Source organism: Triturus cristatus, chromosome 10 (assembly GCF_964204655.1).
Source record: "Triturus cristatus chromosome 10, aTriCri1.1, whole genome shotgun sequence".
Taxonomy (NCBI): Eukaryota; Metazoa; Chordata; class Amphibia; order Caudata; family Salamandridae; genus Triturus; species Triturus cristatus.
In genome coordinates this window covers 744465579-744753936 of record NC_140593.1, presented here as the reverse complement: position 1 = coordinate 744753936, position 288358 = coordinate 744465579, and positions in this window count along the sequence as shown.

Here is a 288358-nt window from a genome sequence, read left to right as displayed (position 1 = left end):
AGCCCGCACCTTGCATGCAAAGGTCCTCCATACGGCCTTACTGGTGGACTTTGAGCTGCAGGCATCGGAGACACGAGGAGGACATTTCAGTGACACTGGGTTATGCACCACTGTGTCTCAGTACAGGAGCATGATGCACACACTCAGCACAGCTATTCAGATATATTCAGCAGAGACAATACAGCATGACACGTAGTACATTAGCATGAGATAATCATACCTAAAAGCATGCATGTATGAGGATGGACACAGTACCTGGCCATCTCATATACATGCAGAATACCAGCACAGAAAGTAATGTGAAGAAGGCCCACAACTGCAATGCAGTTTGTGAGGGAGCATGACATACATTACACTGTAAATGATGGGTCGGGGCAGACTCACTGTGTCCTACACTGCACACCCCTCAATGTCCTTGCCCTGTGAATGGCTACCTATGTCATGGAGGTCACATTTAGGGACATGATCTTACATTCTCACACCCTTCTCACAAGGTCTGTCTTGTGCTATCCACAGACGTAAGATAGCTCATGGAGGAACAGGGTCGCAGACAACACATATGTCTCACTCTGTCCATTCAGTGATGGGTCCCTGTCAAATTGGGCAGTAACTGTGCAGGCCAGCGGGGGCTCACACTGAGGTTAAATGTGGGCCATCAGAACAGTCACACGCTTGTACAGTATGAGAGGGCAAACAGTGCCTACATATTCGAGTCAGTACACATAATGACAAGAATGGAAGGGGGATGTTTCTGAAGTACAACAATCTGCTGTGTCATATGGGAGTTTCCACCAAGAGTGTCTCCCTCGGGCATCTCACTCTTGTGCATAATGCTTACAAATCCATGGTGGCAATATAAAATCAAATCCAGTTCCATCAGTACCCTCTGGACGAAAAGTCTTTGTAATGTCACAAATGAGCCTGTGAAAACCTCATGGACTCAAACATCCATTAGCACAAGCAATTTCTGTCCTGACTCCCACTTTCCAAACTGGCAGTGTCACTGTATGGCTGCAAAAATACTGCATGTCCCTCCCATCCTGATATGCAGCCCGGGAAATGTGTAAAATAGGCTAAAAAACAATTTTCCTGAAGTCAGCATGCTAGACAGTGTATCACACAAACTCACACTCTCAGGCACATACTGCAACAGATCAACTTCATGTGTGCACTCTCTGCACTCCACTACTTTCACTCTGAAACACTTACCTGACATCAGGAGTACCATATAGCCTCCCATACTGTGTGAGCACCTCATCCAAAAAAACACTTTGAAAAAACAGCGTCTAAGGGAAATTTTTAATGACCTGCCCAAGTTCTAATCCCCACTCCTAACTCAATCAAACACGCAAGAAGAACTGGGGGTCTAGTATCAAACAGCATCAACACATCAAATCTTAGAGCAGAGCATGGATTTCCATCAATCTTACTCTCAGAACGGAGCATGGATTCTCATCAATCTGGCTCTCTTGATCATTTATATCATTTGGTCATCCATCCAATATGGGAGGTCTGTCTTTTGATCAAAGAGACTGCCTCACTGGCAAGCTCTATTGCTCAGAATAACTGGTGGAATTAGACCTCACATGAAAGAGATGCTTGAGTCCATGGTGGATGATCCTATATAGTGCAGTGCAAAAAAAGGTGAGTGAAATCTAAAAAAGGTTGTGCAGAGAAGAAACTTCTATGGATTATATCTGCTCCTCCCACGTTTGTTAAAATCAGTGCAAAAAAACTATAGCAGTACTGCCTCGTGACTGCTATTTGTAGGTCAACATGTTTCAGCCATCCGGGTATACTACCCACGGCTTTCTTCAGGACCTGTGTATGTCAAAACCATGCTACTGCAACCCACGTTCACACTGCCAACATTGAAGTGTGAAACAGATTTCAAATGAAATGTGATAAATAAAGGTTGGAATTAATACAACCTTCCTTGGTTCCAATCCTCCGAATCACAAGGTGCAAACATCACCTAGAAGGGTAGAACAATCGTCATAAACAACTCATATATCTAATGTGCTTCTGAAAATAAGGCCAACACAAATGTATATGCCTACTCATTGCATAAAAGCATATGTATATAGCTTACCCAACATGATCTGGGATTACACCTCATCTACCCTGGAACCTGTCTCAGGAGAATGAGGCCCCGCTCTAAGATAGGGGTGACAGAAGAAAACCTTCATCAATGATAATCCTCATTGGAATGTTCATATAGTCTATCCCAATACATATATCACAAGGTGTCTACAGAAGTAGACCCTTCAATTCCACAGGGCAATCTCAATCCTAATAATAAAATATGGTACCTGTCTAGCTACATAAAAATTATCTTCTCATTATCCAATCAACAAATGATCAAAGCAAATAAAGAAATAAAGTTGTTTATAAGCCTATTAATTAAACTAATCGTGAGCAACTCACATGTTAATCTAATATAGGCTATCACAACGAAACATCATCTGTTAACTTTAGGGTCAAACATATCTTATCTGTAGAACCATAACAAGACCTGCATTCATTGCCAGCACGAGCGCTTACCTGTCCGTCGTTGCCTCAGGTATCGTCTGATCAGGGAGGGAGGCAACGACCGGAACAGGAACTGCGCTTAAATAGTCATCCACGGCACAGCTGGTGTCAATTTGTAATCGCCGGGTTTAAAATAGTGTGACGTACGTCTATGTGACCGCTTACGCAAGTGTAAACGGAACCCTCTGTGCAGACATCACTACGGAAGAATCTACGCGAGTAGCGTCTCTACGAAAACTACAAAATGATGTTATCCAATATAGAGTCGTAGTTTATTAGTCCAAAGCGCATCTCGCTAAGAAACCCTCACATGGATCACGCATAAACTTAAATGCTAGCACGGATCCACCAAATAGTATATATACATTCCAGTCGCCACGTGTGATATGCACCCGTATAGCAGCTTGAGCGACTGTAAACAAAGCAAACTACGTACACACCCTCACTACGGAAAAATCTCCAATCGGGAGCATCACGTGCAAGACTACAAAATGATGTCACCAAGTCTTAAAATGTAGTTTAATAATCTGGAGTGCGTCGCACTAGTAAAGCCAAACAAAGAAGGTGGAAGAGCAACAACAACCCGTATCTCCAAAGCTCTTTTCAACAATGTGAGGCTTACTAATTATCTCAATTGTAAGCATTGTATGTCCTGCAGGCTACATTATAGATATGTCAATTTTTTTTATTTTTTTATTTTTTTTACAAAAAAAACTTTATTTGGCTTGATAGTGGCGTCAGATCTAGTCTAGCAAAGTACATAGGCATTAACCCTGCATGTTGCTATGACGCATACTGTAATTCCCATCCATAACAAATAGAGGGTTGTGAGGCTTACTATCAATTAGTACTCATCGAGATGAGATACACAGACCACAGTATAGCATAAATAGTAAACAATAAATTGACAGTCTGTGACTATGTTAGTGGTCATAGTATCTGAAACTTCATAGACAAAAAAAGAAGAAGAAGGGGGGATGATGCTCTGGTAATACCAAAATGGTACCCTTTCCATCCAATTTTGCAACTTACTATCTCCAGTGGAAATTTACGAATTAGTATATCTTCTTATACCCTAAAGTGTAAGTTGTCTCTACAGGGATGTCCCTACAAGCTAGTCCAAGGTATATCATCATTCAAACCTTGAACATCACAATGAAGCCTGTGGACCCATCTCTGTTCCTTCACGAACAAATACCTCAAGATGTCACTGATGTGTGAGTGTATCGTAGGTTTCTCTAGCACTGTCCATTTAAAATCTTCTGCCCCATGATTCTCCTCTGAGAAATGCCTAGTAAGTCTGGTTGTAAGCTTCCTGCACCTGAAGGTGCTTTTATGTTCCAACATGCGTGCCTTAACCTTGCGGGTTGTCATACCAACGTATTGAATTTGGCAAGGGCATGTAAGTAGATAAATCAAATTGCTGCTGTTACAATTTGTAAAATTGGATTGTACCCATGGTTTGTTAGTTCCTATGTCAACAGTTGTTGTATGAGTAGTTTGTGGACAAACAGAACATCACCCACATGGGTGATGTCCTGTTACTGCAGGTAAATCCCATAGTGTGCCCACTGGCCTAGTCGAGGTGACTTTGGGACGTGTATGGATCAGTCTATCTTTTAGATTTCCGGACCTTTCGAAAGCAAACAACGGTAAGGCAATCTTGTCATTACAACAATTCAGAATACGCCAATGTTTCCGAATGCTCTTCTGTATGTTGTTAGATAGAGTACTAAATGTGTTGACAAAAGTAAATCGATCAAGAGTTGGTTTAGTTATTGGTGGTTCCAACAGGGCTTCACGGTTATTATTAGAAGCTCGTTTCAATGCTCGTCTGACCAGTTTGCGAGGGTAGTGTCTATCCAACAGTTGTTCTGTTAGAGATCTCGTGTGGCTTTCAAAACCCTCAGAAGTGGAACAGTTCCTTCGTACTCGAAGAAACTGTCCATAAGGCAGATTATCCCTCAGTGCTTTTGGGTGCTGGCTATCGTATCGAAGTAACGAATTTCGTGCCATGGGTTTCCGGTATAATTTACTCTCAAGACCCTGAGGTGTGACAAAAATGGACAAATCCAAAGAGGCCAGTTTAGTCTTATTCACTTCTACTGTGAATTTTAGGAAATCATTCCGTGTATTCAACCATTGATGAAACAAGAGAATAGACTCCTGGTCGCCCCTCCATACCACCAGCACATCATCGATGTAACGCTTCCATAAGCGAATTAATTCATAAAAGGGGTTAGTAGGAGCCAGGACATGTTCTTGTTCAAAAGAGTGAACATACAAATTCGCCAAACTAGGCGCAAAAACACTCCCCATACTGGTCCCTGATATTTGTAAGTATAAGGTGTTTTCATACTTAAAAAAGTTCTCTTTCATTGCCAGTCGGGCAAGAGCCATAATAAAATTTACAGGTGTAATAGATTTCAAGTCAGTTGCTTCCAAAATGGAAGTCACTGTATCCAAGGTTTCATCTTGAGAGATTGAAGTATACAGTGATTCGACATCGAAGGAAACTAAAAAGTCTCTCTCCGAGTCGAATTCAATCTGAGGAAGTAATCGTAAAACATCTTTCGTATCCTGAAGATACGTAGGCATTTTTTGTACAATAGGTCTCAAAAAGTAATCCACAAAGGTGGACAAGGGTTCCAAAATAGAACCTTGACCTGAAATAATTGGTCTACCAGGAGGTGGTCTCTGAGTCTTGTGCACCTTGGGTAGAATATAAAAATATGGAATTACCGGAAACTTTGTTTGTAAGTATTGTGCTTCATGTGTTGTTATCCAGCCCTCACTCAGTGCTTCTTCTATATGATCTCCAATGATTTTCTTCAATCTCTCAGTGGGATCCTGTGTGAGAACCCTATAAGAATTGTTGTCACAAAGCTGTCGAAGACATTCTGCTCTATAATCAGTTGTTTCAAAAATGACGATGGAGCCACCCTTATCGGCAGATTTAATGGTGATTCCATCGTCCTTGAATAGAGAGCCTGTTGTTCTGAACGCGGTAAGTTAATATAACTATCGCGCTTCTGTTTGCACAATTCAGTAATCTCACCTAGGACTGCTTTTTCATTTTCATTTATTAGTCTTTATTATCAATCATATTTATCATAAAAAGACATTTACAAAAGAAAAAAAAGCGTTTTGTACATATGAGGGATAAAAATGCATACAGAACACAGAGAAAGTAAGAACTTAAATAAGCACGGATCAACTGGCTATTGCCTCCTGTTTCTGATAAACCAAACCCACCCCAAGAATTTAGCAACTGCTACTACAATACATTCTCCCGTGTTGAATCTTAGGATGTTAAGGGCCTCAAGTCCCTGTCTGGTACCCAGGGTTTGACAAATGGGTTTGAGCCATTTGGCCCGGGGAGCGGCGTATGCTGGACAAACAAAAAATATGTGACCCACAGTTTCAGCACAATCTAGGCACCAGCGGCAGGAATCACCAATCGCACCCTTCCAATTTTTAGTGAAAGAATTGGTGGGTAGGGTACCAACCCTCAGTTGGTGATAAAGCTTCCTGTCGCTGGGCTTTGTAATAATATCCCAATAAGCTTCAAGACACGGGGCGTTTTTCTGCACAAGAAACCTGCCTGACAGGGACTCTGCTGGAACTCGGGTTTGATGTTTTTGGCAAACCATAGTCCAATAAAGACTTTTAAAGACTTTTTTGGGGGGGAAGGAGTTGAAAACTGGATCAGTCCAGAGAGCTCCCAGGCCCATAGATTCTAGATGTAAACTGACTTGCTTAAACCACAAGATATTTCCTGCGCCCAGGATGGAACGGACGTCCAGGAAAGCCTTGGCGTAGGGCTCTAGTTCCGGAACTGTCCATAATCTCCTCCAAAAGGACAGTGGTTTAAACCTGGCAATGTCATCAAAAGAATGACAGCCAAGATCCAGCATAAGCGGTTTCACAGGTGTCGAGCTAGGGAGGCTCGTTAGTAGCCATAGAAATTTATGTTGAGCTTTAACCAGTGGGGAAAGATCAGAAAAACCCCAGAGTTCAGCACCGGTTTAGCGCCCTCTGTCCCAGGCACCCCTCCCCTGCCCCCTCCCGTTTACCTTCGCCTGCTTTTTCAAAGGTCAGTACCTGGGGTGGAACCAAATGACCTGGAGGATTGAACATAGATCTTGGTCTAAGACCTGTGTTATGTTCATTTGCGTCATTTTCTCTTAGTTGTTTATCTTTGAAAAAATAATGCAATCTTAGTTTCCTAAAGAATTGTGCTAACTCACACTGAATCTGAAAGGGATCACCAACCGAGGTGGTGACAAAACCAAGCCCTCTGTTGAGAACAGGTTCCTCTTCCTTGGACAAAATCCGCTTACTTAGATTGACTACAAGACTAGGTTTGTGTTGTTCCCCGATTGGGCAGAGTTCTTTCTCGTGTTGCTCCGAGTTCCTGTATGTGGGCCGGTGGCTTGGTCCCAGTGTACCTGGGCCTGTGTATTTCATCTCCTGCCTCTGGATCTTGGTGGGCCATATCCTAAAAAAGACTGGTTTTCATATTCAGATTGATAGGGAACCATTGGTGGCTGAAAAGGTTGTGGTGGAAATCCCCATGGGGTAGGTGGCCACCACTGTTGAAATTGTGGTGGACTATATCCCCTTTGGTTGTAAGACCTAGCAAATCTCCCTCAGCCTCTAAATCGTGGCTTCTGGAGACTCGGTCCATCAGTATCGCTGGAGACTTCATCTGAGCTAGAGCCTGAGTAGGTAGAACCATATCTCCTACCATTGCTCCTAAACTCCGGCGGTGAATAATTTTCACTCGTATATGGGTAAACTTTTTCATGTTTAAACTTTGCCAAATCTTTCTTGAATTTTTTGATTTTAGTCAACAGAATGGAATCCTTAAATTCCTTGTTGTTTTTATTAGACTCATCTAAGTTTTTTTTAAATAGTGTCGCAGTTATAGTGGTTTTAATTTGCGATTCTAAATTCTGTATCTCTATCAAAATTGAATCGGCAACTCTCTTAGCCGTACTGATAATTAAAATAAGCCAGTCGCGCGTACAGCACCAGGCTATTAGAGACTAATCTTTTAAGAAAACCTTGTCCTCCAAAAATAACCGAGGTGCATTTGTTACAATCAATCCTGGAGGAGCGCAATTTGCTCTTAAGTATTCGGCAATAATTGCGCCGTGTATTGAGGAGCGTGAATGTGATTTTTTTAAGAATGAGGACTTTGCCCCACTCATTACCTGTATCCACCAGGGGAGCATTAGGTCCCTCGAGAATGCTAGGCATATTGTCAAGAATAGATTGATACACAGCATCATCATATGCTAGGCCGCTGAATTCGGCCATCTCTACTCCTTTACTAGGATAGACAATGTAGATCGACAGGAGACCAATAATATTAAAGAAGAACAAATCTAACAAAATACTAAGCTAACTCAAAAGTTTTTTAAGTTTGCAAGGAAAGAAAAAATAAACTACCCAGAAAAAAGTGTAGTACACAATCAGACCCGCAGCTCAAAAGCTGCTCAAAAACATCAAAAAAACACTTTGAAAAAACAGGGTCTAAGGGAAATTTTTAATGACCTGCCCAAGTTCTAATCCCCACTCCTAACTCAATCAAACACGCAAGAAGAACTGGGGGTCTAGTATCAAAAAGCACAAAAGATGAAGGAAATATAGTCAAAGAATCAACACATCAAATCTTAGAGCAGAGCATGGATTTTCATCAATCTTACTCTCAGAACGGAGCATGGATTCTCATCAATCTGGCTCTCTTGATCATTTCTATCATTTGGTCATCCATCCAATATGGGAGGTCTGTATCTTGATCAAAGAGACTGCCTCACTGGCAAGCTCTATTGCTCAGAATAACTGGTGGAATTAGACCTCACATGAAAGAGAAAGAGATGCTTGAGTCCATGGTGGATGATCCTATATAGTGCAGTGCAAAAAAAGGTGAGTGAAATCTAAAAAAGGTTGTGCAGAGAAGAAACTTCTACGGATTATATCTGCTCCTCACACCTTTGTTAAAATCAGTGCAAAAAAACTATAGCAGTACTGCCTCGTGACTGCTATTTGTAGGTCAACATGTTTCAGCCATCCGGGTATACTACCCACGGCTTTCTTCAGGACCTGTGTATGTCAAAACCATGCTACTGCAACCCACGTTCACACTGCCAACATTGAAGTGTGAAACAGATTTCAAATGAAATGTGATAAATAAAGGTTGGAAATAATACAACCTTCCTTGGTTCCAATCCTCCGAATCACAAGGTGCAAACATCACCTAGAAGGGTAGAACAATCGTCATAAACAACTCATATATCTAATGTGCTTCTGAAAATAAGGCCAACACAAATGTATATGCCTACTCATTGCATAAAAGCATATGTATATAGCTTACCCAACATGATCTGGGATTACACCTCACCTACCCTGGAACCTGTCTCAGGAGAATGAGGCTCCGCTCTAAGATAGGGGTGACAGAAGAAAACCTTCATCAATGATAATCCTCATTGGAATGCTCATATAGTCTATCCCAATACATATATCACAAGGTGTCTACAGAAGTACACCCTTCAATTCCACAGGACAATCTCAATCCTAATAATGGTACCTGTCTAGCTACATACAAATTATCTTCTCATTGTCCAATCAACAAATGATCGAAGCAAATAAAGAAATAAAGTTGTTTACTAAGCCTATTAATTAAACTAATCGTGAGCAACTCACATGTTAATCTAATATAGGCTATCACAACGAAACATTATCTGTTAACTTTAGGGTCAAACATATCTTATCTGTAGACCCATAACAAGACCTGTATTTATTGCCAGCACGAGCGCTTACCTGTTCGTCGTTGCCTCAGGTATCGTCTGATCAGGGAGGGAGGCAACGACCGGAACAGGAACTGCACTTAAATAGTCACACCGCAGGGGCCAGGCAGTCACTACCGTGATTTGGCCGCTTGACATTGGTGCCAATGGCACTGATTGTGGTGGCGGTGCACGCTTATGGCACCTATGGACACATCATGCTATGGCAGTGGCAATGGCCAGTTCTCAACATTGTACAGTAGACACATGAATCATGCCACCAGATAGTGCAAACCAATGCTAGTGTAACATTTAACCCACTGATGACTACACATCCCATGTCAGTGCACAGGATTACATGCATGGGCATGTACTCCGTCACATGTCACTTATGATATTGTTGTGCATGTACACAGATCTGTGGTGTGATAGACTCTCAAATATGTACACAGTTCAATGTGTGAGGTGGCTAAGCAACCCACAGTAATGAAGGTCTGACCACATAATGTGACTATTTCACTGTGTAGATTGCTGAACTCATATTAATACTTGCTCTTTATGCACACACTGTGCTCATTGTGTTGTTAATGTCTTCCCTGTCCGACTTATGCAAGAAGATGTGGCAGGTACAGCAGCTACGTAGAAGCTAGCAGTGGTGCTGTCTCACACATGTGCTGTGTCAACCACTCTCAGGGCTGGTGACACAAGATGTTGAAATGTACCTTTTGGCATTCACATAGTCTGAATCTGTTTTGGGGGTACTCACTGTGTGAATACTAGACAAGTGTACGACTAGTTTAGATCAAGTCAAGGTGTCCCTACATGTAAGTTGTGCTGTAAGCTGAAGTTTGATGCCAGTCATTGTTGGCGCTCTGTCAGTCAAAACGTAAGATGTTGGACACATCTCATAGGGGGGTTGAATTGACATGTGTCCTCTTTCATCTCACCTAGGAGGTGACCAAATGTGCATCATCCATTCACAGTGCTGGCGGACATGGAGGATGAGGACATCATACGGAAATTCCGTCTGGATCGACCTACCCTTCAAGACCTTTGTGCTCTGTTTGAGGCCCATCTGAGGCCTCGCAGAACCTATCCGACTACTTTCACGCAAATGTGTAAGGTGATGGAGGCCTTGCATTTCTTTGCTACTGTCTCATTCCAGTACATGGTGTCCAGCGCAGGTGGGATGTTGCAGCCTATGTTCAGCATGGTGCTACGTGATGTCCAGTCCGCTATGATGACCAACAAGGACAGATACATCCATTTCCTCAGGAGGCATGAATTGGCGGCTGTGAAGGCTGATTTCTTTTACCTTGGCCACATCCCTAATGTTGTTGGTGCCATTAACTGCACACATGTTGGCCTAGTTCGACCACAGGCACGTGAGCACATCTACAGGAATAGGAAGCATTTCCATTTCATCAATGTGCAAGTGGTATGCCAGGCGGATATGATAATCTCACATGTTTGTGCCAAATTTCCGGGATCAGCCCATGACTCTAACATACTGTTTAACAGCATCGTACCACAGCTGATGGCAAATCTGCATCCAGAGCGTGTCAAGTAGTGTGCTGTATGTGTGACATGCTGCTCTCAGCTACTGTTTATGTTACAAAATTGCTCACTGAGGAATCCCAGGACCCCACGTGAAGTCCGCTACAATGATGCCCATGGGAGGACACATCGTGTGGTGGAGAATACTTTTGGTCTACTTAAGTCACGATTTCGATGCCTGGACAAGACCGGAGGTGCACTGATGTACTCTCCCCAAAATGTGTGTCAGATCGTAGTTGCGTGCTGCATGCTCCACAACCTGGCCTTGCGCAAAGAGATCCCCATGATCCTGGATGATGATGAGCAGATGAGCAGTTGAGTCCCCCGCCTGCAAACCCACACATGTCCAGTGGCGCAGATAGTGGAGAGGAGGAAGGTGTCGACCTGCGTCAACAGCTCATCAACCGCTACTTCCCTTGAAGGTGAGTGAAAACGTATGACGGTGCCATTGTCTGCTGATTTTGTTGTTGGTGAAAAGGCCTAGGGAAGCTTTGTGACTGCTGCCTGTTGTTGGCTCTGTGCTGGCTGCTCATGTTTCTGTGACAGAGTAGTTATGCACATCTCCAGGATGTCTATGTCAATACTGTTGCTCATTGTAATGTGTGCAGATTGGAGTACCTTGATGATGTGTTGTGTAATGGCTTTGATGCCATCGCTTGACAAGTGAATATTGTTCTCTTGTGTTTTCCTAGGTCCCTTCAGCCTCTCAATGCCTCCCAACAATCCCTGCTCCTGGTACATTGTAATCAGAGTCAACATTGTATATCCCGTGATAAACATGGAGATGACAAGAAAGCATAGGTGTGTAAGGAGTGTTTATTTACAATGGGTATATGTTACAGGGAAGTGAATATTTACAAAAAGGTGAAAAGGGAATCAATGAGTTGTCAGTGATGGTAGATGAGACAATCGAGTAGTCACCACATTGATGTGTTGACACAGTCGAACAGACGCCTGCCATCAACATGGCAGCGTGGATAAAGACAGTCAACAAAGTCAATGGCAAGGTGAAGAGGGGTGCCATCATGGCTGGCTCTTTGGCTGGTGCTTTGCCATCTGATCCTCCCTTCGTTTTCCTTGGACGACCCCTTGAGCGTTTGGCAGGGGGACCTCTGCTGCGGGCTCAGTGGTGTCTGAGGACTCAACCCTCTTGTGGCTGCAGGGGAGGTGGAGGGACTGTCATCCTGCGGGCCACTGGAGGTAGGTTGAGCTGTTGTTTGGGCTGCAGACTTGTCTCTCAGGACACCCACAAGCAGGCCCAAGAGGTCCACAATTTGGCCCATATGTGTGTCTATGGACCTCAGCAGCAGGCGGAGCTCACGTGATTCATTCAGAGCATGGCCCGTGTGTCCCTTGGCTTGTGCATATGCCCCAAGGACTCTGGCGATGCTGGCCAGGGCTTTGGTCCCAGTGTCCGGTTGATTTTGTTGCCCAGTTGCCCTCCCACCTGCCCTGCTGGCCTGGACCTGTGGCGTCACCACTCTACCCACCTGCGTACTCTCCCTGCCCTCCTCAGATTGTGGGGTGGTGTGGGCATCTCTGAGGCAGGGACAGTGTTACAGGCAGCACTGGTGGTGGTGGAGGCCGCACAGGTCGTTACAGCAGGGGTCAGCGCTGTTGTTATTGCTGAGGTGGTGGCAGTGGGGACAGTGGGGGCCTGGGACCTGTTGCGCCCTGGCATGCCTGATGGGCCAGCTTCTGGGTCCGCATCCAAGGAATCTAGGGAGTCTGCATCAGAGAGTCCATGTTCCGGGGGGGAGACTGGCTCTGCAGGTTGGTGTTGTCATCTGCAGCTGTCAGTTCTTGGTCACCTGTGGAACAGAGGGGCAATGGTCATTGAAGTGCACCCCTCAAGCTTGGTCTTAGATGTTTTGTTGTTACTTGTTATGCACCACACAGTTTACATTGATATCACATTGTATGGCTGCACGGTAGTGAGTATCATGACATGATGTGGAAGTACATACATTACTTGTCCATGGTGTGACATGTCAATAGATACCATGCGCCACGTACAGATTGTGTGATTACAAGGACATGTTGTCAGCTAACGACTAGCAGCACAACAATTTTATGTGAAGAATCTTTGTTGTTTACTCTGCATGGAAGACATTACATCTGAACATGATCTAGCCATTGTAATCTCATGCATACCTTTGTCATATCATTTGCTTTCCTTTCTTTTTACTACTGACCATGCTTGTTTTGTTTTCATATGGGCCTTGACGCTCTGCCCCCACGGCATTCCGTGCTGTACATGATTGTGCCTTGATTTTCTTAAACATGTGCTTTAATGAGTCACACTTTGGTTTCTGTGACAGTTACATTCGCTTAGCTGTCTGCACACTGGAAGTGGCAATTGGATCCATGCCAAGTTTTATGGGATGTGATGGGTGATGTGGTCATATGGCTGCATGCTTTTTGAGAGAAATGGCGGGGTGCATGTACTGTCTACTTACCTGTTCTGTGGCACATTTCGGGGGCATTTAGGACACATCTTTCTGGGTGTGTGGTGGAGTGCTCCATCTTGCTCAGCTTCGGGACAAGGGTGCCTGATGGGAGTTGTAGTACTGGCTTCCTAACCACAAATACCCCTCCCTGTTAAGATGGCTACCTACCTGTTAGGTGAAGGTGAGCAATGGAATGTCTGCCACATGGTTCTGGGTGGTAGGAGTGCTCCATCCTGGTGTGCTTTGTGACAAGGGTGCCTGGTGGGAGTTGTAGTGCTGGCCTCCCACCCACAAACACCCCTCCCTGTTAAGATGGCTACCTACCTGTGAAGCTGAGCAGTGGGAGGGAATAGGTTATACATGGCTCTTGGGTGGGGGGAGTGTTCCATCCTGCTCAGGGGTGAGACAAGAGGGCATAAGATGGCTACCTACCTGTAAGTTTGAAAAGAGCAATGCAATGTCTGCCACCTGGTTCTGGGTGGTGGGGTCCATGCTGCTCAGCTGTAGGACAAGGGTGTCTGGTAGGAGTTGGAATGCTGGTTTCCCACCCACAAACACCCCTCCCTGTTTAGATGGCCACCTACCTGTGAGTTTGAAGAGACCAATGCAATAGCTGCCACATGGTTGTGGGTGTGGGGAGTGTTCCATCCTTCTCAGCTGTGAAACAAGGGGGGCTGATGGGAGTTGTAGTGCTGGCCTCCCACTCACAAACATCCCTCCCTGTTAAGATGGCTACCTACCTGTTAGGTGAAGGTGAGCAATGGAATGTCTGCCACATGGTTCTGGGTGGTGGGAGTGCTCCATCCTGGTGTGCTTTGTGACAAGGGTGCCTGGTGGGAGTTGTAGTGCTGGCCTCCCACCCATAAACACCCTTCCCTGTGAAAATGACTACCTACCTGTAAGTGTAATGTGATTAATAGACTGACTTCAACATGCTACTGGGTGGGGTGGAGTGCTCCATCTTGCTCACCTGTGGGACAAGGGCGTCTGGTAGGAGTTGTAGTGCTGGCCTCCCACCCACAAACACCCCTCCCTGTTAAGATGGCTACCTACTTGTAAGTTTGGTTGTTGAAATACAATGTCTGCCACATGCTTCTGGGTGGGGTGGAGTGCTCCATCTTGCTCAGCTGAGGGGCGAGGGGGCCTGGTGGGAGTTGTAGTGCTGGCTTCCCACCCACAAACACCCCTCCCTCTTAAGAAGGCTGGCTCCCTGTGGATCAGAGGGAGGGAATGGTTACACATGGCTCTTGGGGGTGGAGTGTACCATCCTGCTCTGCTGTGGGACAGGGGGCCTGGTGGGAGTTGTAGTGCTGGCTGCCTGTACAAATGCAACCCAGGGAATGTTGCTAGCTACCTTTGGGGTGAATGAGAGGGTGTGAATGTTGGATATGAGACATGTGTTGCGGAGTGTGTGGTGCAGATGAATGGAATAGGCCCTTAGAGGTGTAGCTTTGTAGTTGTGCAAGACAGTACATAGCAATGTGATGGTAGACATTTGTTTGTACTTCCCAGCCTCCACTCCCCCGGCTATTCCTGTGAGAATTTCTTGATGCAGTATGGCAAGTACCTTCTCCTCCCATACAGTGAATGTTCTTGGTGGAATGGGAGGGCCACCGCCAGTCATCTGAGCCAGCTGACGGTTCTTGTTGTTCCTCTCTTTCACCTGCCTCTTGAGGTCATGCCACCGCTTCATGATCTCCTTCTTGGTGCGCAGGGTGGTCCCTACTGAATTGACTTTGTTGACTATTCTTTCCCACATTTGTGTTCTGGTGGCTAATGGTGTCTGTTGGACCAGGTTACCAAACAATTGTGGTTCTACTCTGATTATCTCACCTACCATGACTGACAAGCCATTGTCAGTGAATTTGGGCATTTTCTTCTGTGCCATAGTGTATGATGTGCAAATGGGTTGAGGTGCAAGTGTGAGGGTGGTGGTGGTGATGTTAGTGGTGTATGTGTAGTGTTGTGCTGTTGAGATGTGTGGTGGTTTGCCTCTCCTTTGTGCTGTAGGGTTAGTTCATTCAGGGGTGGAGTATTGCAAAGGATTCTGGTGAGGGAAGTGGCCGGTTTTATACCCATATAGCTATGTGGGTGTGTCAAAATGGAGTATTGCTGTCAGGTGTGTTGTGTGGGTTGTCCTGGGATTTGTATTTTTTTGTATTTTTTTTAAATTTGCCATGGGGATGTGTCATTGGGGTGTGTTAGGTGTTTTTGGGGGCTGAGCTAGTTTGATATGTACACTTGGGGGCCTTGTTGTTTTTTTTTTGTCGACCGCCATAATTGTTCCGGAGTGGCAGCGGCAGTGGGGATGCAACCGCCCTTCTGCCGGCTCTCCCATTCATCACTGTTTGCGATCACGGTGGTCAGAAACAGCGGATCGTTCCGCTGTCACCTCAATGATATCCTACTTGTACGTGCGGTCAATCTGCTGGTCTTGCAGCAGGTTTGGCTTTTCCCGCCACAAAGCCAAACGCCGCGGACGTATTTTCAGCTGCTCCACCCTACAACAGCCAAAGAACCCTGTGAAGAAGAAACATAGAACAGTCTTGAAATGCAAAATTTTCCTCATACATCTCCAAGAGACATTTCATACTTAAAATGTTTAATTTGTGAACACTCGCTAGGAGTCATGTCAACACTGTACTGGTGAACATACTAACTCAAAGGACACTAAACAACTCCAAGGATCATATGAAGTAGCATGCACCTACACGTATTCAGAGATATTGTTCAACAGGCACATATCATGCAAAGAAAGTGTTTTGTAAACTCATCATTGCATACTTACACTCATGAGAAAAGGTGGCTGCTGCGCTGTCTCCGAACATCCTCCTCCTCATCATCATCACTGACAACATGCCCCAGGCCTGGATCCTCCCCTGCTGGAGGCTGTTGGTCCCCGTCTTCTTGAATGAGAGGTAGCTCATTCCTCACAGCCATGTTGTGCAGCATGCAACACACGGTGATGATCTTACACACCTTTGCTGCTGCATATTGGAAGGTACCTCCTGCATCGTCCAGGCAGCGAAATCTGCTTTTCAGTAGCCCAGAGGTCCGCTCAATCACTCGCCTGGTCCACCCATGTGCCTCATTAAAACGAAACTCAGCGGGGGTGACATGGTTCCTGAGTGGGGTCAGCAACCACGGCATGTTGGGGTATCCAGAGTCTCCTAAATTAAAAAAGAAAATAATTCATGTGTCTAAAAACAGGGTACAACCTGACATACAAGCAACACACAAAATAAACAGACAACATTACCCACCAACAAGCCAGGCACGCTGATTTGGCTGATGAGACATAATCTGTGGGATCCTACTGTTTCTCATAATGTAGGCGTTGTGTGCTGATCCGGGAAAACGCGCAGACATGTGAGATTGTCATGTCAGGCAGACATACCACCAGAGCATTTATAGAGTGGTAATGCTTACGATTCCTGTATGTTTGTTCATTTGCATGTGGTGGGACCAAAGCCACATGTGTACCATCAATGGAGCCAATGACATGTGGCATCCTGACCAAAGCATAAAAGTTACTCTTGATGTCGGCAAACTGTCCTGGTGTTGGGAACTTGGTGTACGTGTTCAGGAAATGTAACATTGGGACCAAGAAATCTCTAAGCACACGGCTAAACATTGTCTGTGACATCCCACCAGCAGTAGCCACACTATACTGTAGTGGAGACTGAGTTTTAGATGCATACATTGCTATGTTAGCATAGGCGTCTTAGAAGTTGGAAACGCCATCTTGCCACTTTTGCTGCTTTTGCACACGACACTGCAGAATAGATGTTATTATATGAAAAACTGCTTGCACGCTTTTTCTTCACATGAGAACTGTCTGTTGTTCACATCCCTAGACGTGCACCGCGACCTTGGTCTGAACATTGTGTGCAGAAACAGTCAGGGCCAACAAACAATGTATGCTTTTGAATTCATGTTGATCGGCCCACGCTCTAGCCATAACATGCACACAGCTGCAAATATCTGAAACTCGAGTGCCTTTAATATTGCAGTTTGCATGCATTAGACACACATTCTGGAGAAGAAATTTTCCAGGCACAGAGCAAAGCTGATCCTGTGATGTGATTCACCTAAGCTGATATTTACGGTATGGGGTTTCCCATTCAAACCTAGAGACCTTCTATTAGTCTAATAATACTAGCTTACTAGCGAAGGGAGGGTGGTTGTATTCCACTATCATTTGTAATATGATTTCTCCCTTCATTTTCTACGGTATTGTAACAATGCTGATGGTTTTAGTTTTAATCATTTGTCTGCTTATGTTAGCCAAAGTACTGCATCTTAGGACACGTAGTTTATAAAATAAACGTTTTAAACTTTACTGTGTCTCTGATTATTCTTGTTGTGGACCGATATGAGAATAATAATGAACAGGTATTTCTGATTCCCACCATTCCTGAGAGTACTCTAAGTCGCATGTCATGGGTTGTCTAATCATTGGTAGCTTCGAGATGATACGAAGAGCGAATGAAACACTGATGCTAGTCGGATAAGGGGTTCTGGGTACTGAGGTGAGTTTTTGGTACACCGCAATTCACTGAGGTCCTGGTTTCCTGCGCATAGCTCTGTGCATGAGCAGAATCCCTGCAACATGGCGCACCTAACGTTTGGTCTTACGATTTGAGATGCCTTAGTAGTGCTTATATTAGTCCACGACGCCCTCACTCTTTTTTCCGGATAGTGGGAGTGACTGTTTTATTCTACCTATTAGTTCAATAGGTTCAGTCAAGCTTGTCAATTAAAAAGGTTTTTATATTTTGAACCCTTGTGCTACTATAATATAGATTGTTTTTCTTCTCTGTGTCCTTATGGCTGCGGTTGATATTGCGGCGCCATTTGACGCAGTTCGGGGTACCGGACGATGGGATGGCTGTTATATTTGTGGTGAGTGCCGATGCATCATATCCCTACGAGTTGTTTTACTCTTGGGTTACTATGCCGGTGGTGAATGCGAACGACAGTACGTTTCACTCCTATACTCCCACACGGGTCCCAGCAAATTATACGCCATATAGGATGAAGGAGATTTCTATTTTGGCTTGGCAGCATCGCATTTGGTTTAATGGCGCCCTTCCCCATACGGTTACACCGGTTCGTTTGGGCCCTTTATCAATTCCAGGGGCCACTTGGCCGGTACTGGACGGATTTACACCTCATCCTCGTTATTTGAATGCTACAGTGGATGAGTTACGTGTCCTCCATACAGCTCTGATTAAAGTACATCGGGCTTTAGTGCAATACGTTTCACACAACGTCCAGGTGGGGGCACCTGTTGTTGCAGGGCAGCTAGCTGGCCCGGCCGGGATTGTCATTAGTCCCGTCATGGTTAATTCGGTAATGGGCAAGCGCCCCCAGAATAAGGACGGTTTACCTTATTGGCTTGCTGAGAAATTTGACCAGCTGGAAGCAGTATTTCCACACTCTACTCCTGTGGAGAAACACAGGATACTCACCATTAGTTTGCAGAAAGACTTAGTCCCAGAGGTGGCCAATTGTGACAACTGGGGAAAAGTTTTTGCAGTGGTCTACTCGAAGTGCTTCGGCACCCCATCTATGGTCGTGCTTCCCTCCGTCATCAAACGTGTTCAAGATCAACACGGTCCGGAGGCGGCAGTCGAGTTGGGAATGCAGCTTGTCGGTGTGTTCGACGTAGTTGCCACTCTCATCCTTGGTAACCTCAAGGGAGGCAGAACCCTTGATACTCCTGAGGCGAAAAACCGGGAGCCTGTTTTAAATCTGTTTTAACTATTCTGTGTCACTATTTGAAATTGCTGATTTTACGAGCACTCTCACCTCTGTATAGGGACTTTTACCGCCATCTCCACCGCTCTGCGGGCTCAGCGCCGCCTCAGCGCTGACAGCGGATTTCAGGCAAAACTAACTAGGCGCCATTGCCGGCGTGCGATTGAACCACGCCCCCTTGGTGGCCACGCCCCCTCTAACTGGGTATTTAAGCTGAGACCATAGCTCAACCCGCCAGAACCCTTGATACTCCTGAGGCGAAAAGCCGGGAGCCTGTTTTAAATCTGTTTTAACTATTCTGTGCCACTATTTGAAATTGCTGATTTTACGAGCACTCTCACCTCTGTATAGGGACTTTTACCGCCATCTCCACCGCTCTGCGGGCTCAGCGCCGCCTCAGCGCTGACAGCGGATTTCAGGCAAAACTAACTCGGCGCCATTGCCGGCGTGCGATTGAACCACGCCCCCTTGGTGGCCACGCCCCTCCCTACTCCTACTTAAAACATGTGTCACTTCCGTACGCGCAGCGGATGGGCGCAGCGGGCGCGCCGTTTGCGCGCCGAAGGCGCGCCTAAGGCAAGCCCGTCTGCGCCCGTCCGCGCCTGGACCGTGCCCAGGGCCAGGCAACCTGCCTGTCCAGCTGGCTCTGACCGCACGTGCTGGACCAATACCCAACTACTCCTTTTTAATCCTTCCTCCTGCTCGGCCACTATCCGCTGCAGCCCTGACCACTTGGAAAATGCCTCCTTCCACTGCCCTCAATGTAACTTCACACTCCCGCCCTATATACCTCGTCGTCCTCCATACCCTACACCGCAGCACCCCACGTCTCACCCCCGGACGTTGAAAGCAGGCCTGGTCAACTGCCGCTCACTGCCCCGCCATGCCAACGATATCTGGATGTCAATCACCTCTGACGATTGGGACATTTTATTTCTCACTGAGTCATGGATCACCGACTCCTCTTTCCCAGATATCTACCTTGCCACCCCGCCAGGGTATGACATAAAGTGCATCAATCGGGCTGGGGGCAATTCGGGAGGCGGCTTAGCCGTCATCCTTAAATCCCATCTTCATTTAACCACTACCAAACTAACTAACATCGGGATAATTGAAGCTATGTACTTCTCTGTCTCTGACTCCGCGGCAGCAATACTGGCTGGTACTCTAGTTTACAACCCCCCAGCTGCCGCCTCCCTGTCACTTACTGCACTTACTCACCTGCTGGCTGATCTTTCCCTCAAACACCAACACTTTTTAGTGCTAGGTGATTTTAATCTTCACGTAGACAATTCTCTCTGCGTGAAAGCCAACAATCTGTTGGAAATCATGAAAAGTTTGAATCTTATACAATTAGTCACTGGCCCCACTCATGTGGTTGGTCACACTCTGGATCTTATCTTTGCCAACTTCTCGACTATCACAGTCCTTCCCCCCATCCCCCTCACCTGGTCTGACCACTATCTTATCCCCTTTATCCTTGCTTTGGGCTTGAAACCTGCCCCTACGGTCCCCAGGAAAGAGCTGGGAAGAAAGTGGCACAGGGTCTCCTGTGCCACTTTGGACCCAGTATTCCACTTCCAGGCGGAACATCTCTCCACTGACATTGATGGAAATGTTTCTAGGCTTAACACCGCCCTACTCCAAGCTATTGACGCCATTGCCCCCCAAAAAATCATTTCCTCCGCTCGATCCTGCCCATCCGCCCCTTGGTTCTCCACTTCCCTCCGTGAGGAAAAAAGCAGATGCAAGGCACTGGAACGTAAGTGGAGACAGAATTACGACCCTGAAGCCAAACTTACCTATAAATCTGCTCTGAAAAAATTCCTCAAACTAAAAAAAACTACTATGAGAGATCATTTCTCTCTTCAAATTGCAAATGCCAAAAACTCGTCTAAAATCCTTTTCACCATTGTCAAAGACTTCATTAACCCCCCCGCTAGGGCCACACAGAACTCTGCTAGTCAGGCCCTATGCGATGGACTCTCTGACTATTTCCTCGATAAAATAAACAACCTTTGTATCTCTTTCCCTAATGGGCTATTTTCCCTGCCTCCCCTCACTAGGTCCCCAGTTTCCTCGTCCCTACTATCCTTCAATAAACTTACCATGGACACTGCTATTAGGCTACTCACCCACTGCAAATCTGGTGCCCCCTCCGACCCGGTCCCTGCTAAACTTATGGGCGAGCTAGCTCCTTCACTAGCCACCTCCTTCCTATCCATCTGGAATGCCTCCCTCCACTATGGCTTTTTCCCAACCACTTGGAAGGAGGCTTTGGTGATTCCCATCCTGAAAAAGTCAGATGCCGACCCTACTATTTTTGCCAACTACCGCCCCATTTCCCTTCTCCCCAAACCCGCTAAAGTCCTGGAAAAAGCCGTGCAGCTGCAATTTACGGAGTACTTGGAGAACAACTCTTTGCTACACGACTCACAATCCGGATTTCGAGCGGGATTCAGCACAGAGACGGCTCTGTTGGAGGTGTCGGAGACGGTCCGGGAGTGCGTGGACAGGGGCGAGGAGGCCATGCTTGTCCTCCTCGACCTGTCCGCTGCTTTTGATACGGTCTCCCACCCCATCCTTCTTGACCGACTCAAACAGATAGGCATTGGCGGCACTGCCATCAGCTGGATCGAGTCTTTCCTTACAGGTAGAAGTCAGAGGGTCTTGCTGAGGCCGTTCAAATCTGAGGATAAACCCTTGTCATGTGGTGTGCCACAGGGCTCTGCCCTCAGCCCTCTATTTTTCAACGTCTATCTCGCCCCACTGGCCGACGTTGTGGAGTCCTGTGGAGTCAGGGTGGTCTCTTATGCTGATGATACTCAGCTGATGTTTTCCTTCAGAGACCACTCGGACTCCACGTTCGCCAACTTCCGCCAGTGTCTCGACAGCATCAGTGTCTGGATGACTAACAACCATCTAAGGCTTAATGCAGACAAGACAGAGGTGCTGTTTTTTAACCAGAAAAATCCCATCCCTTCCTCACGGTGGTGGCCCACGGCACTTGATCCCGCTCCCTCCCCCGTTCACTCTGCCCGCAACCTGGGATTTCAGTTCGACGACTCTCTCTCATGCAAAACTCAGGTTAATAAAGTTACATCTGCCTGCTTCCTGAAGCTGCGCATGATCAAAAAGATACTTCCCTATCTCCCCCTGGACTCCCGCCGAACAGTAACCCATGCTCTCATTACGTCTCACCTGGACTACGCCAATAGCCTTTATGCTGGTGCCCCTCAATATCTGATCGACCGGCTTCAGATTGTCCAGAACGCGGCTGCCAGACTGATTGGAAATATCCCCTACCGTCAGTCAGTCACCGTCTATCGCACAAAGCTTCACTGGCTTCCCGTTGCCAGCCGCATCCAGTTCAAGATCCTTACCCTTGCTTACCGAGCTATCAATGACCTCGGACCCAATTACTTGAAAAAACGAGTGTCAATATCTCACTCCATCAGATCCTTGAGATCCAACGACCTCCGCCTTCTGATCTCTCCCCGTTTTAGACTCACCAGAATGGGCGGCAGAGGGTTCAGTGTTATCTCTGCCAAATTGTGGAACGCTCTTCCTATCGATCTTAGATTCTGCCCTTCTGAATCCATCTTTCGGGCTAGACTCAAAACCTGGCTATTTTCTGGACTCTGATACTCACACTGCTGACTTCCTCCCTCTTTTTCTCCCCCTGAGGCTCAGGTTCTAGCGCCGGGACACCCCTTCGGGGGTAGCTGCGCGCTCTACAAACTACATAAATAAAATAAAAATAAAGGGAGATGCAGTTCACTTTCAAGTGGTGAATGGTTTAGTCCTCGTTGACCAACTCCATAAGCCTCGGGAGTTACCTAAAATTATTGCGGAGGCTTATAGAACTAATGGCCGCAGTAGTTTGGGGATTAAGCCTACTATTGTCTTTCCAGATGTACAACAGCAAACTAAGGCAAACTCGTCTGTCAAAGACGATCGTCCAACTTTTCCTAAACAGAATTGGAGAACTAAGAAACAACGAAAGCGGCAACAGAAACAGGGGTCTTGTCCTGCGTCACCGGTACAGGCGTCTAGTGAACGCGCATATGATTTGCGCGATCGCACTAGGATTAGGTCACCTGACAGATTTCAGGTTACTGAACAACGTTCTCCTCATTCTTCACAGGAAACATTGGCCTCACAGTCCGGTAGCGGAGAACGTGGCAAAGGTCGGGGTGCCTAACAAGGACGTGAGCAACCCTGTCAGTCTGACGCTAAGAGCAAGCAGGACGAATTTGCACGTCAACGTTCTCCGTTTCAAAAGAAGAAGGTTGCTGCGCTAACAGCGAGGTATGCCACAGATAGTGAGAACGCAGCTTCGGAACCTGACATGGGCACTAACGCTGCTCGACAGCGCAGCGGAGGTTACAGTAGTGCGGCAAGCACTGCGTCCATATTTGGAGGCGACAGCAACTGACACGTTCATTACTGTAGAAACAGCAGATACAAGAGTGGCTCCCCCTGACAGAATATATGACATAGTTCTTTTGATTGAAGGTGACATACAACATACGATACAAGGGATTTTTTGGGATAATCTGACCTCTACTCATGATATTCTATTAGCAGAGGCGGACTGGCCCCCAGCTTTCATTTTGGCTGCTTCTAGAGGGGAGGAGGTAATCCTCCCGTCCTTTGTGCACACAGTGCCAAAGGATCCCGCTCAAAGATTTGCAGAAGAGTGGGCCCAGGTGCTTGCTCCGGCTCTGTACCGTACTCAGGTTGGGTGGGATAAATTCTCGCCAAGCCATGAGATTCCTTTACGGTCTATGCCCCAGCCGCAGCCCCAATATCCCATGCGCCGCGAAGCTAGATCTCACGTCGCAGAAATCCTTGAGCAATTGGAATATCAAGGTGTTATTGAAACTTGTGTGTCACCAATGAATAATCCTCTATTCACTGTAACTAAACCTAATGGTTCGTACTGCATAGTTTTGGATTACCGGCATTTGAACTCTCATTGTTGGACTTGTGCTGTACAGAATACCCACAGTTCTGCCCTCATTGATAGTCTCATGAGAAAAAGGTTTAAGACCACACTTGACATATCCAATGGCTTTGTCAGCCATAATCTGTCCTCTATTAGTAGTCAGTGGACAGCGTTTACTTCTGGCGGCAAACAAAAACAGTTTAAGAGATTGGCCATGGGCTATAAAAACAGCCCTGGCGTCTTTGCCGGACGTGTAGTCTCTCTGTTAGAGAGCATTGACCCTGATGCGTACTCGTATGTTGACGATATCTATCTCACAGACGATGAATTATGGCCGCATCTGCGTCGCGTTGATCGCATCATTGTTATGTTTGCGGATTTCGGTTACAAATTCAACTTTGCGAAGTCACACATCGCAGAGTATACAGTGTTGTTTTTGGGCTACGAGCTCAACAATGAAGGTCGAGGTTTAGCCTCTCACTTCTTGGAGAAGTGCGCATGTTTGCGTGCTCCGACAACGGTGAAAAAATTGCAGTCTTTGCTGGGTTTTCTGAATTTTGGGCATACTTACATTCCCGATTATGCCCAGCGTATCAAGCCGCTATATGCCTTGGTACAACCTACTTTTTCCAAATCGAGCTGGCTGCCAGAGCATTCGGCTATCTTGCAATCTTTGCAGGCTGATCTTCTTGCTTCGAAATACTTACTGGCACGTGATAACCACACTAACCTGGTGATAAGAATTGTGCCTGGCGCAGTGGGTTTCACGTACTTAACGTTCAATGAGGGTGACACAGTCCCCATTGCTTACAAATCACACCTGTACACTTCGGCTGAAATGCGTTTTTCCACGGTCGAAAAAGTTTTGACTGCAGTGCAGATGGCGATTCTTAACCCCTTCAGTGCCCATGACGAGCTGGACTCGTCATGGGCTGCGGTGGCGCTGTGCCCATGACGAGTCCAGCTCGTCATGAACTCCGCCCGCTAATGGAAGGCGCGGCACTGGGCGGGGAAAGGGGCGGGCATGCAAGGGGTTAAAGAGCGAGCACTGTCACAAGGGAAACGCATGTTGGTTGTCACACCGTATCCTGCTCTAGAGGTAGTGAGGAAGGCCAGTGTACCGAATTCTAAAGCTTTGCATCCATGTTGGATACAATGGGCCACTTCCTTGACATCACCGGATGTCACCTATATCTTTGATGCCTCATTACAGACTCAGGAGTATTTGCAGTATGAATGTGTTCATCCAGCTCCTCTGTCTTTGCGCCCGCTTGAAGATTACCATTGTGTCATTTATACTGACGGTTCGGCGCAACCGGCGACGGAATCAAAGCATGCTTATTCAGCCACCTGCGCAATTGTAGCTGGTACTTTCGTGAATGGTGAATTCAAGTCTGATGTCGTACATAAGCAGTCATTGGGTGATTGTACCGCACAATTGGTGGAGCTACGTGTTCTAGTGCTTGCACTGGAGTTTGCTGATCCTTGTGTTACTACTCTTATAGTGAGTGACTCGTTTTACTGTGTTCAGTCTTTTAATGACAATTTATTCTTTTGGTCTCAGAATGAATATCGCGATTCCAAAGGTAGCACAATCAAGCATAAAATGCGTTGGGTTCGGGTGGCAGAACTTAAACAGAATCTGCCTCTCGTGAATGTAATTCACACTCTTGGGCACCAGCGAGTTGGTGTCCACGCTATCGGGAAAAGCTTAGCTGACAAAGCAGCGAAAACAGCAGTGGCAACGTATCTAGTAGCAGCAGTTACAAGATCCAGAAGTAAGATTGATGATGACATCTTGGCAGCTATTGCTGCAACAGAGAAGGGAGGTAATTACCCTATAGGTTTCCCTTCTCGGTACTCTTATCATTTAAGCTCTGATAAAGTCCCCTATGTGAGAATTAATGTGGTTGGTGACAGATTGATTCCCAACGCGGACTGCAGACCTTCCTTGTTAACAGCGGCTCACGAAGGTATGGCCTCTGCCCATGCCGGCGTTTCAGCGACTGTTACTCTCTTACAACAACGTTACTGGTGGCGCGGGTTGTATAAACAGACTCGTACTTATGTTCTTGATTGTGACATTTGCCAGCAGATTAAACCTTTGACTGCTGAGTGCCCACCACAAACTCAGTTGTACATATCTAATAAACCACTTGGGTGTGTTTATCTAGATCACTGCGGTCCTTTCTCCTCAGATACTGCGTACAAGTACATCTTAGTTGCAGTGGATTCGTGCACAAGTTTTCTTTGGGTGTGGCCACAAAGGAGTGTTGATGCTCGAACTGTCATCAGGGATTTGCATGTCTTTGTGGGAATTTTTGCATGTGGTACCCTTCATTCTGACCAAGGCCCTGCATTCGCCTCTAAAGCGTACAAAGAAGCCATGAGATCTTTTGGGGTCCAAGTCAAATTTTCATCTCAATACCGGCCTGAGGGCAATAGTGTTGTGGAACGAATGAACTGTGACTTAAAGCAATCCCTGACAGCTAGGGTTTTAGGCACTGGCAGGAATTGGTTACCCCATCTGTATAACGCACAACGTGCACTTAATAATCTCCCTAGAAGGTCTCTGGGTGGGCGGACCCCATACGAAATGCTCTTTGGCATAAAAATGTTTGTTCCGGACCTTGATGGTCTAGACATGGCGGCGTCAGCCGCACCCTTTGACATAGATGATCACTGTGCTGTATTACAGAATCTACAAGAGACCAGAGACAGTCTTGCAAAGGAACACTTGCCCTCCACAACTGATGCTGCGCTTCAGATTCCGGTAGTCGGCTGGCTACCTCGAGTTGGTGACCTGGTCCGAGAGAAGGTGGAGAACAAGGAGGAGTTTGGCCCCTCTTATCGTGCACCAGTACCAGTGCTTGGCGTGCAGGGTACAAGAACAGTCATTTTACCTCCACTTCCTGGTCGCAAGGATAACAGGTACATCTCCATTGACAATGTCAAACTACAGCGAGTGGCCAATTCTTCTTAGTATGACTCTAACGGTCTCTTGCCCTGCGATGCTGAGAAATTCTGTTTTGGCTCCGGCTTCTAACACCAGGCCTGATATTGCCATCGAGATGCATACAGTTACTAATCCTTCGTTGCCACCACCGGCTGGTGGTCCACCTGAAGATACTGAGTATACTTATCCCACAGAAGTGTTGTTGCCTGTTTTAGAATCAACTGCAGTTGACCAGTCACATTTTTCATTTGACACTAACTCTATGACTTCGAATGCCCCATCGAAAATTTCTATTTTTGCTGTTTGGTTTAAAAGACATTTTTTAATTCCCCCTTGGACTTACATTTGGCTGATACGCATAAGTATTTTTTTGTTTATGTCCATTGGATTTGTGGTGGCATTTTTTCGTCTTGTAAATGGACACTATCTCAACGAAAGATCTACAATTCGACTAATTGATGGAACTTTTGCCCCCCACTCCTCATCACACATCATGAAATGGGACCAGACTTTTGTGAATATTACTGCCTGGCCTGTGTTGGATGGGATTGTGTGGGATGCTGTAAAATTTCAAATTTATGAACCCACAGAGGTTATTAATGTCCCCAATGTACTTCGTGTTTCTATGGGTGATGTTGTGAAACAAAACATCCGCTTTGATGATTGGGATGTTTAGGCCATAGAGGCACTATTTTCTGATTTCAAATATTATGCTGCCTTTGATGCTGAGGATTTGTATTTAGACACTGCTAATTATGGGAGGCTATTTTGCTACCAACATTATGGAAATCATTTCCTACATAAAGCCAATACCTTTAGGAATTTTGTAAATTATACGCAATGGGACCATTGTCCGGCACCAATGGAAGGCAGCTCCAGCACATTAGTGAACAAATGTACATATTTTACTGATTTCAGCGTTTCTAAGCCTGAGGCCTTTTATTTTAAAGTGGCGGTAGAGTCAGCTTCAAAGGTTAGGCTGACCCACACTAAATTATTGTATTCCAAGTCCTTTATGGATGAATTGGCTATCGGGGGTTATGAGCTGTGGAAAGATACTATTGATCTTAAATCTGTTTGAGGTTCTAAGAAATGGCATGTGCAAGGGACTGAAGCTCTGCATCGTGCTTGCCTTATCCCAAACCACATGTTATTTTTGAATTCTACTATTTTTCAAACCACCTGTTTTGGATTGGCTACTAGTAAAAGGATGAATTCTCCATCTGTTCCTGATCTGGATGCTTATCCTAATTGGGATAATCATACAGATCTGTCCCTTGAAGAGTTGCAGTCGTACATTACTAATACATCCTTCAACATTTCCGATTTAGATCGTGAAGGATGGTTGATATGGCAGAAGAGCTCAGACTCCTGTCAACATCGGTTTCTGGGTCTACACCCTGGGTATACCCAGGTTCGAGTGGACCCCCGCTTTGAATCTTTCCATTCAGTTACTACCTACTCTGCAGGGAAGTTATGTCAGAACTGGCTGCAACATTCCACCTTGGCATCTGTTAAACTTCATTTATCAAAATTACATGACAAAATAGATTTTAATGATTTTGTTAAGGGTCCTGTGGGTGGCAGGTCCAAAAGGTGGGTGTATGCTATTTATAACAAGGTTTGGAAATTATCGCAAATTGAGGCTGCTTCCAGATTGAGAGCCATTGATCAAGCCAATTTGGAAAAAGTACTTGCTGTTATCGATAATAACATTAACACCCTTTCCTCTAGAATTTACACATTAGATAATATTGTTTCATCTGTTGTGGATATTGTGCAGGATGATCTGTGTTATATCATGGTCAAAATAATTTGCGTTCTATAATGCAGTTTGCATGGACTTTGCAAACATTGAAGGCTGGGAAAGTTCCCTGGGACTACATGAACACATCGTCTTTGTTCCTTCCATTTAATTTGACTGTGAAACAACAGTTTACGTCCATGAAAGATGCAACATATTCATTACTGCATATTGAAAAGTTAGAACCTTTGCCTTTCTCTGTGGCCGAATTGAACTCCGCTGTGTGGCTTATCCACGGGTTAATCACATTACCATTTCCTTTGTTTAAGTTCAGTTCGTGCATGAAACATTATGCCCTAGGCAGATATGAACCGTTGGGTACTGCTTTCCTGCATGAAGTCTGGTCACTCCCATTTACATACAGGTGCATGAGAGGCGGTAAAGAAGTTTATTTGAAAGGTGAGGAATGCACTTCCACACCTGATCACTCAGTAGTCTGTAAGCACATCCAATTGCATGGTGCATGTAACATTCTGGCACCGAATTTAGCTTGCGTCCCGAAAGGGGTTCCAGTGCCAGCTATTACGCCCTCTTTTACATTGTTAGCTAATGGTAGTTATTTGCTTTTAAATAATGAGGTTTGCTGCGGGATGCTAGTGGGAATTCCCTACATTGTGACTGTATCGCAACGAGTAGTCTGCTGTAAAAATGTCCTTTTACCACCCCCGCATGGGCGGCTAGATGTCTCCATCTGGCCTTCCATCCCAACCTTGAAAGCAGAGTTCAACAAGATGAGCAGAACAAGGGCTCTATTGTCTCAAAAAGAAGTTGCTTTGACTTCCTCCCGTGAAACATTTGTCCTTCACGTAGCTAACACCCGCACCGAGGTGCATGCGCTTTTCAATACTGATCTCCCCCTTCATTTCAGTGCTCTGATTCACACAATATTTAATGCCTCGTCAAAAACTGGCTTGGTACATTTTTTCAAAGTTGTGGGCTCCGGCCTCGTGACCTCCTTCCAAACAATTTTTGGTGTGATACCGGCATTTTTTCATTCTATTTTTTCCAGCGTCTTTGGTGGGCTCCCGTTGATTCTTGCCCTCACGGCTGGTGTGCTGCTGTTGGTCTGCTTACTGCGCATTGGCTGCACAATTTGTGTCACGCGACAGCTTGTTACGGCTACACCATCTTCGTAACCGGATGCTTGAATATTATGGAACATTACCACTGGCCACCTTAAGCATAGCCTATGGATTGTCCTTCCGGTTTTCCTACTTTACTTGCGTGCAACCTGTTTTTCATTGCCTAGATTGTCCTTTCGAATGGGCTCTGGATTTGTGCTTGTCGAACTCGGTGTCTCCTACCCCGGATTATGATCGACTGATGAGTCCCTTAGTGGCTCATGAGTTGGACTGTTCTGGTATCAGGATTATGGCCTGTGGAGCGGCACATGGAGTCCTAGGGAATTGGGACATCTCTCCGGCAGCGTATGACTTCTTGGCAAGAAGTTATCTTGAAGAACACGCCAGTTGTCCTCTGATTGTGGTAGAGGCTCCAGTTATCGAGGAACATGTATGTTCGTTTACCTTGTTAGACTGGATGGTGGAAACTTTTACAGAACATTCTAATGACTTCCTCTTGGAGGCTGTCGCTACTTATTGTGCTTACACGTTGATGGATGAACTTGGATGTCGTCCAATTTTCCTTGTACGAACTACACATTTTTTTTTTTGGTTCGACATTTAGGCTCGGCCGAGCCTTTGCAGAATGTTACGTATTTTTCCTTTTTCTTTTTTCCCTTCATTTTTTTTACCCGTTTTTTTCGAACTTGCACTCCCATTTATATGGATTTACAATACATGCACTTGGTTCTGTCCCTGTCGAACTTGAACTCTGCGTTCCTCAATTGTATCCCTATTTCTTCGTGGTCCGATCAAGGGAGATTGTAGCGGAGACGGAGTTTTAGATGCACACATTGCTATGTTAGCATAAGCGTCTCAGAAGTTGGAAACGCCATCTTGACACTTTTGCTGCTTTTGCACACAACACTGCAGAATAGATGTTATTATATGAAAACTGCTTGCCTGCTTTTTCTTCACATGAGAACTGTCTGTTGTTCACATCCCTAGACATGCACCGCGACCTTGGTCTGGACATTGTGTGCAGAAACAGTCAGGGCCAACAAACAATGTATGCTTTTGAATTCAGGTTGATCGGCCCACGCTCTAGCCATAACACGCACACAGCTGCAAATATCTGAAACTCGAGCGCCTTTAATATTGCAGTTTGCATGCATTAGACACACATTCTGGAAAAGAACTTTTCTAGGCACAGAGCAAAGCTGATCCTGTGATGTGATTCACCTAAGCTGATATTTACAGTATGGGGTTCCCCATTCAAACAACAGGCGGCAGATCCTTCCCCTACCTCGCCGCCAAGACCTGGAACTCCCTCCCCACCCACCTCCGACTGACCCAAGACCTTCTCGCCTTCAGGAGACACCTCAAGACCTGGCTGTTCGAGCAGTAGCAGCACCCCCCCACCCTCAGCGCCTTGAAACCCTCGTGGGTGAGTAGTGCACTCTATAAATGTACTGATTGATTGATTGATTGAAACCTAGAGAACTTCTATTAGTCCAATAATACTAGCTTACTAGCGAAGGGAGGGTGGTTGTATTCCACTATCATTTGTAATATGATTTCTCCCTCATTTTCTATGGTATTGTAACAATGCTGATGGTTTTAGTTTTAATCATTTGTCTGCTTACGTTAGCCAAAGTACTGCATCTTAGGACACGTAGTTTATAAAATAAACATTTTAAACTTTACTGTGTCTCTGATTACTCTTGTTTTGGACTGATATGAGAATAATAACGAACAGGTATTTCTGATTCCCACCATTCCTGAGAGTACTCTAAGTCGCATGTTCTGGGTTGTCTAATCATTGGTAGCTTCGAGATGATACGAAGAGCGAATGAGACACTGATGCTAGTCGGATAAGGGGTTCTGTGTACTGAGGTAAGTTTTTGGTATAACGCAATTCACTGAGGTCCTGGTTTCCTGCGCATAGTTCTGTGCATGAGCAGAATCCCTGCAACAATACTGGAAGGTTCCTGTGGTAAAGAAATTTAGGGAGGCCATCACCTTCACCTTGGGGGTCACCGCAATAATATATGTGCTCCCAGGCTGCAGATGTGGGGCCAACTGCTCTGCCAACTCCTCAATGAGTGGTCTGGTGAAGCGGTAACGTCTGATGCATTCACGTTCTACCATCGCCTCTAGGTCGGGGAAGGGTCTGTGGTCAGCTGGTCTCCTGCAGTACATAGGTTACAGAAAAAAATTCTCAATAAACTTTCCAATCTGGTAAGTTACATGCAATATATCATATGCTACATCAAAGCAAGACTCAATGAAGTCAGGTGTGGAATGTTGAGCATTGACACAAAGGCCAACTATGTGACCCTCACACAACATTCCAATTCATAATGGTTTCTGCACAATTGCAAGCCTGTGCTGTGAATAATCAATGATGTCTGTCACAGTCCATTCAAACATTACACACTAAACACACACCTAACCAACTATCAAAGATAGATGTTTGTAACAACTGACACATGGTGGAAAGGTACACACACAAGGATCATGTAATGCCACCTGGACACTGTCATGATGTAAGGTCTGACATACATGTACCATCACATACATAAACCCTCATGATGTACATCACATTTCATTACACAGACATACAGGTATGTCTGTGACACAAAGACACAACGGCAACTCACATGCCAAACACAAGTTGATGTCTCAAGTAAATATCATCAACAACATCAACAATGGAGTGTGTGCGTTGTAGGAGCCTCAGATACTGGGTATTCATTCAAAACAACTTCACACAATGCACATACCAACACACAGTCCATTGAAGCCGTTATTATGGGTGTATGTGACCTGTGATAAAACAATGGTACCCTGGGATTATGTCCAGACCTAGGAGGGTGATCTGTGAAGTGGTCACTCACAGTTGTGATGTTCCTCACAAACAATGTATTTGGTGCATATGAAGGTTGGGTCATCATGGGAGTGTGAGCTATGAAGTGATCTGTCCAATATGACATGTGAATCACTGTACCCACACATGTAAAACAGCAGAACATGATGTTTTGATATACTGTCTGACATGTTGGTTGAATAGTGTAGGGCACCTGAGCATCAAACAGAACGTGTGGTTGGCATCCGTTGGCTGTAATGGTGACAGATGCGGGTGGTTTTTTAAAACGACCCGTTGGACACATCCGAACAGAGGTGGACGCACACATTGGCTAGTGGTCTTCATGGGGACAGACGCGGGTGAGTATTTAAAAGACACGTTGGACACATCCGAATAGAGGCGGACGCCCACATTGGCAATTGGTCACCATGGGGACTGACGTTGGTGAGTATTCAAAAGACGCGTTGGACATATCTGAACAGAGGCAGACGCACACATTGGCTATTGGTCATCATGGGGACAGACGCGGGTGAGTATTTAAAAGACGCGTTGGACACATCCGAACAGAGGCAGATGCACATATTGGCTATTGGTCATCATGGGGACAGACACGGTTTCGCTTTGTGTGCAAATTGCATGCAAACATATACTGTTGGTTTACAACTACAATGTATCAAACTCAATAGTGTTATGCTGTGGAATATTTGAATGACGCGGTAGGCGTGTCAGATGTGTGCAATGTCATGGATTGGCCCAATGCGGATAATGCGAACGACTGTGACCTTTCACTTTGGACGCATGGAACTAAATCCGCCTCTGCTGCACAGATATAACTCTGTCTGTTCCCAAGAGACTTCACTTGCCAGCACTCCATGCTACTGTACTACATTTCTGGCTACCACTACTGCTGTCTCTGCATCCTCTGGGATCTGCAATGGCACGTACTGGGGAGAGAGCATGAGCTTTCACAGAGGATGAGAACCAGGCCCTGCTGGACAGCCTCCTTCCACAGTACCTCAAGCTGTATGGAAAACCAGGGGAGCAGGTGAGTGTTGATTACACTGCCTTTTCAAATGACCATTGTCAAAAACAGGCACTACTGGCATTGTGATCCCCAAGGGCAAGTATGCACACATAGTTATTGTAAGTCTTACAGTGTGTAAAATAATGTTCAGGACAGGTACAGTGATGTAAAAGTGTATTTTGTGGGTTGGATTTTCATGCACTGTTCTCATGTTGTTAAGGCAGCCTTGCACACAGGACGACTGCCCGTGATGATACTTGCGAAACCGTTATACATTATCTGCCCTTCTTACCATGACCTAAATGTCCAAGTGTGTGATGAAAAAACATGTAGCATGTGTAGTAAAGGTTTGTCACTATGTCATCCTTACAGGTCAATGCACATCAGAAGCAGGACATTTTTCTGACCATCGTCCAGGCTGTGAGATCTGTGGGGGTCTTCAAATGCTGCATCCGCCACTGCCAGAAGATGTGGCAGGACCTCTGTGGCTGGACCAGGAGGATTGCAAGAGTCCAGCTGAAGCTGTCACTTCCTCGCAAAAGGGGTGGACGACGGACCCTGACCCCACATATGCTCCGGGTATTGGCGGTGGTCTTCCCTGACCTGGATGGGCAGTTGAAGTCCAGACAGCAGCAAGGAGGGGATGAGTATGTGCCATGTCACTGAACTATGTTTGACATGCATGTTGCACACCCTCAGCCTGGTAACCCTCTCACAGGTCATCTGTCTGCTGAGACACCACTTCTGTGGCTAAATGTAATGATGCCCCATTATTAACTGATGCACAGGTGTGTCCCTTTCGGTCAGTGACATGGGTCCCTTAGGCCCTGTGTATTTGCTATAGTCCAAGGTTAATGTGATCAGCACCATATTCAACAGGTGCATTGAGTTGGCCATCATGAGTGATGTAATTGTCTCACATGTCAGCACATTGACTGAAATGTGCCCTGGACTCTGTGTGGAACATACATAAATTGCCAAAATGGTGATCTAGGTAAACACAGGTTTGTGAAAAATATGCTACACACCTGTGCAGTAGGTGATCCCAATGTTGACAAATTAAATGGATAAGTGCGCAAAATGTATAGTCACCTGCATAGTGCTCTGTGTAATCTCGTATTGCACATGGACCAAGTACAGGTATGCAACACTTCACATCAGAATTTGGTGTGCCATGCAACACTTCCACCACTGTAACTTTGAAAATCATGTGTCTGACTCTGTGTCAGTGTGTACAGGCATGAATTTTATGATATACAGGTAGTAAAGCTAGGTAATGTGCACAGACATCTAATCTAATGGAAGGTGGCTCACATACACAGGACAGAACATGTATGTGTCATCCCTTGACTCTGCATAATGGTGGCTTCTGCAGTATGCTGCATTACTTTGTTCCTGAGAGCAAGTAGAAAGTTAATGTAAACGGATGTGTTGATTCATATACTCCAATGTCTAATTAGAACAACATGAGCTTGTCTGACTTTTCGAATTGTGTGTAGCACGAAGGGGACATGTATACTTGACCACTACAGATGTTGCTTTGAAAGGGATTACATGATTGTGACACAGAGCTGACTTTCACGTTGGGATTCATTGGCCCTGTAACAATGGTCAGTACAAACTGTTTAGTCACACAGGTCAGTGCCGTAGTATGCCACATGAAATTTTGTGAGGGTGCACTATATGTACTTGTCTGTTCTCCTGCATGCAGACCATTATAGCATTGACCTTCAAGACATAAGGCCATCATGATGACTGGGAATGGCATTATGTTCAACATGTCAACATTTAAATTTGCCAATCCCATTTGCTCTGTCACTGCCAGACTCCCTTGCATGAGATGAGACGTGTACATCACGACACATGACAGTCAGGAGAATCAGAGATCAGGCTACAGGCAAAATAGTGCATTGTTGAACATGTGTTCAGTGGTCTTAGAAAAACATCTGACTGATGGTTCCATTGCCATCATGGTTTTGGGAACCATGGTTCACTGGCAGACTGACAAGTGCCATGTTCACATATGTGCAATGATTATAAAAAGTGACATTAACATCACGGAAATGTTTGCTCGGTGATGTGTTGTGCTTAAACTCATGTGTCAAGTCTATGCAGATGAGTGATGTGATTCTGTTTCTCATCCTTGTTCACAGCATCATCTACGGCAACTGCAGGAGACAGTTCCATGGAACAAGAGGAAGCGGCTAGCCAAACTGGGTCCACATGGGAGGAGGAGGAGGGACCCAGTGGCACGGAGGGTGAGGGGAGCCACACTGGGGGCCGGTCCAAAACATCGACATCTGGAGAGGACCAATCAAGCTCCAGTGATGACTCCCTTGTGGTGATGGGTGTTACCAGAGCAGAGTCCACAACATCAGAGTCTGGCACTGCCACCACCACCATCTCCACCCTGAAAGCTGCTCCCATACCAAGTGTCCGTGGACCCCCCCCTGTGTTAGGGATCATGTCTCCTTCGGGCCAGGCACTTTACCCTCTGCATCTGTCCCCCCTGCTGCCCTGAGTGTGGAGTCTGTAGATTTGCTCAAACAGATACATGTGGGACAGACATCCATGCTGAGTGTCCTCCATGCACAGAGCAGTCTTTTGACCCAATTGGTGTTATACATGGAGGGCATGTCATCAAACATGTCTAAAGGACTCACAAGATATGGACTGGCCATTGGCCATATTGTTCTTGATGGTATGAAAATTTGTTTTCAAAGGCTGAATAAAGAATTACATTTTCTTTTGTAGAATTGCATTTTGTGTACATAAATTTATTAATGAGTCCTAGAGAAATTGATGTTGAAATCTTGTTTACTGTAAATAATGTTTTAGCAATGTAAGGGCTTGCCTGTGGTCCATGGTATATGTGTCCTATTACAGTATGTATCAGAGTCATCATTGACAGCAATTGCAGGTTGTCATGATTCACAATGGTTTGTACACAGAGTGTGACCTGCTTTTGACAACATCCCATCTTTGACTTACACTTTTGTACATAGGTTGTTCTGACATTTGTACACATTGTACAATTTTCCTATGGTACAAGTGTCTATGATGGACATGCAGATTAATACATTGATGATGAACACCTCATCGGTCTCATCAGTGCAACTTGTTAAACATGGAGTTTCCCTACGTGCCGGTGACTTTGGTGACACACATGTACGCAGGCTGATGGAAACAAAGTAGTCTGTGTTTTGGAATCTATGTCCAGGTCTCATTGGGACATGGGAGACCCCTGCCAAGACCAAGCTTGACACCGCTGACCTTAAACAGTAGTGACATCACCTCATGGCAGTGTGTGGATCTGTGACATATCCTGAGACCATGGTGCGTGCTGCATGAGCATTGGTCTTTGTCTGCAAATCCCATTTCCTGCCAAGCCTGTAGTCCCTGCAGATGTTCCTGTTTGATAATCTTTCTGTGTGCTGAGTAGACCAGTGCTTTATCTACCTATTGGACTTTGAGTGTCCGAGATGTGGTTGACCCAGTAGAATGGAGTCATGATGGGGACATACCTGGTTGGGTGTAGACAAGGGCCTGCACTGTGGGAAAACACACATGTGTCAAATTTTTCATTCCCGGGACAGATTTGTGCTAGCAACATGTGCGTATTTTTAATCAGTCATCTCTTTTACCAAGTTTGGCACTTGTATATGTCTATGACTGCTCACACTCAGCAGTTTCTAGCCTTCCCTATGGCCTGATGGCAACATGTCTTATTTTTAGGTCTCCTTGAGCGTTTAATTATTCTGAGACAGTCTTCAAATTCCAAATGTGTCCAATACATATCACGTTATGCACATGTACTCAATCCTAAACGGATTTACAAGTTTCCACATGTGTAATGCCTATCTATGTTCATTGTGTTTGTTCAACGCAAATCCAACCACCACCCCTGGAGTTGTCAACAGCGCAGGGAGATTAGCTTGCACATTCTCTGTGCATTGGAGCCTACTGACACAGTTTTGTGAGCCCTATCTGGTGAGACATGTACCTTCCAAGTCTTCTGCAGTAAACAGTCAGCATATTAATTTTGACAATTGTGATGATCTACAACTGATGCAGATTGTATGGCTAGATGCAGAGTTGATGTGATAGGCATGCCACAGAAGTTAAAGTTGTAACTGGTCTGATCTTGGGTTGAGTGCAAAGCACATAGTCAACACACGTTGACTGCCTTTTACATTGTTGCTCCATGCTTTTCTACCCCTCAAGTAGTAAACTGGTCTACACATGTAGGGATGACAGCTGTGACACAACCACCTCATGTTTGTTGCAGTGGGAGCATCACGTATGTATTTTAATTGTCTGTGGAGTTGTGTGTTGTCGTGGGCTATCTCCTGTGTGCTTCATTGTACAAAGACACACCAAAATGTCATTCTCCTGTTAGTGTGTTTACTCCTGTTGCCCTGCAGGGATTGAGTATGTGTTGTTGTGGACAGATGCTATGAATTTGTGTCCCATACATATGTGTGTCTGGCACCTCTTGTTCAACCATAAAATGTGTGGGTCCTCGTATGTGGCAGGCTGGGTGTACCTTGCTGATAGAGTGATTGACACATTGGTCATACTCAATAGTACATGGACCCATGTTTGTAGTTTGATCACAATGATGTGTGGTCAATGATGTGTTACTCGTCATGCAGCCAGCGATACACACTGTAATGGGTGCCTGTGCAATGTCACCAGTCAATTTAGGCTTAGATGAGGCACATTGATGCTGAACAAGGTGTGTGGTGTTTAGACTGGCTAAATGTCACTTGTCTCTTGGCAAAGCCCATACCTACTATTTGGCCTTACATTACGGGCCGTGCCGTGGGAGTAATGTTTTGGTATGTGAAATGACAGTGGTTCTTGCAAGGAACGTAACACAGTGCACAAGAGTGATTGGGCTCTGAAGTATGGCACACATACTAATTTGAATAAAGATAGGGAACGGTTGCACTCACAATTTTAAAGTACTGGGTGTTTCAGGTGATCTTTGTGTAAGATCCTTTGGTGCTGGTGAGACCACCTCCTAATCGATAAGGTGTGAAATAAATGACTATCCAAATGCGTCTTAGGGAAAGACGTCCTCACTCTAGCACTCCGATGCGGAAAATCCGCTGTTTAAAACAGGTACGACCATTGGTGGCTTAGTTCATTGCTTGTTTAATGCATATTCAATTCATATGGCTATTCAAGAAGTATGATAAGGCTCATACTGTCAATGGTTATTCAGTCCACATAGAGGTTCACAAATGTGTTTCCAATGTTTTAGGCAAACCAATTTTCCAAATATCCCCGATGCATTTCGGGACTCGCCCATCCTCAGGGGATTCTACAAAAGAAAAAAATGGAGGAGGACATAAGGCTATGGTCCAGGATGTAAAAGCGCTTAAAAAACCTAAATATAAGTAGGTGGTAGCGAGTGTGTTGTAAACATGCGCAACCAACCAGTGCTTAGTGGTAAACGAGTAGCAAGAAGGATACTGGCTTAGAATTCGAAACTTGTAGAAAATATAGAAAGGCTTGTGGAGTGGTATTCAGTGATAGAACTCGGTGCATAAAAAGCGAAACACAAGGGTGTAGGAAACTCGTTGCGCAAGGTAAATAGTGGAGTGAACCAGAGAAAAACGGAAGCGAGTACGCTTCTGTTAACCAAAGGCGAAGACGTAAATAATGCTCAAAAGTGTTATCCACGAAGTGCACGTGATGTAATTAGAACGCTTAAATTGAAAAATACGACAAAGAACGATTAGAGTTACCTGAATGGCTCCGTAAACGTGGGTGTGCGAAAACCTCGTCCAAATGAGTGTATAACGTGCAGCTTAAACCCCGGAACTAAATACCATGTATCCGGAAATGATGAACCCGGTGAAGCTCAAAAGCGAGTCATGTGACTGCTAGAGTGAGAAGAAAGACTAGCGTGTATGTTCAGTAACCACGGTTACCATAAGAAAGAAACGGTGAATAACATAAATAAATACAGAAATTATCTTCAGTGTATCATAACACATAAATATGTAGAGACAAATCAACAAAATAAGGTCTGAGCATAAACTCTGGAATGAATGGGAAAAAAGGGGGTAAACATGTGTGAATTACGATGAATGATGAAAACAAATATTCACAGTGCAACAGTTTACAGATGACAGCTAAATTCGAGACGTTCATTTAACCCGAGCGGGTAAACAGAGTTCAGTCTATTTATCCAATACAACTCGCGTTGTAGTAGAAAAGCGCCGTTGTCTCTCCCTCTTTGGATCGTGACTTGTTCTAAAATCAAAAACCTAAGTTGACTGCAATTATGATTATGTTCAAAGAAATGTTTGGCAATAGTAGATTTCATGTTCTTTGTTCGGATGTTACTTTTGTGCTCAATGAGTCTGGTTTTCATTTTTCTTTCTGTTTTGCCCACATAAGGCAGTCCGCATGGGCATTTGAGTAAGTACACAAAGTTGCTGGTGTCACAAGTAGCTGTAACCTTAAGTTTGATAGGTGTTCCTTTCGAGGGATGCATGAAAGTTGTACCCTTAATGATGTTATTACATCCGCCACAATTTAGACAGGGAATAGTTCCTTTATGTAATTTATCAGAGTTCAGAGGGCTCCTGTTCAAAAGTTGTTGCAGATTGTGTGTTCTCTGGTAAGCAAAAATTGGCAATTGGTCAAAAATCCCTTTGAAATCCGGTTCCGTTTGTAATAAAGGCCAATATTTTCGGATGGTTGTCTTGATTTTTTGACTTTGTTTGGAAAATATGGACACAAAAACTTGGCGTGAATCATTGGAATTCTTAGAGGTTTGTGTTTGTAGTAAGTCTGTCTGGTTCTTAGTGTTTGCTCTGTTAACAGCTTCTTGTAGAATAGGAGCTGGGTATGCTCTCTTCCTGAATTTGTCTATCAAGAGGCGACTTTGTTCCTGAAAGATCTCTTCAGTAGATGAAATACGTTTAATCCTCAGTAATTGAGAATATGGGAGGTGTTTTTTCAATGATTTTTGGTGGAAACTTGAGAAATGCAATAGATTATTGCGATCGGTGGTTTTGGTGATTAACCGATAATTGTGTATGGAAATGTCCACGTCCAAAAATGTGATGTGATTATAGTTGAGTTCGTGAGTAAATTGAATCTGTTCATTAATGGAGTTGAGGTGTGTTATCTGTGTCAATAACTCCGTCTGGGTGCCTTTCCAAATGAGGAAAATGTCATCGATGTATCTATGGAACATCAATAGATTTTTAGACCATGCTTCTTGAGTTAAAATGTGATCTAGCTCAAAACGATGCATAAAAAGATTGGCGTATGCTGGAGCATCACAATTTCCCATGGATGTTCCAGAGAGTTGGATATAGTAGTTGTTATTCCACAAAAAGTAGCTGTGGTATAAGGTGAAATGCATCAACTCTAGTAGAAAAACTTTCATGTCTTGATCCTTGTCAGTGTCGATCAAGAAGGATTCAATAGCCTCAATACCTAGGTCATGCGGAATGGAAGTATACAACGACTTGACATCGATGGTACAAAGGCAAAGATGTTCATAATTTTGAACATTCAAATGATTTAGTTTGATTAGGAAGTCCGTTGTGTCTTTCAGATATGTAGACATTGACTGGACCAATGGTTGCAGGTGTTTGTCTAAGTATTTGCCGATGGGTTCATGGATGGTATTCCTGGTACTTACAATGGGTCTGAATGGTGGTTTCTCAAGATTTTTATGGATCTTTGGTATCATGTATAGATACGGAACGTTAGGATTTTCTGCAATGAGGAAACGCTTATCTCTGTCATTAATGGTACCTTGATGTAGAGCTTTATTGATAATAGTCAGTAGTAGGATCTGATTCCAATTTCGAATAGGTATCTTGGTCACTCACATGTGTTTCTACGTTCTCCATGTAAAAAGCAGTGTCCAATATCACAAGAGCTCCTCCTTTATCTGCTTTACAAAATGTGATGTCTTTGTCCATTGCTAATTGATTAATGATGTTACGTTCGTTGAATGACAAATTGCTGATTTTTGATTGTTTATCGAGGAATAGCTTTTTTAACTCATTACCTACGATTAACTCAAAATTATCAAGAATTTTATGACTGATGGGAGCCATAAATTTGCTTTTTGGACGTAAACCAAGTAGTGTGCTTTTGTCCTGAGTCTTAGTGGGTTCAATGACATTCGAAAAAAAATGTTTGAGTCGAAGATTGCGCATGAATTTAAACAAACATATTTGTGTTTCCAAGTCATTCGTGTTGTACGTAAGTACGAAAGAAGTCCCTTTTTGTAATGTGTGGATTTGTTGAGGTGTCAAAGATTTTTTTGAGATGTTGATAACTAGGTTTTCTGGCTCCTCGTTGATTTTGCTATGGGTGTATCTCTGGTTCTTGCGTTTTGACCTCCTGGTTCGTCTCGTGCGCTTGAACCTCTTCCTAAAAAAGGAATCGATTCGTTAGAAATATCTGTGGAGGTTGAGGGTTGGTTGTCACTTGGGCCGCCAGCTTGTTTAGACGTGGTTCTTCGAGATTGTGTTTGTGAGTCATCAGATGAAGTTGTTTCACCGTCGTTTCACATACTAATTTATACTAATTTAGCATGACAGAGGCTCAGCAGACCTGATACTGTCACCACAGTGATGTGGCCTTGAGGGTACAGCAAAAGGGAGTCATTCTCTTGATGTTTTGTTTGGTGTTCCACCAGGCTTGTTCCACATATGACTCTTGTGCACCCGCTCCTCAAACTATGCCTGATTGGACACATACACTATCCCAAATTATGGTATCCTTCCAGATTGTACTCTACACACATATGTCTCAGTGGAGTTCTGACCCACATCGTGTGTACTGTGCCAGGGAAAGAAAGACACCTCAACACTCACACAGATGTTGTGTTTGTTCTGCAGTGTTTGGCTGGTTGGTTGTCTTTGTACATCTTCACCCATGTTTTTCGAGTGTGTTTCAATGGCATTGGGTGGATGTTTAGTGTAGTTTCTTCCTCTACTGGCCCTGGGATTCCTACATCTACACAATGCACATCCCTTATGTTTTACATTTGACCTTGCTGCCACAGTGTGGTACAGGTTCTCATTAAAAATGTAGATTCAGATTGAATCGTTTATAATTGTGTCTGCTTGTGACAAAAATGTGTGTTTAGCCATTTTGGATGGTCACATGTTACAATGTCCAATTGAACATCGCTGGCAGCGTTAGCCCCCAAGAGCACGGATTGGCTGTGCGTGGCTGAGGGTATCTGACACACACAACAATGTTGGCCTCAACAGTTGTTTTGCAAACAACCACTACTTTATCACTACATTGCTTGTATTTTAGGCCCAAAAAGAACATGATTGGTCAGACATGCTAGGTGTGTGAGACATACATTCCCCTTTTTGTCACTAAAGGGATGGGGGGGCTTATCCCCCATTACCCCTATGTGCTTGCAATAGCTTGGGGATTGCACCCCACACTCACCTTTTTGTGACTACAGTGAGGGGGGGGTTATACCCCATTGTCCCTATGTGCTTGAAAATGATAGGGGATTGAACCCAACACTCACCTTTTTGTTACTACAGATACAGGTTTTTTGTCCAATGTATCGCTTAATGTTTCAATTTTGCAAGCACTGTACACATTAAACACAATTTAGTCATGACAGCACTGGGGAAGTGTTCTGCATCCACCCCCTATGGGGTGGGCAAGGCTGGTACTGTTGGGCATCCACCCCCTATGAGGTGGGCTGATGGGCATCCACTCCTATGGGTTGGGCAATGTTGGTAGTGTTAGGCATCCACCCCCTATGGGTGGGCAATGCTGGTGGTGTTAGGCATCCACCCCCTATGGGGTGGGCAATGCTGGTAGTGTTGGGCATCCACCCCCAATGGAGTGGGCAATGCTGGTAGTGTTGGGCATCCACCCCTATGCGCTGGGCAATGCTGGTTGTGATGGGCATCCACTCCCTATGGGGTGAGCAATGCTGGTAGTGTTAGGCATCCACCCCTATGGGGTGGGCAATGCTGGTAGTGTTAGGCATCCACCCCTTATGGGGTGGGCAATGCTGGTAATGTTAGGCATCCACCCCCTATGGGAGTTTTGGCTTTCGCTGGATCATGTCATTTTTGTGTGTGGTAGGTGTCTGACTTACCGTCTGTGACAGACGCGGCGGTTCTGGTTGTTGATTCGACCGTAAGCGTACAGTATGGGGATGACATGCGCAATCGGATACTTGGCTGCTTCATCTCGTATGCAGTGATTGTGTTGTGGCGGGATTCTGATCTGAAATACAGCTCTTCCGGATGCTGTGACGTGCTGGAGGTGGCAACCAGTTCGGCGCGTAGGGAGTACGCATCATACTTGGCCGGCCGGAAACTGCTTTGGAAATGGCTCTGGGTGAGTCCATTAAGCATTTACGGAGCCGGGTCGTACGGTAAATTGTGCTGGAATCGGAGCGTACGTGTCGCTTGGGAATAGGTGACTTTTGAGCATCGTACTTCATCGTTTGGGTGGATCAGCTGCCGGAACGAGTCCGTCGGAAGGTAACGCTGCGGACAGCTCTCGGAGGGCCTTCTGAGCGAGATTGGAATCAACCCCTATGTTGGAGCCAGAGTAGCCTTTGTGCAAATCTAAAAATAAAGGTCTGTCATCATGATGACCTGGATTGCGGTGGTCATCCTAATGTCATAGAAATTTGCAGCTTCTGTGGATGAGGCACGAGGGAAGTGTGACATTCTAAGCCTTTAAATATTGTGGACTCTGACCCGAATGAGACTGTTTATGTGGGACACTCTGTAGGTTAAATTTGAATTGTGTGAAAGTGTGAAAGGTGTCTCAAAAGTAAGTAATGGCAGACCATAACTAAAATGTGTTTACAAATTACATACCACTATCTGCTCTGCCTTCAATACCCACAATGCTTTCAGTGTTGAGTACTACCATAACCTTTTCCTCTGAGGGCAAGAGGTTGAAGGGTCTGAGACACCCACTACCAGTCTCTATTTCATGTTGGGGAAGTGAGCATAGAAGAAATGGATTCTCAACCACCAGATGTTCCACTTTTTGTGGATGTCATCCAGTAAGAAACGCAATTTGGACAGTGCATTCTCCCTATCCATTATTCTGTCCCACATTTCCCTATGTTGACTCATGGCTGTGGTCTGCACCTGAGCTCCAAACAACTGTGGCTCGGCCCTCAAAATTTCATTCCCCATTAAAGTTAGCTCATTCTCAGGCAAGGGAGGGGCTTTCATGCTTACCATGGTAGTCACTTCTAATGCGTATCTGCACAGGTATATGTGAGTGTAATTTTTTTTGTGGTACATGTTTTGTAGATTAGACAGTAAGTGTTGGCAATGGACATGTGTACATCTACTTTGACGGGTTGCCCATTTAATTTTGGTGGATATCCGCAATACATTTTGCTGTCTGCCATTATGCTCTTCTGTCATAATGCCTCATCTGTTGCACCATGATAGTGGACAACTCTAGATGTGGCTGACAGTGTTCTGCCACACCATTCTTTATGGATGCATGACCATCAATGGAGGAAAGGGGGAACTATCAACAGAAAATAGCATAACTTCTTGTTGCTCTACTTTGGTGGTTGGCAAGTTTGACAAATATGCATCCTAATTATGGAGACTGGTCATCAGCCACTCTAACAGAAATCAGCATTCCGCCATTGTGGAGGAACAGCAGCAATGCTACCGAGCTTTAAATAGGGCCCTAAGTGTGCATTACACTAGCAAGCTTGCAATGAACAAGTCTGTCTCCTCAGGCCCTCTCATTACCTTCAACATATTCAACACACTAAACATGATCATGTATTTAACATCATCAAAACACAAGAAAAGCCATGCCACATACTAGGTTGGGATCCACTTCAGTAGTACAAAATAATACGTAGGTAGCAAGAGACCCAAGGTTGGTGTTTCTGCTTGCCCCTGATATGTCATCACTGCACAATATGAAGGCTTCAGGCACAGCATCCCAAAGAAGGTGAATCCTACTGTGGAGTGGAATTTGTTGTCAAACAAAAAGAAAAAAAACTTTTGCACAAATTAGGAAATCGTAAGCAAAGCTATTTTTGAATCACTTATTATCATACTACACAACACAGCTTCAACTTACTCCAAAAGACTTCCAGATAAAGACCACAACTAAAATTCGTAAAAAAGTGACATTATAAACATTGCTCCTCCTTATATGAAAGGCAACAACTAGATGGCTAATTGAAGAGGGCACTAGTGTGAATGGTTGGCTGAGGACATGTAGAGGAATGGTTGGCAGCAGATAAGATTCTTCTAAAACTGGTTAGGAATGGTGATTGGATGGATGAAAATCTAGTGAACTGTTCAACAGATGTTCAAGATGCGTTATGTCTATGCAACTACAACCTTAGTTTGATTTAAATGTTTAACCCATTGATAGTCTAATACTCTTACTCTCTATGTTAGTTGTCCGTGGCAGACCAAATCTGCTTTTAAATGTCTTTGATTTAAAAGTCTTAACTGTCTAGTACCACTTTATTTGGCTTTGAGAGTTCACCCTAGCCCGCCTAGCCGCACACTTAAGAGCAAAGCTTAGTCATTGCTGTTCACACTAAAGTGCCACCTTTCTTTCTGCAGCAAGTAACTCTTCACAGCACTAACCACCTGGAACCTATTAATTTCCCCACACTCACTATCTTCAGGACAAATCTGTAACCAGTCTTTATGGTGAGTCAGGAAGTCATAAGACCAGCGGCAAGAGACCCAGTTGGATATTTTACGCTTTACTTCAGGACTCAGTTAATACTACATAAAACATCTTCTTCCTCTTTTTTTAGTGAAACAGATTTTGTCTGCATTACGCCAGAAATATCCCCATAACCAATAAAACAATTAAGTATAATTGGCTGAATGACTGATAATCATAATCCTCATGATTTGTTTTTTTTATAGCTCATATTGGTCTTCAAATTCTAGTGATTTATTTGAAAAAAAGACTCAGTGGTTGATCCAAATACTTTTTGTACTATAATATGGATACAGGATTCTGAAGGTGGTAATGCTGTGCAAGAACGTTTGTTCACATTTGTTTGCGGCTTCTTGTGGTGGTGGTGGTGTGTTCCGTTTTTTTTTTTTTTTGCTGCTTTGTTTTTGTGTTGTATTATTGCAATGAGATTCTATTCTGTTATACTTCAGATGTGATGCAATTTTTTACTGTGTTGTTGTGCAGTCTCTTGTTACGTTTAAATGTAATTGCTATGTTGCTTTGTGTGTGTCATAGTGCAACGTTCTGTTGTTTACTTTAGAGATGTCAACAATTGTTAATGCATATCCTCTAAAAGAAGCACATGCCTTGAACACTGTGACAAGCAAGTATTTACCGCTGTGTAAGGGGATAAAATAATACGTCTCGAGCTCCTCAACTTATTAAGGTACCAATCAGCCCAAACATGCCACAGAGTCTAAACTTACCCCTCCCAGTTATCCCATTCTCTGATGAAGGCCCCTGTCTCTTAATCTCAATTTTGAAGATTCTTTTTCATCCCTGCTTTATACCTTTGGCACTCTTTTCATGTTTCTCTCTGGGACAAAATCTACTAATGAACAAAAATCCCTCAAAAATGAGTGTCGGTACCCAGCACCTGTCACCACTGGGACAAATTAAGCACTGTTTAATTCTGACTCTGAGGATAGCATTCCAGCGCAGGACAAATGCGGTTTATATTCTGAATATGGTTGTGTCAGCGCACTGTGACAGTGGAGCGTAAAGCAGCAGTTTAGACTTTCCCATGGAGTCATATTATATGCAGCTGTAGTTACAGAAGAGCTATTGAAAATGAATGTGGATTTCTGTGGGAGCTCCATGTGAGCTGTGCAACGCTGTACCCGATCGGTTGTTGCCATCTGTGACCCTCGCCATCACTGTTCTGCTCTGCAAAGCTGCTCAGTAGGAATTATTCTCTGCAGAATTGCATTTTTCAAAGTCTGAAAATAGGTTTTCAAGTTAAAAGGACACTGTGGTGTGTTTGCAGAATAGATTGAAACAGCAATATACATCTTCTGCAATTATCAGAGACCTCTCTCATTCTCTGGGAAGAATATGTGAGCAATATTTTTACTATGTCTGTCATTAGAAAGGCTACAAGCTTCCCTAATTGTGATACAGCAAATAAAAGTAGCAACAATGTCCTGCAGAGAAATGTCAGGCATGAGAAGGTTCTAGCCATAGGGGGCGCACCGCACACTGTTCAGTTTTGAAAGAGCTGGGGAGGCTAGATATGCCCAGGAATCTTGCCTCTAAATAACTGGTTGTGCCTCAGTTGCAGCACAAAACGGTGTCAGTAAAATAATAATGACCTCTAAAATTGTCTAGAAATGGAAATGTTACAACTCCTACTAAGGAGTAAAAGTGAAATGCCTGCAACACACTGCAGAATAAAAGCATTTTACCACAGCTATCGCAGAACTACATAACTACATAAGATAAACTATGATTTTCACAATTGCATTTTATGCATATTCATTCCTGTAAAGTCAGTACAATCACTAACGTTAGAGAAGGATTTCTAGACTTCAGTGTTGCTTGTATTTTCAGAGTACTTGAACACAGTTTTAAAATTAATGCAAATTAGCATTATTGCAAATTAGCACTCTGTATTGAATGCTGCACCAATTAGAACATAAATAGGCCTAAGGCATCCACCTTCCTAGGGCCTCCAGAATAAAGTGACGAGGGCAGTCAAAAGTCCCTTCATAAAAACAAAGTGCATAAAAACTGATTCTTTTTTAGAGTTTTGAGATTACGTCCAGTGCAGTTGACAGATTAGTATTTACTAAGTGGAGCTAAATATAATGTGAATTGATTTAAAATCAATATCAATATCAGTTAGGGATGCTACTTCCTGGAGCAGTGAGTGATAAATGAGTGGCAGGTCTCAGTCCCCACCTAGGACTTCCTATTTTACAATTATTGGGGAGGGGGTGTGCGGACCCCTACCAGAGCCTTTCTATTTGAAGGGTAGGGGGCTGCAAACCCCCTCCTCGAGCTACTATAGGCCCTAGGGACCCCACCCCCAGCCATTTTCTTTTTATTAAGAGGAGGAAGGAGCGGTGCCAGGCAGGAGCAATCTGAGTTTCCCTGCCAACAAAAATGTAGGTAGGGGCACAAATGTCTGCTCCCACCCCGCGGAAGCATTTTTAATGCTCAGGGAGGGTGGCAATGTACCCCGCCCCTTTAATAATTGTGCTGGGCCCCAGGGGATGGTTTTTCCGGGGCCGTGATCAGCTTAGGTAGAGGGCCACTGGCCCGCCTCCCCATTGAATAATGCATGGGCTGTGGGGATGGGGTCCCTAGGTCTATGATTGACTTGGGAGAGAGGGACATGCGTCAGACTCCCCTTTCCTAATTAAGTTGGGTGCCATCGATGAGGTTCTGGGGCCCTAATCGGCTCACGAAGGGAGCCCCATGCACACTCCTGTTCCGAATAAGTATTTGTCAAACTTCACCAAAGTTATTAGCAAACCGAAAAATGCTTTTCTTATGGAAATGCAGACCTAACTATAATTATCCACTGGCAACCGCCATTGGGTGATATATATATAAGGTTACAGGGATGTTATAGTTAGGCTCTTATTTCACTCGTACAAAAACCTATATATTCCAGCAGTTATAGTTACCACAGTTACCTGAGCTAACTAGAACTTATGCCCTCGCAATGCACTGTTTATGACCTCACATATTACATCACTCATGACATGGTCAGTGACATCACTCATGACATCTCAAATTACATCACTGATGACATAATCCACAGAACCACACACACCCACTCAAACCCCTATACATTCTGTCATACACCCACTCATTCCCACGCAACCACTCACATACCCATTCACAGACCTATACAAGTACTCACTCAACCACTCACTTACCCATACAGCTACTCATACAACCAATCACTCATCTTTACACACACTCATTCACCCACTTACTCAGCCATACAGACACTCACACACCCACTCATACACCCATGCAGCTCCCACCCGCTGGAAGAGGACTATTTACTTTTGCTTGGCGGGAGCTGTCAAAGCTTGAGCCAAGCAAAAGAAAACAGCTATGACCTGGGAGTGGGCACCCTGGACCTACCAGGAGCGGCTCTGGAAGGGTGGCGATTCCCAGTTCCATTATTGGCACCAGGAAGGGGGCTTCACGGCCCCCCTCCTACTCTTTTCATGAGCCAGCCCTGAGGAGGCGGTGGTCCCCAGGCCGTATATGGCCCAGGAAGGGGGGGGCATGCAGTCCCCTTTATAAATAAAAAGTTATAATATAAATATACATTTCATAAAGTAAATGTCATTTTTTACAAAGTGCAATCTATAATGCATTATACAAAAATTAAGAGATTGGAGCTGTGATAAATTTACCACATGTAGCCATTTTACATATACAGATTAATAAATAGCATTGCTAGCTTAATGATATCAGTATTTTCATGAATGACTATAACATACAATTATATTTTATCAAAAATGTACTTTGTCAATGTAGAAAATCAGTCCGTATTTAGCAATATTAAAATCCCTTTTAAACACCAAATGTAGCTTTATTACAATATATATGTAATGTAGTAATGTGAAGGTAAAACTCTTTAGTAAAAATCGAAATGTTTGCCAGATGATGTTGACAAACATGGGTAATTTGATTTTGTTTTTGTTCAGTCAAATTACCAAAGGTTGAATAGAAACCAAAAGATTACCATAAAATATGTTTTTATTTGATCAAATCCTTTTCAAAATTACAGAAAATATATCACAAATAAAAAAAAAAATATCTATCTTCATGTATTCCATATATTAAAACACAATTCATATAAAGAACATGGGAGAATCTCACAGACAATAAAGTTTTAATAAAGCTTTGTGTTTAGAAGTCACCCAAGCCACACCGGTTCCACCAGGAGTAAAATAATTGTCTATAGTGTTGAACCAGTGATTATAATATTTGTTCTTTTACTTGGTGTGTGACTTCAGACCCATTTGGTCTAGGATACTTTATTGTCTGTGAGATTCGACAATGTTCTTTATATGAATTGTGTTTTAATATATGGAATACTTGAAGATAGATGAGTTTTTTAAAAATAATAATTTTGTGATATATTTTCTGTAATTTTAAAAAGGATTTGATCAAATAAATACATATTGTATGGTAATCTTTTGGTTTCTATTCAACTTTTGGTGATTTGACTGAACAAGCATGAAAGGAGTGTGGAGGTGTATGCTTTAAAAGAAACCCAAAGGGAGTTTGCTTTTTTTTTAAATAGTGTCTATCTCTGGTGTCCCGTCCCTTTGGCAGAGAAGAACCCCTTACTATATATTGTTATAATTTGATTTTGTTAAATACAGTAATTTTATAATTATACACATATGTCAGTACTATAATACAAGGACTGTTTTGGTGATGTCAAGAATTCAACTAGCCCTTTTCCATTTACTGACATGGATTAATTCCATTACAGTTTAACCTAATTGAAGTTTGTTACTTCAGCCGTCATCACCAGTATGGTTACAATATACAATCAGGTGAATACTAATAAATGAAAAAGACATTTATAATGCAGTATTTTTATACATAGATGTTTCCACTTCCATAGCATTTGATGAAACTCCCTAATTTATGAAAAGTAATTTAAAAACTATTGAAATAAAGAGTTACAGTTAATATTATTTTACATACCAAAAAATAAATAACATTTTACTTTCTGTTTCATGTACATTATGGAGCATCACAGAGCTTAACATAACATTTCATATAGATACTTATTATATTACATGCATGTATGTGTGTGTGCATATATATATATATATATATATATGTATGTATGTATATATATATATATATATATATATATATATATATATATATTCACCGAAAAAAACATAGGTTTCAGGGCTGTTATAGTTAGCTGGACATTTCACTCGTACAAAACCATTGAAATTCCTCCGTTATAGTTAGTTGTACTCACTATAACTCACGCGCCCGCAATCCACTGCTGATGATGTCACATACTACATCATTCATGACATGGTCATCTCAAATGACATCAGTGAAATGTCCAGCTAACTATAACAGCCCTGAAACCTATGATTTTTTTCAGTGAATTTCTAATGATTTTTAAATGCTAATTCCTAACTATAACATGTTTGAAACCTATGGTTTTTTCAGTGAATTTTGAAAGTTTTTTAAATGATAATTTTTAAATGTAATAATAGTTATATGTATTTTTTTATACTGATTTTCCACAGCTTTTTAACTGTTTATTTTTACACATTTTATTTTTTAAATTACATTATATATTTTTAATTTAAATGGAAATAAAAATGCTTTTTAAAATATTGAAACTGAAATATTGTTTTTTTGTTGAATGTATAAGTGCAGAACTATAAGTGTGTTGGTTAGTTAGGGGACTGCATGCATAGTGGATAGGGGTTTGAGGCAGTCCATGTGCTAATGCCTGGCTCGCTGCATGAGTACTTGGATACTGACTGAATGATTAGAGTACTGCAAGGAGAGTGCCTGGGTGAATTTATGAGTGTTAGAATTACTTTTCAGGATCGGTACTGGGCTCAAAGATGCAGCACTGAGGTCTCTCCATGTTTACAGGAGTACTATTAAGCAGGAACAGAGGTGGGAGCACACTGCTTCACCTCCCAGCAAGGTTCGCCACTGGCATTGTGGTAAATGCAGTTTCAGTTACTTGCTTGCTTCAAGAGTGTTCGAGTGTTTCGCCACAGTTGGCACAGATAGTGCTGATCTCTAGACACGTGTTTCTGGTTCTTTAACCGTCATCAGTTGAGATTAGTCTTTCAAATTTGGGGTTTGCTGAGTAGGCTACCAACATATTTCTCAGGTCAGGTACCTCTCACAGGCATGCGGGTGCTTCATCCACGAGCTCGTCAGCTCAATGACTCAAGGGAGTGCTATTAAACAGGAACAGGAATGGGAGAAAACCGCTTCACCTCCCAGCAAGGTTCGCCACTGGCATTGTGGTAAATGCAGTTTCAGTTACTTGCTTGCTTCAAGAGTGTTCGAGTGTTTCGCCACAGTTGGCACAGATAGTGCTGATCTCTGGACACATGTTTCTGGTTCTTTAACCGTCATCAGTTGAGATTACAGTCTTTGAAATTTTGGGTTTGCTGAGTAGGCTGCCAACATCTTTCTCAGGTCAGGTACCTCTCACAGGCATGCGGGTGCTTCTGCTGGAGCGAGTAGTACAACATTTTGTATACCCCCCCCCCATTCTGCATGTTTATATTAATCCGAATAATCTATTAATTGTAATATTATTAATCTGTTTGAAGTGATAACTCACCAATTATATTAACAAAAGAATTATACGAGGGATTTGCATTTTGCATTGCTAAACTAATTGTATACTAATATATGTACGCATATTAATGGTAGAAAATTAGAATATTGCATGATATATGTTGCTTTTGTGACATAATTGTAAGTTGCAGCAGATGACATCACTGGGTGAATATAAACGCTTTAAATGTTGCTATCATGCTAGATAATTACTTACACATAGGGGAATTAGTGAGGGTTTAACATTTTATTAGTCATTTCTATGTTTTAATTATGTTTTGTGTTTGTTTTGCTTAAGCTGACCATTTGGGCCTAAAGAAAAGATGGCTGACTGAGAGACACGACGTGACTGCTACCGTTTCACAAGGTTTCGGGTGAAATGCGCCTGCGCAATAGCAAGCAACAATGGCCTCGTCCTGACCCCAGGCAAGATGTGCCAACCAAGGTCGTACTGGGAGAGTTGCCAGGACCACAAAACAAAGGCCTGTCTTTTAAACCGGAACCAGCAAGTGTGATGACTTAATCTAACGGACTATGTGAGAACTTTACCGAATGACCCCAAATCCACCAATCAGGACTGTCTAAAACTGATTTTTGTTACATTTTGACGTTAGTTTCTTTATAAAAGTGGGTAGATAAAGCAAATTAGTAGTCCTTCTTTTTGAGCGAACTTTCATTTTCCTGACGTTATGCTGACGGAGAGGACGGTGACACTGCTGGACAGCTGTTATCCTGAATCTTTGAAAGACTGAATTGCGGCCTGACTTTGATGAATTTAAGATTTTTCCACGACTTGACTGACTTAGAGGACGACTAATAGCCAGATTAGGTAAATATGATGTTCTGCGGTTTGGTCGATGATTTTCTAAAATTTGATAAACGATGCTTTGATTAATAGACAAATGTGTTTAGTTGTTTTTTTTGAAGAAATTAGATTAAGAGAAGAGCATAAATAAAAGAATTGAATTACAAAATTACAATCCAACTAATTGATTCATCGCCAAATGAGGGGAATATCACGAGGTTTGAGGTTAATAAAGGTATTCAATGTATATTAGGGTTTTAGGTGAAAAGATATTCCTTTCATGTCAGCGTATGGAAACTTATCCCTCACGGGAAAGCAGATCAATGAAGTGTGAGTGTTGGTGTTATGGGCCCCACCAATGAATGTTAATGAGTTAATGAGCTATTGCGATATTTGGTCTGTGACGAAGGGAGGATTTGAAATTCCATGATGCATCAGTTTTTCTGGTAGCAGGATGATGGTTGTTATTGTTTTGGTTTGGTGAATATGGCTTGTAAATTGCTTATTGATTATAGGTTATTGATTGAAATTGGTTTATGTATTAACACTCTATGTGGAGTCACGTCGAGTTTTATGTTGTTTGCACGGCTTCTGGGATGTAGGAAGTCGGAAGTTTGTAACGGTTCCGTAGTAGAGCAGAGGTAAGCGCTGCTCTTGGGAAAGACGGAATTGTTGTTGCCCTGTAGGTACACAGGGAGAAACGTGTAACGATTGAAGTTGCACGACGCATTGTCTGGGTTCGATTCGATGACAACGCCGTGTGTTGCCATTAGAGACATTTCCTGTGTGAGAGAAGTGTGTATGATAGCGAAGGTCACCTGTGAAATTTAGGTCTTAGATACAGGAGTCCAAATGGCATTCCGATAACGCTTATCACTGGAAAGGTAACAGGTGCTCTCTGAGCTTGCTAGAAGGATAAAGTAGAGGGAAGCGCTACTTTGTTAACGTATGTCATAATTCTGTAGTAGGACAGACTGTTCGCTGTTCTCGGGAAAGACAGGATTCTGTGGGAATGTACTAAATTTTCTCGTGTGGAAGTGCGTGAATGTGAAGGCATTCGGATTAATTGTGAAAATCTAGTTTTATTTCTCAGGAGCTGGGTCTCCAACTATGGTGCCGATTCGGATCCTGGAAAAATTTTCCCCGTACGACTCGTATCCGGTCTTTTTACCGTACGAATCGTACAAGTGCCGTACAAACTGCCAAGTACGATTCGCATGGGAAAAACTCCATACGAATCGCATTGGGAATAATTCCCCACACGTCCTCGGGTCGGAAAATGTGTCCGACACGTCCCCGGACGATTTACCGTACAAATGTGAAAAGTGAAGTCCGACCGCGCAAGTACGATCCATCCCGTGCGTCCGATGTTACACCGTCCGCACCGAACTCCCATAGCAACCATGGAGACATGTGCCCACATACGCGCCAAACACCCCCCAGCCCCCGTATGTACGTGCCGAACCACCCCCCCAGCCCCCGTATACGCGCCAAACCCCCACCCGTGCATGTACACCCCCATACGTGCGGACCGTACACCCACCCGTGTACGTACGGCCCGTACCCCCACCCGTGTATGTATGGAGCGTACCCCCACCCCAACAGTGTATGTACGGACCGTTCCCTCACCCGCGCATGTATGGAGCGTACCCCCACCCCAACAGTGTATGTATGGACCGTGCCCTCACCCGCGCATGTATGGAGCGTACCCCCACCCCAACAGTGTATGTACGGACCGTACCCTCACCCGTGCATGTATGGAGCGTACCCCCACCCCAACAGTGTATGTACGGACCATACCCACACCCGCGTATGTATGGAGCGTACCCCCACCCCAACAGTGTATGTATGGACCGTACCCACACCCACGCATGTATGGAGCGTACCCCCACCCCAACAGTGTATGTACGGACCGTACCCCCACCCGTGTATGTACACCAGTGTATGTACGGACCATACCCTCACCCGCGTATGTATGGAGCGTACCCCCACCCCAACAGTGTATGTACGGACTGTACCCCCACCCGTGTATGTACACCAGTGTATGTACGGACCATACCCCCACCCACGTATGTATGGAGCGTACCTCCACCCCAACAGTGTATGTACGGACCGTACCCACACCCACGTATGTATGGAGCGTACCCCCACCCCAACAGTGTATGTACGGACCGTACCCACACCCGCATATGTATGGAGCGTACCCCCACCCCAACAGTGTATGTATGGAGCGTACCCACACCCGCGTATGTATGGAGCATACCCCCACCCGTGTATGTATGGAGCGTACCCCCACCCCAACAGTGTATGTACGGACCGTACCCCCACCCGTGTATGTACGGAGCGAACACACCCCCACCCCAACAGTGTATGTATGGACCGTACCCACACCCGCGTATGTATGGAGCGTACCCCCACCCCAACAGTGTATGTACGGACCGTACCCACACCCGCGTATGTATGGAGCGTACCCCCACCCCAACAGTGTATGTATGGACCGTACCCCCACCCGTGTATGTACACCAGTGTATGTATGGACTGTACCCTCACCCGCGCATGTATGGAGCGTACCCCCACCCCAACAGTGTATGTACGGACTGTACCCACACCCGCGTATGTATGGAGCATACCCCCACCCCAACAGTGTATGTACGGACCGTACCCTCACCCGCGCATGTACGGAGCGTACCCCCACCCCAACAGTGTATGTGCGGACCATACCCCCACCCGTGTATGTACACCAGTGTATGTACAGACCATACCCCCACCCGCGTATGTATGGAGCGTACCCCCACCCCAACAGTGTATGTACGGACCGTACCCACACCCGCGTATGTATGGAGCGTTCCCCCACCCCAACAGTGTATGTACGGACCGTACCCACACCCGTGTATGTATGGAGCGTACCCCAACAGTGTATGTATGGACCGTACCCACACCCGCGTATGTATGGAGCGTACCCCCACCCGCGTATGTATGGAGCGTACCCCCACCCCAACAGTGTATGTACGGACCGTACCCCCACCCGTGTATGTACGGAGCGAACACACACCCCACCAGTCTAAGTATGGAGCGCACCCCAGGCCCCAACACCAGCACCCTCACCCAACATCGCGCATGTACGAGTCATACCAAGCCAGAGACAAGGACAGCACTGTACAACAAAATGGCCGATGTACGCACCGTACAGACGCTAAAAACACACGTGCACAACCAGGACAAATCAAAACAACACAAGAAGACTCCATTCGAATCGCACAAAGCCACAAAACATGTCCAACAAGCACAAATACAACCTATTCACTGACCTGCAACTGCCAAACTCCCAAACAGAGGCCCAAAACACAACCACTCCTTATAACACACCCACCCAAAGTTCAAACACAGCCACGCCCACCAATGGACCAATAAAAAGGCCCAACACACACAAACCATGATCCTTTGCAACAGACCCACTGCTGCCAGACCACACAGAGAAACAACTGCACCATACTACAACCTCCACTACAGCTTACACCTGCACACCTTCACACAACCACCTTCACAAACACCCCCTCATCACATTCACACACACACCTGCACAACCACACCCACACACCCACAACCATCCACACCCACACCCCCCACAACCATCCACACCCACACCCCTCACCATGCCCACTAACAAGAATCCAAAGTTCACTAGCCGAGAGTTGGAGGTCCTTGTCGACGAAATCATCAGAGTCGAGCCACACCTCTTTGGAACATTGGTCAGACAGACCAGCATTTCCGCTAAAACAGCCATGTGGCAGACGATTGTCGATGCTGTGAATGCTGTTGCGTCCACCAGAAGGACCAGGCATGAATGCCAAGCCAGGTGGTACGATCTGCGGAGGACGGTCCGCCGCAAAATGACCGACGACCACAACCAGGCCAACACCACTGGAGGAGGGCAACCCCGCAGACGCGTACAATACCATCCCTGGGGGGAGTAGGTGATGGCCATGCTGCCGGTGGTGGGAGTGGAGGGAGTAGAAGGACTCCGAGAGCCTGGTGAGTACACAAACAACTCACCCCACATGGGGGGGAACGTCATCCACAACCAAACTCACAATCATGCACGCAACCACCCCAAAGCTATCGCATGACTCAACCACACTCCATAAACACGCACATGCCACTAGCGCCACCATGCCCCATGCCCCCAGCTAGACAATGCCAAGTCACAGGCAACAGAAAACACCAACACAAGACACAGTAACCCGGATGGCGGGAGTGTGGGCCTCAAAAATCACATAGTGCAACTCAGAAGCAGACAACAATGCCCTCAGCCCATATGGCCTAGGTCACAGCCAGACAAACAGTGTATCCCCACACAGGAAAGACTTGCCTGTAAATGGCGGACGCCTTGCATGAAGACATGGGGGTGAAGGCACTTTTTGCACATGACAGCAGCTAATGAACAGCCAACACTGTGAAAGAGTGGCAGCACACACCACCACAGCAGCAGTGCAGACACAGACACTACACCCAATGGGTGCCTGGAGATCAGAAACAAACTCACATGAACAAGCCAAGGGCAATTCAAAGATCTGCAAACAGTGTGTGCCTAGGAAGCTGGGCTGAGGTGACAGAGGGTGACACACAGAGGGAGGGAGAGGGGGAGAGAGAGGGAGGGAGACACAGGGAGACGGACAGAGGGAGGAGGCTGATACAGGGAGGGAGGGAGAGGGGGACAGAGAGGGAGTGAGAAAAGGATACACAGGGAGACCAATTCAGCCTTGGGTGGTGTGGGAATGTCTGCTCGTCAGCAGGTGGACTGCGTGCATGTAGACAAGGGTGGCTAGTGCCTGAATCCCCCTCTCTTCTCCATGGCAAAACACTGGGCCATGTGTCAACCTGTGCACGAGCACAACGCCAGCTACCTGCATTATATAAGTGTGTGGAACAACTCCATTTGCCCACGTACAGTGCAACACGGAAGGCGCCAATGCATGGCTCGCCACACCTGCTCACTCCACTGCTGACTGCAGTCACAATTGACGCAGCAAGTAAGACTGTGTCACACATAGGTAAAGTCTCAAAAGCTGTGGCCAAGGGACATACCCATGCACAAGTGCACTGTGAGTGGAATGCAAGACATATCCAAATACCCAGAGGAAATGTGCCAACTTTGAAAGTAATGAAACATGGATGTTGCATGGAACAAAAATAACATTGTCTCTCTCACACACAGGTCAATGTCGTGGATCACCCCCCAACACTGGGGGGGAAGACTCACAGGGCACACAGCAGGAGAGGCGCAAGTGGGCAGGGGTGGTGGGAGTGGAGGACGGCGGAGGCGCGAGCCTGACCAGTTGGCTGCGGAACCAGTATATTCCCATGTAAGAAACATCCTGGACACATACCGGCAGGACACCACGGGCATGAGCCAGGTTGTGTCCACCCTCAACGAGATGAAGGGGACCCTCGAGGAGATCAAGACCCAGCAGGCCCAGCAACATGCGGAGCAACATGCCTGTCAACAGCGACACCAAGGACGGATGGAGGACAGACAGGCTGAGCTTGTGACGGTGCTCACGGGAATTAACCGTTCACTCCGTCGGATAGCCGACAACATGGGCAACCCTCCCTGTGCCACCAGGCGAAGAACATCACCACCCACAGGGAGGGATCAGGAGGAGGAGGATACATCCGACGGAGCATCCCAAACATCGCCACGGCCTGCTTCTGAGGGTTCCCGCAGGAGGGCGGGTCGTCCACGGAAAAGACCGTGAAGGTCGGCGCAACAGCACCATCTCCCAGGACACCTGGCCTGGCACCTGGCCCACTGGCCCAACAGCAGCACATCAGCAAATGACATTCTCTGCCACATGGACTTGCTGGTCACTGTCTGACCAATGTTGACAAAGACTGTGGCATGGACTCTGATGATTTCCAATGGCAAGGATACCAACTCCCCCAGTGAACTTTGGATTCCACACACCCGGAAAGCCCCTCTTGTCATACCCCCCCCCCCCAACACGTACCCCAACACAAATAAAAACATACACGATCAAGAGATGATGCCTACATTTTGCATTATTACATTACATGTGTCTTGTAAAGTCTAAGCATGCCTGAGTTTTCATATGACTTCAACCATCCATACCCTGGGGCCTGAGTCTGGCACAGGACACACATGGGTCACAATGTATTAGGCAAGACAGACATGGAGCACCATACACACCCGTGATGGGCCCAACCAGCTGAGGGGGTGGCCGCACAACCGTGCCGACAGACATATTGAGTACAGCAACAGTCATGCGTAGAGGTCAGGGATCATGTGGAGTGTCCTGGGGGGCACCCAGGTATGTGTAGACAGGTGGCAGAACCATGTCCTGCAAGCTTGAGTCAGGTGGATGCAGAGAATGGTGGCCTGGCCAACGTTGGATGCATGGGGATGGCACATGTCACAATACCCGCACAGTCATGGACATCATGCACAATACAGAGTCTGATCCCAGACAAACAGCTTGCATCTTGCTACTCTACACATAGACACATAGCCACTATCACTGAGAACCATGCCAGACATGCCGTATGCACCGTGGCAACACTATAGCATTGACTGAGAAGAGGCACCTTGGAGGCATAGGGACACCTTTATTAGTCATGTATTCCGGAATGCAGAGGCAACTCGGAGTACACATACACAGGTCATGTTGAGTAACATGTGGGTCCAACACTGGCACCCCCCTTCTGCACCACAAATGCTTGATATCCATGGAACTGGCACACAAGTGTCGGGTAACAGCTAAACACCCCCTGCTGCTCACGGAGAGGCTGCCATACACCATTGATCCTCTGATGTGGAAGTCCCACACCATGTCAAGCCAATGCAAACCGTATGTGTCCGAGGGCAGTGTTACACACATTGATGCCTTCATCACAATCCACTATCCCATTACAGATGACTGTCAACAAGACTGACCATCTATTCAGGTGAATCCAGCTACATGTCATGTGTCCCATGGTGATGCGACATGTCTGCAGAGGAACCAAACATCGACAGGGGCAGTGTGCACACATCGTAAACAACTGCCACACCCAATACACCCCTGATGCATCCCTTACCCTAAGGAGACTTCCAAACTTGTCCGTGCGTGTAACGCTGAGTCAGCACACGATGACGTGTCCATGAGGAATAGCAGTGCCACAACAATGCAACCAGCAGACGGCATGCGCAAGTACCTGGGGATGAGAGACACACAAGAAGTCAGCCACAAAAAGCTCATCCACTTGCATGTGCATGTACTCGACACATATAAGGATGACAACATGCTAGGTCACAATTATGACTGTGGAAATACACTCATCACTGGCACCATCACTCGAGTGACACATCCACACACACCTCTGACTCACGTGGCATACATGCAGATGGACACAAACATTGCAACACATGCCACACGAGGACCAATGCGTGCACACTCAGACACTGGTACTCACCACTAAGCAAAGAAGTCGCGTATCAGCCGACCCCGGATGTCCTCTTGCGGCTCCACATCTTCCACATCACTAGCCCCATTGCCAAGCCCTTCGTCCTCCACGGGTGGATGGTCCTGATCATCTTGATCCAGGATGAGTGGCACAGCTTTCTCAACTGCCATGTTGTGCAGCATGCAGCAGACCATGAAGATTTTGCAGACCTTCAACGGGGCATATGGGAGGGCGCCGCCGGTCTTGTGTAGGCACCTGAATCGGCTCTTCAGGAGGCCAAATGTCCTCTCTATCACTCGCCTTGTCCGGCCATGGACGGTGTTGTAGCGGAGCTGGGCCGGCGTGCTGGGGTTGCGGAGAGGTGTGATCAGCCATGGCATGTTGGGATAGCCAGCGTCCCCTACATGGAAACCACATGGACATAAGTAGGACAGGAGAAGCAGTCGGGCAGGAAGTCTACGCAAAATACAGGACAGACAGAGTGTACCCACCAACAACACATGCTTGTTCGTTGCGCAGCTGCGTCATCATTTCAGGTACCCTGCTACGCCTCATGATGTAGGCATCGTGTGCTGATCCTGGAAAACGAGCACAGACATGTGAAATCACCATGTTGGACAGACACACCACAAGGGCATTGATGGAGTGGTAGTGCTTGCGATTCCTGTACGCTACCTCCTGTGCCTGTGGTGGTACCAAAGCCACATGTGTCCCATCTATGGACCCAATGACATGGGGCATCCCTCCCAGGGCATAGAATCCACGCTTGACACCTGTCAACTGTTCAGGAGTTGGGAAATGGATGAACTCATCCAGGTGAAGCAACATGGCCACTAAAAAATCATGCAGCACACGGCTGAACATGGTCTGGGACATGCCACCAACATGAGCTATGGTATATTGAAAGGTACCCGTGGCAAAAAAATGTAGGGCTGCCATTACCTTCAGCTTGGGTGTCAGTGCCGTAGGATACCTGTGCAGCGGTTGCAGGTGTGGTGCCAGCCTTGCCGTCAACTCCTCAATCAACGGTTGGGGGAAGCGGTAGCAGCGTATACAGTCATTCTCCCGCATGTCAGCCAAGTCCGGAATTGGTCGGGGAAGAGGCGGCGCTCTGCAGTAATTTGGAAGTGACAAGGAAGAGTGAGTGCACTACAACAACCATTTATATGTACTGAGCACATGTTAATCTGTCAATACACATATGCTACATACGGAGTCTGGTATGTGCTACATGCCCTGGACACGTTTGGCTGCCAGGTGACACTCCTACCAAGACCCAGCTACACACGGGGATTGTGAACCTCCACATCCCATGGCATGGGACTAGCTGTGTCCCAGTGTAAGTGAACAGCCAGACGCAATACAGGAGTGACATACATCAACATATCAGCATATGTAGGATGTTGATTGCAGAGACAGGTAGCGGAACACTAGAGCCACAGGTCACATGACATAACACTAGGACAGCCCAAACACCTTGCCATGAAGGTGTACATGTCATGACTGATCACACATACATTGAGAGTATGCAGACAGGTCCTTGTTACGCTACTCCGTGTCCCATGCATACATACACACCTTACATCCGATACTACATGTGGCCTGGTGTGCGTAACAGTGTGCCATGGCCATCTACACACAGACACATGTTGGTTGCAGCAACTGCAGATGCATTTGAGGGAACACCAACATCAAGCTAATGGGAACACACCACACATACATGACATAGTCACATCGTGCAACGTGGGTAGTCACATGTCAGGTGTGGTAACCCCTGTAGCGGGCATCAGGGGACACTTGCGTGTGTTGTTGACTGTGCCATGCCAGTGACGCTCATCTCAAGTGTTCTGTACGACATGCACACATGTCAAAGGAGTGAAGGGCATGTCTGGCACATAGTGCACCATCACACATAACATCTGTACACATCTCATCATACATCTATTGCCTTCACAACTCAGGAGTAATGTGCCACATCACAGCCTTTCACACCTGTGCCACACACATGTAGTACTGCACAGACAATGCCTTGATGTCCATCCATGGACAAGTATGTCAGCTCTATTCCTTTCTGTGTGCTGCCTGTCACCACTGTTATGTGTGAAAGGCACCGTACATTCACTCTGAGGGCGTGTGTACGTTCCCTATCACTATGGGAGTGCTGCCGTAGGCCTACCCATAGTGATAGTGAGCGTACAGGCGTGTGTACGGTCCGTATCACTATGGGTATGCATACGCGAGCACACCCATAGTGATAGTGAGCGTACACGCGTGTGTACGGTCTGTATCACTATGGGTACGCATACGCGAGCACACTCATAGTGAAAGTGAGCGTACAGGTGTGTGTACGGTCCGTATCACTATGGGTACACATACGCGAGCACACCCATAGTGATAGTGAGCGTACACGCGTGTGTACGGTCCGTATCACTATGGGCACGCATACGCGAGCACACCCATAGTGATAGTGAGCGTACACGTGTGTGTACGGTCCGTATCACTATGGGTTTGCTCGCCTATGCGTACCCATAGTGATACGGACCGTACACACGCCTGTACGGCCCGTAGCTATGCATTTGGGGTGCCCTAGGGCCCCGGAACGCACCGTACCTGTGTGTGAATCTCCAAATTACATAGGGGACACATGAGGGACAAGTATGAAGCCAGAGATGCATGCTGGTTGCCATGGAGACCGAGTTTAAACTTTGAATTTGCTGAATGAGGTGGCCTGCAAAAGTCGGTTTGAATTAATCTACTTTGTTGCAAAGTTGTGACATGACATCATGCTGAATTCTAAAAAAATCTAACCCCCTCACAGGGGTAGGTTTAAATGGATTGGAGGAAACATAGGATGCAAATGTGAGTGACCAATCACTCTGTACTCCTGTGCATGAAACAGGCCAGCAAGGCAGATATAAGGCAGCCAGGTCCCATGAGAGAGCACTTGCCTGCACATCTTTTGATTCTACAACACTGCTGCTGGTCGTGATTCCCTGGCACCATGTCAAGGTCTGTGGAGAGGGCCCAGCCTTTCACCCTGGAGGAGAATCTGGCATTGCTGGATGTGATCCTCCCACAGTACCCCATGCTGTATGGGCGACCAGGGTTTCAGGTGAGTGCTGAGTCCACTAGCACAGACTGTGTCCCTTTTTTGTGACTGGGACTTCTGGCATTGTGTCCAGGTGTGACACACATGCATTGTACTGTAGAGTGGGTCCCAGGGGGGGGAATGCCTGATGTCTCCCAGCCAGAGCATGCTGTAGTGCATGTCTGCCGTCCTCACTTGCATTATGTTTACTGTGACAATCACTGCATGGTGCATGCCACATTCTGCCTGTCTAATCTTCCTGGGAATGTTGCTTCTACAGTCCTCATGTGATTCTGTGGTCACCCCAGTGTGACAGGTGACTGTACCCACAGATGTGTGTTTGTTCAGTGTACCTGTGCTGAGAGTGTCCACATGATGTGGGCGTACCCTGGACATCGGTGTGTGTGTAAGTCCCCTGTAATGTGGGTGGGTGCATATGTGGAGTGTAGCACCCCAGCTGCATGAGGGATGGATATACCCTGCCCATCTGATGCGAGCAGGGAGCAGTGCTGTGTGTCTGACGTGCAGAGCCAGCCCCACACCTGTGAGCCCCCCCCAGTCTAGTGGCACATGTGCAGAGTGAGGTTTGTAGCTGCATTTGGCAATGGCAGGTGTATGTCCTGTGCCTGTGTGTGTCTGTGTACTCTGCTGAGGTAGCATCAGTGGCCTGTGGCATGTGACTGCTTTGAGGTGCTGCACATCATCCTGGTGTACCTTCTGATGTACAGTGTGAGTCTGGATCATTTATTGTGTCGTACCCCTCATGCCACCTGTGTACTTTCAATGGCACGTGGTGCATTTGCCCTTACACTGAGAAAAAAGTCCCTATGACAAAGGTGCAATGCTTTGGCTGCATACTATGCCTTGTTGAAACCAGAAAAATAGTTCTAATGTGTGTCTCTGTGACATGTGGCAGGTGTATTGATGTAGTCTCACTTTTTCAACCACACAGGTAGGCGCCTCTGCCAAGGAGCAGATCTGGAGGGACGCCGTCAGTGCCGTGAGGAGGACGGAGGGTCGCAAGCGGCGCCTGGCCCAGGTGAGAAAACACTGGCAGGATATCCGCTGCTGGACGCGGAGGATCGCACGGGTCCTGCTGGGGGACTCACCTGTGGGCCCTAAGAACCATGGGCGTCGCCGTCTGACCCACATCCACAAGCGTGTGCTGGCGGTGGTCTTTCCAGACATGGACAGGCGCTTACGGGAGAAGCAGCAGCAGGAAGGGGGTAGGTACATGTGTGTTTGTTGTGTGTCACCAGCATTTGTAAGTGCGCAGTTGCATGGATACACTGCCAGTGTTTAAATGTGCGGTGCAGGTCCTGTCACCCACAGTATAGCGGTGCTGTCCTTCCTCCCTTCCCCTCCTTGCCATGTGTTCCCTGGTCTATGTGTAGTCACTCTTTCACAAGGTCATCTGGGCTGGCAGTTTATCCACGTGACCAATGCTTGCAGCATCATGTGTGGGGGTGGTGTGTAACAGGTTTTGGGACCTTGCCTGTGCCCTGTCCAGTTCAGTACTTGTGGGGTCCATGTCAATTGGCACTGATGCTGAGTTCAGACATAGGAGTATGTCTCTGAAGTGTAATGCCTTACAGCAAGCATGTCCTATGTTGTGGCCTGTGACATGATGTACATGAGTGTGCGATACGCAGAGTGCAGGGATGGTGGCCTGTGTTGCAGTCATTACCATTCAGGACCATGGAATATTGTGGCCACTACTGTCCCCTGGGGCATATTTTGCTAGGTATCATGTGTGTCATCACAATATGTGGACACTCTCAGTGTCTACAGCATAGGATGTGCTCTGTGCCATTGTCCCCTGTCACCATGTATATTTCCGTAACGTGTTCTACAAGTGTCCACTGTACAGCCTGACCTAATTTTCCTCGTTCATACTCACGGTGGCCAGTGCCTGTGTGTCTTGTTACAATTATCTGATGATGGCCATTTGTAAATGAGATCGTTGTACAGGCGCACATGGGGTATTTTGGGTCCAATATGGGTTTCTGGCAGCCCATGTGTATTTCTCCCAGACTAAGAGATGCAAGTGCTTCCTATGTCTCATCAAATTGTCGCATGTAGGGGGTGGTTGGTGCGGGCAAGGCCTACATGTCGACACCTGAAATCTCATTGCTCGGTCTGGCCAGTGTGTGATGTTTGTCTGGACATACACTCAAGGTGCAGTGTCCCATTCATGTTGGGCATGTCTTTAAGTATTACCTTTGCAGCATGTGCCTCAAGTTCATGGAGATGGTCCCTGCTCATCCCTAGTTACGGCAACGCTGTGTGGTGCAGATGCAGTGCTGGATTGTCCCCAGAGCCTGGCTCCTCTGTCCAAATCCATATCATATCATTTGCAAATGTGTCATGCTCTCCATAGTTTCTCAGTGGCATGGTGGGTGAACCAACTGTGTGTTGCAGGGCCTATATATGTACCTTGTATTGTAGATGTTACTCATCTTTCATTTCTGGCTATGCACTGTAACCTATGTAGATTTGACTCATGTGACATATGTATACAGGTGTCTGATTAATTCCTGTTTATTCACCTTGCCCACAGCATCGTCGGGGGACACGGATGGAGACACCGGCACGGACCGTGCGGAGGGACCGGGCACCAGTGCCAGCAGTGACATCTTAGCTGGCACATCGAGTGGAACTGAGGCCGAGGGGAGTGAGCCGGAGGACCTGTCCACTGCCACCACAGACTATGAAGCTGACGGGTCCGAGGCTGAGCTCTCCGAGGGGGCGGAGGCTGCTCCAACAGCTGACAGCAGCACAACATCTCTCCCCGCCCCCTCCATTGCCATCACCGGCCTCCCACTTGCTCGTGTCCCTTCCTGGCGTGCTGGGTCACCACGTGTCTCCTTCCTGCCAGGCACCGCACCCCCTGCCCCTGTCTCCACTGCTGCCGCCAATGCCGAGACTGTGGACATCCTGCGGCAGTTGCAGGTTGGTCAGGCTGCGATGCTTAATGTCCTCCATGGCCACAGCCAAGTGCTCAACAACATGGAGGCATACTTGGGGGGCATTTCAGCATCGCAGGCTGACCAACGCAGCTTGCTGCGGTCTATTGACTCGACACTGACTGCAGCAGTGGATCTCCTGCAGCACTTCGTCCCACCCCCTACCCATGCCCCATCCACACTTCCCACTCCCATGCCTGTCCCACGTACACCCAGACGTCAGCATGCACACACCCCACCAGACACAGGCACCACACCAGCAGGGAAGGCAAAGCGCACACCTCCTGGCACGCACACACAGGGTGAAGTAGGCACACCCACTGGGTCGGGGGGGAAACGGAAGACACGCAGCCAGAGTGGGAGTCCACAATCCTCACGACCACCACCCTCCAAATCCACTCCCCTCAGCTCTCCTGGCCAAGAGTCGGACACAGGGTCAGTCCTGCCCAGTCTGTCCATCAGCCCCAGTGTGACACCACCCCGCAAGCGGTGGAGGCAGGACACCGGCAGGGGAGTTGAGTCCCCCCCCCTGTCCACACCCCCCCAGTAGCGCTGCGACCCATCCCTCCAACCCCCCCCCTCCTTGGGGCCTGTGGTTCCTTCGGGTGCAGGGGAGACGCTGGGCGACCTGGCAGTAGTGTGCAGCGCCGTGCTCGAATCCACCTTTGGCGCTGCCCCACCCCCTGTGTTGGAGTCGTCCGTCCCTGCACCCACAACACCTCCCCTTGCCCCTCCTGTCCCTGCGGTGCCTGGTCCTTCCCCCCAACATGATGCCACCCCCCTGTGGAAGACAAAGGAGTCTGACTGTGCAGGCAAGCTAGGGGACACACGTACCACTGTGTCCCCCATCCGGATTTGAGTCATGGACTGCCCTATGGGCCTTGTATATATTGACATTTATGATGATTATTACTTACATCCTGCTGAATAAAGCAATTTGTTTTTTCCTTGGAACACTACTGTTTTTCTGGTATTGCTGTTGGTGGACCAGCTCCATGATTTTGGGTGGTGATAATGTGTTGGGTGTGTGGGAAATGTAGTCTTGTGCTGGTCATAGGGTGGACCCTGGTATCTGTGTGCCATCACAAGCTGTTGGCTAAATTACTTTGTTCATGTAAGCAGTTACTGCATGGTGACATCGTCCCAAGGTGTGTTCCTACCTCTGTGTAACCTGACATCTTCCCTGCAGGGTGTTTCCACTATGTGGTGCTGAGCTGTGTCTACATCAGCTGGTTGTGTGACGGACTCCTTCAACTTTGCACATGCATGCTGAGCGATGTCTCCACCTGCATCATTCATGGCATCCTTGGTGGTCACTGTACTTGTGTATGTAGACTGTTGACATGACTTCATGTGGACATGTTCTCTTTTAGGCGCTATGCATGTGTGTACTCCCAGCCTCGCACACATGTGGTACATGTACTGCAGGGTCTTTGTGCACCTAACTGACATTTGTGGGCATTGTATCTGTGGCTACTCCACCCTTTGCGTTCCATGGGCACTGCTGGGAGGACTCTGCACCCACCCCTCCTGTGTCTGGGCACTGCTGAGAGGACTCTACACCCACCCCTCCTGCGTCTGGGCACTGCTGGGAGGACTCTGCACCCACCCCTCCTGTGTCTGGGCACTGCTGGGAGTGATAGGCACCCACCCCTCCTGTGTCTGGGCACTGCTGGGAGGACTCTACACCCACCCCTCCTATGTCTGGGCACTGCTGGGAGGACTCTGCACCCACCCCTCCTGTGTCTGGGCACTGCTGGGAGTGATAGGCACCCACCCCTCCTTTGTCTGGGCACTGCTGGGAGGACTCTACACCCACCCCTCCTGTGTCTGGGCACTGCTGGGAGGACTCTACACCCACCCCTCCTGCGTCTGGGCACTGCTGGGAGGACTCTGCACCCACCCCTCCTGTGTCTGGGCACTGCTGGGAGTGATAGGCACCCACCCCTCCTGTGTCTGGGCACTGCTGGGAGGACTCTACACCCACCCCTCCTGTGTCTGGGCACTGCTGGGAGGACTCTACACCCACCCCTCCTGTGTCTGGGCACTGCTGGGAGGACTCTGCACCCACCCCTCCTGCGTCTGGGCACTGCTGGGAGTGATAGGCACCCACCCCTCCTGTGTCTGGGCACTGCTGGGAGGACTCTACACCCACCCCTCCTGTGTCTGGGCACTGCTGGGAGGACTCTACACCCACCCCTCCTGCGTCTGGGCACTGCTGGGAGTGATAGGCACTCACCCCTCCTGTGTCTGGGCACTGCTGGGAGGACTCTGCACCCACCCCTCCTGTGTCTGGGCACTGCTGGGAGTGATAGGCACCCACCCCTCCTGTGTCTGGGCACTGCTGGGAGGACTCTACACCCACCCCTCCTGTGTCTGGGCATGTACGCTCCATACATACACTGTTGGGGTGGGGGTACGCTCCATACATACGCGGGTGAGGGTACGGTCTGTACATACACTGTTGGGGTGGGGGTACGCTCCATACATACGCGGGTGAGGGTCCGGTCCGTACATACACTGTTGGGGTGGGGGTACGCTCCATACATACGCGGGTGAGGGTATGGTCTGTACATACACTGTTGGGGTGGGGGTACGCTCCATACATACGCGGGTGAGGGTACGGTCCGTACATACACTGTTGGGGTGGGGGTACGCTCCATCCATACGCGGGTGTGGGTGCGGTCCGTACATACACTGTTGGGGTGGGAGTACGCTCCATACATATGCAGGTGTGGGTACGGTCCGTACATACACTGTTGGGGTGGGGGTACGCTCCATACATACGCGGGTGAGGGTACGGTCCGTACATACACTGTTGGGGTGGGGGTATGCTCCATACATACACGGGTGAGGGTACGGTCCGTACATACACTGTTGGGGTGGGGGTACGCTCCATACATACGCGGGTGGGGGTACGGTCCGTACATACACTGTTGGGGTGGGGGTACGCTCCATACATACGTGGGTGGGGGTACGGTCCGTACATACACTGTTGGGGTGGAGGTATGCTCCATACATACGCGGGTGGGGGTACGGTCCATACATACACTGTTGGGGTGGGGGTACGCTCCATACATACGCGGGTGGGGGTACGCTCCATACATACACAGGTGGGGGTACACTCCATACATACGCGGGTGGGGGTACGGTCTGTACATACACTGTTGGGGTGGGGGTACGCTCCATACATACGCGGGTGGGGGTACGGTCCGTACATACACTGTTGGGGTGGGGGTACGCTCCATACATACGCGGGTGGGGGTACGGTCCCTACATACACTGTTGGGGTGGGGGTACGCTCCATACATACGCAGGTGGGGGTACGCTCCATACATACGCGGGTGGGGGTACGGTCCGTACATACACTGTTGGGGTGGGGGTACGCTCCATACATACGCAGGTGAGGGTACGGTCCGTACGTACCCGTGCCCACGCTGTGGAATGCTTGTGCGGCCCGTACCCAGGCCTTTGGCACATGGGTACGGGCCGTAACGCCATTGTTGGGGTGACGTGGGTGTGGGCGTGGTACGACTCATACCCACACTCTTAAGGCGTGGATACGGTACGTACCTGTATTGTTGTGTTGCCGGTTCGCGTCGTCGCCCACTTCCGTTGTGGCGGACGCTGGCGTTGCTGGACACGCCCCCACCCCCTCGAAGTGACCAGGGCCTGGAGGTCAGGTATGTCCAGGGCATGTGTGCTGTGTGACTTGGGTGGGGGTTTTGTGTCCTGCCCCTGCCCCCCCCCCCCTTTGCCCCTGGGTGTTGTTCTGACCTTCTGCAGCGTCTGCGTCGGTACCTGTAGAGGAGGTCGACTGCTATGAGGGCCGGGATGACACGTAGGTTCGGGTCCATGTCTGTCCGTCGCATACAGGTGCTCCTTATGCGCGTCGTCCTGATTTCCCGGCAGTTTTTGGCTGCCGGAAAATATTCTCCGTGCGGGATGACGTCGGTGCGAATTGTACTTCCTGGTTCGTGGAACGCAGGCTGCATACGTCCCGATGTCACGTCGGCGCTTTTCCGGATGTCATTTGTATGTTTATTTTCCTCGGTTGGTGTTTTGTATGAATCGTACGGAAATAGTGTTTCCGTGCGAATCGTACTTGCATGTTTGTAAAGTTTTACAACCGGGTACAAGTCGGACGGAGAAAACCCTCCGTCCGACGGTTCGTACCCGGTTTCTCCAGGTTCGGAATCGGCACCTATGTGTCTTAAATTCTGGAGAAACGGTTAGCTAATGCTTGTTAGTAGGGTAAGTTAGAGGGACGTGCTACTTTATCAACGGAAGTAACGATTCCGTAGTAGGGCAGAGGTAAGCCCTGCTCACGAGAAAGACGGAATTCTCGTGAGAAAGGTCTATTGCTATTTCTTGGTTAGCGGAGTGGACAATGGTGGTGTTTTTGTGTTGTTACTAACAGAATTGTAAATTTGAAACAAAAACTTACAGAGTGGATTTTATAAAGGAGGGGTAGACAGGAACAGGAGCTGCGGCAGCGGCTGCTGACGTCAGAACGACCGCGCTGGGATTGGCCAGTCAGTCGGAAACGTAGAACGCTCCGGATTGGTGCGTTTGTGTATGCCGCGCTAGGAGTGGAGAAGCACAGGGTGACATAGACACTTCTGAGTGATGCGTTAGTGTGAGTCGCGCTGGGATTGGAGAATTGCAAAAGTGACGTAGACGCTCCGGATTGGTGCGTAAGTGTGAGTCGCGCTACGATTGGACAAAATAGCGGTACAGTTGTAAGGACAGACTAGCGATACACGGAAGACAGGAAAATGTATCACGATCCACCAGAAAAGGAGAAAAAGTCCTGGTTTGGAAAAATTAAGAAGTGGTTTAAAAAGGACAAACCGATTGTGACAAGGGAAGGACAGTTACTTCCTCCGCCGAAAACCAACGCATCCTTTATGGTTGTGAAATATGGATATCACACCTGTATTTGGTTAGACAGTTGGGTCAAGTATACTGAGAATGACGGAGTTTTGGCTTTTCCAGAACATGGTTCATTTAACTTGGCAGTTCTGAGAAATTTAAGAGAGAAAATGACGAATTTAGAATCAAGACCTAGACCGACACAATTTGAAGCATTGAGAGAATGGGAAGATGAGATGCATGACCGAGAGAGACAGAGGAGTGGCGGAAGGTATAGGTACATGTTTGGTAGATCATACGGACATGAGAATCATGATGATCGGATGAGAAAGTGGCGGAATGCGAGTATGACTGAGGGTTTGTTTGCCGTAAGAACTGCAGGAGAAAATGAAGGAATAAAATGCGTAGAAAAGAGACATAATGTGGAAACGAGAGGGTATGGAGTGAATGAATCAGAGGATGATGTTCTTGAAGACATGTTCTATAAAAATCCACCCCCATATCGGTCAGACCCAGAAATATTAACCCCAAGTGCCCCAATGAAAGAAACTGTACGAATCAGAAAATCGGAACCAGAGTTCCAAGATTTGGGAAAAAACAATTCCATTAGAGTGGTAGAAAAGAAGTCCGGAGGTAGAATAAATGGTGAAAATTCAGCGGAACTAGCAAATACCACCTTAGAATTAACAGAGAAAATAAGAGAATTGACCAAAAATCTGGAAGCTGTAACAGTTCCAGTGACGATAGGTCCAGTAATGCCTATTTTTGATAAACAAAAAGATGTCGAACATTGTTTAACGGTCCCTTATAAAAGTCAAAATGATAATTCATGGAGACAGACAATAAGTATGATTGAACCAAATGTTTCAAATAATCCGTTTGTAGGCCAGAATTGTGCAGAAAGACGTATAACAACAGTGGAGTCAATATTAGAAATACAAAAGCATTCTGGCCAAGGAAATGTAGAGAAGTCAGTAGGACCATCTACAGAGGAATTAAGTGAATGGTTGAGAAGCTTGCAAAAGAAAGACATAGAATCTCAGTCAATAGATGTGGCCAAACTACGAATGGTACTTAAAGAGTTAATAGTAGAAGTTAAAAACCTACCAGGATGAGGAGTTGTTATTTTTGTGTAAAAGCATAACTTGGAGAGCAAAAAGCCTCCATGAAAGATTAGGAGAAGTGGCAAATGAAATAGATTTCACTGAAAAAGACATTGAAAATATGAATACCACAGGACGAAGAGTCAGATTAAGGAAATAATTATTTTGTTGAGAAAATGGGGAGATGTGGAAAAATGGAAAAGTAGATGGTATCGAAAACGAGATGATGCTTCAGATAAAACCTTTTCAGCTTTCCCTGTTAGAGAAAAAGAGAAGGTAGTAACAGAATGCCCTATGAGAGAAATTCCAGGAGGAGGATATGTACATGTCCCATGGACTAGGAGAGATATTTTGTCATTTACAAATGACTTCCGTCGACTATGTGAAAAACCCGTCGAGTGGTATAGACAGGTGGACAGATTTGTAAAATTGTCCAAAGTATTATGGATTGATCTAAACCGCTTGTTTGACATAATAGTACAAGCAGATCTATGGACAGAGTGCAAAATCATGATAGATTGGCCAACACAAGCATACCCAAGGGATCCAAAAACAGGGGCTCCAGACCCCGAGGTAATGAAGAAATACGAACAGGTTATTGCGTTTCTGAAAAACAAAGTACCTGCTAAAGAGACAGATTGGGTGAAAATTGACAGAACACATCAGGAAAGCAAAGAGTCAGTACACACATATTATGAAAGACTGATCTTGGCTTTTAAACAGTTTAGTGGAGATGAAAATCGGAGTGAAAAGGATTTGAGTAATTTTGTATACAGATTTGTATATGGTCTACGTCCAGAAATTAGTGAGATGATAAAACAACATACTGTAGATTGGCAGAATAAGAAAATAGACGAAGTATTGAGACATGCTAAATATTTCAGTGATGAAATTGAAGCTAAACAGCGAAAATTGAAAGAAAAGGCTATGTGGGCACAAGTAAAGGTAGCGGAGAGACAGGAAGCTCAATTAGCCAAACAAGCGAATAATACAGGAACAAGACAAAAATGTAGTTCTGGTAAAGGTAAAGGAAATATAGAGGAAGCTAAGAAGAAATTTCCGTGTCATAATTGCGGTAGGATAGGGCATTAGAAATCCGAGTGTAAATTTCCCCCAAGTACTAACGATGAAAATGCATAATTGAATCCACAGGTGCAGAATGAGGTGAGTGGTCAACCGCAGCGACAGCAGAAGGCTGTTACCCAACAGAATCAGGTGCCAAAACTGCCTTTTCCACAGAGCAAAAATTCCCAGAGGTATAGTAATGAAATGGGATTCTACAACGGAGAACAGGTAAATAAGCCGCCGCGCGCTAGCGCTGCTTCTCAGTATTGGCTGCAACGCGATGAGAGTGATTCAGAAGAATGTTATTGACGGTGCCGAAGGGAGGAAGAAGAGTGCGTACTTGGCACAACTCTAGAAGTAGACCAGACAGGCCCATTTGTAGATGGAAAAGTTAATAATGAAAATATTACTTTCCTAGTTGATACTGGTGCTACTCGATCAACTGTTAGATCAGCTGATGTTAAGAATCTTCCTCTCTCGGATGAAACGATCCAAGTAGCTGGTGTTTTCAACAGGCATATTAAAACGTACCTTACAGATCCAGTGAAAGTTAGCATAGGGAAATTTTCTGAAATGCGCCGCTTTGTCGTGTGCAATACCAGTCCTGTGAATTTGTTAGGTAGAGATTTGTTGCGCAAGATGAACTGCACTATATTTTGTACCCCGGATGGAATAGCATTTGAAACCCCAGATGATGATGTGTTGTATAAAATGACAATGGCAAACAAGGAGAAGGAGGTTACTGAAACCTATGCTGTATTTAACCATGACGAATTACCTAAAGAATTAAAACAATCTGTTAAGGCAGAAGTTTGGGATTTCACAGGAGAAGACGTGGGATTAATGAGAAATGTAGATCTAGTAAAAATAACAGTAAAAGAAGGAGTAAGTTATCCAAATGTCCCTCAATATAAATTGACACCTAAAATAATTGAAGGAGTGACTCCTGTGATTGAGAAAATGATAAAACAAGGAATTTTGAGAGAAATAATGAGTAGTCCATGTAATTCACGTATAATGGGACTGAAAAAGCTTAGTGGGAAGTTCAGGATAGTACAAGATATGAGAAAGATAAACAAGATTGTTGTGTCATGTTGTCCCATTGTACCAAATACATCTGTGATTTTATATCAGATCCCTCATGACGCGGAATGGTATACAGTGATTGATCTATGCCATGCTTTCTTTTCCATCCCATTGCACCATGACAGTCAGCAAATTTTTGCATTTCGTTTCGGCGAGCGTATTTTGGCCTGGTGCCGAATTCCACAGGGGTATACAGAAAGCCCCTCAATATTTAATCAGCTATTGAAGAAGTCCTTGGAAAGTCTAGAAATGCCCGAAAATTCAGTGTTAGTTCAATATATCGATGACCTTCTTGTGGCATCGAAAACCCATGAAGCATGTGAGGTAGACACAATAGCCTTGCTAAATCATTTGGCAGACGTAGGACTAAAGGTGTCACCATCAAAATTACAATTTTGTAAGAAAGAAGTACAATATTTAGGACATAACATTGAAAAAGGACTGAGAAAAATAACAATAGACAGAATCAGGATCATAAAAAGATTGAGTCCACCCATGACCCAAAGAGAGGTGAGAATGTTTCTGGGAATAGTTGGATATTGTCGTCAATGGATTAGCAATTTTTCGTTGGTTGCAAAACCTTTGGTACGATTGACAAGAAGCGATGTGAAAGATCCCATTGATTTGAACAAAGAGGAATTGGCAGCATTCAAAAGATTGAGAGATGGGTTGTGTGAAGCACCACATTAGGTATGCCTGACTATGAAAAGGAGTTTGAGTTGTATTGCAGTGAGAGAAATGGATGTGCACTCTCTGTGCTAATACAGAAGCATGGAAAACTGAGGAGACCAATTGCATATTTTTCATCAACGTTGGACTCAGTAGCTGTAGCCCTACCTGGGTGTCTGCAAGCAGTAGCTGCTACATGTCGGAGTTTGGAACAGAGTGAGGGAATTGTGATGGGATATCCTGTGAAAGTGTTTGTACCTCATGATGTGGCGATCCTTTTAACAAGGAGTCGTACTCAGTATATGACACATAGTCGGCTGACTAAGTATGAAAAGTTCATATTAGGTGCAACAAATGTAAGTCTTGTGAGATGCTTGAATGTGAATCCTTCAACATTGTTGCCTGATGCTGAGAGTGTGGAAGTAAGAGATGAAGCAGATCATGACTGTCTGGATGTACTTGATTTCTGTACAAAACCACGACCTGACATAAAAGATGAACCCTTACCAGAAAGTGATTTTGTTATGTTTGTTGATGGGTATTGTTTGAGGACAGATGATGGAGTGTTAAGTGCAGCATATGCGGTATGCGCAGTTGCAGCAGTAATGGAAGCATCCTATTTGAAAGGAGTAAAATCGGCCCAAGTAGCTGAACTTGTTGCTTTGACGAGAGCATGCAAGATTGGGAAAAGTGTGAGAGTGACTGTGATAACTGACAGCCAGTATGGCTATGGAGTCATCCACGACTTCGGCCAGATATGGCTGCAGAGAGGATTCTTAACATCAAGTGAAACTCCCATTAAGAATGCTGAAGTGGTTGGAAAGTTGCTTGAGGCGATACAGCTGCCTAGGCAATTGGCTGTAGTAAAGTGTGCTGCTCACAGTCACAGTGGTGATTATATCGCCACTGGAAATAAATTTGCGAATGACATGGCACAATACTGTGCACAAAATCAAAATTCAATTAATCGGGCTAAGGAAAAAGAGGTGATTTCTTGCTCTTTGATGTTTACTAACACTGTCGGAACTTGAGAAGAAGTAAGACAATTACAGGAAGAAGCAGGAGATGAGGAAATGAGGCAGTGCGTAAAAGCAGGATGTGCACCCAGAGAGAAAGATCATGTGTGGGTCTATCGAGATGGAAGACCAGTTATGCCTGATAGCATGATGTCTGCCATGGCACGGATGTATCATGGTCAGGGACACATAAGGAGAGATGCCATGATCAGGTCATTTAAACAAACCTGGTACAATGCAAAGTTCATACTTGTAGCAGAAAGTCTTTGTCAGAGATGCTTAATATGTCAGCAATACAATCCTGGAAGAAAGACCGTAGTGAGTCTAGGAACAATAGGTCGAGAAGGAGGGCCTTTTACCAGAATGCAAGTGGATTTCATTGAGATGCCTCCCTGTAACAGGTTGAGGTATGTTTTGGTTATGGTCTGCCTATTTTCCAGATGGGTAGAGGTATTCCCAACAAGAAGAAATGATGGGATGACAGTGGCAAAACTATTCATCCCTAGATTTGGGTTCCCAGTGACAATCGAATCAGACCGAGGAGGACATTTCCATAATGAGATCATAAAACTGATTTGTGAAGCATTGAATGTACGACAAAAACTACATTGTGCCTTCCGACCAGAGGCTTCTGGTGTGGTGGAACAGATGAATGGTACTATCAAAAACAGGATAGGGAAAATGTGTTTAGCCACAGGTATGTAATGGCCTGATGTCTTGCCTCTGCTACTCATGACTATTAGATCAATTCCAGACAGAACTACAGGGTTAAGCCCCCATGAAATCATCATGGGACGAGCCATGCGCCACGTGTTTATACCAGTCAACAAGCTGATGACTATAACTGATGATATGGTGTTGGAATACTGTAAAAGCCTGGCTGACGCAGTTCATTCTGTGTTTCATCAGGTTGGAGCGGATGCCACCACCCTTGAAAAGAAGCCAGCCCATGATCTAATCCCAGGGGACTGGGTAAGGATAAAAGTCCACAGACGAAGAAACTGTTTGGTTCCAAGGTGGTTAAAACCAAGACAAGTCATCTTGACCACAACAACAGCTGTGAAGTGTGCTGGTTTGAAAAACTGGATCCATGCAAGCCATACTCTGAGAATTTCAAATCCAGTGAACAGCACAGAAAAAGAGTATTTTGATGAATCAGAATCTAGTACTGAGTCAGATGACGGAGAGCCAAAAGCCAAAGAAAACCCTGAAAGGGGGGAAACAGAACCAAGTTTAACTTTTTTCCCCAGAAGTAGTTCCCTGAGGAGAAGGTTGCAGATTTCTGATACTAGTTCAGACTCAGAAACCGAACAAGGAGCACAATGTTACAGGAAAGAGCAAGGAAAGAACAAAGAAAAAGACAGTGAAGAGACGATAAAAGAAATGAATGAAAAGGAAGTACCAAATGAAAGATTAAGAGAAATTCTACCTGAAACAATACATTTAGATGGACAGGTGCCAGATACAGAGAGAGAGGGAAAGATTATTACGGAAGACCCCCGAGGAGGTGTAGGGAACTCCAACATCCAGTTAGAAGCAAGGACAAGTAGCCAGCAGGAAGATTGGGTGTTGGAGATTCGAGGAGGGACAGAAGTAGGGAAAACAAAACCAGTGGTGGAAAAAGAAACTGTTGAGAGTAAAAAGCAAGTTGAAACAGAGTCAGAGGAAAGCGAAGATGAAATACCTGAAGGTCGAGTTCTAAGAAAGAGAGCTTGGAGAACTGAAAAGAACGATAAAGGGAGTAAATTAAAAAGAACTGCAAAAGACGACGTTTGGCCGAATAAAATAAAAAGATTGAGATATCGACTGAGACGAGTAAATTCACCAAGGGCTGAACAGGTAAATGAAGTGACGAGTCCGGAGAAATCAAAAGAAGAAGAAACAATTGTAGTTAAAGAAAGCAAAAGAACAAGGAAACCTCACCAGAAGTATAAATCACCAGAATGGACGTATGTGGCCCTGCCTGAAGTAAAAGAAGAGGCGGATAGCCAAGGAAATCCAGAGGTGGTTGTACCGGAAGTGGTTGTGGAAGACGAAGAATCGGAAATCCTGAGAGTTATCTTGTCCGATATTGGAGAAGAAGCGGATGTTCAGGACATTCTGTATACCGGAAACGAAGGAAAAGTGAAAAATGATGAAATGCCAAACTGAATGAGACAAGAAAACTATTGATGGAAAGACAATAAAATACAGAAAAAGACAAAAACTGGTAGAACCAAGTAGGTGCTTAGAGCCTTGGGTTAGAACAACTAGTTGTGAACTAGAAGAGGCTAAGTCAAAAGACACGGTCCATTTTTGCAAAGATGGCAAACATAGATAGTAGCAAAGGTAGATGTACATTTTTGAGGAGATGGTGTAAAATGTGTTGTTGTTGTACAGGATTACTAATGCTTCTATGGAGTATACTTGCTCTACTGATCTCATTCAAAGTTACTATAGATCCATTAGAAGGACATAGTGAAAACATAACTAATATAGGGAAGATTCAAAAGGTAGGTCCGACTAGAATAGATAAAAACTATTTACATAAAGACAGGTCTATAACTGATTTTTCTAATAATGTGTTTTCAAAATTGTTGTATGAATATGCAAAGACAATGGACGTAAGGGACTGCTACGTTTGTATGCAGTTACCTGCCTCTGTATCGGAGGGAGTGACTTATCACCACCTTCCAGTAACTTATGGAATAACATGTAGTGTAATAGCTAGTCTATTTTATCAAACCGGAAAATTAGAGTATTATTTTTCAGATGTAGATATTATATTTTCACAAGTACCGTCAATTAACAAGCTAAACAAGGTAAAACCTGCAAAAGTATAAGGGGAATTTTTCTTAGAGACTAAAGACCTAACATTAGAATACATATTTAGAAATAATTTGACATGCAGTTTAAAGAAAGAGGAAAATGAATTTTTAGATATGGTTGAAGAAAGGAGACTGAAAATGCAAAGAAAGGCTTCAGAAGGAAAGGTTGAGAAAACAGTATGGGACGTAGAGATGGAAAAACACTTGAAAGGGGAAACAAGTCCAACTATGGCTTTAGATTGGCCTCAGAAAGGGAAATTGTGTATTAGGAGGAATCAAACTGCATATGATAATTATTTTGTAGGGAATAGCGAGTGCCATCATACATACCGAATCATGGGTGGATGGGGATTTAAAGGTGGAAAAGATCCAGTTTTTCCTGGACTATATTTCATTTGTGGGAACAGGGCATATTATTGTTTGCCAGACCATTGGTATGGCACATGTTATGTAGGCCTGGGTTTTCCAAAGAGTTTTCATATGGATAGAGGAGAAGATGGTGTACATAGTTTAGGTAGTTATTTAGCACGTAGTAAGAGAGAATCTTGGACAGAAATTGTGGGTGACATTTTTGGAGCATTGATACCAGCAGTGGGAATATCTCTGAATGCAAACAAAATTAGAAGACTTTCAATAGTAGTGGATCGCTTGTCCACAAGCACCGCTGGAGGATTTTAATTAGTAAATACTGAAATGGTTGCCATGCGTGCTATGGTAATGCAAAATCGACTTGCCCTTGATATCTTATTGGCAAAAGAGGGTGGAGTCTATGGAATGCTGAAAGTTCAACACAGTTGTACTTACATTCCTGACGAAAGTAAAGATTTGAAAATTTATATTAAAAATATTACAGAATTGCATGACGAAATTGCACCACTGGAGGTTGAAGGTGTTTGGGAAAAGATTGGAAAGAAATTATCAGTTATTAAATATTTTGTAGTAAAACTAGGTAGTACGTTTTTAGGTAAGATATTATTTCCATTAACATGTGTGATTTTCATAGTATTAATAATTAAATTAGGGTGTATTTGTCGTAAAAAGGATAAAAATCTGAAAAAGTTAAGAAGAGAAAATTTAAGGAGGAGAGATAAGAAACAAGAAAGAGAATTTGAAGAGATAGAATTGGAGGAGTTTAAGGAAAGCATGTATAAATCATCAAAAAGAGAAGAAACAGGGGAAACTGAAATATGAATAAAAACAAGAAATCACTTTGAAATTCCGTAAAAGGGATACAAAATTTTGTTGGTGTGGTGATATAATCACCAAAGGGGGGATTGCTGGAGCGGGTAGTACAAAATTTTGTATACCCCCCCATTCTGCATGTTTATATTAATCCGAATAATCTATTAATTGTAATATTATTAATCTGTTTGAAGTGATAACTCACCAATTATATTAACAAAAGAATTATACGAGGAATTTGCATTTTGCATGGCTAAACTATTTGTATACTAATATATGTACTCATCAAACGGTTCCCTTCTCAGCGAACCAATTTAGCACGCACTCACAGTTTGCTTTGCTTATCCCAAATTCTTTATTCTTTTTAGCAGGTATCCAGTCTCAAGACAAACCAACGCGTTTCGCTATCCACCGATAGCTTGATCACGGTTACCATAACACATTTCGGTTACCCAATAAAAACAATTGTTATTAGTCATGTGATTAATGATGTCACACATCTCTTAGCATGGAATTCTGGTCTTTGTAGTTTTTCAAACCATATATTGTTAGCATATCATTCCAACCTAATACTTCAAATTTATGGTCAATCGAGATTAAATACAAATCAATTTCATGTCTCTCTTATGTGGAAACTTTTCACATTTTAACCTGATCCGCTATCCGCTGTTAGTTATTATCATAATTTTTCAGATATGTGTTTATTTGAGTGCATATTGCTGCGTACGTATTACCATTTGACTCTATGTCATTATACTTACAACCTTTCATTCTAGCGGTATTTCAAATTGGTTAACATTTGCATTGTGAGTTCCTTAAATTTGTATGTCTCGATGGAGAACCGGTTCTCGCCGTTTTTTAAAAAAAGGACAATTTTGTTGTAAATGCGAGAGAGGTTGACGTGATACATTTAATTCAACCGTCAATGAATTGTATCACCATGTATAATACCCTCTAGTGGGTTAATGCCTCAAACTGATTTAATTGCCCTCTAGTGGGCTGAAACCTCGCATTTACAGATTTTGTTGTGGTTTATAGGTTGTTCTTCCCTAACATTTAGAGGTAGGTTATATCTATGTGGTTTGAAACCAACTTTTGAAAAGTTTTTTATATTTTGAAAAAAAAAATGTATATGTTTTTTGGTTAATTTTTTTTTTTAATAAAATTTATTTACCCGTCCTCCCTTTTGTCTGCAAACACCTTTATTGGCAACATAGATGGTTGTTATCTGTTCCTATAAATGAACATACAGTTCCTCACTTTGGTTGAGGCCCCATGGCATAAAAGTCCTGAAATTCAGAATCTGCCGTGATTCTCTACGTCTCAAGTTTTTTTCACGATCCCCCCCTCTTTCATGTAGGGGTATCGTTTCCAGAGCATAAAAACACAGGGATTTCCAATTTCCTCCGTGACTGGTTTCCATGTGTTTTGCAACTGCATTGCTCCTGTCTTTGTTGACTGTTGCTCTGACGTGTTCCAGGATTCTCTTTTTGAGTTCACATTTTGTGCTCCCTATGTACTTCAATGAGCATGGACATTCGATCACGTATACCACAAATTGGCTTTTGCATGTAATTAGTTCTTTTATTTGCCATATCTTGTTGTTTGGTAATTTGACTTCCGTCATGTTTTTGGCAATTTGACAAACTTTGCATGTATGACACTTTTTAAAACCCTTTGTTGTTAGCCACTGTGTTCCCTTTTTTTTTGGTGTGATCTTGATGGTGGCTGTGTATCAGTTTGTCTCTCAAATTCTTTGCTCGGCGAAACGTGATGTTAGGGTGTTTGCCCATAATTTCGCTCACAATCGGATCCAATTGTAGGATCTTCCAGTTTCTTTGAAGAATGTCCGCTATTTGTTTCGATTCCTTCGAATGATCCAAGATCAATCGTACTGCTGGATTTTCTGATTGATTTGTAGTTGTATTTTTTGTGCCTTGGTGGTTTTCATCGAGAATATCCTGTCTTTTCTTTCTGTTGGCACGTTTCCAACATTTTTGAATGATGCCTTTTTGGTATCCGCGGTGCCTGAATCTTTTTGCTGTATTTCTACTGTGCTCCTCCCATTCTTTCTGTTCCAAGCAGATTCTCCGTAGTCTCAGGGATTCACCATATGGGATATTATCCTTTACCGATGATTTATGGAAACTGGTTGCATGTAATGTTGCATTCGTTGAAGTCTCTTTTCTGTGCAATTTGGTTTCTAGTTTGTTGTTGACAATATAAATCTCTGTATTCAGAAAATCCAGCAGTACGATTGATCTTGGATCATTCGAAGGAATCGAAACAAATAGCGGACATTCTTCGAAGAAACTGGAAGATCATACAATTGGATCTGATTGTGAGCGAAATTATGTGCAAACACCCTAACATCACGTTTCGCCGAGCAAAGAATTTGAGAGACAAACTGATACACAGCGACCATCAAGATAACACAAAAAAAAGGGAACACAGTGGCTAACAACAAAGGGTTTTAAAAAGTGTCATACGTGCAAAGTTTGTCAAATTGCCAAAAACATGACGGAAGTCAAATTACCAAACAACAAGATATGGCAAATAAAAGAACTAATTACATGCAAAAGCCAATTTGTGGTATACGTGATCGAATGTCCATGCTCATTGAAGTACATAGGGAGCACATAATGTGAACTCAAAAAGAGAATCCTGGAACACGTCAGAGCAACAGTCAACAAAGACAGGAGCAATGCAGTTGCAAAACACATGGAAACCAGTCACGGAGGATATTGGAAATCCCTGTGTTTTTATGCTCTGGAAACGATACCCCTACATGAAAGAGGGGGGGGTCGTGAAAAAAACTTGAGACGTAGAGAATCACGGCAGATTCTGAATTTCAGGACTTTTATGCCATGGGGCCTCAACCAAAGTGAGGAACTGTATGTTCATTTGTAGGAACAGATAACAACCATCTATGTTGCCAATAAAGGTGTTTGCAGACAAAAGGGAGGACGGGTAAATACATTTTATAAAAAAATAAATAAAAAAAAACATAATAACATTTTTTTTTTCAAAATATAAAAAACTTTTCAAAAGTTGGTTTCAAACCACATAGATATAACCTACCTCTAAATGTTAGGGAAGAACAACCTATAAACCACAACAAAATCTGTAAATGCGAGGTTTCAGCCCACTAGAGGGCAATTAAATCAGTTTGAGGCATTAACCCACTAGAGGGTATTATACATGGTGATACAATTCGTTGACGGTTGAATTAAATGTATCACGTCAACCTCTCTCGCATTTACAACAAAATTGTCCTTCTTTTTTTAAAAAACTTCGAGAACCGGTTCTCCATTGGGACATACAAATTTAAGGAACTCACAATGCAAATGTTAACCAATTTGAAATACCGCTAGAATGAAAGGTTGTAAGTGTAATGACATAGAGTCAAATGGTAATACGTACGCAGCAATATGCACTCAAATAAACACATATCTGAAAAATTATGATAACTAACAGCGGATAGCGGATCAGGTTAAAATGTGAAAAGTTTCCACATAAGAGAGACATGAAATTGATTTGTATTTAATCTCGATTGACCATAAATTTGAAGTATTAGGTTGGAATGATATGCTAACAATATATGGTTTGAAAAACTATAAAGACCAGAATTCTATGCTAAGAGATATGTGACATCATTAATCACATGACTAATAACAATTGTTTTTATTGGGTAACCGAAATGTGTTATGGTAACCGTGATCAAGCTATCGGTGGATAGCGAAACGCGTTGGTTTTTCTTGAGACTGGATACCTGCTAAAAAGAATAAAGAATTTGGGATAAGCAAAGCAAACTGTGAGTGCGTGCTAAATTGGTTCGCTCAGAAGGGAACCGTTTGATGAATTCATGACGGCATGGCTCGGCCACAGCGTCGCACCAGATAAAGACGCGCCAGGGGTCCCTTGAGCGGAGCTGAATTGTAGATATACAAAAATTTGGGACCCGGTGAACGCCAGCTGTTTGGGCTGCGGTGGATTTGCGGAACAGCGTTTCAGCGCCGATGCGGTGGAGACTGCGACCCGACATCGGAGGGTGGAGGTAAGCTCTTTCTACCGCATTATGCGCCTCGCTGGAGCAAACCACGCTACATATAGAATACGAACTGTTACTGAGCTGGTTATTTCCAATATTGAGAGCATTGCACTGCTTTAGAACCGCAATTCGGACACCCAAAGGGAAGCAGCGGTAGATAATTAATCAGTAGCAAAGTGGATCTCTCTCCACATGGACAGTTTACATAATCCCATAAAATTTAACCATTATTAATACCAAGGATCAATTCCAGTCTACTGGCAAATAAAACATGGAAAAACGTGATGCTAAACGCAATGAATACCTGGCCTCCTTTTTTGAGCAGGAAACAACATCACAGGGTCAAAGCTCAAAGGAAAGGAATGGTGAAACCAAAAAAACGGATACACGCAGCAAACTTAAAATGTGGGAGAGGTTGAGCAAGAAAGAAATTAACAAATGGTGGGAATTGACAACTTAAAAAAAATATTTGGAAGTACGGAGGGTCCCGAGAGGACTCAGAATATCCTTAATGCCCAGCCAACAGGATGCAAGTAATGAATTATTACAAGAATGGGGAGATTATGTTTTGAATTCCTCGTGAGGCCCAATATCCATTTTGATTAAACACATTGAAGTGGCGTTATTGAAAATTAAAGATGAATTACTACAATTGGAAAAAGACTTAGCCTCTGTAGAAATGAATACCGAAATGATCAAATTAAAGAAGGATCTGGAGAAATATGTAGAAAAACATGAAGAAGTTGTAAAAATGAGAAAGCAATCCACATTTCAGAGGGATAAAGATGATTATGCGCAAGGACACATATTTACATATGCCAAAAAATGTTATATATTCAAAAGCCAGGGCAGAGTGTCAATGGAAGCACAGAGTTCCTCGAGTGTTACATCACTAACATCAACAGGCGCAAGTGATACTGATGGGGAACCAAGTGAAGAACAAACAACAAGCAGTTTTTTAGGGGACATGAGACTAGTTCTCCAACAAAGATCATGGGAACAAAATCAAAACCAATTTCGAGCCACACGCGGAAGGGGAAGAGGTCGCAAATGGACCCCCCGTACACCGGCATCATTGCCAAGAAACCCACAAGAAGAGGAAAAAGGAAAAACTGGACCCGAAGAAACGGGGACAAAAACCAGAAGTATGCGTCAGAAGACATCGAAATAATTTGGACTGATGACCCAGATGATGAAGAAGAATTAGTCGGAATAAATCTATCAAAGCGCCCCCTTTCAAACAATGAAACATCCTTGTTAAAACATGGGATCAATTTTTGCCCAACCCAATCGATGGATTTAGCACAGACACGGATTGACATATACAAATATATAAGAAAAATTAAACTTGCAAAAATCTTCAAAGAAAACCAAGAATTGGCAAAATTCACTGAAACACAGAGGGAAAAAATGCTACTCAATATAGAAGAACCAATACTAAAAACAACGGACATGCCAGCCCTCCTGACTTTGGTGAATTTGGGCGCAATGGAACAAATAGATATAATTGAAGAATCTACGGCATGCCCACAGATGGGAGCAGGTATAAGTGGGAAAAAACCTCCCTCACGTTTCTACCCCCAACTGCCCCCTGGCAACAAAATTGATATCTTCCAGGAAGCAGTTGTACAGGAGATATATAAAATAAGAGGAACGAAGTTTCAAGACAATCTGAAACAAGAAGAAAGAACGGCCCTCAAAGAACTAATGGAAGACAAATCAATAACCATTAAAATGGCAGATAAGGGTGGAAACATCGTTATATTGAACACCTTAGACTATGTAGCAGAAGCACACCTTCAACTGATGAACAAAGAATGTTATAACAAACTGGATAAGAATCCGACACGAGTTTTCAAAGAACACCTAGACAAGGAAATTCGAAGGTGGCAACTTTTGAATTTAATTGACGACGACAAAAGAAAATTTCTGAGCACTGAACATCCCACAATGGCGCCAATATATTTTCTACCGAAAGTACATAAAAATCCATCAAAACCACCGGGCCGACCAATAGTGTCTGCGAAAGGTTCACTTATGGAACCGGTAGCAAAGTATATTGATTATTTTTTGATGCCCTTTGTGCTCAATCTAAGCTCATATTTGAAAGATACCACGGACCTCTTGAGACATTTGCAAGAACTACCATGGCAAGCATCCTATATGTTAATCACAATGGACGTAACATCACTATACACAAATATTGAAAATGATATCGGGTTACTAGCATGCAGCTACTTTCTCAAAGAGCGAGACATCAAACTCAAACAACACAATCAAATGTTAATGGACATGATCCAAATGTGCCTTACCCAGAATGCATTCTTATTCGGAGAGGAACTCTATATACAGATTAAGGGATGAGCAATGGGGTTTTCTTTTATTCCAGGATACGCCTGTCTCACCATGGGATGGTAGGAACAACAAGTAGCATGGCATTCAAATAACGACAAATATGTAAACAAAGTGATGAAATGGCTAAGATACATCGACAACCTCCTAATAATATGGGACGGCACGGTACAGGAATTTGAGGAATATTTCAAAATTCTTAATTCCACAGATGCAAATATAAGATTTACATATAACATCAGCAAAGAAAGAATAATATTCCTGGATACGGAGATTTATATTGTCAACAACAAACTAGAAACCACATTGCACAGAAAAGAGACTTCAACAAATGCAACATTACATGCAACCAGTTTCCATAAATCATCGATAAAGGATAATATCCCATATGGTGAATTCCCGAGACTACGGAGAATCTGCTAGGAACAGAAAGAATGGGAGGAGCACAGTAGAAATACAGCAAAAAGATTAAGGCACCGCGGATACCAAAAAGGCATCATTCAAAAATGTTGGAAACGTGCCAACGGAAAGAAAAGACAGGATATTCTCGAGGAAAACCACCAAGGCACAAAAAAATCAAAAAATACAACTACAAATCAATCAGAAAATCCAGCAGTACGATTGATCTTGGATCATTCGAAGGAATCGAAACAAATAGCGGACATTCTTCGAAGAAACTGGAAGATCCTTCAATTGGATCCGATTGTGAGCGAAATTATGAGCAAACACCCTAACATCACGTTTCGCCGAGCAAAGAATTTGAGAGACAAACTGATACACAGCCACCATCAAGATCACACCAAAAAAAGGGAACACAGTGGCTAACAACAAAGGGTTTTAAAAAGTGTCATACGTGCAAAGTTTGTCAAATTGCCAAAAACATGACAGAAATCAAATTACCAAACAACAAGATATGGCAAATAAAAGAACTAATTACATGCAAAAGCCAATTTGTGGTATACGTGATCGAATGTACATGCTCATTGAAGTACATAGGGAGCACAGAATGTGAACAAAAAAAGAGAATCCTGGAACACGTCAGAGCAACAGTCAACAAAGACAGGAGCAATGCAGTTGCAAAACACATGGAAACCAGTCACGGAGGAAATTGGAAGTCCCTGTGTTTTTATGCTCTGGAAACGATACCCCTACATGAAAGAGGGGGGGATCGTGAAAAAAACTTGAGACGTAGAGAATCACGGCAGATTCTGAATTTCAGGACTTTTATGCCATGGGGCCTCAACCAAAGTGAGGAACTGTATGTTCATTTGTAGGAACAGATTACAACCATCTATGTTGCCAATAAAGGTGTTTGCAGACAAAAGGGAGGACGGGTAAATACATTTTATAAAAAAAATAAACAAAAAAACATATAATTTTTTTTTTCAAAATATCAAAAAGTTTTCAAAAGTTGGTTTCAAACCACATAGATATAACCTACCTCTAAATGTTAGGGAAGAACAACCTATAAACCACAACAAAATCTGTAAATGCGAGGTTTCAGCCCACTAGAGGGCAATTAAATCAGTTTGAGGCATTAACCCACTAGAGGGTATTATACATGGTGATACAATTCGTTGACGGTTGAATTAAATGTATCACGTCAACCTCTCTTGCATTTACAACAAAATTGTCCTTCTTTTTTTAAAAAAACGGCAAGAACCGGTTCTCCATCGGGACATACAAATTTAAGGAACTCACAATGCAAATGTTAACCAATTTGAAATACCGCTAGAATGAAAGGTTGTAAGTGTAATGACATAGAGTCAAATGGTAATACGTACGCAGCAATATGCACTCAAATAAACACATATCTGAAAAATTATGATAATAACTAACAGCGGATAGCGGATCAGGTTAAAATGTGAAAAGTTTCCACATAAGAGAGACATGAAATTGATTTGTAATTAATCTCGATTGACCATAAATTTGAAGTATTCGGTTGGAATGATATGCTAACAATATATGGTTTGAAAAACTACAAAGACCAGAATTCCATGCTAAGAGATGTGTGACATCATTAATCACATGACTAATAACATTTGTTTTTATTGGGTAACCGAAATGTGTTATGGTAACCGTGATCAAGCTATCTGTGGATAGCGAAACGCATTGGTTTGTCTTGAGACTGGATACCTGCTAAAAAGAATAAAGAATTTGGGATAAGCAAAGCAAACTGTGAGTGCGTGCTAAATTGGTTCGCTGAGAAGGGAACCGTTTGATGAATTCATGACGGCATGGCTCGGCCACAGCGTGGCACCGGATAAAGACGCGCCACGGGTCCCTTGAGCGGAGCTGAATTGTGGAAATACTAATATATGTACGCATACTAATGGTAGAAAATTAGAATATTGCATGATATATGTTGCTTTTGTGACGTAATTGTAAGTTGCACCAGATGATATCACTGGGTGAATATAAACGATTTAAATGTTGCTATCATGCTGGATAATTACTTACACATAGGGGAATTAGTGAGGGTTTAACATTTTATTAGTCATTTCTATGTTTTAATTATGTTTTGTGTTTGTTTTGCTTAAGTTGACCATTTGGGCCTAAAGAAAAGATGGCTGACTGAGAGACACGAGGTGACTGCTACCGTTTCACGAGGTTTCGGGTGAAATGCGCCTGCGTAACAGCAAGCAACAATGGCCTCGTCCTGACCCCAGGCAAGATGTACCAACCAACGTCGTACTGGGAGAGTTGCCAGGACCACAAAACAAAGGACTGTCTTTAAAACCGGAACCAGCAAGTGTGATGACTTAATCTAACGGCCTATGTGAGAACTTTACCAAATGACCCCAAATCCACCAATCAGGACTGTCTAAAACTGATTTTTGGTATATTTTGACGTTAGTTTCATTGTAAAAGTGGGTAGATAAAGCGAATTAGTAGTCCTTTTTGAGCGAAGTTTCATTTTCCTGACGTTATGCTGACGGAGAGAACGGTGACAAAGACTGAATTGCGGCCTGACTTTGATGAATTTAAGATTTTTCCATGACTTGACTGACTTAGAGGACGACTAATAGCCAGATTAGGTAAATATGATGTTCTGCGGTTTGGTCGATGATTTTCTAAAATTTGCAATTAATTAGATAAACGATGCTTTGATTAATAGACAAATGTGTTGAGTTGTTTTTTTGAAGAAATTAGATTAAGAGAAGAGCATAAATAAAAGAATTGAATTACCAAATTACATTCCAGCTAACTGATTCATCACCAAATGAGGGGAATATCACGAGGTTTGAAGTTAATAAAGGTATTCAATGTATATTAGGGTTTTAGGTGAAAAGATATTCCTTTCATGTCAGCGTATGGAAACTTACCCCTCCCGGGAAAGCAGATCAATGAAGTGTGAGTGTTGGTGTTATGGGCCCCACCAATGAATGTTATTGAGTTAATGTGCTATTGCGATATTTACTCAAAGGAGTACTTTTAAATAGGAACAGGGGTGAGAGCACACCGCTTCACCTCCCAGCAATGTTCGCCCCTGGCATTGTGGTAAATGCAGTTTCAGTTACTTGGTTGCTTCAAGAGTGTTCGAGTGTTTCACAACAGTTGGCGCAGATAGTGCTGATCTCTAGACACATGTTTCTGGTTCTTTAACCGTCATCAGTAGAGATTACAGTCTTTCAAATGTGGGGTTTGCTGAGTAGGCTGCCAACATCTTTGTCAGGTCAGGTACCTCTCACAGGCATGCGGGTGCTTCATGCAAGAGCTCGTCAGCTCAATGACTCGTTGGGAGTAGTATTAAACAGGAACAGGGGTGGGAGCACATCGCTTCAACTTCCAGCAAGGTTCGCCCCTGGCATTGTGGTAAATACAGTTCCGGTTACTTGCTTGCTTCAAGAGTGTTCGACTGTTTCGCCAAAGTTGGTGCAGATAGAGCTGATCTCTAGAGACGTGTTTCTGGTTTTTTAACCGTCATCAGTAGAGATTACAGTCTTTCAAATTTGGGGTTTGCTGAGTAGGCTGCCAACATCTTTCTCAGATCAGGTACCTCTCACAGGCATGCAGGGGGCTTCATCCACGAGCTCGTCAGCTCAATGACTCACGGCAGTACTATTAAACAGGAACAGGGGTGACAGCACACCGCTTCACCTCCCAGCAAGGTTCACCCCTGGCATTGTGGCAAATGCAGTTTCGGTTACTTGCTTGCTTCAAGAGTGTTTGAGTGTTTCGCCACAGAAGGCGCAGATAGTGCTGTTGTCTAGACACGTGTTTCTGGTTCTTTAAACGTCATCAGGAGAGATTACAGTCTTTCAAATGTGGGGTTTGCTGAGTAGGCTGCCAACATCTTTGTCAGGTCAGGTACCTCTCACAGGCATGCGGGTGCTTCATCCACGAGCTCGTCAGCTCAATGACTCATGGGAGTACTATTAAACAGGAACAGGGGTGAGAACACACTGCTTCACCTCCCAGCAAGGTTCGCCCCTGGCATTGTGGTAAATGCAGTTTCAGTTACTTGCTTGCTTCTAGAGTGTTCGAGTGTTTCGCCACAGTTGGCGCAGATAGTGCTGATCTCTAGACACGTGTTTCTGGTTATTTAACTGTTATCAGTAGAGATTACAGTCTTTCAAATTTGGGGTTTGCTGAGTAGGCTGCCAACATCTTTCTCAGGTCAGGTACCTCTCACAGGCATGCGGGTGCTTCATCCACGAGATCGTCAGCTCAATGACTCACAGGACTACTATTAAACACAAATAGGGGTGGGAGCACACCTCTTCAGCTCCCAGCAAGGTTCGCCGCTGGCATTGTTGTAAATGCAGTTTCAGTTACTTGCTTTCTTCAAGAGTGTTCAAGTGTTTCGCCACAGTTGGCGCAGATAGTGCTGATCTCTAGAAACGTGTTTCTGGTTCTTTAACCATCATCAGTAGAGATTACAGTCTTTCAAATTTGAGGTTTGCTGAGTAGGCTACCAACATATTTCTCAGGTCAGGTACCTCTCACAGGCATGCGGGTGCGTCATCCACGAGCTCGTCAACTCAATGACTCAAGGGAGTGCTATGAAACAGGAACAGGATGGGAGTAAACCGCTTCACCTCCCAGCAAGGTTCACCCCTGGCATTGTGGTAAATGCAGTTTCAGTTACTTGCTTGCTTCAAGAGTGTTTGAGTGTTTCTCCACAGTTGGCACAGATAGTGCTGATCTCTAGACACATGTTTCTGGTTCTTTAACCATCATCAGTCGAGATTACAGTGTTTGAAATTTTAGGTTTGCTGAGTAGGCTGCCAACATCTTTCTCAGGTCAGGTACCTCTCACAGGCATGTGGGTGCCTCATCCATGAGCTCGTCAGCTCAATGACTCAAAGGAGTGCTATTAAACAGGAACAGGATGGGAGCAAACCGCTTCACCTCCCAGCAAGGTTCGCCCCTGGCATTGTGGTAAATGCGGTTTCAGTTGCTTGCTTGCTTCAAGAGTGTTTGAGTGTTTCGCCACAGTTGGCACAGATAGTGCTGATCTCTAGACACATGTTTCTGGTTCTTTAACCGCCATCAGTCCAGATTATAGTGTTTGAAATTTTGGGTTTGCAGAGTAGGCTGCCAACATCTTTCTCAGGTCCGGTACGTCTCACAGGCATGTGGGTGCTTCATCCACGAGCTCGTCAGCTCAATGACTCACGGCAGTACTATTAAACAGGAACAGGTGTGGGAGCACACCGCTTCACCTCCCAGCAAGGTTCACCCCTGGCATTGTGGTAAATGCAGTTTCGATTACTTGCTTGCTTCAAGAGTGTTTGAGTGTTTCGCCACAGTTGGCGCAGATAGTGCTGATCTCTAGACACGTGTTTCTGGTTCTTTAACCGTCATCAGTAGAGATTACAGTCTTCTCTCTCCTTCCCTAATCCATCTACTGATTCCCCTGGTCAAAACCCGCACTTGACAGTAAATCCGACCAAGTGGTTGGAATCTCTCCCCCTGATAACATTGGAAACCGTACAGAAACTGGCACAACGAATAAAATCCGGCTCCCCGTGTGACCCTGCCCCCCCAGGCTCACTAAATCTTGCCAGCGTTGCTATTTTCCCTACGCTCCTGGATCTCATGAACTCCTCTATAACCAGTAGGACGGTCCCCTCAACATGGAAGCACGCTATGGTACGGGCTCTATTGAAGAAACCTTCCCTTGATCCGGCCAACCCCAGTAATTATCGCCCGATCTCGTTACTCCCCTGGGCGTCGAAAATTCTGGAGAAACATGTCAACACCACTCTGCCAACATTTTTTGAGGAAAACCACCTCCTCGACCCCTCCCAAACAGGTTTTCGTAGCAAACATGGGACAGAGACCGCTTTATTGGCAGTGACCGAGGAGGCAAGACGGCTCCTGGATCGAGGAGGATCAGTGACAGTGATCCTCCTCGATCTAAGTGCCGCATTTGACACGGTACATCACAAAATCTTGCTAACCCGCCTTGCCGACTTAGGAGTGACCGGAGACGCCCTGACATGGTTCAACTCTTTTTTATCTGACAGAACCTTTCAGGTCTTCGACGGCACATCCCGCTCATCAACTCGCCCCCTGGGATGCGGAGTTCCCCAGGGCTCCTCTTTAAGTCCTACGCTCTTCAACGCATACATGAAGCCACTGGCTGAGGTAGTTCGTCCGCATGGTGTTAAGATCATCTCCTATGCGGACGACACCCAGCTGGTGGTCTCCCTTGCTGAGAAGAGCGGCCTCCAGTCGCCACCAGACCTAGCGGCCTGTTTGGAGGATGTAAAAAAGTGGATGATGAGCTCATGCCTAAAGCTAAACGACGATAAAACTGAGCTGATGATCCTGGGCCCAGCCTCCCCCGCCTCCATAGAGCTGATCTGGCCATCAAGCATGGGAATGGCCCCACCCCCCAGAGACAACATTAAAAGCTTGGGCGTCTGGCTCGACAAGTCCCTGAGCCTTAACACACAGGCCACTAAGATCTCAGCTACCTGTTTTGGCCTCCTTAGGGTGATTAAGAAAGTCCTTCCCCTCCTCTGTTCTGAGGCCAAACAGATAATTATACAGGGCCTCATCCAATCTCGTTTGGACTTTAATAACGCCCTTTATTTGGGAGCACCAGACTATACCCTACAGAAGCTCCAACGCACCCAGAATTGTGCTGCCAGAGCGCTGCTGGGAATCCCCCGGAGGACTTCAGTAAGAACTGGTTTAAAGACCCTGCACTGGTTACCTGTCAGGGACAGAGTAAAATTTAAATCACTCTGTATCGCCCACCAGACATTCTGGGAAACGGGCCCAGACATCAATCGCCCCCTGATTTCTCCCTACAGGCCCAACAAATCCCTTCGCTCTTCAACAGCATTTTTGGCCGAAATCCCCAGAATACGCAGAGCCAGAGCAGGAGGACGCTCCTTCTCGTATAATGTTTCCAAACTCTGGAACTCCCTCCCTCTGCAGCTGAGGAACAACCCTATCCTGACTACGTTCCGGAAACAGCTAAAAACCCTGCTATTCAATGCCTAAAAGTAACCTCAAGAGTGCTTCTTCTGTTTTAGCGCCTGGACGCCTCAGGGCAGCTGCAGCGCTTTACAAGTCACATTTTCATTTCATTTCATTTCATTTCATTTCAAATGTGGGGTTTTCTGAGTAGGCTGCCAACATCTTTGTCAGGTCAGGTACCTCTCACAGGCATGCGAGTGCTTCATGCACGAGCTCCTTCAGCTCAATGACTCATGGGAGTACTATTAAACAGGAACAGGGGTGGGAGCACACTGCTTCACCTGCGAGCAAGGTTCGCCCCTGGCATTGTGGTAAATGCAGTTTCAGTTACTTGCTTGCTTCAAGAGTGCGCGAGTGTTTCGCCACAGTTGGCGCAGATGGTGCTGATCTCTAGACACGTGTTTCTGGTTCTTTAACAGTCATCAGTAGAGATTACAGTCTTTCAAATTTGAGGTTTGCTGAGTAGGCTACCAACATATTTCTCAGGTCAGGTACCTCTCACAGGCATGCGGGTGCGTCATCCACGAGCACGTCAGCTCAATGACTCAAGGGAGTGCTATTAAACAGGAACAGGATGGGAGTAAACCGCTTCAGCTCCCAGCAAGGTTCGCCGCTGGCATTGTTGTAAATGCAGTTTCAGTTACTTGCTTTCTACAAGAGTGTTCAAGTGTTTCGCCACAGTTGGCGCAGATAGTGCTGATCTCTAGAAACGTGTTTCTGGTTCTTTAACCGTCATCAGTAGAGATTACAGTCTTTCAAATTTGAGGTTTGCTGAGTAGGCTACCAGCATATTTCTCAGGTCAGGTACCTCTCACAGGCATGCGGGTGCGTCATCCACGAGCTCGTCAGCTCAATGACTCACGGCAGTACTATTAAACAGGAACAGGTGTGGGAGCACACCGCTTCACCTCCCAGCAAGGTTCACCCCTGGCAATGTGGTAAATGCAGTTTCGGTTACTTGCTTGCTTCAAGAGTGTTCGAGTGTTTCGCCACAGTTGGCGCAGATAATGCTGATCTCTAGACACATGTTTCTGGTTCTTTAACCGTCATCAGTAGAGATTACAGTCTTTTAAATGTGGGGTTTGCTGAGTAGGCTGCCAACATCTTTGTCAGGTCAGGTACCTCTCACAGGCATGCGGGTGCTTCATGCAAGAGCTTGTCAGCTCAATGACTCGTTGGGAGTAGTATTAAACAGGAACAGGGGTGGGAGCACACCGCTTCACCTTCCAGCAAGGTTCGCCCCTGGCATTGTGGTAAATACAGTTCCGGTTACTTGCTTGCTTCAAGAGTGTTCGACTGTTTCGCCAAAGTTGGTGCAGATAGAGCTGATCTCTAGAGACGTGTTTCTGGTTTTTTAACCGTCATCAGTAGAGATTACAGTCTTTCAAATTTGGGGGTTGCTGAGTAGGCTGCCAACATCTTTCTCAGATCAGGTACCTCTCACAGGCATGCAGGGGGCTTCATCCACGAGCTCGTCAGCTCAATGACTCACGGCAGTACTATTAAACAGGAACAGGGGTGACAGCACACCGCTTCACCTACCAGCAAGGTTCACCCCTGGCATTGTGGCAAATGCAGTTTCGGTTACTTGCTTGCTTCAAGAGTGTTTGAGTGTTTCGCCACAGAAGGCGCAGATAGTGCTGTTGTCTAGACACGTGTTTCTGGTTCTTTAAAGGTCATCAGTAGAGATTACAGTCTTTCAAATGTGGGGTTTGCTGAGTAGGCTACCAACATATTTCTCAGGTCAGGTACCTCTCACAGGCATGCGGGTGCGTCATCCACGAGCTCGTCAACTCAATGACTCAAGGGAGTGCTATGAAACAGGAACAGGATGGGAGTAAACCGCTTCACCTCCCAGCAAGGTTCACCCCTGGCATTGTGGTAAATGCAGTTTCAGTTACTTGCTTGCTTCAAGAGTGTTTGAGTGTTTCTCCACAGTTGGCACAGATAGTGCTGATCTCTAGACACATGTTTCTGGTTCTTTAACCATCATCAGTCGAGATTACAGTGTTTGAAATTTTAGGTTTGCTGAGTAGGCTGCCAACATCTTTCTCAGGTCAGGTACCTCTCACAGGCATGTGGGTGCCTCATCCATGAGCTCGTCAGCTCAATGACTCAAAGGAGTGCTATTAAACAGGAACAGGATGGGAGCAAACCGCTTCACCTCCCAGCAAGGTTCGCCCCTGGCATTGTGGTAAATGCGGTTTCAGTTGCTTGCTTGCTTCAAGAGTGTTTGAGTGTTTCGCCACAGTTGGCACAGATAGTGCTGATCTCTAGACACATGTTTCTGGTTCTTTAACCGCCATCAGTCCAGATTATAGTGTTTGAAATTTTGGGTTTGCAGAGTAGGCTGCCAACATCTTTCTCAGGTCCGGTACGTCTCACAGGCATGTGGGTGCTTCATCCACGAGCTCGTCAGCTCAATGACTCACGGCAGTACTATTAAACAGGAACAGGTGTGGGAGCACACCGCTTCACCTCCCAGCAAGGTTCACCCCTGGCATTGTGGTAAATGCAGTTTCGATTACTTGCTTGCTTCAAGAGTGTTTGAGTGTTTCGCCACAGTTGGCGCAGATAGTGCTGATCTCTAGACACGTGTTTCTGGTTCTTTAACCGTCATCAGTAGAGATTACAGTCTTCTCTCTCCTTCCCTAATCCATCTACTGATTCCCCTGGTCAAAACCCGCACTTGACAGTAAATCCGACCAAGTGGTTGGAATCTCTCCCCCTGATAACATTGGAAACCGTACAGAAACTGGCACAACGAATAAAATCCGGCTCCCCGTGTGACCCTGCCCCCCCAGGCTCACTAAATCTTGCCAGCGTTGCTATTTTCCCTACGCTCCTGGATCTCATGAACTCCTCTATAACCAGTAGGACGGTCCCCTCAACATGGAAGCACGCTATGGTACGGGCTCTATTGAAGAAACCTTCCCTTGATCCGGCCAACCCCAGTAATTATCGCCCGATCTCGTTACTCCCCTGGGCGTCGAAAATTCTGGAGAAACATGTCAACACCACTCTGCCAACATTTTTTGAGGAAAACCACCTCCTCGACCCCTCCCAAACAGGTTTTCGTAGCAAACATGGGACAGAGACCGCTTTATTGGCAGTGACCGAGGAGGCAAGACGGCTCCTGGATCGAGGAGGATCAGTGGCAGTGATCCTCCTCGATCTAAGTGCCGCATTTGACACGGTACATCACAAAATCTTGCTAACCCGCCTTGCCGACTTAGGAGTGACCGGAGACGCCCTGACATGGTTCAACTCTTTTTTATCTGACAGAACCTTTCAGGTCTTCGACGGCACATCCCGCTCATCAACTCGCCCCCTGGGATGCGGAGTTCCCCAGGGCTCCTCTTTAAGTCCTACGCTCTTCAACGCATACATGAAGCCACTGGCTGAGGTAGTTCGTCCGCATGGTGTTAAGATCATCTCCTATGCGGACGACACCCAGCTGGTGGTCTCCCTTGCTGAGAAGAGCGGCCTCCAGTCGCCACCAGACCTAGCGGCCTGTTTGGAGGATGTAAAAAAGTGGATTATGAGCTCATGCCTAAAGCTAAACGACGATAAAACTGAGCTGATGATCCTGGGCCCAGCCTCCCCCGCCTCCATAGAGCTGATCTGGCCATCAAGCATGGGAATGGCCCCACCCCCCAGAGACAACATTAAAAGCTTGGGCGTCTGGCTCGACAAGTCCCTGAGCCTTAACACACAGGCCACTAAGATCTCAGCTACCTGTTTTGGCCTCCTTAGGGTGATTAAGAAAGTCCTTCCCCTCCTCTGTTCTGAGGCCAAACAGATAATTATACAGGGCCTCATCCAATCTCGTTTGGACTTTAATAACGCCCTTTATTTGGGAGCACCAGACTATACCCTACAGAAGCTCCAACGCACCCAGAATTGTGCTGCCATAGCGCTGCTGGGAATCCCCCGGAGGACTTCAGTAAGAACTGGTTTAAAGACCCTGCACTGGTTACCTGTCAGGGACAGAGTAAAATTTAAATCACTCTGTATCGCCCACCAGACATTCTGGGAAACGGGCCCAGACATCAATCTCCCCCTGATTTCTCCCTACAGGCCCAACAAATCCCTTCGCTCTTCAACAGCATTTTTGGCCGAAATCCCCAGAATACGCAGAGCCAGAGCAGGAGGACGCTCCTTCTCGTATAATGTTTCCAAACTCTGGAACTCCCTCCCTCTGCAGCTGAGGAACAACCCTATCCTGACTAGGTTCCGGAAACAGCTAAAAACCCTGCTATTCAATGCCTAAAAGTAACCTCAAGAGTGCTTCTTCTGTTTTAGCGCCTGGACGCCTCAGGGCAGCTGCAGCGCTTTACAAGTCACATTTTCATTTCATTTCATTTCATTTCATTTCATTTCAAATGTGGGGTTTTCTGAGTAGGCTGCCAACATCTTTGTCAGGTCAGGTACCTCTCACAGGCATGCGAGTGCTTCATGCACGAGCTCCTTCAGCTCAATGACTCATGGGAGTACTATTAAACAGGAACAGGGGTGGGAGCACACTGCTTCACCTGCGAGCAAGGTTCGCCCCTGGCATTGTGGTAAATGCAGTTTCAGTTACTTGCTTGCTTCAAGAGTGCGCGAGTGTTTCGCCACAGTTGGCGCAGATGGTGCTGATCTCTAGACACGTGTTTCTGGTTCTTTAACAGTCATCAGTAGAGATTACAGTCTTTCAAATTTGAGGTTTGCTGAGTAGGCTACCAACATATTTCTCAGGTCAGGTACCTCTCACAGGCATGCGGGTGCGTCATCCACGAGCACGTCAGCTCAATGACTCAAGGGAGTGCTATTAAACAGGAACAGGATGGGAGTAAACCGCTTCAGCTCCCAGCAAGGTTCGCCGCTGGCATTGTTGTAAATGCAGTTTCAGTTACTTGCTTTCTACAAGAGTGTTCAAGTGTTTCGCCACAGTTGGCGCAGATAGTGCTGATCTCTAGAAACGTGTTTCTGGTTCTTTAACCGTCATCAGTAGAGATTACAGTCTTTCAAATTTGAGGTTTGCTGAGTAGGCTACCAGCATATTTCTCAGGTCAGGTACCTCTCACAGGCATGCGGGTGCGTCATCCACGAGCTCGTCAGCTCAATGACTCACGGCAGTACTATTAAACAGGAACAGGTGTGGGAGCACACCGCTTCACCTCCCAGCAAGGTTCACCCCTGGCAATGTGGTAAATGCAGTTTCGGTTACTTGCTTGCTTCAAGAGTGTTCGAGTGTTTCGCCACAGTTGGCGCAGATAATGCTGATCTCTAGACACATGTTTCTGGTTCTTTAACCGTCATCAGTAGAGATTACAGTCTTTTAAATGTGGGGTTTGCTGAGTAGGCTGCCAACATCTTTGTCAGGTCAGGTACCTCTCACAGGCATGCGGGTGCTTCATGCAAGAGCTTGTCAGCTCAATGACTCGTTGGGAGTAGTATTAAACAGGAACAGGGGTGGGAGCACACCGCTTCACCTTCCAGCAAGGTTCGCCCCTGGCATTGTGGTAAATACAGTTCCGGTTACTTGCTTGCTTCAAGAGTGTTCGACTGTTTCGCCAAAGTTGGTGCAGATAGAGCTGATCTCTAGAGACGTGTTTCTGGTTTTTTAACCGTCATCAGTAGAGATTACAGTCTTTCAAATTTGGGGGTTGCTGAGTAGGCTGCCAACATCTTTCTCAGATCAGGTACCTCTCACAGGCATGCAGGGGGCTTCATCCACGAGCTCGTCAGCTCAATGACTCACGGCAGTACTATTAAACAGGAACAGGGGTGACAGCACACCGCTTCACCTACCAGCAAGGTTCACCCCTGGCATTGTGGCAAATGCAGTTTCGGTTACTTGCTTGCTTCAAGAGTGTTTGAGTGTTTCGCCACAGAAGGCGCAGATAGTGCTGTTGTCTAGACACGTGTTTCTGGTTCTTTAAAGGTCATCAGTAGAGATTACAGTCTTTCAAATGTGGGGTTTGCTGAGTAGGCTGCCAACATCTTTGTCAGGTCAGGTACCTCTCACAGGCATGCGGGTGCTTCATCCACGAGCTCGTCAGCTCAATGACTCATGGGAGTACTATTAAACAGGAACAGGGGTGAGAGCACACTGCTTCACCTCCCAGCAAGGTTCGCCCCTGGCATTGTGGTAAATGCAGTTTCAGTTACTTGCTTGCTTCTAGAGTGTTCGAGTGTTTCGCCACAGTTGGCGCAGATAGTGCTGATCTCTAGACACGTGTTTCTGGTTCTTTAACCGTCATCAGTAGAGATTACAGTCTTTCAAATGTGGGGTTTTCTGAGTAGGCTGCCAACATCTTTGTCAGGTCAGGTACCTCTCACAGGCATGCGGGTGCTTCATCCACGAGATCGTCAGCTCAATGACTCACAGGACTACTATTAAACACAAATAGGGGTGGGAGCACACCTCTTCAGCTCCCAGCAAGGTTCGCCGCTGGCATTGTTGTAAATGCAGTTTCAGTTACTTGCTTTCTTCAAGAGTGTTCAAGTGTTTCGCCACAGTTGGCGCAGATAGTGCTGATCTCTAGAAACGTGTTTCTGGTTCTTTAACCGTCATCAGTAGAGATTACAGTCTTTCAAATTTGAGGTTTGCTGAGTAGGCTACCAACATATTTCTCAGGTCAGGTACCTCTCACAGGCATGCGGGTGCGTCATCCACGAGCTCGTCAACTCAATGACTCAAGGGAGTGCTATTAAACAGGAACAGGATGGGAGTAAACCGCTTCACCTCCCAGCAAGGTTCACCCCTGGCATTGTGGTAAATGCAGTTTCAGTTACTTGCTTGCTTCAAGAGTGTTTGAGTGTTTCTCCACAGTTGGCACAGATAGTGCTGATCTCTAGACACATGTTTCTGGTTCTTTAACCATCATCAGTCGAGATTACAGTGTTTGAAATTTTAGGTTTGCTGAGTAGGCTGCCAACATCTTTCTCAGGTCAGGTACCTCTCACAGGCATGTGGGTGCCTCATCCATGAGCTCGTCAGCTCAATGACTCAAAGGAGTGCTATTAAACAGGAACAGGATGGGAGCAAACCGCTTCACCTCCCAGCAAGGTTCGCCCCTGGCATTGTGGTAAATGCAGTTTCAGTTGCTTGCTTGCTTCAAGAGTGTTTGAGTGTTTCGCCACAGTTGGCACAGATAGTGCTGATCTCTAGACACATGTTTCTGGTTCTTTAACCGCCATCAGTCGAGATTATAGTGTTTGAAATTTTGGGTTTGCAGAGTAGGCTGCCAACATCTTTCTCAGGTCCGGTACGTCTCACAGGCATGTGGGTGCTTCATCCACGAGCTCGTCAGCTCAATGACTCACGGCAGTACTATTAAACAGGAACAGGTGTGGGAGCACACCGCTTCACCTCCCAGCAAGGTTCACCCCTGGCATTGTGTTAAATGCAGTTTCGATTACTTGCTTGCTTCAAGAGTGTTTGAGTGTTTCGCCACAGTTGGCGCAGATAGTGCTGATCTCTAGACACGTGTTTCTGGTTCTTTAACCGTCATCAGTAGAGATTACAGTCTTTCAAATGTGGGGTTTTCTGAGTAGGCTGCCAACATCTTTGTCAGGTCAGGTACCTCTCACAGGCATGCGGGTGCTTCATGCACGAGCTCCTTCAGCTCAATGACTCATGGGAGTACTATTAAACAGGAACAGGGGTGGGAGCACACTGCTTCACCTGCGAGCAAGGTTCGCCCCTGGCATTGTGGTAAATGCAGTTTCAGTTACTTGCTTGCTTCAAGAGTGCGCGAGTGTTTCGCCACAGTTGGCGCAGATGGTGCTGATCTCTAGACACGTGTTTCTGGTTCTTTAACAGTCATCAGTAGAGATTACAGTCTTTCAAATTTGAGGTTTGCTGAGTAGGCTACCAACATATTTCTCAGGTCAGGTACCTCTCACAGGCATGCGGGTGCGTCATCCACGAGCACGCCAGCTCAATGACTCAAGGGAGTGCTATTAAACAGGAACAGGATGGGAGTAAACCGCTTCAGCTCCCAGCAAGGTTCGCCGCTGGCATTGTTGTAAATGCAGTTTCAGTTACTTGCTTTCTACAAGAGTGTTCAAGTGTTTCGCCACAGTTGGCGCAGATAGTGCTGATCTCTAGAAACGTGTTTCTGGTTCTTTAACCGTCATCAGTAGAGATTACAGTCTTTCAAATTTGAGGTTTGCTGAGTAGGCTACCAGCATATTTCTCAGGTCAGGTACATCTCACAGGCATGCGGGTGTGTCATCCACGAGCTCGTCAGCTCAATGACACACGGCAGTACTATTAAACAGGAACAGGTGTGGGAGCACAGCGCTTCACCTCCCAGCAAGGTTCACCCCTGGCATTGTGGTAAATGCAGTTTCGATTACTTGCTTGCTTCAAGAGTGTTTGAGTGTTTCGCCACAGTTGGCGCAGATATTGCTGATCTCTAGACACGTGTTTCTGGTTCTTTAACCGTCATCAGTAGAGATTACAGTCTTTCAAATGTGGGGTTTGCTGAGTAGGCTGCCAACATCTTTGTCAGGTCAGGTACGTCTCACAGGCATGTGGGTGCTTCATTCACAAGCTCGTCAGCTCAATGACTCACGGCAGTACTATTAAAATGGAACAGGGGTGAGAGCACACCGCTTCACCTCCCAGCAAGGTTCACCCCTGGCAATGTGGTAAATGCAGTTTCGGTTACTTGCTTGCTTGAAGAGTGTTCGAGTGTTTCGCCACAGTTGGCGCAGATAATGCTGATCTCTAGACACATGTTTCTGGTTCTTTAACCGTCATCAGTAGAGATTACAGTCTTTCAAATGTGGGGTTTGCTGAGTAGGCTGCCAACATCTTCGTCAGGTCAGGTACCTCTCACAGGCATGCGGGTGCTTCATGCAAGAGCTCGTCAGCTCAATGACTCGTTGGGAGTAGTATTAAACAGGAACAGGGGTGGGAGCACACCGCTTCACCTTCCAGCAAGGTTCGCCCCTGGCATTGTGGTAAATACAGTTCCGGTTACTTGCTTGCTTCAAGAGTGTTCGACTGTTTCGCCAAAGTTGGTGCAGATTGTGCTGATCTCTAGAGACGTGTTTCTGGTTTTTTAACCGTCATCAGTAGAGATTACAGTCTTTCAAATTTGGGGTTTGCTGAGTAGGCTGCCAACATCTTTCTCAGATCAGGTACCTCTCACAGGCATGCAGGGGGCTTCATCCATGAGCTCGTCAGCTCAATGACTCACGGCAGTACTATTAAACAGGAACAGGGGTGACAGCACACCGCTTCACCTCCCAGCAAGGTTCACCCCTGGCATTGTGGCAAATGCAGTTTCGGTTACTTGCTTGCTTCAAGAGTGTTTCGCCACAGAAGGCGCAGATAGTGCTGTTGTCTAGACACGTGTTTCTGGTTCTTTAACCGTCATCAGTAGAGATTACAGTCTTTCAAATGTGGGGTTTGCTGAGTAGGCTGCCAACATCTTTGTCAGGTCAGGTACCTCTCACAGGCATGCGGGTGCTTCATCCATGAGCTCGTCAGCTCAATGACTCATGGGAGTACTATTAAACAGGAACAGGGGTGAGAGCACACTGCTTCACCTCCCAGCAAGGTTCGCCCCTGGCATTGTGGTAAATGCAGTTTCAGTTACTTGCTTGCTTCTAGAGTGTTCGAGTGTTTCGCCACAGTTGGCGCAGATAGTGCTGATCTCTAGACACGTGTTTCTGGTTATTTAACTGTTATCAGTAGAGATTACAGTCTTTCAAATGTGGGGTTTGCTGAGTAGGCTGCCAACATCTTTCTCAGGTCAGGTACCTCTCACAGGCATGCGGGTGCTTCATCCACGAGATCGTCAGCTCAATGACTCACAGGACTACTATTAAACACAAATAGGGGTGGGAGCACACCTCTTCAGCTCCCAGCAAGGTTCGCCGCTGGCATTGTTGTAAATGCAGTTTCAGTTACTTGCTTTCTTCAAGAGTGTTCAAGTGTTTCGCCACAGTTGGCGCAGATAGTGCTGATCTCTAGAAACGTGTTTCTGGTTCTTTAACCGTCATCAGTAGAGATTACAGTCTTTCAAATTTGAGGTTTGCTGAGTAGGCTACCAACATATTTCTCAGGTCAGGTACCTCTCACAGGCATGCGGGTGCGTCATCCACGAGCTCGTCAACTCAATGACTCAAGGGAGTGCTATTAAACAGGAACAGGATGGGAGTAAACCGCTTCACCTCCCAGCAAGGTTCACCCCTGGCATTGTGGTAAATCAGTTTCAGTTACTTGCTTGCTTCAAGAGTGTTTGAGTGTTTCTCCACAGTTGGCACAGATAGTGCTGATCTCTAGACACATGTTTCTGGTTCTTTAACCATCATCAGTCGAGATTACAGTGTTTGAAATTTTAGGTTTGCTGAGTAGGCTGCCAACATCTTTCTCAGGTCAGGTACCTCTCACAGGCATGTGGGTGCCTCATCCATGAGCTCGTCAGCTCAATGACTCAAAGGAGTGCTATTAAACAGGAACAGGATGGGAGCAAACCGCTTCACCTCCCAGCAAGGTTCGCCCCTGGCATTGTGGTAAATGCAGTTTCAGTTGCTTGCTTGCTTCAAGAGTGTTTGAGTGTTTCGCCACAGTTGGCACAGATAGTGCTGATCTCTAGACACATGTTTCTGGTTCTTTAACCGCCATCAGTCGAGATTATAGTGTTTGAAATTTTGGGTTTGCAGAGTAGGCTGCCAACATCTTTCTCAGGTCCGGTACGTCTCACAGGCATGTGGGTGCTTCATCCACGAGCTCGTCAGCTCAATGACTCACGGCAGTACTATTAAACAGGAACAGGTGTGGGAGCACACCGCTTCACCTCCCAGCAAGGTTCACCCCTGGCATTGTGGTAAATGCATTTTCGATTACTTGCTTGCTTCAAGAGTGTTTGAGTGTTTCGCCACAGTTGGCGCAGATAGTGCTGATCTCTAGACACGTGTTTCTGGTTCTTTAACCGTCATCAGTAGAGATTACAGTCTTTCAAATGTGGGGTTTGCTGAGTAGGCTGCCAACATCTTTGTCAGGTCAGGTACCTCTCACAGGCATGCGGGTGCTTCATCCATGAGCTCGTCAGCTCAATGACTCATGGGAGTACTATTAAACAGGAACAGGGGTGAGAGCACACTGCTTCACCTCCCAGCAAGGTTCGCCCCTGGCATTGTGGTAAATGCAGTTTCAGTTACTTGCTTGCTTCTAGAGTGTTCGAGTGTTTCGCCACAGTTGGCGCAGATAGTGCTGATCTCTAGACACGTGTTTCTGGTTATTTAACTGTTATCAGTAGAGATTACAGTCTTTCAAATGTGGGGTTTGCTGAGTAGGCTGCCAACATCTTTCTCAGGTCAGGTACCTCTCACAGGCATGCGGGTGCTTCATCCACGAGATCGTCAGCTCAATGACTCACAGGACTACTATTAAACACAAATAGGGGTGGGAGCACACCTCTTCAGCTCCCAGCAAGGTTCGCCGCTGGCATTGTTGTAAATGCAGTTTCAGTTACTTGCTTTCTTCAAGAGTGTTCAAGTGTTTCGCCACAGTTGGCGCAGATAGTGCTGATCTCTAGAAACGTGTTTCTGGTTCTTTAACCGTCATCAGTAGAGATTACAGTCTTTCAAATTTGAGGTTTGCTGAGTAGGCTACCAACATATTTCTCAGGTCAGGTACCTCTCACAGGCATGCGGGTGCGTCATCCACGAGCTCGTCAACTCAATGACTCAAGGGAGTGCTATTAAACAGGAACAGGATGGGAGTAAACCGCTTCACCTCCCAGCAAGGTTCACCCCTGGCATTGTGGTAAATGCAGTTTCAGTTACTTGCTTGCTTCAAGAGTGTTTGAGGGTTTCTCCACAGTTGGCACAGATAGTGCTGATCTCTAGACACATGTTTCTGGTTCTTTAACCATCATCAGTCGAGATTACAGTGTTTGAAATTTTAGGTTTGCTGAGTAGGCTGCCAACATCTTTCTCAGGTCAGGTACCTCTCACAGGCATGTGGGTGCCTCATCCATGAGCTCGTCAGCTCAATGACTCAAAGGAGTGCTATTAAACAGGAACAGGATGGGAGCAAACCGCTTCACCTCCCAGCAAGGTTCGCCCCTGGCATTGTGGTAAATGCAGTTTCAGTTGCTTGCTTGCTTCAAGAGTGTTTGAGTGTTTCGCCACAGTTGGCACAGATAGTGCTGATCTCTAGACACATGTTTCTGGTTCTTTAACCGCCATCAGTCGAGATTATAGTGTTTGAAATTTTGGGTTTGCAGAGTAGGCTGCCAACATCTTTCTCAGGTCCGGTACGTCTCACAGGCATGTGGGTGCTTCATCCACGAGCTCGTCAGCTCAATGACTCACGGCAGTACTATTAAACAGGAACAGGTGTGGGAGCACACCGCTTCACCTCCCAGCAAGGTTCACCCCTGGCATTGTGGTAAATGCATTTTCGATTACTTGCTTGCTTCAAGAGTGTTTGAGTGTTTCGCCACAGTTGGCGCAGATAGTGCTGATCTCTAGACACGTGTTTCTGGTTCTTTAACCGTCATCAGTAGAGATTACAGTCTTTCAAATGTGGGGTTTTCTGAGTAGGCTGCCAACATCTTTGTCAGGTCAGGTACCTCTCACAGGCATGCGGGTGCTTCATCCACGAGATCGTCAGCTCAATGACTCACAGGACTACTATTAAACACAAATAGGGGTGGGAGCACACCTCTTCAGCTCCCAGCAAGGTTCGCCGCTGGCATTGTTGTAAATGCAGTTTCAGTTACTTGCTTTCTTCAAGAGTGTTCAAGTGTTTCGCCACAGTTGGCGCAGATAGTGCTGATCTCTAGAAACGTGTTTCTGGTTCTTTAACCGTCATCAGTAGAAATTACAGTCTTTCAAATTTGAGGTTTGCTGAGTAGGCTACCAACATATTTCTCAGGTCAGGTACCTCTCACAGGCATGCGGGTGCGTCATCCACGAGCTCGTCAACTCAATGACTCAAGGGAGTGCTATTAAACAGGAACAGGATGGGAGTAAACCGCTTCACCTCCCAGCAAGGTTCACCCCTGGCATTGTGGTAAATGCAGTTTCAGTTACTTGCTTGCTTCAAGAGTGTTTGAGTGTTTCTCCACAGTTGGCACAGATAGTGCTGATCTCTAGACACATGTTTCTGGTTCTTTAACCATCATCAGTCGAGATTACAGTGTTTGAAATTTTAGGTTTGCTGAGTAGGCTGCCAACATCTTTCTCAGGTCAGGTACCTCTCACAGGCATGTGGGTGCCTCATCCATGAGCTCGTCAGCTCAATGACTCAAAGGAGTACTATTAAACAGGAACAGGATGGGAGCAAACCGCTTCACCTCCCAGCAAGGTTCGCCCCTGGCATTGTGGTAAATGCAGTTTCAGTTGCTTGCTTGCTTCAAGAGTGTTTGAGTGTTTCGCCACAGTTGGCACAGATAGTGCTGATCTCTAGACACATGTTTCTGGTTCTTTAACCGCCATCAGTCGAGATTATAGTGTTTGAACTTTTGGGTTTGCAGAGTAGGCTGCCAACATCTTTCTCAGGTCCGGTACGTCTCACAGGCATGTGGGTGCTTCATCCACGAGCTCGTCAGCTCAATGACTCACGGCAGTACTATTGACCAGGAACAGGTGTGGGAGCACACCGCTTCACCTCCCAGCAAGGTTCTCCCCTGGCATTGTGGTAAATGCAGTTTTGATTACTTGCTTGCTTCAAGAGTGTTTGAGTGTTTCGCCACAGTTGGCGCAGATAGTGCTGATCTCTAGACACGTGTTTCTGGTTCTTTAACCGTCATCAGTAGAGATTACAGTCTTTCAAATGTGGGGTTTTCTGAGTAGGCTGCCAACATCTTTGTCAGGTCAGGTACCTCTCACAGGCATGCGAGTGCTTCATGCACGAGCTCCTTCAGCTCAATGACTCATGGGAGTACTATTAAACAGGAACAGGGTTGGGAGCACACTGCTTCACCTGCGAGCAAGGTTCGCCCCTGGCATTGTGGTAAATGCAGTTTCAGTTACTTGCTTGCTTCAAGAGTGCGCGAGTGTTTCGCCACAGTTGGCGCAGATGGTGCTGATCTCTAGACACGTGTTTCTGGTTCTTTAACAGTCATCAGTAGAGATTACAGTCTTTCAAATTTGAGGTTTGCTGAGTAGGCTACCAACATATTTCTCAGGTCAGGTGCCTCTCACAGGCATGCGGGTGCGTCATCCACGAGCACGTCAGCTCAATGACTCAAGGGAGTGCTATTAAACAGGAACAGGATGGGAGTAAACCGCTTCAGCTCCCAGCAAGGTTCGCCACTGGCATTGTTGTAAATGCAGTTTCAGTTACTTGCTTTCTACAAGAGTGTTCAAGTGTTTCGCCACAGTTGGCGCAGATAGTGCTGATCTCTAGAAACGTGTTTCTGGTTCTTTAACCGTCATCAGTAGAGATTACAGTCTTTCAAATTTGAGGTTTGCTGAGTAGGCTACCAGCATATTTCTCAGGTCAGGTACCTCTCACAGGCATGCGGGTGCGTCATCCACGAGCTCGTCAGCTCAATGACTCACGGCAGTACTATTAAACAGGAACAGGTGTGGGAGCACACCGCTTCACCTCCCAGCAAGGTTCACCCCTGGCAATGTGGTAAATGCAGTTTCGGTTACTTGCTTGCTTCAAGAGTGTTCGAGTGTTTCGCCACAGTTGGCGCAGATAATGCTGATCTCTAGACACATGGTTCTGGTTCTTTAACCGTCATCAGTAGAGATTACAGTCTTTCAAATGTGGGGTTTGCTGAGTAGGCTGCCAACATCTTTGTCAGGTCAGGTACCTCTCACAGGCATGCGGGTGCTTCATGCAAGAGCTCGTCAGCTCAATGACTCGTTGGGAGTAGTATTAAACAGGAACAGGGGTGGGAGCACACCGCTTCACCTTCCAGCAAGGTTCGCCCCTGGCATTGTGGTAAATACAGTTCCGGTTACTTGCTTGCTTCAAGAGTGTTCGACTGTTTCGCCAAAGTTGGTGCAGATAGAGCTGATCTCTAGAGACGTGTTTCTGGTTTTTTAACCGTCATCAGTAGAGATTACAGTCTTTCAAATTTGGGGTTTGCTGAGTAGGCTGCCAACATCTTTCTCAGATCAGGTACCTCTCACAGGCATGCAGGGGGCTTCATCCACGAGCTTGTCAGCTCAATGACTCACGGCAGTACTATTAAACAGGAACAGGGGTGACAGCTTACCGCTTCACCTCCCAGCAAGGTTCACCCCTGGCATTGTGGCAAATGCAGTTTCGGTTACTTGCTTGCTTCAAGAGTGTTTGAGTGTTTCGCCACAGAAGGCGCAGATAGTGCTGTTGTCTAGACACGTGTTTCAGTTTCTTTAAACGTCATCAGTAGAGATTACAGTCTTTCAAATGTGGGGTTTGCTGAGTAGGCTGCCAACATCTTTGTCAGGTCAGGTACCTCTCACAGGCATGCGGGTGCTTCATCCACGAGCTCGTCAGCTCAATGACTCATGGGAGTACTATTAAACAGGAACAGGGGTGAGAGCACACTGCTTCACCTCCCAGCAAGGTTCGCCCCTGGCATTGTGGTAAATGCAGTTTCAGTTACTTGCTTGCTTCTAGAGTGTTCGAGTGTTTCGCCACAGTTGGCGCAGATAGTGCTGATCTCTAGACACGTGTTTCTGGTTATTTAACTGTTATCAGTAGAGATTACAGTCTTTCAAATTTGGGGTTTGCTGAGTAGGCTGCCAACATCTTTCTCAGGTCAGGTACCTCTCACAGGCATGCGGGTGCTTCATCCACGAGATCGTCAGCTCAATGACTCACAGGACTACTATTAAACACAAATAGGGGTGGGAGCACACCTCTTCAGCTCCCAGCAAGGTTCGCCGCTGGCATTGTTGTAAATGCAGTTTCAGTTACTTGCTTTCTTCAAGAGTGTTCAAGTGTTTCGCCACAGTTGGCGCAGATAGTGCTGATCTCTAGAAACATGTTTCTGGTTCTTTAACCGTCATCAGTAGAGATTACAGTCTTTCAAATTTGAGGTTTGCTGAGTAGGCTACCAACATATTTCTCAGGTCAGGTACCTCTCACAGGCATGCGGGTGCGTCATCCACGAGCTCGTCAACTCAATGACTCAAGGGAGTGCTATTAAACAGGAACAGGATGGGAGTAAACCGCTTCACCTCCCAGCAAGGTTCACCCCTGGCATTGTGGTAAATGCAGTTTCAGTTACTTGCTTGCTTCAAGAGTGTTTGAATGTTTCTCCACAGTTGGCACAGATAGTGCTGATCTCTAGACACATGTTTCTGGTTCTTTAACCATCATCAGTCGAGATTACAGTGTTTGAAATTTTAGGTTTGCTGAGTAGGCTGCCAACATCTTTCTCAGGTCAGGTACCTCTCACAGGCATGTGGGTGCCTCATCCATGAGCTCGTCAGCTCAATGACTCAAAGGAGTGCTATTAAACAGGAACAGGATGGGAGCAAACCGCTTCACCTCCCAGCAAGGTTCGCCCCTGGCATTGTGGTAAATGCAGTTTCAGTTGCTTGCTTGCTTCAAGAGTGTTTGAGTGTTTCGCCACAGTTGGCACAGATAGTGCTGATCTCTAGACACATGTTTCTGGTTCTTTAACCGCCATCAGTCGAGATTATAGTGTTTGAAATTTTGGGTTTGCAGAGTAGGCTGCCAACATCTTTCTCAGGTCCGGTACGTCTCACAGGCATGTGGGTGCTTCATCCACGAGCTCGTCAGCTCAATGACTCACGGCAGTACTATTAAACAGGAACAGGTGTGGGAGCACACCGCTTCACCTCCCAGCAAGGTTCACCCCTGGCATTGTGGTAAATGCAGTTTCGATTACTTGCTTGCTTCAAGAGTGTTTGAGTGTTTCGCCACAGTTGGCGCAGATAGTGCTGATCTCTAGACACGTGTTTCTGGTTCTTTAACCGTCATCAGTAGAGATTACAGTCTTTCAAATGTGGGGTTTTCTGAGTAGGCTGCCAACATCTTTGTCAGGTCAGGTACCTCTCACAGGCATGCGGGTGCTTCATGCACGAGCTCCTTCAGTTCAATGACTCATGGGAGTACTATTAAACAGGAACAGGGGTGGGAGCACACTGCTTCACCTGCGAGCAAGGTTCGCCCCTGGCATTGTGGTAAATGCAGTTTCAGTTACTTGCTTGCTTCAAGAGTGCGCGAGTGTTTCGCCACAGTTGGCGCAGATGGTGCTGATCTCTAGACACGTGTTTCTGGTTCTTTAACAGTCATCAGTAGAGATTACAGTCTTTCAAATTTGAGGTTTGCTGAGTAGGCTACCAACATATTTCTCAGGTCAGGTACCTCTCACAGGCATGCGGGTGCGTCATCCACGAGCACGTCAGCTCAATGACTCAAGGGAGTGCTATTAAACAGGAACAGGATGGGAGTAAACCGCTTCAGCTCCCAGCAAGGTTCGCCGCTGGCATTGTTGTAAATGCAGTTTCAGTTACTTGCTTTCTACAAGAGTGTTCAAGTGTTTCGCCACAGTTGGCGCAGATAGTGCTGATCTCTAGAAACGTGTTTCTGGTTCTTTAACCGTCATCAGTAGAGATTACAGTCTTTCAAATTTGAGGTTTGCTGAGTAGTCTACCAGCATATTTCTCAGGTCAGGTACCTCTCACAGGCATGCGGGTGCGTCATCCACGAGCTCGTCAGCTCAATGACTCACGGCAGTACTATTAAACAGGAACAGGTGTGGGAGCACACCGCTTCACCTACCAGCAAGGTTCACCCCTGGCATTGTGGCAAATGCAGTTTCGGTTACTTGCTTGCTTCAAGAGTGTTTGAGTGTTTCGCCACAGAAGGCGCAGATAGTGCTGTTGTCTAGACACGTGTTTCTGGTTCTTTAAAGGTCATCAGTAGAGATTACAGTCTTTCAAATGTGGGGTTTGCTGAGTAGGCTGCCAACATCTTTGTCAGGTCAGGTACCTCTCACAGGCATGCGGGTGCTTCATCCACGAGCTCGTCAGCTCAATGACTCATGGGAGTACTATTAAACAGGAACAGGGGTGAGAGCACACTGCTTCACCTCCCAGCAAGGTTCGCCCCTGGCATTGTGGTAAATGCAGTTTCAGTTACTTGCTTGCTTCTAGAGTGTTCGAGTGTTTCGCCACAGTTGGCGCAGATAGTGCTGATCTCTAGACACGTGTTTCTGGTTCTTTAACCGTCATCAGTAGAGATTACAGTCTTTCAAATGTGGGGTTTTCTGAGTAGGCTACCAGCATATTTCTCAGGTCAGGTACATCTCACAGGCATGCGGGTGTGTCATCCACGAGCTCGTCAGCTCAATGACACACGGCAGTACTATTAAACAGGAACAGGTGTGGGAGCACACCGCTTCACCTCCCAGCAAGGTTCACCCCTGGCATTGTTGTAAATGCAGTTTCAGTTACTTGCTTTCTACAAGAGTGTTCAAGTGTTTCGCCACAGTTGGCGCAGATATTGCTGATCTCTAGACACGTGTTTCTGGTTCTTTAACCGTCATCAGTAGAGATTACAGTCTTTCAAATGTGGGGTTTGCTGAGTAGGCTGCCAACATCTTTGTCAGGTCAGGTACGTCTCACAGGCATGTGGGTGCTTCATTCACGAGCTCGTCAGCTCAATGACTCACGGCAGTACTATTAAAATGGAACAGGGGTGAGAGCACACCGCTTCACCTCCCAGCAAGGTTCACCCCTGGCAATGTGGTAAATGCAGTTTCGGTTACTTGCTTGCTTGAAGAGTGTTCGAGTGTTTCGCCACAGTTGGCGCAGATAATGCTGATCTCTAGACACATGTTTCTGGTTCTTTAACCGTCATCAGTAGAGATTACAGTCTTTCAAATGTGGGGTTTGCTGAGTAGGCTGCCAACATCTTTGTCAGGTCAGGTACCTCTCACAGGCATGCGGGTGCTTCATCCACGAGATTGTCAGCTCAATGACTCACAGGACTACTATTAAACACAAATAGGGGTGGGAGCACACCTCTTCAGCTCCCAGCAAGGTTCGCCCCTGGCATTGTTGTAAATGCAGTTTCAGTTACTTGCTTTCTTCAAGAGTGTTCAAGTGTTTCGCCACAGTTGGCGCAGATAGTGCTGATCTCTAGAAACGTGTTTCTGGTTCTTTAACCGTCATCAGTAGAGATTACAGTCTTTCAAATTTGAGGTTTGCTGAGTAGGCTACCAACATATTTCTCAGGTCAGGTACCTCTCACAGGCATGCGGGTGCGTCATCCACGAGCTCGTCAACTCAATGACTCAAGGGAGTGCTATTAAACAGGAACAGGATGGGAGTAAACCGCTTCACCTCCCAGCAAGGTTCACCCCTGGCATTGTGGTAAATGCAGTTTCAGTTACTTGCTTGCTTCAAGAGTGTTTGAGTGTTTCTCCACAGTTGGCACAGATAGTGCTGATCTCTAGACACATGTTTCTGGTTCTTTAACCATCATCAGTCGAGATTACAGTGTTTGAAATTTTAGGTTTGCTGAGTAGGCTGCCAACATCTTTCTCAGGTCAGGTACCTCTCACAGGCATGTGGGTGCCTCATCCATGAGCTCGTCAGCTCAATGACTCAAAGGAGTGCTATTAAACAGGAACAGGATGGGAGCAAACCGCTTCACCTCCCAGCAAGGTTCGCCCCTGGCATTGTGGTAAATGCAGTTTCAGTTGCTTGCTTGCTTCAAGAGTGTTTGAGTGTTTCGCCACAGTTGGCACAGATAGTGCTGATCTCTAGACACATGTTTCTGGTTCTTTAACCGCCATCAGTCGAGATTATAGTGTTTGAAATTTTGGGTTTGCAGAGTAGGCTGCCAACATCTTTCTCAGGTCCGGTACGTCTCACAGGCATGTGGGTGCTTCATCCACGAGCTCGTCAGCTCAATGACTCACGGCAGTACTATTAAACAGGAACAGGTGTGGGAGCTCACCGCTTCACCTCCCAGCAAGGTTCACCCCTGGCATTGTGTTAAATGCAGTTTCGATTACTTGCTTGCTTCAAGAGTGTTTGAGTGTTTCGCCACAGTTGGCGCAGATAGTGCTGATCTCTAGACACGTGTTTCTGGTTCTTTAACCGTCATCAGTAGAGATTACAGTCTTTCAAATGTGGGGTTTTCTGAGTAGGCTGCCAACATCTTTGTCAGGTCAGGTACCTCTCACAGGCATGCGGGTGCTTCATGCACGAGCTCCTTCAGCTCAATGACTCATGGGAGTACTATTAAACAGGAACAGGGGTGGGAGCACACTGCTTCACCTGCGAGCAAGGTTCGCCTCTGGCATTGTGGTAAATGCAGTTTCAGTTACTTGCTTGCTTCAAGAGTGCGCGAGTGTTTCGCCACAGTTGGCGCAGATGGTGCTGATCTCTAGACACGTGTTTCTGGTTCTTTAACAGTCATCAGTAGAGATTACAGTCTTTCAAATTTGAGGTTTGCTGAGTAGGCTACCAACATATTTCTCAGGTCAGGTACCTCTCACAGGCATGCGGGTGCGTCATCCACGAGCACGTCAGCTCAATGACTCAAGGGAGTGCTATTAAACAGGAACAGGATGGGAGTAAACCGCTTCAGCTCCCAGCAAGGTTCGCCGCTGGCATTGTTGTAAATGCAGTTTCAGTTACTTGCTTTCTACAAGAGTGTTCAAGTGTTTCGCCACAGTTGGCGCAGATAGTGCTGATCTCTAGAAACGTGTTTCTGGTTCTTTAACCGTCATCAGTAGAGATTACAGTCTTTCAAATTTGAGGTTTGCTGAGTAGGCTACCAGCATATTTCTCAGGTCAGGTACACCTCACAGGCATGCGGGTGTGTCATCCACGAGCTCGTCAGCTCAATGACTCACGGCAGTACTATTAAACAGGAACAGGTGTGGGAGCACAGCGCTTCACCTCCCAGCAAGGTTCACCCCTGGCATTGTGGTAAATGCAGTTTCGATTACTTGCTTGCTTCAAGAGTGTTTGAGTGTTTCGCCACAGTTGGCGCAGATATTGCTGATCTCTAGACACGTGTTTCTGGTTCTTTAACCGTCATCAGTAGAGATTACAGTCTTTCAAATGTGGGGTTTGCTGAGTAGGCTGCCAACATCTTTGTCAGGTCAGGTACGTCTCACAGGCATGTGGGTGCTTCATTCACGAGCTCGTCAGCTCAATGACTCACGGCAGTACTATTAAAATGGAACAGGGGTGAGAGCACACCGCTTCACCTCCCAGCAAGGTTCACCCCTGGCAATGTGGTAAATGCAGTTTCGGTTACTTGCTTGCTTGAAGAGTGTTCGAGTGTTTCGCCACAGTTGGCGCAGATAATGCTGATCTCTAGACACATGTTTCTGGTTCTTTAACCGTCATCAGTAGAGATTACAGTCTTTCAAATGTGGGGTTTGCTGAGTAGGCTGCCAACATCTTTGTCAGGTCAGGTACCTCTCACAGGCATGCGGGTGCTTCATGCAAGAGCTCGTCAGCTCAATGACTCGTTGGGAGTAGTATTAAACAGGAACAGGGGTGGGAGCACACCGCTTCACCTTCCAGCAAGGTTCGCCCCTGGCATTGTGGTAAATACAGTTCCGGTTACTTGCTTGCTTCAAGAGTGTTCGACTGTTTCGCCAAAGTTGGTGCAGATTGTGCTGATCTCTAGAGACGTGTTTCTGGTTTTTTAACCGTCATCAGTAGAGATTACAGTCTTTCAAATTTGGGGTTTGCTGAGTAGGCTGCCAACATCTTTCTCAGATCAGGTACCTCTCACAGGCATGCAGGGGGCTTCATCCATGAGCTCGTCAGCTCAATGACTCACGGCAGTACTATTAAACAGGAACAGGGGTGACAGCACACCGCTTCACCTCCCAGCAAGGTTCACCCTGGCATTGTGGCAAATGCAGTTTCGGTTACTTGCTTGCTTCAAGAGTGTTTCGCCACAGAAGGCGCAGATAGTGCTGTTGTCTAGACACGTGTTTCTGGTTCTTTAACCGTCATCAGTAGAGATTACAGTCTTTCAAATGTGGGGTTTGCTGAGTAGGCTGCCAACATCTTTGTCAGGTCAGGTACCTCTCACAGGCATGCGGGTGCTTCATCCACGAGATCGTCAGCTCAATGACTCACAGGACTACTATTAAACACAAATAGGGGTGGGAGCACACCTCTTCAGCTCCCAGCAAGGTTCGCCGCTGGCATTGTTGTAAATGCAGTTTCAGTTACTTGCTTTCTTCAAGAGTGTTCAAGTGTTTCGCCACAGTTGGCGCAGATAGTGCTGATCTCTAGAAACGTGTTTCTGGTTCTTTAACCGTCATCAGTAGAGATTACAGTCTTTCAAATTTGTGGTTTGCTGAGTAGGCTACCAACATATTTCTCAGGTCAGGTACCTCTCACAGGCATGCGGGTGCGTCATCCACGAGCTCGTCAACTCAATGACTCAAGGGAGTGCTATTAAACAGGAACAGGATGGGAGTAAACCGCTTCACCTCCCAGCAAGGTTCACCCCTGGCATTGTGGTAAATGCAGTTTCAGTTACTTGCTTGCTTCAAGAGTGTTTGAGGGTTTCTCCACAGTTGGCACAGATAGTGCTGATCTCTAGACACATGTTTCTGGTTCTTTAACCATCATCAGTCGAGATTACAGTGTTTGAAATTTTAGGTTTGCTGAGTAGGCTGCCAACATCTTTCTCAGGTCAGGTACCTCTCACAGGCATGTGGGTGCCTCATCCATGAGCTCGTCAGCTCAATGACTCAAAGGAGTGCTATTAAACAGGAACAGGATGGGAGCAAACCGCTTCACCTCCCAGCAAGGTTCGCCCCTGGCATTGTGGTAAATGCAGTTTCAGTTGCTTGCTTGCTTCAAGAGTGTTTGAGTGTTTCGCCACAGTTGGCACAGATAGTGCTGATCTCTAGACACATGTTTCTGGTTCTTTAACCGCCATCAGTCGAGATTATAGTGTTTGAAATTTTGGGTTTGCAGAGTAGGCTGCCAACATCTTTCTCAGGTCCGGTACGTCTCACAGGCATGTGGGTGCTTCATCCACGAGCTCGTCAGCTCAATGAGTCACGGCAGTACTATTAAACAGGAACAGGTGTGGGAGCACACCGCTTCACCTCCCAGCAAGGTTCACCCCTGGCATTGTGGTAAATGCATTTTCGATTACTTGCTTGCTTCAAGAGTGTTTGAGTGTTTCGCCACAGTTGGCGCAGATAGTGCTGATCTCTAGACACGTGTTTCTGGTTCTTTAACCGTCATCAGTAGAGATTACAGTCTTTCAAATGTGGGGTTTTCTGAGTAGGCTGCCAACATCTTTGTCAGGTCAGGTACCTCTCACAGGCATGCGGGTGCTTCATCCACGAGATCGTCAGCTCAATGACTCACAGGACTACTATTAAACACAAATAGGGGTGGGAGCACACCTCTTCAGCTCCCAGCAAGGTTCGCCGCTGGCATTGTTGTAAATGCAGTTTCAGTTACTTGCTTTCTTCAAGAGTGTTCAAGTGTTTCGCCACAGTTGGCGCAGATAGTGCTGATCTCTAGAAACGTGTTTCTGGTTCTTTAACCGTCATCAGTAGAAATTACAGTCTTTCAAATTTGAGGTTTGCTGAGTAGGCTACCAACATATTTCTCAGGTCAGGTACCTCTCACAGGCATGCGGGTGCGTCATCCACGAGCTCGTCAACTCAATGACTCAAGGGAGTGCTATTAAACAGGAACAGGATGGGAGTAAACCGCTTCACCTCCCAGCAAGGTTCACCCCTGGCATTGTGGTAAATGCAGTTTCAGTTACTTGCTTGCTTCAAGAGTGTTTGAGTGTTTCTCCACAGTTGGCACAGATAGTGCTGATCTCTAGACACATGTTTCTGGTTCTTTAACCATCATCAGTCGAGATTACAGTGTTTGAAATTTTAGGTTTGCTGAGTAGGCTGCCAACATCTTTCTCAGGTCAGGTACCTCTCACAGGCATGTGGGTGCCTCATCCATGAGCTCGTCAGCTCAATGACTCAAAGGAGTACTATTAAACAGGAACAGGATGGGAGCAAACCGCTTCACCTCCCAGCAAGGTTCGCCCCTGGCATTGTGGTAAATGCAGTTTCAGTTGCTTGCTTGCTTCAAGAATGTTTGAGTGTTTCGCCACAGTTGGCACAGATAGTGCTGATCTCTAGACACATGTTTCTGGTTCTTTAACCGCCATCAGTCGAGATTATAGTGTTTGAACTTTTGGGTTTGCAGAGTAGGCTGCCAACATCTTTCTCAGGTCCGGTACGTCTCACAGGCATGTGGGTGCTTCATCCACGAGCTCGTCAGCTCAATGACTCACGGCAGTACTATTGACCAGGAACAGGTGTGGGAGCACACCGCTTCACCTCCCAGCAAGGTTCACCCCTGGCATTGTGGTAAATGCAGTTTCGATTACTTGCTTGCTTCAAGAGTGTTTGAGTGTTTCGCCACAGTTGGCGCAGATAGTGCTGATCTCTAGACACGTGTTTCTGGTTCTTTAACCGTCATCAGTAGAGATTACAGTCTTTCAAATGTGGGGTTTTCTGAGTAGGCTGCCAACATCTTTGTCAGGTCAGGTACCTCTCACAGGCATGCGAGTGCTTCATGCACGAGCTCCTTCAGCTCAATGACTCATGGGAGTACTATTAAACAGGAACAGGGTTGGGAGCACACTGCTTCACCTGCGAGCAAGGTTCGCCCCTGGCATTGTGGTAAATGCAGTTTCAGTTACTTGCTTGCTTCAAGAGTGCGCGAGTGTTTCGCCACAGTTGGCGCAGATGGTGCTGATCTTTAGACACGTGTTTCTGGTTCTTTAACAGTCATCAGTAGAGATTACAGTCTTTCAAATTTGAGGTTTGCTGAGTAGGCTACCAACATATTTCTCAGGTCAGGTACCTCTCACAGGCATGCGGGTGCGTCATCCACGAGCACGTCAGCTCAATGACTCAAGGGAGTGCTATTAAACAGGAACAGGATGGGAGTAAACCGCTTCAGCTCCCAGCAAGGTTCGCCACTGGCATTGTTGTAAATGCAGTTTCAGTTACTTGCTTTCTACAAGAGTGTTCAAGTGTTTCGCCACAGTTGGCGCAGATAGTGCTGATCTCTAGAAACGTGTTTCTGGTTCTTTAACCGTCATCAGTAGAGATTACAGTCTTTCAAATTTGAGGTTTGCTGAGTAGGCTACCAGCATATTTCTCAGGTCAGGTACCTCTCACAGGCATGCGGGTGCGTCATCCACGAGCTCGTCAGCTCAATGACTCACGGCAGTACTATTAAACAGGAACAGGTGTGGGAGCACACCGCTTCACCTCCCAGCAAGGTTCACCCCTGGCAATGTGGTAAATGCAGTTTCGGTTACTTGCTTGCTTCAAGAGTGTTCGAGTGTTTCGCCACAGTTGGCGCAGATAATGCTGATCTCTAGACACATGGTTCTGGTTCTTTAACCGTCATCAGTAGAGATTACAGTCTTTCAAATGTGGGGTTTGCTGAGTAGGCTGCCAACATCTTTGTCAGGTCAGGTACCTCTCACAGGCATGCGGGTGCTTCATGCAAGAGCTCGTCAGCTCAATGACTCGTTGGGAGTAGTATTAAACAGGAACAGGGGTGGGAGCACACCGCTTCACCTTCCAGCAAGGTTCGCCCCTGGCATTGTGGTAAATACAGTTCCGGTTACTTGCTTGCTTCAAGAGTGTTCGACTGTTTCGCCAAAGTTGGTGCAGATAGAGCTGATCTCTAGAGACGTGTTTCTGGTTTTTTAACCGTCATCAGTAGAGATTACAGTCTTTCAAATTTGGGGTTTGCTGAGTAGGCTGCCAACATCTTTCTCAGATCAGGTACCTCTCACAGGCATGCAGGGGGCTTCATCCACGAGCTTGTCAGCTCAATGACTCACGGCAGTACTATTAAACAGGAACAGGGGTGACAGCTTACCGCTTCACCTCCCAGCAAGGTTCACCCCTGGCATTGTGGCAAATGCAGTTTCGGTTACTTGCTTGCTTCAAGAGTGTTTGAGTGTTTCGCCACAGAAGGCGCATGTTAGAAAGGATAGACGGACCGGGAGGGTCGGCCGGGGTCAGGAGGAGAGGTCTCCGGGGAGAGCCGTCTCCAGCGATCGTACAGACAAGTAACTTCCCCCCCACAGACAGATACCACACACGGATAAGGTTCAGTGTTCTTTATAAGCACTTCTTAAGGTACGGTTGAATGGTACAAGGAGGTCTGGACTCAGGGGTCCCCTCGATTCAAGTCTCTCAAAGCAGGGTAAGGGGTAGCGGGACAGTCTGTCTACCAGTCAGGTAGTTTGGATGAGGTGATGATTAGCTCACAATCCTCGAGCTTAGTTGGTGCGGGCCGCGGCAGCGCCAGCAGGTCCCGGAAAGGTGGTCGATGTACGGTCCGCGGCAGCGCCAGCAGGTCCCGGTGAGGATGGTCGTTACAACGGGCCGCGGCAGCGCCAGCAGGTCCCGGAAAGATGGTCGATGTACGGTCCGCGGCAGCGCCAGCAGGTCCCGGTGAGGATGGTCGTTACAACGGGCCGCGGCAGCGCCAGCAGGTCCCGACGAGGATGGATGTTGTAGAAGGCCGCGGCAGCGCCAGCAGGCAGGACGATGGTTCACAAGAGCGGGCTACGGCAGCGCCAGTAGTCCGTCAAGGCTGAGTTCTCTCGGTGTCTCTCGACTCCAGGATACAACTGCCTTCCTGCTCCGGAGTTGCCCCAGTTATAGGGCAGGCGCTCTTTGATGTCCGGACCCTCGCACTTGGAGGTCGGAGGGCCCGGGATGAAGGTGTCCAGACACCCAGCAGGGGGTGGAGCCAGCGCCTGGGGGAGCTGGAGGCGATCGGCACCTGGCGGGGGAAGAGCTCTTGACACTTCGTCCTCCCATTGACCTGCCAAGTGGTCCGCTCACCTCCCGGGTGGATGGTGGTGCCGGGATGTCGGGGCCGGTCAGGCCCGGGGTTAGGGTCGGGGCGAGGCCACGCGGCCTCGTGGTGCAGGGCCCAAGATGGCGGCTTGAACCGGCCGGGGGAGCCGGTGGGCTGGGCCCCGTGATGAGTAGAGGTCCGAGGGCAGAAGATCCGTCGGGAGACGGGGTACGGGTGCTTTTCGTGGGTTATGCCTGGTGGGCCGGAGCTCAGGCCCTGTCGTGCGGGGAGGGAGCAAGCCCTTCGTGTGGCCTGTCCAACAGCGCAGATAGTGCTGTTGTCTAGACACGTGTTTCAGTTTCTTTAAACGTCATCAGTAGAGATTACAGTCTTTCAAATGTGGGGTTTGCTGAGTAGGCTGCCAACATCTTTGTCAGGTCAGGTACCTCTCACAGGCATGCGGGTGCTTCATCCACGAGCTCGTCAGCTCAATGACTCATGGGAGTACTATTAAACAGGAACAGGGGTGAGAGCACACTGCTTCACCTCCCAGCAAGGTTCGCCCCTGGCATTGTGGTAAATGCAGTTTCAGTTACTTGCTTGCTTCTAGAGTGTTCGAGTGTTTCGCCACAGTTGGCGCAGATAGTGCTGATCTCTAGACACGTGTTTCTGGTTATTTAACTGTTATCAGTAGAGATTACAGTCTTTCAAATTTGGGGTTTGCTGAGTAGGCTGCCAACATCTTTCTCAGGTCAGGTACCTCTCACAGGCATGCGGGTGCTTCATCCACGAGATCGTCAGCTCAATGACTCACAGGACTACTATTAAACACAAATAGGGGTGGGAGCACACCTCTTCAGCTCCCAGCAAGGTTCGCCGCTGGCATTGTTGTAAATGCAGTTTCAGTTACTTGCTTTCTTCAAGAGTGTTCAAGTGTTTCGCCACAGTTGGCGCAGATAGTGCTGATCTCTAGAAACATGTTTCTGGTTCTTTAACCGTCATCAGTAGAGATTACAGTCTTTCAAATTTGAGGTTTGCTGAGTAGGCTACCAACATATTTCTCAGGTCAGGTACCTCTCACAGGCATGCGGGTGCGTCATCCACGAGCTCGTCAACTCAATGACTCAAGGGAGTGCTATTAAACAGGAACAGGATGGGAGTAAACCGCTTCACCTCCCAGCAAGGTTCACCCCTGGCATTGTGGTAAATGCAGTTTCAGTTACTTGCTTGCTTCAAGAGTGTTTGAGTGTTTCTCCACAGTTGGCACAGATAGTGCTGATCTCTAGACACATGTTTCTGGTTCTTTAACCATCATCAGTCGAGATTACAGTGTTTGAAATTTTAGGTTTGCTGAGTAGGCTGCCAACATCTTTCTCAGGTCAGGTACCTCTCACAGGCATGCGGGTGCGTCATCCACGAGCTCGTCAACTCAATGACTCAAGGGAGTGCTATTAAACAGGAACAGGATGGGAGTAAACCGCTTCACCTCCCAGCAAGGTTCACCCCTGGCATTGTGGTAAATGCAGTTTCGATTACTTGCTTGCTTCAAGAGTGTTTGAGTGTTTCGCCACAGTTGGCGCAGATAGTGCTGATCTCTAGACACGTGTTTCTGGTTCTTTAACCGTCATCAGTAGAGATTACAGTCTTTCAAATGTGGGGTTTTCTGAGTAGGCTGCCAACATCTTTGTCAGGTCAGGTACCTCTCACAGGCATGCGGGTGCTTCATGCACGAGCTCCTTCAGCTCAATGACTCATGGGAGTACTATTAAACAGGAACAGGGGTGGGAGCACACTGCTTCACCTGCGAGCAAGGTTCGCCCCTGGCATTGTGGTAAATGCAGTTTCAGTTACTTGCTTGCTTCAAGAGTGCGCGAGTGTTTCGCCACAGTTGGCGCAGATGGTGCTGATCTCTAGACACGTGTTTCTGGTTCTTTAACAGTCATCAGTAGAGATTACAGTCTTTCAAATTTGAGGTTTGCTGAGTAGGCTACCAACATATTTCTCAGGTCAGGTACCTCTCACAGGCATGCGGGTGCGTCATCCACGAGCACGTCAGCTCAATGACTCAAGGGAGTGCTATTAAACAGGAACAGGATGGGAGTAAACCGCTTCAGCTCCCAGCAAGGTTCGCCGCTGGCATTGTTGTAAATGCAGTTTCAGTTACTTGCTTTCTACAAGAGTGTTCAAGTGTTTCGCCACAGTTGGCGCAGATAGTGCTGATCTCTAGAAACGTGTTTCTGGTTCTTTAACCGTCATCAGTAGAGATTACAGTCTTTCAAATTTGAGGTTTGCTGAGTAGTCTACCAGCATATTTCTCAGGTCAGGTACCTCTCACAGGCATGCGGGTGCGTCATCCACGAGCTCGTCAGCTCAATGACTCACGGCAGTACTATTAAACAGGAACAGGTGTGGGAGCACACCGCTTCACCTCCCAGCAAGGTTCACCCCTGGCATTGTGGTAAATGCAGTTTCGATTACTTGCTTGCTTCAAGAGTGTTTGAGTGTTTCGCCACAGTTGGCGCAGATATTGCTGATCTCTAGACACGTGTTTCAGGTTCTTTAACCGTCATCAGTAGAGATTACAGTCTTTCAAATGTGGGGTTTGCTGAGTAGGCTGCCAACATCTTTGTCAGGTCAGGTACGTCTCACAGGCATGTGGGTGCTTCATTCACGAGCTCGTCAGCTCAATGACTCACGGCAGTACTATTAAAATGGAACAGGGGTGAGAGCACACCGCTTCACCTCCCAGCAAGGTTCACCCCTGGCAATGTGGTAAATGCAGTTTCGGTTACTTGCTTGCTTCAAGATTGTTCGAGTGTTTCGCCACAGTTGGCGCAGATAATGCTGATCTCTAGACACATGTTTCTGGTTCTTTAACCGTCATCAGTAGAGATTACTGTCTTTCAAATGTGGGGTTTGCTGAGTAGGCTGCCAACATCTTTGTCAGGTCAGGTACCTCTCACAGGCATGCGGGTGCTTCATGCAAGAGCTCGTCAGCTCAATGACTCGTTGGGAGTAGTATTAAACAGGAACAGGGGTGGGAGCACACCGCTTCACCTTCCAGCAAGGTTCGCCCCTGGCATTGTGGTAAATACAGTTCCGGTTACTTGCTTGCTTCAAGAGTGTTTGAGTGTTTCTCCACAGTTGGCACAGATAGTGCTGATCTCTAGACACATGTTTCTGGTTCTTTAACCGTCATCAGTCGAGATTACAGTGTTTGAAATTTTAGGTTTGCTGAGTAGGCTGCCAACATCTTTCTCAGGTCAGGTACCTCTCACACGCATGCAGGTGCCTCATCCATGAGCTCGTCAGCTCAATGACTCAAAGGAGTGCTATTAAACAGGAACAGGATGGGAGCAAACCGCTTCCACTCCCAGCAAGGTTCGCCCCTGGCATTGTGGTAAATGCAGTTTCAGTTACTTGCTTGCTTCAAGAGTGTTTGAGTGTTTCGCCACAGTTGGCACAGATAGTGCTGATCTCTAGACACATGTTTCTGGTTCTTTAACCGTCATCAGTCGAGATTACAGTGTTTGAAATTTTGGGTTTGCAGAGTAGGCTGCCAACATCTTTCTCAGGTCAGGTACCTCTCACAGGCATGCAGGTGCCTCATCCATGAGCTCGTCAGCTCAATGACTCACTGGAGTACTATTAAACAGGAACAGGGTTGGGAGCACACCAATTCACCTCCCAGTAAGGTTCACCCCTGGCATTGTGGTAAATGCAGTTTCAGTTACTTGCTTGCTTCAAGTGTGTTCAAGTGTTTCGCCACAGATGGCACAGATAGTGCTGATCTCTAGACAAGTGTTTCTGGTTCTTTAACCGTCATCAGCAGAGATTACAGTCTATGAAATATGGGGTTTGATGAATAGGCTGCCAACATCTTTGTCAGGTCAGGCACCTCTCACAGGCATGCGGGTGCTTCATCCACGAGCTCGTCAGCTCAATGACTCAAGGCAGTACTATTAAACAGGAACAGGGGTGGGAGCACACCGCTTCACCTTCCAGCAAGGTCTACCCGTGGCATTGTGGTAAATGTAGTTTCGGTTACTTGCTTGCTTCAAGAGTGTTCGAGTATTTCGCCACAGTTGGCGCAGATAGTGCTGATCTTTAGACACGTGTTTCTGGTTCTTTAACCGTCATCAGTAGAGATTATAGTCTTTCAAATGTGGGGTTTGCTGAGTAGGCTGCCAACATCTTTATCAGGTCAGGTAACTCTCAGAGGCATGCAGGTGCTTCATCCACGAGCTCGTCAGCTCAATGACTCATGGGAGTACTATTAAACAGGAACAGGGGTGGGAGCACACTGCTTCACCTCCCAGCAAGGTTCGCCACTTGCATTGTGGTAAATGCAATTTCAGTTACTTGCGTGCTTCAAGAGTGTTCGAGTGTTTCGCCACAGTTGGGGCATATAGTGCTGATCTCTAGACAGGTGTTTCTGGTTCTTTAACCGTCATCTGTAGAGGTTACAATGATTCAAATTTGGGGTTTGCTGAGTAGACTGCCAACATCTTTCTCAGGTCAGGTACCTGTTACAGGGATGTGGGTGCTTCATCCATGAGCTCGTCAGCTCAATGACTCACAGGAGTACTATTAAACTAGAACAGGGTTGGGAGCACCCCGCTTCACCTCTCAGCAATGTTCGCCCCTGGCATTGTGGTAAATGCAGTTTCAGTTACTTGCTTTCTTCAAGAGTGTTCGAGTGTTTCGCCACAGTTGGCGCAGATAGTGCTGATCTCTAGACATGTGTTTCTGGTTCTTTAACCGACATCAGTAGAGATTACAGTCTTTCAAATTTGCGTTTTGCTGAGTAAGCTGCCAACATCTTTCTCAGGTCAGGTACCTCTCACAGGCATGAGGGTGCTTCATCCATGAGCTCGTCAGCTCAATGACTCACGGCAGTACTATTAAACAGGAACAGGGGTGAGAGCACACCGCTTCACCTCCCAGCAAGATTCACCCCTGGCATTGTGGTAAATGCAGTTTCGGTTACTTGCTTGCTTCAAGAGATTTCAAGTGTTTCGCCACAGAAGGCGCAGATAGTGCTGATCTCTAGACACGTGTTTCTGGTTCTTTAACCGTCAACAGTAGAGATTACAGTCTTCCAAATGTGGGATTTGCTGAGTAGGCTCCCAAAATCTTTGTCAGGTCAGGTACCTCTCACAGGCATGCGGGTGCTTCATCCACGAGCTTGTCAGCTCAATGAATCATGGGAGTACTATTAAACAGAAATAGGGGTGGGAGCACACCGCTTCAGCTCCCAGCAAGGTTCGCCACTGGCATTGTGGTAAATGCAGTTTCAGTTACTTGCGTGCTTCAAGAGTGTTCGAGTGTTTCGCCACAGTTGGGGCAGATAGTGCTGATCTCTAGACACGTGTTTCTGGTTCTTTAACCGTCATGAGTAGAGATTACAGTCTTTCAAATTTGGGGTTTGCTGAGTAGGCTACCAACATATTTCTCAGGTCAGGTTCCTCTCACAGGCATGTGGGTGCTTCATCCACGAGCTCGTCAGCTCAATGACTCAAGGGAGTGCTATTAAACAGGAACAGGGATGGGAGAAAACCACTTCACCTCCCATCAAGGTTGACCCCTGGCATTGTGGTGAATGCAGTTTCGGTTATTTGCTTGCTTCAAGAGTGTTCGAGTGTTTTGCCACAGTTGGTGCAGAGTGCTGATCTCTAGACATGTGTTTCTGGTTCTTTAACCGTCATCAGTAGAGATTACAGTCTTTCAAATGTGGGGTTTGCTGAGTAGGTTGTCAACATCTTTGTCAGGTCAGGTACCTCTCAGAGGCATGCGGGTGCTTCATGCACAAGCTCGTCAACTCAATGACTCACGGGAGTACTATTAAACTGGAACAGGGTTGGGAGCAACCCGCTTCACCTCCCAGCAATGTTCGCCCCTGGCATTGTGGTAAATGCAGTTTCAGTTACTTGCTTTCTTCAAGAGTGTTCGAGTGTTTCGCCACAGTTGGCGCAGATAGTGCTGATCTCTAGACACGTGTTTCTGGTTCTTTAATCGTCATCAGTAGAGATTACAGTCTTTCAATTTGGGGTTTGCTGAGTAGGCTACCAACATATTTCTCAGGTCAGGTACCTCTCACAGGCATGCGGGTGCGTCATCCACGAGCTCGTCAGCTCAATTACTCAAGGGAGTGCTATTAAACAGTAACAGGATGGGAGTAAACCGCTTCATGTCCCAGCAAGGTTCGCCCCTGGCATTGTGGTAAATGCAGTTTCAGTTACTTGCTTGCTTCAAGAGTGTTTGAGTGTTTCTCCACAGTTGGCACAGATAGTGCTGATCTATAGACACATGTTTCTGGTTCTTTAACCGTCATCAGTCGAGATTACAGTGTTTGAAATTTTGGGTTTGCTGAGTAGGCTGCCAACATCTTTCTCAGGTCAGGTACCTCTCACAGGCATGCGGGTGTTTCATCCATGAGGTCGTCAGCTCAATGACTCAAAGGAGTACTTTTAAATAGGAACAGGGGTGGGAGCACACCGCTTCACCTCCCAGCAAGGTTCGCCCATGGCATTGTGGTAAATGCAGTTTCAGTTACTTATTTGCTTCAAGAGTGTTTGAGTGTTTCACAACAGTTGGCACAGATAGTGCTGATCTCTAGACATGTGTTTCTGGTTCTTTAACCGTCATCAGTTGAGATTACAGTTTTTGAAATTTGGGGTTTGCTGAGTAGGCTGCCAACATCTTTCTCAGGTCCGGTACGTCTCACAGGCATGTGGGTGCTTCATCCACGAGCTCGTCAGCTCAATGACTCACGGCAGTACTATTAAACAGGAACAGGTGTGGGAGCACACCACTTCACCTCCCAGCAAGGTTCACCCCTGGCATTGTGGTAAATGCAGTTTCGGTTACTTGCTTGCTTCAAGAGATTTCAAGTGTTTCGCCACAGAAGGCGCAGATAGTGCTGATCTCTAGACACGTGTTTCTGGTTCTTTAACCGTCAACAGTAGAGATTACAGTCTTCCAAATGTGGGGTTTGCTGAGTAGGCTCCCAAAATCTTTGTCAGGTCAGGTACCTCTCACAGGCATGCGGGTGCTTCATGCAAGAGCTCGTCAGCTCAATGACTCGTTGGGAGTAGTATTAAACAGGAACAGGGGTGGGAGCACACCGCTTCACCTTCCAGAAAGGTTCGCCCCTGGGATTGTGGTAAATACAGTTCCGGTTACTTGCTTGCTTCAAGAGTGTTCGACTGTTTCGCCAAAGTTGGTGCAGATCGTTCTGATCTCTAGAGATGTGTTTCTGGTTTTTTAACCGTCATCAGTAGAGATTACAGTCTTTCAAATTTGGGGTTTGCTGAGTAGGCTGCCAACATCTTTCTCAGATCAGGTACCTCTCACAGGCATGCAGGGGGCTTCATCCACGAGCTCGTCAGCTCAATGACTCACGGCAGTACTATTAAACAGGAACAGGGGTGACAGCACACCGCTTCACCTCCCAGCAAGGTTCACCCCTGGCATTGTGGCAAATGCAGTTTCGGTTACTTGCTTGCTTCAAGAGTGTTTGAGTGTTTCGCCACAGAAGGCGCAGATAGTGCTGTTGTCTAGACACGTGTTTCTGGTTCTTTAACCGTCATCAGTAGAGATTAGAGTCTTTCAAATGTGGGGTTTGCTGAGTAGGCTGCCAACATCTTTGACAGGTCAGGTACCTCTCACAGGCATGCGGGTGCTTCATCCACGAGCTCGTCAGCTCAATGACTCATGGGAGTACTATTAAACAGGAACAGGGGTGAGAGCACACTGCTTCACCTCTCAGCAAGGTTCGCCCCTGGCATTGTGGTAAATGCAGTTTCAGTTTCTTGCTTGCTTCAAGAGTGTTTGAGTGTTTCGCCACAGAAGGCGCAGATAGTGCTGATCTCTAGACACGTGTTTCTGGTTATTTAACCGTTATCAGTAGAGATTACAGTCTTTCAAATTTGGGGTTTGCTGAGTAGGATGCCAACATCTTTCTCAGGTCAGGTACCTCTCACAGGCATGCGGGTGCTTCATCCACGAGATCGTCAGCTCAATGACTCACAGGAGTACTATTTTTTTTTTTTTTTTAAACCGTTTATTACAAAATTAAAAAAATATACAGAGATGGGCCTACAACCTTCAGGCCGGCCGCTAGCAAGCAAGAGAAGCATTGGATACAAACAATAGCGCCCATGCTGCGGCGAAGGGAAATGCACAGGAGGTAAAAGCGGTGGTAGCCACACCATCCGAGCACACATAACGGTTTCATTTTAATATAAATAACAACACAAAAACAAATCCACAAGGCAACCCACAATCGGAAACAGCAGCATGTGCTCCCCTAGCGGGGGGGACCCTACCAATCCATAGGAGTAGCAAGGGGGGAAAAAGGGCAAGACTGGGATTAGGTGGACTCAGTGCCCGGGACCGGGGAGATAGACTGGCTAAGGGGATGGGGCCGGTGACGGATTGGGCAATAACGGCGGGGTACAGATTCCCCCGCGGTAGGCGTTCCAGGGGCCCCACATGTTCACCCATGTCCCAGGCTTACCTCTCGCAACATACACCACTTTTTCCCGAAACATGCACCAATCCATGTTGTCCTTCCATGCCGAGACAGTCGGGGACCTCTGGGAACCCCACAGTTGAGCTATGTCGCGTTTGGCCACCATATATCCCAGAGTCACCCACCGCGTCTGTGGTACCGAATAATCGGTTGGCTCCCACACGTTCAACAGGCATCTCCTCGCTTCGGGCAGCAGCGACACACGTGTAACCACCCGCAGGACCTCATGCACACCACGCCAGAATCGCTCCACCTCCGGGCATTCCCACAAAATATGGAAAAAGGTCCCCAAAGAACCACACCCACGCTTACACAGCCCGTCCACAGCATATCCCATACGCAGTAGCCTTGGCCCCGTGACATAGACCCTATGGAGTACCTTGAGCTGGACGAAGCGAAGGTGGGCCGGTATGGCCACCTCTTTCGGGGAGGCCACCGCCGATACCCAGTCCTCGTCATCCAGCTCCAATCCATCGGCCACCCATGCCTCACGAAGGTTAGTCAGCAGTCCCGAGCGGTCATTGATAAGTTTTTTTATAGATCAATGAAATCGTGCTGTCCGGTACATGTCCATCTAGCACTCTATCCTCCAGAGGGGAATACTCCGGGATGGAGGCAACGTCCGGGAATACGGAGCATAGCGCATGATGGATCTGCATATACCGAAAGTACTCCCTGTCCTGCAACTGGAATTCTGTCCGTAGCATCTCGAATGTTTTGAATCCCCCCCTCGTCCAGAGATCACCCACCCTGCTGATGCCTATCATGTCCCACTTTTCAAAGCCCTTCGAGGTCCACAGGGAGCCCAACTGCTCAGATGCGTATAGTGGCGACGCCCGGGTCAGACGACCTTTCTACCCCAGAGCCACATTAGCCGCGTGCCACACTCGTACCATGACACGAGTGGGGCCCGTCAAACGTGCGTCAGGCGAGCCGGAGTACAGCGCTCGGTTATAATCACCACCCGGCAGTAAAATCCTATCCATTTCAAAAGCCGGGTTTAGAGCGGGCCCGTACAGGCCGTGATTAATCGCAGCCAGCTGGGAGGCCCAATAATACCGTTTGATATCCGGGAGGGCGATCCCCCCGTCATACCACGGGAGCGTCAGCTTCGCCAAGGCGATACGCGGTCTACCCTCCCAGAGCAGTCGGCGCTGCAAACTCTCCACCTCGCGAAAGTAGCGCGCCGGGACGACGTCCATTGTGTTCTGCAGAGCGTACAGGAAACGCGGCAGCGACATCATCTTAAACAATGCTGCCCGGCCGAGCGGCGAGAGCGGCAAGCGCCTCCAACGCGCAACATCCTCCTTCAGGCGCTGAAGGGGGGGGAGCAAGTTCTGACTATATCGGGCCTCCGCGTCCAGGGTAATGAAGACACCTAGGTACCGAAATCCCTGCGGGGCGATCTGGATAGGACAGCCCCGCGGAAGGATAGGGTCCTCCCCAGAGAGAACATAGACGCACGATTTAGCCCAGTTGATGATAAGGCCGGAGTTAAGGCCAAATGAATGCAATACATCAACCAGCACTATCAGTGATTTACGTGGGGAAGCCAGGTACAGGAGGATATCGTCAGCATATAGAGATACGCGGTCCTCATACTCGGGGGTTCAGCGGAGACCACGAATAGAAGGTTCCCACCGCAGCCACTCCGCCAGGGGCTCCAAAGCGAGCGCGAAAAGGAGCGGTGATAACGGGCAGCCCTGCCGCGTGCCCCTTCCCAGCTCGAACGAGGCCGACACTCTACCGTTGACCACGACCTGCGCCAGCGGACCCGAGTACAACAATTTTACCCAACTGATGAATCCTGGGCCAAACCCAAACTTCGCGAGCGTCGCCCAAATATAGGGCCATTCAAGCGTGTCAAACGCCATAGTGGCGTCCAAGGACGCCAAGATGGCCGGCTCTCGTATGAACGGGACACGTGCAAGCACCCCATGCAAACGCCGCAGGTTAAGTGCTGTATTGCGATGAGGGATGAAGCCGGACTGACCCTGGTGAATCAAATCACACACTACGCCGACCAGCCAATTGGCCAACACCTTGGCGAGGATTTTGGGCTCTGCATTCAATAACGAAATAGGCCGATAGGATGTGACCCGGTCCCGTGGCCTCCCCTCCTTATGGATAACCACGATAGTAGCTAGACGCTGGTCTAGCGGGAGGGAACCCGCCGAGTGGGCCGCGAGGAACATAGCGCGGAGATGTGGCGCCAGCGTATCCGGTCGCAACTTATACAACTCGATGGGAAGACCATTAGGGCCCATGGCCTTGCCGGAAGCGACCGATCGTATGGCGAGGGCAATTTCTTCGGAAGTTGGAGCAGTGTCCAACGACACTCTGTCCTCCTCCGAAAGGGAAGGCAGCGCGATATCCCTGAGCAGGGCGTGGGAATCCTCTTCAGAGCGGGAGGACACCGGGGAATACACCCCACGGAAATAGTCTGCAAAGCAGGCGACAATTTCTTCTGGTTCAGTGACACAGACACCATTCTGTTTCTCAATCAACGGGACAACTCGACTCGCTCTCTCCTTTTTGTCCAACCATGCAATCAATTTACCAGCCTTATCACCCACATCATACAATCTCCCCTGTTGCTCTCTACTGAGGCCCCTGGCCGCCTCCGTGATGAGGGCCTTATAAGCCGATTGCTTGAGTCGAAGAACATGTAATTTGTCATCCGTCACCCCATATTCTAGATCACCCTTCAACTCGGTTATCTCCGCTTCAATACGAGTCACCTCCTCCCGCTCGCGCCTCCGGGAATGGGAAATAAGGGACAAGGCCTCTCCCCTGAGTACCGTCTTGAACGCCTCCCACAATGAGATCGCTGATGACACAGACCCCACATTCTCGTCAAAGTAACGCTTAAGGGATTTAACCAGCTCTGCGCGAATGGTGGGGTCACGCAGGTACCAGGGATTAATCGGGACCACCCTACTCTCTCCCCTCGAAAGAATATCAAAGTGCAACAAGAGTGGAGAGTGGTCCGAAATACCCCGTGCCAAATGGCGCACCTCCCCTATCCTCCCAACGTGTGCCGCCGGAACCAGGACATAATCTAGCCGTGAGAGACTACCATGAGCCCCTGAATGGAAGGTGTACTGCAGCTGCGTGGGATGTTTCAAACGCCAACAATCCACCAGCCCCAAGGTATCCAAGAGGCCAGACAACCAGGCCTGGGCACGGGGGAGATCCCTAGGGGGGTGACGATCCACAGTTCCGGAAACCACAGCATTAAAGTCCCCCCCCACCACTAGAATCCCCTCCGGAAGGCCAAGGAGAAGGCGCCCCAGATCCGCAAAGGTGGTCGTCTGCAGCCCCGGCGGGACATAGACAGACACAAAAACGACCACTTTGCCCTCCATTCTACCCACCAAAACCGTGTAACGTCCCCTGTTGTCATGGTGCACCTCATCAATCTCCAACGGGAGCGAGTTCTTAACCATAATGCCCACACCCCTTGAACCAGACGTGAAGCCCGAATGGGCCACAAGGCGGTAGCCCCGTCTATTCATGGCACAAAAGGAGTTGCCAATGAGGTGTCTCCTGCAGAAAAACTATATCGGGCGAGATTCGCTTCAAGAACTGCAGGACCACACCTCATTTTATCCTGTCCCCCAATCCATTAACATTCCAGGACAACAAGCTCAGTCCCCTACCCCCCATCATAAACAGAAGCCATCACTCGTCCCCCAGAGAGCACTTTAGAAATAATACAACAATGTTTTTGCCTTGTGGTAGAAACGAACAACACCCCACCCCAACCCACCCACCCCAACAAAACTCCCCCCTCCCTGCACCCCTGCATGAGCCCAGACAGCCCCCCCAACTTGCAGTGTGCCTGTCGCCCCTATATAGTGAAACTAACTAGACCCCCTAGAGGAGGAAAGAGCACCCCTTCTAGACCCCACACAACCTCCAAAAGAGGGGAAAGACAGAAGCTTTGGTCGAAAGTGGCATCATAATCGTCCAGAGTGAGGTCCAATATCCACCCCTCAGTCCCGATCCAGTGGGCCGTCTCCTCCCGCCGCCCCCCCCCACCGTCCCGAGCACTACCCCCAGACAGAGTGTCCAGCCAGTCCCCGGCCGCCTCGGGACGATCAAAAAAGTGCGTGCGACCATCCACCTCTACCCGCAGCTTGGCCGGGAAGAGCATGGCGTATTTTAAGTTCATGTCCCGGAGCCGGCGCTTAACACCCAGGAAACTCAGTCTCTGTTTCTGGACCACTTGAGTGAAATCGGGATAAAAGTTCACCTCCATATTTTCCAGCTTCATCGGCCCTTGCAGTCTGGAGGCTTGCAAGATCGCGTCCCTGTCCCGAAAGTTAAAAATCCGGGCAATGAGAGGCCGCGGAGGGGCTCCGACCTTCGGCCTTCCCCCGGGAACTCTGTGGGCCCTCTCCACTGCAAAGAATTTACTCAGTCCCCTAGGCTGGAGATGGGTAACGATCAGGTCCTCCACAAAAAGATCCGCCGCCGCTTCCTCCCGTCCCTCGGGTACTCCGATGATGCGGATGTTATTCCTCCGGGCCTGACTCTCGGAATCTTCCAGGCGCCGATCCATAAGCACACTCGCCTGACGAAGTCGGCGCACCTCCGTTTGGAGGGCCGCCACCTCAGTCGTGAGGCCCGACGCGGTGTGGGCCAAAGAATCGACCCGGTCGTTGGTTTTGGAGAGATCAGCCCTCACCAGGTTGACATCCACTAGGATCGCGTCGATTTTGTGGGCTAAGGTGTCAAACTGCTGGCCCACCGAGGCCTTCATCTCAGCAATGGCGCCCATGACGTCTTGCAGAGTCAACTCTGTGGGCAAATCCGGGGCATCCGGAGGGCACTCAGAGGACTTGTGCGGTCCACCGGGAGATCCCTTCAGGAGGGTGTAGCGGTCCATGATGTTGGCCTGATGTGCGGTGCCACGCCGGGTCGACTTGGCCTTCGACCGATCGCCATCTTGTTTCGTGGCCATCGTCGCGGGTCTCACCCCCTCACCAGCCACGCAGTAAAGGGCAAGCAATCAAGGCCACGGGGTCCGGGGGGGTCACCCCAGGACGGCAGAGCGAGCCACAGCAGGCAGGCAGGCTGGGTCACCCAGCGAGGCCACCCCAACACCAAGAGCGCCGCGATCCCACTTGCAAAGACGGCAAGGGGGCGCGAAAGTGAAAGTGAAAGTGCGGGGTACGCGACTCGCCAGGCCCAGCCCGCCGTTGTTGTTCACTTTGCCACCGGGTCGCCCCCAAACGCGAGTCCGGGGTCAGGAGCGAAGGAGGCCGCAAACTTCAATCGGTGCTCACTCCGGCACCCGAGGTCTGATTCGAGAACGGGAAACCACCTCGGCTCAGGCTCACCGACACAGTCCCCTCAACCGATGCAGGATGAAGACAGGATAAACGTAGGAGGTCGCGGAGGTCCTCGGGAGCCTCGCACCTACGCGGCCATCTTGGTTGCGCGCTAGGCTCCTCCCACAGGAGTACTATTAAACACAAATAGGGGTGGGAGCACACCTCTTCAGCTCCCAGCAAGGTTCGCCGCTGGCATTGTTGTAAATGCAGTTTCAGTTACTTGCTTTCTTCAAGAGTGTTCAAGTGTTTCGCCACAGTTGGCGCAGATAGTGCTGATCTCTAGAAACGTGTTTCTGGTTCTTTCCCCGTCATCAGTAGAGATTACAGTCTTTCAAATTTGAGGTTTGCTGAGTAGGCTACCAACATATTTCTCAGGTCAGGTACCTCTCACAGGCATGCGGGTGCGTCATCCACGAGCTCGTCAACTCAATGGCTCAAGGGAGTGCTATTAAACAGAAACAGGATGGGAGTAAACCGCTTCACCTCCCAGCAAGGTTCGCCCCTGGCATTGTGGTAAATGCAGTTTCAGTTACTTGCTTGCTTCAAGAGTGTTTGAGTGTTTCTCCACAGTTGGCACAGATAGTGCTGGTCTCTAGACACATGTTTCTGGTTCTTTAACCATCATCAGTCGAGATTACAGTGTTTGAAATTTTAGGTTTGCTGAGTAGGCTGCCAACATCTTTCTCAGGTCAGGTACCTCTCACAGGCATACGGGTGCCTCATCCATGAGCTCGTCAGCTCAATGACTCAAAGGAGTGCTATTAAACAGGAACAGGATGGGAGCAAACCGCTTTACCTCCCAGCAAGGTCCGCCCCTGGCATTGTGGTAAATGCAGTTTCAGTTACTTGCTTGCTTCAAGAGTGTTTGAGTGTTTCGCCACAGTTGGCACAGATAGTGCTGATCTCTAGACACATGTTTCTGGTTCTTTAACCGTCATCAGTCGAGATTACAGTGTTTGAAGTTTTGGGTTTGCAGAGTAGGCTGCCAACATCTTTGTCAGGTCCGGTACGTCTCACAGGCATGTGTGTGCTTCATCCACGAGCTCGTCAGCTCAATGACTCACGGCAGTACTATTAAACAGGAACAGGTGTGGGAGCACACCGCTTCACCTCCCAGCAAGGTTCGCCCCTGGCATTGTGGTAAATGCAGTTTCAGTTACTTGCTTGCTTCAAGAGTGTTTGAGTGTTTCGCCACAGTTGGCGCAGATAGTGCTGATCTCTAGACACGTGTTTCTGGTTCTTTAACCGTCATCAGTAGAGATTACAGACTTTCAAATGTGGGGTTTTCTGAGTAGGCTGCCACCATCTTTGTCAGGTCAGGTACCTCTCACAGGCATGCGGGTGCTTCATGCACGAGCTCCTTCAGCTCAATGACTCATGGGAGTACTATTAAACAGGAACAGGGGTGGGAGCACACTGCTTCACCTGCGAGCAAGGTTCGCCCCTGGCATTGTGGTAAATGCAGTTTCAGTTACTTGCTTGCTTCAAGAGTGCGCGAGTGTTTCGCCACAGTTGGCGCAGATGGTGCTGATCTCTAGACACGTGTTTCTGGTTCTTTAACCGTCATCAGTAGAGATTACAGTCTTTCAAATTTGAGGTTTGCTGAGTAGGCTACCAACATATTTCTCAGGTCAGGTACCTCTCACAGGCATGCGGGTGCGTCATCCACGAGCTCGTCAGCTCAATGACTCAAGGGAGTGCTATTAAACAGGAACAGGATGGGAGTAAACCGCTTCAGCTCCCAGCAAGGTTCGCCGCTGGCATTGTTGTAAATGCAGTTTCAGTTACTTGCTTTCTTCAAGAGCGTTCAAGTGTTTCGCAACAGTTGGCGCAGATAGTGCTGATCTCTAGAAACGTGTTTCTGGTTCTTTAACCGTCATCAGTAGAGATTACAGTCTTTCAAATTTGAGGTTTGCTGAGTAGGCTACCAACATATTTCTCAGGTCAGGTACCTCTCACAGGCATGCGGGTGCGTCATCCACGAGCTCGTCAGCTCAATGACTCATGGGAGTGCTATTAAACAGGAACAGGATGGGAGTAAACCGCTACACCTCCCAGCAAGGTTCGCCCCTGGCATTGTGGTAAATGCAGTTTCAGTTACTTGCTTGCTTCAAGAGTGTTTGAGTGTTTCTCCACAGTTGGCACAGATAGTGCTGATCTCTAGACACATGTTTCTGGTTCTTTAACCGTCATCAGTCGAGATTACAATGTTTGAAATTTTAGGTTTGCTGAGTAGGCTGCCAACATCTTTCTCAGGTCAGGTACCTCTCACAGGCGATTCAATCGGTTCAATGATGTTTTCATCCAACAAATCTTTAAGCATTTCTTTGAGTTCGTCTCTAATATTGATAGGAACACCCCTTAATTTTTGCTTAACCGGCAGGGCGTTGTCTTTCAACACTATTTTATGTGTGAAATTCCTCAGTTTTCCTTACTTATCACAGAACACTTTGTCATATTTTTTAACTAATCTGTTTTCCCTATCTAAATTTTCCATGTCGATGTTAAGGGTGGCTACTTTACCCATTAGTGAATCGTCACACAGTGAAACTGGATTTTCAGCACGTGGATTAAGGGTTACACCCAACTTCCACTGGTCACGCCATCCAAGGACATTTACCCCTTTTATAGCAATATACAATTTGATAAATGAACTTCTTCCCCCAAAGTGCAGTGGAACCCTGATAAAACCTTCCATCTCAATTTTTGATCCATCAAAACTTTCAGCATATACATCAGATTGTTGTAATTCATTGTAATTACATACATTTTGCAACCTTTCATTGAAATATTGTGCAGTTATGATAGTCCATGGCGAACCTGAGTCCACCATGAGATCTACATCCACTCCACAAATTTGAAACAGACATTTAGGAGAACTCATGGACTTTTCCTTCCCTGTACCGTACTGTAGTATAGACACCACATGCCCTCTGTTGGATTCTTGAATATCATTTACACTAGTAACTTTGTGATTGTCTGAGCTGCTGGAAGTCGAGGTGCGTGTGTGATTATTATAACGTCTGTCTCTGCACACATTGCTGAAATGTCCTTTTCTGCCACAAATTTTACATTCCCTAAATATCGCAGGACATCCTTGGAAAGAAGCAATATGAGCTCTGCTTCCTCATCTATAACATGCAATGACATTAGTCGATGGTTCATATTTTTTACCGACACCAAACTTAGGTTGAGATTTCCCTTGCTGCGTATCAAGTTTAGGTTCATTTTTTGGCTTGACCACACAAATGTCCTCTTCAGTAGCTTGTTTGTTAGCACTAGAACTAACCACCACCATCCATTTTTCTGAAAGCTCAGTGGATTTCACTACAGCGATCGCTTATCCAGATTGGGATTACCCATGACCCATAACTTCTTCTGAGTTTTTTTGTTCTTGACATGTACAATAATTTGATCGCGAATCATTTCATCCGTCATATTTCCAAAATTACAATGTAAACTCAACGACCTCAGGGAAGTTAAAAAATCATCAAAAGATTCGACATCCTTTTGTGACCTTGTATAAAATTTAAATCGGTTTACAGCGATATTTGAAGTAGGTTTAAATCTTTTCTCCAATCTAGTTAGAGCTTCCACATATGTATTCATATTGTCACCTTCACCCAATTGTGGTACTATCTGGGGTAGCGCTCTAAAAATTTCTTGTCCTTCAGATCCCAAACAGTGCAGCAAGATGCTCTTTTTCCTCTCTGCACCCATACGCTCCCCATCAATAGCTTTCATGTATGTAAAAAACTCCTCTTTCCATCTCGGCCAGGGAATAGGAGGACCTTTTTTTTGTAAAAATGTATCTGGTGCTTCAAATTGCATGTTGTCTTATGTAAAATGGTGATATAATATTAATACAATCAATCAACCCAACTGGCTTAGAAGAGAACAGCGTTCAAGCAGAAATCTAGTTACCAAAAAAAAAATATAATCACTCACATTTTTTGGAAGCATATTGCATTAATAAATATCAAATACCAATTGTAACTTGTGCCTGATGACCTCCGATGTGATTGCTCCGTTGCGCGTTAGAAATTCCAGACGCGTTCTTGTTGTAAAAGTATTTCCGTAAGCAAACTGATGGTTGCTATACCAACCACAAAATGGCCGCTGTGCGTTACTCGTAATCACGTTAGCGCGATGATGTCAAGCGCTAAAGTCGACGATGCTCATCCCCGTCATAGGAAGCATTCCGAGCAGTCGAAGGTTGAATTGCGAGAATTCTTTAACCAGGTGAGAGTGTGTTAGCGGAGAATTTCAAATGATGCCAAAACTATGTAGAGTCTGAACTCACCGCTACCGCCATTGGTTGACTTCCCCAAAGTCCAATTTTGGACACACCGCACTAATGCGACCAGTTCACGAACATCAGGAGATAGACGAGGCTCCGCTTTTTTATCCTTCAGCTGAAAATAATATCCCCGGTACAAAATACTTCTCGTGGGTTACGCTCCGCTCCCGTGCTGCTTGAAGGCAGGAGTAGTCGTCGCCAATATTAAATCCAAAGATCCAAGAATTTCTTAAATATGAAACTTTATTCCAGCACGGCTACATGCATCCATACTAGTTGAAGGACAGAGACAACTGCCTCAACCAAGTGAATGATACATCAAGAAAGTTCTGAAAGAACTTAGAACCCCAAGCAAAGATACACATGTCGCATGCATTTAAAGACACCAAGCATAAATATCAAAACAGCATTTAAACTATAACATGGAATGTAACATGTTGGACTTGGCCCTTTTTGCAGGGTCATCCCTACACTTTTTGCCTTCCTCTTGTATTTTTTCTGACCTGTTGTTGGCTGTTTTATGACTCTGGGCACCTTACCACTGCTGATCAGTGCTAAGGTGCATATGCTCTCCCTATGGTAAAATGTTGATGTTCATTGGATTCCATGCTTGGCTTATTTGGTTTACTATCAGCCCCTAGTAAAGTGCACCAGGAGTGCCAGGGCTTGTAAATACAAATGCTGCTGGTGGGCTTGCAGCACTGGTTGTGCCACCCACAGAAGCGACCTAGTAAAATGTGTCTAGGGTCTGCCATTGCAGAACCTGCGTGCAGTCTGGTACTGTCATGCTGACTGCGCAAGTGCACCTACTTGCCAGTCCCTAAAACTTCCCTTAACTACATATTAGTCACCCCTATGGTAGGCCCAAGGGCAGGGTGCATTGTTGGCATAAGGTAGGACATGCCCTGGTGTGTGTGGCATGTCCTAATAGTGAAATACAGCCATTTTCGTTTGTCACTATTGAAGGTTACCTGCTCTCCATAGGCCAAAATGGGCTGCTGGAATTATAACACTCTATAATCCCAGCGGACTCAGAGAGCATGGTAGAAAGTCAAGTTTAGTATGCCTGAACTCAGAATAATAAAATACTTCTCTTAGTAAAGTTTATTTTAATATCCTGTGTTTGTAAATGCTACTTTTAGAAAGATAGTATTTACTTGCCTAAGCCATTTCAGTCCGCCTCTGCTGTGTGTGTGTGCTGCCTAGGTTCAGTGAGGGGCAGGGCTGGGGAATTCCAGGAGACAGGCTGGCTGCCAGGTGGTGGGTAGAGAGATTACACCAGGATGGGTGGGAGGAGTACACCTTGACTCTGAATAGGCTTGTGCTCTGCCACCACAATGCTGGCTCCGCCCCCTGTGGAGGGGCTGATGTCTCTGCCCTCTGCACTGAAAGGAAAGAGCAGAGTCACCACAACAAAGTGCTCCAAAACCGGACTGAGCCAGGCACAGGTCCCCTGGCCACAAAGAACAAAATAAACTGTGTATAAAAGAAGGAGCCCTGCTCCTAAGAAATCAGATCCTGTTTACGCCAAGAAGAACCTCTGCCCAAAGAGAAGGACCTGGGAAAGCTGCATGGAGGAGTACTGTCTCTAAGCCTGAGAGACTGGCCTGTGGTGGGTGCCTTGCTGCAAGAAGGAGAGGAAAAGACTGAGAAAGACTTTTAAATCAACGTGTGCTGTTTGAACAATCTCCAAGGTCTTGCTGGTGAACTTGCCCCCTGAACTTCGCCCCAGGAACAGTGGGCGCTACCCCTCCCTGGAAGAAAGGAAGCTGCGACTGGTGATTTGCGAACGCTGACCCCAGAGAACTTGTGTGGCCTCATCTCGCTGAGCACCGTGACCTTTGCCCGCCTGTGCTGCTGTGAGCACCGTGACGGCCTGCCCCGCCTGGCCTGATCAAAGTGAACAGCTGCCCCCTCGAGCCGAAGCTCGCAACGTAAGGTGAGACTGCCTGCGTCCAAACCCCGAGCCTCTGTGGCCCCGAGCCATTGAGACCACCGTGAGGAGCATTGCCACGCCAGTTCACCCCATGTGGCCGAAGCCGACAGCGCTGCGTGCTGAAAATCACCCCCGAGCCGCTCCTCCTGCTTCCCCCCTCGAGGCGAGCTGTGGAGGTCCCGAGGCGCCCCCCCCAAGCACCGTGGTCCTCTGTGACGGAAGATTGCACCTGCAACGGGGGACGCTCCCCGTGTGACTGCTGTGGCTGCCCCGAACTCCCCACCAAGATCTAAGGTACTGTGCGCCCCGTCCCGCCATCCGTACGGACCGTACGTCCCTGTACGGAGCGTCCCCGTAAGCTTGCCCATGCCGGAAGCGTGAGCTTTTGGAAGGAATTTCCGGTGAGTGTTCGGCTCCGTACGAAGCGTACCGACGGTGGTACGGCCCGTACGGCTTTAAATAACATTACGCTGCTCACGCGAGAAGCGTGAGGGGTGACCGGAGGCATACCGGACTCGTATGACACGTTCCTACGAAGGTACGGCCCGTACGGCTTGAGTCCCAGTACGCGTGCTCACGCGGGAAGCGCGAGGAATCGCACGACGCGTCCAAAAAGGCCCTATGAAGCGCACAGAGCCCTAGAAAGTGCAGATTGCACTAAAAGTGACCATTTTAAGAACTGTGGCCTCCTGAAAAGTAATTACAAGTAACTGGAATCCTCTGCTGAAGTGAAAGACTGTATTTGAAGCCTGCCTAAAGAGTTTTATATATAGAACTTTATATTTTTACAAAATACAGTCTGGTGTCTCTGTGTGGTGGGTTGGTGGTTATTGTGGGACGCCCTAAATGCTTAACCTCATGCCCTCTGGAATCTAGCCTGACTGCTCGCGCCACATTACCTAGAGGGTGAGCAGGGGTTATTTTTCATGAGTAATCCTTTGCCCTGACTTAGAGGAAAGGGTCCCTGCTTGTCGCAAGTGCATACCTGCGCCAACCAGAGACCCCGGATTCTAACAGCTAGGATAAATGCAAAAAGTTCTAGGGGTTCACTTGCCAGAAAGGCCAAGTCCAACACCCCCACAAATGGACTCCACACTGGGTTTATCAAAAATATACTTCTTTTATATAATCAGACCTATCACAAGACCCAATAACGTTTAAACGGGCCCACAATACTTTGCACAAGGAAACAAAAGAGTTCTTGAGTTTTAGCGTAATGTTCAGGTTCTGTGCGCGTCGTGCCTCTTCGTACGCTTCGTATGCGGTGAAAACAATGCTTAGGAACGGGTCTCACACACAGTACCTTTATCTTTGATGAATTCGTCATGGATGCTGCTTTGAAAACCAGCGTAGTCACGTTGTCCTCCTGTAGCGGGGCGTACTACGGCACGTTGGGCCTTGGGTTGCGGTTGCTTGAGGGGACGGTGCGGAGGTCCGGTGCGCTTGAGTTCTGTTGCGGCGTACGCGCCGTACCGTGGGATCGGCACCCTTCTTGGAAGCGCAATGCGGAAGCGAACCATACACTCCGCTTGGGGGAGACGTACACAGCTACCCTACGCACCACAGCCTTTCCGAAGCAGGGGAAAGGAGCGTACGCTGAGTAGTACAGTTCGTAGGAACTGAAAGCAAGTACGATGCGCAGTCCGTCCTTTACGTTGTACGCTACGGCTCACAGGGGCCTCTTAGTCGCGTTGCTCGGGACGGACAGGTCCTTCCTTTGCGTTGCGAGCTACTGCTCGTTGGGGGCTCGTTGGGGGCTTCTAGGCACGTTGTTCGGGCCGGACAGTGGGGTATAGGCTTTCGAGGGTACGCTTCGCTCGTCGAGACGTACCCAGCAGTTCGCTTCTTCGTTACGGGGAAAACTGCAGTTTTCCGGGGCTCTTTTTACGGCGGTGAAGTCTACTGGTCCTGGGACTTCGTTCAGGGGGCAAGCTCGCTCACAGGCCCTTGGAGATCTTCAGCACAAGTCAAATAAAAGTCTGGAAAGTCTTTTCTTCCTCTTCTTCAGCAGCAAGGCAACCACTGCAGGCCAGTCCCCCAGGTCAGGGACAGTACTCCTCCTACAGCTTTCCCGGTTCCTCCTTGTCGGACAGAGGTTTCTTCTTGGCAGGACAGGATCTGATTTCTTAGGAGCAGAGCAGGGCTCCTACATTTATACTACATTTCTTTTGTTCTTGCAGGCCAGGGGGGCCCTTGCCTAGTTCGGTCCGGTTTCTGAGCACTTTGTTGACATGATGCAGGCTTCTTCTATCAGTGTGCAGGGCAGAGTCATCAGACGCTCCACAAGGGGTGGGGCCAGCATTGTGGTGGCAGAGCACAGCCCTATTCAGAGTCCAGGTTTACTCCTCCCACCCATCTATATATCAATCTCTCTATTCACCACCAGGCTACCTAGCACTGCCCCTCTGGGATTCCCCAGACCTGTCACTCACAGAAGCCAGACAGCAGATACACATCAGCGCAGAGGCGGGCTGAAATGGTTAGGCAAGCAAATGCCAACTTTGGCATTTGCAAACGCAGAATATTAAAATAAACCTTGCTAAAAGATGTATCTTATTATTCTGAGTTCAGGCATACTAAACTCGAATTTCTACCATATTCCCTGGGCCTGTTAGGATCATAGGATGTAACAATCTTAACAGCCCATTCTGGCCTATGAGAACAGGTAGCCTTACAATAGTGAAAAACGAAAATGGCTGTAATTCACTATTAGGACCTGCCACACACATCAGGGCTTATCCTACCTTATGCTACAATGCACCCTGCCCTTGGGCCTACCATAGGGGTGACTCACATGAGTAAAGGGAAGGTTTAGGGACTGGCAAGTGTGTGCACTTGCCCAGTCAGCATGTCAGTACCAGACTGCACGCAGGTTCTGCAATGGCAGACCTAGACACAATTTACCAGGCCGCTTCTGTGGGTGGCACAACCAGTGCTGCAAGCCCACCAGCGGCATTTGCATTTACATGCCCTGGCACTCCTGGTGCACTTTACTGAGGTCTGATAGTAAACCAAATAAGCCAATCATGGAATCCAACCAACATATACATTTTACATAGGGAGCACTTGCACTGTGGCACTGGTTGGCAGTGGCACAGTGCTCTGAGCGGCCACCACCATAAAAACACATGAGGCACAGTGACAAAAAGTGGAAGGGAGACTCACGCCAAGGTGCCAGGTCTAACAAGCCTGCACCCCACACGGGCCCTCCTCCAGCCTGAGCCCCCTTACGGACCCAGCCTGCACCCCTTCACGGGCCCTTCTTCAGCCTGCGCCCCTCACGGGCCCTCCACCAGCCTGCGCCGCGCACATGTCCTCCTCCAGCCTGCACGTGCCCTCCTCCAGCCTGCACCCCCTCAGGGGCCCTCCTGCCTGCGCGCCTCACGGGCCCTCCTCCAGCCTGCACCCCTCACAGCCCCTCCTCCAGCCTGCACCCCTCACGGGCCCTCCTTCAGCCTGCACCCCTCACAGGCCCTCCTTCAGCCTGCACCCCCTCACGGACCCTCCTTCATCCTGCACCCCTCACAGGCCTTCCTCCAGCTTGCGCCCCTTATTGGCCCTCCCCCAGCCTGCGCCCCTCATGGGCCCTCCTTCAGTCTGCACCCCTCATGGGCCCTCCTTCAGCCTGCACCCCTCACGGACCCTCCTTCAGCCTGCACCCGTCACGGGCCCTCCTCCAGCCTGAGCCTCCTCACTGACCCTGCTTCATCCTGCACCCCTCACGGGCCCTCCTTCAGCCTGCACCCCCTCACGGACCCTTCTTCAGCCTGAGCCCCCTCACGGGCCCTCCTTCAGCCTGCGCCCCTCACGGGCCCTCCACCAGCCTGCACCCCTCACAGGCCGTCCTCCAGCCTGCACCCCTCACGGGCGTCCTCCAGTCTGCGCCCCCTCACGGACCCCCCTTCAGCCTGCACCCCTCACGGGCCCTCCACCAGCCTGCGCCGCACACATGCCCTCCTCCAGCCTGCACGTGCCCTCCTCCAGCCTGCACCCCCTTAGGGGCCTTCCCGCCTGCGCGCCTCACAGGCCCTCCTCCAGCCTGCACCCCTCACAGGCCTTCCTCCAGCCTGCGCCCCTTATTGGCCCTCCTCCAGCCTGCGCCCCTCACCGGCCCTCCATCAGCCTGCACCCCTCATGGGCCCTCCTTCAGCCTGCACCCCTCAGGGGCGCTCCTTCAGCCTGCGCCTCTCACGAGCTGTCCTCCAGCCTGCGTCCCTCATGGGCCCTCCACCAGCCTGCACCCCGCACGTGCCGTCTTCCAGCCTGTGCCCCTCATGGGCCCTTCTCCATCCTGTGCCCCTTACTGGCCCTCCTCTAGCCTTTACCCTCTGAGGGGCCCTCCTTCAGCCTGCACCCCTCATGGGCACTCCTTCAGCCCGCACCCCTCACAGGCCCCCCTCCAGCCTGCACCCCTCACGGGCCCTCCTTCAGCCTGCACCCCTAACGGGCCCTCCTTCAGCCCGCACACCTCATGGGCCATCCTGTAGCACGCGCCACTCACGAGCTGTCCTCCAGCCTGCACCCCCTCACGGACCCTCCTTCAGCCTGCACCCCTCGCGGACTCTCCTCCAGTCTGAGCCTCCTCAAGGACCCTCCTTCAGCCTGCACCCCTCACGGGCCCTCCTTCAGCCCGCACACCTCACGGGCCATCCTGTAGCCCGCGCCTCTCACGAGCTGTCCTCCAGCCTGCACCCCCTCACGGACCCTCCTTCAGCCTGCACCCCTCGCGGACTCTCCTCCAGTCTGAGCCTCCTCAAGTACCCTCCTTTAGCCTGCACCCACTCACGGGCCCTCCTCCAGCATGCACCCCTCATGGGCCCTCCTCCAGCCTGCACGCCTCACTGGCCCTCCACTAGCCTGCATCCCTCACGTGTCCTCCTCCAGCCCGCATCCCCTCAAGGACCCTCCTCCAGCCTTCGCCCCCTCATGGGCCCATCCACCGTGCACCCCCTTATTGTCCCTCCTGCAGCCTACGCCCCCTCACGGGCTCTCCTCCAGCCTGCACTTCCTCACGGGCCCTCCTCCAGCCTAAGCCTCCTCACGGGCCCATCTTCCGCCTGCACCCCTCACGGGCCCTCCTCCAGCCTGCACCCCTCACGGGCCCTCCTCCAGCCTGCACCCTTCACGAGCCCTCCTCCATCCTGCACCCTCTCACGGGCCCTCCTTCAGCCTGCAACCCTCACAGGCCCTCCTCCAGCCCACACCCCCTCACGGGCCCTCCTCCAGCCCGTACCCCCTCACGGGCCCTCCTCCACCCCACACCCCCTCACAGGCCATCCTCCAGCATGTGCCCCCTCTCTGGCCTTTCTCCAGCTTGCACCCCTCAGGGACACTCCTCCAGCCTGCGCCCCCTCTCAGGCCCTCCTCTTGCCTGCACCCCTCACGGGCCCTCCTCCAGCCTGCACCCCCTAACGGGCCCTCCAGCCTGCACCCCCTAACGGGCCCTCCAGCCTGCACCCCTCATGGGCCCTCCTCCAGCCTGCACACCCTCAAGGGCCTTCCTTCAGCCTGCACCCCTCACGGGTCCTCCTCCAGCCTGCACACCTCACAAGCCCCCATCCAGCCTGCAATCCTCACGGGCCCTCCTCCAGCCTGCACCCCGCACGGGCTGTCCTCCAGCCTGCACCCCCTTACAGGCCCTCCTCTAACCTGCACCCCTCACGGGCCCTCTTGCAGCCTGTGCCCCTTATTGGCCCTCCTCCAGCCTGCGCCCCCCTCACGGGCCCTCCTTCAGCCTGCACCCCTCACAGGCCCTCCTTCAGCCTGCACCCCTCACGGCCCTCCTCCAGCCTGCACCCTCTCACAGGCCCTCCTCCAGCCTGCACGCCCTCAAGGGCCCTCCTTCAGCCTGCGCCCTCACGGACCCTCCTCCAGTCCGCAACCCCTTCTGGGCCCTCCTTCAGCTTGCACCCCTCACGGGCTCTCCTTCAGCTTGCACCCCTCACGGGTTCTCTGTAGGAGAGTAGGATCTGCTTCTAATGGTTACCCCCACTTTTTGCTGATATATCACTGTTTTTGACTTAGATTGACTGGGTTACTGCTATCCAGGACCCCAGTCTATCTTCTTTCTCCTCTAAATTGATTGCATGTACTTTAGGTACACTCCATATTGGATACTGGGGTACCCTTATCAGTCCCTAGTATATGGTACATCATGTACCCAGGGCATAGGTACCCCAGAGGCCTCCCAGGTGCTGCAGCATGTATTATGCCACCCCTGAAAGACCATTCAAAATGGCACCACAGGTCCTCTACTGCAGCCTGTGTAAGGTGGTGCATGCACCCCTTTCTTAGATATAGGTTACCTGTATCTATTCTAAATCACTGCACATAGAAACCCATCAGTCGCCTCTATGGGAGGCTTTATCAATCCTGAAGGCTGGGTGCTAGGTTTTATGTGAGAGGGTGCCCCTGCATGTGCGGAACCCCTCTGCAGCCTTCGGAACCTATTTTACGGGGTTGTCTGTGATGCAGCCAACCATCTCGTCTACACCATTATTCAAAAGGGAAGCAAAATCTTTCCTGATGAGCAAATTCCTCCCTTAACTCCGCACATGCCTCACCGTCTGGTGCCCTACTAGCCCACCAGCCTTTTCACTGACTTACAAGGCACTCTACCAGTCCACCACCTCAAACTTGTCCCCACAACTCCCCTCAAAGACACATACGACTCTTTGACTTACGCTAACTCCAGCTTGCTCCTACTGCTCTGTACAAACCATCTCTATTACCGTGTCTGCTACCTGGCGAAACTCGTTAAAAATGTCTGGATACTATCTGCTCTGTTTTACTAATAGTATTATTCTTACTCTGCCACCTGCCTAAACCTGTTAAAAATGTTTGATTAGTTTGATACGACACGCTTTGATACGTTCTTTGATCCACTATTTAAGTGCATTATAACCTCGCGGTAAATGATAACTTTAAAGCGGTTGCTTAGAAACATGTCATGTTTGGTATAAGAAAACACCTTGGAATCATAACTTCCCGCCAGTTATGATTCCACCCTTGAAGAGGCACTTATGTGAAACACCGGTACACCCGGAACCAGCTTTCTCGACCTGGACATCTCAAAATGGATTCTGCCAGCCACAGACACAAGTCTGCCCTCTTGGTGCTGAGCCAAGCTCGAGCAGAGGAAGGCCTGACAATAGGTTTCCTGTCACAGGGAGGTGTGACTACCTGCCAGACAGGCTTTAGTGTATTGGGGCTGGGTGGGTGCACTCAGAGAGTGTGAGAAAGTCTGTACTGGGGGCACATTTGGTGTCCCTGTGCATAGTCCAGCTCAAACCGGTTGCAAGGGCCATTTGCTCCTGCTCTGGCACGAAACTGGACAAAGGACATGGGTGTAACCACACCTCTGTCCTGACCCTGCCATAGGTGGGTCCCCAAAGTTTGTCCAACCCCTTCCTTGGGTATAAAGTAGGAACCCTGACTACAGGACTTTAGATTTTATCTGGACTAAACTCTGCCAGCAGAAACCACGTACTTTGACGGTCTACACTTCGCTAGATGACAGAAGAATCTCCTTTGGAGTAAAGGAGTTACTCCCCTGCAGCAGCAGGCACCTTAACGCATCTGACCGGTTTGCATCTCCCCAGCTCCTTTGGACTCCGAAGATTTCTGCAACACAGGAGGTGGGTTCCCGAGTGTCCCTGAGGTTGATCCGACCTCTCAGCAATTCTGAGATCAGTATGCAGCAGCATATGCTTTTTGACTATCCTTGAGGCTGTGCTTTTGGCTACGTGTAGTCCTGATCCCGAGCAGTATCTCCACCGAAGATTTCCAGCCTACACTCCACGAGTGTTCCGTGGACTGGTATTTCGTGATTCAGCTTGAGGTCCCTTTGCGATCCCTGGTCCGTTGGCCTGTGGGTCCCTGTGAAGGTAACTTTGACTTTCCTTGGGCTTCCCTGGTTGCTCCAGACGTGACCTGACTCTCCATTGCTAGGAGAGTCCCCAGGACCTTGCTGGTCCTCACGGTAACTTGTTTCCTCTGCCCGCGTGGGTTGCATTTGCCAAGGCTTGTTGGTGTTCAATCCGGACACTGACCCCCAGCTCTCAACATCCTTCGTGGGACAGCTCACCTCCGGACTTTGGTCTTCGTCGACGTCTCCTGGTCCACGTGGCTGCAGAGTCAAGCATCCAATCTTCTCACCTGAAGCAACCAACATCGGTGGGCATTCGTCTACCGAGCCCCTGGTCACCCTGAAGTGACCCAGACTCTGTCCCCTCTGCTTTCAGGTTCTTTTCACCCCTGATCCAGGCATAGATTCCACCGGACACTTTTAACTTCCGGCAGCAGCACTTCTTTGCGTCACGCCAATGAAAACTGTGAAGGTTTCTGACATCACTTGACCCCTATGCACCTGGCTCCTCTGGGATAGGTAACACGGGTATCTCGGTACTCACAAGGTGCTGGTCTTAGAACCTTCTATGTTCCAATGGATTTGTTTGAAGTCCTCTCCGAAGTGTCCTAAAACTGTAATTTTCCAACCGCGACTTTCCTATAGAGTTGAACGGAGCTCATGTCTGTGTTCTCACACTGCACCGTCCTCCGTGGGTTCACTGTGTCACTCCTTTGGGTGGTTCCTTTGGGTCCTGTTAGAATCGGGGGTCTCTGGTTGGCGCAGGTATGCACTTGCGACAAGCAGGGACCCTTTCCTCTAAGTCAGGGCAAAGGATTACTCTTGAAAAATAACCCCTGCTCACCCTCTAGGTAACGTGGCGCGAGCAGTCAGGCTAGATTCCAGAGGGCATGAGGTTAAGCATTTAGGGTGTCCCACAACAACCACCAACCCACCACACAGAGACACAAGACTGTATTTATCAAAATAAAGCTCTTTATATAGGTTTCTTCAAGTAGGCTTCAAATACAGTATTTAACTTTTAAATAGGGTTCCAGTTACTTGTATTTCAGAGTTCAGGATGCCACAGTTCTTTAAAAGGCAAAGTTAGATGCAAATTTCACTTCTTGGGGGCCAGTGCGCACCGTAGCGCCTTCCGTACGTCTCGTACCGGCGTTGGTACGCGCCGTACGATGCGGGTACGATTCCCTCTTCGCCTCACGCTTCCCGCGTGAGCAAGCGTACGGGGATTTAAATGGTACGGGCCGTACAGTCGCAAGTACGCTCCGTACGAGCTTGGTACTAGTCCTACTTCGCCTCACGCTTCCCGCGTGTGCAGGCGTACGGGGACCCAAGCAGTACGGGCCGTACAGTCGGAGGTACGCGTCGTACAGGGGCGCACAGTACCTTAATTCTTTATGGGGAGTTCGCGGCGGCCTCGGCAGTCTTCAGAGGGGCGTCCCGCGTCGCGTTGCAGTCCCGCTTGGTCAGAGGACGGTGATGCTCGGTGGGGCGCCTCAGGACTTCCACAGCTCACTTCGAGGGGCGAGGAAGGAGGGGCGGCTCGGGGGTGAATTCAGCGCGAGGCGCTGCAACTTCGTCCAGCGATGGCGAACCTTAGCGGCGTCAGTCCTTGCGATGGGCTCTACGGCTCGGGGGCCACAGAGCCTCGGTGCTCAGAGGGAGACAAGCCTGTCTTACGATGCGAGCTCTGGCTCGAGGGGGCACGTCACGGTGCTCACAGCAGCACAGTCAAGCAGGGGTCGCGGTGCTCGGCAGGATGGGGCGCACAGGTTCTCTGGAGTCAGGAGGCAATTCACCAGCAGCAGCTTCCTTTTCTTCTTGGGAGGGGTAGCGCCCACTGTTCCTGGGGCGCAGTTCAGGGGGCAAGTTCACAAGCAAGCCCTTGGAGATTGTTCACAAAGCACAAGTGGAAGATAAAGTCTTTCTCAGTCTTTTCCTCTCCTTCTTGCAGCAAGGCACCCACCACAGGCCAGTCTCTCAGGCTTAGAGACAGTAGTCCTCCGTGTAGCTTTCCCAGGTCCTCCTCTTCAGGCAGAGTTTCTTCTTGGCGTAAACAGGATCTGATTTCTTAGGAGCAGGGCTCCTTCTTTTATATACAGTTTATTTTGTTCTTTGTGGCCAGGGGGCCTGTGCCTGGCTCAGTCCGGTTTTGGAGCAGTTTGTTGTGGTGACTCTGCTCTTTCCTTTCAGTGCACAGGGCAGAGACATCAGCCGCTCCACAGGGGGCGGAGCCAGCATTGTGGTGGCAGAGCACAAGCCTATTCAGAGTCAAGGTGTACTCCTCCCACCCATCCTGGTGTAATCTCTCTACCCACCACCTGGCAGCCAGCCTGTCCCCTGGAATTCCCCAGCCCTGCCCCTCACTGAACCTAGGCAGCACACACACACAGCAGAGGCAGACTGATATGGCTTAGGCAAGTAAATACTATCTTTCTAAAAGTAGTATTTACAAACACAGGATATTAAAATAAACTTTACTAAAATAAGTATTTTATTATTCTGAGTTCAGGCATACTAAACTTGACTTCCTACCATGCTCTCTGAGTCCGCTGGGATTATAGAGTGTAATAATTCCAGCAGCCTATTCTGGCCTATGGAGAGCAGGTAGCCTTCAATAGTGAAAAACGAAAATGGCTGTAATTCACTATTAGGACATGCCACACACATCAGGGCATGTCCTACCTTATGCTTACAATGCAACCTGCCCTTGGGCCTACCAGAGGGGTGACTAATATGTAGTTAGGGAAGGTTTAGGGACTGGCAAGTAGGTGCACTTGCGCAGTCAGCATGACAGTACCAGACTGCACGCAGGTTCTGCAATGGCAGACCCTAGACACATTTTACTAGGCCGCTTTTGTGGGTGGCACAACCAGTGCTGCAAGCCCACCAGCAGCATTTGTATTTACAAGCCCTGGCACTCCTGGTGCACTTTACTAGGGGCTGATAGTAAAACCAAATAAGCCAAACATGGACACCAATTAATGTATACACTTTTCATAGGGAGCACTTGCACTGTGGCACTGATTGGCAGTGGCACAGTGCCCTGAGCAGCGAACACCAACAAAACACATGAGGCACATCAGCAAAAAGTGGAAGGGAGACTCACGCCAAGGTGCCAGGTCTAACACATGTCCCCTCCAGCTGAAATGTGGGGGGAACTACCCTACCCCAGGAAGTTCCTCTTCACTAAGGCCGAAAAACCTGGACAGACCGTCAGCATTGGCGTGATCTGTGCCAGGGCGATGCTCCACCGTAAAGTCCATACCCTGTAGGGAGATGGACCACCTCAACAGTTTTGGGTTCTCACCCCTCATTTGCATCAACCATCTAAGGGGCCTGTGGTTGGTCTGAAACCAGATGTGAGTCCCAAACAAGTAGGGTCTCAGCTTCTTCAGCGCCCAGACCACAGCAAATGCTTCTCGCTCAATCGCACTCCACCTTTGTTCCCGTGGAAGTAACCTCCTACTAATAAAGGCTACAGGTTGGTCCCAGCCCTCCTCAGTCATCTGTGAGAGAACAGCCCCTACACCATGCTTTGATGCGTCTGTCTGCACTAGGAATTCTTTGGAGAAGTCAGGAGCCAAGAGCACGGGCGCCGTGCACATGGCAGTCTTCAGGGTGTCAAAAGCCTTCTGACAGGTGTCAGTCCAGATCACTTTCCTGTGCTGCTTCTTCGAAGTCAGCTCTGTCAAGGGGGCAACAATGCTGCCATACCCCTTGACAAACCTCCTGTAGTACCCTGTGAGTCCTAAAAAGGCCCTCACCTCTGTCTGTGTCTTTGGGGGCTCCCAAGCCAGGATGGTTTCTATCTTGGGTTGGAGGGGCGCCACCTGGCCGCTCCCCACTTGGTGTCCCAAGTACACCACTGAACCCTGCCCGATCTGACACTTGCTTGCCTTGATCGTGAGGCCTGCCTTGCGCAGTGCCATCAACACTTCCCAGAGGTGGCGCAGGTGTTCTTCCCATGTGCCACTGAACACTGCGATGTCATCCAGGTAGGCGGCGCTGAACTCGGTCAGCCCAGCCAACACCTGGTTGACCAACCTCTGGAAGGTGGCAGGGGCATTCTTCATCCCGAATGGCATAACCCGGAACTGGAAATGCCCATCTGGTGTGGAGAATGCTGACCTCTCTATGGCCCCATCAGTCAAGGCGATCTGCCAGTACCCAGACGTTAAATCAAATGTGCTGAGGTACCGTGCAGCCCCTAACCGATCGATGAGCTCATCAGCTCGGGGGATGGGGTGCGCGTCAGTCTTGGTCACTGAATTGAGTCCTCTGTAGTCCACACAGAACCGGAGTTCGGGTGTGGCTCCCGGCGCTGCAGTCTTTGGGACCAAGACCACTGGGCTGGCCCAAGGACTGCTGGAGGACTCAACCACCCCTAGAGCAAGCATCTTTGAGACCTCCTCTTTGATGCAGGCTCTGACCCTGTCAGTTACTCTGTAAGCCTTGTGCTTCACAGGCAAGCTGTCTCCTGTGTCCACATCATGGACGCACCAATCTGTGACACCAGGAACCAGGGAGAACAGGTCAGGAAACTGCCCCAGCAGCTGGCGGCAGTCATCCTGTTGCTCAGGGGTCAGGGTGGGTGAGAGGCTAACTCCATCCACTGACACGTCTCGCTCTGAGGCTACCAGGAGGTCAGGAAGAGGTTCGGACTCCTCTTCCGCCCCATCGTCTGTGGCCAAGAGCATGCCCACTTCGGACCTTTCCAAGTGGGGCTTTAGTTGATTGACATGTAGGACCCTCAAGGGGTTCCTGGGAGACTGCAAGTTCACCAAATAGGTGACAGAACTCTTGCGCTACACAATCTCAAAGGGTCCGGTCCACTTGTCTTTGAGTGCACAAGGCTCCACAGGGGCCAGGACCCATACCTTTTGTCCAGGTTGAAGCTCCACCAGAGTGGCATTCTGGTCGTACCACCGCTTCATTTCCTCCTGGCTGGCTTCCAGATTTGCCTCATGTTAGAAATGAGGGGGCTCTGGTTGGCGCAGGTGTGTACCCACAACAAGCAGGGACCCTTTACTTCTTGTCAGGGCGAAGGATGACTCCCCAGAATAACCCCTGCTCACCCTCTAGGTGCGTGGCGCGAGCAGTCTAGGCTAAGTCTCAGGCGTACACGGTTAAGCAAGTGCAATAATACATACAGTAAACCCCTCATGCACCACAAACGGACACCAATCAGGAAGTATATAAAAATAAGCTTTTATGTAGATTCAGCAGATTCAATACAAGGCCCAGTAACGTTAAACTGATAGGGCCACAATTCTTAGGAATACGGTAAAATTCTCTTGGTTACGGAAAGTTCTTAGGTGGCCCAAGGTAACTGTGGGCCTCAGCGCACTTCGTGCTGAGGCGGCGACCGGGAAGCACACGGCAGATGACAGGGAAATCAGAACGTTGCGGACCCTGGATCCGATGTGAGCTCGCTGTCGAGTTCGTAAGTACAGTACCTTGTTTCTTGACGCAAAGGCGGGTGCGGGATTTCAGCGGCTCTTCGACAGAAGGGAGAGGCGGCGTCCGGGGCTCCCACACTTCACGATGGGGGTCTGATCTTCAGGCTCACGACAGGAGCGGGGTGTTGCAGGTGGCGGGTGAACAAAGCGGGGCAGCCGGTCACGCAGGTACGTCCGGGCCGTCCGAGGCTTGGAGATGCTCACAACGCCGATTCCGGCGGGAGGGTGAAGGTGTACAGCGAGCCTCCAGTGAGCAAGGTGACAGGGGCAGCCCAGCACAGCGTAGGGGGAGCGGCTCCGATCGAGCGAGGCTCTTCCCAAGGCGGGGGCGGCTAAGCAGTCCTGGTCACGGCTCAGGGAGGGACTGGGGCACGAGGATCACAGCTCCGGCGAGGGAAAGGATACCACAGTCCAGCGGCAGGCGAGTGAAGATCAGGTAGAGCCCAATGGTCCTGGGGCTCAGTTCAGGGGGCAAGTTCGTTTCAGGCCCTTGGAGATCGTTTTTAAAAGCACAAGTCTTGAAAGTAAAAATAAAGCAAAGTCTTCAGCAACAGTTTCTCTTCTCCCCTTTGGCAGCAAGGTCACCACTGCAGGCCAGTCCCCCAGGATAGGGACAGTCTTCCTCCTTACAGCTTTCCCGGTGCCTCCTCCTCAGGCAGAGATTCTTCTTGGTCAAAAGCGGATCTAGTTTCTTGGGAGCAGGGCTCCTATATTTAACAGCAAATCTTTTGTTCTCCCAGGCCAGGGGGGCCCTTGCCTAGTCCAGTCCGGTTTCTGAGCACTTTGTTTACGCGATGCAGGCTTCTTCCTTCAGAGTGCAGGGCAGAGTCATCAGACGCTCCACAGGGGGCGGAGCCGGCATTGAGGTGGCAGAGCACTGTCCTATTCAGAGCCTAGGAGTACTCCTCCCACCCATCTACCTGTCGATCGTCCTATTCACCACCAGGCTACCTAACCCTGCCCATCTGGGTTCCCCCAGCCCTGTCACTCACACCAGCCAGACATCAGATACACATCACGCAGAGGCGGGCTGAAATGTTTAGGCAAGCAAAGGCCAGCTTTCTAAAAGCGGCATTTGCAAACGCGGAATATTAAAATAAACCTTGGGAAAAGATGTACCTTATTATTCCGAGTTCAGGCATACTAAACTCGATCTTCTACCATGTTCCCTGGGTCGGTTAGGATCATAGGATGTAACAATCCCAGCCGCCCATACTGGCCTATGAGAACAGGGTAGCCTTACAGTAGTGAACAACAAGATGGCGGTCATTCACTACTAGGACATGCCACGCATCCAGGCTTGTCCTACCTTATGCTTACAACGCACCCTGCCCGTGGGCCTACCAGAGGGGTGACTAACATGAAGTTAAGGGAAGGTTTAGGGACGGGCAATTGTGGGCACTTGCCAGTCAGCATGTCAGTACCAGACTGCACGCAGGTTCTGCGATGGCAGACCTTAGACATATTTTACCGGCCGCTTCTGTGGGTGGCACAACCAGTGCTGCAAGCCCACCAGCGGTGTTTGCATTTACATGCCCTGGCGCTCCTGGCGCACTTTACCGGGGTCTGACAGTAAACCAAACAATCCAATCATGGAATCCAACCAACATATATAATTTACATAGGGAGCACTCGCACCGCGACACTGGTTGGCAGTGGCACAGCGCGCTGAGCGGCCAACACCATAAAAGCACATGAGGCACAGCGACAAAAAGAGGAAGGGAGACTCACGCCAAGGTGCCAGGTCTAACACGTGTCCCCTCCAGCTGAAAAGTGGGGAGAACTACCCTACCCCAGGGAGTTCCTCATCACTAAGGCGGAAAAATCTGGACAGACCGTCAGCATTGGCGTGATCTGTACCAGGGCGATGTTCCACCGTGAAATCCATACCCTGTAGGGAAATGGACCACCTCAACAGCTTTGGATTCTCACCCCTCATATGCATCAACCATCTGAGGGGCCTGTGGTCCGTCTGAACCCGGAAGTGAGACCCAAACAGGTAGGGTCTTAGCTTCTTCAGCGCCCAGACCACAGCAAATGCCTCACGCTCAATAGCACTCCACCTCTGTTCCCGTGGAAGTAACCTCCTGCTAAGAAAGGCTACGGGTTGATCTAGGCCCTCCTCATTAATCTGTGAAAGAACAGCCCCCACGCCATGCTCTGAAGCGTCTGTCTGAACGATAAACTCTTTGGAGAAGTTGGGAGCCAAGAGCACGGGCGCCGTGCACATAGCAGTTTTCAGGGCCTCAAAAGCTTTCTGACAGGTGTCAGTCCAAATCACTTTCCTGGGCTGCTTCCTAGAAGTCAGTGTTGTCAAGGGGGCAACCATGTTGCCATACACCTTGACAAACCTCCTGTAGTACCCGGTGAAACCTAGGAAGGCTCTCACCTCTGTCTGGGTTTTGGGCAACTCCCAATTCAGGATGGTTTCTATCTTGGGTTGAAGGGGTGCCACCTGGCCACTCCCAACTTGGTGCCCCAAGTACACCACGGAACCCTGCCCGATCTGGCACTTACTCGCCTTGATCGTGAGGCCAGCCTTGCGCAGCGCCATCAACACTTCCCAGAGGTGGTGCAGGTGTTCTTCCCAGGTGGAGCTGAACACCGCGATGCCATCCAGGTAGGCTGCACTGAACGAATCCAGCCCAGCCAACACCTGGTTGACCAATCTCTGAAAGGTGGCAGGGGCATTCTTCATCCCGAAGGGCATAACCCGGAACTGGTAGTGCCCATCTGGGGTGGAAAATGCTGACCTCTCTTTGGCACCCTCGGTCAAGGCGATCTGCCAATACCCAGACGTTAAATCAAACGTGCTGAGGTAGTGGGCAGCCCCTAGCTGACCTATGAGCTCATCAGCTCTGGGGATGGGGTGTGCGTCAGTCCTAGTGACTGAATTGAGTCCTCTGTAGTCCACACAGAACCGGAGTTCGGGTGTGGCTCCTGGCGCTGCAGCCTTTGGGACCAAGACCACTGGGCTGGCCCAAGGACTGCTGGAAGACTCAATTACCCCGAGTGCAAACATCTTGGAGACCTCCTCCTTGATGCATGTCCTCACCCTGTCAGTCACCCTGTAGGCCTTGTGCCGCACAGGTGTACTATCCCCAGTGTCCACATCATGGACGCACCAATCGGTGACACCGGGAACCAGGGAAAACAGATCAGAAAATTGTCCCAGCAACTGGCGACAATCATTCTGTTGCTCAGGGGTCAGGGTGGAAGAGAGGATGACACCATCCACTGACCCATCTTGCTCCTTGGCTGACAGGAGGTCAGGAAGAGGTTCTGTCTCCTCTTCCATCCCAGCATCTGTTGCCAAGAGCATGCCCACTTGGGACCTCTCCAAGTGGGGCTTGAGGCGGTTGACATGTAGGACCCTTAAGGGGTTCCTAGGAGACTTCAGGTCCACCACGTAGGTAACAGGACTCTTGCGCTCCACCACCTCAAAGGGACCGGTCCACTTATCCTGGAGCGCACACGGCTCCACGGGGGCCAAGACACATACCTTCTGTCCAGGCTGAAGCTCTACCAGAGTGGCATTCTGGCCGTACCACCGCTTCATCTCCTCCTGGCTGGCTTCCAGATTTGCCTCAGCAAGTTGCCTGAATCACCTAGTCTGATTCCTGAAGGCCAGCATGAAGCTATATACATTCTGCGGAGGTTTCCTGGGAGATTGCTCCCAGCCTTCCTTGACCAGACTTAGAGGTCCTCTGACTGGGTGACCATACAGAAGCTCAAAGGGTCTGAACCCCAGAGACTTCTGTGGCACCTCACGGTAAGCGAAGAGAAGGCATGGTAAGAGGACGTCCCACTTACACCTCATGGGTCCTTCTAGGCCCATTATCATGCCTTTGAGGGTTCGGTTGAATCTCTCAACCAACCCGTTTCCTTGGGGGTGGTAAGGTGTGGTGAACTTGTAGGTTACACCACACTCTTGCCAAAGGGATTTCATGTATTTGGACATGAAATTGGTACCTCGGTCAGACACCACCTCTAGAGGGAATCCCACTCGGGAGAAAATTCCCATCAGTGCACGTCCCACCACGGGGGCCGTCACTGTTCTCAGAGGAATGGCTTCCGGGTACCGGGTGGCATGGTCCACCAGGACCAGGATGAACCTATTGCCCATCGCTGTCCTGGGGTCCAGTGGCCCCAATGTTAATCCCCACTCGCTGGAATGGGGTACCGACCACAGGGAATGGCTGGAGTGGAGCCTTCTGCTTCCTTCCACTCTTTCCACTTGCCTGGCAAGTCTGGCATGTCCTGCAGTGAGTATCCGTACTCCTGCGCATTTGAGGCCAATAAAAGTGGGTGACAAGCCTTTCAAAGGTCTTGTCCTGCCCCAAATGCCCTGCCAATGGCACATCGTGAGCCAGCCCCAGTAGGAAGGCTCTGAAGTCCTGGAGTACCACCAGCGCACGGGCTGACCCAGGTTCAGCAACCTTAGGCTCTGTATATAGGAGGTCGTTCTCCCAGTAAATGAAATGTGATCCGGACTGATCACCTGCGGCCTGGTCTGCAGCCTGCTGCCGCATACCCACGAGAGAAGGGCATTCCTTTTGCGCCTTACAAAAGTCCTCCCTGGTGGGACCTCCTTCCTGCTGCCAATGGGTCAGCTCAAGCAGGTCTCCCAGTTCAGCTATCTGTTCCCCTGTAGGCTCCAGGGCATCCCCCTCAAGGTCTGCTTCCTCCTGGACCGTGGGAACTTCAGGGGCTGGCTTCCCGCGCCCCTCGCTCCTTCTCTCCGAGGCCGGTTCCTGGTGGACTGTTCCCATGGGGCACAGGGTCAAGACTGATTTGCATATGGCTGGATCCAAAACTGGAATGGCATGGTGAGCAAAAAAACGATGGATTTAGGCCCAGATCTCTATACTGGGGTGAATGTATGACATTGTTCTGCATTCTGTCCATCAATAGTTCTTTTTGCATTTGTCACCCCGAGTGGGACGGGTATACTCAGACGTGAGTCCCGTGCTCTCCATGCCACTGGAATCAAGCTATCCTGGCTGAAGAGGGGTGAAACCCCGAAACCGGTCCTAGAATGCTTGTTTCCAGTCCAGGGAGGACCTGGCCTGGCAGTTCGGGCTGGACTGTTCCCATGGGGCACAGGGTCAAGACTGATTTGCATATGGCTGGATCCAAACTGGAATGGCATGGTGAGCAAAAAAACGATGGATTTAGGCCAAGATCTCTGTACTGGGGTGAATGTATGACATTGTTCTGCATTCTGTCCATCAATAGTTCTTTTTGCATTTGTCACCCCGAGTGGGACGGGTATACTCAGACGTGAGTCCCGTGCTCTCCATGCCACTGGAATCAAGCTATCCTGGCTGAAGAGGGGTGAAACCCCGAAACCGGTCCTAGAATGCTTGTTTCCAGTCCAGGGAGGACCTGGCCTGGCAGTTCGGGCTGGACTGTTCCCATGGGGCACAGGGTCAAGACTGATTTGCATATGGCTGGATCCAAACTGGAATGGCATGGTGAGCAAAAAAACGATGGATTTAGGCCCAGATCTCTGTACTGGGGTGAATGTATGACATTGTTCTGCATTCTGTCCATCAATAGTTCTTTTTGCACCTCCCTCTCAGGCTCCAGGACCTCTTGAGTCCCTTTACTGGCTGCCATGGACCGTGTGGTGACACACGCCCAATCCGGCATACCCAACATCTCCAGGTGAGCACTCCGCTCCACCTTAGCCCAAGGTGAGCTCTCCAAATCGTTCCCTAACAAACAGTCTACAGGCATGGCAGGCCTCACAGCTACCTGAAGAGTACCAGAGACCCCCCCCCACTCGAAGGGAACCTGAGCCACCTTGCAGTGCCTCTCTGTGTTGTCAGCGGCAACAACGGGATAGAATGCATTGGGGACCACCTGCTCTTGAGACACCAGGTGACACCTGACAGCTGTCACACTGGCTCCTGTATCTCTAAGAGCTTCCACTCTATGGCCATTTATGGTCACCCACTGCCTGTACTTCTTAGTGTTCTCAGGCAGCTGGGTTGGAGGGACCACTTCACGGTCTCCTAGCGAGACTAGGGACATCTCTGCGGGACCCCACCCACCTTGGATACCCCTCTCCTCCCCCAAGGCTACACTAGTCACCTGCCGGGGTGGAGCACCAGTGGGTGCTGGTTTACCAAACAATGGACACTTTACATCAGAGGCAAAATGCCCCAAATTGTTACACCTGTAACATCTTACGGGCCCCTTCTGAACAGGAGGACCTGTCGGGGCCCCGGTCGGTTTCTGGGGTGGGGGAGGCTGAGAACCCTTCCCTTGGTTCCCTTGGGGACTACTTTGGGGCCCTTTTGGGAACTGCTTCTGTTTACCCCTGTCCCCCCCACTCTTCTGCTGGGGACCCTGCCCACCTCTGGCGGAATCTCCCACGGGACCCTTGTGGACCCTGGTACTGACCCAGCGGTCCGCCTCCTCAGCAAGCTTCCTAGGGTTAGTCAGCCTACTATCTATCAGGTGCTGGCGTAGCTCAGGAAAACAATTACTGGACAAGTGCTCCCATGCCATTAAATCAAGAAGCCCTTGATAATCATCTACCCTACTACCCTTTACCCAACCATCCAGCGCTCTGCAAAAGAAAGTCACATACTCCACATACGTACTATTGGGAATCTTAGTGCAACCCCTGAACCTCTGTCTATATAACTCAGGGGTCAACCCATACCTAGTCATCAAGGCTTCCTTCATATGGGCGTAAGAATTATGAACATCAGCAGGTAAATTGTCGTACTTTAATCTTTGGGACCGCGTAGGGGACAGGGCCCTACCCCTGTGTATTTTGGTATTAGCAAACCGCAAATGGTAAATGCGGCATGTACAAGTGCTTTATATATCGTTCTAGCTATGAATGCACTGTGTACACGTTATTCTGCTTCACTACGCGGGTTCCATTTTGGAAGCAGTGGCCATCTTGTCATTGCCCTCACATAGGCTATAATGGAGTAAATACGGGCCTCACAGTACATGGGCTTTCCCTCTGACTTCTCTGTGACCTGGGCAGCTGGCTCTGCTGCCCCAGGTCAAACCGGTCTCACGAGCTCCCCTTCCTCCGTCCACCTGTGATTAGCATCAGGGCTTGACCCATCATAAAACCCTTTCATTCTACACAATCCTCCGGCTAATCTCTTTCACACCTGCTTGTTCCTGCTTTATGACCTGTTTCCCAAAACAGGAGATGCTCATGATTATTGGGGGGTCTATTGACATCAAATGTGGGATCTGAACCTTACTGTGTAAATCATTGTGGGCTGGCCGAACTGGAATGTGGGATGGTCATCATGACTCTGCTTTTTCGTTTGTAATGTATACTTGTAATGGCCATATCGTAAACCAAGGAATGTGTGCCTGAAGCATGATATTTTGTATTTAAGGAGAAGCCTGTTCCTATGATTTTCAGCAGTCTCCTGAGAACATACACGCTGTTGTACTTCTAGGATACCTGTAATTGGTCTGCAGCCAATAAATGAATCTTTGACTTCACCCAGAAGACTCTGTGTTTCTGTAGGTCTGGAACAGGGTGAACCCAGAAGTCATAGGGTGTGTGCCCCTGCACCGCTGGGTCTAAAATACCCAGTACTTCAGTTTGGCGCCCAACTCGGGACGATTTCAGCGGTACCAGTCCAAGCCAGAGGTTCGTGAGGAGCTTCGTGTGGAAATTCCGGAGGAAGGCCGCCACTTCATCGACCCCTGCATGTCGACGTGGTCCGAAAGTCTTTTCTGCGAGGTTCTCCGCGTCCCGACGGCTACGAAGGACTGCTGCCCTGATTAATCGACCTGTTTTGGACCCTTGACGAATTTGAGAGAGCGAAACAATCGAGAGAGTCTTCTGGTGACGCCATCGATCAGCAATATTTAGTTAAGTATAAGTGGAGCGTCTCCTATTTGTTTTTGGTATCCTTCGGGATCGTTTGATTTGGTAATTTGGTACTTTGGAGTTTGCAAACGCCAAAGCCAGAGGACTCGTGTATTCACGAGAATATCGTAATCGATAATCCTTTGACGTTTGGATCTAGACTAGTGAGCAAAGATGCCTGGTTCTGGAATATTTGGTAGATTATTCTGTTTGGGTTGTGGAAAAGATTTCCAGCTAGAGGAATCATGTCCGGTTCCTCCGGTTGGAACTCCAACTTATGAGCTCTATGTAAAACATGGCGTAGGCCCCATTGCATATAACGAAGTGTGGATCCACTACACCAGGAAAGACGGTGTTTTAAAATGGCCCCAAAATGGTAGTTTCGATACCGATATTTTAGATAATTTGGAAATTAAATTGTTTAAGAAGAAAGCCCGGCCGGCGATGTTTGACTCTTTCCGCTTATGGCGAAAGGAAGCCAAACAAAAGGAAATTAAGTTAGCGAAAAAGAATAAGAGAGAGAAAGGTATGACAGTAATGCAAGCAGCTGTACAATTTAAAGACAATGAAGAGGAGCAGATGAGTGAGCAATTGCATAGGCAGCGCAAGTTAGGGATTGACAAATGTTACCCAGCTTTACCACATTCTAAGCAGAATGAGTTAGAAGAAAAGGAGAAAGATCCCCTGATGTCACATTTGTTGAGTTCGCCACCCCCGTATGCTCAGAATGCCACGGCACCTCCCCAGCTTGTGAATATGCCACCTCCAGTCAATATACTGCAAGCCTTGCCGCTACCGCCAGTTGCTTTGCAGCCGGCTCTTATCCATGTAGGGCAGCCCTCTCAAGGGCTGCCAGTTGTGCTTCCAACTGCCCCCGCACTTCCTGCGACTTTGCCTAATACAGCAGCTGCCTCCCCTGACACTCTTCCTTCCACCACTCCAGTACCTGTCTCTACATCCTCTTTTCTTCCCTCTGTTTTTCCCCCTGTTCTCGCCTCAGCTTCTCCTTCAGCGCGACAGCGCTTAGCTAATGTGGTTACTACATTAATGTCGCCTCTCTTTGAGTCATCTGGTGCGACTCCTGGTTTACAGCGTAAGCAGTTGCGCAGTCAATTGCCTAACCCTGACGAGAAAAAGGTAATAGATAACATGGCGCGTAGATGGATTGTTTTCCCTTCACTGTATGATGTGGAATCAGTTGTCAACGTTTTCCATCAGTGGGATGCCCCAAAACAGAGATATGTGTTCGAGAAAATGTGCGAAATTCTCTGTGAAGAATTGGAGGATAGTGGTAAAAATCCGAACCCGCAGGAGTTGTGTAGAGTGAGGTTCGATTTTGGAACTGGTATAATTGTGGACCGCGGAGTAGATAAAGCAGTTGCGGTTGTATTGTCCTTTAGGAATGATGATTGCCAACAGTCATTGTTTGAACAAGATGTCCTTGTGGGGAAAAAGGTAAAAGCGCGACAATACCCTATGAGAGAAGTTCCCCCGGTATGGAAGGAAGCGGTTGCAGCTGCCGGTGGTAACCCCGCTGTGGCAGCGCATTTCCAGCGTGTTTGGGTGCATGTTCCATGGAAGCGCTCTGAGGTGTTAGCGCTTAAGCAGTCATTGCCTGATCCCCGTAAAAACCCAGCAGGTTATTATAAGGAGTTGTCACAGACGGCAGGGTCATGCATTATGAATCTGGCCGACATAGACATGTTGTTTGGTAATGTTGTTCCACAGCCTCTATGGGGGTCAATTCGTAATGCAGATCACGATGTAGAACTAGGGGACACATGGGCTAACATTGTTGCTGCTGATGCTAGACAAACTGGTGGCGCGAAACCAGAACCTTGGGTAGCTGAACTGCCTGGTAGAATCATCACGTATATGAAGACAATAATGCCTGCGATGCGCGTAAATTGGGACAAGTTATCTGCATGCAAGCAGAAGAAAGATGAGACAGTGTCAGACTTCTTTACTAGGTTTGAAGAAACGTTTATTGATCACAGTGGGCAGGATATGAGTACTGAGGGTGGCCAACGGTTATTTGTGGACAAGTTTGTGCAGAATCTACTCCCTGACCTGTGTAAAAAGTTAAAGGATTCGGAAAGTTCTTGGGCTGTTTCTTCTTCAGCGCAAATACTGGCTACTGCACAGTATTATGAAAATAGAGATAAAGACGAGAAAGATAGAACAGAGAAGAAAACGAAGGAACTAAAGACAAAGGTCCTTTTACAGCAGGCCTATCCGCCACATGGAGGTCAGAATAATTATAGGCAACCTCAAGGTGTCTATCACCAACCCCAACAGTTTCAGAACAACCAGCAAATGAATGGGTATTATCAACCACGTGTCCCTGTAGGTCCCAACCAATGTTCATACTGCAAAGAGGAAGGTCATTATAAATATAGTTGCCCTAAATTAATGCAGCGGAACGGTAATGCGTATGGCGCAAGAGGTAGGGGTGGTCAGCAAGCTCCTAGAGGCAGAGGGCGTGGAAATGTACCCCAGAACGCGCATCCTCTGCACCCTCAAAATACCATCAATAGCTTTGATCAGCAAGCTAACGCGACTAATAATACGGCCCAGTATTATAATAATGATTATTATGCAGAGGACGGTGATGCAGAAAGTAATGATTACTAGGACAGCCATAGACAGAGAGAGGGAGTTGTTTCAGTGCCAGTGGATCAGAGCGGACCGTATGTTGAGGTAACTACAGCAAATGTAACGGAGCCTTTTCTGCTAGACACTGGTGCTGCAAAGAGTTCAATCAGGCATTCAAAACTCCCTGGCGCACCTTTGTCTGGTGATATAAATGTTTCAGTAGGTTTTTCTGGCGCCCCAGTTAGGAACCCGATTTCTAGTCCCATGTCACTTTCTGTCGGGCCTTGCGAGCTGAAAGCACCCCTGATTCTGACAACAGGTTGTGGTGAGAATTTGCTGGGATTAGATTTGTTGAAAAGATTGCACGCTACACTGTATTGTTCTCCTTCAGGAGTACAACTTACATTAGGCAAGAAAGTGATTTCCCCAATGTACTTGTCTAAAAATACAATGCCACCTGAATTGTCATCCCTTCCGGATGCCCTTTGGGCTACTGGTCCCAATGATGTGGGCCTCTTGGAGATACCACCATATGTGGTGACTTTAAAGGCTAATGTCAGACTGCCACGTATTCCCCAGTACAAGATCTCTAATGAAGGCCAGAAAGCATTGTTAGACATTGTCAGCGACTTGATTAATAAGGGCGTGATTGAAGAGACAAGAGGCAACGTTTGCAATAGTCCGATTTTACCTGTCTTAAAACGAACGGATCCTTCACAGCCACCTGTTTACAGATTTGTGATTGATCTTAGAGAGGTTAATAAGATTGTTGTGCCACAGTTTCCGGTTGTCCCTGATATAACTGCCTTGTTAACGATGATTCCAGCCTCTGCTGCATGGTTTTCAGTGATTGATTTAAAAAATGCCTTTTTTAGCATCCCAATTGCAGAAGAGAGCAGAGACATTTTTGGTTTTAGTCTGGGAGGCCGAAGCTTCCGCTTCAAACGCGCTCCCCAGGGCTACTGTGAGAGTCCATCCATATATAGTCAAGCTTTGAAAGCGCAGCTTGATGCACTTGTTTTACCTAGTGGCGCTATCCTGGTTCAGTACGTGGACGATTTACTAATTGCCGCGGATACTGAGAAGATTTGTAAAGAAGCCACATTGTCACTGTTGCGCCATTTATCCGCTTTCCACCACAAGGTGTCTCTCTCTAAATTGCAATATTGTCGACAAGAAGTGACCTACTTAGGTCATCTCTTATCGAAGGAGGGAAGGAAACTGACCCCAGAAAGAATTCAAGCCATTGCACAGTTGAGTGTGCTAAAGACACAGAGAGAAGTGCGTGCTTTCTTGGGCATCACTTCATACTGTAGGCATTGGATCCCTAGTTTTTCTTTGTTGGCAAAACCTTTGTTAGCCTTAACATGCAAAGACACACCGAATCCTATCCCATGGTCTGAAGAGTGCCAGAGAAGTTTTGTGGAATTGCGTAATGCATTGTGTTCAGCTCCTGTGTTGGGCACTCCTGACTACAGCAAACCTTTTACATTGTATGTTCACGAGAAAGATGGATGTGCGTTGTCAGTGTTAACACAGCCTTTTGGCGACAGACCGCGCCCATGCGCATATTTTTCATCAACCTTGGACCCTGTAGCGAGGGCACTGCCAAGCTGTCTGAGAGCGACAGCTGCTGCAGCGATGTCTATCCGACAATCTGCTGGTTTGGTAATGGATAATACATTGATTGTTATGGTTCCACACGCTGTAGACACATTATTAAATAGGACCAAGACACAACACTTGACTAGTGCGCGATTATCAGGTTATGAGCTTACACTGTTAGCAAATCACATACACATAAAAAGATGAAATACGCTGAATCCAGCTACATTGTTGCCAATTCCAGCAGACTCAGATGAGATTGAGCAACATGGCTGTCTGTTCAGAACAGAAGAAGAGACGAAAGGGAGAGTAGATCTAAAAGATACTCCCCTGACTGAGTGTGATGGCACTTTATGGGTGGATGGTTCCTGTTTCAAGCTCCCTAATGGTGACACGACTGCTGCATATGCTATCACGACTTTGCACACGGTCGTGGAAACTGCACGAGTGCCACATAATTCGGCCCAAGCAGCGGAATTAATCGCCCTCACGAGAGCATGTGTGTTGTCTGAAGGAATGAGAGTGAATATATACACAGATAGCCAGTACGCCTTTGGCGTGGCTCATAATTTTGGGCGTTTGTGGAAGGAGCGTGGGTTCCTGACGTCGCATGGAGCTAAAATTCAGAATGGCAAGTTGGTGAATGATCTCCTTGAGTCACTGACCCTACCGTTGCAGGTTGCGATCATGAAATGCAGTGCGCACAGGAAAGTCACAGATGATGTTGGACGTGGGAATGCGTTTGCTGATGAGACCGCGAAAGAAACAGCACAGAATGTGAAGACTAGAATGTATGTTGCAGGCCCCGCAAGATGGGTTAATGATGTGGGAATGTGTGAGAACACAATAGAGAGTGTGAAGTCGCTTCAAGCTGAAGCCACAGAGGAAGAGTTAAGCAAGTGGAGAGAAAGTATGGGTAAGTTGGATGAGAATGGTTGTTGGATTGATCTGACAGAACATAAGTGATGGTTGTTGCCTGATGCATATGTGCTTCCAGTCGTTACTATGGCACATGGAATGGCACATATCAGTACGAAAGGTATATGCAAGTTGTTGGCTCCAGTATGGCAGAATGCTGGGATTCCCAAGTGTGCAGAGAATGTGGTCAAGAATTGCATAGTATGCTTGAAGTACAACCCTGGTAGGGGAACCCCAACTCCAGCTGGTCACTTTGCACCCCCATCATGTCCATTTGAAGTTTTGCAGCTGGACTTTATTCACATGGAAAGATGCAACAACCTGAAATATGTACTGGTGGTTGTTTGTGCTTTCTCAAAATGGATAGAGGCTTATCCTCTGAAAGATAACACTGCCCTATCCACAGCCAAAGCCCTTGTGAAGGAATTTTTCCCTAGGTTTGGGATGCCAAGAATGGTGTGGTGTGATAATGGAAGTGAGTTTGTGGGTAAGGTGATGAAGAATGTATGTGAAGGGCTAGGGATAAGGCAGAAGTTCCACGCTGCAAATCACCCCCAATCAGCTGGATTAGTAGAACGCTACAATGGAGCCTTAAAGCTCAAGCTGGCCAAAATCCAGGCGAGCACCGGTCTTAAATGGCCTGACGCTCTGCCTTTAGCACTCCTGTCCACCAGAATGACCATACACTCACGAGTGGGACTTAGCCCTTACGAGGTTGTTTTTGGCCGCCCGGCCAACGTATGGGGTGTACCGAGGCCTACGAAGTTCAGTGAGATAGAGCATCCAGTACTGCTCGATTACCTGCATGATTTGACTGTTAAACTGCGTGTTTTGCACCAACAGGTACATGATACTCTTCACCAAGCTTCTGAACCTCCTGGACACCCTATCAACCCTGGCTCGTGGGTGCTAGTCCGAAATTTCCAGCGTAAGAGCAACGACGAGCCTCGCTGGATCGGCCCTCACCTTGTATTCCTGTCAACAAGGTCAGCGGTGCGAGTAAAAGGGAAGAAACACTGGATCCATGGTACCCACTGTAAAGTAGTCCCCTTGCCTCTGTCATATGACCAGTGGGTCAAGGAGGGTATCGCCGACTCTGAGACAGACACAGTACCTCGTTTTGTACCATTCAGTGACGCACGCCTAAAAGACACAGTTTCAGACCAAGAGAGTGACAATATTCTGCAAGAAGCTGTGCCACCATCAAATCGATTGGACACCACTGAGCCTGAACTTTTGTTTCAAGACCAAACAGCACCTGGCCGTCTCCGCTATAATTTGAGACCAAGGCCCATGGACAAATAAAGATTTCCTTACTATTTCCTTTTTGACTGTTGGACAGGCCACACGAAGGGCTTGCTCCCTCCCCGCACGACAGGGCCCGAGCTCCGGCCCACCGGGTATAACCCACGAAAAGCACCCGTACCCCGTCTCCCGACGGATCTTCTGCCCTCGGACCTCTACTCATCACGGGGCCCAGCCCCACCGGCTTCCCCGGCCGGTTCAAACCGCCATCTTGGGCCCTGCACCACGAGGCCGCGTGGCCTCGCCCCGACCCTAACCCCGGGCCTAACCGGCCCCGACATCCCGGCACCACCATCCACCCAGGAGGTGAGCGGACCACTTGGCAGGTCAATGGGAGGACGAAGTGTCAAGAGCTCTTCCCCCGCCAGGTGCCGATCGCCCCCAGCCCCCCAGGCGCTGGCTCCACCCCCTGCTGGGTGTCTGGACACCTTCATCCCGGGTCCTCCGACCTCCAAGTGCGAGGGTCCGGACATCAAAGAGCGCCTGCCCTATAACTGGGGCAACTCCGGAGCAGGAAGGCAGTTGTATCCTGGAGTCGAGAGACACCGAGAGAACTCAGCCTTGACGGACTACTGGCGCTGCCGTAGCCCGCTCTTGTGAACCATCGTCCTGCCTGCTGGCGCTGCCGCGGCCTTCTACAACATCCATCCTCGTCGGGACCTGCTGGCGCTGCCGCGGCCCGTTGTAACGACCATCCTCGTCGGGACCTGCTGGCGCTGCCGCGGCCCGTTGTAACGACCATCCTCACCGGGACCTGCTGGCGCTGCCGCGGACCGTACATCGACCATCATTCCGGGACCTGCTGGCGCTGCCGCGGCTCGCACCAACTAAGCTCGAGGATTGTGAGCTAATCATCATCTCATCCAAACTACCTGTCTGGTAGACAGACTGTCCCGCTACCCCTTACCCTGCTTTGAGAGACTTGAATCGAGGGGACCCCTGAGTCCAGACCTCCTTGTACCATTCAACCGTACCTTAAGAAGGGCTTATAAAGAACACTGAACCTTATCCTTGTGTGGTATCTGTCTGTGGGGGGGAAGTTACTTATCTGTACGATCGCTGGAGACGGCTCTCCCCGGAGACCTCTCCTCCTGACCCCGGCCGACCCTCCCGGTCCGTCTATCCTTTCTAACATTGGTGGCCAGCGGCGCGATCCGAATCAACGCGTAATCGTACAGAGAGTAGCTCACCCCACGACAACACGATGTCAGCCAAAGATAGCAACTCCACCGAGAAATTCCAAATGGAGAAATTAGAAGAATACAACCACCGCGAACTGAGACAATTCTGCATAGAACTTGGCATTGCTACCACCGGCCTGAGTACCAAAGAGGATCTAAAGCACGCCCTAGAGTCGTGGGCAGAAACTGGGGTCGCCGGACCCTCCGACCAAAGCAGCATCACACCAGAGGGGAACGCCACGGCTCCCGAGGAGCGGGGAACGGGCCTCTCGCAGGAGGAGATCCGAGAAAGAGAAAGAACCAGATTGCACGAGTTGGAAATGGCACGACTCAAGATGGATGGGGAACTCAAGTTAGCTGAACAGAAACTCAACCTCGAGCACATGCGGCTCCGAGATGAACGAGAAGAGAAGCAGAGACAGAGAGAGCTGGAGGAGAAAAAAATAACGCTCGAGCACGAGCGCAAACTGGCGGAAATAGAACTTCGGAAACAGAATAAAGAACTGGGGGTGCCTGAGCGACCACACACCCCGGGGCCAATCGAGAAAAAAGTCCACATCCCCAAGGATGTTGTCCGCGAGTATGTCCGAGAAGACGACATACAACAGTGGTTTAAAGCCTACGAGATCGCCATGACCTCCCACCGGATCGACCGGAGTGATTGGGGAGCCGGACTCTGGGGGAGGTTTATCAACGAGGGGCGCGATGCCCTACTGCAGCTCCCAGATCACCAAATGTCGTCCTACGACCACATGAAGGCTGCCCTCCTCACCCGCTACGGCCTCACACCCGAGATGTACCGCCAGAGGTTCAGAGATTGCACTCGGATCCCAGGTACAACTTGGGTAGAATACGTGAACTATTTCAGCCGTGCCTTCGAGGGTTGGATAAAGGGGAGCCAGGTCACCACCTACGAACAACTCTTTAACCTGATGGTATGGGAGCACCTGTCAAACAACTGCTTCGTCGAGCTCAGGCAGCACCTCCTCGACAGTAAGCTGACTGACCCCCGGCAGCTCGCCGCCGAAGCTGACCGATGGGAAAGCACCCGAGTGGGCCGGAGGGGGCCACACGAACAGAACAGAAACAACCAAGCCCAGCACCGTCCTCGGGGAGGAGGAGGGGGCCAGGTTCGAGGGAGAGACGCCTTGCCCGCAACACCCGTGGCCGGCACCCCGGCTCCGGCCGGTCGGGGCAACCCCCCGTGGCGTCCTGGGGTCCGAGCCAACGTCACGTGCCACCGATGCCAGCGAGTCGGCCACTACGCCAATGACCCGAGCTGCCCACAGATCCAAACACCCAAGCCCCGCCAGGTAGCTGCCGCCGCCCTGGGGGAAGAGCGATCATTGGAGGAACCAGAGGAGTATGAGCCGGCCCAGCAAGAGTGGGAACCGGCCGCCATGGTCCTGGCGTGCTTAGGGGGAAGAGACATGGTCCCGCGGGCTCCCCTACCCGCTAACACCAGGAAATATGGTCAGTGGGTGACCATTAATGGACAGCGAGCCGAGGCCTTGCGTGACACAGGCGCCAGTGTGACGGCCGTCCGCTGTCACCTGGTGAAGCCCGAGCAGATCCTGCCGAACATTCTCTGCCCCGTCCGCTCGGCAGACAACTCTGAAAGTCTGTGTCAAATGGCCTGCGTTCCATTCGAATGGGGAGGGGTCTCCGGCCTGTTGAAGGTGACGGTCCGGGACGATGCCCCCGTGGACTGCCTCCTGGGGAATGACCTCGAGAGTTCCCCGTAGGCCACCGTTGAGAGAAGAGAGCACCTGGGGATGCTGGGCCTCCCGGACTGGGCCTGCATAACCACCCGGTCCATGGCCGCCCGTGCCATCCCTCGATCAGAAGAACCAGAATGGCCAGCACCTCCGCCCCCAGTCGCCCCAGTAGGAGACACCGACGAGGCCAGCCTCCCAGACCCGACGGCCGAAGGGGACGCGCAACCCCAGGACCTTCCTGACCTGGCTCAGTGGCGCCAAGAGGGGGGGCCCACCCAAGCACAGTTCCGCCAGGAACAAAAGACCTGTCCCTCCCTCGAGGGACTCCGCCAACAAGCCAGCGCCCAGAACGCAGGGGACTCCACCGGAACTCACTGGGTCTACTGGGATAACGACCTGCTATACAGCGAGCAAAGAATCGCCGAGCTGGGGGCCGGTCGAGTACTGGTGGTACCTCTCCGCTTCAGAGACTTTCTGCTCAACCTGGCCCACGATGTCCCCCTGGCTGGACACCTGGGCCAAGATAAAACGTACAACCGCCTAGTGACCCACTTTTTCTGGCCGAAGATGAGGAATGACGTCCTGAACCACTGCCGATCTTGCCCCACATGCCAAGCCAGCGGGAAGAGTGGTCGGAAGCTGAAAGCCCCTCTGCAACCCTTCCCTGTGGTCACCACCCCGTTCGAGAGGGTGGGGATAGACATCGTGGGGCCTCTGGACCCCCGCACGGCACAAGGACACAGGTTCATCTTAGTACTGGTGGACCATGCCACCCGCTACCCCGAGGCGGTGCCCCTACGGACCGTGACAGCTCCGGTGGTTGGCCGGGCCCTAATGGGGATCTTCTCCCGGGTAGGCTTCCCCCGAGAAGTCGTCAGCGACCGAGGCACGAACTTTATATCCAAATACATGAAGTCCCTCTGGCAACAATGCGGGGTCACCTACAGATTCACGACCCCCTATCACCCCCAAGGGAACGGACTAGTGGAGCGTTTTAACCGCACCCTCAAGGGGATGATTGGGGGATTGGAAGAGCCCCTCCGTCGCCAGTGGGATGTACTACTCCCGTGCCTCCTCTTCGCCTACCGCGAAGTTCCCCAGAAGTCCCTCGGTTTTAGCCCTTTCGAACTCCTGTACGGGCACCCTGTGCGAGGGCCCCTCAGCCTAGTAAAGGAAGGTTGGGAGATGGCCCCCCTAAAGACCCCTCCAGACGTCTTCAAATACCTCCTGGCCCTACGCAATCAGACCCGGCGCTTCAGAGAGATGGCCAAGGCGAACCTCGAGGCCAGCCAGGAGGACATGAAGAGGTGGTATGATCACAATGCCTCCTCCGTTGAGTTCGAGCCTGGACAACAAGTATGGGTGATGTCCCCCACCGAACCATGTGCCTTGCAAGATAAGTGGACGGGGCCCTTCAAAGTGGTCGAGCGCAAAAGCCCCGTCACTTACCTCATCGACCTGGGGACCTCCCGGAACCCCCTTCGGGTCCTCCACACCAACCGACTCAAACCACACTTTGTGCGCTCAGAACTCAGCCTCCTGATGGCTACGGACAGTGGGGCAGAGGAAGACTCCGAACCCCTCCCGGATCTTCTGAAGACTCAGGAGAATGACGGCTCCGTGGACGGGGTCCGGCTCTCTGACACCCTCACTTCGGAGCAACGCCAGGGCTGCCGGAACCTCCTGCTGCAGTTCGCTACCCTGTTCTCCCTCACCCCCGGGGTCACCCCTTGGTGTTTGCACGACGTGGACACCGGGGACAGTCCCCCTGTCCGACACCGGGCCTACCGCGTACCAGATCGGGTACGGGCCTGCATACAGGAGGAGGTGGCCAAGATGCTCACAATCGGGGTCATCGAGCCCTCGGACAGTCCCTGGGCCAGTCCGGTTGTATTGGTCCCCAAAGCCGCTGCCCCCGGCACCGCACCTGAACTGAGATTCTGCGTCGACTACCGGGGCTTGAACGCTGTCACCCGGACCGACGCTCATCCGATCCCCCGAGCAGACGAGCTGATCGACCGGCTGGGGGCCGCCCGCTACCTCAGTATCTTCGACCTAACAGCGGGCTACTGGCAGATCGGCCTCACACCCAGGGCTCAGGAACGGTCAGCCTTCTCTACCCCCGATGGCCACTACCAATTCAAGGTCATGCCCTTCGGCATGAAGAATGCCCCCGCCACGTTTCAACGCCTCGTGAACCAGGTCTTGGCGGGGCTCGAAGAGTTCAGCGCTGCCTACCTGGACGATATCGCTGTGTACAGCCACCACTGGCCCGACCACCTCCGTCACCTCCAAGAGGTCCTACAGGCCCTCCAGCAGGCCGGCCTCACAATTAAGGCCGGCAAGTGCCAAATTGGCCAAGGGTCTGTGACCTACCTTGGGCACCAAGTGGGAAGCGGCCTGGTGGCCCCGCTACAACTTAAGATTGCTGCCATCCAGTCCTGGCAGCCCCCCGTCACCCAGACCGAGGTCCGAGCCTTCTTGGGGATCACCGGCTACTACCGGCGGTTCGTGAAAGACTACGGCAGCATCGTGGGGCCCCTCACGGGTCTCACGTCCAAGAACCAGCCGAAGCGGATTAACTGGACCCCCGATTGTCAAGCGGCCTTCGAGAAGCTGAAGGCCGCTCTATGCACCGCCCCTGTGCTCCAGGCCCCCGATTATAGTCGGGAATTCATGGTACAGACCGACGCCTCCGACCACGGCATCGGAGCCGTCCTTTCTCAGTTAAACCCCGAAGGTCATGACCAGCCGGTGGCCTTCATCAGTCGACGTCTCCTGGCCCGAGAACAGCGCTGGAGCACCATCGAGAGGGAGGCCTTCGCAGTGGTGTGGGCCCTCAAAAAGCTCCGGCCCTATCTCTTCGGTACCCACTTCCGGGTACAAACCGACCATCGACCCCTGCAGTGGCTGATGCAGATGCGGGGGGAGAACCCAAAACTCTTGCGCTGGTCCATTTCCCTGCAGGGAATGGACTTCACGGTGGAGCACCGACCAGGCCAAGACCACGCCAACGCGGATGGCCTGTCCCGCTTTTTCCGCCTCGACGAAGAGAGTCCCCAAGGAGATGGGTGACTCTCCCCGTCTTCAGCTGGGGGGGACGCATGTTGGACAGGCCACACGAAGGGCTTGCTCCCTCCCCGCACGACAGGGCCCGAGCTCCGGCCCACCGGGTATAACCCACGAAAAGCACCCGTACCCCGTCTCCCGACGGATCTTCTGCCCTCGGACCTCTACTCATCACGGGGCCCAGCCCCACCGGCTTCCCCGGCCGGTTCAAACCGCCATCTTGGGCCCTGCACCACCATCCACCCAGGAGGTGAGCGGACCACTTGGCAGGTCAATGGGAGGACGAAGTGTCAAGAGCTCTTCCCCCGCCAGGTGCCGATCGCCCCCAGCCCCCCAGGCGCTGGCTCCACCCCCTGCTGGGTGTCTGGACACCTTCATCCCGGGTCCTCCGACCTCCAAGTGCGAGGGTCCGGACATCAAAGAGCGCCTGCCCTATAACTGGGGCAACTCCGGAGCAGGAAGGCAGTTGTATCCTGGAGTCGAGAGACACCGAGAGAACTCAGCCTTGACGGACTACTGGCGCTGCCGTAGCCCGCTCTTGTGAACCATCGTCCTGCCTGCTGGCGCTGCCGCGGCCTTCTACAACATCCATCCTCGTCGGGACCTGCTGGCGCTGCCGCGGCCCGTTGTAACGACCATCCTCGTCGGGACCTGCTGGCGCTGCCGCGGCCCGTTGTAACGACCATCCTCACCGGGACCTGCTGGCGCTGCCGCGGACCGTACATCGACCATCATTCCGGGACCTGCTGGCGCTGCCGCGGCTCGCACCAACTAAGCTCGAGGATTGTGAGCTAATCATCATCTCATCCAAACTACCTGTCTGGTAGACAGACTGTCCCGCTACCCCTTACCCTGCTTTGAGAGACTTGAATCGAGGGGACCCCTGAGTCCAGACCTCCTTGTACCATTCAACCGTACCTTAAGAAGGGCTTATAAAGAACACTGAACCTTATCCTTGTGTGGTATCTGTCTGTGGGGGGGAAGTTACTTATCTGTACGATCGCTGGAGACGGCTCTCCCCGGAGACCTCTCCTCCTGACCCCGGCCGACCCTCCCGGTCCGTCTATCCTTTCTAACATTGACATTTTTGCTCTCCCATCTGAAGGACTTTCTTGATTTTTGTTTTTCGAACCACCATCCGGGTTCTGCCGCAGGGTCGCGGTGCCAAGACTTTGGGGTACAGGCCGAAGACGTTAGGTCAACGGTTCTGGTTGGTCTAGGGCGTTTCCCTGGACTGACAGGCATACTCCTTAGCAGAAGAAACTCATCCGCCGCGAGCGGCCCGAGTAGAGGATGGAGTTTTTTAAGATGGAGAGACCGATTGAGGAAATGAACTTTAACGCAAGGATGTGTAGAATTGTAAAAAGTAAATGTTTTGTATTTTTGTGCCTTTTTACACTGTGTAGTATCACAATGTTTATTGTAGGATTTGTGTTTTTCTCCGCTCAAAAGCCCATTACACCCACTGAACAGCCTATACCTCTTTCTACTGCCTCCTCTCACTCTTTTCACCCTTTGCCTGAGCACGAACAGACCAGACGATCAGAGTTCGTAAATAACTCGTTTATCCAGCTCTTGCACCAGCACCAACTAGTAATGAATACGACCAATTGCTGGGTGTGTGGGTTAATGCCACATACCATTAACAAGGGTATTCCCTACCTGGTGCTGCCGTATAGTTACAATGGATCGTCATGGGCATTCCAGACCATGTTTCTCTATGCTCTAGATACATACTCCCCTCGCCAACCGCGTTCCATCAGACCTATCACCAATAATAAGGCTTTGATAAAAGGAGTTGCCGATATGAGTAGGGATATCGATGCATACTCATCTATTCCCAAAGAAGAGTTGAGACCTTATGTAGGATGGAACGCGACGGGGTATAGTATTAGTCTGGGTGAAAGACAGCGAAAAATCTCATCTCCAATCTGGGTCGTACCCCACATGGGTCGGTTCTGCTTACAGGGTAATGGTCAGAATCCTAGAGCTCAACTGGGAAGAAGTGACTGTACTGAAACGTACACTTTCCCGTCACAGTTCTCCCCTGCATTTTTGGCTGCCAAGGGCACATATTTCATCTGTAATGACCGAGCATATACATGGCTGCCCCCTGATTTCTCGGGCACATGTTATATTGCGAACTTGCTACCGCCGACATTTACTGCTGCCTCTGACTATCACAAGACCAGAGTTGTAAGAGGTGTGATTAGTAAGGAGGACACTGCGGGTCAGGAAGCGGGAGACTTCTTCTTGGGTTTCCTGCCGTTTTGGGGACCTATGGTGAATAGTAGGAAACTGAGACAGCTGACTCATGTGGTTGAATCCACTGTCAATGTAACGGCTGGTGCCCTTGGTAATCTGACAGCTGAGCTCCAAGCGGATCGCCTTATGACTTTACAGAACCGCATGGTTCTAGACGTTATTCTTGCAGACCGCGGTGGGGTATGCAAGGTCATCCAATCCAGTTGCTGCATTTTCATACCAGATAATGCTCCAACAGTGTATCAAGCCATCTCCAAACTCCATAAAATATCTGAATCCATACACGTGGATAAGGGCGATTGGTCACTGGTGGGGTGGTTCTGGGAATTGATATCTGCCTGGGGTTGGAAAGTTCTGATGGTCATTGGAATGATCTTAGCCATTCTTTTCCTGTTCTGTCTGTGCATACAGTGTGCTCCTGCGATATGTGGCCTCTGTGCTACCTTATGTGTAAGGAAACCTGTATCTAGGGATGAACTAAGTAATAGGATGATGCTACAGCAACATCTCCATGACTTCGTGAACATTGACCTAGACTCGGATTAAGATGAGTATAGTGATTGCCTATGTAAGGGCAAAAGGAGGGTCTGTCGTACTTTAATCTTTGGGACCGCGTAGGGGACAGGGCCCTACCCCTGTCTATTTTGGTATTAGCAAACCGCAAATGGTAAATGCGGCATGTACAAGTGCTTTATATATCGTTCTAGCTATGAATGCACTGTGTACACGTTATTCTGCTTCACTACGCGGGTTCCATTTTGGAAGCAGTGGCCATCTTGTCAATGCCCTCACATAGGCTATAATGGAGTAAATACGGGCCTCACAGTACATGGGCTTTCCCTCTGACTTCTCTGTGACCTGGGCAGCTGGCTCTGCTGCCCCAGGTCAAACCGGTCTCACGAGCTCCCCTTCCTCCGTCCACCTGTGATTAGCATCAGGGCTTGACCCATCATAAAACCCTTTCATTCTACACAATCCTCCGGCTAATCTCTTTCACACCTGCTTGTTCCTGCTTTATGACCTGTTTCCCAAAACAGGAGATGCTCATGTTTATTGGGGGGTCTATTGACATCAAATGTGGGATCTGAACCTTACTGTGTAAATCATTGTGGGCTGGCCGAACTGGAATGTGGGATGGTCATCATGACTCTGCTTTTTCGTTTGTAATGTATACTTGTAATGGCCATATCGTAAACCAAGGAATGTGTGCCTGAAGCATGATATTTTGTATTTAAGGAGAAGCCCGTTCCTATGATTTTCAGCAGTCTCCTGAGAACATACACGCTGTTGTACTTCTAGGATACCTGTAATTGGTCTGCAGCCAATAAATGAATCTTTGACTTCACCCAGAAGACTCTGTGTTTCTGTAGGTCTGGAACAGGGTGAACCCAGAAGTCATAGGGTGTGTGCCCCTGCACCGCTGGGTCTAAAATACCCAGTACTTCAGTTTGGCGCCCAACGTGGGGCGATTTCAGTGGTACCAGTCCAAGCCAGAGGTTCGTGAGGAGCTTCGTGTGGAAATTCCGGAGGAAGGCCGCCACTTCATCGACCCCTGCATGTCGACGTGGTCCGAAAGTCTTTTCTGCGAGGTTCTCCGCGTCCCGACGGCTACGAAGGACTGCTGCCCTGATTAATCGACCTGTTTTGGACCCTTGACGAATTTGAGAGAGCGAAACAATCGAGAGAGTCTTCTGGTGACGCCATCGATCAGCAATATTCAGTTAAGTATAAGTGGAGCGTCTCCTATTTGTTTTTGGTATCCTTCGGGATCGTTTGATTTGGTAATTTGGTACTTTGGAGTTTGCAAACGCCAAAGCCAGAGGACTCGTGTATTCACGAGAATATCGTAATCGATAATCCTTTGACGTTTGGATCTAGACTAGTGAGCAAAGATGCCTGGTTCTGGAATATTTGGTAGATTATTCTGTTTGGGTTGTGGAAAAGATTTCCAGCTAGAGGAATCATGTCCGGTTCCTCCGGTTGGAACTCCAACTTATGAGCTCTATGTAAAACATGGCGTAGGCCCCATTGCATATAACGAAGTGTGGATCCACTACACCAGGAAAGACGGTGTTTTAAAATGGCCCCAAAATGGTAGTTTCGATACCGATATTTTAGATAATTTGGAAATTAAATTGTTTAAGAAGAAAGCCCGGCCGGCGATGTTTGACTCTTTCCGCTTATGGCGAAAGGAAGCCAAACAAAAGGAAATTAAGTTAGCGAAAAAGAATAAGAGAGAGAAAGGTATGACAGTAATGCAAGCAGCTGTACAATTTAAAGACAATGAAGAGGAGCAGATGAGTGAGCAATTGCATAGGCAGCGCAAGTTAGGGATTGACAAATGTTACCCAGCTTTACCACATTCTAAGCAGAATGAGTTAGAAGAAAAGGAGAAAGATCCCCTGATGTCACATTTGTTGAGTTCGCCACCCCCGTATGCTCAGAATGCCACGGCACCTCCCCAGCTTGTGAATATGCCATCTCCAGTCAATATACTGCAAGCCTTGCCGCTACCGCCAGTTGCTTTGCAGCCGGCTCTTATCCATGTAGGGCAGCCCTCTCAAGGGCCGCCAGTTGTGCTTCCAACTGCCCCCGCACTTCCTGCGACTTTGCCTAATACAGCAGCTGCCTCCCCTGACACTCTTCCTTCCACCACTCCAGTACCTGTCTCTACATCCTCTTTTCTTCCCTCTGTTTTTCCCCCTGTTCTCGCCTCAGCTTCTCCTTCAGCGCGACAGCGCTTAGCTAATGTGGTTACTACATTAATGTCGCCTCTCTTTGAGTCATCTGGTGCGACTCCTGGTTTACAGCGTAAGCAGTTGCGCAGTCAATTGCCTAACCCTGACGAGAAAAAGGTAATAGATAACATGGCGCGTAGATGGATTGTTTTCCCTTCACTGTATGATGTGGAATCAGTTGTCAACGTTTTCCATCAGTGGGATGCCCCAAAACAGAGATATGTGTTCGAGAAAATGTGCGAAATTCTCTGTGAAGAATTGGAGGATAGTGGTAAAAATCCGAACCCGCAGGAGTTGTGTAGAGTGAGGTTCGATTTTGGAACTGGTATAATTGTGGACCGCGGAGTAGATAAAGCAGTTGCGGTTGTATTGTCCTTTAGGAATGATGATTGCCAACAGTCATTGTTTGAACAAGATGTCCTTGTGGGGAAAAAGGTAAAAGCGCGACAATACCCTATGAGAGAAGTTCCCCCGGTATGGAAGGAAGCGGTTGCAGCTGCCGGTGGTAACCCCGCTGTGGCAGCGCATTTCCAGCGTGTTTGGGTGCATGTTCCATGGAAGCGCTCTGAGGTGTTAGCGCTTAAGCAGTCATTGCCTGATCCCCGTAAAAACCCAGCAGGTTATTATAAGGAGTTGTCACAGACGGCAGGGTCATGCATTATGAATCTGGCCGACATAGACATGTTGTTTGGTAATGTTGTTCCACAGCCTCTATGGGGGTCAATTCGTAATGCAGATCACGATGTAGAACTAGGGGACACATGGGCTAACATTGTTGCTGCTGATGCTAGACAAACTGGTGGCGCGAAACCAGAACCTTTAGTAGCTGAACTGCCTGGTAGAATCATCACGTATATGAAGACAATAATGCCTGCGATGCGCGTAAATTGGGACAAGTTATCTGCATGCAAGCAGAAGAAAGATGAGACAGTGTCAGACTTCTTTACTAGGTTTGAAGAAACGTTTATTGATCACAGTGGGCAGGATATGAGTACTGAGGGTGGCCAACGGTTATTTGTGGACAAGTTTGTGCAGAATCTACTCCCTGACCTGTGTAAAAAGTTAAAGGATTCGGAAAGTTCTTGGGCTGTTTCTTCTTCAGCGCAAATACTGGCTACTGCACAGTATTATGAAAATAGAGATAAAGACGAGAAAGATAGAACAGAGAAGAAAACGAAGGAACTAAAGACAAAGGTCCTTTTACAGCAGGCCTATCCGCCACATGGAGGTCAGAATAATTATAGGCAACCTCAAGGTGTCTATCACCAACCCCAACAGTTTCAGAACAACCAGCAAATGAATGGGTATTATCAACCACGTGTCCCTGTAGGTCCCAACCAATGTTCATACTGCAAAGAGGAAGGTCATTATAAATATAGTTGCCCTAAATTAATGCAGCGGAACGGTAATGCGTATGGCGCAAGAGGTAGGGGTGGTCAGCAAGCTCCTAGAGGCAGAGGGCGTGGAAATGCTCCCCAGAACGCGCGTCCTCTGCCGCCTCAAAATACCATCAATAGCTTTGATCAGCAAGCTAACGCGACTAGTAATACGGCCCAGTATTATAATAATGATTATTATGCAGAGGACGGTGATGCAGAAAGTAATGATTACTAGGACAGCCATAGACAGAGAGAGGGAGTTGTTTCAGTGCCAGTGGATCAGAGCGGACCATATGTTGAGGTAACTACAGCAAATGTAACGGAGCCTTTTCTGCTAGACACTGGTGCTGCAAAGAGTTCAATCAGGCATTCAAAACTCCCTGGCGCACCTTTGTCTGGCGATATAAATGTTTCAGTAGGTTTTTCTGGCGCCCCAGTTAGGAACCCGATTTCTAGTCCCATGTCACTTTCTGTCGGGCCTTGCGAGCTGAAAGCACCCCTGATTCTGACAACAGGTTGTGGTGAGAATTTGCTGGGATTAGATTTGTTGAAAAGATTGCACGCTACACTGTATTGTTCTCCTTCAGGAGTACAACTTACATTAGGCAAGAAAGTGATTTCCCCAATGTACTTGTCTAAAAATACAATGCCACCTGAATTGTCATCCCTTCCGGATGCCCTTTGGGCTACTGGTCCCAATGATGTGGGCCTCTTGGAGATACCACCATATGTGGTGACTTTAAAGGCTAATGTCAGACTGCCACGTATTCCCCAGTACAAGATCTCTAATGAAGGCCAGAAAGCATTGTTAGACATTGTCAGCGACTTGATTAATAAGGGCGTGATTGAAGAGACAAGAGGCAACGTTTGCAATAGTCCGATTTTACCTGTCTTAAAACGAACGGATCCTTCACAGCCACCTGTTTACAGATTTGTGATTGATCTTAGAGAGGTTAATAAGATTGTTGTGTCACAGTTTCCGGTTGTCCCTGATATAACTGCCTTGTTAACGATGATTCCAGCCTCTGCTGCATGGTTTTCAGTGATTGATTTAAAAAATGCCTTCTTTAGCATCCCAATTGCAGAAGAGAGCAGAGACATTTTTGGTTTTAGTCTGGGAGGCCGAAGCTTCCGCTTCAAACGCGCTCCCCAGGGCTACTGTGAGAGTCCATCCATATATAGTCAAGCTTTGAAAGCGCAGCTTGATGCACTTGTTTTACCTAGTGGCGCTATCCTGGTTCAGTACGTGGACGATTTACTAATTGCCGCGGATACTGAGAAGATTTGTAAAGAAGCCACATTGTCACTGTTGCGCCATTTATCCGCTTTCCACCACAAGGTGTCTCTCTCTAAACTGCAATATTGTCGACAAGAAGTGACCTACTTAGGTCATCTCTTATCGAAGGAGGGAAGGAAACTGACCCCAGAAAGAATTCAAGCCATTGCACAGTTGAGTGTGCCAAAGACACAGAGAGAAGTGCGTGCTTTCTTGGGCATCACTTCATACTGTAGGCATTGGATCCCTAGTTTTTCTTTGTTGGCAAAACCTTTGTTAGCCTTAACATGCAAAGACACACCGAATCCTATCCCATGGTCTGAAGAGTGCCAGAGAAGTTTTGTGGAATTGCGTAATGCATTGTGTTCAGCTCCTGTGTTGGGCACTCCTGACTACAGCAAACCTTTTACATTGTATGTTCACGAGAAAGATGGATGTGCGTTGTCAGTGTTAACACAGCCTTTTGGCGACAGACCGCGCCCATGCGCATATGTTTCATCAACCTTGGACCCTGTAGCGAGGGCATTGCCAAGCTGTCTGAGAGCGACAGCTGCTGCAGCGATGTCTATCCGACAATCTGCTGGTTTGGTAATGGATAATACATTGATTGTTATGGTTCCACACGCTGTAGACACATTATTAAATAGGACCAAGACACAACACTTGACTAGTGCGCGATTATCAGGTTATGAGCTTACACTGTTAGCAAATCACATACACATACACATAAAAAGATGCAATACGCTGAATCCAGCTACATTGTTGCCAATTCCAGCAGACTCAGATGAGATTGAGCAACATGACTGTCTGTTCAGAACAGAAGAAGAGACGAAAGGGAGAGTAGATCTAAAAGATACTCCCCTGACTGAGTGTGATGGCACTTTATGGGTGGATGGTTCCTGTTTCAAGCTCCCTAATGGTGACACGACTGCTGCATATGCTATCACGACTTTGCACACGGTCGTGGAAACTGCACGAGTGCCACATAATTCGGCCCAAGCAGCGGAATTAATCGCCCTCACGAGAGCATGTGTGTTGTCTGAAGGAATGAGAGTGAATATATACACAGATAGCCAGTACGCCTTTGGCGTGGCTCATAATTTTGGGCGTTTGTGGAAGGAGCGTGGGTTCCTGACGTCACATGGAGCTAAAATTCAGAATGGCAAGTTGGTGAATGATCTCCTTGAGTCACTGACCCTACCGTTGCAGGTTGCGATCATGAAATGCAGTGCGCACAGGAAAGTCACAGATGATGTTGGACGTGGGAATGCGTTTGCTGATGAGACCGCGAAAGAAACAGCACAGAATGTGAAGACTAGAATGTATGTTGCAGGCCCCGCAAGATGGGTTAATGATGTGGGAATGTGTGAGAACACAATAGAGAGTGTGAAGTCGCTTCAAGCTGAAGCCACAGAGGAAGAGTTAAGCAAGTGGAGAGAAAGTATGGGTAAGTTGGATGAGAATGGTTGTTGGATTGATCTGACAGAACATAAGCGATGGTTGTTGCCTGATGCATATGTGCTTCCAGTGGTTACTATGGCACATGGAATGGCACATATCAGTACGAAAGGTATATGCAAGTTGTTGGCTCCAGTATGGCAGAATGCTGGGAATGCTGGGATTCCCAAGTGTGCAGAGAATGTGGTCAAGAATTTCATAGTATGCTTGAAGTACAACCCTGGTAGGGGAACCCCAACTCCAGCTGGTCACTTTGCACCCCCATCATGTCCATTTGAAGTTTTGCAGCTGGACTTTATTCACATGGAAAGATGCAACAACCTGAAATATGTACTGGTGATTGTTTGTGTGGATAGAGGCTTATCCTCTGAAAGATAACACTGCCCTATCCACAGCCAAAGCCCTTGTGAAGGAATTTTTCCCTAGGTTTGGGATGCCAAGAATGGTGTGGTGTGATAATGGAAGTGAGTTTGTGGGTAAGGTGATGAAGAATGTATGTGAAGGGCTAGGGATAAAGCAGAAGTTCCACGCTGCAAATCACCCCCAATCAGCTGGATTAGTAGAACGCTACAATGGAGCCTTAAAGCTCAAGCTGGCCAAAATCCAGGCGAGCACCGGTCTTAAATGGCCTGACGCTCTGCCTTTAGCACTCCTGTCCACCAGAATGACCATACACTCACGAGTGGGACTTAGCCCTTACGAGGTTGTTTTTGGCCGCCCGGCCAACGTATGGGGTGTACCGAGGCCTACGAAGTTCAGTGAGATAGAGCATCCAGTACTGCTCGATTACCTGCATGATTTGACTGTTAAACTGCGTGTTTTGCACCAACAGGTACATGATACTCTTCCCCAAGCTTCTGAACCTCCTGGACACCCTATCAACCCTGGCTCGTGGGTGCTAGTCCGAAATTTCCAGCGTAAGAGCAACGACGAGCCTCGCTGGATCGGCCCTCACCTTGTATTCCTGTCAACAAGGTCAGCGGTGCGAGTAAAAGGGAAGAAACACTGGATCCATGGTACCCACTGTAAAGTAGTCCCCTTGCCTCTGTCATATGACCAGTGGGTCAAGGAGGGTATCGCCGACTCTGAGACAGACACTGTACCTCGTTTTGTACCATTCAGTGACGCACGCCTAAAAGACACAGTTTCAGACCAAGAGAGTGACAATATTCTGCAAGAAGCTGTGCCACCATCAAATCGATTGGACACCACTGAGCCTGAACTTTTGTTTCAAGACCAAACAGCACCTGGCCGTCTCCGCTATAATTTGAGACCAAGGCCCATGGACAAATAAAGATTTCCTTACTATTTCCTTTTTGACATTTTTGCTCTCCCATCTGAAGGACTTTCTTGATTTTTGTTTTTCGAACCACCATCCGGGTTCTGCCGCAGGGTCGCGGTGCCAAGACTTTGGGGTACAGGCCGAAGACGTTAGGTCAACGGTTCTGGTTGGTCTAGGGCGTTTCCCTGGACTGACAGGCGTACTCCTTAGCAGAAGAAACTCATCCGCCGCGAGCGGCCCGAGTAGAGGATGGAGTTTTTTAAGATGGAGAGACCGATTGAGGAAATGAACTTTAACGCAAGGATGTGTAGAATTGTAAAAAGTAAATGTTTTGTATTTTTGTGCCTTTTTACACTGTGTAGTATCACAATGTTTATTGTAGGATTTGTGTTTTTCTCCGCTCAAAAGCCCATTACACCCACTGAACAGCCTATACCTCTTTCTACTGCCTCCTCTCACTCTTTTCACCCTTTGCCTGAGCACGAACAGACCAGACGATCAGAGTTCGTAAATAACTCGTTTATCCAGCTCTTGCACCAGCACCAACTAGTAATGAATACGACCAATTGCTGGGTGTGTGGGTTAATGCCACATACCATTAACAAGGGTATTCCCTACCTGGTGCTGCCGTATAGTTACAATGGATCGTCATGGGCATTCCAGACCATGTTTCTCTATGCTCTAGATACATACTCCCCTCGCCAACCGCGTTCCATCAGACCTATCACCAATAATAAGGCTTTGATAAAAGGAGTTGCCGATATGAGTAGGGATATCAATGCATACTCATCCATTCCCAAAGAAGAGTTGAGACCTTATGTAGGATGGAACGCGACGGGGTATAGTATTAGTCTGGGTGAAAGACAGCGAAAAATCTCATCTCCAATCTGGGTCGTACCCCACATGGGTCGGTTCTGCTTACAGGGTAATGGTCAGAATCCTAGAGCTCAACTGGGAAGAAGTGACTGTACTGAAACGTACACTTTCCCGTCACAGTTCTCCCCTGCATTTTTGGCTGCCAAGGGCACATATTTCATCTGTAATGACCGAGCATATACATGGCTGCCCCCTGATTTCTCGGGCACATGTTATATTGCGAACTTGCTACCGCCGACATTTACTGCTGCCTCTGACTATCACAAGACCAGAGTTGTGAGAGGTGTGATTAGTAAGGAGGACACTGCGGGTCAGGAAGCGGGAGACTTCTTCTTGGGTTTCCTGCCGTTTTGGGGACCTATGGTGAATAGTAGGAACCTGAGACAGCTGACTCGTGTGGTTGAATCCACTGTCAATGTAACGGCTGGTGCCCTTGGTAATCTGACAGCTGAGCTCCAAGCGGATCGCCTTATGACTTTACAGAACCGCATGGTTCTAGACGTTATTCTTGCAGACCGCGGTGGGGTATGCAAGGTCATCCAATCCAGTTGCTGCATTTTCATACCAGATAATGCTCCAACAGTGTATCAAGCCATCTCCAAACTCCATAAAATATCTGAATCCATACACGTGGATAAGGGAGATTGGTCACTGGTGGGGTGGTTCTGGGAATTGATATCTGCCTGGGGTTGGAAAGTTCTGATGGTCATTGGAATGATCTTAGCCATTCTTTTCCTGTTCTGTCTGTGCATACAGTGTGCTCCTGCGATATGTGGCCTCTGTGCTACCTTATGTGTAAGGAAACCTGTATCTAGGGATGAACTAAGTAATAGGATGATGCTACAGCAACATCTCCATGACTTCGTGAACATTGACCTAGACTCGGATTAAGATGAGTATAGTGATTGCCTATGTAAGGGCAAAAGGAGGGTCTGTCGTACTTTAATCTTTGGGACCGCGTAGGGGACAGGGCCCTACCCCTGTCTATTTTGGTATTAGCAAACCGCAAATGGTAAATGCGGCATGTACAAGTGCTTTATATATCGTTCTAGCTATGAATGCACTGTGTACACGTTATTCTGCTTCACTACGCGGGTTCCATTTTGGAAGCAGTGGCCATCTTGTCATTGCCCTCACATAGGCTATAATGGAGTAAATACGGGCCTCACAGTACATGGGCTTTCCCTCTGACTTCTCTGTGACCTGGGCAGCTGGCTCTGCTGCCCCAGGTCAAACCGGTCTCACGAGCTCCCCTTCCTCCGTCCACCTGTGATTAGCATCAGGGCTTGACCCTTCATAAAACCCTTTCATTCTACACAATCCTCCGGCTAATCTCTTTCACACCTGCTTGTTCCTGCTTTATGACCTGTTTCCCAAAACAGGAGATGCTCATGTTTATTGGGGGGTCTATTGACATCAAATGTGGGATCTGAACCTTACTGTGTAAATCATTGTGGGCTGGCCGAACTGGAATGTGGGATGGTCATCATGACTCTGCTTTTTCGTTTGTAATGTATACTTGTAATGGCCATATCGTAAACCAAGGAATGTGTGCCTGAAGCATGATATTTTGTATTTAAGGAGAAGCCCGTTCCTATGATTTTCAGCAGTCTCCTGAGAACATACACGCTGTTGTACTTCTAGGATACCTGTAATTGGTCTGCAGCCAATAAATGAATCTTTGACTTCACCCAGAAGACTCTGTGTTTCTGTAGGTCTGGAACAGGGTGAACCCAGAAGTCATAGGGTGTGTGCCCCTGCACCGCTGGGTCTAAAATACCCAGTACTTCAGTTTGGTGCCCAACGTCGGGCGATTTCAGCGGTACCAGTCCAAGCCAGAGGTTCGTGAGGAGCTTCGTGTGGAAATTCCGGAGGAAGGCCGCCACTTCATCGACCCCTGCATGTCGACGTGGTCCGAAAGTCTTTTCTGCGAGGTTCTCCGCGTCCCGACGGCTACGAAGGACTGCTGCCCTGATTAATCGACCTGTTTTGGACCCTTGACGAATTTGAGAGAGCGAAACAATCGAGAGAGTCTTCTGGTGACGCCATCGATCAGCAATATTCAGTTAAGTATAAGTGGAGCGTCTCCTATTTGTTTTTGGTATCCTTCGGGATCGTTTGATTTGGTAATTTGGTACTTTGGAGTTTGCAAACGCCAAAGCCAGAGGACTCGTGTATTCACGAGAATATCGTAATCGATAATCCTTTGACGTTTGGATCTAGACTAATGAGCAAAGATGCCTGGTTCTGGAATATTTGGTAGATTATTCTGTGTGGGTTGTGGAAAAGATTTCCAGCTAGAGGAATCATGTCCGGTTCCTCCGGTTGGAACTCCAACTTATGAGCTCTATGTAAAACATGGCGTAGGCCCCATTGCATATAACGAAGTGTGGATCCACTACACCAGGAAAGACGGTGTTTTAAAATGGCCCCAAAATGGTAGTTTCGATACCGATATTTTAGATAATTTGGAAATTAAATTGTTTAAGAAGAAAGCCCGGCCGGCGATGTTTGACTCTTTCCGCTTATGGCGAAAGGAAGCCAAACAAAAGGAAATTAAGTTAGCGAAAAAGAATAAGAGAGAGAAAGGTATGACAGTAATGCAAGCAGCTGTACAATTTAAAGACAATGAAGAGGAGCAGATGAGTGAGCAATTGCATAGGCAGCGCAAGTTAGGGATTGACAAATGTTACCCAGCTTTACCACATTCTAAGCAGAATGAGTTAGAAGAAAAGGAGAAAGATCCCCTGATGTCACATTTGTTGAGTTCGCCACCCCCGTATGCTCAGAATGCCACGGCACCTCCCCAGCTTGTGAATATGCCACCTCCAGTCAATATACTGCAAGCCTTGCCGCTACCGCCAGTTGCTTTGCAGCCGGCTCTTATCCATGTAGGGCAGCCCTCTCAAGGGCCGCCAGTTGTGCTTCCAACTGCCCCCGCACTTCCTGCGACTTTGCCTAATACAGCAGCTGCCTCCCCTGACACTCTTCCTTCCACCACTCCAGTACCTGTCTCTACATCCTCTTTTCTTCCCTCTGTTTTTCCCCCTGTTCTCGCCTCAGCTTCTCCTTCAGCGCAACAGCGCTTAGCTGATGTGGTTACTACATTAATGTCGCCTCTCTTTGAGTCATCTGGTGCGACTCCTGGTTTACAGCGTAAGCAGTTGCGCAGTCAATTGCCTAACCCTGACGAGAAAAAGGTAATAGATAACATGGCGCGTAGATGGATTGTTTTCCCTTCACTGTATGATGTGGAATCAGTTGTCAACGTTTTCCATCAGTGGGATGCCCCAAAACAGAGATATGTGTTCGAGAAAATGTGCGAAATTCTCTGTGAAGAATTGGAGGATAGTGGTAAAAATCCGAACCCGCAGGAGTTGTGTAGAGTGAGGTTCGATTTTGGAACTGGTATAATTGTGGACCCCGGAGTAGATAAAGCAGTTGCGGTTGTATTGTCCTTTAGGAATGATGATTGCCAACAGTCATTGTTTGAACAAGATGTCCTTGTGGGGAAAAAGGTAAAAGCGCGACAATACCCTATGAGAGAAGTTCCCCCGGTATGGAAGGAAGCGGTTGCAGCTGCCGGTGGTAACCCCGCTGTGGCAGCGCATTTCCAGCGTGTTTGGGTGCATGTTCCATGGAAGCGCTCTGAGGTGTTAGCGCTTAAGCAGTCATTGCCTGATCCCCGTAAAAACCCAGCAGGTTATTATAAGGAGTTGTCACAGACGGCAGGGTCATGCATTATGAATCTGGCCGACATAGACATGTTGTTTGGTAATGTTGTTCCACAGCCTCTATGGGGGTCAATTCGTAATGCAGATCACGATGTAGAACTAGGGGACACATGGGCTAACATTGTTGCTGCTGATGCTAGACAAACTGGTGGCGCGAAACCAGAACCTTTAGTAGCTGAACTGCCTGGTAGAATCATCACGTATATGAAGACAATAATGCCTGCGATGCGCGTAAATTGGGACAAGTTATCTGCATGCAAGCAGAAGAAAGATGAGACAGTGTCAGACTTCTTTACTAGGTTTGAAGAAACGTTTATTGATCACAGTGGGCAGGATATGAGTACTGAGGGTGGCCAACGGTTATTTGTGGACAAGTTTGTGCAGAATCTACTCCCTGACCTGTGTAAAAAGTTAAAGGATTCGGAAAGTTCTTGGGCTGTTTCTTCTTCAGCGCAAATACTGGCTACTGCACAGTATTATGAAAATAGAGATAAAGACGAGAAAGATAGAACAGAGAAGAAAACGAAGGAACTAAAGACAAAGGTCCTTTTACAGCAGGCCTATCCGCCACATGGAGGTCAGAATAATTATAGGCAACCTCAAGGTGTCTATCACCAACCCCAACAGTTTCAGAACAACCAGCAAATGAATGGGTATTATCAACCACGTGTCCCTGTAGGTCCCAACCAATGTTCATACTGCAAAGAGGAAGGTCATTATAAATATAGTTGCCCTAAATTAATGCAGCGGAACGGTAATGCGTATGGCGCAAGAGGTAGGGGTGGTCAGCAAGCTCCTAGAGGCAGAGGGCGTGGAAATGCTCCCCAGAACGCGCGTCCTCTGCCGCCTCAAAATACCATCAATAGCTTTGATCACCAAGCTAACGCGACTAGTAATACGGCCCAGTATTATAATAATGATTATTATGCAGAGGACGGTGATGCAGAAAGTAATGATTACTAGGACAGCCATAGACAGAGAGAGGGAGTTGTTTCAGTGCCAGTGGATCAGAGCGGACCATATGTTGAGGTAACTACAGCAAATGTAACGGAGCCTTTTCTGCTAGACACTGGTGCTGCAAAGAGTTCAATCAGGCATTCAAAACTCCCTGGCGCACCTTTGTCTGGCGATATAAATGTTTCAGTAGGTTTTTCTGGCGCCCCAGTTAGGAACCCGATTTCTAGTCCCATGTCACTTTCTGTCGGGCCTTGCGAGCTGAAAGCACCCCTGATTCTGACAACAGGTTGTGGTGAGAATTTGCTGGGATTAGATTTGTTGAAAAGATTGCACGCTACACTGTATTGTTCTCCTTCAGGAGTACAACTTACATTAGGCAAGAAAGTGATTTCCCCAATGTACTTGTCTAAAAATACAATGCCACCTGAATTGTCATCCCTTCCGGATGCCCTTTGGGCTACTGGTCCCAATGATGTGGGCCTCTTGGAGATACCACCATATGTGGTGACTTTAAAGGCTAATGTCAGACTGCCACGTATTCCCCAGTACAAGATCTCTAATGAAGGCCAGAAAGCATTGTTAGACATTGTCAGCGACTTGATTAATAAGGGCGTGATTGAAGAGACAAGAGGCAACGTTTGCAATAGTCCGATTTTACCTGTCTTAAAATGAACGGATCCTTCACAGCCACCTGTTTACAGATTTGTGATTGATCTTAGAGAGGTTAATAAGATTGTTGTGCCACAGTTTCCGGTTGTCCCTGATATAACTGCCTTGTTAACGATGATTCCAGCCTCTGCTGCATGGTTTTCAGTGATTGATTTAAAAAATGCCTTCTTTAGCATCCCAATTGCAGAAGAGAGCAGAGACATTTTTGGTTTTAGTCTGGGAGGCCGAAGCTTCCGCTTCAAACGCGCTCCCCAGGGCTACTGTGAGAGTCCATCCATATATAGTCAAGCTTTGAAAGCGCAGCTTGATGCACTTGTTTTACCTAGTGGCGCTATCCTGATTCAGTACGTGGACGATTTACTAATTGCCGCGGATACTGAGAAGATTTGTAAAGAAGCCACATTGTCACTGTTGCGCCATTTATCCGCTTTCCACCACAAGGTGTCTCTCTCTAAACTGCAATATTGTCGACAAGAAGTGACCTACTTAGGTCATCTCTTATCGAAGGAGGGAAGGAAACTGACCCCAGAAAGAATTCAAGCCATTGCACAGTTGAGTGTGCCAAAGACACAGAGAGAAGTGCGTGCTTTCTTGGGCATCACTTCATACTGTAGGCATTGGATCCCTAGTTTTTCTTTGTTGGCAAAACCTTTGTTAGCCTTAACATGCAAAGACACACCGAATCCTATCCCATGGTCTGAAGAGTGCCAGAGAAGTTTTGTGGAATTGCGTAATGCATTGTGTTCAGCTCCTGTGTTGGGCACTCCTGACTACAGCAAACCTTTTACATTGTATGTTCACGAGAAAGATGGATGTGCGTTGTCAGTGTTAACACAGCCTTTTGGCGACAGACCGCGCCCATGCGCATATTTTTCATCAACCTTGGACCCTGTAGCGAGGGCATTGCCAAGCTGTCTGAGAGCGACAGCTGCTGCAGCGATGTCTATCCGACAATCTGCTGGTTTGGTAATGGATAATACATTGATTGTTATGGTTCCACACGCTGTAGACACATTATTAAATAGGACCAAGACACAACACTTGACTAGTGCGCGATTATCAGGTTATGAGCTTACACTGTTAGCAAATCTCATACACATAAAAAGATGCAATACGCTGAATCCAGCTACATTGTTGCCAATTCCAGCAGACTCAGATGAGATTGAGCAACATGACTGTCTGTTCAGAACAGAAGAAGAGACGAAAGGGAGAGTAGATCTAAAAGATACTCCCCTGACTGAGTGTGATGGCACTTTATGGGTGGATGGTTCCTGTTTCAAGCTCCCTAATGGTGACACGACTGCTGCATATGCTATCACGACTTTGCACACGGTCGTGGAAACTGCACGAGTGCCACATAATTTGGCCCAAGCAGCGGAATTAATCGCCCTCACGAGAGCATGTGTGTTGTCTGAAGGAATGAGAGTGAATATATACACAGATAGCCAGTACGCCTTTGGCGTGGCTCATAATTTTGGGCGTTTGTGGAAGGAGCGTGGGTTCCTGACGTCGCATGGAGCTAAAATTCAGATTGGCAAGTTGGTGAATGATCTCCTTGAGTCACTGACCCTACCGTTGCAGGTTGCGATCATGAAATGCAGTGCGCACAGGAAAGTCACAGATGATGTTGGACGTGGGAATGCGTTTGCTGATGAGACCGCGAAAGAAACAGCACAGAATGTGAAGACTAGAATGTATGTTGCAGGCCTGTTGTAAATTAAGGCAGAATGTGATTAAGCATTTACTGAAGACATTAATGCTTCCCCTTTAGATCATGTTTTCTTCGTTATGTTGACCGAAGTCCGGACTCCATTTTGTATTGACATGCTGCCATGTGTTCACCACGAGGAGAGTCCGACCTCTGTGTTAGTTGCTCTTGTAATCTGCCTAGCAACAGTTTATAAATAGCTCCCTCTTGTCCATCTGGCGCATGCCCAGACTTGACCACATCTGTTATAATTAGCCTTGCTTGACCATGTGTTTCGCGGGCTCAAGGAGCGTGTTGGCTCCGCCCATGTATTGATTCAGTATCGAGAATGACCATAAATGGTAATGTTCTTCGGCCTTACGTTGTATCCACCCACTATGAGCCCCTCCGTTATGTATAAAAGGGGACTGTGTACGAATGTTCTGTGTGCTACTCCTTACAATACTGAAGAGTGTTGTGTGGATTGTAGGACCACCCTTAAGGGTTAATAAATGCTGTTTTTGTACTTTGCAGTTTCCGTGCCAACTTCCTTATAGATTCCGTTACAGGAGAGCGAACCCTTGTGCCTTGCGGGCCTAGCTGGGGCCTGTATTCATCAATTGGCGCCCGTCACGTGGGGCTCATCGGCGACTCGGATGCTCGAAGGACTGGTCGCGACGAAGGTGAGGAGTTTGGCCGGGGACGTGATCACTGCCAGCGGCGTCTTAGCCCTGGCATCCCGAGGTTTTTCTTCCTTCCCTTCCGAGCTGACCGTCTGGGTGGCGCCGGTCATCGACTGAGACCTCTTCTGTCGGTCCTGCCGTGAGAGCCGTTTGGGCGATTGTGGAGCTTGGCAGTTGGAACCTGGACTCTTGATTGGTAAGAACCGTTGTACGGTACTTGCTCCGAGTTTTTGAAGCCTGGGTTGGCTATTTGAGTTTGATTGATGATGACTAGTCATATTGTGAATTTGTCTTTGTGAAAATATATGCGTTGCAACACATATAGGCAGGTAATGTGGAGAAATTTCTCCAGGAGCTGTGTAAACTTTGAACGGCGCAACGATTAAGTGCCATTTTTTCCTTATAATATTGCATATTTTACATTATTCCTAGCATGCCTGCTTTTAGCGCACTCCGTAAGTGGTGATGTTGTTTTGGTAACCGGTTGAACCTCGAGGAATCTGCTCCAGCTCCCCCAGAGGGGACTCCTAATAGGGATATGTATGTGAAGCATGGTCTTTCTTCCATAATGTACAGCACGCTATGGAGGAAATACACGAGGAAGGATCCTGAGTTGCGATGGCCTTTGTATGGATCGTTTGATATACGTAAGATTGAGTATGTGGAACAGTGTATGTGTAAGCGGCGTGCTCGTCAGGATATGTTTGAGTGTGTGCGATTATGGGTGAAGGAAGTGCGTGAGCGAGAGAAACGTGAGAAAGCGCTGTTTGATAAAGAGCAACGGAAGAATGATCATGTGCGAGCGCAGGAAGCGAAGCGTCGGGAGGACAAAGAGCAAACGGACAGACAAGAGAAAGAGCGTAGGCTACAGGTTTCGGGTCAATATGTTGTTCGTCAGCCACTTTATCCTGTCCTTAATAATCCTGATGATGATTTTTATTTACTAGATCGCTCTCCGCCCCCTTATGTTGGCGCATCCGCTCCGCGGCCGCAAGATTCTGGCCCGGCTTCGGGTAAGGTCGACACACGGTCCATGTTATCGGCCGAGCATATGGCTGAGCTTCGGAAACTTTCCCTCCGTGCACTTAAGGGCAAGATGTCTCAGGAGGAGTTGTTCCATACTTGGGGGTCGTGGCAAGATAGAGAGAGGGTGTATTTTCTGTCTCATTTCGCAGATGAAGTAATTGCTGCTTTCCGAAAATATTCTAGTGTCCTTGAGCCTGACGAAGTGTCTTCGGATGCCGGAGCATTACGTAATGGTGTTTTTTCTCCCCCTAAGGCTCCTGAGGCGGCTCGGCGGCTGTTCGCTTTGCGGGACGAGGTGCTGGCCCTTAGAGAGAAAGCACGCCAACAAACGGAGGAGGAGAAGCAGTCGGATTCGTCTGCAACAGGGGGCTACCCATCTACCTCCCAGTCAGATAAGGATGACATAGTGCATGCTAAACCAATGCGAGAGGCGGCGCCTTTGTATGTTCCTCCTAAGGGAGCAGGGACTAGCTCGGATATTAACTCCGCCGATGCAAGGGGATATTTTGTATATAATTGGGTTTACACTCCATGGCATAGGGCCGATGTTATGGCATTAAAGAATGCATTGCCTGACCCCCGCAAGAATCCAGCGGCCTTCTATGAAGAAGTTGAGGGGGCCTTGAATTCTTGCATTATGACTTTAGCGGATATAGACCTGTTCTTTGGCCTTATCCTACCGCCGGATACGTGGCGCTCTGTCCGAAAGGTAGATGATGCGGTTGCCTTTAAGGCCCGGTGGTCCGACCTTGAGGATGAGGATAGGGAACGGAAGCCCGCACAGAAACCACCCCAGAATATTTTAGATCTCCCTGCGGCTATTGTGGCTAAGTTGAAGACGATTATCCCCCCTAAAAAGATTGACTGGAATATGTTAGCTGCATGTAAACAGAAAGTTGACGAGTCAGTTGCGGACTTCTTTACGCGTTTTGAGGAGACGTTTCATGATTTTAGTGGCCAGTCGCTTACTGACGACACGGGCCGCCACCTTTTCGCGGACAAATATGTGGCTAATCTGCTACCGGCAGTTGCGGCCCGGTTAAAAGCGAGTGAAAGTTCTTGGTCCTCCGCGACACCGACGGCCCTTCTGACTATCGCTCAGTATTATGAGCGTCAGGAGCACGAGGCGAAGGGCCAGGAGGAGAAGAAATCGAAAGATCTCAAAACCAAGGTGATGTTAGCACAAGTATATGGCCCGCCCCGACGGGGTAATAATAATAGAGGAAGGGGCGGATCTTATGGTCCCCCTTCGGGCCGATCTGATTTGAATAGGAACCAGTGTGCGTACTGCAAGCAGTTGGGCCATTGGGCCAGGGATTGCCCAGCGTTGCGTGCTTCGCGTCAGGGGCACACTCCGGGTGGCCCGAGAGGTAGAGGGGGCTTCTCGAACTTTAGAGGGAATTCTAACGATAATGTCCGTTTCGATACTGCCGGGCGGCACCGAGATGGCTCAAATGTTTTTGATCGCCAGCACCAGTGTCATGTATTGGACATCGATCGATCGGGATATCATGATTCTCAGCATGCATAGGAATGCGTTGGATGGGGGTCCGAATCAGTTGAGGTGCCGGTCGATCAGACGGGTCCTTATGTATCGGCTGAGGTTTTAGGTTCTACTGATCAGTTCCTAGTGGATACAGGAGCGACACGTAGTGCATTGTCTAGGTACTTGGTTCCGGGGGCTCCCCCATCCGGCTCAATAGTTACATCGGTAGGGTTTGACGGTACACTCTCCCGAAGCCCTCTTTCACAGCCCCTTGCATTTAAAGTTGATTGTTTTTCTGCGCCCTGTCCGTTTCTGCTTGCTCCGTATACACCGGATAACATTATGGGCCTTGATATGTTAAAGTACTTTAGGGCTACAATCCGCTGCTCCCCTGAGGGTGTGAGGGTGATCTTGAATGACAACTACCCCCGGTCTGGGCGGATGTGTACGATATCAGAGGATGTGTTGTTGGCTACCCTCCCCCGAGCTTTATGGGCGACTTCGGACACAGATGTGGGACAAATGGTGATTCCTCCGGTCCACATTAGCGTCCAGGAGGGGGCGGTGCTACCACGCCTCCCGCAGTATCGTATTTCCCAGGAGGGCGAGGAGGCTCTCATACAGATTGTGCAAGACTTGATAGCAGTAGGGGTAGTGGAAGAAGTTCCCTATAATATCTGTAACAGTCCGATTCTCCCAATTTTGAAAAAGGACACGGATGCGAAGGTCTATCGGTTCATAATTGATTTGAGGGAGGTAAACAAGATCGTGATACCTCAGTACCCGGTGGTTTCCGATATCACGACGTTGCTTACCTTGGTCCCGCCTACGGCGACCACGTTTTCAGTGATTGATTTGAAGAATGCCTTCTTTTCCATTCCCATTCACCCCGATAGCCGATTTCTTTTTGGGTTCACATTAAACAATAGATCTTATCGTTTTTGTAGAATTCCCCAAGGCTATACAGAAAGCCCTAGTATTTACAGTCAGGCTTTGAAACGACAGTTGGATTCCTTTGTTTTACTCGAGGGGGTCGCCCTCATTCAATATGTCGACGACATCTTGTTGGCGGCTGACACCCTGGAGTTGTGTGAAAAGAGCACGTTATCCCTCCTTTCCTTTTTAGCCTCCCACAATCATAAAGTATCTAGGAAGAAATTGCAATTCTGTAGACCAAAGGTGACTTATTTAGGTCACCTTTTGTCTAAGGAGGGGCGTGCACTCACACCAGATCGTATCCAAGTAATTTTGGACACACCGAGACCATCCACGCAGAAGGATGTGCGTGCATTTTTGGGTCTTGTTTCTTTTTGTAGACAGTGGATATTGGGGTTTTCACACATAGCTAAGCCATTACTAGCTCTTTTGACAAAAGACACGCCTATCCCAATCCCTTGGTCAGATGAGTGTGATGCTGCTTTTCAGCAACTGCGACAGGCCCTTTGTTCAGCACCAGTGTTAGGGACCCCTGATTATGCAAAACCCTTTTCGTTGTATGTGCATGAGAAAGATGGATGTGCATTGTCAGTTTTAGTGCAGATGCACGGCGACAAGCAGCGCCCTTGTGCATACTTTTCGGCTGTACTTGATCCTGTCGCCCGAGCATTACCTGGGTGTTTTCGCTCGGTTGCGGCGACAGCTGTGTCAATACGGCAGAGTGAAGGAATTGTGTTATCTCATAAGCTGTTGGTGTTAGTTCCCCATGCTGTGGATGCCCTGCTTAATCAAACAAAGACGCAGCATTTGACCAGTGCCCGTTTAACGGGATATGAGCTGACGCTTTTGGCTCCTCATATTACGTTGAAAAGGTGCGTGACATTAAACCCGGCTACATTGTTGCCATACCCCGAGACCCAGCCTGAGGCGCAGAAAGCGCATGATTGTATTCTTGTGATTGAGGAACAAACAAAGGGTCGTATTGATCTCCAGGATACGCCCTTTTCAGATGTAGATGGAGAGTTGTGGGTAGACGGATCATGCCTGAAGCTACCAGATGGTACGACTTCAGCAGCGTATGCAATTACCACATTACAAACGATAGTGGAGACAGCACGCATACCACAGAAGTCAGCTCAAGCAGCGGAACTGATAGCATTAACACGAGCATGTGAGCTCAGTACAGGATTGTGTGTGAATGTTTACACAGATAGCCGCTATGCCTTCGGAGTAGCGCACGACTTTGGCCTACTCTGGAAGGAGAGAGGGTTTTTAACGTCACATGGAGTACAGATAATGCATGGAGAGTTAGTTCATAATCTTTTAACTGCATTGACATACCCAAAGAAAATTGCTATCGTTAAGTGTAGCGCCCATAGGAAAGTGGTTGATAAAGTTGGAGAAGGGAATGCGTTAGCGGATCGAGTAGCACGGGAGACTGCGATGCAGCCCGGTGCTACTGCCATGTATGTAGTAAAGTCACAGGTGGAAAGATGGCGTGATGCGAAGGAGGAAGTGCGCGAAATGCAAAGGACCGCTTCTGATAAAGAGCGGGAGAAATGGGCTAGCGAGGGAGAGTTGGATGATGAGGGTTGTTGGAGAAATAAACAGATGGATAGATGGAAGTTACCCACGGCTTTCGTACAACCTATGGTTCAGATGGCACATGGGCTAGCACATGTTGGAGCTTCCGCAATTGTGAAATTGCTTACCCAAGTCTGGGAGCATCCAGAGATTGCTAGCACGGCAAAGAGGGTGGTGCAGACCTGTATGATTTGTCTGAAGTATAACCCAGGGAAAGGCACTCGAACTCCAGCAGGAGGATTTGCGACGCCCACTGCACCCTTTGAGGTTCTGCAGATGGACTACATCCAGCTTGAGCGCTGTAACAATTTGAAGTATGTTCTAGTAGTGGTTTGCGCTTTCAGCAAATGGGTTGAGGCGTACCCTACGAAAGACAATACTGCAATGACCACGGCGAAGCTACTGCTAAAAGAGTTTTTCCCTCGATACGGCGTCTGTAGACTTCTGTGGAGTGATAATGGCCCTCACTTTGTAGCGGATGTTATAAAGTATGTCTTGAAGGGCCTAGGCATCACTCAGAAGTTTCATGCCGTGTTCCACCCTCAGTCTGCAGGACTAGTCGAGAAGTATAATGGTACACTGAAGCTTAAGATCGCCAAAATCCAAGCTTCAACATCTTTGACTTGGCCAGACGCCCTGCCACTGGCGTTATTGTCAATTAGGTCGGTGCCACACTCTCGAACTGGCCTTACGCCATATGAAATCATATTTGGACGCCCAATGAATATTTGGGGTCCGCCAAGGCCTAAGGCTGTGTATGATGTACCTTGTGTAATGATGAGCGATTATCTGGCACAGTTAACGGATAATTTGGTTTCTATTCATCAACAGGTCCGAGAAGCGCTCCCTGATCGGTCTACCGGCGAAGGACATGGTCTCCGGCCTGGGGATCATGTCATGGTGAAGGTCTTCGACAGAACGAACAGTTTGGAGCCGAGATGGGTCGGACCTGAGCAAGTTCTCCTTGCAACAAGGACGGCAGTGCGAGTCTCGAACAGGAAGAATTGGATCCATTCCTTACACTGTCGAAAGGTACCGCCCGGATTGGTGGAGTCTGCCGTGCTGACCGATCAACGAGAAATCCTAGCAGCAGAGACAGGCCGTGCTGCGGAGCCAAACGACACTGAGGAGCTCTTTCCGGACCACACGACTTCTGGAGGAAGGCGATATCATCTTCGGCCAAGGAAGTAAGGTTTCCAGTACCGGGACATACTGTCAGAACGGCCCTTGGGTTAGTGAAACGGAGAGCCGATGAGGCAAGGGGGGGGGGATCAGCCCTGCATTAGTGTAGCGACACCCGTCTTGGCCCGCTGGTGAAGAAATCAACCGCTGCCCAAGGGGAAGAGTTCTGACAGACTTTTTAGTTTCAGGAAGATATCAGGGTATTGTTTCTTTTGACATGGAGAAGAAGAAAATCCTTTGTGCATTGGGGTTCATGCTAACAGTAGCTATCGTTGGGATAACCACATGGTTTGTGGAGGAGGTAACTCCTGCTCGAAAGACACTTGTGTTGACGACTCCAGTGCCTGCGGAGCACTACTTTTATACATTGCCATATCAAGAGTTGAAGCATCGACAATCTTACTTGAACAACACTTTCATCCAGATGCTGCATCACACCCACGTTGCTACGAATGCTACGAACTGTTGGATATGTGGGATGATGCCAGCCCATCAGAAGAAAGGAGGTACGCCATTCATACCACTTCCTTTCTCTCATAATGGCTCCTGTAGAGCATGGTACACTTTGCTGTTTGCCACTCGGAAACCGACAGTGGGACGATTGCTTTTTAGACTTAATAGAGAATGCCATCAAGACAAGAATGGGTATCCACAAGCGAATGGGACAATTTGGGAATGGGAAGAGTACCGACCGGACAATGAATCCATTCCCTATATCTTCACGAACACAAGAGACACTGTGGGGAAGGACAAATTCGTAATCCAAGTAGCACAAGCTCAAGCGGACTTGTGTGTCCAGAGTGTGGGTTTTATCCCTGTTGGTGTCAGTGATTGTATAACTGTATTGAACATTGACGGGCTGAACAACAGTACCTTCCTAGCGTCCCATAATACCTATTTTGTATGTGGAAATAAAGGTTATTACCGTTTGCCGGCTGGGTGGTCTGGGGTATGCTATGTATCATTCCTATTACCTCCTGTATTCTTAGCACCTGCGTCATATCATAAGGATTTGAAACTTTTGAATAATGTGACTGTAAATAGATACAAACGTACTCTATCAATTGATGATGTGGATCAGACCGATACCAGCTTGCAACAGTATATTGATTTTAACTTAGGACTGTTTTTCTTTGTTGGAGCTGCTTTGAACAGTAGGAAGATCCGAAGATTGACAAGAGTGGTAGAAGCTGTGACAAATCAGACTGCTGCCGCTCTTGGGAATCTTACGGAAGAATTACAAATAACTAGGATTGTTGCATTGCAGAATCGTATGGTATTAGATGTAATGCTAGCTGATCGAGGTGGAGCCTGTAAAATTATTGGAAGTAGCTGCTGTGTGTTCATCCCTGATCATACGCCATCCGTTTATAACGCCATTAACAAGCTGCATAAAATAGCAGCTGAAATCCACACAGAAAACGGCACTTGGTCCTTTTCTGGATGGTTTTGGGCGTTGGTTACTGCCTGGGGATGGAAGGTCTTAACTGGTCTCTGCATTATTATAGCAGTTCTGTTCCTTTTCTGTATGTGTATTCAATGTGGACCATTGTGCTGTTCCGTATGCATTTCATTCTGCATTCCAGACAAGAAAGCTATTGCCGATGTTGCTCGACAGAAGGGTCTAGCTAAAGAGGTTAAGGGAATGATGATAATTGATATATATGATGATTATTCTTGGAAACCGGATGTCTTCAGTAAATGCTGAAAGGGTCGTCTGTTGTAAATTAAGGCAGAATGTGATTAAGCATTTACTGAAGACATTAATGCTTCCCCTTTAGATCATGTTTTCTTCGTTATGTTGACCGAAGTCCGGACTCCATTTTGTATTGACATGCTGCCATGTGTTCACCACGAGGAGAGTCCGACCTCTGTGTTAGTTGCTCTTGTAATCTGCCTAGCAACAGTTTATAAATAGCTCCCTCTTGTCCATCTGGCGCATGCCCAGACTTGACCACATCTGTTATAATTAGCCTTGCTTGACCATGTGTTTCGCGGGCTCAAGGAGCGTGTTGGCTCCGCCCATGTATTGATTCAGTATCGAGAATGACCATAAATGGTAATGTTCTTCGGCCTTACGTTGTATCCACCCACTATGAGCCCCTCCGTTATGTATAAAAGGGGACTGTGTACGAATGTTCTGTGTGCTACTCCTTACAATACTGAAGAGTGTTGTGTGGATTGTAGGACCACCCTTAAGGGTTAATAAATGCTGTTTTTGTACTTTGCAGTTTCCGTGCCAACTTCCTTATAGATTCCGTTACAGGAGAGCGAACCCTTGTGCCTTGCGGGCCTAGCTGGGGCCTGTATTCATCAGGCCCCGCAAGATGGGTTAATGATGTGGGAATGTGTGAGAACACAATAGAGAGTGTGAAGTCGCTTCAAGCTGAAGCCACAGAGGAAGAGTTAAGCAAGTGGAGACAAAGTATGGGTAAGTTGGATGAGAATGGTTGTTGGATTGATCTGACAGAAGATAAGCGATGGTTGTTGCCTGATGCATATGTGCTTCCAGTGGTTACTATGGCACATGGAATGGCACATATCAGTACGAAAGGTATATGCAAGTTGTTGGCTCCAGTATGGCAGAATGCTGGGATTCCCAAGTGTGCAGAGAATGTGGTCAAGAATTGCATAGTATGCTTGAAGTACAACCCTGGTAGGGGAACCCCAACTCCAGCTGGTCACTTTGCACCCCCATCATGTCCATTTGAAGTTTTGCAGCTGGACTTTATTCACATGGAAAGATGCAACAACCTGAAATATGTACTGGTGGTTGTTTGTGCTTTCTCAAAATGGATAGAGGCTTATCCTCTGAAAGATAACACTGCCCTATCCACAGCCAAAGCCCTTGTGAAGGAATTTTTCCCTAGGTTTGGGATGCCAAGAATGGTGTGGTGTGATAATGGAAGTGAGTTTGTGGGTAAGGTGATGAAGAATGTATGTGAAGGGCTAGGGATAAAGCAGAAGTTCCACGCTGCAAATCACCCCCAATCAGCTGGATTAGTAGAACGCTACAATGGAGCCTTAAAGCTCAAGCTGGCCAAAATCCAGGCGAGCACCGGTCTTAAATGGCCTGACGCTCTGCCTTTAGCACTCCTGTCAACCAGAATGACCATACACTCACGAGTGGGACTTAGCCCTTACGAGGTTGTTTTTGGCCGCCCGGCCAACGTATGGGGTGTACCGAGGCCTACGAAGTTCAGTGAGATAGAGCATCCAGTACTGCTCGATTACCTGCATGATTTGACTGTTAAACTGCGTGTTTTGCACCAACAGGTACATGATACTCTTCCCCAAGCTTCTGAACCTCCTGGACACCCTATCAACCCTGGCTCGTGGGTGCTAGTCCGAAATTTCCAGCGTAAGAGCAACGACGAGCCTCGCTGGATCGGCCCTCACCTTGTATTCCTGTCAACAAGGTCAGCGGTGCGAGTAAAAGGGAAGAAACACTGGATCCATGGTACCCACTGTAAAGTAGTCCCCTTGCCTCTGTCATATGACCAGTGGGTCAAGGAGGGTATCGCCGACTCTAAGACAGACACTGTACCTCGTTTTGTACCATTCAGTGACGCACGCCTAAAAGACACAGTTTCAGACCAAGAGAGTGACAATATTCTGCAAGAAGCTGTGCCACCATCAAATCGATTGGACACCACTGAGCCTGAACTTTTGTTTCAAGACCAAACAGCACCTGGCCGTCTCCGCTATAATTTGAGACCAAGGCCCATGGACAAATAAAGATTTCCTTACTATTTCCTTTTTGACATTTTTGCTCTCCCATCTGAAGGACTTTCTTGATTTTTGTTTTTCGAACCACCATCCAGGTTCTGCCGCAGGGTCGCGGTGCCAAGACTTTGGGGTACAGGCCGAAGACGTTAGGTCAACGGTTCTGGTTGGTCTAGGGCGTTTCCCTGGACTGACAGGCGTACTCCTTAGCAGAAGAAACTCATCCGCCGCGAGCGGCCCGAGTAGAGGATGGAGTTTTTTAAGATGGAGAGACCGATTGAGGAAATGAACTTTAACGCAAGGATGTGTAGAATTGTAAAAAGTAAATGTTTTGTATTTTTGTGCCTTTTTACACTGTGTAGTATCACAATGTTTATTGTAGGATTTGTGTTTTTCTCCGCTCAAAAGCCCATTACACCCACTGAACAGCCTATACCTCTTTCTACTGCCTCCTCTCACTCTTTTCACCCTTTGCCTGAGCACGAACAGACCAGACGATCAGAGTTCGTAAATAACTCGTTTATCCAGCTCTTGCACCAGCACCAACTAGTAATGAATACGACCAATTGCTGGGTGTGTGGGTTAATGCCACATACCATTAACAAGGGTATTCCCTACCTGGTGCTGCCGTATAGTTACAATGGATCGTCATGGGCATTCCAGACCATGTTTCTCTATGCTCTAGATACATACTCCCCTCGCCAACCGCGTTCCATCAGACCTATCACCAATAATAAGGCTTTGATAAAAGGAGTTGCCGATATGAGTAGGGATATCGATGCATACTCATCCATTCCCAAAGAAGAGTTGAGACCTTATGTAGGATGGAACGCGACGGGGTATAGTATTAGTCTGGGTGAAAGACAGCGAAAAATCTCATCTCCAATCTGGGTCGTACCCCACATGGGTCGGTTCTGCTTACAGGGTAATGGTCAGAATCCTAGAGCTCAACTGGGAAGAAGTGACTGTACTGAAACGTACACTTTCCCGTCACAGTTCTCCCCTGCATTTTTGGCTGGCAAGGGCACATATTTCATCTGTAATGACCGAGCATATACATGGCTGCCCCCTGATTTCTCGGGCACATGTTATATTGCGAACTTGCTACCGCCGACATTTACTGCTGCCTCTGACTATCACAAGACCAGAGTTGTGAGAGGTGTGATTAGTAAGGAGGACACTGCGGGTCAGGAAGCGGGAGACTTCTTCTTGGGTTTCCTGCCGTTTTGGAGACCTATGGTGAATAGTAGGAACCTGAGACAGCTGACTCGTGTGGTTGAATCCACTGTCAATGTAACGGCTGGTGCCCTTGGTAATCTGACAGCTGAGCTCCAAGCGGATCGCCTTATGACTTTACAGAACCGCATGGTTCTAGACGTTATTCTTGCAGACCGCGGTGGGGTATGCAAGGTCATCCAATCCAGTTGCTGCATTTTCATACCAGATAATGCTCCAACAGTGTATCAAGCCATCTCCAGACTCCATAAAATATCTGAATCCATACACGTGGATAAGGGAGATTGGTCACTGGTGGGGTGGTTCTGGGAATTGATATCTGCCTGGGGTTGGAAAGTTCTGATGGTTGTTAGAAAGGGTAGACGGACCGGGAGGGCCGGCCGAGGTCAGGGGGAGAGGTCTCCGGGGAGAGCCGTCTCCAGCGATCGTACAGACAAGTGCCTCCCCCCCCACAGACAGACACCACACAAGGATAAGATTTAGTGTTCTTTATATGCACTTCTTAAGGTACGATGAAATAGTACAAGGAGGTCTGGACTCAGGGGTCCCCTCGATTTAGGTCTCTTAGGATAGGGAAGGGGAAGCGGGACAGTCTGTTTACCAGTCCGGTAGTTCGGATGAGATGATGGTTAGCCCACAATCCTCGAGCTTGGTGGTGTAGCTGGTACGGGCCGCGGCAGCGCCAGCAGGTCCCGGTAGAGATGGTCGATACACGGTCCGCGGCAGCGCCAGCAGGTCCCAGTGGAGATGGTCGAGGTACGGTCCGCGGCAGCGCCAGCAGGTCCCGGTGAAGATGGTCGTTACAACGGGCCGCGGCAGCGCCAGCAGGTCCCGACGAGGATGGATGTTGCAGAAGGCCGCGGCAGCGCCAGCAGGCAGGACGATAGTTCGCAAGATAGGGCTACGGCAGCGCCAGTAGTCCGTCAAGGCTGAGTTCTCTCGGTGTCTCTCGACTCCAGGATACAACTGCCTTCCTGCTCCGGAGTTGCCCCAGTTATAGGGCAGGCGCTCTTTGATGTCCGGACCCTCGCACTTGGAGGTCGGAGGGCCCGGGATGAAGGTGTCCAGACACCCAGCAGGGGGTGGAGCCAGCGCCTGGGGGAGATGGAGGCGATCGGCACCTGGCGGGGGAAGAGCTCTTGACACTTCGTCCTCCCATTGACCTGCCAAGTGGTCCGCTCACCTCCCGGGTGGATGGTGGTGCCGGGATGTCGGGGCCGGTCAGGCCCGGGGTTAGGGTCGGGGCGAGGCCACGCGGCCTCGTGGTGTAGGGCCCAAGATGGCGGCTTGAACCGGCCGGGGGAGCCGGTGGGGCTGGGCCCCGTGATGAGTAGAGGTCCGAGGGCAGAAGATCCGTCGGGAGACGGGGTACAGGTGCTTTTCGTGGGTTATGCCTGGTGGGCCGGAGCTCGGGCCCTGTCGTGCGGGGAGGGAGCAAGCCCTTCGTGTGGCCTGTCCAACATGCGTCCCCCCCAGCTGAAGGCGGGGAGAGTCACCCATCTCCTTGGGGACTCTCTTCGTCGAGGCGGAAAAAGCGGGACAGGCCATCCGCGTTGGCGTGGTCTTGGCCTGGTCGGTGCTCCACAGTGAAGTCCATTCCCTGCAGGGAAATGGACCAGCGCAAGAGTTTTGGGTTCTCCCCCCGCATCTGCATCAGCCACTGCAGGGGTCGATGGTCGGTTTGTACCCGGAAGTGGGTACCGAAGAGATAGGGCCGGAGCTTTTTGAGGGCCCACACCACTGCGAAGGCCTCCCTCTCGATGGTGCTCCAGCGCTGTTCTCGGGCCAGGAGACGTCGACTGATGAAGGCCACCGGCTGGTCATGACCTTCGGGGTTTAACTGAGAAAGGACGGCTCCGATGCCGTGGTCGGAGGCGTCGGTCTGTACCACGAATTCCCGACTGTAATCGGGGGCCTGGAGCACAGGGGCGGTGCACAGGGCGGCCTTCAGCTTCTCGAAGGCCGCTTGACAATCGGGGGTCCAGTTAATCCGCTTCGGTTGGTTCTTGGACGTGAGACCCGTGAGGGGCCCCACGATGCTGCCGTAGTCCTTCACGAACCGCCGGTAGTAGCCGGTGAGCCCCAAGAAGGCTCGGACCTCGGTCTGGGTGACGGGGGGCTGCCAGGACTGGATGGCAGCAATCTTAAGTTGTAGCGGGGCCACCAGCCCGCTTCCCACTTGGTGCCCAAGGTAGGTCACAGACCCTTGGCCAATTTGGCACTTGCCGGCCTTAATTGTGAGGCCGGCCCGCTGGAGGGCCTGTAGGACCTCTTGGAGGTGACGGAGGTGGTCGGGCCAGTGGCGGCTGTATACAGCGATATCGTCCAGGTAGGCAGCGCTGAACTCTTCGAGCCCCGCCAAGACCTGGTTCACGAGGCGTTGAAACGTGGCGGGGGCATTCTTCATGCCGAAGGGCATGACCTTGAATTGGTAGTGGCCATCGGGGGTAGAGAAGGCTGACCGTTCCTGAGCCCTGGGTGTGAGGCCGATCTGCCAGTAGCCCGCTGTTAGGTCGAAGATACTGAGGTAGCGGGCGGCCCCCAGCCGGTCGATCAGCTCGTCTGCTCGGGGGATCGGATGAGCGTCGGTCCGGGTGACAGCGTTCAAGCCCCGGTAGTCGACGCAGAATCTCAGTTCAGGTGCGGTGCCGGGGGCAGCGGCTTTGGGGACCAATACAACCGGACTGGCCCAGGGACTGTCCGAGGGCTCGATGACCCCGATTGTGAGCATCTTGGCCACTTCCTCCTGTATGCAGGCCCGTACCCGATCTGGTACGCGGTAGGCCCGGTGTCGGACAGGGGGACTGTCCCCGGTGTCCACGTCGTGCAAACACCAAGGGGTGACCCCGGGGGTGAGGGAGAACAGGGTAGCGAACTGCAGCAGGAGGTTCCGGCAGCCCTGGCGTTGCTCCGAAGTGAGGGCGTCAGAGAGCCGGACCCCGTCCACGGAGCCGTCATTCTCCTGAGTCTTCAGAAGATCCGGGAGGGGTTCGGAGTCTTCCTCTGCCCCACTGTCCGTAGCCATCAGGAGGCTGAGTTCTGAGCGCACAAAGTGTGGTTTGAGTCGGTTGGTGTGGAGGACCCGAAGGGGGTTCCGGGAGGTCCCCAGGTCGATGAGGTAAGTGACGGGGCTTTTGCGCTCGACCACTTTGAAGGGCCCCGTCCACTTATCTTGCAAGGCACATGGTTCGGTGGGGGACATCACCCATACTTGTTGTCCAGGCTCGAACTCAACGGAGGAGGCATTGTGATCATACCACCTCTTCATGTCCTCCTGGCTGGCCTCGAGGTTCGCCTTGGCCATCTCTCTGAAGCGCCGGGTCTGATTGCGTAGGGCCAGGAGGTATTTGAAGACGTCTGGAGGGGTCTTTAGGGGGGCCATCTCCCAACCTTCTTTTACTAGGCTGAGGGGCCCTCGCACAGGGTGCCCGTACAGGAGTTCGAAAGGGCTAAAACCGAGGGACTTCTGGGGAACTTCTCGGTAGGCGAAGAGGAGGCACGGGAGTAGTACATCCCACTGGCGACGGAGGGGCTCTTCCAATCCCCCAATCATCCCCTTGAGAGTGCGGTTAAAACGCTCCACTAGTCCGTTCCCTTGGGGGTGATAGGGGGTCGTGAATCTGTAGGTGACCCCGCATTGTTGCCAGAGGGACTTCATGTATTTGGATATAAAGTTCGCGCCTCGGTCGCTGACGACTTCTCGGGGGAAGCCTACCCGGGAGAAGATCCCCATTAGGGCCCGGCCAACCACCGGAGCTGTCACGGTCCGCAGGGGCACCGCCTCGGGGTAGCGGGTGGCATGGTCCACCAGTACTAAGATGAACCTGTGTCCTTGTGCCGTGCGGGGGTCCAGAGGCCCCACAATGTCTATCCCCACCCTCTCGAACGGGGTGGTGACCACAGGGAAGGGTTGCAGAGGGGCTTTCAGCTTCCGACCACTCTTCCCGCTGGCTTGGCATGTGGGGCAAGATCGGCAGTGGTTCAGGACGTCGTTCCTCATTTTCGGCCAGAAAAAGTGGGTCACTAGGCGGCTGTACGTTTTGTCCTGGCCCAGGTGTCCAGCCAGGGGGACATCGTGGGCCAGGTTAAGCAGAAAGTCTCTGAAGCGGAGAGGTACCACCAGTACTCGACCGGCCCCCAGCTCGGCGATTCTTTGCTCGCTGTATAGCAGGTCGTTATCCCAGTAGACCCAGTGAGTTCCGGTGGAGTCCCCTGCGTTCTGGGCGCTGGCTTGTTGGCGGAGTCCCTCGAGGGAGGGACAGGTCTTTTGTTCCTGGCGGAACTGTTCTTGGGTGGGCCCCCCTTCTTGACGCCACTGAGCCAGGTCAGGAAGGTTCTGGGGTTGCGCGTCCCCTTCGGTCGTCGGGTCTGGGAGGCTGGCCTCGTCGTTGTCTTCTACTGGGGCGACCGGGGGCGGAGGTGCTGGCCATTCCGGTTCTTCTGATCGGGGGACGGCACGGGCGGCCATGGACCGGGTGGTTACGCAGGCCCAGTCCGGGAGGCCCAGCATCCCCAGGTGCTCTCTTCTCTCAACGGTGGCCCACGGGGAACTCTCGAGGTCATTCCCCAGGAGGCAGTCCACGGGGGCATCGTCCCGGACCGTCACCTTCAACAGGCCGGAGACCCCTCCCCATTCGAACGGGACGCAGGCCATTTGGCACATACTCTCAGAGTTGTCTGCCGAGCGGACGGGGCAGAGAATGTTCGGAAGGATCTGCTCGGGCTTCACCAGGTGACAGCGGACGGCCGTCACACTGGCGCCTGTGTCACGCAAGGCCTCGGCTCGCTGTCCATTAATGGTCACCCACTGACCGTATTTCCTGGTGTTAGCGGGTAGGGGAGCCCGTGGGACCATGTCTCTTCCCCCTAAGCACGCCAGGACCATGGCGGCCGGTTCCCACTCTTGCTGGGCCGGCTCATACTCTTCTGGTTCCCCCGATAATCGCTCTTCCCCCAGGGCGGCGGCAGCTACCTGGCGGGGCTTGGGTGTTTGGTTCTGCGGGCAGCTCGGGTCATTGGCGTAGTGGCCGACTCGCTGGCATCGGTGGCACGTGACGTTGGCTCGGAACCCAGGACGCCACGGGGGGTTGCCCCGGCCGGCCGGAGGCGGGGTGCTGGCCACGGGTGTTGCTGGCAAGGCGTCTCTCCCTCGCCCCTGGCCCCCTCCTCCTCCCCGAGGACGGTGCTGGCCTGGGTTGCTTCTGTTCTGTTCGTGTGGTCCCCTCCGGCCCACTCGGGTGCTTTCCCATCGGTCAGCTTCGGCGGCGAGCTGCCGGGGGTCAGTCAGCTTACTGTCGAGGAGGTGCTGCCTGAGCTCGACGAAACAGTTGTTCGACAGGTGCTCCCATACCATAAGGTTAAAGAGTTGTTCGTAGGTGGTGACATGGCTCCCCTTGATCCAACCCTCGAAGGCACGGCTAAAATAGTTCACGTATTCTACCCAAGTTGTACCTGGGATCCGGGTGCAATCTCTGAACCTCTGGCGGTACATCTCGGGTGTGAGGCCGTAGCGGGTGAGGAGGGCAGCCTTCATGTGGTCGTAGGACGACATTTGGTGATCTGGGAGCTGCAGTAGGGCATCGCGACCCTCGTTGACAAACCTCCCCCAAAGTCCGGCTCCCCAATCACTCCGGTCGATCCGGTGGGAGGTCATGGCGATCTCGTAGGCTTTAAACCACTGTTGTATGTCGTCTTCTCGGACATACTCGCGGACAACATCCTTGGGGATGTGGACTTTTTTCTCGATTGGCCCCGGGGTGTGTGGCCGCTCAGGCACCCCCAGTTCTTTATTCTGTTTCCGAAGTTCTATCTCCGCTAGTTGGCGCTCGTGCTCGAGCGTTATTTTTTTCTCTTCCAGCTCTCTCTGTCTCTGCTTCTCTTCTCGTTCTTCTCGGAGCCGCATATGCTCGAGGTTGAGTTTCTGTTCAGCTAACTTGAGTTCCCCATCCATCTTGAGTCGTGCCATTTCCAACTCGTGCAATCTGGTTCTTTCTCTTTCTCGGATCTCCTCCTGCGAGAGGCCCGTTCCCCGCTCCTCGGGAGCCGTGGCGTTCCCCTCTGGTGTGATGCTGCTTTGGTCGGAGGGTCCGGCGACCCCAGTTTCTGTCCACGACTCTAGGGCGTGCTTTAGATCATCCTTGGTACTCAGGCCGGTGGTAGCAATGCCAAGTTCTATGCAGAATTGTCTCAATTCGCGGTGGTTGTATTCTTCTAACTTATCCATTTGGAATTTCTCGGTGGAGCTGCTATCTTTGGCTGACATTGTGTTTTTGTCGTGGGGTGAGCTACTCTCTGTACGATTACGCGTTGATTCGGATCGCGCCGCTGGCCACCAATGTTAGAAAGGGTAGACGGACCGGGAGGGTCGGCCGAGGTCAGGGGGAGAGGTCTCCGGGGAGAGCCGTCTCCAGCGATCGTACAGACAAGTGCCTCCCCCCCCACAGACAGACACCACACAAGGATAAGATTTAGTGTTCTTTATATGCACTTCTTAAGGTACGATGAAATAGTACAAGGAGGTCTGGACTCAGGGGTCCCCTCGATTTAGGTCTCTTAGGATAGGGAAGGGGAAGCGGGACAGTCTGTTTACCAGTCCGGTAGTTCGGATGAGATGATGGTTAGCCCACAATCCTCGAGCTTGGTGGTGTAGCTGGTACGGGCTGCGGCAGCGCCAGCAGGTCCCGGTAGAGATGGTCGATACACGGTCCGCGGCAGCGCCAGCAGGTCCCAGTGGAGATGGTCGAGGTACGGTCCGCGGCAGCTCCAGCAGGTCCCGTTGAAGATGGTCGTTACAACGGGCCGCGGCAGCGCCAGCAGGTCCCGACGAGGATGGATGTTGCAGAAGGCCGCGGCAGCGCCAGCAGGCAGGACGATAGTTCGCAAGATAGGGCTACGGCAGCGCCAGTAGTCCGTCAAGGCTGAGTTCTCTCGGTGTCTCTCGACTCCAGGATACAACTGCCTTCCTGCTCCGGAGTTGCCCCAGTTATAGGGCAGGCGCTCTTTGATGTCCGGACCCTCGCACTTGGAGGTCGGAGGGCCCGGGATGAAGGTGTCCAGACACCCAGCAGGGGGTGGAGCCAGCGCCTGGGGGAGCTGGAGGCGATCGGCACCTGGCGGGGGAAGAGCTCTTGACACTTCGTCCTCCCATTGACCTGCCAAGTGGTCCGCTCACCTCCCGGGTGGATGGTGGTGCCGGGATGTCGGGGCCGGTCAGGCCCGGGTTTAGGGTCGGGGCGAGGCCACGCGGCCTCGTGGTGCAGGGCCCAAGATGGCGGCTTGAACCGGCCGGGGGAGCCGGTGGGGCTGGGCCCCGTGATGAGTAGAGGTCCGAGGGCAGAAGATCCGTCGGGAGACGGGGTACAGGTGCTTTTCGTGGGTTATGCCTGGTGGGCCGGAGCTCGGGCCCTGTCGTGCGGGGAGGGAGCAAGCCCTTCGTGTGGCCTGTCCAACAATGGTCATTGGAATGATCTTAGCCATTCTTTTCCTGTTCTGTCTGTGCATACAGTGTGCTCCTGCGATATGTGGCCTCTGTGCTACCTTATGTGTAAGGAAACCTGTATCTAGGGATGAACTAAGTAATAGGATGATGCTACAGCAACATCTCCATGACTTCGTGAACATTGACCTAGACTCGGATTAAGATGAGTATAGTGATTGCCTATGTAAGGGCAAAAGGAGGGTCTGTCGTACTTTAATCTTTGGGACCGCGTAGGGGACAGGGCCCTACCCCTGTCTATTTTGGTATTAGCAAACCGCAAATGGTAAATGCGGCATGTACAAGTGCTTTATATATCGTTCTAGCTATGAATGCACTGTGTACACGTTATTCTGCTTCACTACGCGGGTTCCATTTTGGAAGCAGTGGCCATCTTGTCATTGCCCTCACATAGGCTATAATGGAGTAAATACGGGCCTCACAGTACATGGGCTTTCCCTCTGACTTCTCTGTGACCTGGGCAGCTGGCTCTGCTGCCCCAGGTCAAACCGGTCTCACGAGCTCCCCTTCCTCCGTCCACCTGTGATTAGCATCAGGGCTTGACCCATCATAAAACCCTTTCATTCTACACAATCCTCCGGCTAATCTCTTTCACACCTGCTTGTTCCTGCTTTATGACCTGTTTCCCAAAACAGGAGATGCTCATGTTTATTGGGGGGTCTATTGACATCAAATGTGGGATCTGAACCTTACTGTGTAAATCATTGTGGGCTGGCCGAACTGGAATGTGGGATGGTCATCATGACTCTGCTTTTTCGTTTATAATGTATACTTGTAATGGCCATATCGTAAACCAAGGAATGTGTGCCTGAAGCATGATATTTTGTATTTACGGAGAAGCCCGTTCCTATGATTTTCAGCAGTCTCCTGAGAACATACACGCTGTTGTACTTCTAGGATACCTGTAATTGGTCTGCAGCCAATAAATGAATCTTTGACTTCACCCAGAAGACTCTGTGTTTCTGTAGGTCTGGAACAGGGTGAACCCAGAAGTCATAGGGTGTGTGCCCCTGCACCGCTGGGTCTAAAATACCCAGTACTTCAAAATCTAACAGTGTGTCCCGCCCTTCACTCAGGAACGGTCCCCACAACCCCGCTCCCCAATCTCTCTCAGGGACCCGGTGGGAAGACATGGCTACCTCGTAGGCTCTGAACCACTGCCCGATGTCGTCATTCTTAAAGAACTCCTTCACTACATCCTTGGGAATATAAACTCTTGGTTCCGCCGTTACTGGCGGTGTGCTGCCACCAGAGGGATTAAGCTCCAAACTTTTTGCTTTCAGCTCCCTCAGCTTCATTTCATGCTCTAATTGTAGTTTCTCTTCTTCCATGGCTAATCTTTGTTTTTCCATATCCATCTGCCCATTAAGTTTTGCCATCTCCACTTCGTGTGCCCGGGTTGCTGCCCTGTCTGCCAACTCTTCTGGCGACAGGCCTCTGCCAAACTCATGGACACTTTCTGGTGGAACCATTTCCACCTGATTCTCTGGTGCCTTTGACTCATACCAGGCCCTCAGCGCCTTCACGAGTTGGGCCTTGTTTTTTAATCCAGTTTGGGCAATTCTGAACTTGGAGCAAAAACCTTTCAATTCTTCATTGGTATGATTCTGAAGTGCGCCTTCTTCCCAATCTATGTCTTCAAATCCAGAGATTATAGAGGCTGCCCTTCCGGCGGGGAGTGAACCAGGCATGGCTTTAACAACGGAGATTCTTGGCAAAACAAAAACAATTGCTAGTCTTGTGGCTGTGTTACTGGTCTGCTCTCACTACGTGGTGATCAGTGGTTCACTATACGCAAACCACAAATGCAAATCCGTAAATCCTCACCGCTGCCACCAATGTTAGAAATGAGGGGGCTCTGGTTGGCGCAGGTGTGTACCCACAACAAGCAGGGACCCTTTACTTCTTGTCAGGGCGAAGGATGACTCCCCAGAATAACCCCTGCTCACCCTCTAGGTGCGTGGCGCGAGCAGTCTAGGCTAAGTCTCAGGCGTACACAGTTAAGCAAGTGCAATAATACATACAGTAAACCCCTCATGCACCACAAACGGACACCAATCAGGAAGTATATAAAAATAAGCTTTTATGTAGATTCAGCAGATTCAATACAAGGCCCAGTAACGTTAAACTGATGGGGCCACAATTCTTAGGAATACGGTAAAGTTCTCTTGGTTACGGAAAGTTCTTAGGCGGCCCAAGGTAACTGTGGGCCTCAGCGCACTTCGTGCTGAGGCGGCGACCGGGAAGCACACGGCAGATGACAGGGAAATCAGAACGTTGCAGACCCTGGATCCGATGTGAGCTCGCGGTCGAGTTCGTAAGTACAGTACCTTGTTTCTTGACGCAAAAGCGGGTGCGGGATTTCAGCGGCTCTTCAACAGAAGGGCGAGGCGGCGTCCGGGGCTCCCACACTTCACGATGGGGGTCTGATCTTCAGGCTCACGACAGGAGCGGGGTGTTGCAGGTGGCGGGTGAACAAAGCGGGGCAGCCGGGCACGCAGATACGTCCGGGCCGTCCGAGGCTTGGAGATGCTCACAACGCCGATTCCGGCGGGAGGGTGAAGGTGCACAGCGAGCCTCCAGCGAGCGAGGTGACAGGGGCAGCCCAGCACAGCGTAGGGGGAGCGGCTCCGATCGAGCGAGGCTCTTCCCAAGGCGGGGGCGGCTAAGCAGTCCTGGTCACGGCTCAGGGAGGGACTGGGGCACGAGGATCACAGCTCCGGCGAGGGAAAGGACACCACAGTCCAGCGGCAGGCGAGTGAAGATCAGGTAGAGCCCAATGGTCCTGGGGCTCAGTTCAGGGGGCAAGTTCGTTTCAGGCCCTTGGAGATCGTTTTTAAAAGCACAAGTCTTGAAAGTAAAAATAAAGCAAAGTCTTCAGCAACAGTTTCTCTTCTCCCCTTTGGCAGCAAGATCACCACTGCAGGCCAGTCCCCCAGGATAGGGACAGCCTTCCTCCTTACAGCTTTCCCGGTGCCTCCTCCTCAGGCAGAGATTCTTCTTGGTCAAAAGCAGATCTAGTTTCTTGGGAGCAGGGCTCCTATATTTATACAGCAAATCTTTTGTTCTCCCAGGCCAGGGGGGCCCTTGCCTAGTCCAGTCCGGTTTCTGAGCACTTTGTTTACGCGATGCAGGCTTCTTCCTTCAGAGTGCAGGGTAGAGTCATCAGACGCTCCACAGGGGGCGGAGCCGGCATTGAGGTGGCAGAGCACTGTCCTATTCAGAGCCTAGGAGTACTCCTCCCACCCATCTACCTGTCGATCGTCCTATTCACCACCAGGCTACCTAACCCTGCCCATCTGGGTTCCCCCAGCCCTGTCACTCACACCAGCCAGACATCAGATACACATCACGCAGAGGCGGGCTGAAATGTTTAGGCAAGCAAAGGCCAGCTTTCTAAAAGCGGCATTTGCAAACGCGGAATATTAAAATAAACCTTGGGAAAAGATGTACCTTATTATTCCGAGTTCAGGCATACTAAACTCGATCTTCTACCATGTTCCCTGAGCCGGTTAGGATCATAGGATGTAACAATCCCAGCCGCCCATACTGGCCTATGAGAACAGGGTACCCTTACAGTAGTGAACAACAAGATGGCGGTCATTCACTACTAGGACATGCCACGCATCCAGGCTTGTCCTACCTTATGCTTACAACGCACCCTGCCCGTGGGCCTACCAGAGGGGTGACTAACATGAAGTTAAGGGAAGGTTTAGGGACCGGCAAGTGTGGGCACTTGCCAGTCAGCATGTCAGTACCAGACTGCACGCAGGTTCTGCGATGGCAGACCTTAGACATATTTTACCGGCCGCTTCTGTGGGTGGCACAACCAGTGCTGCAAGCCCACCAGCGGTGTTTGCATTTACATGCCCTGGCGCTCCTGGCGCACTTTACCGGGGTCTGACAGTAAACCAAACAATCCAATCATGGAATCCAACCAACATATATAATTTACATAGGGAGCACTCGCACCGCGACACTGGTTGGCAGTGGCACAGCGCGCTGAGCGGCCAACACCATAAAAGCACATGAGGCACAGCGACAAAAAGAGGAAGGGAGACTCACGCCAAGGTGCCAGGTCTAACACCTCAGCAAGTTGCCTGAAACGCCTAGTCTGGTTCCTGAAGGCCAGCATGTAACTGTATACATTCTGGGGAGGTTTCCTGGGAGATTGCTCCCATTCTTCCTTGACCAGACTAAGAGGTCCTCGTGCTAGGTGGCCATACAGAAGCTCAAAGGGACTGAACCCCAGAGACTTCTGTGGCACCTCACGGTACGCAAAGAGAAGGCATGGTAAGAGGACGTCCCATTTACGCCTCATGGGTTCCTCAAGACCCATAATCATACCTTTTAGGGTTCCTTGGGGGTGGTAAGGGTTGGTGAACTTGTAGGTTACACCACACTCTTGCCAAAGGGATTTCATATATTTCGATATGAAATTGGTACCCCAGTCAGACACCACCTCTAGAGGGATTCCTACTTGTGCGAAAATTCCCATCAGTGCCCGTCCCACCACGGGGGCCGTCACTGTCCTCAGAGGGATGGCTTCAGCGTACCAGGTGGCATGGTCCACCAAGACTAGGATGAACCTGTTGCCCATGACTGTCTTGGGGTCCAGTGGCCCCACAATGTCAATTCCCACTCGCTGGAATGGGGTACTGACCACAGGGAAAGGTTGGAGTGGAGCCTTTTCCTTCCTTCTACTCTTACAACTTGCCTGGCAAGTCTGGCAGGTCCTACAATGAGCATCTGAGCTCCTGTGCATTTGAGGCCAATAAAAATGGGTGACAAGCCTCTCATAGGTCTTGTCCTGCCCCAAATGCCCTGCTAAAGGCACATCGTGAGCCAGCCCCAGCAGGAAGGCTCTGAACTTTTGGGGTACCACCAACGCATGGGCTGACCCAGGTTCAGCAACCTTAGGCTCTGAGTACAGGAGGTCGTTCTCCCAGTAAATTAAGTGTGTACCGGACTGATCACCATTGGCCTGGGCTGCAGCCTGCTGCCGCATATCCACTAGAGAGGGGCATTCTCTCTGCTCCCTGCAGAATTCCTCCCTGGAGGGGCCTCCTTCTTGCTGCCAATGGGTCAGCTCAGGCAGGTCCCCCAGTTCGGCTATCTGTTCCCCGGTAGGCTCCAGGGCATCCCCCTCAAGGTCTGCTTCCTCCTGGGCCGTGGGAACTTCAGGGGCCGGTTTCCCACGCCCCCTGCGCCCTCTCCCTAAGGCCGGTTCCTGGGCCTCTCCCTCAGGCTCCAGAATCTCTTGAACACCCCTACTGGCTGCCATTGACCGGGTGGTCACGCACGCCCAATCAGGTAAACCCACCACCCACAGGTGAGCTGTCTTCTCCACCTTTTCCCGGGGAACAACCTTTACAACGCAACTTTTACAACGCACTACCATTACAACGAAACTGTTACAACGCGAGTGCATTGACAACGCAGGACATTACAACGCAAGTCTTTACATCGACTTGCACTAGATGGCGTGCTAACATTAAAAATAGTGTTGTTTACCATCCCAACACCTTCCCTACTGTTACGTGGACTGGAGTTGGAATAGTAAATTACACTTTTTTAATGTTAGCACGCCATCTAGTGCAAGTCGATGTAAAGACTTGCGTTGTCATGTCCTGCGTTGTCAATGCACTCGCGTTGTAAAACTTTTGTTGTAACAGCATTGCGTTGTAACAGCATGCGTTGTAACGTCATACATCCCCTTTTCCCAAGAGGAGCTCTCCAAATCATTCCCTAGGAGACAGTCTACAGGCATGGCATTTCTCACAGCGACTTGCAGAGTACCAGAGACCTCCCCCCCCTCTCAAAGGGAACTTGAGCCATTGGACAATGACTCTCCGTGTTGTCAGCATTGACAACCCGACAATAGGCATGGGGTACAACCTGCTCTTGAGATACCAGGTGCTGCCGGACTGCAGTCACACTGGCGCCTGTGTCTCTAAGAACCTCTACCTTCCTCCCATTGACGGTCACCACTTGCCCATATTTCTTAGTGTTAGAAGGCAAGTCGGCGTTAGGGACCATCTCACTGTCTCCTAGTGAGACTAAGGTCATCTGAACGGGGTCCCACCCACCTTGGGCTTCTACCTCCTCCCCAAAGGCTACTGTAGCCATCTGCTTCGGTAGAGCACCAGGGGGTGCTGGTTTCACGTACTGGCGACACTTGGGATCACTGGCAAAGTGACCCAGCTCACCACATTTATAACATTGAGGGGGCCGCTTGGGAACAGGTTTACCTGTCGGGCCCCTGTCTGCTTTGGAGGTGGGGAAGGCTGAGAACCTTTCTGCTGGTTCCCTTGGGGATTACTTTGGGGCCTTTTGGGAACCCTTTCTGTTTTCCCTTGTCCCCCCCACTCTTCTGCTGGGGACCCTGCCCACCCTTGGCGGAGTCTCCCACGTGACCCTTTTGGACCCTGGCAGTCAGGCTAGAGTCCAGAGGGCATGAGGTTAAGCATTTATGGTATCCCACAACAACCACCAACCCACCACACAGAGACTCCAGACTGTAATTTGTAAAAATATAATTCTTTATATAAAAATCTTCAAGCAGGCTTTCAAAATACAGTATTGAGGCTTTAAATATGATTCCAGTTACTTGGCATGCTTTCAGAAGCCACAGTTCTTAAACGGCAAAGTTAGATGCAAATTTCACTTCTTTGGGGGCCAGGGCGCACCGTAGTGCCTTCCGGACGTCTCGTACCGGTGTTGGTACGCGCCGTACGATGAGGGTGCGATCCCCTCTTCGCCTCACGCTTTCCACGTGAGAGAGCGTATGGGATGTCAAGGATACGGGCCGTACAGTCGCAGGTACACTCCGTACGAGCTTGGTACTGGTCCTGCTCCGCCTCACACTTCCCACGTGTGCAGGCGTACGGGGACCCCAGCAGTACAGGCCGTACAGTCGGATGTATGCGTCGTACAGGGGCGCACAGTACCTTATTCTTTCACGGGGAGTTCGCGGCGGCCTCGGCAGTCTTCAGAGGGGCGTCCCGCGTCGCGTTGCAGTCCTACTTGGTCGGGGGACGGCGATGCTTCGTGGGGGCGCCTCAGGACTTCCACAGCTCACTTTAAGGGGCGAGGAAGGAGGGGCGGCTCGGGGGTGGATTCAGCGTGAGGCGCTGCAACATCGTCCAACGATGGCGAACCTGAGCGGCGTCAGTCTTTGCGATGGGCTCTACGGCTCGGGGCCCACAGAGCCTCGGAGCTCAGAGGGAGACAAGCCTGCTTTACGATGCGAGCTCCGGCTCGAAGGGGCAGCAGTTTACTTTGATCAGGCCAGTCAGGGCAGGCCGTCACGGTGCTCACAGCAGCACAGTCAAGCAGGGGTCACGGTGCTCATCAGTATGGGGCGCACAGGTTCTTTGGAGTCAGGAGGCAATTCACTCACAGCAGCTTCCTTTTCCTCTTGGGAGGGGTAGCGCCCACTGTTCCTGGGGCGCAGTTTAGGGGGCAAGTTCACCAGCAAGCCCTTGGAGATTGTTCACAAAGCACAAGTTGATTGCAAAGTCTTTCTCAGTCTTTTCCTCTCCTTCTTGCAGCAAGGCACCCACCACAGGCCAGTCTCTCAGGCTTAGAGACAGTAGTCCTCCATGTAGCTTTCCCAGGTCCTCCTCTTCAGGCAGAGTTTCTTCTTGGCGTAAACAGGATCTGATTTCTTAGGAGCAGGGCTCCTTCTTTTATACACAGTTTATTGTGTTCTTTGTGGCCAGGGGGCCTGTGCCTGGCTCAGTCCGGTTTTGGAGCACTTTGTTGTGGTGACTCTGCTCTTTCCTTTCAGTGCACAGGGCAGAGACATTAGCCGCTCCACAGGGGGCGGAGCCAGCATTGTGGTGGCAGAGCACAAGCCTATTCAGAGTCAAGGTGTACTCCTCCCACCCATCCTGGTGTAATCTCTCTACCCACCACCTGGCAGCCAGCCTGTCTCCTGGAATTCCCCAGCCCTGCCCCTCACTGAGCCTAGGCAGCACACACACACACAGCAGAGGCGGACTGAAATGGCTTAGGCAAGTAAATACTATCTTTCTAAAAGTAGTATTTACAAATACAGGATATTAAAATAAACTTTACTAAAAGAAGTATTTTATTATTCTGAGTTCAGGCATACTAAACTTGACTTTCTACCAATCTCTCTGAGTCCTCTGGGATTATAGAGTGTAATAATTCCAGCAGCCCATTCTGGCCTATGGAGAGCAGGTAGCCTTCAATAGTGAAAAACGACAATGGCTATAATTCACTATTAGGACATGCCACACACATCAGGGCATGTCCTACCTTATGCTTACAATGCACCCTGCCCTTGGGCCTACCAGAGGGGTGACTAATATGTAGTTAAGGTAAGGTTTAGGGACTGGCAAGTAGGTGCACTTGCGCAGTCAGCATGACAGTACCAGACTGCACGCAGGTTCTGCAATGGCAGACCCTAGACACATTTTACTAGGCCGCTTCTGTGGGTGGCACAACCAGTGCTGCAAGCCCACCATCAGCATTTGTATTTACATGCCCTGGCACTCCTGGTGCACTTTACTAGGGGCTGATAGTAAACCAAATAAGCCAAACATGGACACCAATCAATGTATACACTTTTCATAGGGAGCACTTGCACTGTGGCACTGATTGGCAGTGGCACAGTGCCCTGAGCAGCTAACACCAACAAAACACATGAGGCACATCAGCAAAAAGTAGAAGGGAGACTCACGCCAAGGTGCCAGGTCTAACCGCGCCCCTCACGGGCCCTCCTGTAGCCTGCACCCCTCACAGGCCCCCCTTCAGCCAGCAATCCTCACTGGCCCCCCTCCAGCCCGCACCCCCTCACGGGCCCTCCTCCAGCCCGCACCCCCTTACAGGTCCTCCTCTAACCTGCACCCCTCACGGGCCCTCTTCCAGCCTGAACCTCCCTCACGGACCCTCTTCCAGCCTGCACCCCCCTCACGGGCCCTCTTCCAGCCTGCACCCCCTCACATGCCCTTCTCCAGCCTGTACCCCTCACGGGCACTCCTCCAGCCTGCACCACTCATAGGCCCTCCTCCAGCCTGCACCCCCTCAAGGGCCCTCCTTCAGCCTGCATCCTCACGGACCCTCCTCCAGCCCGCACCCCCTTATGGGCCCTCCTCCAGTCCGCACCCCCTTCTGGGCCCTCCTCTAGCCTGCACCCCTCATGGGCCCTCCTTCAGCTTGCACCCCTCACGGGCTCTCTGTCAGAGAGTAGGATCTGCTTTTAATGGTTACCCCCACTTTTTGCTCATATATCACTGTTTGTTACTTAGACTGGGGTCCTGGATAGCAGGAACCCTGTCAGTCTATCTTCTTTCTCCTCTAAATTGATTGCATGTACTTTAGGTACACTCCCTATTGGATACTGGGGTACCCTTATCTGTCCCTAGTATATGGTACACCATGTACCCAGGTCATATGTACCCCAGAGGCCTCCCAGGGGCTGCAGCATGTATTATGCCACCCCTGAAAGACCATTCAAAATGGCACCACAGGTCTGCTTCTGCAGCCTGTGTAAGGTGGTGCATGCACCCTTTTCTTAGATATAGGTTACCTATATCTATTCTAAATCACTGCACATAGAAACCTATCAGTCACCTCTATGGCAGGCCTTATCTATCCTGAAGGCTGGGTGCTGGGTTTTATGTGAGAATGTGCCCCTGCATGAGCAGAACCCCTCTGCAGCCTTCGGAACCTATTTTCCGGGGTTGTCTGTAATGCAGCCAACCATCTTGTCTACACCATTATTCAAAAGTGAAGCAAAATCTTTCCTGATGAGCAAATTCCTCCCTTAACTCCGCACATGCTTCACCGTCTGGTGCCCTACTAGCCCACAAGCCTTTTCACTGACTCACAAGGCACTCTATCAGTCCACCACCTCAAACTTGTCCCCACAACTCCCCTCAAGGACACATACGACTCTTTGACTTACGCATACTCCAGCTTGCTCCTACTGCTCTGTACAAACCATCTCTATGATCGTGTCTGCTACTTGGCGAAACTCGTTAAAAATGTCTGGATACTAGATGACAGAAGAATCTCCCTTGGAGTAAAGGAGTTACTCCCCTGCAGCAGCAGGCACCTTAACGCATCTGACCGGTTTGCATCTCCCAAGCTCCTGAGGACTCCGAAGATTTCTGCAACACAGGAGGTGGGTTCCTGAGCGTCCCTGAGGTTGATCTGACCTCTCAGCAATTCTGAGATCAGTATCCCTCATGGGGACTGTGCAACCTGAACCCCTGTGCACCGTGTACTTTTGCAGCAGCATATGCTTTTTGACTATCCTTGAGGCGGTGCTTTCGGCTACGTGTAGTCCTGATCCCGAGCAGTATCTCCACCGAAGATTTCCAACCTACACTCCACGAGTGTTCCGTGGTCTGGTATTTCGTGATTCAGCTCGAGGTCCCTTTGCGATCCCTGGTCTGTTGGCCTGTGGGTCCCTGTGAAGGTAACTTTGACTTTCCTTAGGCTTACCTGGTTGCTCCAGACATGTCCTGACTCTCCATTGCTAGGAGAGTCCCCAGGACCTTGCTGGTCCTCACGGTAACTTGTTTCCTCTGCCTGCGTGGGTTGCATTTGCCAAGGCTTGTTGGTGTTCAATCCGAACACTGACCCCCAGCTCTCAACATCCTTTGTGGGACAGTTCACCTCCGGACTTTGGTCGACGTCTCCTGGTCCACGTGGCTGCAGAGTCAAGCATCCAATCTTCTCACCTGAAGCAACTGACATCGGTGGGCATTCGTCTACCGAGCCCCTGGTCACCCTGAAGTGACCCAGACTCTCTCCCCTCTGCTTTCAGGTTCCTTTCACCCCTGATCCAGGCATGGATTCCACCGTACACTTTTAACTTCCCGGCAGCAGCATTTCTTTGCGTCACTCCAATGAAAACTATGAAGCTTTCTGACATCACTTGACCCCTATGCACCCGGCTCCTCTGGGATAGGTATCACGGGTATCTCGGTACTCACAAGGGCGCTGGCCTTAGAACCTTCTATGTTCCAAAGGGTTTGCTTGAAGTTCTCTCCGAAATGTCCTTAAACTGTAATTTTCCAACCGCGACTTTCCTATAGAGTTGAACGGAGCTCACGTCTGTGTTCTCACACTGTACCCGTCCTCCGTGGGTTCACTGTGTCACTCCTTTGGGTGGTTCCTTGGGGTTCCAACGATTCTACGTGCTCTAGGCACTGTGGTTAGTGAAGTCGTTGTTGTTATACCATTTTTTTCGTATATGGTTCGGTCTCCCCGTGGAACCCGCTGTGTATTGTGTGATTTACTGTCATTTTATTGATTCAGTATTGCATATCTTGTGCTCTAATCTCATAAGGAGGTTAGTAGAGAGTGGTTAGTAATAAATAGATATATTTTATATAACACTGGTGTGGTTCTCCTTTCATTTGGTCATTCAGGAGGTTCTGATCTGGTAAATCAAGCTTCTTTACATTCCTTCAAAACTTAGCCTGAAGGCTGCTCTCCATAGCTACCACTAGGATAGCTTTCTATAAAGGTTGTCTTTAACCTATTCACCAATAAGGGTTGTTTGGACTGGTACAAGGTGCCCACTTTAACTAGTGGACAGCATATACCAGGCCAACTTCTCACACCCTCCTCCAGCCTGCACCCCCTCACGGGCCCTCCTCCAGCCTACACCCCCTCACAGGGCCTCCTCCAGCCCACGCCCCCTAATGGACCCACCCCCAGCCTGCACCCCTCACGGACCCTCCTCCAGCCTGCGTCCCCTCATAGGCCCTCCTCCAGCCTGAGCCCCCTCACGGACCCTCTTCCAGCCTGTACCCCCCTCACAGGCCCTCCTCCAGCCTGCAACCCTCATGGGTCCTACTCTAGCCTGCGCCCCTCATGGGCCCTCCTCCAGCACGTGCCACTCACGGGCCCTCCTCCAGCCTGCACCCCCTCACGAGCCCTCCTTCAGCCTGTGCCCCCCACGAGCCCTCATCCAGCCTACACGCATCAGGGGCCCTCCTCCAGCCCGCACCCCTCACGGACTCTCCTTTAGCCTGCGCCCCCTCACAGACCCTCCTCCAACCCGTGCCCCTCATGGACACTTCTTCAGCCTGCACCGCTGACGGACCCTCCTCCAGCCTGCACCCCTCATAGGCCCTCCTCCCACCTGTCTCCCTCACGGGCCCTCCTCCAGCCTACACGCCTCACGGGCCCTCCTCCAGCCCGCGCCCCTCACAGGCCCTTCTCCAGCCCGCACCCCCTCACGGGCTCTCCTTTAGCCCACACCCCTTAAGGGCCCTCCTCCAGCCCGTGCACCTAACGGGCCCTCCTTCAGCCTACACCGCTCATGGGCCCTCCTCCAGCCTGAGCCCCCTCACGGACCCTCCTCCAGCCTGCACCCCCCTGTGGGGCCCTCCTCCAGCCTGCACCTCTCATGGCCCCTCCTCCAGCCTGCACCCCTTACGGGCCCGCTGTGAGAAGTTGTGGTATATGCTGTCCACTAGGTAAAGTGGGCACCTTGCACCAGTCCAAACGACCTTATGGTGATTAGGTTAAAGATAACCTTTATGAAAGCTATCCTAGTGGTAGCTATGGAGAGCAGCCTTCAGGCTAATTCTTGAAGCAATGTAAAGCTGCTTGTTTTACCAGATCAGAACCTCCTGAGTGACCAAATAAAAGGAGAACCACACAAGTGTTATATAAAATATATGTATTTATTACTAAACACTCTCTACTAACCTCTATACTAGATTAGAGCACAAAGCACACAATACTTAATCAATAGAACAACAGTAAATAGCACAATACACAGCGGGCTCCAGGGGGAGACCGAACCATTTACTAAAAACATGGTATAACAAGAACAACTTCAATAGACACAGGGTCTAGAGCCTGTACAATCGTTGGGACCCCAAGGAACCACCCAAAGGAGTGACACAGGGAGCCCACGGAGGACAGGTGCAGTGTGGGAACACAGACGCGTGCTCCGTATAACTCTATGGGAAAGTCGCAGTTGGAAAATTACAGTTTAAGTACACTTCGGAGAGGACTTCTAGCAAACCCTTTGGAACATAGAAGGTTCTAAGGCCAGCACCCTTGCGAGTACCAAGGTACCCATGTTACCTATCCCAGAGATGCCGGGTGCATAGGGGTCAAGTGGTGTCGGAAACCCTTGTCGTTTTCAATGGCGTGATGCGAAGAAGTACTGCTGCCGGGAAGATGGGAAGATGGAAAGTGTCCGGTGGAATCCAAGTCTGGATCCGAGGTGAGAAGAACCTAAAAGCAGAGGGGATTGAGTCTGGGTCACTTCTGGGTGACCAGGGGCTCGAGAGACGAATGCCCACCGATGTCGGTGCTTCAGGTGTGAAGATAGGATGCTTGACTCTGCAGCCACTGGGACAAGGAGACGTCGACGACGACCAAAGTCCGGAGGTGAGCTGCCCCACGAAGGATGTCGAGTGCTGAGGGGTCAGTGTCCGGATTGAACACCAACAAGCCTTGGCAAAGGGAACCCACGCGGGCACAGGAAACAGGTTACGGAGAGGACCAGCAAGGTCCAGAAGACTCTCCAAGCTATGGGGAGTCAGGGTTAGTCTGGAGCAACCAGGGAAGCCCATTGAAAATCAAAGTGACCCTCGCCAGGACCCACAGGCCAACGGACCAGGGATTGCGAAGGGACCCCGAGCGGAATCACAATGCACCAGCCCACAGATCACTCGTGGAGTGGAGGCGGAAGATCTTCGGTGGAAAAACTGCTCGGGTTGGGACTACACGTAGTCCAAAGCACAGCCTCAGGGATCTTCAAAAAGCATATGCTGCTGCAAAAGTACATGGTGCACAGGGGTTTGGGTTGCACGGTCCCCACACTGGATACTGGTCTCAGGATTGCTGAGAGAGCAGATCGACCTCAGAGATGCTCGGGAACCCACATCCTGCGTTGCAGAAATCTCCGGAGTCCTCAGGAGCTCGGGAGATGCAAACTGGTCAGATGTGTTTAGGTGCCTGCTACTGCAGGGGAGTAATTCCTTTACTCCAAGGGAGATTCTTCTGTTGTCCAGCGAATTGAAGACCGTCCAAGTAGTTAGTTTCTGCTTGCACAGTTTAATCAAGGTGTGGACTATACACGAGGAGGCCAGAGAGCGAGAGGCAAGTTCACAATAATTTTTATTGGATCCCAAGGGTACACAAAGCGCAATAGTTCGATATGTCTTTACCTCCTTAACGTCAGGGGCCCAGGGGGAAGTTGCGCGTGTGAATCTTCCTGTTTTTCTGTCAGGTGAAGGCCGTTTCCTCCCAAGCACGAAAGAAGAGAAAGAAAGAAAAAAAACGATGTTTAGAACGGGACCTCGTTTTGTTTCAGCAATGCACTGGGGAAAAGGAGTGAGGAAGAATCACCCGGACCGCCACCATGTGGAGTGTGGAACAGGGTAAGGGGTCCTGGAGTTAACGGAGTCCTCCCTCCACCCTTGATGGGCCGGCTGGCGAGGTACTAATGGGCTTTTTGGTAGTAAACCACCCACGAACCCTGGCACGTACCTCAGGGAGCCACGCACCTCCTGGGACGTGGCTGGCGTTGTCGCGGTACCGGAAAAGGTCCGGTTCCTTCTCTCGTGGCTGTCCCTGGTTCCCTCGTTTTGCGGCCGCTTCTTCTTCGTGATGGTGCCTCCAGGCTCTGTTGCGTCTCTCCTGGTCAAGCGCTTCGATCTTGGACGCTCTTCGTTGTGGGGCAATTGAGCTCCTCCGATAGCTGTCGAGGTCCGTGACGTCCTCTTCAGTCTGGACCTCCGGCGTAGCAGCAGCCTCTTCCCTAGGTCCCGAACCGGTCTCAAAAAGCGGCTCTTCCGCGTACGTCACCCTGGTGCGATCAGGTGACGAGGTCACATGGGAGATCACGTCATCGGAGAGATGACCGGAATTAAAGGGGCCTCTGGCTTCACAGTACTGCGATGTTCTCGGGGACTGTGAACAAAAAACAGGAGAAAGGTAAGGGGATATTTGTCCGTCGTCTTCTCCCTGAAGGGGCGTCTCGTGACACACCCCTCCCCTAGACAGTTCACGTTCGGGGAACTGAGAGACCCGGGACAAGAAGTCAGCATTAGCATTAGAACTACCCTTCCGGTGCCTAACCACAAAGGAGAAGGGCTGGAGGGAGAGGAACCAACGAAGGATTCTGGGGTTATTACCCTTGTTACGAGCCAACCATTGGAGCGGAGCATGGTCTGTATAAAGGAGGAACGGGGCTCCCTCTAGGAAGTAGCGCATCTTTTCTACCGCCCATTTCACCGCCAGACACTCCTTCTCAATAATAGCATAGTTTTGTTCACGTGGGAAGAGTTTACGACTAATAAAGGCAACAGGTCGCTCACTACCATCACTTGTCACTTGGGACAACTCCGTAGCTCCCAACCCCGTATCAGATGCATCCGTCTGGAGAATGAAAGGACGCGAGAAGTCGGGGGAGATCAATACAGGACTGGATGTTATGGCCGTTTTCAGATCTCGGAAAGCCTGGAGAGCCTGTGGAGATGGTGTGAGGAGGTCTTTCTCTTTCACGCCTTTCTGAAGGAGATCTGTCAGGGGGGTTGCGATCTGGGAGTAGTGGGGAATAAATCTTCGGTAATATCCCAGTAAGCCTAGGAATGCCCTGACCCCTTTTTTGGTTGTAGGAAATGGGGTGTTAGTGATCGCCTTGATTTTCTCCTGTTGGGGTTCGATCACCCCGTTTCCCAGAAGATAACCAAGGTAGCGGACTTTATGATAGGCTACTCTCGACTTCTTGGAATTGATATGTAATCCAGCGTCCCGTAGGGCGCTGAATACTGCCCGGCAGTGTAGAAGATGTTGTTCCCAGTCTGGACTATAAATGATGATATCGTCTAGGTAAGCAGACGAGTAGCTCTGATGTTGTCTTAACACTATGTCCATTAACCGCTGAAATGTAGCCGGAGCCCCATGCAGCCCAAAGGGAAAGACTGTGAACTCGTACAGACCAGAGGGAGTGGAGAATGCGGTTTTGTGCTGGTCCTTTGGAGAGAGAGGCACCTGCCAATACCCCTTGGTTAAATCTAAGGTTGTTATATATTTGGCCTCTCCTAACTGCTCTATTAATTCATCTACTCTGGGAAGGGGGTAAGAGTTAAATTGTGTGATGGAGTTGACTGCTCTGAAATCTATACAAAAGCGCACCGATCCATCGGGCTTGGGTACAAGAACCACTGGGGAGGACCAATTGTTCTTGGAGGGCCTTATAATGCCGGCAGTAAGCATGTTCTGTATCTCGGTTTCTATGGTTGCTCTATGCGCACCCGGGATACGGTAAGGGCGTTGTCTTATACTTTTCCCAGGTATGGAGGGTATGGTATGTTCAACCAAATGGGTCAGACCGGGTGCAACTGAGAAGATGGAAGAGAATGAAGTCAACAGAGCCTGTAACTTCTTGAGTTGCTCTTTTTGGAGATTGTTGTTTATGTCAAGTGATTGGAGAGTGGTCAGGGGCGTTATAGGTTTTGTGGTCAGCAATGCATTGGTTTTAGGGGGGGCACCTATCCATTTTTTTAGCAGGTTTATATGAAAAATCTGGGTCTTGTTTTTGGACAGGTGTAGACGGTAGGTAGTTAACCCGATCTTCTCTATGATTTCATAAGGCCCTTTCCACTCTGCTCGGTGTTTAGGAAGAGATGACGGCAGAAGAACCAAGACCCAGTCGTGTGTCTGGAGATGCCGCCATTTTTTCCCTTTGTAGTAAAACATTTGTTGTCGCTGTTGTGCTTTTTCAAGGTTGGTGTGAGCGAACTCCCTCAACTTAGACAACCGTGACCTCAATCCTTTTGAATAATCAAGGAGAGTCTGGGTCTCCTCGGGTGTTTCTTTCTCCCAGGCTTCCTTGGTCATCTCCACGAGAGTACGCGGTTGCTTACCGTAAAGGCGCTCGAACGGAGAACAACCAAGACTGCTTTGTTTCTGGCAACGGATAACAAATAACGCCAAGGGTAACAGGGCGTCCCAGTCAGGGCCTTCAGCCGTCATCATTTTTTTTAATGTGAGCTTGATGGTACCATTGTAACGTTCGCACAACCCGTCCGTTTGCGGGTGATATACAGAGGTCCTGATTTGTGAGATATCCAAACTTTTACATACTTGGGCTATGAGCTTTGAAACTAACGGGGTGTCTTGGTCTGTGAGGATCTCGTGGGGGAAACCGACACGGGAGAATAACTCCATCAGTTTCTCACAGATGGACGTTGTGATGGGGGTTCTTAGGGAAAAAGCCTCGGAATAACGGGTGGCATAGTCGATAACAACAAGTACGTACTGATTACCCTTTCGTGATTTAGGTAAGGGACCGATGAGGTCCATTCCGACACGGGCGAATGGTTTCCCTATGATAGGCAAAGGCTGTAAAGGGACTGCGGGTGGGCGGTAGGGATTTCTTTTTTTGACACACTTCGCATTCATGACAATACTTGGACACGTGTGCATATATCCCTGGCCAGTAGAAGTGTTCAAGGATTGCCTGGCTAGTCTTTTGGGCTCCGACGTGACCGGCAACTAGGTGACTATGTGCAAAAAACATGACCTGTTCTCTTAATATTTTGGGGACAAGCAGTTGTTTCGTGGCATTCTGGGTACCCACTCTGTACAACAGATCATTCTCAATGACAAACGCAGGATAGGAGATAATGGTCTGTGAGGCCTGTTGCCACGCGGTTTGGAGAGTGGAGTCATTTTTTTGCGCATACCGAAAGCTCCTGTCGTCCTGCCAGGGGGCTTGACTAATAAGTACAGCTGGCCCATTAGGGGTATTGTTGATTTTGTTATGGAGTAAGTCCATGAATTCAGGATGATCGGTGCCTAAGATAAGTTTCTCGGGGAGATTGCGTAGAACCCCTACGACTGCATGTAGGTCTCTTCCATCGGGCAGTCTTACTTTCACCTGTGCAGCCGGATACGCCTTTACATCCCGTGCACGCATTTGATAGGTATCATTTGGTGGGGGATAATGTCTTTTGGCCTGATGAGAGTACTCTGAATGACTGACTGTCTGCAACCCAAGTCAAGGAGTGCTTTCACACAGACCCCATCCAGGACCAAACTTACATAATACCCCGTGCCGAACTCCTCTGTCTATAGGACATGCCGGGGCAAATAGTTTATGTCCATTGGTTCCTCCGTAGTCTTCTTTGATGAGCAAAAACGAGCGATATGACCCCATGCGCCGCATTCAAAACACTGCGGTCCCTTCCCAGACATGCCCTCGAGTTTAGAGGGTCGGGGTTTAGCAATTTCCGGTAGAATTCTGGGCATCTTTTTGTCCTGTTTTCCTGCCCCTGGACGGGGTTTGTTTTCCCCCTCCCAGACCGTGCTCCGTGGTGGTGCTCGGGAATACGTGGTTGCCATTTCTATAGCTTGTTCAAGGGTAAGGCCGGTATGTTGTTTTAACCCCCTTTGTGTGGCATAAGGCAAGGCTTCCAAAAATTGTTCAAGATAAATCATGGCCATGATTTCCTCTTTGGTATGGTGTTGAGGTCTTAGCCATTTATCTGCAGCGGACTTTAATTTATGAAACAAGGTTTTCGGAGTGTCCCCAGGTTTTCCTCTTTCTTTTCTAAAAAGTGTCCTATATGCCTCAGCATCTAGACCTAGGTGATCTAGAATAATCCCCTTTATCTCGGTAAATGAGAAAGTACCCATAGGATTGGCCGCCTGATAGGCCTCTTCGGCCTCTCCAGTCAACAATGGGGCTAAAAAAAAGGGCCATTTGGCTTCTGGCCAACCCGAGGCACGGGCTGCCCATTCGAAATTGAGGAGAAATGAGTCAGGATCCTCACCCTCACGGTATTTCTGTAGGGGAACAGTAGGGAAAGCAGCGGGAGTCCCCTGTCTCATAGGTAGAACTTTTTCAGCAGCGTCCTGTCTTTCCGACATTTTATAGAGGCTCTCTAACTGCTGATTTATGGTAGTACTAAATAGTTCTCTATCTGCCAGGGCCGAAGACATATGCCTCTCCAAAGCCCACTCGAGTTTCTCCTGTCCCGCAATGAGCTGTTGGACAAGGTTCTCCATTATGCAGCGTCTAATGGACCCCAAATCCCACTTCTGACACCACGTGTGGACTAAACACGAGGAGGCCAGAGAGGGAGAGGCAAGTTCACAATAATTTTTATTGGATCCCAAGGGTACACAAAGCGCAATAGTTCGATATGTCTTTAGCTCCTTAACGTCAGGGGCCCAGGGGGAAGTTGCGCATGTGAATCTTCCTGTTCTTCTGTCAGGTGAAGGCCGTTTCTTCCCAAGCACGAAAGAAGAGAAAGAAAAAAGGAAAGAAAAAAAACGATGTTTAGAACGGGACCTCGTTTTGTTTCAGCAGTGCACTAGGGAAAAGGAGTGAGGAAGAATCACCCGGACCGCCACCATGTGGAGTGTGGAACAGGGTAAGGGGTCCTGGAGTTAACGGAGCCCTCCCTCCACCCTTGATGGGCCGGCTGGCGAGGTACTAATGGGCTTTTTGGTAGTAAACCACCCACGAACCCTGGCACGTACCTCAGGGAGCCACGCACCTCCTGGGACGTGGCTGGCGTTGTCGCGGTACCGGAAAAGGTCCGGTTCCTTCTCTCATGGCTGTCCCTGGTTCCCTCGTTTTGCGGCCGCTTCTTCTTCGTGATGGTGCCTCCAGGCTCTGTTGCGTCTCTCCTGGTCGGGCGCTTCGATCTTGGACGCTCTTCGTTGTGCGGCAATTGAGCTCCTCCGATAGCTGTCGAGCTCCGTGACGTCCTCTTCAGTCTGGACCTCCGGCGTAGCAGCAGCCTCTTCCCTAAGTCCCGAACCGGTCTCAAAAAGCGGCTCTTCCTTGTACGTCACCCTGGTGCGATCAGGTGACGAGGTCACATGGGAGATCACGTCATCGGAGAGATGACCGGAATTAAAGGGGCCGCTGGCTTCCCAGTACTGCGATGTTCTCGGGGACTGTGAGCAAAAAACAGGAGAAAGGTAAGGGGATATTTGTCCGTTGTCTTCTCCCTGAAGGGGCGTCTCGTGACACCTGGTAAAATCCAAAGTCCTGTAGTCAGGTTTGCCACTTTATACCCAGGGAAGGGGTTGAACTATACCTGGGGACCCTCCTAGGGGAGGGGTAGGACAGAGGGTGGCTACACCCATGTCCTTTGTCCAGTTTTGCGCCAGAGCAGGAGAAAATGGCTCTTGCAACCGTTTTGAGCTGGACGATGCATGGGGACACCAAATGTGCCCTCAGTGTAGACTTTCTCACACTCTCTGAGTGCACCCACCCAGCCCCAATACACTAAAGCCTGTCTGGGAGGTGGTCACACCTCCCTGTGACAGGAAACCTATCGTCAGGCCTTCGTCTGCTCGAGCTTGGCTCAGCAGCAGGAGGCCAGACTCGTGTATGTGACTGGCAGCATTCATTTTGTGATCCCCAGTTCGAGAAAGCTGGTACCAGGTGTACCGGTGTTTCGCATAGGTTCCTCTAGAAGGGTGGAATCATACCTACCCCGCCAGGTACTGGTGGGGAGGTAGGATTCCAAGGTGTTTGATACCAGACGTTTTTAAATTGGCATTTGCCGCAAGGTTATAATGCACTTAAGTATATATGGTCTGGTTGCGTCACAGACAACCCCGGAGAATAGATTCCGAAGGCTGCAGAGGGGCCCTACTCATGCAGGGGCACCCTTTCACACAAAACACAGCACCCTGCCTTAAAGGATCGTTAAGGCCTGCCACAGGGGTGACTGATAGGTTTAAATGTGTAGTGATTTAGAATAGATATAGGGAACCTATATCTAAGTAAGGGGTGCATGCACCACCTTACATAGGCTGCAGTAGCAGACCTGTGGTGTCATTTTGAATGGTCTCTCAGTGGTGGCACAATACATGCTTGAGCCCCTGAGAGGTCTCTGGGGTACCTATGCCCTGGGTACATGGTGTACCATATACTGGGGACTTAGAAGGGTACCCCAGAATCCAATCTGGAGTGTACCTAAAGTACATGCAATCATTTTACAGGAGAAAGCAGATAGACTGGGTCCTGGATAGCAGGATCCCAGTCAGTCTGAGTCGAAAACAGTGATACATCTGCAAAAAATGGGCGTAACCATAAGAGGCAGATCCTACTCTCCTACAGGGACATCCTCCCCCTTAAGAGCAGAAAGAGTCTGTAAAACAATTCTCAGAATTCTCTGCTCTTCCTCCACCCTCCCATACCTGGAGTGCTTCGGAGAGGGAGATGTATCCAGAGAGCAAGAAGAGGCAGATGAAGGAAAATCACGTCACCGTATACTGGAATGTTTGCCCATCTTAATACAATAAATTGTAACTGTACCACTAAGACCTAGCATCAACACGCTTACCTGGTAGTTTATATATGCCCTCGATGCGCGCCACATCCAAGGGTGTCCAAAATGAAAGGACACTCATGGGCAGTTAAGAGGCCATCTTGTTCATACTTGAACCAAAACAACACACCAGGGCCCACTTTAGCTCATTTTTGGTCCCGCCCCCTGATCTTCTTCACTGATGCCCTCACTACCACGCTTGACTAGTGTCTCTCATCTCTCCATGGCCCCACTCTCACATGCATTTTATTTGTTTTAAAGCAGGAACCTATCACCCCTCAAGGGCAAACAGCCATGGGCCATGAAAGGGCAAGCAAAGCCCAATTGGTAGCAAAGCAAATGCCTGGAAGGAAGCACCTGATAAAGCTGCCCAGAGGGCAGAAACATTCCTGGCAGACCACCCAGGAAAACACGCTAGAACAGGTAGGCCAGTGACAGAAAAAGAAAGGGAAAAGGCCAACCCGAACCAAGAGGACCAAGGCGAGAGAGATGGTAAGAGCCCCTCTCCACCAGACCAGGAGACCAACAAAAGCTACAGACCTGGGAAACAAAGCGTGGCGTAGAAAATAAACGGAAAGTGCCAGAGGGGCCCCCAGAAACAGAAACGCCTCACAGCGCCAGACACAGGAACAGAACCAAAGGCAGGCAAGATACCCTCAGAAACCAATGGAAAAGAGGAATCCACCGTGGCCAAAAACCAACTGAAGGAGCGGAGGGGAGAGCAGTAACACCCCAAGCCCCCCACCCGTCGCCCTGCAGACCCAGCCATCAGGAAGAAATCAGTGGCAAAAGGAAACCAGAAGGTAGCCGACCCCAAAGACTCAAATGGAGCATATGGCCAACCAATGTTTACTCTATTTTTTTCCTCTGTGTGTGTGGCAGTGTATGGTCTCTGCAGCCAAGGCTATGTGCACCAAGAACCTGACCATGCATGCGAGTGCAGCGACAAATATCAGTGCAAATACCACCTCCACACATACAGCACCACTTGAGGGGGCCTTAAGACAGGTTTGCAATTTAGAAATACACAGCATGACATGAATTGGTTTCACAGGCAAGTACACTCCAGGTTTAGAAAAGGACAGGGCTCCAACGGTTTTACCATTCTAAGATATTAATAAAGATTCTCAATTGGAGCACTGTTCATAGGTTGAGGAAATGTTGGGACCCTATACAAGATCGCATACACACAAATTGCACAATCACATAAGATATTTACAATTTGGTGTGCAAGCTACCGAGTAGTGTCAGGATATCCCCTCTGAGCGATAGTTTGTGAAATGTTTCACATCCAGGCAAACATGGACTGTGGGAGGGGACCGCTCAGACAAGTCAAGTGCCATCACTAGATGGGTGACTTGTTTGCTTCTCACTTCAGATCCTGCCATTTTTCAAGTGCTGATAAACTCTATCATGGCTAACTTTCCCATTCAGGAGGTAGGCCTTCGTCCTCATCAGCATATCCAAATGCTTCTCCGCTAGTATATTTCTCAAGTTACTGTCGATAGTGTTCATGAGGTTGAATCCTCGTTCTCAATCTGCGCTAGATGCCTGAGATGTTGCGCAGATATCGAAAAGCTGAAGCATACCACTATACCGGGCAGCATTGCGTATAGTTTGCATTCCATGACTCAATATTGCAAGATGCTCTAATATGCAATAATAAAGAAAAAGGAGGCGTAGTGTAATAAAATATTTGCCTAGGACCACACAATTTGGTCAAGTGTGTAAACTGGGATTAATCCTATATTTTCTGGTTTCACATTATGCAATTCAGACACTAGATTGACATCACTTTCCCCCATTTTACATAACAGATTAAGGCTTTGGGTGGCAGCCAGAAGCCGGATGCAAACTCTGCTCATTTGGGCTCGAGGGCTCAAGAGGACCTCGAGCTGAGCCAGAGCCACAGAGTATATGTCTTGACCCTGCAGTGGCTCTTCCACCTTTACTGCCAATCACCTATCATAAAGAATGAGGGGCTGTGCCAATGCAAGCTGTGAGGTATTGCGCCACTGAGAGGCCTTGTAAAGGCAGCATCAACTGCCTCTCATGTAGAGTGGAGAGCTGTGCCACAGCAAGCCATGAAGTACTGCGCTGCTGAGAGACCTTGTCAATGGGAAGCCATACAAGCACCTTGTTCTCTGGTAAAAGGGCTTTGAGGAACTAGCACATAGACAATGTGTGAGTTCTGCCAGGAGACTGGGCACGGAGGGCACAGAGAAAGTCAAGGGCACATAGCTGCCAAGTTTTCAGTTTATGTGTGACATTTCCAAGTTTTTTGTGTGTTCATGTATGACATTGCCCCCCATATGTGTGACACTTAAAGTGACACTTCATTGCAAGTAAAACAAAGGTGTTATGCCCATGTAATCAGAGACATATTCATAAAAGCCCTCTTTGTGCAAGTAATTTGGTATTTTTAAGCAAACGAAGTGAAGCAGGGCTACAACCATAGAACATAGAAAATTGTTGAATGAATATTTTAGACCTGCCATATATTTCTCAGTAAAAGACACACAAATGATAAACGGAATGCAGAACAAATCAAACATTCAGCCTCAGTCAAGAGATCTGGGTTAAATCCATCATTCTTTTGGTCACTATGCTACTCCAGTTTGGACCCAGCCACATGCCTTCAGTGTGAGGGTGTGAGAGTGCCCCCTGCATGAGCAGGACACCCCTACAGAGTCCATTCTCCTGTGTTGTGAGACAACCATATACCATATAGAGAGGCACCGCGTCATTACGTGATGACCATCTTGAAATTGGCTGTTACGGATCCTATATCGTGTTTGGTATCACACATATTGGAATCATACCCCCACATTGTAAACGGTGTGGGAGGTATGATTCCATGCAACCGTAAACGGTGTGGGAGGTATGATTCCATGCAATGTAAAGCTCCTCCAGGAGGCCCTCAGTGCTCCCGGTACCAGTCTTCTAGACCCAGACAGCACAATATGGCTGCTGCCGACAAGACACACGAGTCTGCACTCCTGCTGCTGAGCGATGCTCAAGCAGGGGAAGACAGAACAATATGTATCCTGTCATAGGGAGGTGTGACCACCTACCAGACAGGGTTTAGTGTATTGATTCCGGGCGGGAGAGCTTGCTAGCGCCGTTCAGTATGCTTGAATGGCACACTTGGTGCCCTCCTTGTATAGTCCAGTTCAAACCAGCTCAGGGAGCCATTGGCTCGGGAAACAGCGTTTACATCGCATGTGATACAACGCATGCCATTACAACACGGTTGTTACAACGACGGTGTTGTTACATCGCGAAACATTACATCGCAAGTCATTACAACGACTTGCTGTAGGGGGCAAACGGTGTTGGATTTACAATCCAACACCTTCCCTGCTGTTGCAGAAACTGGAGTAGGAATAGTAAATTATACTATTCCTAAGTCCAGCGCGCCCCCGACAGCAAGTCATTGTAACGGCGATGTAATGGTTCGCGATGTAACAATGCGGTTGTTGTAACGACCGCGTTGTAATGGCATGTGATGTATCACATGCGTAGTAAATACATATATTCCATTGACTCCCTCTCTGGTGCACAACTGGACAAAGGACATGGGAGTATCCTCCCCACTGTCCGACCCCTCTCCTGGGAGGGAAACCTGAACCGTCCCAACCCTTTCCTTAGAGTACTTAACGGCTTACCTGAGGGTGGGTCCCTAGATTCGTCATGGGACAAGATTAATTGCAGACACCACTTCATCAACCGTCTGGGCACTCTGGACTTCGCTGGACTTCACTCAGGGCATCAAGGCTGCAACCGGGAAGACTCCTGCTGCTCCTGATCTCCTCGCCCTACTCGTCGGCTGCAACATCCATTCCTGTGCACCATACAGGAACCTTCCAGGGCCTGTGGGCATCTAAGACACCTGAAGGAATCTCCCTTGAAGTGAAGGAGTAACTTCCCTGCATCTGCAGGCACGGCAACTAAGCTGACCGGTCTGCTGATCCTGGGCACCCTGCAGGAACCGAACCACTGTGCACAGCATCGACTTGCAGTTTCAAAGGCGTGTTGGCTTCCTTCCACCAAAATCTTTGGGCTCCAAGTAGCCTCACCCTCAAGCATCTCCAGTGACCAAGCTCTTCGTCCTCACCACATCACTTGCATCGTGGGTCTGCTTCTTTGGTGAGCTACTCTACGTCCTCTTGCGACTCCAGTGCCTATGGCCTGTGGGTCCTCTTGAGGGTCATCATTGAATTCTTTGGGCTCCTCTGATGGCTTGGGACCTGCCCCGACTCCTCTGCTTGTGGTGAGTCACCTGGACCTCGCTGGTCCCAACTTCACCTTCTTCACTTTCCATGTTGTTTGCAGTTGCCAAGGCTTGTTGGTGCTCCCGACTGACACCGACCCCTCAACTGTCGACATCCAATGTGGGACAGCTCGTGAAATGCTCCTGGTCTTCCACAGCACTGCCCGGTCCTCACAGCTGCAGCTCCAAGGTCACCGTCAACTCTCCTGCAACACACGACTTTGGTGGGCATTCGTCTTCTAGGTCGCCTGGTCACTTCCAAGTGGCATAGACTCTGTCACCTCTGCTTTCAGGTGCTTCTTGACTTGAATCCACCTTTGGGTTCCACCGAACACTTTCACCTTCTCCAGCAGTGGCATCTTCCTGAAATCCTCCATTGGGTTCGACTGCGGTTTCCGATGTCACTTCACACCTATGCACCCGGCTCCCCTGGTGCAGGCATCCTGGTTCCTAAGGTATCCACGAGTGGGGTGGCTCTCTAAACTTCTGTCTTTCACTGGGTTTCTTCAGGGTCCACTGGGAAGGGTCCTTCTTCTTTAAAATTGCAACCGCGACTTACCCATTGACTTGGATTGAACTCGCGGTCGTGTTCCCACATTGCACACGGCCTCTGTGGGGCTCCTGGTTACTTACCTTGGGTGGTTCCTTGGGTCCATGGCACTTCTATGTCTGCTGGGTATAGTCTTGACTCAAGTCATGATTTGTATACCGCTATTTTAATATATGGTTATTCTTCCCCCTGGTGACCACTGTGTATTACATGCTACTTACCTGTTTCTATTGGAAAAGTATTGTGTGCATTGTGTATATCTGTGGCTAGGAGATACCTGTATGTGTTAGTGAGTGTTATATAATAGATACATATTTTTATAAATACATTGTGTGTTTTTTTTCCACTTAATCTGTATCAATAAGATTATGTTCTGGTAAAATGAACTGCTTTACACTCCTGGACTAAGCCTGCTCTCCACAGTTACCACTTAGAGAGCTTTCTAAGGTTCGCTAAGACCACTAAAATCACCATAAAGGTTGTCTGGATTGGTGCAAGGTGCCCACTTACATAAGTGTACACCATATACCAAGCCAGCTTCTCACGCTTACCAATTAAGGCATGCTACCTCTCCAACAGAGCCACAAAGACCCCTAATTTATATTTTGAAGTCTTCTCTTCCTCTCTTTTCTTCTTTCCTTACCCTTCTTGGGTTAGGTTACACTAACAGGAAAAGAGTTAAAAGATAATCTTTGCACTGGAATGGTCACCTTCAAGAACAAAAAGTATCAGTTACAGAAGGCACACACCCTTGCACTATGGGAGTCTAAAGATCGCCAGTGAAGGGTGAGAGGAAAACAAAGCCATATCTATATAGATATGGCGCTCTTATGCTCTTTCCATTCCAGATCACTGTTGCGCTGAGAGAAGATTTTGATAACCTGGGACCTAAAATCTGAATAAAATGGGAAAATGTAGAAATTATTAATAAACATTTAGTCAAAATAGAATGGACTGAGCCATTTCTACACGTTTACTAAAGGGGAATTGGGTTCTTTGGGGATGATTCACAAAGGTGAGTAAAAGTAGGTAAACGAGTACACCTGTAAGTACTACTTGGTACATCATGATGGTGTGTAGATGGTTAGCTTGAAGCCTGACCACAGAATCTAGAATTTTGTTGGTGAATATGTAGAACGATTCCAGATGTGGGAATTGAAAGGTGGTGTTTCATGCAGTAGCCTCATGCAACAGCCGCCCCTGAACTATTCTAAGTTTCATCTCTTCCTTTCTCACAATCCCTTCCTTAAATTAGAGGGGTCCAGGAATTCTGCTTTCTGGGTGTTGGTACACTTTGGAAAATTCAACCAATTTTCTGAAATAAGTTAGAACTGCACTGAGTCCCTATCTACCAATGCATGCTCTTTAATAGCGTATGTTTGAGTCACAAAGCACATGATGGTTCCAGTCTACTGTGTTTTGGTGAGTGTTCGTTGCAGCGTAATACATCTAGACTCTTACGCTCAAAGGCTCGCATTTATTGCACATTCCTCAAATTAAGTAAATGATGTATACAAGGCTTAGGACGTACCATTCGCCTTCTCGATCCAAACGTTTGCACAGACCACCAGGATAACTAAAGCAATTCCAAATTCATCTCACATTTGAAAAACGCTAAAACCTTTCTATTCTTTTAAATCTCAGTTTCAGTGGGAATGGATATGTTTATATGCCTCGCTGTAGGAAGGTGGCGTTCTATATAGTGTACCAAAATGATCTACACTGTGCAGAAAGTCCAGACGACCCTTACTGTAATTTCACTTATATAGCGCTTACTACCACGACAAGGCGTCTAAGTGCTTTTTGGCAAGTAAAACGCTACTCCGGAACCCAAACAGGATTAGTGGTGAGTTAGTATAGGAACATATAAAATGTATTTGACTGGTAGACATGTGAGTCTCTTATTTCAGTTGAAAAGGATAGTGAGAGAGAGAAGAGGGAGGTGTTTGCTTTTATATAGCGCGTGGTACCCCTGATGAAGCATCACAGCGCTTTTTGAGGAGTAGCACGCTACTCTGGAACCCAACCAGGATTAGTGGTGAATTAGTACAGGGAAATATTAAATTAATTTGAGCAGTGGACATGTGGATCTGTTGGATTGAAAATGATAGTGGAGGGTTAGAAGTGTTTATTTGCAGATTATAGCAGCAGGGTCAGGTTTGGAATGAGTAAAGTGAAAGGTGGAGGGGGGAAGAGTCAGAGGGAAGGGTTTAGAAAGGCTTGTTTGAGAGATCTGAATAGTAAAAGAGGTTCGAGATGATGCAAGGGAGGGGTAGAGGAGGGAAGAGTCTAAAAATGGGTTATTTTTGTGGCTCAAAGTAAGGGTAGAGTAAGGAAGAGTCTAGCAATGGCTATTTTTGGGGATCATAGTAGTCAGTGTGGCGGTAGAAGGTATATTGAGAAAGGTATAGGGTGAGAAATAGGGTAGTACATTGGGGATGCTAATTTAGGATTAATGTAGTAAATATAAATATACATAAGTACATGGAAGGTTTGTGTGTATAAGTTAGGTAACATATCTAGATTTAAGTTGTATTAAATAAACTCACACTTTTAAGTGTTACAGTACTTTAAGCTAATTTATTTGTCTTATTTACACACAAACACATATATATATATATATGCACACATATATTTGCCGCCAATAGTGAAACAATTGTAGATGAATAGTTATTCTAAAAATGTACTTATTTATGCAGTGACCTATGTACATGTTAAATACAGAAAAATGTAACCATAAGTAAAATGTACATTTGTTAAGCAGTAAGACTGAAAATCTATAAATTTATGAACCAGATTAGTATGCACATTTATACAAAGGAATACACATATCTAGGTAAACATATATAATCTAAATAACTGCTTATATACGCAGGGATATGCTGTATATTTCTGTTTGTGCATGGTGGTTATGTGGGGGAAGAGCCAACTCTTGAGTAGTTTTCTGAAGGTAAGGTGGTTATCGATGGATCCTACGTTGAGGGGTAAAGAGATCCATAGTTTGGCTTCTTGAATGGATGTGCCACCCATGTTTTTTTCTTGTACGATGGGATTTTGAGGCGCAGTGCCATCTAGTGTGGAGGTTCCTTTGCTGAATGTATTTGGTAATTTTATTTCTGATGAAGAGTGGTCTTGTTCTATGTATTGTTTTGTGGGTGATACAAAGCAGCCTGAATGTGGATCTTCTGGCTACCGGTAACCAATGCAGGGCTTTCAAGGCAGGGGAAATGTGGGCTTGTAGCTTTACATGTAGAAGTAGTCTGGCAGCTGAGTTCTGAATCCGTTGTAGTATTTTCATAGTTTTAACGGATGATCCGTGGTAGAGGCTATTGACGTAGAGTTTTGCCAGAACAAGAGAGATAGTAGCCTGGACCGCGTGTTGAAATCCCAGGTGGAGGATAAAGCATTGCAGAGTTTTTATGGCCACGGAGCTTGATCTTGCTAATTTGTCCACTTGGGCACTCATTGATGACCTGGAGTCCATGGTAAGTCCAAGGTTTCTTACTTCCTAAGAAACTTTAGAAGATTGTGCCAGATCACCAGGCCAGTTACAGAGTGGGTCTTCATTTTTCCATTCGCCACATGTGAGTATTTCAGTTTCGAAAGCATTCAATGTGAGATGGCTCTTTGTCATCCACTGATCAACGGCTCTGAGGCAACTGAAAACTTGTGAGTTTCCAATGTCTTCAGGGCTTTCCAGTTTATGAAGTATTTGTGTGTCATCTGCATAGTTATAGCACATGAGGTGAAATTGATTGATCCGTGCCAGTAATTACTTCATGTAGATGTTGAAAAGCATGAGCAGGATGATAGAGCCTTGAGGGGCCCCTGCTTTTGTCAAGTACGGTTTGGATGAGAAAGGGTGGGTGGCGTATGGATGTCATTAGTTCTGTTTCGAAGGAAGGATGTGATCCAGTTGAGAGCAGTCCCTTCTATGCCAGCTTCGTAGAGTCTTTGTATTAGAGTGTCGTGGTTAACTGTGTCAAAGGCAGCTGAGAGGTCCAAGAGAAACAGTGCAGCAAGCTCCTTCTGGTCAACTGTGTTCATATGGTCATCCCAGATGGCAATGGGGCTGATTCTGTGCCTCTTCCTGGAGGGATTCCTGTTTGGAAATCGAAAGTATGGAATTCTCTTCAATGAATTGAGACATCTGGGCGAATGTTGCTCTTCCTATCAGTTTGCCCAGGAAAGGTCCATTTGTAATTAGTCTGTGGTTGTCGGGGTTAAGCGGGTCCAGGTTTGTTTTCTTTAGTAATGGGCTTATGTATGATTTCTGGAAATATTCCTGTAGTTAAGGAATTGTTGATGATTCTTCTTACTGGTGTGACAGCAGAAGTAGTTAGAAGAATTTTCTTCCCGAAAAGATACACAGCACCGGCTGCACCAACAATGGTGAATACTAAAGATTTTCAACTTAAGTGAATGGTATCATGTACTGCATTTACCACAATGCAACTGGGCAAATGGTGTGCTGGTATGCCCAGCAGTGTGCCCCCTCCTCTTTTTGTGATTGGCTCCTTGCTTTGTTATTGAGCTGACGATCTTTGGGGTGCACCTGTGCTTTGGGTGTGGTACAACCCTGAAAGTAAGACTGAGCAGCATAGCCAGCGCCCCAAAATTCCACTTGTTACGCTCTACTGCAGAAGGACAGCAATCCTGAAACATGTGTCTAGAGATGCACAGCACTGACTGAACTGACAATGGTGAATATTTAAGACTTTCAACTAAACTGAATGTCATCTTACACTACATTTACCACAATGGATCTGAGCTTATGTCAGGCAGTGTGCTTCCTCCTTTTGTGATTAACAAAAACTAGGTACAGTGGTTCAGTATACTTGCTGAAAAACGTCAAAAGTTCAAATCTGAGCAGGGTCTAGCTCACCTTTCCCCCTTTTAAAGCAGGTATAACATGCATTGTTCGTGAATAATAAAATGCTCACAACTTGCCTGATATGCACTTAAATATTCCTTACTGTAAAAACATTCCTGTTATCACAGCAAAATGATGTACTATCACTAAATGACTCCATTTTCCATCTCCCGTGTGGGGTCCCTCAGGGATCAGCGCTATCGCCCACGCTGTTTAACATCTATGTTACCCCTCTGGCCAGACTCATTAGGAAGCATGGTTTTGCCCTAGTGTCCTACGCGGACGATTCTCAGCTCAAAATATCGATGGCTAATCAATCAGATGACACAGCCGCTAGATTTCACATGTGCCTTCTGGAAATTATGACCTGGATGAACCAAAGCTTCCTGAAGATCAATACAGACAAAACAGAGATCATTAAGTTTGGCCTGGGGCAACCCCTGTGGACCGACTCCTGAGGGCCTCTGAAGTCTGGTGAATACTCCTGCCCCATGTCCAAGGTGAGAAACCTTGGCGTGCTGTTCGACTGTCAGCTAAATTTCTCGGCCCAGGTGAACAGCCTTGCCTCGTCATGCTTTTTCTTAATAAAGACCTTGAGAAAGATCTTCCCTTTTATACGTCAGAGCTACGTAAGACAGTGGTGGTGGCGCTTCTGCTGTCCAAGCTAAACTATTGTAACGCCCTACTGTTGGGGATAAACAAGGCCCAGTTGAGTAGGTTACAGTCTTTGCAAAATGCCGCCACGAGACTGCTTTTGGACATTCCTAGAGATCAATCCATCTCGGCGGGAATTAGAACTTTACACTGGCTCCCCGTACAACAACGTGTGGAATTCAAGGCGTTATGCCTGGTCCATAAAGCCGTCTTCGGGGGAGGAGCCAAAGATATTCAGAAAATGTTGATTCCCTATATCCCCGGCCATGCCCTAAGATCCAGCACCCTGAGTCTTCTTCAGGTGAGCAGGATTAGGAGAGTTAGGTGGGGTGGAAGAGCCTTCTCAAACTCCCTCTCTCCCTAAGATCTGCACCAAACCATCAACGCTTCAGGAAGGTCCTGAAGACTTGGTTGTTTTAAGGGAGTTCTCGCTTAAGACTGATTCATCTCCACACTTACCAGCGCCAAGACGCTACGGCATTCGAGCGCTTTAAAAACTCATATCCTATCCTATTCCATATACCCCAATAACACAAATGGTGACTGGACTCCTAGCTATAATCACTTTCCTACACTGATGATAAACCAACTTCATCACAGCTCATGCTCTTGGAAACAGCACAGTGCTGTTTGGTAACCTCTGGGGAAATGAATGTGTGCATGATTGGATAGTGCTATTTTTGTTGCTTTTATTTGAAATTAAAAACAAGGCAGGAGAAAAAGTACAATAAATTTAGATGTTTCATGTAATGTTGATCAGCTTTAAATGACGCTACTAGAAAAGCAACAAAACCACTTCGGGTCACCGCCCAAATGTGTGTTTCCCCTCCTCATACAATAAGTAGGCAAAAATAATAATTTGTTCCTTACAAAGAATTTTAAAGAATTCAGTTAAGAATGCAAAAACCAGCAACAGACTGTTTTCTATAGTTCAAAAAGTGACAAAATATGTTTTTATATAAATCCTAATTCTCAATCAGATCTGAAAAATATTTATTATTATATGGACAAATGTATTGTTCAACGCCTTTCAAGTGAACTTTGAGCCACTACAGATGATAATGCAAAGTGTTTCATTAGATCGTATTTATATTGTTTTCACTGTAAATTGTTTGGCGTTGTGTAAGAAGATTTTCACTTTTGACTGTAGGAAAGTGCCCCTTTTTAGGTCTCGTCTGGCTATCGCGTAAGCGATCGCTCACCGAGACTCTAGTAAGGGGCTCTCAAAAGTGCTCCCAAAAGCGGATTGCATGGCAAGCACGCGCACAATCACGTGCATCGTGCTGCCATGCAATCCACTTTTGGGGAAGCGCTTCAGGTCACTGGCGCGTGCACTGGTGACGGGCGTGCGGTTACGCGCACAATGACGAGCAGAGGCGGCATATGGCTTTCCTCTCTCGTCATGGTGCGCGCACATCGCACACCACTCGCCAGCCAGCCTGCTTTCACTTTTGCGCCTCAAGTTGTGCGCACTTCTTTTTTTTTCCTTCACACTTTTTTTTCCTCCTAGTTCTCATTCTTTGGTTAATTTATCCCTTACTTTGTGGCTTATTTTCTTGGAGCTGCAGGCATATTTCTCTTTCCTATTACCCATTCACTGTTGATATATTCATTTTTTAATTTCCCCCCAGTCTACATGGACGATATTTTGTTCCTCCAAAATGCCCGATTCAGCATTTCTTCTCTTAGTTATCTATTTATTAGGCACCACCTATCTAGATCGTCTTTTCTTTTTATATGTTTCCCCTTTAACAAATTTGGGTATGGTGACTAAGTGATTCAGCAATCATCCACGATTAGCCGCTATATTTCTTTGCGCGTCTATACTCTTTATTACGTCATTTCTCCTTTCATCATGGCCAACTGTCTAATCCTCTGCGGTTACATTCCAGCGTCTTCTGGCTGGTTACATTCTAGCGCCTTTCGGGAACTCCAGGTTGTTGTGTTTTATTATTTGTCACGTCATTATTTCAATGTGTTCTCGCTCCTCTGCCTTGTGCTCTCGCTCCACTATTCCACGTCGGTTTAATATTCTAGAGCGTGGGTTGTGGATGGTGAGCTGAGGGAAGAGAGTGGAGGTGTTTCTCTGCTATTCCGAAGCTTAATGGAATAAAGCTTCTTATATTGAATCACGGAGTCTTCTATCTTTACAATTGGCGACAAGGAGAAGTGAAACGGACCTACGCTGTTTACTTTGGATATTTCCTGACATTTCATCTTGAGAAGACTGCTTTTAAACGACCTCTGTCAGCCATCGGTGGGAAGTGATTTCATTTAATTGTCATGCCCACGGAGATGTATTGAATGACGCACAGGTCGTATTTACCAGTTACCTTCTTATCTCAAGCCTAAAAGAATACTGCTAACTCTTTTGCCCTAATTCATTTGCATTTGAATTTAACTGTTAACTCACGAGCGCCTCACCTTCACGCTTCGTCGAGTTCTGGAACACAGCTCTGCAGAGTTCGCCTCCGGTGATTCATCTCCATTCTAAAATTGGTGTCAGCTTACGTCTGACACAGATTACAGCTATACGCTATTACGCCTGAGGTCACGCACCGTGACCTTTAAGTGCAGCCATTTTAGCAGGCAGCAACGCTAATCTTCGGTGATGCACACACCAGTTGATTGTTAAATTTCACTACCATGTGATTATGAAGATGCGCGCTTCACATCATTTATTTATTTGCACAGCTGTTTAACTTGATGTACGGTGATGTGTACACCAAATAATTATTAACTTTCACGCAGTTGTTTCTACTTGATGCACTCGGTGATGTGCACACCAGTTGAAGTGTTTTAATATTCACACTTATCTCTTGCTTTGATGTTCAGTGATGGCCACAAAAAATTAATGATTTATTTTTTTGCAGTTGATTTTCTTGCTTGATACACACGGTGATGTGCACACCAGATTAAGTGCTTTTACGTGCACACTCTTCTCTTACTTCAGATATTCAATCCCTTCAGTCATTTAACTCTTCCTCCATTGCATTGGCATCCTGCGTAGTTTGGCCTTGAGTGAACATTCACAGATAATTTTTTTTTGTGGCTTTGAGTTGTGTTATTCTCCAAGATGACAAGTCAAAGTTATTCTATCCAACCTCCTCAAGCATTCTGGCCAGCGGGATCTGACCCATGTATGAAGTGGCCAGAATGGAAAGCCTATTTTCTTAACTTTATTGACACTATCGATGAAGATGGGAAAATGACACCTGAAAGGAAAAAGAAACTTGTATTACACTCTCTTGGTCCAGGAGGACTTAAAGCTTATGAAGAAATGACCAAAGCTTTAGGGGATGGCGATGTCAATGTTTTTGATGCTATTGTAAATGATTTTGACACTTACTTCGCTCCGAAAGTTTGTATTGGCATTGTTAGGTTTCGTTTTTTCCACAGGAAACAAGAAGCAAATGAAACTATAGATCAATATGTTTCAGCTCAAGAAAACTTGCTGCTGATTGTAAGTTCGATCATTTAGTTGATCAATTCATCAGAGATCAAGTAGTCATGCATAACAAGGACCCTGCTGTACAAGACAGGTTGTGGATAAATGGAGATGAAGAATTAAAAGATATTCTGAGTATAGTCAGAAAAGCTGAAATGTCTAGCCATAGTGCTAAGTTACTTAAACAAGATGCCGCTATCGCTGAAACTTCAGCGGAAGTAGTTGGCAAGATCAAAGCTAAAATTTCAAATTCCAAAACAATTGTTCCATTCACACGTAAAGCTGAGATTAGAAAAAAGAAAGAATTTATTCGTAATAATAATTTTAGATGTTATCTTTGTGACAGTCCTTCACATCTAGCATCCAGTAAAACATGTCCTGCCTTAAGGCAACGATGTTCCAATTGTGGCACTGTAGGTCACTTCACCAAAGCTTGTAAGAGGAAAGGGAGTAGTAGAAAAATTAAATGTTTGGATGAGGCTGACTGTGACTCTAGCGATGGTGAGGGAAGTATCAAGAAACTTACCATCAATGATTCGAGTGATAGTTCTCACAACTTGAATCCAAAAGAGCATTTCATTTGGAATATAAATGATTATGACAATAAGACATCGAAAAAACCTTTATGTATTATGTCTATCGGGGGCATTTCTGTACAAATGTATGCGGACTCTGGTTCGCCATATACTATTGTTGATGAGGTGACGTGGAAATCCCTATTTGCTGCACGTTTGGGTGATAAGCTCCTAGAATCTGATTTTCAGCCGGAAGGATTTTCAGGAGAGAAAATAGATATGGTTGGATACAGATCCTTGGTTTTTAAATTCAAGAATAAACAGACCACTAGCAAATTGTATGTTGCTAAGAAAGGACCTGCAGTTTTGGGTTGGAAGGACCAGGGTAAATTAGATATAATTCTCAACCCTAATAGGCCTGAACCAGTCATGGTGCTTAATGAGGTTGATTTATTTTGTGAAGAAACGTTGAAGAAGTTCCCAAAAGTCTTTAATGGGAACATAGGTAATCTTAATGATTTTGAACATCGAATTGTTTTAAAATCGAATGCTTGCCCTAAAATACATAACGTCAGACATATTCCGGTTCTTCTTAGGGATGATGTTGAAAATGAACTGAATAAATTAGTTAAGGCCGACATCATAGAACCCATTGAATCTGCCGAATGGATTTCTCCGGTTGTGGTAGCAAGACGTAGTAACGGCAAATTGAGACTATGTATTGATCTTAGGCATTTAAACAATAATATTGTGGTAGATAAATTTCCCCTTCCAAAAATCTCTGAAATGCTGTCCCTGGTGAAGAATGCTGAGTGGTTTTCGTCAATAGACTTGTCTGCTGCGTACCATCAGATTTCCTTGGCTGAAGAAAGTAAACAGTTGACAGCCTTTATCACCCCTTTTGGCTGTTTCCAATATAAAAGACTTCCATTTGGTTTAGCCTCTGCGGCAGCTATTTTCCAGAGATTGATGTACCACTTATTTGGCCAAATCAAAAACGTCAGGTGTTTTCAAGATGATATTCTTGTTTTTGGTGCAGACAGAAATGAACATGACAAAATTTTGAATGAAGTGCTTTCCATCTTAGAATCTAAAGGGTTAACAGTTGAACATTCAAAGTGTAAGTTTGCTGTCAAATCCATCACGTATTTTGGCCATACTCTCAGTAAAGAAGGCATTTCCCCCAAACCTTCTTTGATAGAAGCAATTCGTGATGCACCTAATCCCAAGAACAAGGAAGAAGTCCGATCTTTTTTAGGACTGGCTGAATTTTACTCTAGATTTGTTAGAAATTTTTCATCAAAAATGTTTCACATTTGACAACTTCTCAAGAATAGAGTAACATTTTTGTGGGACACAGAGTTTCAATTGGAATTTGACATCATAAAGCGTGCAATAGTTGAAGCTCCTGCTCTCAAAGGATTTGATCCATATTTAGATAATGTTGTAACTGTGGATGCTAGCAACAAAGGTTTAGGTGGTGTTTTGTCCCAGATTAGAGCTGATGGCAAGGAGAATATTGTTGGTTATGCTTCCCGTGCTTTATCTCCTTCTGAGGAAAAATATTCTGTTATCGAGAAAGAGACTCTAGCATGTGCATGGGCTATGGAGCATTTTCGATCTTTTGTGTGGGGTAAATCTTGTATTATACGTTCTGATCATAAACCTTTAGTCAAGTTACTCACAACAGAAGGAATTTTGAATGCCTCAGCTAGAATTGCAAGATTGTCCTTACGTTTACAAGACTACAATTATCTAATTGTGTATGTGCCTGGCAAAAAAAACGTAATTGCCGACTTTTTGTCACGATTGCCCATTGATATGTATGAATGTGACCCTTCTGATTTGGAAGTTGAGCAAGTCGCTTTGGTTCACAATCAAGGTTTGTCTAATTTTGATGAGAAAGAATGGTCGGATGGTTATAGACTTGATTCTATTTTACAACAATTATTGGTTTTTATTAATAAGGGGTGGCCTTGCAAAAGCAAACTTCCTGAAATATTAAAAGCCTTTTGGGAAGTCAGACAAGAACTGTCTGTTACTAATGGGTCTGTTTTCAGAGGTGATAAAGTTGTTCCTCCTGACTCCTTGAGAATGAAAATTGTGAAACTTTGTCATGAGGAACACTGTGGCATTGTTAAAACTAAGCAAAGGATCAAGCAATGGTTTTGGTGGCCCGGCATTGATGTCCTAGTTGAGAGAGTGGTACGTGATTGTTTGCCTTGTTGCAATTCTGATAAATCCTTGGTCACTTTGAGGCCTAAGTTAGGAGAGTCTTTTGTTCCCACCAAACCGTGGCACACTGTTGCAATTGATATTATGGGTCCTATTGGTTTGGAAAGGAAGTATGTGATAGCACTCATTGATACCTTCTCAAGGTGGCCTGTTATTAAAGTGGTGAACAAAGTCACTTCTGAAGAAATTCTGAAGTTTCTTGATAGAACCTTTATTGAAGAAGGTTTGCCTGTCCAAATTATTTCGGATAATGGAGTTCAATTCTTGTCTAATATGACCCAGGAATACTTCAAAAGAGCGGGTATTAAACACAGGACCACGTCTCTTTATAATCCTTCTGGGAATGGTATGATTGAAAGATTCAATAGAGTATTGAAGAATTCTATTCAAATGGCAGTCCAGAATAATTGTGATTGGGAAGTAGAAATGTTCAAGACCATGTGGATGTATAGAACTACTCCTCATGATTCCTTGGAAGTTTCTCCTTTTGAAGTCATGAGAGGTCGTGGTGTTAGAACTAAATGCAACCCTGAGTGGTTATTGGAAGCTGCTTCCAGCACTGTTCCTGTTGAAGTCATCAGGTCAAGGATTGTTAACAAATGCAACAAGTACCAAGAAAAGTACAACCAGAAACATAATACTAAAGAAATTCATGTTAAGGTTGGTTCTTGGGTCAGAGTCAAGAAACCTTGGAAAACAAGTAAAGGTGAAAGCCAATATTTCAAGCCTTTAAGGGTTATCAAGGTTCTTAAAAATGCTGTACAATTGTCTAATGGTAAGGTTTGGAATCTTAAAAGAGTAGCCATTTTTCGCCCCTCTTCAAGTTGGTCTAGCAAATTTTTCCCTCTTAGATCAACCCACTCGTCTGATCCTCATTCTGAGTGGGACATCATCACAGAGAATAGTACCTTTGCCAATTCTGATGAAAATTGTATTATTGATGATGCTAATTCTTCTAATGTCAACAATGATGTTACTGTGTGTGGCAGTGGTGTTGATGTTAATTTACCATCTAGTGAAGAACAAGTATTGCCGTCTTGTGGGGAACAAAGCAACATTAATGTAAACCTACCACAATGTGACAAACGCATTCGTCATAAGCCCAAATGGATGTCGGATTACGTTTGTGATGATGTATCTTAGTTCTATTGTTTTGTTTAATAAGGAGGAAGATGTGTTGTGTTTTATTATTTGTCACGTCATTATTTCAATGTGTTCTCGCTCCTCTGCCTTCTGCTCTCGCTCCACTATTCCACGTCGGTTTAATATTCTAGAGCGTGGGTTGTGGATGGTGAGCTGAGGGAAGAGAGCGGAGGTGTTTCTCTGCTGTTCCGGAGCTTAATGGAATAAAGCTTCTTATATTGAATCACGGAGTCTTCTATCTTTACACAGGTGTTTTTTATTCCCGTGTTCCGCCTTCATTAAGCTCCATATATAGGGATCCACCATTTTTTACTTGTTTTGGTTCCGACAGAACCTGTGGGAGAGCTGTCAATCAACGTGGCTTCATCGAAGGTAAGTACGCTTTTCCGAGGTTGTGGTGACTTCATGCCTTTTTCATATCCCGGGCCGATTATTTTCTTAATTTTATTTTACTTTATTTTTGCTTCTTTCCAGCCTTGAGAACTCCGTCTGGTTTTTTCAAACCTAATTCAATACCAGACAAGCCAGCTGCTGAGGAGGATTTCTTTTTACACTAACCTGTGGGTATCCTTTAGTTAGTTGGCTATGCAGTTTTTATTTTAGATTGTCGTCTGACTACTGCACACGTTATCTTTATACTTATATATTCTGATTGTGATTTTTTGGCTTGCAGTGATCACACATTTATCCTAATACCCGCAGCTTATTCAGGAAGTCTATGTGACACCGACTTTCTTATTATTCACAGTGAGTCTGTTTTTCTTTATATGTCTTTACCTTTTTTGCGTTTTTTCTCTATGGTATTTCATCACTTATCTTTTATTCATCCTTTTTATGCAGTTATTCGTTCAATATTGGACTCCCTCTTCCTTCTCCCTACGTGTCCCTGAAGCGGTTTTCTCTGTAAGATTTATTCCTATTGGTCTTTTCATATTTATATTCTTTATCTTCAAATTTCTTGGGCCTGATCATTTTCTCTGTCTTCAGGTTCTCTATTTTCCTGCCTTGGATTTGTTCAACTAGCCTGGGTACCAATTCTTTGTATTTTTCCCAGGCCATTCGCTTTGCACTGCCGCATAGGTTTGAGTTTTTCTCTGTGCATATATTTTTTTTTTTTTTAGTTTAAGTCTTCACATTCTACACGACTTCATTTGAGCACTATCAAATTATACCTGTCTTGGTGGTTTGGACTATCTGGTATGGTTATTTGTGAGGCAATCTATGTTTTGGTGCTGGTTTCCTCCTTCTTATATTCTATCTTTGAGTCGCTTGCTCCTATTGACTATTTTAGCTTTGTTTTATCTGGTTGTGATATTTTGTTCATTTGTCCCCACAGACGGTTCCTTTTAGAGCCCTGTGCGCTTTTATAATGTATACTGTTAATATGGATGGTGATGATATGCCCACCCATTAACATCAGGAATACAGCGCCCTGATGAAGGAATTTACAAGCAGTGGTACTTCCGAAACGCGCGTCGGCGCTTTTCGCTTTTTAGGTCTCGCCTGAGCCAGCGCTGTAGTGCTGCTCTGGTGAGAGCTATAGTAAACGGGGGATTTGGAAGTGCAAACTAGTGCTTTCAGGCCTCCAAATACAGTGCATGTGCGCCGGGCGCGCGCACCATTTGGCAGCCTGTGTGATCATTTCGCGGCCGCTTTGATGTTCTCAGTGAGCCGCGCGGCCACTGAGAACATCAAAGCGGCCGCGAAAGAGCTCACCATTTGCCAGCCTGAATGTCCCACCACCCCCCTGCTCTGTGTCACTCTCTGTTGCACGACAGTTGCTCCCCTTCCTTTTGCACTCACTCACCTGTGTGCATCTCGCCATGGATTCCCAGCGCTCTCTCTCTTGCTTCCCAAATCCTGCGTTGCCTTAGCTCCTGCCGTCCCAACCCTCCCGTGTTGCTGCAGTGTTCCTTCCATGCCCCCAACATCCCCGTGTTCCTTCGCCATTCTAACGTTTATCACAACTTCCGCCAGGCTGTCTCCGCTCACTCCTCCAGCACACTTTAAAAAATGCACATTTTATTTCGGTTTTTACACCGAACCAACTAGGATCAGTAACTAAAAATAAATAAAAAAACCTCCATAAAAAATAAATTAAAGAATACAAAAAACTTTTACCATGCTGCACGGCATCATGTTACCACAGCGCAGATGTTTGGCAGTCTTGCTAAAAGCCATTGGCACTGCCAGTAGGTCACAAAAGCGAGACCTACTGGCTTTAAATATACTTTTTGTATACCTCTAAGGTCTCCTTCGTTGCTGCTTCCCAATCTGTATTTGAGTCCTTCCACTACACACTTTCTCCTCTTCCAAAAGGCCGCGTGCTGTTCTGGTCTTAAGCTTGAGAAGGCACATACTGCTGTCATCCAAGCGAAGCTCTGCTTGGCACCCTGGAACGAGGTCTGTGTAAGTGCTGGAGCAGAGTTTTCTGTTGAAAATTTATCGTGTTTTAAGCTCCAGTTTTGTCTATATGTTATGATTTAAACAACTAATTTGAAGACACTAATAAATAGTTTGTTTTGTTAAAGTCTGAACTAACCAACATTACTAATGAGAAGAAAAAACTACACGTGGGACGCATATATGTTGCTTAATAATAATGTGCGGTTTTACTAAATGAGTGTTGTAAAAGTGCTATTTGTTTCATGTTTATGCTTTTAAAATAACGTGTACTAATGCTTTATTGTGTTGCAGAAGGCTAGATAATTACATACACATATGGGTATTAGTGGGAATTAACACTGTTTAATCATTATGCTGTGGTAACGTTGTTTTGTGTTTCTTTTAATTAAGATGGTCCGTTTTGGCCTAAACCAAGATGGCTGCCTTTTACAGCCTGCACTCGAGTGATTGAATTTTGATGAGAGGCCTTGCTGTACATGGTCGAGAGTCACCTGACCGCAGCCTTTGCCTGGTTAGAAAGTTTTCCGTGAGGACAGTAGCTCTGGGAACGTTTCCAGCTGCCCTTGGACAAGGATAAAGCCACAATGAACAATTGCGGTGGCTCTGCTAAGTTATCAAGGAAGAACATTTACGAAAGATACATTTGTAAACTCCAGTTTCCTCCTTCCGTCTTTTTATTTTTGTGATTTTTCCTGAGCGGAGGTTTCCTAAATGTAACCGAATGGCATCCTTTCCTGCTCGCTCTGCTCAGCGGCTCAACGGATATCTAACATTTGTTTGTTACTTTTTATTTGTTATTTTTCCTATAAATATGTTAGACTAGAGAGGGTCCGTGTTGTTCTTCGTGTTCGTTGCTGTTCATCACGTTCAGTGCGTTCATCGCGGTTTGGACTTCTTCCTGAACCTATGCTGAGGACGGCATCTCGAGAGACTTTACTGAGAGACCTGTCCTGACCCTTTTAGCTAGAATAGGTAACTATGAGAATAATGATTCCGCTAATGATTGACTTTCATTTTGAACTAATTTAGATAAATAAGCATTTGTTTGAATTACGGTGTTGGGTGTTCATTTCTTGTCATTTATTGAGTTTCAAATGTATTGCTTATGTTTAAAAATCATGACTCAGGGCAATAACTTCTTGGTCGCATTGACCTCATTGTAGATGCAGATTGGTTCTCCTATGTTCAGTGTGGATAGAGTAATAGTATGAATTTTAGTGTGATGGGCCCTAGTGTATGATGTGTGTATGTGCGTGTGACTGTAGGTTTACTCTGTCCGTGGAAGCAGGGAGAATTTATATGCGCCGATCTGCAGCAGTTTCCTGGTAGCAGTATGATGGTTTGATTATTGTCTTGATCAGATTAGATTGCTTGTACATTGGCTTTTGATTTATTGATTATTGATTGATGTTGGTATATGTACTAATGCTATATGTTGGAGTCGTCGTATTGAGTTTTATGTAGTGCTTCTGGAACTTGGGAGCTGGTGACGGTTCCGTAGTAGGGCAGAGGGAAGTGTGTGCTGCTCTCGGGAAAAACGGGATTGTTGGAATTACCTGTATGTATGCAGGAAAAACGTGTGACAATTGAAGTTGCGCGTCACAGTGTCTGGGTTTGGAATCAGTGACATCGTCGTGTGTTACTATTCGATATATTTTCGGTATAAAAGAGTGTGTATGGTAGTGAAGGTTATCTGTGAAACTCTGGTCATAAGTCCCAGGGATCCGTAAGGTTCGCCGTTAAAGCTTATCGCGGGAGGAGTAATAGGTATTCTCTGAGCTTGTCTGAAGGACTGGGCAGAGGTAAGCGCTGCTTGGTTAACGTGTGTTATAATTCTGTAGTGGGACAGACTGTTCGCTGTTTGCGGGAAAGGCAGGATTCTGTGTGCATGTGTTACATTTTCTGGTGTGAAAGTGCGTGAATGTATGAGCATTTAATTGATTGTAAGACTCTTTGGAGCAGTCCTAGAGGAAACAGTTAATGGATGAATGTTAGAAGGGCAGAATAGAGGGATGTGCTACTGTGTCAACGAAAGTAATTATTCCGTAGTGGAGCAGAGGTAAGCGCTGTTCTAGAGAAAAGCGGGATTCTTGTGAGAAAAGATTTTCTTTACTATTCTGTGGTTAGCAAAACAGACAATGGAGATGTTTATATGTTGTAACTAATAGATTTGTGGAATTTGAAACGAAGTCTACCAAGAAGGCTTTGTAAAGGAGGGGTAGACGAGTGACAGGAGACAGAGCAGAAGCGACTGCAGCGACTGCTGACGTCATACAGACCGCGCTCTGATTGGGTAGTGAATCAGAACAGTGCTCGCGCTAGGATTGGTGCGTTAGTGTGAGCCGCGCAGGGATTGGAAGGAGTACAGAGTGACGTGGACGCTCCAGGATTGGTGCATTGGTGTGAGTCGCGCTGTTATTGGACAAAAGATCCGCAACTGTACGGAAGGGACTAGAGAATATCCGTAAACATTAAAATGTATTACCAACCAGAGGAAAAGAAGAAGAAATTCTTGTTCGGTAAAATAAAGAGGTGGTTCGACAAGGATAAGAACATAATAACCAGAGAGGGTGAATTGCTACCTCCAACGAGAACTCCTGCATCTTTCATGGTTGCGAAATATGGGTATCATACTTGTATTTGGTTAGATAACTGGGTTAAGTATACTAAGGAAGATGGTGTCTTAGCGTTCCCGGAACATGGTTCATTTAATTTTTGCCATGTTGAGAAATTTGCGGGAAAAGATGATGTGTCTAGAGCCTAGACCAAGGCCGACACAGTTCGAGGCGTTGGTGGAATGGGAAGATGAGGTGCATGAGCGAGAAAAGCAGAGGAGTGGAAACAATTATAGGTACTTTTTTGGGAGGAAATATGATCGTGAAACTCATCATGATCGAATGAGGAGATGGCGAGATGCTAGTATGTCAGAGGGATTATATCCTATGAGGACAGTTGAAGAAGCGGAAGGGAGGAAGGGTACAGAAAAGGTGCCTGATTCAGGAGTGAGAAGGTATGGAGCTAATGATTACGAGGAGGAGGTCTTGGATGACATGATTTACAAGAGACCACCTCCGTATAGACCAGAACCAGAAGAGAGCACGCCAGTTGCTACTCCGATAAGAGATACTTTGCGAATTATTAAAACTGAAGTTGTGACACCAGATCTAAAAAGTGATAGCTCTTTCACGAAAAGGGAAAGAGAGAGAGAGCGAGAGAGAGAGAATCGGGTCAGTGACGAGAAAACAAGAGAATTAGCCAGAACCACATCTGAACTGACTGAGAAAATTAGAGAGCTAACGAAAAATCTTGAAGCAGTTACAGTGCCTGTAACTATTGGTCCGGTTGTGCCTATTTTTGATAAACAAAGAATGGGTGAAAATGGGTTGACAGTTCCCTATGTTGGAAATGGTTTGGTTGGTACTTGTTCTTTGGAGGAATCAGGAATGAGGACGGGAGGAAATAATTTGAGTCAATTGAGACATGACACCTGTAGTGGAGGATTAGATGTACAGTCTAATTCAGGATTGAATACTGGTTGTTTGGGAGGAACAATTCTGGAACCACAGAGGGTGACAGAACAAGTGGGTGCAGTAAAAAAGTCTACTGAAATAACAGCTGAGGATTTGAATGATTGGTTGAAAGTTCTTCAAAAGAAGGATAAAGATTCACAGGCAATTGATGTAGCAAGGTTGCGCATAGAACTGGAGGAGCTTATTGCAGGGACAATTCCTACAGATATACTCAAAAACCATCATGATGGAGAATTGTTATTCATGTGTAAGAGTATCACCTGGAGGGCAAAGAGTACACATGACAGGTTAAGAGCGATAGCGAGTGAACAAGGAGTTGACATGGATAAGGTGAAAGCTTTGCAGAAGTCTTACAGGATGGATTTTACAGACAAAGATATTGAAAATCTAAATGGTGCTGGTAGAACAGGACAGATTAAGAAAATGATTGCCTTATTGCAAAAATAGGGTGATGTAGAAAAGTGGAAGGATAGATGGTACAAGAAAAGGGAAGATTCAGTGGACAGGACTTATTCAGCTTTTTCCATGAGAGAAAAAGAGAAAACAGTGGATGCATATCCTATGAGAGAGATTCCTGGAGGAGGATATGTACATGTCCCATGGACTAGACAGGATATTTTGTCATTTACAAATGATTTTCCTCGACTGAGAGAAAACCCTGTCGAGTGGTATAGGCAGGTAGACAGGTTTGTGAAATTGTCAAAAGTGCTGTGGATTGACCTGAATAGTCTGTTTGATATAATTGTTTCAGCAGACTTGTGGGCTGAGTGTAAGATAGTTATAGATTGGCCTGCAAAAGAATATCCAAGAGATCCGAAAAACAGGAGCACCAGATCCAGAGGTTATGAAGAAGTATGATCAGGTTATTGTGTTCCTGAAAAATAAAGTACCCCCGAAAGAGACAGACTGGGTTAAGATAGATCGAACACATCAAGAAGCAAAAGAATCAGTTCATGCTTTTTACGAAAGGCTGATACTGGCTTTTAAACAGTTCAGTGGAGATGAACACCTGGGTGACAAGGATTTGAGTCATTTTGTATACAGATTTGTATATGGTCTGAGACCTGAAATCAGTGAAAGGATTCGTGAACATACAGTTGATTGGCAGAGTAAAAAGATTGATGAAATCCTGAGACATGCAAAATACTTCAGTGATGAGATTGAAGCAAAACAGAGAAAGTTGAAAGAAAAAGCAATGTGGGCACAGGTGAAAGTTGCTGAGAGACAAGAAGCACAGTTGATGGAACAGGCAAATAATCCAGGAAATAGACCCAGATATGCAGGAAAAGGAAAAGGGAATTTAGAGGAGGCCAAAAAGAAGTTCCCTTGTCACAACTGTGGACAATTGGGGCATTGGAGATCCGAGTGTACCAATCCACCATTAGTGAGTAATGAAAATAAATAATTGAATCAACAGGTGCAGAACGAGGGGTGTAATCAACAGCAGCAACAACAGAAGGTTGTCAGACAGCAGAGTCAAGAGCCAAAACCGCCCTTGCCGCAGAATAGAGGGTCCCAAAAGTATAACCAGGACTCAGGATTCTACAATGATGAGCAGGTAAACAAACCGAGACGTTCTAACCTGGTACAACAGTACTGGTTAAAGAATGAGGGGAGTGAGTCTGAAGGGGACTATTGACGGTGCCGAAGAGAGGAGGAAGAGTGCATACTTGGTGCAACTCTAGAAATAGACCAGGCAGGACCATTTGTAGATGGGAAAATAAATGGGGAGAGTGTTACTTTTTTGGTAGACACAGGTGCAACGAGATCAACTGTCAGGTCAGCGGGTATTAGAAATCTTCCTCTCTCGGACGAAGCAATCCAAGTAGTTGGTGTAGCCAATACACAGATTAGGACTCATCTTACTGAACCAGTAAGGGTGAGTATAGGGAAATTTTCAGACATGCACAGATTTGTTGTCTGTGACACTAGTCCAGTGAACTTGTTAGGTAGGGACCTATTGTGCAAGATGAATTGTACAATTTTTTGTACTCCGGATGGAATAGCTTTTGAGACACCAGATGAGGATGTTTTGTACCGGATGACTCTAGATAATAGAGAGAGTGAGATTGTTGGTACATATGCAGTGTTTAATCCAGATGATTTGCCTCAGGAGTTGAGACACACAGTGAAAACAGCAGTTTGGGATTTTACTGGAGAAGATGTGGGATTGATGAATAATGTAGATCCAGTAAAGATTTCAGTGAAAGAGGGGATTGTTTATCCTAATATTCCTCAGTATAGATTGACACCAGAAATAATTGAGGGAATTACTCCTATAATTGACAAGATGATTCAACAGGGTGTTTTGAGATAATGGGGTTGAAGAAACCTAATGGAAAGTTCAGGATTGTACAAGATTTGAGAAAAGTTAACAAAATTGTGGTGGCATGTTGTCCCATTGTGCCAAATCCTTCAGTGATTTTATATCAGATTCCTCATGATGCTGAGTGGTACACGGTGATTGATTTGTGTCATGCTTTCTTTTCAATTCCATTGCATCATGACAGCCAGCCGATTTTTGCATTCCGGTTTGGCCAGCGTATTTTAGCATGGTGTCGTATCCCACAGGGGTATACAGAGAGTCCTTCGATATTCAATCAGTTATTGAAGAAATCATTGGAGAGTTTGATCATGCCTGAAAGCTCAGTACTAGTGCAGTATATCGATGACTTACTTATGGCATCGAAGACACGTGAAGCTTGTGAAGTAGATACCATAGCTTTACTGAATCATCTGGCAGATGGAGGATTAAAGGTATCTCCAGCCAAATTGCAGTTTTGCTTCGCCTTTGAAAGGAGTGAGATCTGCTCAAGTGGCTGAATTGGTGGCATTGACAAAAGCTTGCAAGATTGGGAAGAATTTGGGAGTGACTGTGATGACTGATAGTCAGTACGGATTTGGAGTCGTTCATGACTTTGGCCAGCTTTGGCTACAGAGAGGTTTCTTGACGTCGAGTGGGACTCCAATAAAGAATGCTGAAGTGATTGGAAAATTGCTTGAGGCGATACAGCTGCCTAAAGAACTAGCAGTTGTGAAGTGTGCTGCTCATGGACAAGGAGATGATTTTGTTACTCTTGGTAATAGATTTGCCAATGACATAGCGCAGTATTGTGCGAAAACAAATCAATCGATTAATAAGGCACGAGAGAAGGAAATGTCTTTTTGTTCTGTGATGTTTACTAATGTCCTAGAAACATGGGATGAAGTGAAACAGTTGCAGGATGAGGCAGGAGATGAGGAAATGAGAGATTGGATCAAGGCAGGTTGTGCCCCAAGAGAGACAGATCATGTTTGGATCTATAGAGATGGTAGACCAGTCATGCCAAATAGCATGTTGTCGACAATGGCAAGAATGTATCATGGCCAGGGACATTTGGGAAGGGACGCGATGATTAGGTCATTCAAGCAGACCTGGTACAATGCAAAGTTCAGGTTGATTGCAGAAAGCATCTGTCAGAGATGTTTGATTTGTCAGCAGTTCAATACTGGGAAAAAGACAGTGGTGAGTCTAGGAACAATAGGCAGAGAAGGAGGTCCTTTTACCAGGATGCAAATAGATTTCATTGAAATGCCCCAAGTGAACAGATTGAGGTATGTTCTAGTGGTAGTCTGTTTGTTTTCAAGATGGGTGGAGGCTTATCCGACTAGGAGAAATGATGGAATAACAGTTGCAAAATTACTGTTAAGAGAGTTGATTCCTAGGTACGGGTTCCCAGTGACAATTGAGTCTGACAGAGGTGGACACTTTTACAATGAGCTCATGGGTTTAATTTGTGAAGCATTGAGCATACAGCAGAAGCTACATTGTGCATACAGACCAGAGGCTTCTGGTGTCGTAGAGCAGATGAATGGCACAATAAAAAACCGAATTGGTAAGATGTGTTTAGCCACTGGAATGAAATGGCCTGATGTCTTGCCTCTAGTGCTGATGACCATTAGGTCTACTCCAGATAGAACCACAGGTTTGAGTCCGCACGAAATCTTAATGGGACGTGCGATGAGACATACTTTTGTGCCTGTCAACAAGTTGATGACAATAACTGATGACATGATTTTGGATTACTGTAAAGGCCTGGCTGACGCAGTTCATTCTGTGTTTCACCAGGTTGGAGGAGACGCTACAACACTTGAGAAGAAGCAAGCCCATGATCTGAGTCCAGGGGACTGGGTGAGGATTAAGGTACACAGAAGAAGAAATTGCTTGGTTCCAAGGTGGGGAAGGCCAAGACAAGTTATTCTGACTACGACAACTGCAGTGAAGTGTGCCGGTGTGAAAAACTGGGTGCATGCGAGTCATACTCTGAGAGTTCCAAATCCAAAAGAAGGGACTGGTAAAGAGTATTTTGAAGAGTCAGATTCGAGTGATGATGAAGAAATTGAGCCAGTGAGAAGGAGAAGGAATCCTGAAAGAGCTGAAGGAGAAGGAGAGTCAGGTGATTCTTTCTTTCCAAGAGAAGCTTCAAGAGAAACTTTGAGAGTTTCAGGGGAACGATCAGATTCTGTAAGAGTGCCTGAAGTTCCAACAAGCAGTGGAGAAAACAGAAGAGAAAAGAGCAATTCCACAGAGACTACTCCTGAATCAGATGAGGAGGTTGAAAATCCACTTGAGATTATACCTGAAGAAGTAGGGTTAGAAGAAGATAGAGAGGGACAGATTGCAGAAAACCCCCGAGGAGGTGTAGGGAACATTCCTGATGAGCTAGGTGAAGGGATAAGTAGACAGCAAGAAGATTGCGTGTCGGAGACCCGAGGAGGGAAAGAAATAGGGAAGTCTCAATCAGTGGTGGTAAAAACTGTGGAGCAAAAGAAAACTGCTGAAGAACAAGAGGCAAATGAAACAGAATCAGATGAGAGTGACAATGAGAAATCAGAGGGTCGAGTTCTGAGAAAGAGAACTTGGATTGGAGAGAGAAATAATAAAGAAGTGAGACCAAAAAGGGTTGTAAGAGGAGATCTTTGGCCTAACAGGATAAAAAGGCTGAGATATAGACTGACACGAGTAAATTCATCGAAAGCTGAGCAGGTGAACGAAGTGTCGAGTCAGAATCAAGCAAAGAGTGAAAAACAAAAGATCACAAAGGAACCGGAGGAGATCAAGAGAATCAGAAAACCTAACCAGAAGTATAGGTCACCGGAATGGACGTACGTGGCACTGTCTGAAGGTGAAGAGACAGAAGGTCAAGGAAATCCAGAGGGGACCGTACGACAAGTGGTTGAGGAGAAAACTGTTGGAATCCTGAAAGCAATCTTGACTGACATTGGAGAAGAGTCAGATGCACAGGATGTTGTTGATGATCTGATACAATTTGATGTTGCTGAAGAAGAAGTGAAAAGCGATGAAAATCCAAATTGAGTAAACTAAAGGAGTCACTTGGAGAAAAGTGAAAAGAAGAAAATCTGAAATTAGCTGTTTGGAATAATCTAGTGTTCTAAGTGTTTCAGTAGTGGAGTAGAAGAGGCTAAGTCAAAAGACACTGCCAAAGTAATAAAATGGCTAACACAGAGAATAATCAAAGTAGATGTGCCTTCTTGAAAAGATGGTGTAGAATGTTCTGCTGCTGTACTGGATTGTTAATGCTATTATGGGGTGTACTAGCTTTACTAGTTACTTTTAGAGTTACAATAGATACTTTTGGAATACATATTGAGAATGTGACAAATGTAGAGAAAAGTTCCCAAAAAGTAGTTCCAACTAGAATTAGTAACATTTACATACATAAAGATAGGTCAATTAATGATTTTTCTAGCAATGTTTTTTCAAAGTTATTGTACGAATACGTAAAGACAATGGAAGTTAGGGATTGCTACGTCTGCATGCAATTACCTGCATCTGTTTCAGAAGGTGTTACTTATCACCATTTACCAGCTACGTATGGAATTTCATGTAGTGTGTTAAGTAGTGTTTTTTATTTGTTAGGGAAAATAGATTATGAAATGTCTAACAAAGATAACATTTTTGGGCAATTGCCTATGAACAAAAAGCTGAATCCAGCTAAAGAAGCTAACATTTTTAGTGAGATTTTTATTGAGAAAGAAGAATTAACATTAGATTATATTTTTGGAAACAATTTAACTTGCAGTTTGAAAGAAGAGGAGAAAGCTTTCCTAAACATGGTAGAGGAAAGGAGAATGAGCATGCATGAGAAGGCAGGGAAATATAAAGTGAGTGAGACAATTTGGGACATTGAAATGGGAAAGCAATTGAAGAATGGGGCTATTCCAACTTTAGCTTTAGATGCACCACAGAAGGGTAAACTATGCATTACCAGAAAGAAGTCTCAATATGATACATATTTTGTTGGGACTAGTGAGTGTCATGATACATACTTCATTGCAACAGGATGGGGTTTTAAAGGTGGAGAAGATCCAGTTTTCCCAGGAGTGTATTATGTTTGTGGGAACAAGGCTTATTACAAGTTGCCTGACCATTGGTATGGCACGTGTTATGTGGGCCTGGTCTTTCCAAAGATTTTTCATATAGATAGGATAGAAGATGTAGAACACATTAATTTACTAACACGTTTTAAGAGAGAAACTTGGTCAGAGATAGTGGGTGATATTTTTGGTGCTTTAATTCCAGCAGTGGGAATTTCTTTAAATGCACATGGGATTCGGAAACTGTCAACAGTGGTGGATCGCTTATCGACAAGTACCGCTGGAGGGTTTCTTTTGGTGAATACGGAGATGAGTGCCGTACGTGCCATGTCTATGCAAAATCGACTTGCCCTTGATATTCTATTGGCCAAGGAGGGTGGAGTTTGCGGAATGCTGAAAGTTCAACATTGTTGCACTTACATTCCCGACGAAAGCAAAGACCTAAAGGTCTATATCAAAAATATTACTGATTTGCATGAAGAATTAGTACCCCTGGAAGCTGAAAGTGTCTGGACTAAAATAGCTAATAAGATAGTTGCTGTTAAGAGTTTTATTGCTAAGATAGGTAGTACCTTTATTGGTAAAATATTATTTCCTTTGACATGTGTAATTGTTGCTTTACTGATTCTAAGATTGGGGTGTTTGTGTTGTAAAAACAGGGGACGGAAAAAGAGAATAATTAGAGGAAATATTGACAAGAAACAAAAGAGATCAAGGAGAGATCAGCAAGAAATAGAATTAGAAGAATTGAGGGAGAGTGTTTACTTGGAGACAAAGAGGGATGATGTGAGGGAGTCTGGTGTTTAATGTTGTGTTGAAAAAGACATTTCCGATTTCTCCTGAAAATTGGGACTACATTTTTTTTTTTGGGTTGGTTTTTGTGGTGATAAGATATCACCAAAGGGGGGATTGCTGGAGCAGAGTTTTCTGTTGAAAATTTATCGTGTTTTAAGCTCCAGTTTTGTCTATATGTTATGATTTAAACAACTAATTTGAAGACACTAATAAATAGTTTGTTTTGTTCAAGTCTGAACTAACCAACATTACTAATGAGAAGAAAAAACTACACGTGGGACGCATATACGTTGCTTAATAATAATGTGCGGTTTTACTAAATGAGTGTTGTAAAAGTGCTATTTGTTTCATGTTTATGCTTTTAAAATAACGTGTACTAATGCTTTATTGTGTTGCAGAAGGCTAGATAATTACATACACATATGGGTATTAGTGGAAATTAACACTGTTTAATCATTATGCTGTGGTAACGTTGTTTTGTGTTTCTTTTAATTAAGATGGTCCGTTTTGGCCTAAACCAAGATGGCTGCCTTTTACAGCCTGCACTCGAGTGATTGAATTTTGATGAGAGGCCTTGCTGAACATGGTCGAGAGTCACCTGACCGCAGCCTTTGCCTGGTTAGAAAGTTTTCCGTGAGGACAGTAGCTCTGGGAACGTTTCCAGGTGCCCTTGGACAAGGATAAAGCCACAATGAACAATTGCGGTGGCTCTGCTAAGTTATCAAGGAAGAACATTTACGAAAGATACATTTGTAAACTCGAGTTTCCTTCTTCCGTCTTTTTATTTTTGTGATTTTTCCTGAGCGGAGGTTTCCTAAATGTAACCGAATGGCATCCTTTCCTGCTCGCTCTGCTCAGCGGCTCAACGGATATCTAACATTTGTTTGTTACTTTTTATTTGTTATTTTTCCTATAAATATGTTAGACTAGAGAGGGTCCGTGTTGTTCTTCGTGTTCGTTGCTGTTCATCACGTTCAGTGCGTTCATCGCGGTTTGGACTTCTTCCTGAACCTATGCTGAGGACGGCATCTCGAGAGACTTTACTGAGAGACCTGTCCTGACCCTTTTAGCTAGAATAGGTAACTATGAGAATAATGATTTCGCTAATGATTGACTTTCATTTTGAACTAATTTAGATAAATAAGCATTTGTTTGAATTACGGTGTTGGGTGTTCATTTCTTGTCATTTATTGAGTTTCAAATGTATTGCTTATGTTTAAAAATCATGACTCAGGGCAATAACTTCTTGGTCGCATTGACCTCATTGTAGATGCATATTGGTTCTCCTATGTTCAGTGTGGATAGAGTAATAGTATGAATTTTAGTGTGATGGGCCCTAGTGTATGATGTGTGTATGTGCGTGTGACTGTAGGTTTACTCTGTCCGTGGAAGCAGGGAGAATTTATATGCGCCGATCTGCAGCATAAGTACACACTTAAAGTAAACAAGCATTGGCATAGACAATAGGTCTCGCCTTTGGGACCTTATAAGTGTTTAGCCATGCAACAGTTATAGGATATTGTGCTGCATAACTAAATACTTATAAGGTCCCAAAAGCGAGACCTATTGGCTATGCCAATGCTTGTTGTAATGGTCACCCCTCCTTTTTGCCACTGGTACTGATGTCTTTCGACTGATGTGCACTGGGTTCCTGCTAACCAGGCCCCAGTGCCAGTGCTCTTTTCCTAAAAACAAGTTAAAATGGTCTGCTTGTAACACAATTGGCAAACACTTTAGCACCCCTGTAAGTCCCTAGTAAGTGGTGCCCATGGTTCTTAGGGCCTGTTAACTAAAGAGGGTCCTTCAGGCCTGCAGCATGTATTATGCCACCCTAAGGGACCCTCCTACAAATTGCATTTGGGCTGCCATTGCAGACTGAGTGTCATGGTGCAAACCATGAGTGAAAACTCACATGGCACACTCACTGTGTGCCATGCCAAAATCACTGTATGTAATATATGCAAGTCACCCGTACAGCAGGCCTTGTAGTCCTAAGGCAGGGTGCATTATATTACATGTTAGGGCCGATCTGCATGAGCAGCTATGCCCCTGTGTTGTCTAGTTCATTTACTAGATGGTGCAAGTAAACAGGGAAGTGATCTTAAGTATATGTACTGGGCCAGGGGTCTCCAACCTTTTCTGTAGTGAGAGCTACTTCTGATCAGTGAAAATCGTCGTGAACTACTAAAAGGCCAAGCAACTCGCGCATTTTTTTGAGAGACGCCCCACGCCCAGTTTAATTGATTTTAAGCCTTTCTTTGGAGCCCTTACTGTCGTTTGAACAAAAGGTGCCGCACTCCCTCTTTTGAAGTGACAGACAGCCGCAGGTTGTGCTACCTGAAGCAAAAGCTTGTCTTGCTTGGAAGCGTTCCTGGAAAGTATAACGAACTACTGCGGGATACAAGCCTATAAACCTCCTTTTGTGATCATCGATCAACTTGTTCACAAACTGCAAAAGTTAAACCTCAACATATATTCCTTACCAAATGTGATTTATTAAAGTCTAACTTAGAGGTGGTCATTAGTTTTTAAAAAAAGAGACTCATTTTAGTAAGAAGAACCTCAATTATTTCCCCTTCACCACATACTCTTTTTTTTGTAAAGTTTTAAATTTTATACTTTGCATTGCATTGGTATGGTTTGTTTGGCCTCATCAGAACAATATAAAACCACAAATATAAATTAAATAAATACCATCACCTCCACGAAGTCGATGTTCCCCGTTATGAACATGGTTTGTAAAGTTGATTTTCTCCTCATAAGGCGCATTGATATTGCCCAGCCCCAGTCCCTTTGGTGATCAGGTGAGAATCGTGGGGAGAGGGAAGATGGGACAAGTCATTCTGAAGAATGTGTGGCTAGTGGACATGTTTGAAGGTGCACGGTGATACAGCAGGCCTTAAGCCAGCCTTAAGATGGAGAGAGTGTCTTCTGGTGAAAAAGTGCCAGGAGGGCAGCGACCTTTAACCTTGAGGAGGTACAGAGGGGTTTGTAGGCGTTGATCTGGGTTAATGGTCACTGGTGGGCACCAGCAAGAAAGAGGCAGATGAATTTGGCATGATATGGGTAAAACGAGGCTGCACCTGGGTGGCAGCTGCTATGCTTTGTTACCCCTAGTAGAGCCCTCGCTGGGTTACGACAACAGGAACCGTTCCTAACAGGTGCTTGAAGAACCCTCTTAAGCTCTGTAGCTTGCATCCCGTACCCTTCCCTTTACACATCCTGAATGAGATGCTGATTATAGACCAGGGGTCAGCACTGTTACTTGAACTAACCCGTGAACTACTGTCCATGAGACTATGAGTGGACCTGCACACCATGCACCAATCAGTGTTGCTAGTAGCACTTTAAAGCACAGCAGAAAAGATGCACTTGCCATTACCATCACCATCCATACACCTCCTGTCCCCCTGCAGTATTTTATCAAGGCTTTGCACCTGAGTTCAGGGAGCACCTTACAATTATGAGCTAACAAACTTTTCTTTTGCGACCTTTGTACAATCATATGGACCGCTTTGCAAATGTAACTACTTTATTTTTTTACTTTGGCGTTTTAGTAACATCGCACATGCAACTTTTCAGAGAACACTATGTAGTTTATGAAGTGAAACTTATCCTGCAAGTCGGGGGAAAAAACTTGGCTCAAGAAGAGAGAAGTGGGAAAACTTGCAACCACCCCAAAGTGCAGAAAGCTGGACCTGCGCAGAATTTCGCTAGTGGGAAAAATTGCATAAATATATAAGGCTGCAGGTGGGCCGATGGATGTGCAGATTTACATAGTGTGGGTAATGTTTCATGCAATTTCCATAAAAAGGATTCTTTTGATCGAAACAGAATATCACATATTAGAAATGGGACAGCATCACAGAGTAATGTTAGTGAGCTGCTGCTGTGTTAAATATTGAAAACACACATCACTATCCCTGAATATTGGATATGGTCACTCAGCCGATATGCGACTGAACCAAACATGCACTGTGGCGCCGTGTGAGTAACACTAAAGTCAGGATTCACTTCACTTACGCACGCCCCACAATGAGAACCACGTGAGGGCAAATTCGCTGACCCTGCGACTGCAGCTGGCTTTCCCTCGGACACGTGGTGGACAGAGCCCCACACGGTCAAGCTCCGAGTGTCATCACATCCGTGGAACAGAGCGTGGGATTCTACGGGAGGGGGTCCTTTGTTAGGCCGCATCATCCCATTGCGAATCTCCCGAGACACCGGCTAAACTGGAAAAAGGAACAACACACACCAATTTACACTCGAGGGCATCACATCCAGTGCTGTCTGCCCAGCGGCGCGCTCCGTCATGCGTTTCCCGTCACCCGGGAGGATTTTCTTTTTACGAACAATACTATGCATGCACCGATTTCGGGTCCATAATTACTATGTTAAGAGCAAAACTCCTAGTAACACAAGATGGTGTGATCTAAAGACCCGAGGGTGACTGCGGCATGGAGTAAATCGGTAGTTTCGCGGTTTAGAAAGCTACAAACACATGTATAATTTGGATGACCATGCCTGTGCTCTGTCAGTAACCTGGCCACAGAGCGTATGAAAGAGTTGAAACTGGATCATAAATTCACAGCTGTTCTCAAGAGTGGAACAATTACATTCTTTTTAGGAGTGAAGACTGGAAGAGCTTTCTATCTTGTGCCTTAGGTAAAGGAAACTGAAACTTGGCAACACAAGGGATCTCCTGATTTATAACGCAGAGCTGGAATGCGGGAAGAAAAACATTAACAGTCTTTCAAGAGCTCGTGGCATACCAGCGGCTAAGTATAGAAGGCACACATCGCAGCTCCATTCTAGAGAACAGAACAGTGCATTATGGTGTTTACTGGCCAGGCCAGCGCTTACCGTTTAATCTGCTTCTGATGAAATATGTTCCAAATCCAGACAGAAAAAGGCAGGTGGTGCGGGTTCGTAGCATTTTGTCTTTGGATCAGACGAGGCAGTATTTTCAGAGGCAGTTATGTTAGCGTTTAATGTCTGTTCGTTTCATATACAGGCTTTGAAATCGTTTTTTGTTTTTTTGAAAACATTTTATTTATACTTTTCCCGAAAAATACAAAGCAGGCAGACAAAAGTACAGACAGGGTATCATTGCAGGTGTACAGATAAACAGGTACAGTAAACCAGCAAAGTTGAGCTGAGGGCCAGGGAAATACGGTGAACGAATGATCCATACAGTAGGGCATTAGAGGCAACATAATGAGAGAAACCAAATAATACACATAATAGCAGTATTCAGTCATAGGACGAGTTCAAAAGACGGGTGGTGGAGGGGGGGGGGTGGTTGGGGATCGCGTATCAACCTGTCAAGGATCTGGGGGGCTCATGTGGTTGCCACAGTGTCAGGCTGTGTGTCATAAAAATCAGGATGTGTGAGCAGATATGTTGTGAGGGGTCCCCAATTGTCTCGGGGGTGGGAGGACAGTGGGAGTAGTTCAGCAAACGCGCACATTTGGTCCTGCCAGAATACTATATCTCGTATCCATTCCTTAAATTTAGGTGCCCGACCCCGGCTCCATCGGCATGCAATACGCCGTTTGGCGAGGAGGAGGCTGAATAAAACGAATTTTCTGTATGTCACTGCTATGAATGCGGTGTAACCAAGGAGAGTGAAAAGGGGAGTATATGGGAGGTGTAGCAATGTCATCTGTTCCAGGGCTTCCAAGACCTGGAACCAATACCCCTGTACAGCAGCGCAGTCCCATGCCAGGTGAAGGAAGTCAGCCCCTGTAGCCCCACATCGATCGCACTTATCATCATCACGCAGTTGAAAGCGATAGAGTTTAGCTGGTGTATAATATGTACGGTGTAGGTATTTATAATGGGGGATCCGGAGGCGGCTACTGGATGTGCTGTGCTCCGGTTGCCCGCAGCAATAGGTCCACTGCTCCTCAGTTATAGCCTGCTCCAATTCTACAGACCATTTATCCTTGGAGGTGTTTTGTGAAGTGCACTGAGTGGTGTACAGAGAGTGATAGAGGGATGAAACTAGATGAGGTGCTGCATCTGAAGCCAGTATAAGGCGAAGCGTGGCGACTTCTGGTGGCTCACGGGGGAAGGAAGGAGTATGTTCCTTGAATCCCTGTCGCAAACGGATATATCAAAAAAAGGTCCATGGGGGAGGGGGGTAGCGCGGCGAAGAGCTGTTGTGAGGTTCGCAATTTGCCCTGGAAGTAGAGGTCCCCCCAATAGGCCATCCACTACGCAGCAACACATGTCACATTTTTTGTTAACTTTTGATACATTTGAGCTACAAACAATTTATTAGTTTAAATGGTCAGATCATGCAGCAGATCTTGTAAAATGAGGCAAATATGGCAGAGCCATAATTATATAGAAAATATTTGCAAACTAGATTATTTTGCCATTCATGTTTGAACTGCTGTTGTTGAAAAAGGGGAATAGTGCTGATGACAGAAACTCCATGGCTCGGAGACAAATGGCTTGTGCTTCCACATTTTATCGTATTTGGGACATTCTGTGATTCGAAGCATATACCACTTTGTGAATGTATTTTAATGTCAATAACTCATTATAACCTTAAATAATCAAGTGTATCCATTAATTGATTAAACTGGGCAGTGAAATGCCAAACAAATACTAAAAATTGGGATGTTTGTGCATTCTGGCCACAACCCTGGCTCTGCCCAGAGATCTAATCCTTGGGTTATTCCCGCCCTCTGATTCTCTGCCCACAGTTCCCCTACTTTTTTCCCCCACTTCGACCACTGGAGATAGTATGCTTGTGTGTTTGGGTGTGTCTGTATTTGTGCGTGTCTGCGCGTGTGCTGGTCATTCACGTGTGTGTGCGGGCAGGGCTTTAAGTGAGCCGGATCCTGCCGGTGCTGAGCACTGGCAGTTCTTAAAAGCAGGTGCTAAGACAGCTCCCTATCGGGCTCCTCGTTTCTGCCCTCACCCTCAAGGTAAAAATACATAAATCTTACCTCTGCAGCAGCACCACCCTTCCCTGCCTTTGATGTAACTTCTAAGAGACTCGTTGTAGTTCTTTCACAGTCTCATCATTTCAGAACGGAAGCATTTTCAATGTTATATGCAACAAAGCCGTAGTTGTTCCTTATTTATCTTATGCAACTAACAACCATTTATAAAGCCAATAATCCTGGCTTGTTGTCGTTATAATGTTACCTGTTGTATTGTTTATCTGGATGAAATGACAGAAACAGCAAAATACCAGACGGGCGGCACACTAAGCTGAGCACAGATTTTTTAGCTCAGGTGTTTTCAGCCACGCCCATAATTACAATGACCACGCCCCTTTGAGAGACACCCCCTTTTTTCATCTCACTTAAAGTCCTGTGTGTGTGTGTATGTGTTTGACTGTATGGCTGCGTGTTAGGGTGTATCTGTGCCCCTATTTTTTGAGGGATTAGCTGTGTGGTGTGGAGGGAAGCACCAACGTGCAGGCCCAGTGAACATTTTTGGCCACTGCTCTAGACTCAATCTTGTTTTCCTCCACTATGAATTCAATATGAAACGACTGAACATTTGTTTATTGTTATTGTCCTTTTTAAACTCTGTTTTGCCTCATTATATTTTTAATCCATTAATGAACAACTGATGAAAGAACACAATCCGCCATCTTTGCTGCCTGTAATGATCAAGGGGGAGGGGCCGTCCACGTGCCCCATGGCCATCCCTATAGCCTGCACATGGCAGGCCCCTGGTTGCCCTCCCGACTAAATACAGGCCTGTCCGCCCCCAGTCAACAGACTGCTTCTCTGCAAACAAGAGACTGCTTCCCTCCAAACAATGGACTGCACATCCTAGCAAGAGACTGTCTCCATTCCATCCAACATGAGGCAGCATGCCTTCTAACAGGAGGCTACAAGTCTTCAAACATGAGACTGCATCCCACCAAACATGTGACTGCATACCTTCAAACTGGACACTGCATGCCTTCAAACTCGAGACTGCATCCCTTTAAACAGGAGACAGCATGCCTTCAAACATGAGACTGCCTGCCTTCACACATGAGACTGCCTGCCTTCACCCATGAGACCGCATGCCTTCACACATGAGACTGCATGCCTCCAAACATGAGGCTGCCTTCAAACATGAGACTGTATGTCTTCAAACATGAGGCAGCAAGCCTTCAAACATGAGACTGCATGCCTTCAAACATGAGGCAGCATGCCTTCAAACATCAATTAGAACGGAGATGGTGACGGATTAGTTTGAATGTTTTCGGCAGTGTTGCCTGACGAAGGGCGCTTGTAGCCCGAAATGCACTGGGTTTTAAATAAACACTGCTTTGGACGCACAAGTGCATTTGTCGTGTTTAAACAAGAGGTCCGGATGGGCACAGTTTGAACATTAGAATTTTGGTAAATGGCACAACATCCCACGTGTGGAGGCAAATATAAGTGGAACACAAACAGAGGCTTAAAAGGATGAAGTACTTGACTAAAATGGATACAAATTGGAGTAAAGATTGGAATAAATGCCACAAAGGTGCATTTTTGCTGTGCGATTAGCTTTGGGGTGAGAGTACGCCCCGATCCACTATGTTGTTATTAATTACAGGTGCCATATGGGCAAGGCATCATACCAATGTGCACGCACTCAAAGAGGAACTTGATAAGTTGCATGAGATATGAAAATATGGTGTACATCCCACCCCTACAACTGTTCCTCACTGCATGCCTTCAAACATGAGGCTGTATGCCTTCAAACATGAGACTCCATGCCTTCACACATGAGACTGCATTCCTTCACACATGACTCTGCATGCCTCCAAACATGAGTCTGCATGTCTTCAAACATGAGGCAGCAAGCCTTCAAACATGAGACTGCATGTCTTCAAAAATGAGACTACATGTCTTCAAAGATTAGACTTTCAAACAGGTGGCAGCATGCCTTCAACATGTGGCAGCATGCCTTCAAATGTGAGACTGCATGTCTTCAAACGTGAGACTGCATGTCTTCGAACGTGAGGCTGCATGCCTTCAAACTAGAGACTACGTATCTTCAAACATGAAACTGCATGTCTTCAAACATGAGACTGCATGTCTTCAAACGTGAGACTGTGTACACCCTCCAAACATGAGATTGCACCATCCCTCCAAATATGAGACTGCATTGATTCAAGTATAAGACTGCGCCGTCTAAAGCAATAGACAACACGTCTCCAAAACATGAGATTGCATCACTCCAAATATAACAGTGTTCCTCAGAACATGGTACAAATTCTTCCAAGCACGAGACAGCACACCTTCAAACATGAGACTGCAACCCTTCATGCATGAGACTACATCAATCCAGGAATTAGACTACACCCCCTCTAAGCATGACATTGCATTCCTCCAAACACGAGGTTGCTCTGACACAAGCGAGAGACTGCATTTCCTCAAGAAATAGTCTGCACTGCTACAAACAAGAGATGGCGTACCTTCGAACATGAGACAGAATCCCTCCAAAAATCAGACGGCATTTCTCCACACATGAGGAAGCATGCTGCAAAACACAAGACTGCATCCATTCAACCAAGAGAGTGTAGCGCTCCATACATGAAACTGCATCCATCTAATCATGAGACATCATGCCACCAAACATGGGACAACATCCTACCAAAGATGAGACATCATCCCATTAAACTTGGGACATCATCCACCCAAACATGAGACGTCATCCCACCAACCATGAGACGTCATCCCACCAAACATGAGACGTCATCCCACCAAACTTGAGACGTCATCCCACCAAACTTGAGACGTCATCCCACCAAACATGAGACATCATTCCACCAAACATGGGACATCATTCCACCAAACATGGGACATCATCCTACCAAAGATGAGACATCATACCACTAAACATGTTATTATTGTATTTATGTAGGTTTAGATAGAACTGTGAGTCCTACCATTTGAGGACAAATTGTATCAAGGGTGATGTCAAAATACATTTTATATATACAGCAATATAGAGTCATACTTTATGGAAAAGCGATTTACACAATATACAAGCAGCAACATAAAAAATATTTATCATTCCACCTTGGAAGGTTAGGAAAGCATGTTGCGGTCACCCCTCCAGGAATAAGACTGCATCCATAGATTAGGTTTGGAGGTTAGGCAAACATTTTGCAATCACATATTTGCAGCATTTGCCTACGTGCTTATCAAGAATAATGACTGTATATTATTTTGGTCATCTTTAAAATTAGGGTTAGGAATCTCAGGAAAGGCACAGTATCTACTGGGAAGATACAACATCAAAGGATCCCCATCTGTTTTGGTCCATTTTCTATAGGCAACGTAGACATGGACGCGAACGTGTCAGTAACGTCATCACGGTAGGCTGCGTCAGTCCGCCATTTTGTGATCCTAGGTGGAGGCCCGCGTGTCCATGCCATTGCATTTCTACCAATGGCGAGGAGCAACATATTGCAATTGGCTTTCTGCTGCACAGTGGGGATCTCACCCACATACTCAGTCAGTGATGTTACTAATGGTTGAAAAAATAGACAGTGCCAGGCCAAATGAAAAAAAGAAATCACCCGTTCAATTTTTAGTGTGCTCAGCCACCCAGCATGCTTACGAGCACCATATATGCCGCATACTCTAGATGTGTGTGAACCACAGTAAACGCACCTGCACTGCACATTCACATTTTACATGAAAAACAGAACATTACAGAAGCAATAACTCACTCTAATGCAGATTAGGAGGTGACTGGCATCTCAGATCTACGCCAGGCATCCTATCCTGTGGGCAAAAGTATGCAGCAGGTTTGTCTACATTTGGAAGCAAGAAAGGCAAATTACCTCCCCGTCAATCTTCCATGATCCAGTCCTTACCTGCAAGACTTCATCTCCTTCCAGTAGAATCTGTTCCCTAACTATCTGGCCTGTAAAATTTCCTCAACATGGCCTTCACTACCCAGATATATATTTCCCCAAAGATGCTCAAATGTGAGGCCGCACTCCGCTCACAGGGAAGTTTCCAAAACATGTAAACATTTAAAACATGTAGCTTCTCATCCCGATACTCAATCCCTTGGCCTTACGCGTTTCGAAGCATTCTCGCTTCTCATCAGAGGCCACATGTCAGGAAAACAGTTCATAGCAGCCACATTTCCTTCGCTTCTTATTTCAATTTTAATTGGCCTCAGGTGTGCCCCCATTATCGAGTTCCAACAATGTATGCTGGGAAATTTAGTGAAAGGGTTCAATCCCTGCATGTAGATTCGGGATACATTTATAGCCCTCCAGTGGGCTCCAAGATAAAACTCTGCCTGTTTTAATGTTATATATATATGGAAAGTGGGAAAAATGGGACTGTACCGGGGAAGATGAAGTGATGAAGATTACCAGTAAATAATTGTGGCATTGCCTCCTCGTTCTTCTTCTTTGATCCAGTCCTTTCCTGCGAGATATTACCCCTCTCCCTAAAGATACGATCTTCTATACCTTCAGGAGTCCTTAAAACAGATGAGACCAGGTTTAACAAATGTATTAATAATACCCTTCATTCAGTGGCTTCATTAAAACTTCAGGTAACAAAAAGGTCCAAGCCCTCAGCCCTGTGGTTCTCTTCATATATTAAGGGAAGAGAAGAGCCATTGTAAAAATCTAGAGCGACTTTGGAGAAAATCCTATTGTGCAAGCTAAGATCAATACAAAGAAGATCTGAACATTTTTTGCAAATATTCCCGTAAAGAGCAGATGGAGTTCTTTTCCTCTCAAATTTTAGCAGCTTCAAATACCTGGCGTGAGGTAGTAAAACATTTTCCATTCTTTTCTCGTCCCTGAAGAACAAGTTACTTACCTTCGGTAACGATGTATCTCTAAGAGCATTAGTAGTGAATCTGATAGATTCCTTACCTTAGAATTACCCCCAGGCTGGATCCAGAAAGTTTTCGTCAGCAGTACCCCTGCATGTCAGTAGGTGGCGTTGTGCGGCTCCCCGTCCGTCGTCGGCATCGTGATCGCCGGGATGATGTCGCAGGCAGTACTTAGACACCGCCGACGCGCGCTGACGTCAGTTCTGTACACGACTTACCGCGCAAGCAACGCAGAGCCATGCAAGATACCGACCACTGGTGCCTTGAAACTAGGGCCCTCAAAGGGATGACCTTAACCCTAGAAATCAGTACGCAGAACGGGGAGGATGGGTGAGGCGTTAAGGAATCTATCACTACTAATGTTTCTTACAGATACATCGTTACCGAAGGTAAGTAACTTGTTCATCTGATAGAAACACGTAGTGATAGATTCCTTACCTTAGAATAGATACCCCAGCAATACCAACCCCGATGGTGGGTCTGCGAACCAAGATCACACCAGAAAGTCCTGGAGAATAGAACGGCCAAAAAAGCCGTCTCTCCGGACTTGGCTGTCCAGGCAATAATGTTTTGTAAACGTGTGCAGCGAGGCCCACGTAGCTGCCTGATAGCTGTCCTGCAGGGGAACACCCCATCCTAATGCAGTAGTGGCTGCAGTCGCTCGAGTGGAATGAGCACACAGCCCCACTGGAGGCTACTTTTTAGCCAAAGAGTAACAGGCTTTAATGCACAAGACAACCCAGTGGGAGATAGTCCTCTTGTGCACCGCCTGACCTTTCTTGGTGGCAACGAAGCCAACAAAGAGTTGGTCATCCACCCAGAACTGTTGTATGCGGTGGAGGTAAAATGAAAGCGCATGTTTTGGGTCCAGACGGTGGAGCCTTTCTTCCTCTCTGGAATGATGTGGAGACGGGAAGAAAGTGGGCAAGGTAACAGTCTGCCCAATATGAAAGGCCGTGACAACTTTTGGCAAAAAGGAAGGCCGGGGCCTGAGCACTACCTTGTCCGGATGAATGTAAAGGAATAGAGGTTTAAAAGAAAGAGTCTGGAGCTCACTCACTCGCCTAGCGGAGGTGATGGCAACCAGGAAGGCAGTCTTCAGAGTCAAAAGACGAAGAGGACAGTTGTGAATAGGCTCGAAAGGAGCACACATCAGATAGGTTAGAATTAGATTCAAGTCCCACAGGCATCACAAACAGAATAGGAGGGAAAAGGTGTGTAATGCCTTTGAGAAATCTATTTACAACAGGGGACTTGAAAAGCGAGGGCTGATCAGGGAATCTGAGAAAGGCCGAAATGGCAGAAATATAGCCTTTAATAGTTCCCAGAGCAGAGCCCTGCCGGGCCAAAGAAAGAAGGAACAAAAGGACCTCGGAAAGAGGGGCAGAAAGGGGATCCACAGCCTTTGCTGTGCACCATGCCACAAATTTGCTCTACCTGCAGGCGTATACCACTTTAGTGGAGGGAAGCCTGGCTGCCAGAATGACATCACAGACTTCACGAGGCAAGTCAAAGGGAGTCAACTGCTGCCGCTCGATCTTCACGCAAGGAGGTGGAGACTGGACAGGTTCGGGTGAAGGACTGTCCCCTGTTGCTGTGACAGAAGATCCTCCCGAAGAGGCAGACGAATCGGGGGATCCACGCTCATACTGAGTAGCTCGGGATACCAAACTCTTCGAGCCCAGTCCAGCGCCACAAGAATGACTTGGGCCCGGTCGCGTCTGATCTTCTTCAGCACTCTTGGCAGGAGTGGTATAGGCGTAAAGGCGTACAATAGACCGCAACTCCACTTGCGACGAAAAGTGTCTCCGAGCGAGTGCCGACTTGGAAACTCCAACGCGCAGAACTGCTGACATTGCGGGTTCTCATCGGTGGCGAATAGATCTAACCAAGGCTCTCCCCACTGTTGAAAGAGACCTTGCGCCACCTCCGAGTGCAGCCGCCATTCGTGATCCATCATGCACCTGCGGCTGAGATCGTCTAACCTGGCGTTCAGGGAACCTGCCAGGTGTTGAACCACCAGGGAAATGCCCTGATGTTCCAGCCATGTCCAGAGGAGCAGAGCCTCCTGACATAGGGTCCACGACCCCACTCCGCCCTGCTTGTTGCAATACCACATGGCGGTGGTGTTGTCCGTGAACACCTGCACTGCACTCCCCTTGACAGAGGGAAGGAATGCCTTCAGTGCAAGATGGATCGTCCCGAAGCTCCAGAAGGTTGATATGGTGCCTGGACTCTGCCAGAGGCCTCTGATCTCTGCCTCTCCTATGTGGCCACCCCATCCCAGGAGGGACGCATCCGTCACCACCGTGTGCTCCGGTTGGGGAAGGGAGAGGGATCTGTCGCTGACCCAATGTTGGTTCATGAGTCACCACTGCAATTGCTGTGCAGTGCTCTCCGAGATCTGGACGTGTCCGGACAGGTCCCCCTGATGCTGCGCCCACTGGAACTTCAGGTCCCACTGCAGAGCCCGCATATGCCACCTGGCATGGTTGATCAGCAGGATGCAGGAGGACATGAGGCCCAGCAGCCTCAGGGTCATCCTGACCGAAACCCAGGACAAGGGCTGAAAGATCGGAATCGTAGCACCAATGTCCCGGACTCGCTGTTCGGGAGGATAAACCCAAAACTGCACCGTGTCCAAAACCACTCCGATGAAAAGGAGCTTCTGAGAGGGCACCAGGTGTGACTTCGGCACGTTGATGGAGAACGCTAGCAAATGTAGGAGGTTGGCCGTAGTCTGGAGGTGGGAGACGACTGCCTGGGGCGATCCCGCCTTCAACAGCTAGTCATCGAGATAGGGGAAGGCTGAAACCCCTGATCTGCGCATATGAGCTACGAACACCACCATCACTTTCGTGAACACCTGAGGGGCACTGGTAAGGCCAAAAGGGAGCACGGTGAACTGAAAGTGGTCGTGGCCAACCGTGAACCGCAGGTAACGCCTGTGGGCCTGCAGGACTGGAATATGAAAGTAGGCATCTTGCAAGTCCAACGCTACCATCCAGTCTTGCGGGTCTTGGGCAGACAAGACCTGAGCCAATGTGAGCATCTTGAACTTCTCCTTCCGGAGGAAGCCGTTGACGCTCCGAAGGTCTAAGATAGGACGCAGGCCCTTGTCCTTCTTTGGAACCACGAAGTAGTGGGCATAACAGCCACGACCTACTTCGGGCGTCGGAACGCGCTCAATGGCCCCCTTGCCAAAGAAGGCCGCAACTTCCTGCTGGAGAAGTGCCAAGTGATCCCCCGACATGCGGTGGTACTGAGGTGGCATGGCTGGAGGGGTAGTCTCGAAGGGGAGGGAGTAGCTCCTTCGGACAATTTGCAGCACCCACTGGTCCGATGTGATGGTGCGCCAGTTGGGGAGATGATGGCGATTCCGTCCTCCCACTGGCATTTGATGGACCTGAAAGGACAGACTAGGAAGGCTTAGCAGTGGATGGAGGGTGGAGGTGGACTTACCCACCCGCTGGCCCCCTGAACCGCCTCAATGGTTCCCACGTCTGCGGCCACGCTGAGGTTGTTGCTGTGCCGGCCTGTGGCTCTGCGAACGTAGTAGGGCACCCCTTCCACGGCCACGAAAGGAGCGAAAGGCAGAAGGCGGAGGAGGCCGAGTGGCCGACAGGCCCAAGGACTTGGCCGTAGCCTGGGAGTCCTTAAAGCGCTCCAGCGCACTATCTGCCTTGTTGCCAAAAAGGCGAATGCCATCGAAGGGTATGTCCATCAGGGTATTCTGGACATCCCCTGAAAAGCCAGTTGTTCTCAACCAGGCATAGCACCTAAGCGGCACCGTCGTGGAAATCGTCCTGCCCAGCGAGTCGGCGGTGTCAAGCCCACAACGAATGGTGAACTTAGGTGCCTCTCTCCCAGCAGCAACAGCTTGGGTGAGGACTGCCTGGACCTCCATCGGACAGCTAGGCAGCACCTGCGCAACCGTATCCCACAGAGAGTGGGAATAACGGCCCACGAGGCATACGGTGTTCACCGACCGCAGCCCTAAACAGGCAGATGAAAACCACTTCTTGCCAAGCTGCTCCAGCTTCTTGGATTCCCTATCCGGAGGTGCAGAAGGGAACGCACTTTGGGACGGAGAGGCCTGGACAACCAAGCTCTCAGGAGTAGGGTGTTTAGAGAGGAAGAGGGGGTCGCCCGGAGCCGGATGATGCTGTTGGGCCATGTTCCTATCCACAGGAGCCCCTGTGTTGGGCCTGGACCAGGATCCCAAAAGAACGTCCGAAAGTGCGTCATTAAAGGGCAGCAAGGGCTCCGAAGAGGTTGCCGCCGGTTGGAGCACTTCTGTCAGGATGTTCTTCCTGATGGCCACTGTAGGGAGCTCGAGGTGGAGGGCCTCGGCCGCCCTATGCAACACCACTGCGTAATGCTCCCTCCTCCGTAGCCAAGGTAGGAGGAGACAGCCTGCCAGGGTCCGGCGAAGTGTCAAGACCACTGGCTTCCCCCTAATACTCTGCCCAGTCCGGATCATAAGCACAATCCTGTGGGAGAGGGTCCTCAGACCCCTCCCAGCCCTCCCCTTCCTCCGAAGTCTGTGGTACAGGCTGAAAATACAGAGGACGGACATAGGGAATAAATCCCATTGACGCCGATCCGGCTCCATGTCCGGTTCAGGGCTGAAAACGGAGACAACGCCGTCCCAAGGAGCGGGCGATGTCGGAAGCGGTGCCGTTGGAGTCGACGTCGGTGGAGGCGTAACAAGGTCAACCGGCATCGACCGGGGTCCGATCTCGGATCCCATGGGGGCCTGAGGCACCGGAACCGTCGGTGACGCTGGGGCCGGAGCCCGCGGCGATGGAATAGGACCCCCAGTCGGGCCCACGGGGCCCAGAGGCCCACCTGCGGGGCCAGATGGCCCAAAGAGTTGGGCCATGGCAGCAAGAAACTCTTGCACCTGGGCAGGCGTCGCCGCTGGACTCGGGAAGGGCGGGTAGGCGGGCGGCGACGTCACAGGCTCCGCCGGAGCTGCGGGGGTGGCCGCACCATCAGCCATGACGGGCGAGGGGAAGCCGAAGAGCGACGACGCTTCTTCAACTTCTTTTTGGAATGCTTCGACTTACCTGACCCTGAGTGCAAAGACTTAGATCCAGAAGAATGATGGTGATGACTCCGCGACCGGTCCTTCGACCTCCCACGGGACCTGGACCTTGAACGGCGCGGAGCCGACATCCGGACTTTCAGCAACTTTCGGGACCTCTCCTGCAAAGTTTTTGGCGCCATGGCCCAGCAGTCGTGGCATGACTTGAAGTCGTCGTCGTGCCCCAGGCAGTAGAGACACATTCGGTGTGGGCCCGTTACCGACATCATGCAGTGACCAGTCTCCACAGTTCCTAAACCCGGGCATCCCTACGGCACCAGGAGTCGATCGACTCAGAAAAATAGGAGACAACAAGCCGCAAAAAACTCAGTCAAAAAATTACTGGGGGTACTAGCTCTTCCCGGATCTGCGCTTGCTGGCGCGGAAAAAGAAAGAACTGATGTCGGCGTGCGTGGCCGGTGTCTAAGTACTGCCCGCGGCGTCATCCCGGCGATCACGATGCCGACGCCACCTACCGACGCACAGGGGTACTGCTGACGAAAACTTTCCGCATCCAGCCTGACGCCTGGGGGTAATTCTAAGGTAAGGAATCTATCACTATGTGTTTCTTTCAGATGCGGTAAAAAGTAAAATCAGCACTTTTTGTGAACTTTGTGAAAATCTATCATAATTTTTTAATGATAAATTTCAGAAAATGTATTCATCCTTTCCCCATCCTCAGTGGAGAAGTGTGGCTCAATGGTTAGAGCAGGCAGACCCTGATGCAGAGTTCTGGCCCGGGACCAGAGTTCAATCCCCCGCCTCGGCGGGTATTGGATTCAATTCCATCGGACCTGATAATTCTCGCCTCGGTGCCTATTCTAATCGTGGGTCCCACGCTGCAACTCTGGGCAATAGCTTGCTTAATCTCCACAACGGCCCCCACAGCGCTAAAGATGCCTGGCTTTCACCTTGGGGTGCCCAGGAGTGGGCATCTCACAGGAAATACCAGGAAGGGTTCCACTGCGGTATGAGTACAAGCGCCGGGATGCCTCAGGGTAGCTGTGCGCTATACAAATACTTTACATTTACATTCACAAACATAACACTGGAGGTGCCTGTAGACACGGGGTCAAATCATCTACTCTCAAATGCTCTTAACATTTCACAGGAAGTCTAGCTGAAATAACTTGAAAAATGTAAATCAGGATCCCCAGCAGGTCCTTGCCCACTTTGAATCTTACAATTGATTGCCTCTACCATCAATCTTGTGTACAACAACATTCCGAACACAACTCACTAAAGTTTGGCTGTTTTCCTTCTGACTGAAAACACTCTTTTCTCCAGCCCTTACTTAAAAAGCCTACTGTAGATCCGGCCACCTTCGGCAACTTTAGCCCATCTCCTTTTACCATCAGCAGCCAAAATCTTGGAGAAATCAATAAATGGCCAGCTCTCCTCCTTTCTTGAATGTAATGGCCGGTAGGGACTTAAAATATTAAAGAACATCTTGACTCTATGATGGTGATTATGTTGGACCTATTGGCAGCATTCGATACAGTTTCACATGCCACCCTTTTGGATAGATTTAGTTGGGCTGACAAACAAGGCACAGCCTTCTCTTGGCTGAAGTTATTTTTATAGGATGGATCTCAGCGGATTCATCTTCATCCTTTCTCATCCCACTCTCAGCCTCTTGTATTTGGAGTTCCTCAGGGCTCAGCTTTGAGTCCTTCTTTGTTCAGTCTTTATCTAGCACCACAGCCCAGTTGGTTGAGTCTTGAGGTCTGCAGGTGGTGTCTTATGCGGATGATACCTCTCTCTGGTCTTTGGTGGCCTGAGGAAATGAATCTACCCAGCCCCTGCTTCCACAGCCTAGGAACAAGTTTTGCAGGACGGAGATGAAATCTTGCAGACAAGGACTGTATCGGGAAAGCCTTGGACTCGGAGTAATGAAGATTACCGGTAAGTAACTGGGACATTATGGTGCAGAATGTGGGACCCCGCCCCTCAACAGGCAGGGGAAGGGAATGTGCAGGTGTCATTTTGCTGCCTGCCCTCTTTTTTCTTTCACCAGATTATGGCTCTGGCCCTTTCAAATTATGTGTCTCACTTTCCATCCTCCTGGCATCAAGACTTTCTCCCTTTGGCTTTCACTCTCCATCGCAACTACCTCCCTCTCCACTCCTCCTGCTCGTCCCACTACATTCTCCACAGCTCTACCTCAACTTCCTAAACTTGCTGCTTTGACTTCCCTCACTACCCTGGTGTCATTTGAGCTATTTCCCGGCAGCTGTCCACAAAATAGCCAATCTCTAACACAGCTCTATAGTGTTGAGCCCTATCCAGCCCTCTAATATCCTTAAAAAGAAGCAACAAGAAATGCAATGCCCAAATCAAACACCATATCATATTTATTTAAATGTGTATTGAGGTGATTATGGTTATTTATAAAAAGAGCAGCATTTACCAAGGATACTACAGAATAAAATCTTTGCCATTTTTAGACGCTAACGTTATCCAGGCAAAAGGATCACCTAATTAGTATCTATATAACATCCAAATACGGCAAGAAGCAACAGAAAGATGACCAGTCAAACTCCGTGAAGGGATTGCCACTGTGTTGCAACAAGTGTTGTGCATTTTTGGTAACTTTTGATCCATTTGAGCTAGAAACAGCATTGTTTGTTGTTAAAATTTGAGCAGATGATGGATAATGCAGCAAAGTTGTATAATTCCAGTGGCCCTGCACATAGGGCACTCTGGCAGTGCTGGTGGGGCTGCTCTGACAGGTCAGTGAGTGGGGCTTTTTTTGGCTGTTTGCGGGTGTGTTTTATGGTCTGATGGACCGGTTTTTACTGTTGATATTTCTGATATTGCTAAAAACAAACACCATACAAAACATCTATGAGGTGTCTTTACAAGTTCGAAACTGACCCTATTTGGAAATGTCACCCACATTTGTAGCTATCTGAGTCGCTAATGGGGGCACTTTATTTTGGTGACCTGACATGACATATTTTCTTTCCCAGTCCTATCCTGCCCACTTTCACGACTACAAGTACACTATGGGGTAGTTTCACGGGGAGGGGTTGGCAGGGCAGTATTTACAATTTTTTTTACCAACTATACATTTTAAAGCAGGTTGGGGGTCAGTAATAATGGTAAAAACTGTGCACGATTGAAAGCACCTCTAAACATATATGTAACTGTTAAAGTCCCTGCTAATTAGCCGTTGTGTAGTGCATAACTTGACTTTTGTGTGGTATTTCCCACGACAATTTAATGTAATTATTTATTGAGGGATTTATGGTCATTTTGCTGTATTTACTGAGGATCCTATAGAATAAATCTTGGGCGGATATCTAATCAGTGGTGTGGTCAAAGCTTAGAGTTGGTTCAAGAATCATCTTCAGAGGAAGTGGATTCCACGCCAGGGCCCGTGAATGCCGTAGGGTCTAAGACCCCATTTCTTCAATTTATCAAGGAGGAGGTGTCTCATAGACATTTATGCCTTTCGAGGAGCACATTTATTTAGCAAAATCCTCCATGAAAGGCTGTATTGAGATCCTCGCCTTGCATACTGAATAAGACCTTGATGTAATTTGCATGCATACAAATGAACAGGTGGCAACACTGTTAAGTAATATTGCTGGAGAGAGTAACAAAGAAACTTGTTTGAAATGTGATATGTCACTGATATCCTGCAACAGCAGTTTTTGGAGCGGAAGGATTGTTGCTGTTTAGGTCGAGCCTGGGCCGCGCATGCGCTTCTCTGCGAGACATTCTGTTTTCAGGTATCGACTGGAAGCTTCGTCCATTTTCCCGCCCATCTTTTTAATTGGCTCCTGTCACCATCCTTTGTAAATGTATGGCTTTTCATTGGTCAATAGGCTTAGTAGTCTAACCACCATGTCTCATCTTGTAACCTCCCATAAGGACTGGCCCTCATACGTGCATAGTTACTCGTAGTTATTCCATAGGCTATCATTACAGCCCTCCGAGCACTAGTTTCTTCAATGACTTTCGGCAGGCAGGACATGCTTCCAACTGCTTTTATTTAGCCAGCGTGTGCCCTTCTTTAACTAGCGCGCGCCTTACTTTATGTATCCCTAAACATATCAATTTTTTTTAAGCGCCGTAACACTGCGCTTTAACTTTCATTATTATTAGAAAAAGCGCAGCATGGCGCACTTTTACAAAAAAAAAATAATAATTGTTTATCAACTTAACAAACAAACGCTTTTTTTTCTTAACCTCTTCAGTGCCCATGACGAGATCGTCTCGTCATGGAGCACGGTTGCGCTGTGCCCATGACGAGACTATCTCGTCATGAACCCCACCCACTAGTGCAATGCCCGGCACAGGAGGGGGAAAGGGCGTGGCACTGAAGGGGTTAAAGCGTCCCATACCGAGCTTTCACTTTAAAGGTGGTTGCGCACCTTTCTTTAGATGCGGATTATCTAAAGAAAGGGGAACGGCTGACATTAAAGTGAAAGCGCGGCATGGGACACTTTTACAAAAAAGCATTTGCAATGCAATAGGTATCACATTTGCGAGAGTTTAAGCTATTGGCCCTGTATGCTTTTATTTATGTTTTATAAACCAACACATAAATAAAAGGCATTGTCATTTACAATGCCAATAGCTTGAACTCTCGCAAATGCGAGACCTATTGCATTACAAATGCTTGTTTCTTTCCATTCCGAAGAAGCTGCACCTCAAGTATGCATATGGGATTGTTATGTGAAAGGGAACAATTTAAGCGGATCATTACCACATATATTTTTTTTACATTTTCAGTTGCATCTAGCAAATTGAAATATCATCACATAATCATTTTATCCTATTAATACTTGCAACCACAACCTATTGCAACGCCAATTCGAAATCACTCACGCAAAGAGGAACATATGAGTACATGTACAGTTACAGACACACACACACACGTGTGCACACGCACACACATGCACGCACACACACACTGAATTGATTTGTGACTTCCTCGCTCCTGCTTTGCTGCTCTGATCTCACCTCCCATCACACGGGAACTTCTTTATTTCAATAATACTCACTACACAACACCTTATAAATAGATTCATTATTTTTTGTTCTCAACCACAACAGATAACTTCCCTGACTGCACACCAGAACACCAAAGTCATATCCATCAATCAATCAATCAGTCGGTATTTGTATAGCGCTGCTTATCACCCGGGGGTATCCAGGCGCTGTATATAGTTGGCAAATTGCTGCCAGCTCCACAGGTCTACCAAGCAACCCATCAACCTACGCCTTGAGGCATTCAGATGATCTTAACCTAAATCTACTACACACATTGCATCAATAACTTTTACCAGACTAGTGATGCTGCCAGGAAACAATCTCCCTAGGCCGGGCCAATGGACAACTGACCACCCAGCTCAATATAAAACAGCAAAGTGCTTCAGCACACCACAGACACTGAACACTAGAAAGGCCTTTACTTGAATCAGCTCATTTTAGTTTCACGTTAACGATAAACTTTACTATACAAAACATTTAAGACATCACTACTAACCATCACTACCAAACACAACCAAACAATTAACATTTGATTGATGGAAATCTGCAAATGTACGAAAGGGCACACGTGAAAGCACTACAATACCACAGCGGCAGCTCCTTTGCTATGGTGGACTTTTTATTACCGTGTTTTTTCCTTTCCTGCCAAGTCTTTGGCGGCGGGCCAGGGGGGATGACAGGCACTGAGGGGAGGGGAGTGGTGGGCCCCGCCTTCAGTGAGTATGACGGTTTGGCCGGCCATCTCAGGCCGGCCAAACCGTCATGCGTGTTGAAGCTGTCTCTAACCCTAGCTGCATTACCGGGTTGGAGAAAGCAGGCACAGGCTCCCCGTCTCACTGCCCAAATACACGGCGCTCAGGCCAACCCTGACGCTGCCTTCATGCTGCCACCAGCAGCATGAGAGCAGAATCAGGATTGGCCACAGTGGAGTCTGGGAGCTCGTGCCTGGAGGAGAAGAGCAGAAGAGGCGATGCGACAGCTGAAGTTACGTTTTTTTCTCCTGTCTTCACCCCGCCATTCTGGGTCAACACCAACCGCCATTGCAATACCATACTAATGGGCCAAAAGTAACAGAACAGATAACATGACAACATAACAATACTTTAGAAAACCTA